The sequence below is a fragment of the Piliocolobus tephrosceles genome, chromosome 3 (genome assembly GCF_002776525.5).
Source record: "Piliocolobus tephrosceles isolate RC106 chromosome 3, ASM277652v3, whole genome shotgun sequence".
Classification (NCBI taxonomy): domain Eukaryota; kingdom Metazoa; phylum Chordata; class Mammalia; order Primates; family Cercopithecidae; genus Piliocolobus; species Piliocolobus tephrosceles.
The window spans coordinates 176,196,859-176,440,779 of NC_045436.1; the positions used below are offsets into that span (position 1 = coordinate 176,196,859).

The window sequence follows — 243,921 nt, forward strand, 5'->3', positions numbered from 1 at the left end:
TTTATTTATTTATTTATTTATTTATTTATTTATTTATTTATTTATTTATTTTGAGATGGAATTTTGCTCTTTTTGCCCAGGCTTTTGAGTGCAATGGCACGATCTCGGCTAACCACAACCTCCGCCTCAAGAGTTCAAGCGATTCTCCTACCTCAGCCTCCTGACTAGCTGGGATTACTGGTGCCTGTCACCACACCCAGCTAATTTTTGTATTTTTAGTGGAGACAGGGTCTTGCCATATTGGCCAGGCTGATTTTTAACTCCTGACCTCGGGTGATCCACCTGCCTTGACCTCCCAAATATTTATTTGTTTATTTATTTATTTATTTATTTATTTATTTATTATTTTTTTACTTTTAAATGTTATTTGTTTATTTATTTTTAATTTGAAATAGGGTCTTGTTCTGTCACCCAGTCTGGAGTGCAGTGGTATAATCATGGCTTTGATTCAGAATCTGCAGCCTCGGCCTCCCAAAGTGCTGGGATTCCAGGCATGGGCCACCACACCTGGCCTAGGAAATGACAATTTTTAAAGGACTCTCTCCAGCCAAGGTGGAAGGGATTTTATCACGTGCTCCTAACCAGACTTTGTGCCACTAAGCTAAAAGGAATCCATTTATGGACATGTTGCCCATTAAAAGAAAGCTGCTTCACCAAATTGAACTTCATCTCAAACTGGTGATCTCAGATCGCAATTCTCCAGAACCAATAAGAATGAGAAGATGACATCTGCAGCAGTCAACTTTCCCAAGACACCACATCAGGCCTGCAACTAAAGGAATGCGTAAGATTTATACTCATATTAGGCCGTTCTTCCATGGCTATAGAGGAATACCTGAGACTGGGTAATTTATAAAGAAGGAAGGTTTAATTTGCCTATGGTTCTGCAGGCTGTACAAGCATGGTGCCAGCAACTGCTTGGCTTCTGGAGAGGCCTCAGGGAGCTGTCAGTCATGGCGGAAGGTGAAAGGCACGTCACATAGTGAAAGCAGGACTGAGAGACAGTGAGGGAGGTGCCACACCCTTTAAACAACCAGAACTCGTGTGAATTCAGAGTGACAGCTCACTTGTCACCAAGGGGTGGACCGAACCATGAGGAATCTGCCCCCATGAGATCCAAACACCTCCTACCTGGTCCTACCTCCAATATTGGGGATTACATTTCAACATGAGATTTGGGTGGGGACAAATATCCAAACTATGTCACTCACTAATAGATGGGAATGGTCTTCCTTTGCAAGTTGTCGATAAAGTTCTTACGTGTTGTCACTACTTTCACCAGCTGTTGCCTGTGAAGCAAATCCCTTTTTGCAATGTGCTTAGGAGTATGCTGATAGATTCAAGAGAACACTTGTTGGGTATGCTGCCTCACGCCTCTTTCTGGTGGTTCTGACCTACCATGGTGGGCATCTCCTCTCCAAGGATAAGATTGGATACAATATCTGAAATATATCTTTTTTTTTTGAGATGGAGTCTCACTCTGTCAGCCAGGCTGGAGTGCAGTGGCATGATCTCAACTCACTGCAACCTCTGTTTCCTGGGTTCTCAGCCTCCCGGGTAGCTGGGATTGCAGGCATGCACCACCACGCCTGGCTAATTTTTGTATTTTAGTAGAGTCAGGGTTTCACTATGTTGGCCAGGCTGGTCTTGAACTCCTGACCTCAGGTGATCCACTCGGCCTCCCAAAGTGCTGGCATTATAGGTGTGAGCCACCACGCCCGGCCAATATCCATGTTTTTCAAAAACAGTCATTGGTGCTGAACACTAAGTTAACTAAGGATGAGGTTCATACTAATACTCTACAAAGCAAAGGGCATAGGAAGAGCTTTTTGGTAAAAGAAACTGATTTGTGAGTTTTTTGTTTGTTTGTTTGTTTTGAGATGGAATCTAACTTTGTCGCCCAGGCTGGAGTGCAGTGGTGCGATCTCGGCTCACTGCAGCCTCCGCCTCCCGGGTTCAAGTGATTCTCCTGCCAAGTAGCTGGGATTACAGGGGCCTGCCACCGCACCCGGCTAATTTTTGTATTTTTAGTAGAGATGGAGTTTCATCGTGTTGGCCAGGCTGGTTTGGAACTTCTGACCTCATGATCTGCCCACCTCGGCCTCCCAAAGTCCTGGGATTACAAGTGTGAGCCAACGCGCCCGGCCCATTTGTCAGTTTCAACACTGGTGCTGCCTCAACTGAGAAATGAGACAACTCAATTTTGTGATCGTATAACACAAATTTGGGTTGGTTTTATCTGGTGTACCCCCTATTTTGGTCAGCTTAGCTTGCCCATTTATGCTGGGAACAAAATAATCACACCAAAGATTCCTGCTCCAGTAGCACTAGAGATATGGGGTGGATATCCAGATAAGACTGTATCCACACCATTGTATTACAAGGCACTGATTGGCATCCCACTGAAAGGGCACAGTGACCAGCTATTTATTGGTTATCTCCAAATGGAACATCTTTGCTGTGCAGCACCAACTATGGCCATGGTTGCCCACAAGATGGTTAAGACAGTATTTTTGGGGTTATGCCTGGGCACAAGGTTGAATAGTTTATACTCTTTCAAAGCCCACAAATCCTCCTCACTTATAATCATTGAGTTCATTGGGTTCATTCTGTATTCCATTGGTGTGATCATTTAGCTTCCATCTTTCTGCCACAACTGGGTATTAAGGATGTCATTTGGCATGCAGAGGCCCTAACCATTTATACACAAAATGCCCTAGAGTATAGCCACATGGGCATCTCGTTATTAAACAACAAAGTTACTCTTATGAGAAAGGCTGTATCACGGAACTGTGTGTTGTGCCGAACCCCTATTAACCTCAATAGGGAAGGCACAAGATTCAAGAGGCTAAGAGACCCAAAGCCAGCAAACAAGACACAGGGTTTTATCGGGGGCTTACACACAGGGGAGAGAATCTCTCTAGACAAGAGAACCCTCTTATGTATAGAAACTATCTAGGCTGGGCATGGCGGCTCATGCCTATAATCCCAGCACTTTGGGAGGCCAAGGTGGGTGTATCACCTGAGGTCGAGAGTTCGAGACCAGCCTGACCAATATGGAGAAACCCTGTTTCTACTAAAAATACAAAAATAGCCAGGTGTGGTGGTGGGCACCTATAATCCCAGCTACTCAGGAGGCTGAGGCAGGAGAAGAATCGCTTGAACCCAGGAGGCAGAGGTTGCAGTGAGCTGAGATTACGCCATTGCACGCTAGCCTGGGCAACAAGAGCAAAACTGTCGGAAAAAAAAAAGAAATAAGAAACGGTCTAGTGGTGGCAGGCTGAGCAGGGAAACCACAAATGCTTGCAAACAGCATGCAGTTCATATAGCATTTTCACTTAACACTGTCTCCCCTTAACAACCTACACCTGGCAGCCTCCATTTAACCCAAAACTTAGAACCTCAGTGCCCTGTATGGCCCATGTTCAATGGGATGGGATGAGGACTCAGATGTTTACCATAGATAAGGAACAAATCTCCAGGTTGTCCACTCCCAGGTTCTCCACTTGATCTTAGCCAAAAGGCCAAGAAGCCATACACTCCCAGATTCTCTAGCTGGGAATACACATTTAGGTGCATCTTCCACACAGGGTCAGTCTCAGGATATGCTTAAATGTTTGCTGTCAGGTGCATTTACCTGACACCATATGGCTTTAGACATACTCACAGCAGCCCAAGGGGGAACCTATGCTATCATAAAAACTGGTTACTGTATCTATATCCCAGATAAATTAGATAACATCACTAAATTAATGGCTGATATGAAAACCCAAATAATTATCCTTTCAGATCCAATGCCCTCCCTAAACGATTGGCTAAGCAGCTGGTTGGGATCTTGGGAAACTTGGTGGCAAAAGCTATTACTTGTTCTAGAAATTATCATCATTGTTGGGTTTTGTCTTCTTCTTTTTTTTTTTTTTTTTTTTTGAGATGGAGTCTCACTCTGTCACCCAGGCTGGAGTGTAATGGCACGATCTTGGTTCACTGCAACCTCCGCCTCCCAGGTTCAAGCAATTCTCCTGCCTCAGCCTCCCAAGTAGCTGGGATTACAGGTGCCCACCACCAAGCCCAGCTAATTTTTGTATTTTTAGTAGAGACGGGATTTCAGTATGTTGGTCAGGCTGGTCTTGAACTCCTGACCTCAAGTGATCCACCCGTCTCGGCCTCCCAAAGTGTTGGGATTACAGGCGTGAGCCACCGTGCCTGGCAGGTTTTGTCTTCTTTTTGTCTTCACTGCTGCTGCAGAATGTATTTGCAATGGAGTCAACTCATAACTGAAGAAACAAAATTAATGGTCACTTGAAGGACTGTATTAACTGAAGATGCAGCTGTGTAGCCTGACTCAGGTCACAAAGTCACTTCCGCTATATTGCTTTAAATTAGGCTCCTACTCTAGGAAGGAGCCTTCTAGCAATAAGGAACTAAGGTCCTGAACATAAAAGGAGCCAAAACCATTTGAGTTCATCTATGAAGCTTTCTTGAAAAGATCTTGATGAAAAGGGGGAAATGTGAAGTTAAATAATTCAAGGTTAAAACTGTTGAAACCTCCAATTAACCTGAGCCTTGAGAGCAATGTGGCTATGCAATCTCGGTCACATGGGTTACAGCTGCAACTTCTGCCTTTATTTCTTCGTGTTAATAATTAAGAAGACCCAAGCTGCACCAGAGATAAGATCCCTTCAGATCATTGCCCCTCCTCATGGAGTAATACAGTAATCTTCCTTGGTATGAAGCAATCTGTAACCAATCTGTAACCAGGCGCTGTGATGTATGCACCTGGCCTTGTAGAGTAACTGATGTAATCTTGCTGGAACTTCTCTACGGATATCATTGAAACCTTAACTCCTCCATGTTGGAAACTCTGAGCCCAATCATTTGGAGTTGGTGCTTTCCCTGATAGCCATCCTTAAGCTTTGCCCTTGAATAAACTCTATACTCAATCACGCTCTCTGAATCTCATTCTTCAAGGTTAACACTTCCTTCCAAAGGCTCTAGGTGACGACTCTTTGCCTCTTTTCAACCTCTGTTGGCTCTGGGTGTTTCTTGACTTGTAGCTGCCTCACTCCAATGTCTGCCTCCACTTCATGTGGGCTCCTCCTCTGTCTTTCTTCTATGTGTCTCTTACAAGGTCACTGTCATTAGATTTGGGGTTCAGGATCATCTGGGATGGTCTCATCTCGAGATCCTCAATTTGGTTATATCTGCAAAGATCTTTATTCCAAATAAGGCGATATTCACAGGTTCCAAGTTAGGACATGGCCATCTCTTTCTGGAGGTCACCTTTCAACGCATTCCATATACTTGTAGTCAGTGTATTTATAATTCATTTCAATTCATTTCATTTCTATTCAGTGTTTCATTTTAATCCAATTCACTTCAATCAATATTGATTTTACACCAGCCGTGTAACAGGCCTGACAAGTTCCAGAGATAACTGACCTGGGTCCTCCCTTGGAAATGGTTCCCCCTGTAATGAGGCGATAGGAGAGACAGAGACAGAGACAGACAGAGAAGAGGGGCAGCTAACTCTCCCTGTAGGCCTGGGGTGGAATTTCTAGAAAAGGTGACACAGGAGCACAGTGGTTGGATGAGGAGGAAGCTGTTCTTTAGGAAGCCAAGGGACTAGCCTGCTAACAGCACAGCACTGTGGACGGCTAGTCCTGTGGGGGCCAGTGAGCCTGTGGTGGAGGATGCTGGGAGAGAAGGGGAGACATGGCCCAGGTCACAGCTCAGGGGGAGCAGGACCCCCAGGCCTGCTGGTGGACCAAGTATTCCCAGGGTCTCAGAACATCCCTGGCCAAGCCCTCTCCACCCACAGCACCCCTTGCCCGCACAGGTCCATGGCTGTTAGATGCGGGGTCTGGGGCCTCCTTGGGACTATGAGGCTGGACTCTGTCTTTGCGGTCGAGAAAAATGGCCACCTCGCCTGTAGCATCATATTCACCAGATTAAGGAGGGGCATTAAATGCCTGCTCGCCAATGACCTCCTTTATCCCGAGAGCTATTTCCCACTCCTGCCTCCTCCCTGAGCCTTTGTGATTCAAGAAAAGTCAATCTAAGGAGATAGGGCCAAACACATAAATCTCTCTCTCTGCCGTTGTGGCAAGATCTTCTTCTGCTTAGAACACATTTCCTGAGTATAAATTGGGTCCTTCTCTGGAGAGTTCAGCCCCTTGGCCCCACCCTCACCCCCACACAGAGCTCTTGCGGTTCCAATGCACAGGGCCACCCCTGTGAGCTGCTGGAAGGCGGGAGCATAACTCCCACACTCCCTATGCCTTTTTGCTCTACCTGCTGTCCCCTGCACAACCTCAGCCCTGGCTGCTCAGGGCTCGCCCCAGGCAGAGGCCTCTTTGTCCAGTTGGAGCTGCAGAGACATTTTATAATGGAGACGAATGTGCTCTGCAGGGCGCTATTTGGCCTTGGGCGTGTTACCCCTTCCTGCCTCCCCGTGTGCACATCTGTAAAATGGAGACAATAACTCCTTTCACTTCACTGCGTTTTTAAAATTGAGGTAAAATACATATATAACATAAAATTCATCATTTTATGTTACCATTTTTAAATTTTATTTTATTTCGAGACAGAGTTTTGTTCTTGTTGCCCAGGCTGGAGTGCAGTGGCACAATCTTGGCTCACTGCAGCCTCCGCCTCCCAGGTTCAACCGATTCTCCTGCCTCAGCCTCCCCAGTAGCTGAGATTATAGGCATGTGCCAACACACCCGGCTAATTTTGTATTTTTGTAGAGACGGGGGTTTCTTCATGTTGGTCAGGCTGGTCTCGAACTTCCGACCTAAGGTAATTCACCCACCTCAGCCTCCAAAAGTGCTGGGATTACAGGCATGAGCCACCGCACCCGGCCTGTGTTACCATTTTATGATACCATTTATTGGTATTAACTTCATTCCCAGTGTCATATAACCATCATCACAATCTATTTCCAAAACTTTTGCATCACCCCAAACAGACACTCTGTACCGATGAGGCAATAACTCCCTATGGTCTCCCCCAGCCCCTGTAGCCTCTAATCTACTTTTTGCCTCTTTGAATTTGACTGCCAGGTACCTCACATGAGTGAAATCACACACTGCTTGTCCTTTTGCGACTGCTGTTTTCATTTAGCCTAAAGGCTTCCAAATTCATACCTGTTGGCGCATGTGTCAGAATGTCCTTCCTTTTTAAGGCTGGACAGTACTTTACTGCATGGCTAGATCACCACATTTTATTTATCTATTCGTCCATGGATGAACACCTGGATTGCTTCCACCTCGTGGGTGCCGTGAATAATGCTGCTATGCATGTGAGTGTACTAATGTCTGTTTGAGTCTCTGTTTTAGCTCTTTCGGGTACATACCTAGGAGTAGAGTGGCCGGATCATAGGGTAACTCTAAGCTTAATTTTTGTGCAGAACTGCCAGATTGCTGCCTACAATGGCTCCACCATTTCGCATTCAGTCATTTTAGCATCTAGAGGCTCTCGTCACCCAGGGCGAAGTCAAGCTTCTAACACAGGGTTCAAGGCTCCCACATGAATTCAACCTTCTTTAGAGACTGTCACAAAATGAAGAGGCCATTTAGCAATGGGGAAGAAGAGCAAGGATTCCGGAGCCAGGCCACCTGGGTCACCCTGCTGCCACACGCTGGCTACACGATCTTGGGCAAATGACTTCTATGTACCTGAGTTTCTTCTTAGTACAATGGAGATGATAACGGTTCCTTCTCCCAGGGTGTCAGAGGATTAAATGAACTAATCTTTGTAAAGCACAGAAGTGCCTGGCTTGAAGGTAGTCCTACCTAAGTGTTGTTAAATAAATAAACTCTCAGGTCGCTGCCTCCTGAAATAACCCCACACCCCATGCTCTTTCTTCCCTGCTTTGGAATCATGCACCATCTCCCCAGCTGCCTGTCCCCCCTGCAAGGGGGAAGGACCTAATTTATTCATAACCAAGGACGCTTTGTTTCACAGCTCACAGAAGCGGGCTGAGTCCTTCGCACATGACTAGAGTCCAAATGCCAATTTTATGGTTTAAAGACCCTAATTTATTGTCTGTGAGGCAACAACGCTGCAGGCTACTGCAGGGCACCTGCTTGTGAAACACAGGACTGGCAGCAGGGAAAATCCCCCAGCCTCAACCCAGCTGACCCATGGTGCAGCATCCACAACATCATCCTCCTGGAGTGTGGCTGCTCTGCAGCTTCAACCTTTAACCTCTCAAGTGGGCTGCACCCCAGCCCACAACCCCCCAGCAGCCTGAGCCTTTGAGCTCTGTACAATTGTCACTTTCACGACAGTCTTTCCAGATCTCAGTCCCCTCCCCTCTCAATCCCCTACCCAGTGTAGAGTTAAAGGGACAGGGGTTCAAAACCCACTTTCGCTGCTTGTGGCTGTATGACCTTGACCAACTCACTTAGCCTTGAAGCTGTCCTCACAGGGTTAATAAGAATTCTGCACAGAAATCTAGTTATAATTAAGCTTTCATCAGGCTACACTCCTGCTCACTTCCCTGTTGTTAGAAGTCCCGTAGCATTAGACACTGACCATGTGCATGTAGTACTAGACACTACCCATCGTTCCTAGAGGTAGGATTTCTGACATTAGGGTCATAAGACTGTTTAAGAACCCATCTGCATCCCCACTGTTCCTACAGAGATTCCATAGGATACAGTTTAGCTGTGTCGCCACCCAAATCTCATCTTGAATTGTAGCTCCCATAATTCCCGCACGTTGTGGGAGGGACCCTGTGGGAGATAATTGAATAATGGGAGCGGTTCCCCCATCCTGTTCTTGTGGCGGTGAATAAGTCTTATGAGAGCTGATGATTTTAATAAGGAGAAACCCCTTTCACTTGACTCTTATTCTCTCTTGCCTGCTGCCATGTAAGACATGCCTTTCACCTTTTGCCATGATTGTGAGGCCTCCCCAGCCGTGTGAAACTGTGAATTCATTAAACCTCTTTTTTATTTTTTATTTTTATTTTTTGAGACAGAGTTTCACTCTCATTGCCAGGCTGGAGTGCAATGGCACAATCTCAGCTCACTGCAACCTTCGCCTCCCGCGTTCAAGTGATTCTCCTGCTTCAGCCTCCCGAGTAGCTGGGATTACAGGTGCGCTCCACCACACACAGCTAATTTTTTGTATCTTTAGTAGACATGGGGTTTCACTATGTTGGCCAGGCTGGTCTCAAACTCCTGACCTCAGGGATCCACCCGCCTTGGCCTCCCAAAGTATTGGGATTACAGGCTCCAGCCACTGTGCCCAGCCCTATTTTTATTTTTATTTTGAGATGGAGTTTTGCTCTTGTTGCCTAGGCTGGAGTGCAATGGTGCAATCTCTGCTCACTGCAATCTCTGCCTCCCAGGTTCAATCTTATCCTGCCTCAGCCTCCTGAGTAGCTGGGATTACAGGTGCCAGCCACCACGCCCTGCTAATTTTTTGTATTTTTAGTAGAGAAGGGGTTTCACCCTGTTGGCCAGGCTGGTCTCGAACTCCTGACCTCAGTGATCCACCTGCCTCAGCCTCCCAAAGTATTGGGATTACAGGCTCCAGCCACTGCACCCAGCCCTATTTTTATTTTTTATTTTATTTTATTTATTTTTTGAGACGGAATCTCACTCTGTCGCCCGGGCTGGAGTGCAGTGGCCGGATCTCAGCTCACTGCAAGCTCTGCCTCCCGGGTTTATGCCATTCTCCTGCCTCAGCCTCCGGAGTAGCTGGGACTACAGGCGCCCGCCACCTCGCCCGGCTAGTTTTTTGTATTTTTTAGTAGAGACGGGGTTTCACCCTGTTGGCCAGGATGGTCTCGATCTCCTAACCTCAGGTGATCCACCTGCCTCAGCCTCCCAAAGTGCTGGGATTATGGGCAGGAGCCACTGTGCCTGGCCTAAACTTCTTTTTCTTTATAAATTACCCAGTCTTGGGTATGTCTTCATTAGCAGCATGAGAATAGACTAATACACTACACTATCTCGGCTTTCTGATCGTGAGGCTTTTGTTTAAGGATCACTTAAGATGGTTTTCACACCTTGAATTCCAGCAAACACTTTGAAGCCCCCTCCAGAGGAACAGGGAGGAATTGTGGGCGGCGGGACTGGGGGACGGGCAGGAGAATGCAGCCGGTTCCTCTCCCTAGTCCAGGTTCCACGGCTTTATCCTGCACTCTTCCAGCAATCAACCACCTCCACCCATCAGTGCACTCCAAAACCCTGAAAAACTTCAGCCCCAAACTCCCTGGGGAGATGAATTTGAGGTTTCTTTCCATCTCCTCATTTGGTGGTCCTACGATGGAACCTCTTCCCCTGCTGCAACCATGTCCTGGCATGCTGGCTTGCCACACGCACCGGGCAAAGAGCCTATTACAGTTCCAGCCTCTCTGAACCACTGCCTTCATCCTTAAAGGGGGAATAATAATACTTTTTGCGAAAGAGCACTGAGGGGGATTCAGTGAAGTCAGGAGGAAACAACTTCTTGGTTCCTGTCCTTGAAATGGTTTCCCCATTCAGCTGTCTCACTCTAGACAGTGGCTATGTGAAAGGAAAAGAAATCTTGGGGCCCCCAGATCACTAAGCTAAAGGGAAAAGTCAAGCTGGGAACTGCTTAGGGCAAACCCGCCTCCCATCCTATTCCAAGTCACCCCTCTGCTCACTGAGATAAATGCATATCTGACTGCCTCCTTTGGAGGGGCTAATCAGACACTCAAAACAATGCAACCAGGCCAGGTGTGGTGGCTCACGCTTGTAATCCCAGCACTTTAGGAGCCCGAGGTGGGTGGATAACCTGAGGCTGGGAGTTTGAGACCAGCCTGGCCAATATGGAGAAACCCCGTCTCTACCAGAAATACAAAATTAACCTGGCATGGTGGCGCATGCCTGTAATCCTAGCTACTCGGTAGGCTGAAGCAGGAGAATCGCTTGAACCTGGGAGGCGGTGGTTGTGGTGAGCTGAGATCATGCCATTGCACTCCAGCCTGGCTAATAAGAGCAAAACTCCATCTCAAAGAAAAAATAAAAAGAATGCAACAATTTGTCTCTTATCTACCTAGGACCTGGAAGACCCCTCCACGCTTCGAGTTGTCCTGTTTTTGCTTCGAGTTGTCCCACCTTTCCGGACCAAGTCAATATTCATCTTACATGTGTTGATTGATGGCCCGTGTCTCCCTAAAATGTATAAAACCAAACTGTGCGCTGACCACCTTGGGTACATGTCGTCAGGACCTCCAGAAGCTGTCATGGGCGTGTGTTCTCAACCTTGGCAAAAAAAACTTTTTTTTTTTTTTTTTTTTTGAGGCGGAGTCTCACTCTGTCACCCAGGTTGGAGCACAGTGGCACGATCTCTGCTCACTGCAAGCTCCACCGCCTTCCAGGTTCGCACCATTCACCTGCCTCAGCCTCCCAAGTAGCTGGGATTACCAGCGCCCGCTACCATGCCTGACTAATTTTTCTTTTTTTTTTTTTTTTTTTTTGTATTTTTAGTAGAGACGGGGTTTCACTGTGTTAGCTAGGATGTTCTCGATCTCCTGACCTTGTGATCCGCCCGCCTCGGCCTCCCAAAGTGCTGGGATTACAAGCATGAGACACCATGCCCGGCCAGCAAAATAAACTTTCTAAATTAACTGAGACCTGTCTCAGATTTTCAGGGTTCACAGCTAATTCTGTGTGGGCTGTGCACAGCTGCTCACAGGTAAGCTGCCCATGGCAGGATTTGGCCAGTGTCAGCTTTGTGTCCTGCACAGAACCCAGCACATGGAACTGCCCCATTTGACATCAGCCACCAGGATATTCATACCCTAGTCAACACAAGCCCTTCCTACACATGGTTTTCAGAATTTTTTGACAAGAAGCAGTGAATGCTTATTTTTAGACTTGTTTTGTGCCGAGAAATTAAAGACATAAGAAAATCACCCTGAATGTGTGTTGAACATGTGGGGAAACACTCGGGAGGGTAAGAAAGAGGCTTCCAGATGATTTGGGATCTGGAGCTTGGACATGACCAAAGCCAAGTCCACATGTGGGGGCTGGGCAGGTGTTACACAGACACAATGCGTGTCAGGTGGGGAAGTGGTACAAAAGCAAGCCCTAACCACAACCAGCGTTGTGACTGGAGACACCCTGGGCTCAGCTGATGATGCCACTTATGAGCTGTAGTGGGTTGAATGGTGGCCCCTAAAGAGATGTGTCTGTGCTCAAATCCCCAGAACCTGTGAGTGCCACTGTGCTAGTCTGTTCTCATGCTGCTGTGAAGGACTGCCTGAGACCAGGTAATTTATAAAGGAAAGAGGTTTCATGGACTCACAGTTCCGCATGATGGGGGAGGCCTCAGGAAACTTATAATCATGGCAGAAGGGGAAACAAACACATCCTTCTTCACATGGTGGCAGGAAGAAGAGTAAGAGCCTAGCAAAGGGGGAAGCCCTTTAAAAAACCATTAGATCTTAGGCCAGGTGCTGTGGCTCGTACCTGTAATCCCAGCACTTTGGGAGTCCGAGGTGAGCAAATCACCTGAGATCAAGAGTTTGAGACCAGCCTGGTCAATATGGCGAAACCCCGTCTCTACTGAAAACATAAAAATTAGCCAGGTGTGTTGGCACATACCTGTAATCCCAGCTACTTGGGAGGCTGAGGCAGTAGAATTGCTTGAACCTGGGAGGCTGAGGCAGTAGAATTGCTTGAACCTGGGAGGCGGAGGTTGCAGTAAGCTGAGATTGCGCTACTGCACTCCAGCCTGGGCAGCAGAGTGAGACTCTGTCTATCGTGAGAACAGCATGGGGGAAACTGCCCCCATGATTCAATTATCCCCACCCGGTCCCACCCTTGATACATGGGGATCACTACACTTCAAGATGAGATTTGGGTGGGGACACAGAGCTTAACCATGTCAACTACCTTATTTGGCAATAGGGTTTTGCAGATACAATTCAGTGAAGGATCTCCAGAGGAGATCAACTTGGATCATCCAGGTGGATCCCAAATACAGTGACAGGGTCCCTGCAAGAGAAAGGCGGAGGGAGATTTTAGACCAAAGAGAAGGCCTGGAACAGGCAAGGAGGAATTCTCTCCTAGAGCCATTGGGGGCAGCGGCCCTGCTGCCACCCTGATTTCAGACTTCTGGCCTTCAGAACTGTGGGAGAATAAATCTGTGTTGTTTTAACCCACCCAAGCCGTGGTATGTATCATGGCAGCCACAGAAAATGAATGTGAGCTTTGTGACTGAATTCCCAAATCATCTTGGTCTCAGTTTCATCACTGGCAAACAGCCCTTAACTTACACAATTATTTTGAGGATTAACTGAAGGATTTAGGTTGAACTGTATTAAATTGCCACTTTTTGTAGGTCAAAAATGACTGGATGTTGGCAGTTGCATCAGAGCCAACCCAGTGATCTGTGAGAAGTGCCCAGCATGGCAGGGAGCTCGTGGTGAATACACAGGGAGCACCGTGTATGCACAGTGGGTGCTGTCGCGGCTGATTTCTCCAGGGGAGAGAGAGTAGCATCTGCACTGGCCCGGTGGGATGGGGAGGAGCTCATGTGGAAGGAAAGGGCTGCTGGGCGCTGGGGGGCACCCATGAGACTGCAGTGTGGTCAGAGCACAGACTGGGGCAGGGAGGGGAAAGGCAGCTCCGGGAGGGGCCAGGAGGGGACAGAGGGTGCAGGAGGGTTGATATATGCACCTACTGAATACACAGCCCTCTGTGCCCGCTCAGCCGCCAGAGGGGGTCTCTCCACCCTGCTACCATGGTGATTTTGCTGAGACATGCCTGAATGCATTACACCTGGTGTCACCTGTGTTTCTAGCCTCTGTGAACTTGACACTGTTGACATCCATCCTCCATGCATGGGCCAGAAAGGCCTTGTTCTGAACAACCTGATAATGGCTTAAGTCACCCTGTCTGACCTCCTGCCTGCTTCATCACCTCCCCCACTCCTCAGAGGAGTCCTCTTCTGGGTAGAGGCACTTTTCAAATATAAATCAACCAACCCATAGTCCATGCTGCAGCCACCTGCTTTTTTAGGCTCTACTGCTCCAGCCACATCTACCTGTCCTCGTCAGCCCAGGACAGGTGCCAGACTGGTAGGGACAGCCTTGTGCCCTGGAGCAGCTTCAGTTATTCAAACTGGCCAATCCTGAGCCTGCCTACCTTTCTTGCTGGTTCTGTCCCACAGCAACACAGTCAAAGTCCCCACTCACAGCTCTCCCCTCTGTCTCCTCCTCCTGACTGCGCCCATCTTCCTGTATGGCCCTGGGCGTGGCCTGCTGCCTCTTCTTGGAAACTGTGAGTGACAAACTATCTTTTTAATGGAGGCATCTTCTGATCTGTGGGCCTTCGGGGACTTCAGATGTCCTATGAATACATTGTATTTTTAAACATCCCTGCTCAAAACTCTTCACTGGGTTATGTATGCTTGAGAGGAAGTTAAAAATTCCCTAGGTTTATTTGTCCATTTTCATGCTGCTGATAAAGACATACCTGGGGCTGGGCAATTTACAGAAGGAAGAGGTTTATTGAACTTGCAGATCCACATGGCTGTGGAGGCCTCACAATCATGGCAGAAGGTAAGGAGGAGCAAGTCACATCTTACGTGGATGGCAGCAGGCAAAGAGAGAGAGAGTTTGTGCAGGGGAATGTCTCTTTATAGAACTGTGAGATCTCGTGAGACTCACCATCATGAGAAAAGCACAGGAGAATCCTGCCCCCACGATTCAATTACCTCTCCCCAGGTCCCTCCCGGAACACATGGGAATTCAAGACGAGATTTGGGTGGGGACACAGCCAAAACATATCCCTTAGCCTTGTGTATCAGTGTCCCGTGGCTGCTGTAACAAATTCATTAGCATGTATTCAGTGGCTTAAAATAAGAGCAATGTATTCTTTTGCAGTTCTGGAGGGCAGCGACCTGAAATGAGTTTCATGGGGCTTAAGGCAAGGTGTTGGCAGGGCTGCACTCCTTCTGAGACCCTGGGAGAATCCATTTTCAGCTCGGGAGCTGCTTTCTTCATCAAACCTCCCTCTTATAGGGACACCTGTGATTACATTCACGGGTCAGGTCATCAATAACCTAGAATAAGCTTTACACCCAAAAACATTTAACTTGGTCTCAGCTGCAAAGTCCCTTTTGGCCTATAAAGTAACAACCATAGGTTCTGCAGATTTGGACGGGGGTATCCTTGGGGGCCATGGTGCAGCCAAACACAGCCGCCATCGAAGGCTTCTGCTTCCTTTGGCAACATCAGCTCCTCACATTTCCACATGCCCCCTCTAGCCCTGCTTAGATGTGCCAAGGGGCTGCTCCTTCTAGAATGTTCTCCCTGCCCTTCCTCAGGGCCCTTCTGTCTGGAGACCTCATGAATAACCTCCCTGTGGAGATTCTCAGGAACCCCCAGAGCATCGTGTCTACACATCTCACCTCTGATGCAGAATCTGAATTCTGGGCCAGTTCAGGACCCACCCTGGAAGGGGCACATTGATGAACAAGCACATGTCTTGCCTGGGGTGACCCTGAAGGTAAAAGGTTAGACACGAAGGTGCAGCTAGGTAAAAACAGTTGGAGGTGCTAAGAATGCCTGGAGAAAAGAAATGCCAGGGGTGCACTCTCTGATGGGTTAGCACGAGATTAAAACTCACAGCTGACACTGGGCTCTTACTATGTCCCAGCCATATGGATGATTCTAACTTCATCTTCCCAACATCTCTAAGTGAAACTAGCATTAGGTACATTTTATAGGTGAGGAAACTGAGGCACAGAGTTTCAGTAACTTCCACAAGGTCACACAGCCGGTGACCTAGGACAGAGCTGGGCTCTGATCAGGCAGCCTGGTTCCAGGGCTGGCACCATCCAGCCTGATGTGACAGAGAAGAAGGCATGGAGGTAAGCCTGGAGCCCAAGGGGCCAGAACTTGATAGAGGGGAGTGCCCAGGGAGTGGCTACCAGAGTCACACATGAGACTGTCATCCAAATAGCCATGTTGCCACTCTTGGTAAGTGGTAGCAGTTATTGCCCTTGATGGGAAAGTTGCCAAAAGTAGAAACAAATGACATGATACAATAACTCAGCTTCCAATGAGAGGCGCATAGAGGCAGCCTAACCACCAGCCAGTCTTCCTAGAAGCACCCAGGAAGAAGCCTCTACCAGGGATCACTGAAGGGCCCTCCCAACTTAAGGATCTCCAATTCTGTAGGACAGGAGTGAAACCATCAAGTGCTGAGGCTCAGAGGAAAGTCACTGCCGGAGGAGGAGAAAGGAGGCTGGGAGCTGAAGCATCATTGCTAAGTGGGAGAGACAGAAGCTTCTAGCAAGACTGGCCAAGGAAAAGGAGAGAAGATATGTTACCAAGACCCAGAATGAAAGATGGGTAAACGCTACAGGTCATACAGACATTAGTAGGATAAAATGAATATGTCTCATATGATATGGTTTGGCTGTGTCCCCACCCAAATCCCAAATTGTATTTCCCATAATCCTCACATGTTCTGGGAGGGACAAGGTGGAGATAATTGGATCATGGGAGCGGTTCCCCCATCCTGTTCTGATGATGGTGAGTTAGTTCTTATGAGATCTGATGGTTTTATGAGGGGCTTACCCCTTCACTGGGCACTCATTCTTCTCCTTCCTGCCACCATATGAAGAAGGATGTGTTTGCTTCCTCTTCCATGATGATTGTAAGTTTCCTGAGGCCTCCTCAGCCCTGAGGAACTGTGAGTCAATTAAACCTCTTTCCTTTATAAATTACCCAGTCTTGGGTATGTCCTTTTAGCAGCAGGAGAAGGAACTAATACACCAAACATTTTACATGAACCAATTCCTTGAAATCTACAGACTACCAAAACTCATGCATGAAGAACTAGACCATCTGAATAGTCTTATATTTATTCAATACATTAAGTTCAAAATTAAAGATATCTAACAATGACATTTCCAAGCCCAGATGGTTTTGTTGGCTAACTTTACCAAATATTTGAGGATAACTACTCTGCAGAATCTCTTTGAGAAAATAGAAGAACATTTCTCAGCTAATCTCATGAGGTTAGCATGACTCTACTGCCAAAACTAGACAAAGACATAACAAGGAAACAAACCCCTACAAACCAAAATTCTTCATGAACATAGGTGTGAAAATCAACAAAATATAGCCAACCAATTCCAGTGTGATCTGTGCAAGGCACCTAATCTCCCTGAAACAAAATTTTATTTGGCTCAGATGAGGACTGAAGCCAGATGTGGTGGCACAAGCTCATAGTCCCAGCTACTTGAGAGACTGAGGCAAAAGGATTGCTTGAGCCCAGGAATTTGAGACTAGCCTGAGCAACATAGTGAGACTGTCTCAAAAAGGAAAAAAAAAAAAAAAAAAAAGGATGATGACATCAACATGAGGTAATAATGCACCTTAGAATACTTAACATAGAACTGGCATAAGTGCCCAGGGAATTTTGTGTTGCCTTTAGTCTGGCCCAGTCATCTTCCTCACACCACTCTGCCACTTGTCACATGTTGTGCTTGTGAACTTATTGGAAGACAGAAGCTACTGCTACTGAAGTGGCTTTTGCTGTTGACGCAGGAGCCCTGCGGAGCCTCGGAGAATCCCTCCAGGTCACCTGGGGAGACCTGGGCCAGAGCCAGGTTCAGCAACACTTCAGGGGTGGCACGGTTGTCAGTTGTGTCATTGATCAGTGCTGTTTTATTAGCAAATACTGAATTCCACTCCAAAAGGTATGGCCTGTGCTCAGAATTTGTTATGGGTGAAATTATTCTTCATGAGCAGTAAATATCTATCTCTGGGAGTGTTCAGCATCTTGAAGGGGCTGGCATATGTCTCCCTGTGAATCGATTTGGGTCAGCCCTACTTCCTACCCCTCATTTCCCTGAGCCTACTACATACTTAGTTCCCAAAGTCCCCTGATAAATGATTGCACCTGCCTCTCTTGATGGTTTGGGAATCAGTAGATTTGCTTTCCTTTCTTCCGCACTGGCTGATATGGTTTGGCTGTGCCTCCATTCAAATCTCACCTTGAATTGTATCTCCCAGAATTCCCATGTGCTGTGGGAGAGACCCAGGGGAAGGTAAGTGAATCATGGGGGCCGGTCTTTCCCGTGCTATTCTCATGATAGTGAATTACTCTTACGAGATCTGACGGGTTTATCAGGGGTTTCCACTTTTGCTTCTTCCTCATTTTTCTCTTGCTGCTGCCATGTAAGAAGTGCCTTTCACCTCCTGCCATGATTCTGAGGCCTCCCAGTCACGTGGAACCGTAAGTCCAATTAAACCTCTTTTTCTTCCCAGTCTCGGGTATGCCTTTATCAGCAGCTTGAAAATGAGCTAATACACTGGCTCAGAGTGCAACTGGGTGATGCCTCTTTTTAAAAATCCCATAGCCTGAAATACACCTCCTTAATGTAGGATCCAAACCTGCCTCCCCACCCCCAAAACCCACTTCCCCACCCCCAAGGCCATGGCTTTGGTTCACACGTCCTGCTGCCCGCCTTTTCCCTTCAGCCTCTCTGACACAGAGTCAAGACATTTTCCACTACTGACCCCTTGGTTTGAAAAGCTCCATCTACCCTTACAGTCACTGAGGGCTGGCATGGAGCTGCAGGGGCCTCTCTGGACATGAGTGTTCTCACCTGTAAATTGGAGACACTGACACTCCTCACCTCCTAGAAGGAGCTGAGAGTCATGAGAGATCATTCGGACAAACACCGAGGACAGGACCTGACCCATGGTGGGTGCTTAACGAAGGCTAAGACTTATGATTATTATTGTTTGGGGAAAAAATAATTCCTCTTGTGTCCATAGTGCTTGTGAGTTTGCAAAGTGTTGATTTGTTTTCATTCCATTCCAGCTGGGAGGCAAGCCTGCAAGGGCGGGTCAAGGAGCAGGAAGGCCTCTGATCACAAATGAGGAAGCAGCGCTCCAGCCTCATGGTGGAGTGGGATGCAGCTTGAATGCCTGACAGCTTCCCACATTTCTCTAGGGGAAGGGACTGGTCAGCCCTTTGAAGAGGGAAACTGGGACTTCCATGATGGAGCTTGGAGAACAGAGACTCATCTATTCAGTGAGTTCCTGATGCCCCATGCTGTTCCTGGTTCGTAAGGATAGAGCCTCAGTAAAATATGTTGGATGAATGAATGAGTGAGTGAATAAGGGCAAGGCAGGGTGGCTGAGTCAGGAGTCGGAGATAGTGGCAATGGAGGGCATGTGCTTAGCAATACCCTAAGCTCACTGAGTGCTGGGCATTAAGCCACACTGAGCCAGCTTGCATGACATCATCACTGGGATCATCAGTCCCATTTTACAGATGAGGAAACTGAGACTTGCTTGCCAGCAGGGAGTCAGTAAGTCCTACATCTGAGATTGAGTTCAGGCCTGTCTGATTCCCATCACACTTCTCAAATATCCCAGAGGTGTATGTAATGGCAGTTTATCAACGTTCAAATCAGGGCCCTGTTTTCTATATAACTGCAATGATACAGCTCATGGGAGCATAAGCCTGAAGCCCCAGACCAAGGCCCGGCAGGATCCATTTCTGGTGAGGGCTCCTTTCTTGGCTTGCAGACAGCCACCTTCTCACTTTGTCCTCCTGTGGCAGAGAGAGAGGGTGCGCTCTGCTGTCTCTTCCTCTCCTTACAAGGGCAGAGCCTTATTGGATTAGGGCCCAACCCTGATGACCTCATTTCACCTTTATCACTTCCTCACCGGCTCTATCTCACAATATGTCACATTGGGGATTAGGGTTTCATCACAGGAATTTAGGGGAGACACAAATATGTAGTCCAGATTGTGAGGTAGGCTGAACAATATCCCCCAAAATCTGTCCATGTCTTAATCCCCAGATCCTACAAAAGGCTCCTTAAATGGGAAGAGGAGCTTTGCAGACATGCTTATGTGGAGGATCTTGGAACAGAGAGATGATCCTGGGCTATTCAGGGCGGTCTGATGTCATCCCAAGAGTCCTTATAAGAGGGAGTCAGGAGGAACCAGGCTGAGGGAAGGGCAATGTGAAAAGGGAAACAGAAATTAGAGTGATGTTGGCCAGGCATGGTGGTTCATGCCTATGATCCCTGCAATTTGGGAGGCTGAGGTGGGCAAATTAATTGAGATCAGGAGTTCGAGACCAGCCTGGTTAACATGGCGAAACCGCTTGTCTACTAAAAATACAAAAATTGGCTGGGTATGGTGGTGTGTGCCTATAATCCCAGCTACTTGGGAGGCTGAAGCAGGAGAATCGCTTGAACTCAGGAGGCAGAGATTGTAGTGAGCCGAGATCGCGCCATTGCACTCCGGCCTGGGCAACAGAGTGAGACTCCATCAAAAAAAGAAAGAAGGAAGGAAGGAAGGAAGGAAAGAAGGAAGGAAGGAAGGAAGGAAGGAAGGAAGGAAGGAAGGAAGGAAGGAAAGAAGGAAGGAAAGAGAGAGAACAAAGAAATTGGGGTGATGCATTTCGAAGATAGGGGAAGAGCCACCAACTAAGGAATATCAGTGCACCCAGGAGACAGTGAGAAAGGCCGGGAAGCGACTCCATCGCAGCATCTCCAGAAGGAACCGACACCTTGTCTTCAGCCCAGTGAAGCTGAGTTTAGGCTTTGAGCTCTAAACGGTAAGAGCATTCATCTGTACTGGGTTCAGCCTGTTTGTGGAAGGTTGTTACAGCGGCAACAGGGAATGAGTACAGCAGGGATTAGGTTTGACAGAGAGAGACAGGAAATCCCAAGTATCAGTGGCTTCAAGGAGAGAATTGGTTACAAAGTCTGTAGGTGGTCCGGGGTCATAGAGGGAGGGGCGCTGCCCCCTGGGGTCCTCAGGCCCACCTCCTCCCAGGACCCTGCTTCACCATCCTGGGTGGGAACCTCAGCCTCATGGTCCAAGATGGCATCCACACAACGGGTGGCAGGAGGGAGAAGGGGACAGCAAGACAAGGAGAGGGCTGTGCACCAGTGTCCCTTCCGGAAGGTCACTAGAGCTGCTGCACACTTCTCTCATCCCTCTTGCCAGAATGTCGCTACAGGGCCACACCTTGCCAAAAGGGAGACACAACAAGGGAGTTCTTATTTCCTGCAGACTCATGCCTAGAGGGAATTTTTATTGCAATGGAAGAAGGGGAGAATAGATGTTGAGGATAACCCACATCTCTGCTATATTTCACCTGCCTGAGCCGATGTCATTTAGGAGTGTGCTCAGTGTCAAGGAGCAGAAATCCTGCCCCAAAAGGGCCTAAGTAAGTAAGACTTCGTTTTTCTCACAGAGCAAGAAGTGTCTGGTGGATGGTACTGTGCGGTCGGCCCAAAGATGACCACACTTTGAGGGTTGGTTTCCACCCTCAGATCTGTAGTCTCATGAACGGAAGATGGCTGCTGTAGCGCCAGGTGTCGATTCGGTTCTTTTCTGTCTTTCTCTTTTTTTGGGACAGAGTCTTGATCTGTCACCCAGACTGGAGTGCAGTGACGCCATCTTGGCTCACTGTAATGTCCGCCTCCCAGGTTCAAGCGATTCTCATGCCCCAGCCTCCCGAGTAGCTAGGATTACAGGTGTGCACCACGACCAGATAATTTTTCGTATTTAGTAGAGATGGGGTTTCACCATGTTGGCAAGGATGGTCTCCAACTCTGGACTTCAACTGATCCACCTGCCTTGGCCTCCCAAAATGCTGGGATTACAGGTGTGAGCCACCATGCCCAGCCCAGGTGTCATTTTTACATGGAAGGCAGGAGGAAGGATGAAGAATAATGCCAGACTTGTATGTCCCTCTTCCACAGGAGAACAAAAGGTTCACACCCCCAAAGACGGCATAGAGTCCCATTGGCCAGGAGGGGATCTACTGGAACCCCTCTCTGCAAGGGAGTCTGGAAAGCCAAGGATTTAGCTGTCTAGCCTCTCTATTAGATAATAGATGAAAATCCTTGTACCCTTTGAACACTAATTCCATTTCTAGGAATTCCTATACCAACAGTTTCTATCAAACTGGGCACAGAGAATATGCCCAAAGCTGTTCACCACAGCTTTACTTACTATGAAGAATCCTAAACATCCCAAATGCTCCACATGCGCTGTTGGGTTGGGTCCCACATTGGGTCCCAGTCATTCAGTGTCTGGCCCCAGCACCTTGGTTACTTAATATGAAAAATAGAAGAAAATGTGTTTTACCTGTTAGGATGATGGTGAGGACCAGAGATAAGAAATAGAGCTTGTGTGTAGCCGGGAGCGGTGGCTCATGCCTGTAATCCCAGCACTTCAGGAGGCCAAGGCAGGCAGATCATAAGGTCAGGAGTTTGAGACCAGCCTGGTCAACATGATGAAACCCTGTCTCTACTAAAGATACAAAAAATTAGCTGGGCATGGTGGCACGCACCTGTAATCCCAGCTAATCAGGAGGCTGAGGCAGGAGAGTCGCTTGAACCTGGGAGGCGGAGGTTGCGGTGAGTTGAGATCGCACCATTGCACTCCAGCCTGGGTGACAGAGCAAGACTCCGTCTCAAAAAAAAGAAAAAAGAAAGAAAGAAATAGAGCTTGCATGGTGCACGGTTGCTGCTCAGTCAACAGTCTCCAACCCTTCCAGCTCCTGCGTGTCTTCACCAGCCAAAAATATGGGGCAGATGTCAACATGTCTGATGCACCTTATTCTCCAAGATCTCGGGAGAGTGGAACTCCGCCCTCTGACTCTCTAGACTCTGGAGTGAGAGCTATCTGTGTGACAACGTGGGCACAACACTGGCTTTGGGGCAAGCCACCTAGGCTCAAATTGGTGGTTAGGTGACTTCATGTTCTCTAATCCTGCAGAGGGGCCGCTCAGTCGTCTCATCTGTATAATGGGGCAACAGTCCTGACCTCACAGGCAATTGTGAGGTTTCACAAAAAAAAAAAAAAAAAAAGTGCCCCCAGACAGGGTCTGGAACCTAGTAAGCCCAAAGAACCACTGGCCTTTTCACTCCTGACAGCGGATATTGGAGGAAGCACCCATCTCCTCTGACACAGAGGCACCCACAGTAGCAGGGGGAATGCTGTAACACAAAGGGTTTCCGTTCCAGCTGGAAGTTTCCTTGGCCTGAGATATCCAGGGCTCCTGGCTAAAAGGTGACCTAATTATTAATGAAAACTCCAGAGATGAAAGCTAAGACATAATCCACCCCTGAATGGACTCGGAAGGAGCAGATAATGGGACAATAAAATTAATCTTGTAGAAAAACACAATTAGCTGTATCATTTATAAATCTCATCTCCGTCCACACGGGGCGACGCAGGAGCAACACGGGCAGAGTGTTCTCGGCACAGCCTCCCATTTTGCATGCACAGACACCCCTTTTCCTGGGACAACATTTTCCTTTCACATTCAGGGGTCATTGTTGGAGGTTTAAAAACAATCTTCAGAAACCAAGATGACCCAGAGAACAAAGTGAATGGCACTGTCCTGTATCCCCCCATTTCTTGCCCATTTCCAGTCTCTTCAATGCAATTAAAGAACCATTTAATGAGAACATGGTGGGGAACAGGCCCCACACTAGGCCAAGGCCTGGGGGGATGAACGAACTCCCTCTCTACCCTCCAAGGGCTCACAGACCAGAAGCGGGAAAGGAGAGGGCACAGAAAGCTGGAGACACACAGACCCAAACCCAGCTCCTCCCTCCCAGCTGTGTGATCTTGAGCAAGTGCTTCACCTCCCTGGGCCTCAGTTTACTCACAGGTAACATGCAGTGAATGAGGGTGCGTCCCTCACTCCCACAGCTGGGAGGGGATTAAAGGAGAGAAAATCTGCAGATCGGCCACTGGCACAGGACAGGCCCACAGCAGGCTCAGTCGCTGCAAGTCCGGAGTCATCCTCTTCCCTGCCATCCCTTGTCTTCCTCCTCATTTTACTCTGACCATCTCTTTTTAAAAATTGAGATACATCTGAGTTCAGGAGTTTGAGACCACCCTGGCCAATGTGGTGAAATCCCGTCTCTACTAAAAATACAGAAATTAGCTGGGCGTGGTGGCGTGTGCTTGCAGTCTCAGCTACTTGGGAGGCTGAGGCAGGAGAATGGCTTGAACTCGGGAAGTGGAGGTAGCAGTGAGTTGAGATCATGCCACTGCACTGCAACTTGGCCACAGAGGGAGACTCTGTTTAAAAAAAAAACCAAAAAACAAAAACAAAACCACAGAGTCCTTTAAGGACTTATTTAAAAATTTCAAAAAAGAAAAAAATTGAGATATAACAATTCACATACCATAAAACCCCACCATTTCAAGGCATGAAATTTGCTGGGGCTTTTAAAAGGTATATTTTAGGGTTATGCACCTATCACCACTGTTTAACTGCAGGATAGTTTCATCATCCCCCCAAAACATCCCATACCCAACAGCAGTCACTTCCCACTCCCTCCACTCATCTGTTTTTTGTCTCTATGGATTTGCCTCTTCTGCATGCTTCGCATAAACAGAATCACACAGCATGAGGTCTTTTTTGTCTGGCTTCTTTCACTTAGTTGAATGGTTTCAAGGTTTAATCATGTTGTAGCGTGTGTCAGTGCTCCATTCCTTTTTTATGGCTGAGTAATATTCCACTGTACAGCTAGACCACATTTTGTTTATCCCTTAATCAGTGGATGGACATTTGGGTTCTTTCCACTTGTTGGCTATTATGATTAATGCTGTCATAAACATTCATGTGCACATTTTTGTGTGAACTTGTGTTTCAGTCTTCTTGAGTGTATACCTAGGAGTGGTGTTGTTGGGTCATAGGGTGACTCTATGTCTAACTTTTCGAAGAACTTTGATACTGTTTTCCATAGTGGTTGCACCATTTTACATTCCCATCAACAACGTATGAGAGTTCCAATTTCCTTGCATCCTTGTCAACATTTATTATTGACTGGTGTTTTTGTGGCCATCCTCTGACCATCTCTTGTGTCTCTCCCTCCTGTCCATCTCCATGGCCTTACCCTCATTCCACCCTCACCTTCTCCAGCTTGGACTGTGGGTGCCACCAAGATTTTCTCATTCCAGAACTGAGCTCCTGAGGATCTCAGGGTTCCCAGGTCCTCCCATGGACTTCTCGTGCTTGCCTCAAGTAACTGCAAAGGCTTCTGAGCTGCCCAGTCACTCAGCAATCGGTAGCATTGCATGGTTCCTGGAACATGCTCATTCCCTTTTGTGTGCCTCAGTTTCTCTACCTGTAAACTGAGGTACTGAACTGGATGAGGGGCTCACACTCAAGCACCCACAGGGCCAGGCAGGCTGAGCAGCCAAGGTGAGTGAGGCACAAGCCTCACATCTAAGGCAGGAGAGGGAATGGTGGGTGCAGGAGGTGGGCAGCCATTCTCCCAATGGAGCTGATTTTTGCCACATGGGAATGTCTTTGTTGTGAGGTCTCTTAATTTTTCAGAAGAAGGTAGTAAAGTTGCATGTTTTGTGAAATCTGGTTTTTAAGTATTTCCAATAAAGGCAATTTCCTTCCCTCCCTCCCTCTCTTTCTCTCTTTCTTTCTTTTTTTAATTAATTAATTAATTTATTTTTATTATACTTTAAGTTCTAGGGTACATGTGCATAGTGTGCAGGTTTGTTACATATGTATACTTGTGCCATGTTGGTGTGCTGCACCCATCAACTCGTCCGCACCCATCAATTCATCATTTATATCAGGTATAACTCCCATTGCAATCCCTCCCCCCTCCCCCCTCCCCATGATAGGCCCCAGTGTGTGATGTTCCCCTTCCCGAGTCCAAGTGATGTCATCGTTTAGTTCCCACCTATGAGTGAGAACATGCGGTGTTTGGTTTTCTATTCTTGTGATAGTTTGCTAAGAATGATGGTTTCTAGCTGCATCCATGTCCCTACAAAGGATGCAAACTCATCCAGCCATCCCACTACTGGGTATATACCCAAAGGATTATAAATCATGCTGCTATAAAGACACATGCACACGTATGTTTATTGCGGCACTATTCACTATAGCAAAGACTTGGAATCAACCCAAATGTCCATCTGTGACAGACTGGATTAAGAAAATGTGGCACATATACACCATGGAATACTCTCTTTCTTTCTTTCTTCCCTTCCTCTCTCCCTTCCTCCCTTTCCTCCCTTCCTTTTTTTTTTTTGAGGCAAGGTCTCACTTTGTTGCCCAGGCTGGAGTACAGTGGTATGATCAAAGCTCACTGTCACCTCAACCTCCTGGGCTCAAGTGGTACTCCCACCTCAGCCTCCCAAATAGCTAGGACTACAAATGTGTTCCACCACTAAATTCACCAGATTGGTTGTTGTTATTATTATTATTTATAGACACGGGGTCTCATTATGTTGCCCAGGCTGGTCTTAAATTCCTGGGCTCAAGCAATCCTCCCACCTCGACCTCTCAAAATGTTGAGATTATAGGCGTGAGTCATCGCACCCAGCTGGCAATTTTCAAAGTATACAAATGAGTATAGCTCACCCTGCAGAATTCCAGTTTACAAACTCAGAACCGATGATTCTGAAACTTAAGTGTGCAACAGAATCTCCCTAGAGGGCTCGTTAAAAAGCAGTGTTCCTGATTCAGCAAGTCTGGGGTAGGGCCTGAGCATCTGCATCTCTAACACGCTCCTAGGAAAAGCTCATCTGCTGGTCCAGCCACTGCACTTTGAGAACCAGAGCCCTGGACTAACGCTTTCTGGCTCCACCCCAGCCCTCCAGTGCATGTTTATGATTCCAAAACCCAACATAGAGGCACTCTGCTCAGGGAGAAGAAGCACCACGTGCTGGCTAGGCTCCAGACAAGTGCAACAAGCCAACCCTGCCCTGTCCTGCAAAGGCCACCAGGGAGGGACAGCAGCATTGAGCGGGGACCATGCACCTTCCCTCTACTGAGCTCTAATCAATCCGGGGAATCCACACTCATGAAATGCTTTGAAAACTCTAAACAATGCATATGATGTCCAAATATGTAACATATTCAAACATAAAGGGAAAACACATTAAAAAGTAGAAAAACTATCTGGGCTCGAGAACCTCCATATTCACTTCCTGAGGCTGTCTTAACAAATTACCATAAACTGGGCAGCTTAAAACAGCAGAAATCTTTTGTCTCAGAGTTCTGGAGGCTGGAAGTTCAAACTCAAGGTGTCAGCAGGGCTCTGTGCCCTCTGAAGTCTCCATGGGAGGCTCCATTCCTTGCCTCTTTCCTAGTTTCTGGAGGCTCCTGGGGATCCTCAGCATCCCTTAGATGTGGTCGCATCCCTCCAGTCTCTGCCTCTGTTGTCCCACAGCCTTTTCCTGTGTGTCCCCCTGTGTCCTTTCATTTTTTCTTTTTTTCTTTTTTGAGAAAGAGTCTTGTTCTGTCATCCAGGCTGGAGTACAGTGGTGCTTTCTTGGCTCACTGCAACCTCTGCCTCCCGGGTTCAAGCGATTCTCCTACCTCAGTCTCCCCAGTGGCTAAGACTACAGGCATGCACCACCAGGCCTGGCTAATTTTTGTATTTTTAGTAGAGATGGGGTTTTGCCATGTTGGCCAGGCTGGTCTCGAACCCTTAGTCTCAAGTGATCTGCCCGCCTTGGCCTCCCAAAGTGTTGGGATTACAGGCGTGAGCCAGCACGCCCAGCCATGCCCCTTCTTCTTATAGGGATACCAGTTATTGGATTGCAGTCCACCCTACGTCCAGGATGCTCTCAAGATCTTTACCTTTTCTATCTGATTGGACCTATTTCCATCAGGTCACATTCTGTGGTCCCAGATGGACATGAATTTTGGGGGCATACCTTTCAACCCAATACAGCCTTTTTGGGATATCATTCTGATAAGTTCGGCGATTTGGACTCTCTGCTCATAGCAGATTAGAAATAGTGCACTGGAAAGAGTGAGGGGTGCATAGTGAGGATCGCCTCTGCAACCCCTGTGTGAACCGTGGCCACAGAGGCAACGACAAGGGCAGGGGCAAGTCTAGCCAAGCCCACAGCCTGTGGACAGCCAGTGTCGGGCGCGGGTCCCAGCCCATAGCACCCGACCCCGTTTGGTCTATGATGTTCATGAAACTGACCTGATTCTTCAACAAGAGGTTAAATTCTTTCCAACATCCTCTGTTCTGGAAGGCAGGACAACATGCCCTGCATTTTAGAATGACTCTGGTCCAAAATGAGGAAAATTAGACCTAGAGGGATAAAAATTCAATCTCTGGAAAATCTGCTCATGAGGATTCCAACCTTATTCCTGAGCTGGGCCTGAGAAACAAGGGGAGAAAAGGTGACACATTATGAACATTAAAAAAAAAATTTTAAAAATCATGTCATGGCCAGAAGTTGCAGGACAGCTCAGGGCCTGGGGATCAGGGCTGACTTAGGGGTTACTTGCTAATTTCACTGTGCTGTGGCCACCAAACCCCAGCCCCAGCTGCACGGATGGAGGCATTCCAGACGGAAAAGCCCCATTAGGTCATCGCTGCGCCGCCTGCAATGCAGTTCAGCCTTTCGCTGTGTAATCTCCAGCTCACTCCGGGGAACCTGTGAATTTGAGACACTCTCCCAGGGACCCTGGCTCCACAAAGCATGAAATGAATTGCATTCATCCATCTATGGGCTTTTAAAAAATTCAATAATTAATTCAAGCATATGGTGGTATTACTGTTATTAGAATTTGGCTTTTCTGTGGTTCTTTACCTTGGCAAAGTGCTTTTATAATCATTTACTGGCTAAATAATTTAATACGAGTTATTGCTACAAGCTAGAAATCTGGTACTTAGCTGGTGCTGAGGGACACCGGACTGCTTATGAAAAAAGCGGGGGAAGGGCAGAATGGAATTGTGTGGCCTTCGTTATTTATCCCCCCGGTCTCGTGCCATCACTTGGTTGACCTCAGTGTGTCCTCGATAATTTTCTGATTTATCAGGTTCTGATTCATCCTGGGCCATTCTTGCCATCGTGTCAGTGAACACAGTGCGTAGGGGGGAGACTTTTCAGGGGGAGGAGAATTAAATTATTCTAGTCCAAACCCCTCATTTCATGGGAAGGGGAAACGGAGGTGGAGGCACGCTTTGCCCAAGGCCACATGACTAGTATGAGGACCAGCATCACCTCAGGACTGGAGGAGAGGATTCGGCTTTAGGGGATCCTCCCTCCCTGCTTTATTAGAGTCAAGAAGGGAAAGAGAGGCATAGCTAGGTCTCCTGTCAACCAGCATGGGCCAAGAGAAGGGCTGGGCCTGGGGACAGTAGGGGACTGCATCGCTGCTCCAGAGTCCACTCCTCTGACCGAGTTCTTTTTTTTTTTCTTTCCTTGAGATGGAGTCTTGCTCTGTCGCCCAGAGTGGAGTACAGTGGTGTGATCTTGGCTCACTGCAACCTCCACCTCCTGGTTTCCAGTGATTCTCCTGCCTCAGCCTCCCGACTAGCTGGGATTACAGGGGCACACCGCCACGCCTGGTTAATTTTTGTATTTTTAGGAGAGACGGGTTTTTGCCATGTTGGCCAGGCTGGTATCGAACTCCTGACCTCAGGTGATCCTCCCATCTTGGCCTCCCAAAGTGCCAGAATTATAGGCATAAGCCACTACAACTACACCTGGACTCTGACTGAGTTCTTGAAGTGTCTGATTTTCTCCCTCCTGCCAACATACCTTCTCAGCATCTTCTTTTTTTCTTAATGTTTTCATCTGTATTATTATTTTTAATTTAATTTTAAGTTCTGGGATACATGTGCAGGATGTGCAGGTTTGTTACATAGGTAAACGTGTGCCATGGCGGTGTGCTGCACCTATCAACCTAGGTATTAAGCCCCGCATGCATTAGCTGTTTATCTTGATGCTCTCCCTTCCCTCGCCCCCACAACAGGCTCCACTGTCTGTTGTTTCCCTCCCTGTGTCCATGTGTTCCCCTTATTTAGCTCCCACTTATAAGTGAGAACACCCAGCGTCTTCTTAATAATCATCTGTCACCCAAGCCTCTGTGGCCTCATCTGAGAGATGGACTGTGAATAGAAACAGCCCTAGAATGTGGGTTGAGGGCATTGGAAGAAATACCTAGAAAGCAGTTTGGTGCTCCCTCCGTATTCACTGACGACAGATACTATTATTAGTATGGTCATTTACACCAATGATCATTGTTACTTTACCTGAAAAACGGGTGTAACAGTACCTGTCCTTTCTACTTCAGAATTTTTGTGAAGCTGAAAAAAACTAAGATAATGAAAGGGAAAGTATTTCATGGTCATCTTCATCATCTAATTCTTTGCCTGGAGGATGGTTAAAGAGGGGTTTCCTCCTTGAGGCTCTGGGGGGCTTCAGGGAGCATTTGTATCGGTCAAGATGCCAAGAGGTTGCAGGGGCCACACCAGATGGGGTCATTTGAGTAGATGTATTTCAAAGAATTGTCTGCAAAGGTGGCCAGGGTGTAGGGCTCAGAAGAAGTGTTCAGTAGCCTGGGCTTGCAGAAAGAGCTGTTGCCATACCTGGGCCAGCAGGAGGAGGGGAGGGAGTATGACAGGTTCTGGAAGGGTTGAGGCTGCCTTGGAGGAGGGGTGGCTGTTTTTGCAGAACAGGGCCAGCCTGAGGGAGCCGGGGGGCAAATGCCTGTTGGCCAGAGGGCAAGGGAGTCCACTGCAGCGGCCACAGTCCATACAGCCCAGCTCCTTTCCTAGAGACAGGATCTGATGGGCCGAGGACAGAGGCCTGTACAGCACCATTGGTGGATCAGAACCGCGAGGGTGCCTGGGGGTCGGGGGCTTTGCTGTGGCAGCAGGAGTCTGGCCTGGTCTGTGAGCTCCCCTGCCATGGCTCACTGCGGGTAACTGAACATGCAGAAGCCCAGGGACAGGCTCCACCTCTCCTCTGAGTGGCCGGCAACAACGCACCCTACTCCCTGCTGGCCCAGGTATAAAATGAAGGTGTGAACTAGAAGATTATTGAACCTCGGAAAAACCCTTGACCCTAACATAATTGTTCACTCAGTCCACATTTCATCCCCTCCCCTCTGCAAGACTTTGTAGAGCTCTATCTTCTGAATTTGACCCTCTCCCAAAAATAGGCGTATTGGATGCACTCTTTAGAAGTTCACATGTGCGGCTGGGCGTGGTGGCTCATGCCTGTAATCCCAGAACTTTGGGAGGCTGAGGCGGGCGGATAACTTGAGGTCAGGAGTTCGAGACCAGCCTGGCCAACATGGCAAAATCCTGTTTCTAGTGAAAATACAAAAAAAATTAGTTGGGCACGGTGGCAGGCACCTGTAATCCCAACTACTCAGGAGGCTGAGGCAGGAGAATCATTTGAACTTCGGAGGTGGAGGTTGCAGTGAGCCGAGATTGTGCCACTGCACTCCAGCCTGGGTGACAGAGCAAGACTCTGTTTCAAAAAAAAAAAGAATGAAAGAAAGAAAGAAGAGAGGGAGGGAGGGAGGAAGGGAGGAAGGAAGGAGGAAGGAAGGAAGGAAGGAAGGAAAGAAAAGAAAGAAAAAAAGAAAAAAAGTCCTCACATGCCTCCCTCCCCTGACTCTGCTGAGTTTGGGGGCTGGGCTGCTTCTCCTCCCTCCCCTCCTTCCTCTCCATGACGAAAATCCTAGACAGGGAGAACATTTCTTGACCTACATATTTTTCTACTCTAAGGTCCTTAATTTTGGAGTTGGACAGGTTGGGTTATTTGAAAATAGCCTGAGTTGTGAGAGGAAAACGAGCAGTCCAGAGAAATTTGGAGCTGCCAGCATCTTGGAGGTGAATATTCAACAGAAGAACACTCGGCTCCTGCTGCCTTTATACCCATCGATCAGCCCGCATTGCAAGGCCCTCTTCTCAGATCCAAAAATAGGACTCCAATGGGGAGCATTTGTAAATCATCTTTTCTTAGATACCAAATCCTGGAACTGAAAGAAGAAAACATGTGTGACCATTCCTGTCAATTTACAGATGAGGAAACGCAGGCCACAGAGGGCTTTGCACCAAAGCCTTTGGCTGTCTTTTTCTTGCTCACACTCCCCCAATGTCAAGTGCCTCACAGCCAAAGCAAAATGGATCTTAGAAATAATTTGGGAAAATCAGGAATTGCTGAGTGGTTCATTAAGACTATAAGACAAAACAGCAACAACAAGCAAACAAAATCCCCAAACCCCCAAAGTAAACACGCAGACACAATTCTGTTTAAATACATCATCAGTCATCAAATGTTTCTGAGCCCCATAATCGTATTTACCCAGTAAAAGCAAAGAAGTAAAGTGAGTCCATTCATTCCTTAGCAATTTATTGAGTGTCTCATGTGGCCAAGCGCTGGGAAACACAAAGGTAAATAAAACTCTGGAGAGCACTAGAAACCGCATTTATGATTTCATTTATATATTATGTATTTTAAATAATAGCATTTGGGGTTTTCCAGAAATGAGCATTTTGCAGTAAGGTCAATTCTAAGAAGAGAGTATCATCGTGATGTCATGGGCAAACCTACTTTCAGTTTTAATTAGACCATGAATTTTCTTTCTTTCTTTTTTTTTTTGTACTTGAGACAGTCTTGCTCTGTTGCTGAGGCTGGAGAGCAGGGTGTGATCACAGCTCACTGCAGCCTCAAACTCTTAGGCTCAAGGGATCCTCCCACCTCAGCCTCCTGAGTAGCTGGGATCACAGGTGTGTGCTACCACACCTGGCTAATTTTCTCTTTCCCTCCCTCCCTCCCTTCCTCCTTCCCTTCCTTCCTTCTTTTCTTTCTATCTTTTTCTTTTTCTTTCTTTCTTTCTTTTTTGTTGGCAAGGTCCACTTTGCTGTCCAGGTGGTTCTCAAACTCCTGGGCTCAAGTGATCTTTCCACTTCAGCCTCCCAAAGTGATGCGATTAAAAGGATGAGCCACCGGGCCTGGACTGAGTTTCTTACTATGCACTTGAACTCGACTTTACATCCATGATGTTCACATGTCTTACTTTACTGTGAATGTAAAAGAAGTGGATGCCTATTCAATTAAGCAAGCCTTTCCTGATTACCAGGCCATGCTCTAGACAGGGGGGTATAGAAATGAAAGATTAAGTGATTCTGCCTGATTTGCTCATGATCTATCTAGAAATGTGAATGCCCAGACTCCGGGATAGAGAAGCATAAAGAAAGGCCAGGCTTCAAAGTGGAGACAACATTGGATCTGAGTTCTGGAGGATGAGGAGCAGTTTGCAAAATGGATGAGGAGTGGGGAAGGCAATCTAGGCAAGAGAAATAGCATTTGCAAAAGCCTGGAGGCAGGCGCCTGGGGGAGTGGAGAATTTGCCTAGAGGACAGTATTTAAGGAGAAACAGGGATGGCTTCACCTAGGTGGGCTGAGTCTTCACACTGCAAATGGATTGTCCCATTTGCAGAAAGATGCAGAGCCTAATGTCTCTCCCGCGTCTGTGTCAGTGTGTCGACTGATCCCAGTGTGCCGACTGATCCCAGTGTGCTGGCTGATCCCGTGGATTGAGAAGTGGACCTGAGAAACTTAAAACCATCAGAAATGAGGGTGTGTGGGGGGAGTTACTATTGTAGGACTCAGGTTTCTTTACGGGGTGATGAAAATATTCTGAAATTAGCGGTGATGATTGTACAACCTCGTGAATACACTGAAACCAGTTACGCATATACTTTAAACTGGTGATATCTGTGGCATGTGAATTACATCTCAATCTAAAAACAAGACATTTGGATGAAGCATCTCTGGATCGACATGGCCAGGCTGCAGAAAAACAGAGTAGAACTTCCGCTGATCACCTGCCACTGAACTTCCATAGGCTGATGGCACTGGGTGGCCACCCCTGCAGCAGGACCTCATCCATTCTGGCCATCTGGCTGGTTGTGAGAGGCCTGACTAGAGCCTGCTACCCATCCCAGCTCTGCAGGGAAGCCTGTGGCTCGGGGCTCATCATCTGACTTCTCTGAGCTGCAAAGAGGCTCACCAGGTCTCTAGGGGAAGAGTCACCTTAGTCACTCTGAATACTTGTCACATAACCAGGAAAAGTGTCTATCACCTCACCCTGGCTCCAGCAGTGGCTGCTAAGAATAGAGACCACAGGAGTGTAGAATTAGAGGTCAAAGCAATAGTAATACCTAAAGCAGGCACTTAAAAAAATAAGAATAGCTCATTCGATTGTCACAACACTGCTATGATGGAGGTATCATTATCTCCATTTTATCGATGGGGAAACTGAAGCATAGAAAGCTTAAGTAGCTTGCCTGAAGTCACTGTTAGGAAGAGAGAGACAGGATTCAAAATTGGGCCACGGCTTAGCCACTGTGTCACATTGCCTCTTGCTGTGACAGTCTGGATTTCAACCAGTGGGACGAGGGAAGTTGCTAAAAGGCTTGGACCTGGAAGTACCAGGGTCATCAGAGAGCAGCGCCTGGCTGCCCTGAGGAGAGGGAGTGGGGTAGGAGTTACAATCGTACAGGCAGTGATGGTCTGTGCCTGAGATCAGTAACTCTGGAAGTATTCCTAAAAGAGTCATTTAGGGCTGGGCGCGGTGGCTCATGCCTGTAATCCCAGCACTATGGGAGGCTGAGGTGGGTGGATCACGAGGTCAGAAGATCGGGACCATCCTGGCCAATATGGTGAAACCCTGTCTCTACTAAAAATACAAAAATTAACTGGGTGTGGTGGCACGTGCCTGTAATCCCAGCTACTCAGGAAGCTGAGGTAGAAGAATCGCTTGAACCAGGGAGTCAGGGGTTGCAGTGAGCTGAGATCGCACCACCATAACTCCAGCCTGGCTACAGAGCAAAATTCCATCTCAAAAAAAAAAAAAAGAAGAATCCTTTAGAAAAACTTAGTCTGTGTCAACAATCTTCTGTGGCACTTGGATTTTAAATTGTTGGTGCTGGGATAAAACCGGTTGCGGGGGAGATCACATCGCATTGATTTTCCTTTTTGTATGTTGTGAAAATATCTGACATTTGTTTGACCTGCAACCACCATCGCAGCCTCAGTCATCCCCCTTTTGGTGGCTGTGGCTTCTTCAACCTAATTTCTGCCATCCTTTGTGAATGACTTAGGTTCTCCAAATCACCACACCCTTGCAAGCCTAATGCCTGTAGTGACCTGAATGAGGACCCTTAAAATATATGTCCACACGCTAATCCCCGGAACCTATGATTTACCTTACGTAGTAAAAGAGTGAACATTGTCTTATACGGCAAAGACAGGATTAAGTTAAGGATTTTAGGAGGTAGACCTTATCCTGGATTATCCAAGCAGGCCCTAAATCCTATGATGAGCATCCTTATAAGAGACACAGAGAAGAGGAGGAGGCAACGTGACCGAAGTGACACGAAGGCAGAGTTTGGAGTGACGCAGCCACAAGTCATGGAATGCCTGGAGCCACTGGAAGCTGGAAGGGGAAAGAACAGGTTCTCCTCTGTGGCTTGTAGAGGGAGTGAGGCCCTGCTGGGACCTAGACTTTAGACGGCTGGCCTCCAGGACCAGGAGAGAACACGTTTCTGTTGTTTTAAGCCAAATTTGTTCCAACAGTATGTGGCAGGAAGCTCATATACTGTCTTAACACATTCTGTTCCCCTACCTGGAATGCCTTCCCCTCTGCAGACACCTCTCTCAGGCCCACCTGTAGGATGCTTTACCCACAGTCTCTGGATGTCCTCCCTCCTGGCAAGAGGCAGAGGCCACTCCCTCCTACAGGGCCACTGCTCCCAGCAAACACTTGCCCTTGTCCATAGCTCCCTGCGGGTGGCTGTGTGTCTCATGCATTTTGCATTGTCCATGCCCTTCACAGGGCCCAGACATAATCAGCAGAGGAAGAAAACCACAGGATGAAACAGTCCCAACAACCAGCACCAGTCAAGATCCAAGACAGCACGAAAAGCCAGCTAGCAGAAACATGATTGTCCACTGTCCACCTCTGGGACAACCTAGCTCCTTCTTGCCTCTTTGTCCTCCTCAGTTGACAGAGTCGTTGAGGAAGGGGGAGGGCCTCCACTTTGTTCCTCCCGGTGTGGAATTCTGACCGTGTGTGTGTGTGTGTGTGTGTGTGTGTGTGTGTGTGTTGGGTTCTGTTAAATGCTTGAGCCTGAGACGGGGAAAAAGCCATTCCCTTGCTTAAGCCCAAAGGGTTTCTCCTGACCAGTGAGTCATCCTCATGGCAGATGCCTGGGCAGATTTCTAAAGCGAAGCGAGAGAAATCTCTTCTTCACCTGCTGCAGGGAGGCATCAAAGTGCCAGAAAGGTGGCTTCCGTGGATCCCCGAGGCCCACGGCAGGGGCCAGAGTCTGACACCTGCTTTCCCTGGGTTGGCGTCGGGGTGCCTCTGTCAAGAGCCCGGGTTCAGACCAGGCTGGCCTGTGGTCAAAGGCACACTTAGACCCTGACTGGAGAGTTGGGGCGAGGACACCTGTCAAAGTCGGCTAGCCCTCCTGGGGATTTGGAAATCAGGGCACCCGCGGCAAGTTCCCAGGCTGTGCCTGGGGCTCAAGGCGGTGACTGTTCCTGTGCTCTGGGCTTAATCCCGGGATTCTCAGACGGCTGATGGAAAACGCCCCGGACCCTCCGTAGTGCCACGGGGAAGTCCCCGGAAACGGTGTGAAAAAGTATCAACTTTGGGGGATGCCTCCTCCGCGTCCAGCCCCTGACAGCGCCCAGCTGCTGGCCCAGTTGCCCAGGAGGCACCGATCCCCGCAGCCAGCCTCCTCCCCTGCGGGTTCCACTCCCATTTCGGCCTCGCCCCCACACCCCATAGTCTTTCATCCGTGAGTCCTGCAGGCAGGTCGGGTTGGAGGTCTGCAAACAAGACCCTCTCTGGGAAGCTGCGACAGCGGCTGCGCTCGGGGTTTGGGGGCGCAGGTCAGGCTAGAACCACCCCCCTTCTCTCTGAGTCCCGGAATCGTCCCAGCGGCCCCTCCTCTGTGCCCAGGATGCTCGGGCGGCGGCTGCGGGGGGACCTCCGCTTTCTCTTCCTACCAGACCGGAGGAACCTTTCCGCCTCCCTCCGCGCGAAGCATTGAGCGCTCTTTGCCCAGAAAGACTTGCCTCCTGCTGCCTGGGGCAGCCTCGCCCTGGGCGCCCGCACCCCAGCCCTGGGAGAGCGCTACTCCCGCCTCCCGCACCACCGAAAACCTCCTCCTCCTCCTTTTGGGTCCGCGCCCCCTTTATACGCGGACGCGCCCTCTTTTGGTCGCCCCCTCCCCAACCCAGCGCTCAGGAGCGCCCTGCTCTGGTCTCTGCCACCACCCAGCGCCTCCTGGACTCACCCCCCAAACCCTTGAACCTCCTCAGGACCTCCAGGTGAGCGCGGCGCGCTGCGGGCGGGAACCCTCTCTGCACCTCCCCTCACCCCTGGGGGTCGCTGTGTCCCTAGGGTCCCCGCCTCCCCTTTCTCCTTTCTGAGCGCCTCGCGCCCAGGCCGCCGCCCGGGGTGGCGCAGCCCGCAGCCCTCCCGCTCCGGACGCCCTCCGCCGCTCCGAGGCCCCCTCGGGGCGCGTCCTCTCCCCGTCCCCTGTTCCTTCCCCCGGCTCAGGGCGGGCGCGAGGTCCCAAGGGAGGCTCCCGCCCAGCCCCGCACTCCTTTGTGCGGCCGGGCGGGCGCTGCGTCAAGGCGGAGGCGCGGCCACACGCGCGCACCCACCCGCGCGCACCCAGTCCCCGGGAGCGGCAGGAAGGGAGGCGGCGGCGCGAGGAGGAGGGAGCGGCCGCGGAGCCCAATCGCTCGCTCCCCTTCCCGGGTCCGCGCGCGGCGCCGCCTCCGCCATTGCTGCGAGCAGGAGCAGGCGACGCGGAGCTCGGTGCGCGGAGCTCGGAGCGCTGAGCTGACCTGCCGGAGCCGGGCGTGGGTGAGTGCGGCCGGCCGCGCCTGGGCTCGCCGAGGCCGAACCTTGCCCGCCCGGGAGAGGGGCCCGGGGGATGCCCATCTCCCCGAGTGCGCGGGACGGGGCTGTGGACGGCGGGTCGCCCGGGTGCGGCTGCCCCAGGACCCAGGACCGGGTCTGGAGGGGCTGGGCAGGGGCGGCGCCCCCTCCTCTGGCCTCTGTGCGCCCTTGCGCCTGGCGCTTGGGTCCTGCGAGATGAAGGTCTAGAAATACACAGCACCCTCCGATCCCCGCATCGGGCCGTGACCACCACGTCCCCACGACCCCTCCCCGAGACCAAGCGGGACGGCGGTGGGTGTGGGTGCCCGCTTCCCCCCGCCCCGCCCTGGGTCTTGCTTGCGGTGACTACCCCCGGCCCTCCCTCCGCAGGCTGCAGCCTCGGAGCTCCCGGAACGATGGTGAAGTTGGGGAACAATTTCGCGGAGAAGGGCACCAAGCAGCCACTGCTGGAGGATGGCTTCGACACCATTCCCCTGATGACACCCCTCGATGTCAATCAGCTGCAGTTCCCGCCCCCGGATAAGGTAAGCCCCCCCGCCCCTCCACGTTGCCGGGTGCGCACCCCCAAATCTCGCACGGCGGCCGCAACAAAAGAAACGCGCCGCGTGCGCTGGGTACGCGAAGTGGGGGCGGGCTCGGGAGGCTGAAGGGAGCGCGGCGAGGACAGTGTACCCGCGCGGGATTCTGGATCGGGGGATGCTTGACGGGGGGGCCCTGCCTTAGATGAGATCCTAGTCCTGACAGTGGAACGCGGTGGGGCAAGATTCCTTCGCGTTTTTCCTGGGAGCCCCGCAGCTGCCCTGCTCCTCCCTTGCCCCGTGGCCCCAGGGCTCTGGATCGGGGGTGAGCCTTGGGTCGGACAAGACTGCCCCTGTACCTTCCCGGGTGTGGCAGTTTTAGCCCGACTTGCCCCATCGAGGCGGGGGAGCGTTCTCCTTGGTCAGATGGCCCCTCCCCAGGGCTGAATTGTTCTCGCCCTTTCTGCCTGCCCCTGCCAGGCTGGCACTAGGTGCAGGAGGGTGTGCGCGCCCACACAGGGTCTCCTTCCTCTTTGTTCCTTTTGTGAAATCTGCAAATAAGTGCCTGGCTCGCTGAGTATTGGTATCACCGGGAGCAACCATTCATCAACCTTTCCCCAAAGTGTTTTCTGCTGAATTTAAAGAATCTCCTCTTTTTGAATATAGCATCCAATTAAGTAGTTTCTATTTGCTAAGAATAATATTTCCAGGAGTTAACACTTGAAAATGTAAATAGATCTTTGCACGTTTAGGCAATTGTACTGTAAAACTCGTACCTAAGACCAGAGACACAGCATCTGTTCTCAGCATCTTGCTGCCGCTTACAAACCACCGCAGCCACAGATAATTCCCGGAAGTGCTTTTCTGTTTTTTTTTCTCATTTAGTCCCCGGTAAAGGGGCTCTGAGTCAGGGCTCTGCCTTCGTTGCAGCAAGTTGGTGATTGCTGACGGAGCGGGTGTTGTGGGGTGGGGTGTCCCGGTGGGGGCCCTAACCCCTGTAAAGGTGTCCTCCCAGCTTTATTGTGTGTGTTATCGGGGGAGCGAGGCAGGAGCCCGGAAGAGGCTGGCAGCAGGGGTTTCAGTTCAAGCAAGGGGGATCAACTGGCCACACCTGTGCCCCCCAGGCCCCGGTGGTGCCACTGATGGCCCAGGCTAGGCTTTGCAGGAGGGGCAGGGTTGCCTGAGGCCTCAGCTTTCGCTCCACCCCTCCTTGTCTAGGCATCAGACTTGTCCAGTTAGCAGGGCCTGGCCCCGAGGCCCCCACCCCCGTCCTGCCTCGGCCCTCAGCTGCTCAGCTGAGGAGCAGTGGCGCCTGTGCCAGGAACTGCGTGTCCTGAGGCGGCACCTCTATCAGGTGATTCCCCTCACTTGGCCTGAGCCTCCTCTCTCATCCTCAGTCTGTTCCATTCCAGAACCATTTGGCACGGTTGGTTTATACAGGGAGGAGGGTTTCAGGCAGGTATGAAATCCTCACCAACTAATCAGGTCGACCAGGCGTAGCCTAGGCAGCTCGGAAAAGTGGTGAGTCTCCTCTCTCTGCAAGTGTCCAAAGAGGGGCAACCAGTCTCAGGTCCAGCCAGGACTTCAGCCAGGACTGAGTGTGGGTGCAGAGTTATGGCTTTGGGATCATTTTCCAAATGGCTTCTAAGGTCACAATGAGGAAACTGAGCCTCAGAGCATTTATGGGACATGCCCAAGGTCACTGGGCTGAAGGTTACAGTCCTGCAGGATGCAAAAGTTTCTGGCAGTGCCTCTTACTCCACCCTGCTTGGAGCCAGATGTCTCTCACGTATGACCTCTCTTAACCTGAACAACAGCAACATGTTGCTAACAGTCAGAGTTCAGGGAGGCGATGTCACCTGTTCCAGGTGACATGGCTTCTGAGGGGTGGTGACACAGTTGGACTGTAAACAAGAATCTGTTCTGAGAACGTGTATGGAGTGCTGAGGTGTTGGAGGTGCAGCGGTGACAGCAGTCACAGTGCTGGCAGCAGAGTGGTCTCCCCTGACATTTCCTGGACACTTATTCTGCACCGGGAACTATTCTGCCAGTTTTACAGGTTTAAATTCTTTTGATGCGTTGACATGTCATGAGGTCATTACCAATGTGACCCCCATTTTGCGGGTGTGGAAATGCAGGCACGGAGAGTTTGAGAATTGCCCGAGGTAACCTAGCCTGTTAGTGGCAGGTGCAGATAGAACCCAGGTCGACAGAATATTAATGGGGCCCCCACATAGGGTGGAGGTTTCTGTGGGTTTCCTCGTCCTCAGCAGTAGCCTTGTTCCCATACATTGGCCAGTCTAGGCCTGCGTGCTCAAGGTCACATGGCTAGTTGGGTCCAGTTGGGGTTTGAGAATGGCAGGGTGGCACCCAACCACTGCCTCAAGAAATGGGTGCCTCACAGGGGTGGGTGCCCAGGCCAGCCCACGCCAGGCACCCCCTCCCTCTCCATCACAGGAGCACTGGGTGGAAAAGGAGTTGGGGTCGGGGGGCCAAGAGTGTCGTTACAAGGTTTATGGCTCTTGGGATCATTTTTCAGTGACATGGGAATGGGCTCTGCTGTTCTTTCTCCCCAAGGCTGGCTTTGGGGGTCACAGCGCAGGCTGAGAGGCCCTCTGGCTGCCCGCCGGGGGCTGACCATCCCCAGTTGCTGGGGTCTCTTTGTTCTGCCCTGGGCCCCACCATCGTGGAGAGCAGGTGACGGACCGCCCGATGAAGGGAGCCTTGTCCCTCGAGGGAGAAGAGCTTGGAGGTGGCTGTCTCTAGTGCAACAGCCTCTCCTGGAACCTGGCTTGGGGAGTGAAGTTTGGAGATTAGAGACCTATAACGCCTTGACACTGCTCTTGAACACCTCCCAGTCCAGTGGGACAGAGGAGTCAACGGTCCCTGGCAACGGGTGTGGGGAGTGATGAAGGCAGCGCCGCTGAGGCCAGGGTTGTGAGCGTCCCGGGTGGGGAGGCTTCCCGGGTCCATCTGAAGCTGCTCCGGTGTAGGGAGATGCAAGGGCTGGTTTCCAGGTTGGACAAACATCCTTCTGCCTCACAGTAGGGGGTGGAGGGGAATGAGAGCAGGGACACCCTTTGGGGGCTGTGGCAGGGGCAGAGGGAGAGGAGGTTGTAGGGGTGGAGACAAACAGGTTGATCCTGGATCTGTTTCCTGACAGGCTGGCGACCAGCTTCTCCAGCCAGTCCTGGAGGGCTGTGGACAGTGACCTCAGATCTCCTCTTCTTGTGCCCATGGTGGCACAGCAAGGCCAGTGAAAAAGCAGGTGCAATCTCCCAGCTTCCTGGGCCAAGCCAGGCTTCGGCTCTGGTGGGTGAAAGGAGCACTGGGTTAGGAGTCAGGTGCCAGGCTGCATCCCCGCCCTGCCGCCTATGAGCTGCGTGACCTTGGCCAATACTCTTACCTTCTGTGGCCCTCAGTTATAATGTTTCCCTCCTGGGACTGCTCTCAGGATTATTAATGGGACGTTTCTCTGAAAGTCCTGGCGCAGAGGAGATTTCCAAACAGTAGTGGCTGTTCCCGTTCTTCTTGTGAATGTCTTCCTGGCCAATGGTGACTTTGAATGTGGGAGCTCCCAGACCCACCCTCCTTGGGCAGATAGTCTGAATGCATCTGACTTTTGTTTCTCTGTTTCCTGGATAAGGTGGTCGTGAAAACTAAGACTGAGTATGAACCTGACCGCAAGAAAGGGAAAGCACGTCCTCCCCAAATTGCTGAGTTCACCGTCAGCATCACGGAGGGTGTCACCGAGAGGTTTAAGGTGAGTGGTCCTGTGGTGGGGGAGATGCTGCTTTTGCCCCCAGAAGGGGTCCGCTGAGCTGCAGAGATGCCCTGCAGAGAGGGCCAGGGTATGACGCCGTTTGTCTGGGCTGATCCCAGCTGTGCACACCCAGTAGCTTCTGGCTACCTGCCAAGATGTTGTCCTTGTGCTTTTTGAACATTTCTTTCTTCTTTTCCTCTTCCAAAATGATCACAGGGAAAACCCACCCACGAACTGTCTTTTAGACAAAGGTTATAAACATATGAAAAATCACTTACCAAACATTAAAATATTTACTTAACAGTTCCAGGAAGGAAGCAGACAATAACAAAAAGATAACGCACAGCACTGATCACACGCCAGACGGGGGTCCCAGCCCTTTACCTAGTGAGCTCATCTGAGCAACCCTCCTGGCACACCAGTACTATCTGTATAACCCATTTTACTGATGGAGAGGTTGAGGCACAGCGTGGTCACAGCTCTGCACAGCAGAGCCAGGATCCGATCTGCAGGGGATCTGGCTTTGGGCCTGTGTGTATCCTCCATCCTTCCCCCTATCCCGATGGGATGAAGGGGTGTTGCTCAGAGCGGGAGGGTTCCAGCCTGTCTGGGTGGGAGGAGCGTTCTTGCCAGCCTGGCTGCCTTCAGAGGCCGCGTTGGTTGAAGAACAAGCTGGGATGTTTATCAGGAAACTCATTCTTTGGGAAACATGAGACAGAGGGTAAAGCAGTAGCCTCATCCAGATTCAAGGCGGTGAATTGAGAGACATCGGTGGGCCCCAGGCCTTGCAGAGCGGCCCTGTCTGGCTCTCTGGTCACCCTCCATTTGGCAGCGTGAGCAGTTTGCTTGTGCTGGGGGCACAGGAACTCCCACCCCCAACCCCTGCAGTTTCCAGAGCACCTGTGGGTATGGCATCATATTTGATCTCTGTGACAACCTCGTGGATCACAGAAGGCGGGACTGGGGGCCATCCCTGGTTAACAGATGAAGCTGGAGCCACAGAGTGACTGGGGAAGCCAGGGTGTAATCTGACTTTCAGTCCCTCCTTCTTCCTGTTGCCACACACTGCCTGTCAGGGCCTGCCTGGTCCAGCGGGTCCGTGAGTGTTGCTGTGGGGTGATTACTTGTGTCAGCTCAGTGAATCCTCCCAGCAGCCCTCTGCCTGCTACCTACTAATAGTAGGTACTCTTTGTATTACTGGTGTTACAGATGGGGAAGTCGAGGCACAGAGCAGTCTGTGTCTGTCTCTGCTGGTATGTAAGGATGTCGTGTGTGCTGAGAGGCTCTTTTGGTGGCTCCTGGCTCAGCCGTTCATATGTGTTTGAGGTTCATGGCCAGGGCCAAGACATATTGACCCGAGGTCAAACCTGTCTTCTGTGCTGGCCAGTGGGATTCGCGTGTGCCTTATCCGCTGCCACTCACCTGTCCTGCCCCATCTGCACCCTGTGTTTGGCAGCTACCCCTGGTTGAGGCAGGAGTGGCCTTGATTTCAAGGTCACGGTGCCCTCTGTCCTGATGGCTAAATGCTGTCTGATGTCTGAGTGTGTCTGGGTTTCTCAAGCCCGCCTTGCCCTTTGCTGTCCCAGCCCCGGCATTTTAGATGCCCACAGAGCAGGGCGCAGTGCGACACTTGAACAGCTATTGCTTCATCTGTTGAGTGTCTATGGTGTGCCAGGCTCTGTCCCCGACCTCTGGTGTTCTTCATTTGTACTTTTCCCACATGACCACCTGAAACAGGTCCCCAGGTCTCTTGCCTAAGGAATGGGTGACGCAAATTTGCCACCAGGGCCCTTGGCAGCCTTGGCTGGGACTCTGTGGTTACCTGGCCCCTGTTGCCCAGAACCTGAAGGCTCAGAAGACCATGGGCGATTGTGCTTGTCCCAGTAGACTGGCTGCTGGCCGCAGAGGCCCTGCCTCGTCTCCCTGCCTCCACCTCCTGTGGCTGTCTGAGAAGGCAATGTATGCAGTAGGTGCTCAGTACATGACTGTACTGGACTAAGTCCGCTGGGTGTGTTCCTCTGCTTAGTTTTCCTGGCCTCCTTTATGATTCACAACCGCCCTGAAGGGGGTGGCACTGGCCCCTTCACACATAAGGCTGTTGAGCCCCAGGTGGCCCCAGGGCGGCCCCACTCCGTGGCTTCAAAGCCAAGCCTTCCCACCATCCCTCCCCACTCCCATGGGATGCCTGCTGCTTCCCAGACCCCATCCTTTCCATCTCCTCCCAGGACAGGTGCAGATCACACCTCTGCCAGGAAGCCTCCTGGGTCCCTCTCAGTTGCAACAAACCTCAGCATCCTGTTTCCAGTGCCCTTTGTAGCCAGGCTGCGACAGCATGTAACAGTGACGGAGTGCTGCATGAGCTGGACTCTGCTTCACACTCCTATGCTCATATTACCTCATTTAATCTTCATAAACACCTCAGGAGGTAGGCACCCTCATAGCTCCATTTTACATAGGGGGGAAACTGAGGCAGACAGCCTTGGCCACCTGCTCTCGGCTGTGGCACCAGAGCTCCTTGGTTTCTTGGAGAAGTGGGTTTGCGTGGGAGCCCCCACCCCAGGCGCCATCGCTGTTGAGCCATTCCGCTTCTACAAATCCTTTTCCTTTGTTGATTCCAAACCCTTGCTCTGCTGCCTAGAGCCACACAGAATGTGCGGCGCCCTCCTTCCCCAGCCCCAAGGCCTTCAGAGACCTGGCAGGCTCAGGTATCCCGGAAGCCTCCCCAGTGTACAGCTTCTTTTTCTCATGCTTCTTCCTGAGTCCTGGTTTCCAGGCTCCCTTCCCCTAGGTGTCCTCTTTTGAGGGTCTGGGTTGGGCTGTCTTCTCTTTGGGTGCGAAACCTGTGACCAGATGTCCTGGCAGGGTCCGTTGGTGTGGCCCTTCCAAGCACAGGCCCCTCAGCCTGAACTGGTGACCTGAGGTGGGGAACAAGGCCATAGAGACCCCCGAGCCAAGAATGTCAGCCAAAAATGAAGGCTTTGGGACTCTTTGTGCAGACAGAACTTACTCATCAGCTGCTCCGTGCCAGCCACGGTAAGAGCTCCTTGATATCATCTCCCTGGCGCTTCTTGCACGCACAGTAACAGCTTGATAAGTAAATGGATGACTAATCGTGCTGCTGGCCTCCCATGAATGGGGTACTTGGCAGGATTTCCTGGGTCTGCCTGTGGGTCCTTGCTTGTTGAGTAAGTTCAGTGGCAGCTCGTCGGATTGAGCCCTCTCTCGGGGCCATGCTTGCATGTAAGCCTCTAACAGGTGATGCCTGCCACTTATCACCAAGTCAGACAGGTGACCTGCTCAAGGCCACACAGTCAGTCAGTGGCAGAGGCACAGCAGGAGCTGGGCAGGTGGCTCTAGAAGCCTGTTGCTGTGGCATACTTCAGCCCTCTACCTTGTCCACTAGGAAGCCTGCAGGCTGGACTTTTGCAGCTGAACAACTTGCATTCTAAGGGCGTCTCTGCTCTGTGCCTGCTCTGAGCCCCTTCTCAACTGGGAAGGAGATTTACCTAACTCCCTGCCCACTTGCTGTGGGGTGGATGTGAGAGGCAACCTCCAAAGTGCTGTTTCCCCAGGTGTATCTGGAGCTACCTGTCAGCATCAGCTGAAGTTTGATTTTAACACAGGGACCCTGAAGCCCAGGGTGATGCGTTTTAACAAATGCTTTCCAGGTGATCCTAATGTATCCCAAGTTTTTGAACCTTCTCGGTGGTGGTGCCTTCTGGCACAGAAGCCAGGAAGGGTGAGGAGGGCTGGTGCCTTTTGCGAATGCTAAGGGTGCCTACCTTTCTGGAATGTTCCCCCAGCTTTTTATTGTCCAGGTAGATTTCTGGCATCCCTGAACGTGTGCACACGACGAGTCGTGCTGCTGTTGTGTGAAGCTGCAGCTGGTTGAGGGCTGGGGGGGGTCTCTCTTTCTGAAACGGGAGCACATGGGGAGCAGGCTATGCTGGAGACACGGACATGGTGGAGGGTCCAGAATGGAGATCCGCCTTCCCTGGCTTGTGTGCCCCCCTGCCAGGGCCCAGTCGAAGCTGTGGTTGGGACAGAGCATCTTCCTCGTCCCCCTAGTGACTGGACAGCTTCTGTGCAGCTCCCTGGCCCAGCCATCATCTTAGCTCTTTCATCTCTGTGCGTGAATCGCAGGAATGGAATCTCACCTTTCTGACGTTGAAGCGATAGGTAAATCGTTCATTCCCTCCTGTCTCTAATTTGTGTAGCTCAGGAGACCTCATCTTTATAGGCCTTTGGATGGCATCCTTGAAACGGAGTGTCTTTTTGGATGTAGCTTTCTGATTGTCACTTGGGGATTAATCTCTTGGCTGTGAGGTTGCTAGGCTGGTTGCTAAGTAACTGCTGACTGGGAGAAGGTTCTGAGAGACTCTGCCACACAGGATGGCAGGAGGACTCCCCCAGCGGCGGCCAGCAGCTTGGGCTTCCAAAGAGGTTCTTGTCAACAAGGAAAGCAGTCGCTTAATTAATTGGAGGCATATTTACGCTGAGAATAAACACTGGCTGAGATGTTTCTCAAATTAACCAAACCTAAACATTTTTGAAATCGTGCTTCCCCACTGATGCCTGCAGAACAGCGGGTCGGGGCTGCTGGAGCCGCTGCTTGCAGTTCTCCTGCCGATCTGGAGACAGTCATTAGGGACCGTCATTAGGCAGGTGACAGGAAGGCTCCCTCAGGGCCCACGCCAGCCCTTTGTGCTTCTTGGTTCCGGTGATGACTGGCTGCTGACACTGGAGAGGTCTCCACACCCTGTTTGCCTGTGACGTGAGTTCAGGGTTGGGTGGTCCAGCCTTGCCCCTCACCGGCTACCATGTCACCCTGGGGCTGTGAGAGATTCCAAGGTTGCCTTTGCACAGGAACACCTTTCACCGCCAGGGCAGAGCTGGGGAGCGTCTTGGCAGGAGAGACCTCGTTCGTCTGCGCGGTCCTCGTGGTTGGCAGTCCAGACTCTGGCGGGGGTGTCCCTCTGCGTCCTGTCGCAGAGGACTCGGGGGTGGTTTGTGTCTTTTCTTTACATCCCTAATGACCTTGAGCTTCCTGCGTGCCCATCTGTTTCCACATTCTCCAGTAAGCCCCTGGTGTGTTTCAAGATGCATTTCTTAAATATTTAGGAACACAGTGATGCCGTTTCCTTGGCATTCAGCAGTGGGAGTCGGGTTTCTTCCCGTGGGAGTGGTATTGGAGACCCTGAAAGTGTGTGTGGATGTCCCCTCACCTTTAGCTATGCGAGTATCTTGTGGGGTCCTGGGGCTGTGGTTGCGGAGCCCACCTTCCCCGGGCCAGCTGTAGTGTGGGGGCTTTGGCTGGATCGGATACCACGTGGGTTGAGTCATCTGTGTGTGTGTGTGTGTGTTCATTTTTGTGTGGGTTACCTAAAATATTTAGTGCTGTAAACGCTTGAAGATGTCGGGATTCATCTTCTTTTTCCAAGTTTTTTCCTTTTTTTTTTTTTTAACTGCATTACTCAGCAGAAATGCTCATTTCCTTCTCCCTCCCCGTGAGGGTAGGAGGATGGGGAGAGTGACAGCAGCCTCCCAGCGCCATCGACCTGGCGCCATCGACCCAGTGCATGCCTGGGCTTGGGGCGCCATGAGCACTGTCTCGTTCACTGTTAGTAACAGTCTCTGATGGTTGACCGTGCGGTCCTGATTTTGTAGGTGACGAATTAAGGCCAGAAATGTTAAGGAACAGGCCCAGGGTCACCCAGCTAATGAGGGTGACACACCAAAGCCCACTGTGTGTCGTCTTCCACGCCACTGGGGCCTGTAGGGCGACTCCCCTGCAGACCCTGAGCTGGGCAGTGGCCCCAGACCTGAGAGGGCGGACAGGAGCACAGCCAGTGCTGATGCCGCTCACGCTTCACGGTCCAGACGGTGAGCGTTCCGAGAACGAGGCCACGGGCCACTGCCTTTCACTTCTGTGACCATGTAACGCCAGCCCAGGTGGGGCCCTTCTGTGAGTGACAGCACACACAGTGAGTGGTCAGGATGCTGGGTGACGGCCATCCCTCAGGATCCCTGAGCCTCGAGGACATATGTTCCCTCCTTATCAACTTGTTATAAACGCACCCTAAGGCCCAGATCCTGTTTGTATTTCTCTGTGACCAGCTGTTCTTTCCAGAAAACACGCCTCAGGTCTCCCTTGCCTTCCGCTAGGGCTCATGGTCTCTTGTCAGCACCCCCACAATAGTTTGCGACACCTTCAGCCTCCTCCCTCTCTCCTCTGGCCCGTTCTTTATTTTTTTATTTTTATTTATTTTTTATGTTTTGAGACGGAGTCCTGCTCTGTCACCCAGACTGGAGTGCAGTGGCACGATCTCGGCCCTGCCTGGCCCATTATTTAAGGAATGATCTTTAAATAATTGTGGTAAAATATACAAAATATAAAACTTCACTTTAAGGTAAGTGTCATATTAAATTCAGTGCCATTTAACATATTCACCGTGTTGTCCAACTATCATCACTAGCTAGTTCCAGCACATTTTTATCACCCCAAAAGGAGACCTGATTCCCACTCCCATGCCCCTTCCCCCAGCCCCTGGTAGCCACAAATCTGTTTTGTGTCCCTGTGATTTACCTATTCTAGACATGTCATAGAAATAGAATCTTGTAAGCTGTGATGTGAATATCTATCTGGCCTCTTTCACTTAGCTTGCTATTTCAAAGCTCAGCTACATTGTAGCATTTGCAAGTGCTTCATTCCTTTTCACGCCTGAGTAATATTCCATTGTACCAATAGACCATATTTTGTTTATCCATTCATGGTTGATAGACATTTGGGTTGTTGCCATATTTGGGCTGTTGTGAGTAATGCTGCTATGAACATTCATTTACAAGTTTTTGTTTGAATACCTGTTGAATTTTTGGGGATATATGCCCAGGAGTGGAATTGTGGGGCCATGTGGTAATTTGATATTTAACATATTGTGGAGTTACCAAACTTCTCCACAGAGCTGTACCATTTTACATTCCCATTAGCAATGCACAGTGGTTTCAGTTTCTCCACATCCTCACCAGCACTTGTTTTATTTTATTTTATTATAACCATCCTAGTGGATATGAAGTAGTATCTCATTGTGGTTTTGATTTGTATTTCCCTAGTGGCTAATGATGTTCTGCATCTTTTCATGTACTTGTTGGCCATTTGTATCTCTTCTTCGGAGAGATGTGTACTCAAATCCTTTTCCATTTTTTAATCAGGTTGTTTGTGTTTTTATTGTTGTTGTTGTTGTTGTTGAGACAGGGTCTCACTCTGTCACCCAGGCTGGAGTGTAGTGGTGGGATCTCAGCTCACTGCATCCTCGACCTCCTGGGCTCAAGTAATTCTCCCACCTCAGCCCCTGGAGTAGCTGGAACTATAGGCATTCACCACCACACCTGGCCAATTTTTGTATTTTTTGTACAGATGGGGTTTTAACCATGTTGCCCAGGCTGCTGTCAAACTCCTGGACTCAAGGAATCCTCTCGCCTTGGCCTCCCAAAGTGCTAAGATTACAGATTGTGAGCCACCACACCCAGCCATGTTTTTGTTGTTGAGTTGTAAGAGTTCCTTATATATTTTGGATACTAAGCCCTTATAAGATATGTGATTTGTTAATATTTTCTACCATTCTGCAGGTTCTTTTTTCACTTTCTTGCTCATTTCTCTGATGCACAAAATTTTAAATTTTTGGTGAAGTATCATTTATTTTTTCTTCTATTGCTTGTATTTTTGGTGTCATGTCTATCTAAGATAGCGGTCCTGAACTTTTTTGCACCAGGGACTGGTTTTGTGGAAGACAATTTTTCTACTGACCAGGGAGCAGGGGATGGTTTGGGGGTGAAGTGAGATCATCAGGCTTTAGATTCTAATAAGGATCATTAGGCATCAGATTCTCATAAGGAGAACACAACCTAGGTCCCTTGCATGCACAGTTCACAGTAGGGTTCATGCTCCTATGAGAATCTAATGCTGCCACTGATCTGATAGGAGGCAGAGCTCAGGCAATAATGCTTGCTCACCTGCCACTCACCTCCTGCTATGCAGCCCAGTTCCTAACAGACCATGGACTGGTACTGGTCTGCAGCCCGGGGGTTCGGGACCCCTGATCTAAGACACCATTGCCAAATCACATGAAGATTTTTACCCTTGTGTTTTCTTCTAAGAGTTTTATGGCTTAGCTTTTATATTTAGATATTTGACCCATTTGAGTTAATTTTTGTATATGGTGTGAGGTAAGGGTCAATACCATTCTTTTGCATGTGGTCCTAACACCGTTGTTGAACAGACTGTTCTTTCCTTATTGAATGAATAGTCTTGGCCCCCTTATTGACAATCAGTTGACCATGATAGTTTTGTTTCTGGACTCTCCATTGTATTACATGGATTTTTGTATCTCGTCTTATGCCAATACCACTCTGTTTTGATTACTGTAGCTTTGTAGTAAGTTTTCAAATTGAGAACTACTCCAGTTTGTTCTTTGTTTTCAAGACTGGTTTTGAAAACAGTTTTGACTCTTTAGGGTCCCTTGTAATTTCCATTTTCTACAAACAAACAAACAAAAAAGCCTCTGGATTGTTGACAGATGGTTTTGAATCTGTAGATTAGTTTTGAAAGTGTTCCCATCCTAACAATATTAAGTTTTCCAATCTATGAACACAGGGTGTCTTTCCCGTTAATTTCTTTCAAAAATTTCTTACAGTTTTCAGTGTACAAATTCCTTCACTTTTTAATGTAGGCGGTAAACTACAGAGGTGTTAGTAGTACTTTTGAATTTGTCACCAATGCAATCACAGGTGTTTTTATATCACAATGCAGTTGTGGGACAATGTGATCTTGGGACAGTGTTTATTGCTCATAGTTCCTTTGAGGCCATAGTATCAGATCTTGTTCAGTGTGTTGATAAATGCGTATATATTATATGAAAAATGTATACTTTTGTAATATTTCTATACCAGTATTTCAGTATAATCAGTTTTCTTTTCAAGTGTATGTATTGCGTTTTTTGCATTTAAAACATCATTCTAAGGATTTGTGGTTTCACACAGCTGCCAAAGAGGTCAACAACACAAACCTGGTGGAGCCCTGTACCCACTGCTCCAGTGCACTGTCCCTTAATGCCCACAGCAGTGGGGGCTGGGCCACCTCAGGGCAACTGTGGGACGCACAGCAATGAGTACAAATCCCTGCCCAGCAGCTATAATCCCATTGCTCCTGCTTTAGAGCTTTTACTGCCAGCTGCACAGAAGTGATGTAAATTTCGGGATAATGTAGACACTGCTGTAATACACACATGCGTGCACGTCAGTGATAGGCATCTGTCCTTCAGATGACTGCTTGTGCTGTGAGGAATGCTGGTTTGTCACAAAGTAGCAGTTGCTTCCTGGGGTCCTGAAATACCCGGGACCTGTCTGCTTCCAGTGTCTTGATGTGGCAGACAGGCACCTTTGTTGCTGGGCTCGTGTTCCCTCTCCTGCAGGATGTGTGATGCTGCAGCCACACTGGTCATAGACACTGGGTTTTTTGATGCTTCAGGCCTGTGGCACAAACCCTTTCTCCCTGCTGGACTCTGATTTCCCTCCTCCCTGGTAAGCTCCTCCTCCTTTGGGACATGGACCCCTCCTCCCAGAAGCCTTCCCTAGCAAAGTTAGCCGGGCTGGCTCTTTAGCAGTTCTCAGCCTGTATTGGGAAGAGTTAACACCGGGGTGATGCTGTGGGACCCTACAGCCCTGCAGGGCTGCTCAGCCACATCAAAGCACCTGAGAATGTGCCCTGGCTGCCGGGGGATTCTGTAAGAAGGAAGAAGGCGGGGCCTTTTGGGACTGAGGTGCTTTGGCCATCATGGGCCCCTTCCTTCATTAAAAAAAGAGAAAATTTTGACTGCTTTGGTCTAAAGATCAATACAGTCCAGGCAGAGTTCCTCGGTATAGATTCACCAGCGTCAGTATGATGATGATGATTTTTTGAGACAGGGCCTCGCTTTGTCACCCAGGCTGGTGTGTAGTGGCACCATCTCGGCTCACTTCAGCCTCAAGCTCCCAGGCTGAAGTGATCCTCCCAAATCAGCCTCCTGAGCAGCTGGGACCACGGTGCATACCCCCATGCCCGGTTAATTTTTTGTTTTTTTTGTGTGTGTTTTTTTGTAGAGATGAGTTGTCCCTATGTTGCCCAGGCTGGTCTCGAACTCCTGGGCTCAAGTGATCCTCTCGCTTCGGCCTCCCAAAGTGCTGGGATTATACCATGAGCCACCGCACCCAGCCTGCTATTCTTATTGTTTTCCTTTGATTTTTTTTTTTTTTCTTCGAGATGGGGTTTTGCTCTGTGGCTCAGGCTGGAGTGCAGTCCACGATCTCAGCTCACTGTATCCTCTGACTCCCAGGTTCCAATGATTCTCCTGCCTCAGCCCCCTGAGTAGCTGGGATTACAGGCACCCATGACCATGCCTGATTAATTTTTTTATTTTTAGTAGAGTTGGGGTTTCACCATGTTGGCCAGGCTGGTCTCGAACTCCTGACCTCAGGTGATCTGCCCACTTCAGCCTCCCAAAGGGCTGGAATTACAGGCGTGAGCCATGGCACCCGGCCTTTCTCCTTTGATTTTGAAACAAAATTAAACTTGAACATGTTCGTGGGTTCCTGCAGGCACTGTGGACCCAGGTCCGGGCCCCGTGCTTCCTGTGCCTGACAGAGACATGCGCCCTGGAAGAAAGTCCCGGCTTCTAAGGAAATGCGCTTCTCCCAACCTAGAGACTGCCTGGCCCACCTGGAGAAGCCAGGCATGGGAGTCAGACACTGTGTATCAACCCACAGGGCGTGGACAGAAGAGCTGCCCTGGATGTGCTTCCTTCCCAGGCGAGATCACTTGCTTAATAAAAGCAAGACAGCCAGCACCTCCTGCAAACTAAATCCATGTTCTGTTCGATGTGTAGACGTTATTCTGGGTCGGCTCCAGGTGACCAAGAGTTGCTCAGTATGTGCTCATTAGGAGATGGAGTATCTGCCGGTTGTATTCATTCATTCATTCATTCACTCATTCACTCACTCACTCATGCACTGAACGTGCAGGAGGCATCTTCTCTGTGCCAGATGTGTGAATCATAGCCCTGCCCTCAGGGGTTCCATCTATGGGGAGATGAACTTGAAAGGAGAAGTGAGTGTAACAAATTACCACTCATGCCATGGCTGGAGACGATGCAGGGGCATTCTCCCCAGGCCTGAAAGTCGGAAGTCCTAAGTCAGTTTCATTGGGCTAAAATCAAGGGGTGTGCAGGGCCCTGCTCTGTCCGGAGGCTCTCAGGGAGGCACTGTTTCCCTGCCTCTTCTGTCTTCTGGAACTGCGTGGGGCTCATGGTCCTATCCTCTGCCTTCATATCCTGTAGCACAATGTCTTCAAGCTTCTCTCTGCTCTTTTCTCTGTCTTCAAGTCGCTGCCTCCTCGGCAGGGGCACCTCCCTCTGCTCCCCTGCTAGGAGGACACCTGTGATTACCTTTAGAACTCACCTAATCATCTGGGGTAATCTCCTCTTCTCAAGGTCCTTGACTTGATTGGATCAGCAAAGTCCTTACCATGTACGGTTTCGGGAGTAGGACCTGGGTGTCTTTAGGGCCATTATTCAGCCAACAACAGCCAGTTTGCCTGGGTCCAGTCATGTACATCTGAACCTCAGTTTCCGCATTTATAAAACATGGTCAGTAATACTGCCTTGCAGGTGTCGTATAAGGAGTACGCAGACTTTAAACCATGACCAGACTACAGAAGGCGGCGGACGTCTCCAGAGCTCCTCCCAATGGCAGTGTTTTGTTGTGAGAGTATAAAGTCTGGTGGGGGTGTGTAGCTAGAGAGCCCCCAGGAATTCTGCCCAGATGTGGAATCCTTTGTTTATCCCCTTGCTTCCCGCTTAGGCTGCATGCGGGAGGCATCTGGAGTTTTATTTTTTTTTTTTTATTTTTATTTTTTTTTGAGACGGAGTCTCGCTCTGTCGCCCAGGCTGGAGTGCAGTGGCCAGATCTCAGCTCACTGCAAGCTCCGCCTCCCGGGTTTACGCCATTCTCCTGCCTCAGCCTCCCGAGCAGCTGGGACTACAGGCGCCCGCCACGTCACCCGGCTAGTTTTTTTGTATTTTTTAGTAGAGACGGGGTTTCACCGTGTTAGCCAGGATGGTCTCGATCTCCCGACCTCGTGATCCGCCCGTCTCGGCCTCCCAAAGTGCTGGGATTACAGGCTTGAGCCACCGCGCCCGGCCTGCATCTGGAGTTTTAAACTTGCTATGCCACTGTCACTACTTGGGGTGGAGTCCAGACGCTGGGGACATTAGAGCCTCCCATGATTCTCATCGGCAGCCACAGTTGAGTCCATTTGTACCCAGGCTGGAGCCACTGCGAATGGCCGCCACCTCTCTTTTTGCATAGCCAACACCGGCCTCTTAGGATCACCTGGGTCCTGTTGGCCGACTTGAAGGTGCTGCCTTTTCAGTGACAAGGCCTTTGTTATGTCTAAAGAAAGGCATTGAATTGGACAGTCTCCAGCTTCTGCCCAGCATGGAGATTGCAACATTGTGTGGGAGTGGGGCTCCCATTGGGTAACAATGGCTCACCCAGCTCACCACGCCCACTGTTTGCTAGCCATGGGGTCTCCTGCACACCCCACCATAGACTTAGGTGCTGGGCCGGCATCCCCCTTTCACGGGAAACCAGGCGTTGGGGTGGATGCCCTTTGCAGGGTCACTGTGTGCAGCCAAGCAGGCCAGGAACCCAGGGCTATCTCACTGTTAGTCCCTGGCAGTGAATGGCTAGTTTGTCCATTTTTAAGTATTTTCCAATTGGTTGAAAGATGGAGTTGCTGGTGGTCGTGGATGTCCAAGATGCTTACGATCATGGCATGTTGTTGTAGAGAAAGCTTAAAAGATACTGCACGGTCCTGGAGGAAATGCGATGTCTGGCTCAGTAATGTCATCCATTGTTCCAGAATCCTTCTAAGTATCTCATGGGGAGGGGGCAGGGACTTAGGAAAGTCTCCAAACTGTGACACACTTTTATTTCACTTTAATTAGGAAAAAATAGGTGCTGGGCTCCTTGGTGCCCGCATGCACGATTGGTGTCCCGATAGAGGCTGGGATGTTCCAGAGCCTTCCTGGGGCAGGGGGCCTGGCCAGGGCTTTGAAGGGCACGGAGGAGAGAGGGCAGGGCAGCCTGGCATGGCGCGGAAGGAACGGGGTAATGGCAGAGAGAACAAGTGCAGGGGAGGGGAGCCGGTCCTGAGCCCTCTGAAGTCAGTCTGCTATTAGGGGCCCCGTAACAAAGTACCACAAACTGGGGGGACTCAGAGCAACAGAAATTTACTCCCCACTACTGGAGGCCAGAAGTCTGAAATCGAGGCATCGGCAGGGCTGTGCTCCCTTGGAAACCTGCAGGGGAGACTCTGTCCTTGCCCCTCCTAGTTCCTGGAGGTTGCCACCATCCTTGGCTTTGCTATGTAGACACAGTGCTCTCTCATCTTCCGTCTTCAGGCGGCCCGCTCCCCGTGTGCGTGTCTGTCTGCATCCACATTTCCCCTCTTTAGAAGGACACACCAGTTTGGTTGGATTAGGGCCCACCCTGATGGCCTCATTCGCAAAGACCCTATTTTCAAATCAGGTCCCTTCACAGATCCTGGGGGCTGGACTTCAGCATCTCTTTTTGAGGGCCCAGCGTGCTGTCAACTCCTGGTCTCTTGTCCTTCTCCTGAGATGCACCAGGGTGTGAGGCGTGGTGCCCCCATTTGGACGATGAGAGGTGGGGCCCAGAGAGGCCAGAGGACCTGTTCAAGATCACACAGCCAGCAGCTTAAAGGATTCAACTCCGAGCCAGCTTCTGGCAAGGCCCGTGGCCCTCTCTCTCCTTAGGCCATGGACCCCACGCCGTGCCCTGCAGTGGCAGAGGAGAGCCCAGCCCCGGAGTCTGCACAGGGCAGGGGGAAGAGAGAGCTCAGCCTGTAGGGGCGCTTTGCCACACCCCGGGCCACCTGCTGACTCTCCTTGGATGTATTTCTTTGCCTTCTCCCCTCGACTGTTCCAGGGACTCTCATGTTCTCATTGCACGGTTCTGCTGGCCCCTCAGCCGTCAGGCCCGGGATCCTGTGGGAAAGGCTTGGCTAGGTTTTGGAGGACACGCCCGAGGAGGCTGTTCCCCCACAGCCCTGCAGTAGAGAATGGGGGTTCTTTCTAAACCTAGACAGATGGGGAGCCAAACTGATGTGGCTTCCTAACTGGAGAAACAGGTTTAATGATGCCTCATCTCTTCAACTTGAAACCCTCTGTTTTTTTTTTTTGAAACGGAGTCTCGTTCTGTCGCCCAGGCTGGAGTGCAGTGGCCAGATCTCAGCTCACTGCAAGCTCCGCCTCCCGGGTTTACACCATTCTCCTGCCTCAGCCTCTGAGTAGCTGGGACTACAGGTGCCCGCCACCTCGCCCGGGTAGTTTTTTGTATTTTTTAGTAGAGACGGGGTTTCACCGTGTTAGCCAGGATGATCTCGATCTCCTGACCTCGCGATCCGCCTGCCTCGGCCTCCCAAAGTGCTGGGATTACAGGCTTGAGCCACCGCGCCCGGCTGTTTTTTTTTGAGATGGAGTCTCAGTCTGTCACCCAGGCTGGAGTGCAATAGCACGATATTGGCTCACTGCACCCTCCGCCTCCCGGGTTCAAGTGATCAGCCTCCCAAGTAGCTGAGACTACAGGTGCCCACCACCATGCCCGGCTAATTTTTTATATTTTTAGTAGAGATGGGGTTTCACCATGTTGGCCAGGCTGGTCTCGAACTCCTGACCTCGTGATCTACCCGCCTCTGCCTCCCAAAGTGCTGGGATTACAGGTGTGAGCCACCGCGCCCGGGCCCTGAAACCCTCTTCTAACAGGACATCTTCACCTGTGGTAGCTTGGGTCTCTTCTCAGAATAGTGTTTTCAGATGCACAGAATAAAATATAAAGGGTTATGAAGGAGGCCAGTTAGATGGAACCAAGTCCTCTGGACTACCCTGAGTGAGGCAGCCCTGCATTGTAGACTTGGAGAAAGGCAGGGTGGCCCCGGGTGAGCATGCGACAGGGCAGCTGGTTAGAGGGTTGAGAGCCCGCTCTGCTGCCTGCCAGGCGCCACCCCGGGGCCAGCGAGGAAATGAGAGTGAGGATAACAGCAGTGACAGCAGACGGCTTTGCTGTGCTCCCGCCGCCCAGGCGCTGTCCTCAGCATCCCGGGACCGTCCCTGGAAGGCGCTCCTTTCACTGCCATTCACAGGCTGGAGCCAGGTGCTGGACTCTGGGCCAGTGAGCTAGAGCCGCAGGGTCTGTGCTCCGGCCCCTGTCCAGAGCCTGTCCCGACCCCAGGCATCATCAGGGCTTGCGGCTGTCATCCCCAGGCGGCCCTCCCCGGCTGGGCTCCTGCCACTGCCTCTGGCTGCCAAATGCGTCGGATGGCTGCGCCTTCTTTCTCTGGCCAGCATTGCCTGCTTCACCACAGCTCCGCGCTCTGCTGCCCTGGCCTTGCGCGGCGGCCTGTGCACGGCAGCTGTGATCCGGACTAAACGGCGCCTTTCCCTGTGGGCGCTGCGGCCCTGGGGGCAGCCTGGCTCCATCCTGTCTGCGTCCTTTGTCAGGCATAGGCTCCGTATGCGCTGTAGGCTGTCCCAGTGGACTGAAGTTTCTCTGGCCCTTAGAGAGGGTGATGGCCCTGAGAAGGCAACCCACGGTCGGTCGGGGTTGGGGGAGTGGAGGCGGGAGTCGTGACGGAGGAACTGGTAGGACTTGGGGACCAGGAGGATGGGCCTCCCCAGAGGGGATGTGAATCTCCCTGCCAGGGGCCTGAGGGGTCCCTCCCTGGGTGAAGGGACACAGAGGGGACAGGTCTCATTGGAGCTGTAGTGGGTGTGAGCCGGGGAGATGGGAGGGCGGGCGATGGGGTGTAGCAGGTAGCCAGGTGGAGCTCGAGAGCAGCCTGGGCTGGGGTCTCAGGGTCTTGGTGCAGCCCTTGTCCTGCTTCGGGCACTGTGCTGAGAGCGCCTGGGACCGATGAATCTGGCAGCACAATGGACAGGAATCTGACAGCAGAGAGGCCACGTCCCTCGGCTCTGAGCCACCCCATTCAGCTGGTCCTGCGGCCAGGGCTCCCTGCAGTCAAGATGCAGGCTCGGGGACAATTATGAGGCCTGGAGGTGAAGACCCCTGGGAAGTAGAGGCAGGGGGTGAGCTGCAGTGACTAGTGTGGCTCTCCAGGCATCTGCAGCCTCGCAGAGACGGAGAGGTGGTGGAGGTGTCGTCCCATGTCATAGACAAGGAGTCTGTGGCTCAGAGAGGTTCAGGGGCTTCCAAGGTGGTGGGCTGGTAAGCTGCGAGGGCGCAGCTGCAGGCGGAATCTGCACCGTGGGCCCTGGTGCTGGGGCCTGGGCTGCTTGCAGGGGGTGCATAGGGGCTCCCAAAGAGAAGGAGGGTTGCCCAGAGTGACCGCAGCATTCACGGCAGGGCTGGCCACCCGTCTTCTAGGTGACCATGCTGCACGGCTGATAGGGCACTTTCTCACGCACATCTCCTGCTTCCCCAGGACCAGTGCCTGGGATGCCCTTGGTCTCCTTTCACAGACGGGAACCGGGGGCCCCATGGTGTCAGGAGACTCCAAGCCTAGAGTTCCTGAGGCGGGCAGGGCTCAGGAGGGCATTCTGCTGGAGGGTCTACCCAGTGGAGCTTTGGGACTGCAGCCTTAGGAAGCAGCAGAGCTCCCCGTTCTTCAACCTTGTTGGCTGTAGGGTCTCTATGTGGCCAGGGGAGAGTCGCAGCCCCTTGTAGCTCCCAGGCTGCTGGGAGGGGCGGTGGGGAGCAAGCAGCTCTGTGCATGTTCAGACTAAGATTACGGAGGCCCTGCCATGTGCTGGTGCCCGGCATCCTCCCACCTGGCCAGGGAGCCTCATTGCTTTCTCTGCCTCTCTGGGCAGGAGGAGGGGCCATCTGCACACTGTTTTAGCTTTTTATTGATTTATTTTGAGGTGGCGTCTCGCTCTGTCACCTAGGCTAGAGTCCAGTGGTGCGATCTCAGCTCACTGCAGCCTCTGCCTCCCGGGTTCAAGCGATTCTCCTGCCTCAGCTTCCAGAGTAGCTGGAATTACAGGTGGCCACCAACATGCCCGGCTAACTTTTGTTTTTAGTAGAGATGGGGTTTCACCATGTTGGCCAGGCTGGTGTCAAGTTCCTGACCTCAGGTGATCCACCCACCTCGCCATCCCAAAGTGCTGGGATTACAGGCGTGAGTCACCACACCCGGCCCGTTTTGGCTTTAAGACATACTCTCATCTCTGCCAGGCTCCCTGGCAGCCGGGTGAGTGCCTTCAAGGTCCAAGTCCAGTGTCATCTAGTGACACATGCCCCATGCCCTCCAGCTGGGGCAGGCTGTCCCCCTCCACGCCAGCTGCCATGAGTTCATCTGTAAACACCAGGTGAACACCTACTGTGTGCTGGGGCTGTCTAGTGCTCAGCACACCATGGTGAAGAAAACCGAATCCCTGTCCTTGAGGACACTAACTAACCACACGGGAAACCGCCAAGGGCAAAGGCTGATGGGGCTGCAGAGGTTCTGTCTTTCCTGGCCCCACGCAAAAGCAGGCTGGTGTCCGTGTGAAACTCCGTCCCAGCACTGAGCCCGGGGCTCAGGACACGTTTGCTGAGTGGATGCTTGGCTGGTAGCTGATGCACCACGGCCGTGACGGGGCAGTGGGCAGCTAACCCCCCTTCTCAGACATGTGTGTTAGTGGCCCGAGAGCTGCCTGGGCAACAGTGGGGCTTCGTCATATCTGTACCCTGAGCTCTCTGCAGGACCTTGGGTACTAAAAATAACTAATTTAAAATGAAGGTCACTTATTAATATGGTGAAAAATTAAAATGTTACAAAAAATTGCCCAGTGAAAAGTGATGCTCCTAACCTCATGTCCTCAGCTGCCCTCCCCAGGTTCTTCCAGAGGCAGTCTCTGCACATGCTGTGTATTGGGGGGCCCGCGTGTGCGGGGGTGTGTGTGTCTGTCCTGCTGCCTTCCGACCACCCCTGACGGTCCCGCCTCTGCCCACAGGTCTCTGTGCTGGTCCTCTTCGCCCTGGCCTTCCTCACCTGCGTCGTCTTCCTGGTCGTCTACAAGGTGTACAAGTATGATCGCGCCTGCCCCGATGGGTTCGTCCTCAAGGTAAAGCTCCGTTTTCCCCCAGAGGCCTTGGGATGCCTTTGCACCTCCTTGTTCTCTCCCTTGAACTCAAGACTGCTCCTGCCATCTCCCTCAGCTGGCCCAGGGACAGGCCTCAGAGCAGCCGAGGGCCAGCGTCAGGAGTGTCCCTGCGGAAGGCTTAGCTAGAGAGCGGGGCAGGGAGGCAGGGGACACATGAGACCCACAGGAAGGAAACTCCTGGACTCGGCCCCTGGGAGCTGACCTCAGCAGTCCAGGGAAGGGCCCTCCTCAAAAGCGGGCCCAGCCAGGGGCTGCCATGGGAAGTGCCCAGGGTGATACCTACCGGGTCCCAGCGGATTGCTCTGGGGGAGGGAGGGAGAGGGGCCATGTCCGCCACATGAAAGAGAGAGGACGTACTGGGGGAAGCCAAGTCCCAGAGAGAGGAAGGCCTCACCCAAGGCCACGCAGGGACTGGGGAGCAGGGCTGGGGGGCACACCTACCCTCTTGACCCGTGTCCCTCTTCTGTCTGTCCCACTGCGGGAGCCACACTGGTGCTGGGCTCTCTACAGGCATGGAAATGCTCGCTTTGCATGTATAATGGTCATTCCAAAAAGCCCACAAGTGGCATGCAAGGCAACAGGGTTAAAGAAAAGAAAGGGAGAGGAGATAAGGGTGGAAAGAGAAGACGGAGCCAGGAGGAGGCCTGGCCATGCATCACTTAGTGACAGGAATACGTCCTGAGAAACGCATTGTGAGGCGATTCCATCATTGTGCCAACCTCACAGAGTGTACTGTACACACCCACACAGCCCAGCCTGCTACATACCTGGGCTGTAGGGTATGGCCGACTTCTCCTAGACTACAAACCTGGACAGCATGTTGCTGAACTGAACAATGGAGGCAGCTGTCACACGATGGTATTTGTGTATCTAAACATAGAAGAGATCCAGTAAAAACATGGTATAAAAGATAATGCATGGTCCACCTGAATAGGGCAGTTCCGTCATGAATGCAGCGTGCAGGACTGGAAGCTGGTCTGGGTGGGTGAGTGAGGGAGTGGGTGGTGAGCGAATGTAAGGCCCAGGGGTGACTGTGCACTCCTGTAGACGGAGTGAGCGCTGGACACTTGAGCTACACTCGATTCATAACATATTCTTTCTTCAGTAATAAATTAACCTGAGCTCACTGTAACCTTTTTACTTCATAAACCTTTTTTTTTTATGTGATGGAGTCTCACTCTGTCGCCCAGGCTGGAGTGCAATGGCGCAGTCTTGGCTCACTGCAACATCTGCCTCCTGGGTTCAAGTGATTCTCCTGCCTCAGTCTCCTGAGTAGCTGGGATTACAGGCGCCCGCCACCACCCGGCTAATTTTTGTATTTTTAGTAGAGACGGGGTTTCACCATGTTGGCCAGGCTGGTCTCGAACTCTTGACCTGAGGTGATCCGCCCACCTCAGCCTCCCAAAGTGCTGGGATTATAGGCATGAGCCACGATGCCCGGCCTGTAAACTTTTAAGTTTTTGACTCTTTTGTAATGACACTTAGCTTAAAGCTCAAACACATTGCACAACTGTATATTATTTTTCTTCATGTGCTTTTTCTATTAAAAATTTTTCACTTTTTTTTTTTATTTTCAACACATTTTTGTTAAAAACTAAGGACACAGACACACACATTAGGTAGGCCTGCACAAGGTCAGGATCAACAGTATCACCGCCTTCCGCCTCCACACCTTGTCCCACTGGAAGGTCTTCAGGAGCAGTGACAGGCACAGGGCTGTCATCTCCTAGGATAACAATGCCAGGCCAGGTGTGGTGGCTCACGCCTGTAATCCCAGCACTTTGGGAGGCCGAGGTGGGAGCATCACCTGAGGTCAGGAGTTCAAGACCAGCCTGGCCAACATGGTGAAACCCCCTCTACTAAAAATACAAAAATTAGCCAAGTGTGGTGGCAGGTGCCTGTAGTCCCAGCTACTCGGGAGGCTGAGGCAGGAGAATTGCTTGAACCTGGGAGGCTGAGGTTGCAGTGAGCTGAGATTGCGCCACTGCACTCCAGCCTGGGCAGCAGAGGGAGACTCCATCTAAAAACAAAACAAAACAAAACATAACATTGCCTTCTTCCAGAATCCCTCTTGGAGGAGCTCCCTGAGGCTCTTTTAGAGTTAACTTTTTTTTTTTTTAATAACTAGGCATACACTCTAAAATACTGATTAAAAAGTATAGTATGGTAACATAAACGAGTAACATAGGCATTTATTATCACTGTCAAGTATTATGTTCTGTATGTAATTGTATGTGCAAGACGTTTATACAGCTGACAGTGCAGGGGGTGTGTTTACACCAGCACCTCCGCGAACGTGAGGCATGTGTTGTGTTCTGTCCAGACAGTGGCTGTGAGGTCACCAGACGACAGGAGTTTTCAGCTCCGCAGTTGTCTTATGGGGCCACCATGGCACGTGGTCCATCGTCGACCCAAATGCTGTTAGGCCGCACGTGGCTGTAAAACGCGCTTGCTGTGGGCTCCCGTTATTCATACACTCCGTAGCTGGCTCTGAACTTCCCAGAGTCAGTGTGAGATGCTCATTTCCCGGGCTTGGCACTGCTGAGATTAAAATAAAGCAGGAGAAGCCAACTGTTTCTGGCACTGAGCACGTGCACAGGGAAGCCTGGCTTGTCAGCTGTCACTGGGTAACTTAGGTTTGGGTTTCGTTTAGGTTTTGTTTTTTGCCGATATGAGGACGCAGAGTCCTTACGCAATTAGCAGGAAAGGCTGGATTTCACATTGTCCAGCCTAAGTCCCTTTTTCTTCTTCCACGTCATGCTGTCCTTCAGGCTCCCGACATTCAGCTCTTCCTTCCTTGGACAGGCATGTACGTGGCACCCACCCCGTGCCAGCAGCTCTTGCTATTGTTCTAGGCGCTGGAACACAGGCGAGAGCCAGTCAGGTGCAGCTGCCTGCCTTTGTGAGGCTCTTACATTCTCAAAAGAATGGTGAAGAAGTCAATCATACACTGAGTGCAAAGGCTATAGACAGACAGGAAAGAGGGCCCTGGGGTTGGGCATGGGCATGTGGGTGGTAGTTTCTAGAAGGACGGTCCACATTGGAGGAGCGGGTCTCCAGGAGGTAAGCCAGGGAGCATGCGGGTCTTGGGGGAGTGTGCCCAACCGAGGAAAGCCCTCACCCTTTCACTCATGTTTTATTCAGCAAACCCCTGTCCATGCCCTAGGCTGGGGCTGGAAGAGTTTGAGTCTGTTTTGGAGGCTAAGAGGACACCAGGGCTTTACCACAAACAGAAGCAGAGGGTGTGGGCTTCAGGGAAGGAGGGCAGTGCTGGCCCTGACCCAGCGGGAAGGGGTGTGTGATGTTAGAGGAGCACAGAGGGAACAGTGGGCGGTGGGGGCGTGCTGGTGGGGGTGTGCTGGTGAGGGGCCAGCTGCAGGCACAGGGAGGCAGTGGAGGGCGAACCAGCTTACGGCCAGACCGGGTGCACCCTGAGTGCCAGACACAGGCCCCTGGAGGAGGGGAAGTGATAGGGTGATCTCTCGGGTAATCTGGGGAGGCTGGAGGTTGGAAGGGAGAGACGGGGCAGTGAGATGACAAAGGAGGCTGCTGCAGTGGCTGAGGGAAGAGAAGACTGGGGCACTGGGGATGGAGGGGAGACTACAGACTGGAGGACTGATTTAATCTGGGAGGCAGAGGGGGTAAAAGGAGAGGGCCTTGTGCAGAGCTAGTTACTCAGGGAGGCCGATGTCATGGAGAGGGAGCATGGGCTGGCCCAGGAGCTGGCCCTGAGCAGGAGAGAGGACAGCAGAGGACAGCTTCCTGGGGCCCAGAAGTCCCCACCAAAACCGGCTACTTACAAATAACTGAGGCCAGCGGCTCACCGGCTGCCCCGGACTTCCTTCCTGGCTTATCCTCTCTGGGCCTGGAGCAGGTTCCCCACGGGAAGGAGGGGGCGGCTAAAACTGTCTTTCCCATCCTGCAAGCCCAAGTCCCGCTGGCTACCTGGCCTGGGTGGGAGAGGACCCAGGAGATGAAGCCCCGGTCCTGTGCCCGGCTGCAGATGAGACTGGCGGCCACACTGGCAGGGGCCCCGCACCTGTTGCTTAAAAGGCCCTCCAGGTGATTCCCATTCACGGACAGCCTTGGGAATGGAGGGTCCCCTGAGAAGTTGTTCTGGAGTGATGTCCTGTGGGACTCTGGCATTTTCCACTAGCATCGAAGGAGGGGGTGTCCTTTCTGGAGAAGGCACCTGGGAGGGCCAGGGAGCTGCTGGTCTGTATCCAGCTGCCCTTGGCCGAAGCTGGAGAAAGGAGACGTGTGAGCTGATGAAGTCCCCCCGCTCTCTTTCTTCCATATTTGTGCGTGTGCTTGTCAACGCTGGGCAGCTTGTGTGGGGCTTGTATACCAGTTGCTCATGGATGCACCCAGAAGCCCTGTGAGGTGGATGGTTATATCCCCATTTTACCAGTGGCCGAGGGTGTATACACAGGCTCTTCGTGGAGCCCGGGGTCACGCCCTTCAGTTCACTCGGTACAGTCAGCACGTGCGGTATTTACTAAGTGCCTCCTACTGTGTGCACGCTGGACTCAACACTGTGAGGGCAGGGACCTCAGAGCCCCAGACAGTGGGGAGGGGACAGGCTGTTTCTGGGCAGCCACCCCCAGTGGCCCCAAGCTGAGGCATATCATGAGGAGGGTCAAAAAGGCAGATGTGGCCTGAGAGGACACTAGGTTTCTACCTCTGCCTTTTTTTTTTTTTTTAAACCGTGAAATTACTACACGAGTATTATAAAAAAGTTTTAAACATTATGGGGGAATTGCCTCAAATCCCACATTTTTATACTGACTCTTCCCTTTATATTGGCCATTTCTTTTCTTTCTTTTTTTTTTCATGTAGAGACAGGTTACACGTTCTTGCTCTGTTGCCCATGCTGGTCTCGAACGCTTGGGTTCGCTCAAGTGATCCAGCCTCAGCCTCCCAAGGTGCTGGGATTGTAGGCATGAGTCATCGCACCCGGCCCTTAGTGGCTGTTCGTTTCCAGTGCTGAGCGAGTGCCGGGTGCTGGTAAGAGCACACTTACTTAGCTACCTCAGTCCTCCCATGCCTCACAGGACAGGTCTGTCATCAGCTTCGCTTCACAGGTGAGGGAATGAGGCCCAGAGAAGGTGGGGAGCCCCCCCAACTCCTCCACATGCAGGCCCAGCTGGGCCACGCGCCCCTCGATGCACGCCCCACAGGTGAGGGCAGCTCTGTATGAGATGGGAAGGTGGGTGGCGGGAGTGTCGCAGGGAGCCTTCCCGGGCCCATCTGTGCTCACAAGGCCCCTGTGTTCTGCTTCCACTGGGAAGGCCTTCACCCCCTGGGGTGCTTGCCACCCCGGGCACCGAGGTGTCTCCCCAGCCTTGCCTTCAGGTAGCCACGTTGTGTGGGAGGCATGTGGGGACTCCATCTGTCCTTCTCCCTGGGCGGGGCACCTGGAGGGCAGGGCCGTTTCTGAGCCATCTCGTATGCCAGCCCTGAGTGGGGCCGCCACTCCACAGGTGTTGGCCACATCAGGTCTTGCAGTGCTCTGCTGGGCGCCAAGGTGGGAGGGAAGAGGGGAACCCGTGGTCCGTTTCCCTGAGGGATGATGAGCGGCAGATGGAGAGGACGGCGTGAAGGGGCGTCGCGGTGGGCTGGAGGGGAGTTTGGCCGGTCCGATGGGCTGTTTGTTCTGTAGCGTGTCAGATGCTTCCCAACATCCTGGTGGGGGCTGAGATCAAGACGCTGGTGGTAAAAAGGCTGTACTTAGGTGGTGTCTTTGGGCTTTATCTTTTCTGTCCACTCTGTGACCTGAGGCACATCCCGGCTTCTTAACATGAACCACCGTGCATTGACTTGCGTCCTCAGCAACACGGTGGTGTGACTCATTAGCCCCATTTTATAGGTGAGGGACCTGAGATTCTCAGAGAAAGCACTTCCGCGTGAACTCAGCTGGTGCGGTGGGCCTGGCCCCAAAGCTTCCCTTCTCCTACAGTGCTGCCCTCCTGCCAGTGGCAGCCCCTGAACGCTGGACGAGGGGCAGTGTTGGTGAGAAGCACATTCCATTTGTCATTTCTCTTCTGAAAATAGCTCTTTGCTCACAAGGGCCTTACAGGTATAAAGTATTCTCATCTTTAGACTTCAGGGTTCAACGAGCTGGTAACAAAGAGAATGGATTCCCCACGGGGCGGGGTGGCATCAGGAGCTGATCCCTGTACACCTGCCCTAAGCCAGTGGAGGTGAGTCGCTTACCTCCGAGGACAGGCAGCAGCCACAGCTGCCAAAACAGGGAAAACCCCCGGCGCCGCCTGAACCACAGGGCCTGGCCTGCAGGGAATGGGGGTGTGGATTTGCTGCCAGAATCCACTTCCTGATAAACCTCTGTAAGACCCAAGTGCTGTCTAGTGCACCCCCAACCCACGGCCCCTCCCCACCCCCTCACCATCTTCCCAGCCCCTAGTCATGACCACGTAGTGGCTCTGTGTGCCAGCGCTGGGGCACAGAACATCACATCTGATCTGTCAGCCACGACCTGAGGTAGGTACCACCCTCCCTCTGCAGAGGACAACACAGGCCTGCCACTTCCTGATGCTACAGCAGCATGAGCTCGGGTTTTCTGAGTGAAGACCACAGGCAGGGCAAGGGGACCAGCAGGGCCGATTTCAGCAGTGCTGGGGCCTGGGCTGTATCGCGCTCCTTTTGGTGGTCCTGGTGCCTAGCACAGAACCGCCATGAGATAAACCTGATGGGCGGCCCACCTGCTAACCTCACCCTGACATTCCTTTTCCTAAACACAGCAGGCATCCAGCATAAGAATTTCCAGATGGAGACAGGAGCTCACTCCCTTAGAGAAAGAACAAGACACGCCAGGTCACACTCAGGCCTCCAAATCTGCTCGTGTGAGAACATCTGAGATCCCCTTTTCCTCTCTCAGCGAAACGTGTTTCGCCCCGTGTCTGCTCCTGACACTACATAGCAGCCAGGCAGTGTCACATGAGCCCGCACGTCAGAGGGGCCTTCGCCACGTACCAGCAAAGTGGCCTTGACCACTTTGGACGCTGGACTCAGTAGGGCTGAACCTTAGGCTTATTGGGGAGATGTTTAAAAATACCGATTACTACAGCACAAGTTTGCCAAGTCACACTTTTGTGGGGAGGGCCTGATAATCTGGAGTTTTTAAACTCTTCCCAGGTGACGGTGATGGTGGCTAAGGCTGGAGACCCCTGACTCAACTGCAGTCTCACTTTTCCTATTTCATAAAGTGACTCTTCTTGGCTATTAGCGTAATGCTTTGGTTGCTTAGACGCACAAAAAGTCGCAGCTTTGCCAAGGTGGAAGGTTTATTACGCTCTCACACTAAACTCCAAGCTTGAAGGCAGTGTGGGACCCACGAAGTCATCCCGGAGCTCCGATTCCTTGTCTCTTGCTGCCCTGCCAGCCCCCAGGGCTTTGTCCTCTGCATGGTCAGAGCTGGCCCAGAAGGGGGCAGAATGGCGGAGGGCAGGTAGCTTCCCTTTGAGGGCCCAGTGCAGAACCGGGTTGGTTACATCCACTTAAATCCCATTGGTCAGAAATCAGTCAATGGCTTCATCTGGCTACAAGGCAGGTTGGGAAATGTAGTCTTTTGGTGGGTGCCACATGCCCTGCTCAACTCCCTGGGGAAAATGGGTAGACAATTAGCAAACTCTGTAAGCCTTCCTTAGGGGGATGGTGTGGGATCCCCAAGCTGTATGAGCACACTGACTGCCATGCCCACTTAGTGCCCCACCAACACCACCTCTAGCTGTGGGGCAGTAGGTTAGGTCCGCTCCTGTACTGCCAGGCCACCAGCCTTGGCTGCAGGACCTTAACATTTTTTTTTTTTGTTTGTTTGTTTGAGACGGAGTCTCACTCTGTCGCCCGGGCTGGAGTGCAGTGGCCGGATCTCAGCTCACTGCAAGCTCCGCCTCCCGGGTTCACGCCATTCTCCTGCCTCAGCCTCCCGAGTAGCTGGGACTACAGGCGCCCGCCACCTCGCCCGGCTAGTTTTTTGTATTTTTTAGTAGAGACAGGGTTTCACCGTGTTAGCCAGGATGGTCTCGATCTGCTGATCTAGTGATCCGCCCGTCTCGGCCTCCCAAAGTGCTGGGATTACAGGCTTGAGCCACTGCGCCCGGCCGGACCTTAACGTTTTTTGGCCCTAGACTCCCAACAAGCTGATGACAGTGATGAACGGTCTCCCCCCAGAATGCCCACACAACAGAATTCCACATACAACCCTAGGAGGCCTTGGCCTCTGCAGGGTTTGTAGCCTGTAGGGGATAGTTTCTGGCACCCCCGCCCCTCCTGAGCTCCTCAGCAGCCTCCAGCTGCTCCTTGGGTCACCAGGACCCCCTCCCAGCTCCTTCCAGTACTGCTCTTCTGACTCCTGCCCCAAGGCCTCTCTCCGCTCTGGTTTCCTTTGCCTTGAGTGCTGCCCCGGCCTCGTCTCACCTAGCTACGTTCTGCTGAGAACCTAGCTCGAGGGAAGCCCTTCTCACTTCCCTTCCGTCCTCATTTGAATTGGTTGTTTCTGGACATTTCGGAAGTGTCATTGTTTTCCAATTGATTAAAAATGACAACTAGTGCAAGATCTTCAGTGAAGTAAGGCCTGTTGTCCCATTACACTGGCGCCCTTGGAGCCCAAGTGTCCATCTGCCATGACACTCACCAGCCAGTCTATGAAGAATAATCAAGGCCAGGCTTCCCCTGTGCTGTGCACTCCGAGGGCGAGATCTATGCCCGTTTTTGCTCATCACCGTATCTTTTCCTCCAAGCTCAGGGAAGGTGCTCAGTAACTGCTGGCCGCCAACTGGAGACACACTGGCAGCCCCTCTTGCACCGATGCGTGCTCTCAGTGGCCTCTTGTCTTTCAGAACACCCAGTGCATCCCGGAAGGCTTGGAGAGCTACTACGCGGAGCAAGACTCCAGTGCCCGGGAGAAATTTTACACAGTCATAAACCACTACAACCTGGCCAAGCAGAGCATCACACGCTCTGTATCGCCCTGGATGTCAGTTCTGTCCGAGGAGAAGCTGTCTGAGCAGGAGACTGAAGCGGCTGAGAAGTCAGCTTAGCGGGATGGGCAAGTTCCTTACAATGTGTCACTTGCAAGTAACAAAGGGACTTTGAGGGACATTTCATTAAATATAATTACTGATACTTTAGAGGTTACTCATTTATGGTGCAGTTGCTTCTGTTTGCTAATGCTGCTTTGCAAATAAAACTTGCTGCCGACCACCCACGGGCATAAAATCAAGTGCATTTCAGCATTGCCTAAAGAGCTCTGACACCCCTTTTCATGTTAAGATCTTCATTTAGCTCCTTTACTGGGATTTATCGGATGCTGTCAAAAAATAAATTTACACTGGATATGCCAAGGGTTTGGACCTCAGATAAATGCATTTTGTGGAATTGATTTCTTGAAACCACCCTACTGTCTGCAAACCTTCCTCCATAGCCATATCTAGAGTGATCTCTCGCTGTGCTAAGAGCAAGCCTACTTCGCATTTCTTCCACTGCCATCAGCAGGTAACTGTGCTGACTGCTGCCAAGATGCACTGTAGCGAGTGGCATAGAGAATGAGGCAAGAGACCCACCTGCCCCTCCCTGTGCTGATTCCTGAGTCGGGGTGGGACGGCCCTGCAATGTGGCAGGCTCGGTGTGGATTTACTACTCTCTCCCCTCTGACTCTGGCATCTTGATAGGGAGGGAGGGGCACCACCCACCTGGGTGGCGACAGCTGGGGTTCGCTCCAGTGTGTGTAGACTGGCAGAGCATGTGAGGGAGCGGGCTGGGAAGAGATGGCCCTGGGCCCGGGAGGTGCAGAACTCTCTCCCTGCAGGTGGTCTGTCTGCTCTGTGATGAGCTGATAGGAAAGAACCCGCACCGGCCCTCCGTTCACTTCTATTATGAATAAATTGGCACCAATAGCCCCGTTAGTTTTTAAAGAAATGAGCTGAGTGGGAAAAGTGGAAATGTAATTTCTATTAAACTAAGGCTACTTTAATTTTTATTCTATGAAACTGATACCCCTTGATGTGGGAAACAGGCAGGAAAGGCTGTGGGGTGGGGGGCCGGTGTGGCACTGTGCAAACAAAATGACAAATTTCAACTCACGATCTTTGTAAGAAAATTGTTCCAGTTTGAATCTTGATATTAAAGTTTATGTTTACAAAATTGCCAGTTAGATGAACTAAGTGTGTAAAACAATTAAATAGAAAAAAGACATTCACAGACGTTTCTTCTATGTTTTTGAATGTGTTGTTTCTGGTGTACATGTCAAAAGTTTCAGTTTTTTAGTAGATCAGAAATAAATGACAAATAGTGTGAGATGTGTTGTGAACAGGCATGGTGACTGTGGTCAGCTCCACTATTATTTCCTGAAATAGCTTCTAAGACAGAAAATATATTTTATCATCAAGGGTGTCTGGAGACACAGACTGTGACCTTGGCACAGCGGTGTGCATCACAGAGGCATGTGTTGAGGAGGGCGTTGTTAAGCTGTGGAAAATGACTCAAGAGCAATAAATCAGTGCCAAAGCTTCCCTGCACATCTGACTAGAGACAAGTGAAGCCCATGTGCGCACAGTGCAGAGGCCGAGCCTGTATTTCCCAGTAGACGTGGACTTTATTGACTGTGAACTCATTTACATGTAACTTCTGACATTTCACTCTGTGCAAATAAAGAACACGAGGATAGCGGTGCTGCCCAGTGGACTGTCTGTACACACACGCATTTCACCAGGCGCGGTACCGACTGTCTCATGCCATGTGGGCGCTGGGATGCTTTCTGTACAGATGCGGTCCAGATGTCTCACGCCTTCAGTCGCCAATAGGTGTTCCTGTTTACACCTCCCGGAAGGTCAGATGCACAGGCACGAAAGCAGCAGGCCCGTTCTTCCTGGGGCCCACTTCCTCCTTTGAACAAAGGCTCCTTGGACCCAGTGGCAGGAAACTGGCCCTCCCACACCCCCTGCCTGCTCTGGGGGCAGCAGCACGCCAGGCAGCCCCCTCACGGAGGGCCCCAGTCTCCCCTGCATTTCTTCCCTGATAGGACATGGCTGGGCTGCCACTGAATTTCTCAACTTAGACTCACTGACGACACATGAAGGGGCTGTAATTGTATTTATTAGATTAACAAGGCAGATGTTAATTTTCTTTTCTATAATCCAGTAAGTCTGTGTATTGGTTGACTCAGACAGACAAGAAGCCACAAGGAAACAAAGAAGTAATCATTTGTTGAGAGACGTTATTAACTATGTTCTTCCCTGAAGCTCCCGGATGGGAAAGGTCAGTGACTTCCTTTGAACCCTGAGACAATTAGGGGCTCTCGAGGCTTGCTGTGCCCCTGCTACTGGAGCAGCCCCGCTGCCAAGGCAGCCTCAAGTTCAGGAGCAGCTAATCACCAGCTCCCGCATTCAGTCTGTCTTGCCTGATGATAGCTACACAGGCTGCTTCCCATTGGTGTGCACTGTTTTCTTTTTCAGCTGCTAAATGGGCTGAACACCATCGGCCCAGGGTATCCCTCTTTGGGGAATATGTCTGTCTGTCCGAACCCCTTTCCCTTCCAATGGCACTGTGATAAAATCCGGTCTTACCATGCTCCAGCACCGGAGGTACGTGGAGCACGCAGTCTGTGAGCGCCCATGCGGACTCTCGTGCTGGGCCCCCGCGGCCCAGGCTAGCTGTCGTACCAGTCGAGGAAGAGCAAGGAGAAGGAGCACATCACCAGGAAGAAGAGGATCCACACACGGAAGCCAGCGTTGTTTTTAATGGCCTGGGCAGGGACGGGAGCACAGGGGTTTTTATCACACAGGAATGTGGTTTGAGCAGCTCTGAAATGCCCCCCTCTTCCCACGTGCTCTCCTGATCCTGGCTGTAACTATGGGTGTTGCTCCATCTGTGCTTACCTTGAATAGATGGCTTAATTACTAAGCAAAACCAAAAAGTGGGTTTGAGATCCACCAGAAGACAAATGGGTTCTAGTTCCCTCTGTGTGGCCATCATTTGTGTCCTGCACAGTTCTCCCTCAGCATACTCTCGGAATCACTCCCTTCTGTCCCAGGGTTAAAGGCCCCGAGCACAGTGTGACCGCAAGTTTTATATTTCCCAGTAACACGATGTCCGTGGTGACCCAACCCTGAGGACTGAGCTCGAGAAACAGCCCCTCAACAGGATGGCTGTAGTGTCCTCCATAAGGGCCAGGCTCTGACCCCTCAGTGGGGGCCAACAAGCTCATCCACCTGTGTGCATCTCTGTACATGGGGAGCTGGCCTGACCCTGCCAGGAGTACCCCCACCCACCCTGGATTGTTCCTTTGGAGGCTGGGGAGCCACTGCCTCTCAGCAGCCAAGGTGGGCGACAGGTGGTGGGTCTCATGAACACACGCAGCTCTGTTGGAATGGACCATCGCCTCACGGTCACACAAGTTTGTGATCTGCCCTGTGAGCTCTGCCCAGCAAGGCTCCTGGGCAGCTATGCCTGTAAGACTGACACCCACTGCTTGGACTCAGCGCTGCACCACGTCGGACCTGGGGAACCCAAACAGTGCCTACCTCTCTGATGTCTTCGTTGCCTTCCTTGATATTTTCAGTTGCCCCCACAACTAACTGGTGAATGCTATCAATCTCAGCTTCCTGTGGAAGAAAAGATAAATACAAGTTGAGTATCCTTTAGCCAAAAACCTGAAATCCAAAATGCTCCCCTGAGCATTTCCCTTGAGCGTCATGTTGGCACTCAGAGAGTTTCCAACTCAGAGAGTTTCCAACTCAGAGAATTTCCAACAAGCGTTTCCTTTGAGTGTCGTGTCAGCACTCAGAAAGTTTCAGGTTTTGGAGCACTTATGATTTCACGTTTTGGATTTTAAGTTTAGGGATGCTTGACCTATACAGCAACTTCCTCCTCCCCGAAGCATATATCATGACAAGAACAGCAGCCGTCACCAAGGGCAAACGGCTTTACTTGCACAGCCACAAATCCTCACAGCACCCCAAGAAGTAGGTATTACCCCTATTTTCTGAAAGGGAAACTCACGGCTCAGAGAAGTTTACTAACTTGACCAAAGTCATGTCACATAGCAACCAAGTGGCAGGACTGAGATGAGACTTTTTTTTTTTGAGACAGGGCTTAAACAATCCTCCCACTTCAGCCTCCCAAGTAGCTGGGCGTATAGGCATGCACCACCACACCTAGCTAAATTTTAAAACTTTCTTGTAGAGATGGGGGTCTCCCTATGTTGCCCAGGCTGGTCTTGAACTCTTGAGCTCATGCCATGCTCCCGCCTTGGTCTCCCAAAGTGCTGGGATTACAGGCGTGAGCCACTGCGCAGCGCTGAGACCCCATCTTGGTGCAGTGCTCCTTTCACTGCACCTACCATCCCTCCTGCGCCACTTGCTGACGACAGGGACAAAAACCTGAGAGCCACTGTTTGTGGAGCAGCCACCATATGCCAGAGGCTTCCCTTCTAGTCTCTCATTTCTTTCTGAAGTCCACAGAAGTAAGCTTTAACATGTATGTGTTTCAAAATACATATGCTAGCTTCAAAAACAGTGCTTTGTGTTTTACTATTGTATCTTTAAAAAAAACAGGCTAAATTTTAAAATCAAAATAGGATGCAGGATGCTTACAGAAAACGTTTACTCCAAACAAAGCCTTGGAAAGCTTGAGGAGCGTGGGATCCTGGTCTAACACAGGGGGCGTCTGGCCCCGCAGGAGCAACAACAGTGCTAGACGTCCTTATGAGCAGGAGTGCCTGCTTCTCTCCTCCTTTTGGTGGTGGTGAAGCTGCATCCTAACACGGTCGGGGCAGAATGAATGCTAGTGTGGGTTTTTAGAGAAACCGGACACATTTTAGGGAGGAAGGCAGCCTGTGGCCTCTGATTCCCAGCAATGAATATTACCGAGATGGCTTTGCCCTGTCATCACCCCTTTTTAGAGAATCTCGAAGTGTGAGCTAAGTGACCACTGCCAAGGTTCCAATGAGAGAATCAATATGAACTACAATGCAACACTGATGAAAAAAACAAGAAACACACATTGTTCCTCAGGCCTTAGAAACTCCCGGTGGGCCGGGCCTGGTGGCTCACGCCTGTAATCCCAGCGCTTTGGGAGGCCGAGGCGGGTGGAGCACCTGAAGTCAGGAGTTTGGGATCAGCCTGGCCAAGATGGTGAAACCCCGTCTCTACTAAAAATACCAAAATGAGCCAGGCATGGTGGCGTGCCTGTAATCCCAGTTACTCGGGAGGCTGACTAAGGCAGGAGAATCGCTTGAACCGGGAGGAGGTTGCAGTGAGCCAAGATCACAACACTGCACTCCAGCCTGGGTGACACAGCGAGACTCCGTCTCCAAAAAAAATAAATAAATAAAAAAAGAAAGAAACTCCTGGCGAGCCAAGGCAAGGCTCTGCCTGTGCTCTGCACACCCCTTCCAGGCCCCCTGCAGCCGCTGGGAGGTTTGAAGCAGGGTAGTGTCATTAAAAAGAGCAACTCCTACGAACCGGAACCTCCAAACTGCTGTCAGACGCCATGTACCTCATTCACAGTGATTTCACTCGGGCTGTGTGGTTTATGGAAAGTCATTTTGAAAGAAGTATTTTAAGTCAAGTAGTTTAGTTTAACATACTGGAGAAAAATTTGTCTTTCAAACGTTCCCATAGTCTTTGGGTGCTAAAAAGAAAAGGGCAAATTTATTAGGTCCCTAAAAGTTTTGCCAGTTATTGGCTGGAAGAATTTCAGAAAATGTACTTGGAAAAGAACAATCCTATTTCCCACGCAGACACCATCCCTGAGGTGGCATGGACTTCGCGGTGTGAGGCCTGGGTCTGAGCTCTTGTAACTCTACTGACGGAAAAGCAACTGCCCATCAGCATCGTGCTGTAGTTCTCTCTCAAATGGAGAACAACCCTGCAGGGGTCACTCCAATCTATAGATGGGAAACTGTAGCCTGGCCGGGCTACCTAGCTCACCCAGCACATCCAGAACCCTGACTGCCAGGCCTGGACTCTCCCCCCACGTGCCACTGCATGCGCCACCACATGGCGCGGTCAGTGGGGCCAGTGGATCCCCTGTGGGGAGCTCCTCCTCCATCACACGTGTGCAGAGGCAGCTCTGGGTAGTGAGAGCTTTTTCCTGAGGAGCTCTGCGCACGCACACCTGCTAGCAACACATGGCTCTGCTCCTGGCTGCACAGAGTAGCAGCCCTCGGGAAAAATGTCTTGCGCTCTCAAGTACATTCCCCTTTAAGTTAAAACATACAGCTACTTTGTTTCTGTTTTTGTTTTTACCTGTTGCAAAACCTTTTCCGTGAATATCTCTTGGAGTCTGGAAATCTCAACCACTCTCCCTTCGATTTGCCTTCATAAAAAGAAGAATAGATTACATATTAACTATTAGTACTTGGTAATCTAACAGGACTGTTACACATTTCTAAAGAAATCCTGTCTTCTACATGAAGGTGGGAGAGACGGGGGCATACCATGTCGGCTGGGGGAAGAGATTGGAGAGGAAGGCAAACTCTCCTTACTGGGTCACCTTCCCTGTCTCCCGGTGTAGCCTAGCACGCTGGGCTTTTTGGAAGTCCACTCTACCATGCCAACTGAGCCTCAGTCCCAAGAGGTGGGTGTGGGCAGTGCCCTTTGCATTCTGTGTCACTGGTCAAGGACCAGGGAGGGTCTGGTTATGCCCCAGTTACAGAAAGCAGTCTCCAGTAAGTTCTCTGCCTAGCCTTGTCACCATGGTAACACATGGTGGGGATTCAGAAGGTCAGTATGCTGATGATCCTGCTTTGTTACTGCTCAGCGGGTTAAAGAAAAAAGTGTATTTACCCTCAAACCAACTCCCTGTTAAAAGAAAAAAGCTCCTCTGATTCATTTAGAAAATGCCGTATCTTGGTTTGGCAACGCAGTGTTCTGTCGGATCTGAAACACTCGGGCTAGCCACCTTCCTGTGTCAGGGGCGGCCTGGGCTACCCTGGGGGACAGGTGGGGGCCCATCTATTTACAAACGGAAGCTGGCCCAGGCTGAAGTTAACTGCTGTTCCAGCACAAAGCAGCGACAGGAAGTGGCAGGAGGCGAAAAGTGGTGGGAGCTGAGCTCCTGGCCAGGTGGAAGCAGAGACGAATCCCAACAGTGTCACAGTGGCAGGAGGGCAGGGGAGGAGATGTGGGAAGAAAAGCCAGTGAGTATCTGGGCATGGGGGAGTAGCAGGGGCGGACAGGGAAAGCTAGGCTGTTGGAGGAGGACTAGGAGGTCCATCTGAGGGCAGAAGGCGAAGAGCCCCTTGGAGGCTGACACCTACGCTGAGAAAATCCTCAGGCTGTGTGAGTGCAGCATCAGGATTGATTTGATTTGGGGGACATGTCCACAATACAACAGGCTCTGCAAAGTCCTGGGCCTTACTTTCAACATGCTGCAGGCCTTCCCACAGAAACTAGAGTTCAATGGGTGCACGTGTGGGTGACCAAGGCCTTGCCTTCTGCATTCCTGACCCCCTGGTGGGTACGGGAGCAGGCAGACCCCAGTGGAGCCATTTGCAAAAGAGGGCTTCCCTTGGTCAGCTGTCCTTCACGAGGGCCCCATTTCATTTCAGAGTCACTGCATGGAAATAGCCCAAATGGTGGTGGAAATTACACGCAGGTAATCTGCAGTCACTCCTGCATCTCTTGGGGTAGAAAGCACCTGGGTCCCCGCAGCAGTGGCAGCAGGCGGGAGGTAACCCACAGGCCCACAGGCTGAGGAAGTTGTGGATTCAGGCCACATGCCCACCCCAGCCCTGTCAAAATGGCTGAGGGGGGCTGCACCAGCCCAGGGGCCCCATGTGGATGCCTGGGCACCAAGGTAAATAACGCTCCTAGTTCCTGGAAAGCAGGCTATCAGCTCACAGAGGAGCAGCTGTAAAGCAGGCTATCAGCTCACAGAGGAGCTACAAACATACCTCACTTCATCAAACAAGCTGTTCATTTCACCAATGAGTCGCTGATTTTCCTGTTCAAACTGCGAGGAAACAAACACACTCAGGATGACATCATACTGAACTTAAGCAAGAGTCTAACAAGAAAGCGGACCTGTGCTCCAGGAACCACTGCCGAAGCCCCCATTTCCAGCTGCAGCAACATGGCAGCCGGTGCTGGATGACCGAGAGCATTAGTATGAACAACGTCCCTGCTTTCAGGAGAAAATTTTGAAAAAACAGCTGTGCTGCCTGGTAATCGACTTTTCCGTCTCAACCACTGCACTCCAGGGGTGCAAGCTGACTGCTATGGCTGTAGCTGTATCTACTTACGCGCTCTCCCCTGGGCTCCCACAGTCGGCTTCCTGCCTCTGGTACCATTATTAAAAAAATTCTTTTGTTGTTGTTTTCTCTCATGAAGTATACTGAAGGACTATACATATTTTTTAATATGGAGAAGGATCTGGTGTGGGGAGGGTCTCGAGAGGAAGGGGGGGGTCGGCAGCTTGGCTGAGCTGCCCCTGGGCCCCTCTGACCTCAGAGCCATGCCCCGGCCACTCCACTGCTCAACAGGGACAGAGGCCCAGAGCCAGACCAGCATGTTTCCCAGTGCTCAGGTTGGGTGAGGCCAGGTGCCCTGACACCAGGGATACATGGGAGCTTCTTGGAACTGAGCTTGGCACAGATAGTTGCGCTCTCAGCCATTCTTGCCAGCTTGATATGGGCCAAAGAAAAGGATGGAAGCTCCTGAAACTCAGCACAGAGAATGGACAGGAACAAGGAATAGCTCCTTGCCCTCACCGCAGGCCCCCACAGCCCTGTCCTTGTGGGTCCATTCAACTCACGGAATGTGCAGGGAGTCAGGGGCATCCTGCATTTCTCCGTAATGCGTCCTGCAGGCCCCACTTCTCCAGGAGACCTACCCAGGCCCCTAAGCTCAAACTTATTTCTCATATTCCTATCCCTGGCCTACCATTTTCTGAAAATATCTTCGGATAGGAGTCCCTTTCTGCCTTGTAATAAACTGTGTACATCCCAAACTTCCTGTGTCACTCTGAGCTTCCTGAGGGTGGGAACTGTGTGGAATGTAACTTTGCAAAGGCATTCCAGTTATTCTTTCTTTCATATCAATTAAAGCCACCATCAAATCCACAAATGTTTTCCGAGGCATTCTGTAACGGGTGGGAGGAATAAATACAAGCAAGCCTCCAGAGGCTCTGAATCGACTGAAGATCTGGCTTATCACTTGCTTAGTAAACCAAAAATACAAGGGAAACAATGGTTATGGGAGGCAGCTGACCACCATGGGCTATGTTGGCACTTCCTGCGCTGGGATGCACAGACTCATACAACAGCCCGACCTTGTTCCCGTTGTCCTAGGGCGGAAATGAGTTGCAGGGCCTCCCCAGCAGTCTCCTTCCCACCCAGAACCCCTCCCCTCCAAGTACCCCAGCTGTGCTCTATGCAGGTGCTCTTCACACATGCGCCCCTTCCTAAGTCCACCAGTTTTGCCCCCACACATACACTTGCTGTATTCAGCCCTTCCCCTACTGTCCACATTCTACCCTCATCATTTCTCACTTGCCTCCAGCCTGTTATCCAATCCTTGGTCAAAGTGATCTCAAGTGCTGGTCATGCCAGAATGCCTCATGCTGGCCTTGCCCGTTGCCCCTACAGATCAGGTCTAAGGCACACTGTTATCCATGACCTGGCCACGTGACATCTCCCACCTCAGCTCTGCTCTGCACAGGCTAGCTTCCTGCCTGGCTGCAGAACTCCACGAGGTCCCTCAAAACCCCAGGCACCTTCCTAGCGATCTGATACCTCAGGGCAGACTGAATCACCTTCTTTTACTTCCTCACTCTTGTTACCAAGTTCCCCTGTACTTGGCTCTTCAAGGACATTTCTCACACTTGTTCAGGGACCTGTCTTCTCTCTGTGGAGGGCAGCTGTCCTCCTTTAGACCCTGAGCCCAGCCCAGGGCCTCACACATGACAGGACACCAGTTCTCAGCCCCGGCTACTCATCAAAACACAAGGAGGCATCTGCTGCACTCCAGACCTGCCAGGCCAGAAAACAGGGGGAGTGGGGCAAAGCTCTGGGAAGGGCGGAAAGCTCCCTGCAGGACCACCTCATCCACAGCAGGCTGCCTTGCTGGCTGCTGACACAGAATTGCTTATGGCCCCTTTAATTAGGCAAGACAACAACTATTTAAGAGAATAAAACTTTCACTTTTGAGTTTGAAAGTATCAGCTCTGTTAACTTCAACAGTTACTTAAAAGGACAGTATTTAAGGAAAACATGTAATTACTAAAACATGTAGGCACCAGTTCACTTTGGCTAATTCAGGTACTACTCATTTTTTCTTGGGCGGGGGGGGCATTTTCTTGAATTTTTCTAAGGACAAAATACAGTCCTGCCCTTTTAAATCCACAGTCCCCTTTATGCTTTGCAACTGTTCCTAAACAAAATTAGTGGTTCGAGGTGATTTATTCCTGGCCTGTTCCTTGGGAACAAAGCTCTTCTTATTTCCTCCCCAACATGAGGGCGTGTGGCATAAGGCACTTATGTGCGGCACCTCCTCTTAGGCCTCTTCGTAATTGTTACTTCTGATAGCTCCATGTCCGCCCTCCACTGCAGTCAGGAGTGGGATCAGATGCTGGTCCTAATTTCCTTCCACCCCACCTGAAAAATACCTAGTCCCTAGAGGAAGAGAACCAGGTGCCTCAAGGATCAAAGGTGCTAAGGGCTGAGGAGAGAGGTTTGCCAATGACCAGTTTTAATGGAGAGCTGCCTCTGTGTTTAAAACACAAAAGGCCTATTTCCCAGACAACTACAAGGTCACTATTACTTAAGGAGGCTGGCAGGGCCCAGGACAATTAGGTCATAGCAAGGCTGCTGACAACACTGACTTGTACCAGGTTTTAGGATGGCTTCCAACACTGTCTAAATGGCAAACCTGTGTGCCTCCCTTCATCTGTTGCCGGGTGGCAGGCGTAGTGGTGCATGTACCAGGTGGATATGGCAGCCAGTTCTGGGGGCCTTGTAGGAACCCTGGGGCAATGCTGGGCCAGTCACTGGCTTCTGGTGGGCCTGTCAGTTTCTTTGGGGACAGATGTGGTGATTCTTATCCTTTTCTGCCTGACCCTGAGGCTGCAAAGCCACAGCTGGACTTCTAGCCTCTCACCTTCTAAGCAGTAAGCTGTTTTGGAGGTAATAATCCCTGGGTGTCTCTGTCTTTGTCACTAAAATGGGGATAGTAACAGTACTTTAGTGGGGTTGTCAGAAGGAATACATGAGTGAATACATGTGAGTTGTCTACCAAAGTGCATGGCACATAGTAAGTTCTCGGTGAATGCTGTCTATCATGATTTCATCTCTTGGGTGTCAGTTTCTGGATATGCAAAGTGAGTGGTCAGCTGCTGTGGGGACCACTTCTACCCTCTATTCACAAACCCTAGAGGCCCGCTGTGGCTTTCAGCCATCTCACTCTCCCAGGCACTGGGAAATGCACCCATAGCATCTTCTTCCAGAGCTCGCTGAGCCTCAGCAGCTAGTATCTCTCTCTTTGTGGTCACACTTTGCAAGGTGCGGTGCTGAATGAAAGACCTGGTCTCCAAGGTCAGCACGAGGGGTATCTAGATGCTTTGTGAAGACAAACCTGAACACAATCAAGGAAATTCTCATTTCCTACGGAATTGCAAAGGAAGGTGAGAGGCCGAGATGGTGGGTGCGGTGGGCAGGTTGGGCCCTCCATGCATGGTGGTTGCCAGCTGCTGCTCTGGGCTCCCTACATTGGTCCATCTGCTCTACGCTGTTAAGGTCTCTTACCAAGACACGATGCTTTCCCTCAGCTAGGCGGGCACCCTCCCCCACCCTCCAACCATGGCAGCACAGCATCATGTTGAACAGCTTAGGACTTGGGAGCTATGTGACCTAGGGCTGGTGACTAAAGCTCTCTGTAAAATGGGGCCAGCAGTACTCTCTTCCATATGGGTTGCATAAATGAACATATGCTGAAGGGCTCAAAGCAGTACTTGGCACATGGTATATATGTCACATGCGTGTGAGGCAATATCATTTATTCGACTGTTTTATCCCATTTAGAAGTCAGTCAGACTTTTCAATCAAGCCCTGCTAAAAGGTTTCTAATCTGGTTTAATGGATACAAATGCACATTGTGAATATATTGTTACAGAAATCCTTTTCTAAGCTAATCCTCTTTAATTTTCAAAAGAAAATCACTCCTACAAAGGCCTTTGAGTATAAAATGAGGCCAAGAGAAGTATTTGTATCACAAAGAGCCAAGAAAAGCTAACTGAGGAGCACAGGGGGACCATCCCAGAAAGCCCTCTGGCCCTCATAACTCAGGAGTCCCCTGCCCAGGCCCTTTCTGGACTCTTCCAGACGTGCTTTCTCTGTACCAAACCTCTTCACATGCCTGGCTGTGTGACCCTCACCTCGATCCCCTAGGATCCCCATAATGCGACAGTAGATGGACCCTGCCACATCCTTCTGGTGGAAGCCAGCATTTGCTGTGCCCTGTAAACCTGGAGCCTCTCCAGGGTCTGTCCAGCTCTCACTATGTGGCATTCAGATTCCACTACTCCTTGTTCTAGATCCATGAGCTGAAACGGGCAAGCCCTGCCAGCCAGCCACTGGGGGTTTCTACGGGCCTACCTCAGGGGACAGGGCCTTGGAAGATGCCTTTCATGTGGATTTAAGAAACAGAAGCCACATTCATGTTTTAAAAAATTATCCCAAGGAGTACATCAATAAATGCAGGTAGTTTTACCTGAGGCAAGTAAAGTGAATGTGTTTTTAGAAAGGGAGGCATTTTCTTGATGTAACTTTGGAAAACAATTTGGTTCCACTCAGCCTGACCAACTGCGAACTCAAAGGCATTAATATATCTGTATCATGAGTCATACAGGGAGATTTATCATGCAAATCATATAATACCCTGCAACCATTTTGGAATATGTAATAACTGTTCCTTTGGGTGAAATAATGAATTATATTGCTATATTGGGCTTAATTTATGATTTTACCCTGAGGAAAAATTCCGAAACAGTGATTATGAATTATGACCACGATTTGCTACAACATTTTCCAATTTAAAGCCAACAGTGTTATATTTCTTTCTCTTTATTTTCAGAGTTAGGCCTTTTAAACAAGATTGGAGTGAGTCAGACTATAAGATATGGTACTTACCTATTATTCCCAATTAAGAAAGAAGTTAACTGGACATGAATTAGCCTGTCACAAAAGTACTGAACATTACAGCCTTCTGCCCGATCCTCTTGCAGTAACACAATAAAAATTAAGAAGTCTGCTGATTCTGATTGCTTTAGTCATTGATACTACCATGCTGGAATCACCAGCGTTACTGGGAGTGTCTTTAGACAATGACTCAGGACAGTGGAATGAAACAGAAGCATGCTGCATCAACCTCATTGTGGGAAGAGGAGCCGTACTCTGATACATCAGTTGCTAAATCACGTGCTGCACACGTGCAGGGCATGCCACCATGCACAGACATGGCAGTATCTCTCTGGTGGGAGGGAGCCACCATTTGGTCTGCCCTGCCCTCTGCTGGGTGCTCTTACAGGCACTACTGCATCCAGCGCTTGAGACAATTCTGTGGGGTATTGATTCTGAAGAGATCACTGATGGCAGTGATTTCTAGCCTCAGCTTACAAAGATAGTAAGTGGTATAAATTCATGGTCAACTCTGTCTAGTCCCAAAGCCCACGTTCTTTCATCATCCCTCCGCGGGATGGGAGCGTCAGGTGATTATGGATCTCCTCGCTGCCAGCCTTCCTCTTGTCCACCTTGCACACCTACGGGCTGCTAAGCCACGCAACTGCAAAGGTTAACGTACTTAGCTCACCGCTGCCTCCCAGAGAAAGGCAAAATCCCTGGACGGACAACCCACACCACTGTTCTTCTAGCGGTTTCCTTTATGAAGAGTGGTGGAGTGCATAAAAAAAAATAAAAAAGAGAAAGAAAAAGAAAAACAAAAGCCCAACACAGAAGGTAAACTCTTCTTAAACACAAATGTGTTCTTTCTTAATGAAGAGACAGAGCTGTACACATTTTTTCTCTAGCAAAGAAATGGGGCAATGGTATAATATTTGGGGAAATGACTCATTTCCACTAATAAAAGGATTTCATATAAACTGATGAAAACCTAAGAGATTTTTAAGAAACTTCTGCCATTACTTGGCTGTAAGATGGGAATATGATCCAATCCCTCTTTATGTTCCTTTGTGGGCTTCTCCGCCCCAGCCTCCCTCCAGTGGAGTGTACCCCAGGGTGGTGTCCACAACCCCTTCTCCTTTCTCACTGTTCATCTTGTTTCTAGAGAGCCTCGCCCAAGCCCATGCTTCAGACATCAGCTGTAAGATGTCTCCCACGTGCGTTTCTCTAGCCCGAGCCCTGGAGCCCATAGACACCTCTCATGAATGTCCCACAGGTGCCTCAAACTCACACCTGTCTACATGAAATTCATCATCTCCTGCTCAGCCCCAGCATGCCCACCTTCTGTGCACCCTCCCACGGCAGCAAGTTCAAGGTTCCTTCCTCATCTCACACTTCAGTGCAGGCCATTTCCCACGCCACAGCTCTCAACACTACTTTCACTGCCGCTCCTGGCTCAAGGCCCTCGTCATCTCTCAACCTGACTGACTGCAATGACTGCTTGGAATTCCTGCGGCTGTCTTCCTCTAACCACCCTCTATACAATGTGCACCTCGAGGGCCTAGCTCCCCCATTTGCTGGATTTGGTGAGCACTTAATTCAAGTCATAAGGTGAATTCTGGAACAGGAAAGAAGCTGGAGAGGAAGGCAAGAAACTTGCAGGGCAATTTAAGGTGTTTGAGTGATTTCCTTAGTTCAGAATTATTTTTGTCTATAAAGGATAAAGACAGCTCTGCTTAGTATTCCAAAGAAAATATCACAGGCTCTGAAGGAGAACCCCCAAAGCAAGTCTCAGGGAAGTCAGGACTAACAGTACCATCACTGGAATCAGTTTCAAGCTTCCAAGGCCATGATTTTAAAGGGGAAACCACTCATCTGGGTGGATAAATCTGTGTGAAACTGAACTGTACATGAAAGGCATATGAAAATGGTCTGAGCTCCAGCTGCCATCCTGCATGCCCTGACCCTGCCATGACAGCATACATGCCACAGTCCTTCCCTGCTGATGGCACACGGGCAGCTGTGCCCAATCTCTTCCACCCTGTGCAGGGAGAGGCTGTTCTGCCTCTTTGTATAACCTGCCACTCTGAAGGGTAAAGGAAGGGGAAACAGAATTTTTCAAGCACTGTGTTGCACGCACCTCATGGGCCAGCTCACTCAGACTTTAGCCCCACCTGTGAGGTGGCCATTATTTGCCCATTTCACAGATGAGGGAACAGAGGTCCCGAGCAGTGAGAGGGCCCTGGGCTGCAATGATGAGAGGCCAGGTGTGGACTCCAGTCAGACGATGCACTGTTAGCACTAGACTGTGCTGCCTTTTGGATTTTAGCTTTTTTTTTTTGTCTTCACTTGTTCATGTCATTTTTAGGAAAGAGATTTGGTTTCAGTCTTTTATTTCAGGCATGGAGAAGAAACAGGGGGTCCAGAGAGCAAGAGGATGCTAAGCCAGTCCTCTGCCCTTGGCAGCCAATGCTCATGAGAGCAGACATGTGGACCTGGACATCCCTGGAGGTCCCCAGCCTGCACAACTATGCTTACGATGACACTTCGGTGGGCCGGCATGGCTGTTCTGACTCCTGCCTGGCTGGCCTATGTCAGTGTGCCATGCTGTTCCAATGCAGCAACACTCACCTAGACCACCAGAACCAACTGGAGAAAGAGTACAGGGTTGGAGCCAGAGCTTGGTTCTGCTGTTTTACTGGTTCTGTGACATTGGGTAGGGCTTTAGTTTTTGTGCATCATTTTCTTCAACTGCGTAATAGTGATAATTCCTACTTGAGTGGATTGTCGTGAAGATTCAACAGGACAACATATGCAAAAGGCTTGGGATAGAGAAGCCATTCATAAGTATCCATAATACTAGTAATAACTGAACACCAGAACATTCTAATAGTTATTACTGATGATTCTGTCTTACTGTTGAAAACAACCTATAGCTTTTATGTTATACTCATCAAAGTCACTCATGTATTCAACAAAGAATTCCCAAACACTGTTCTGGGCTCTAGGAATATGGTGAGGAAAACAAGACAAGATTCTGCTCTCACAGAGCTTGTGCTCTAGTGGGGATATGGGGGGAAATCAAGTAGGGTCATGGGACACAGTATCTGGGAGCTGCTGCAGGTGGGATCACCGGGCCTCTCTGAGGGAAAAAAACACCTGAGACCTGTAAGACACGTCAGGAGTAGACAGAGAGAACTTGAAATTTCAGGTGGCATAAGTAGCAACACAAATGCCTCAGTCTGAGAGGCTCAAGGCTGGGGAAAAGACTGGATCCCATGATTCCTCAACAGAGCTGTTTTCACGCTCCACTTCTTACCTTCTTGAGGGCTGGAAATCCAGCTCTTCCCTGATTAACTAGGGGATTCTGGGCAAGACCCTTTGCTGCCTTTTGCCAATGTTAAAATGAGATGCTAATGTTCCACCACCTCTTGGTGCAATTATTAAGAGTATCATGTATAAAATGAGAATCAAAAAGTTCTGTCCACTGCAAACTGCTGCACACTTAAAATGCTGTCACTTGCCAGGCAGAGTCACTGGAGGCATGCTGTGTGGCAGCCACATTCCCCACGTCTTAGGCATAGGACAGTGTCACATCCTAGCAGCTCTAGATGACATCTGTTCCCACACACAGGTAGCATATTCCATTTGGCTTCTGTCACACCAGTGTCCAGATGAGCTGCACACAGACACTGCTGGACATGAGCTGGCAGGGGCTTGGCAGACCTATCAGTTTCCTTTTGAAACCCACCTAGAGATGATAAGCTAAGCAGCTGGAAACTCTAGGGCAGGTAACTAAAAGGAGGTGCTATCAGTAGTTAAGGTGTTACTCTTTTCACTTTTCAGTCATTATCTTACTTTTTTTCACATTACCAGAGCACTAGCAATTCAAACAATTAAAAAACATCATAGTGGCATTTATAAAAGACCTATTTAGTCTAGACGACTATTTTACTGTTGTTGAAAAGATATCTATTATTAGTAAAATTCTTCCAAGGCAAAATTTATTCTCTAATTATGCTACTGCAAATTTAAAGCATATGAAAGGCACAGTAAGAATTAGGAACTCAAATGGGAAAGTGTATATAAGATACACATTTATAATTTTTAAAACTCAGTAAAAAAAATCAGGGCAAGGGCATTGAGGATGAGTTTCTCAATGAAACAGTCTTATGAAAACCAGTTAAAAATAAATGATTAGGCAGAGAATAGCATTACCATTTGTATTTCTTCTGGGGATAACTCATCTTCACCTTTGCCATCTCCCCAGGTTCCCAATTCAGGTTGTGTTTCAGCCAAAATCTTTTCTGTTAAAAAAAAATTGAAAATAGAAGACCAAATATTCATTTTAGAATAGGCTGGCTTAGGATGTAATCATAACACAAACATGAGATGGAACAGAATCTTACAGTTTTGTCCTTATATTTCATGATCTCTGGGCTAATATTCAGGAACTGCAGACATGATTCTTTCACAACATTTAGGCTGTAAATTGTCTTTGTGCAGGCACATGCATGTGTGTGTGTGGTGGGGAGGGGACCTACGCACGGTTTCAATATTGCACCAATGTCAGCAATGGCTGCAAACTAAATGGACATTCTTCAGAATGAGTCTTAAAGTATGTTTTACTTCAAGACACATAATACATGCCTCTCTACTTGTAAAGACTGCAAGACATATTTTTAATGTAAAAAATACATATGCATATACATGTATACACACACACACATATATATATATATATGTATACAGGAAGTGATATACCGTTCCCCAATCCTATTCCTCTCCCAGAAGTTACTGCTTTGATGTAGCATCATAGATTTTATCTAAACATATTCACATACAAAGATAGGAGTCCCTGCCTACCTATGAAATTCAAGTAATACACAGTTTTGTGTGTATGGTTGCTTGCTTTTCACACAGATATCAATGGTAACATACTGTTCTAAAACTTGCTTTGTATGCTTTATTGATACATCTTGGAGATCGTCCAAGTAGATCTACCTTGTTCTTTTAAGTTGCTGCATGATATTCCATCGTGAGGATACACTAGTCTTTAGCCATAACTACACTGACAGACCTCAGTGGTTTCAGACTGTTCACTGGTGTAATGGTACTATGTCCCAGTCTGTGCTTTGTGCACATGCTGGAGTGACTCTCTAGGACAGACACCTGGGCATGGAACTGCTGAATGGGAGCATAGGGACATTTTAATCTGGAGAACTTTTTCATTATGATCAACAAAACATGATGCATCCTCCATGAAGCATGTCAATACCACAGGCCCCTAGAAAGGACTGCTGCTGCCCAGGATGACAGTAAGAGGCCTGTGCAGTTCATCAATGGGGTGGGGTTGGGAGCAGAGGGGAGAGGGATGGCAGGGATGGATCCTCGGGGGAGACCTTAATGAAATCACTTTGTGTCTGTGTGTCTCAGTGGTGTCTCTGGGCTTATCAGTGAGCTTCCAAGTACTCAAAGGCAAATACTGCTTCTTTTTCCTTTTTTCCTCAATCTCAGTAAATTTCCTGTAGTTGACCTTAGCCCCATGAGATGGCGACAAGTCTAGATCTTTGAACAGGGGAAGAGAACTTAATGATAGCAACAGTGTAGAGAAAGCTGACTAGGCAGGCCATGCCTGAAAGTTACGGTTATTTATTAGAAATATATCTTTACAAAAAAAGTCTCCATGTCATCCACAACCTAGTGCACGCAGGCTTTTAGAAAAATGGCTGTTTTTACCAGAAGTGTCATTATAGAAAAACATGTTTGTAAAAGGTTGGCTAAAAGTATCTTTAGAAATGATCCGGTATTTTCCTGAGATGACATTCTTTGGGTAGGAACATTTGTACTTTCATCTACCCCCCACCCCCACCTTACGAGCTGTCTCCTACTTGTCCTCATTATGGTATCCATTTCAAGCTTTTACTGTTGTTGATTTCTTTTTTAAGGATAAAAACACCAAAATTAGAAACAGAAACCCTGTTCATATCTGAACCAAGCACAAATTAACTCTGAGCTAGAATGGGAAAGTTCTCTTAGCAGAACTCACATTCTACAGCATGCTCATTTGTGGTCATCAGAAGCCTTCTTGACAGGCTGCCCTAAGGATCAGCTTGAAGCCCAGCACCCACCAAGCCAGTCCTCTGCGCAGGCCACCCGTGCACCCTGGTGCCACAGAGGCAAGTCCAGACTCCCTAGTCTGGCACTGAAGGCCCCACCCACCCTTCCAAGCTTACTCCCGCCTCTCCTCCCACTGACGGGCTTCACTGATCCCCAGGGGTCTTCTTTACTGACTACATTCCACCCAAGCCCCAGGCTTTCTGGCCTCTGAGCATTTGCTCATGCTGCTGCCTCTGTCTAGAACTTTCTAAGCTTTCATTTTTTTTTTTTTCAGGTCCAGACTCACTTCTTTTTTTTTTTTTGAGATGGAATTCCGCTCTTGTTGCCCAGGCTGGAGTGCAACAGCACGATCTTGGCTCACTGCAACTTCCGCCTCTTGGGTTCAAGTGATTCTCCTGCCTCAGCCTCCCGAGTAGCTGGGATTACAGGCATGTGCCACCACACCCAGCTAATTTTGTATTTTTAGTAGAGATGGGGTTTCTCCATGTTGGTCAGGCTGGTCTTGAATTCCGACCTCAGGTAATCCACCCACCTTGGCCTCCCAAAGTGCTGGGATTACACGCGTGAACCACCACGCCTGGCCCAGACTCACTTCTTAGGGCCACCTCCTCTTGAAGTCTCCCTGGCCCTCTGCCCTCTCTTGAGGTACTACTTACTTTCTCTCAGGAGCTAGAGTATTATCTTTCCCATCAACTGTGAGCTCCTTGAGGGCAGGAATCACATCCCTGAAACTTTCTGAGCTCCACTGTGACACCCAAAGGAAATACTCATTGGAGCTTTCCAGATTTTAGTTTTCAGATTAGAGATGCTCAACTGGTAAGTATAATGCAAATATGCAAAAATTTGAAAAAACTCCAAATCCGAAACACTTCTGGTCCCAAGCATCTCAGGTAAGAGATACTCAACCTGTAATTTTTGTGACATGTCCAGGACTGTGCCTAGCATCTGGAAGACAAGAGTTAATAAGAACTGCCATGAGACTATGGAGAAGGATGCCACAGGGGACTCCCAGGTCTCTCCTGGCTCCAGCACGCCATCACCCTGTGATTCACGCAAAGAACCCTGTTCCACTCTGTCTCTCGGATATAGCAAACTATGCAGGCATCCGTATGTGGGGGTGCCAGCCAGACACACAGATCGCAGACATCCATGACCACATTGTATATGTGCCCCCACATTTTCGGACTTCATGGAGACCCCGTATTTCTTCTGCATCTCCTGTGCATCAGGAACTGTTCTAAGCCATGGGCTGTCTAGTATCTGTGGTGACAGGCAGCACATCAATACAGATTTGCATTTTGTCCTGTTGGTTTGACTGGCTGTGAAAGGCCACTGAGGTTGCACACTCTACCCGGGCACAGGCCTGTAAGCTCAGAGCTGACATGCAGGGCACGGCTGCCAGGGAGGCAATGCTGCCTCTCCTGAGGCTGGCACACAGGGCTCCTGAGGCAGACAGATCCCGGCCTCACCCCTCTATAGCAGGCCCTTTCTCCTGCACCCCGCCAGCTCCCAGGTGACTGGGTAAAAGCACCTCCTACCTCCGTGGCAGTCACGAAGATCAACTGTGACAGACACAAAGGCTGCCACCTCCTGCTTCCTTTGCTTTATGCAAATACAAACACCAAAACATGTCTGAGACTGTGCTACTTCGTTCCTGTGGTATACTCTTGCCAACACATCACAAGGAAGAAATGCAAGGCAAGATATTCATCTCAATTCGTACCTGGATGTTCTTCAGTGGCAGGGTTTTCTTCAGAGTCTTTTGAAGGGCTCTGTGAAACTTTCTCAGAAGATGTGGATTCTCTTGTCTTTGTATTTGGTTCCGGTTCCAGCTTAGATCTAAAAATACATAATTAGCAGTCAGGTATTTTATTTCCATAACAGGATTCCTTTTTGACAACAGAAGGAGTCACATGTGACCCTGCAATTTTGTCCTGTGTCCCTGTACTGGGGAGCAGTCACTGCCTCTGGGCCCAGTGGCTATCTGGATACACCTCCACTGGGCACTTAACACTGCCATTGTTGCCTGCAGGGTAGAGATTGTGCACGCCCTCTGCATTTGCAGCCATGGCACAGTGAACAGCATGCGGGGGCAGGTTACAGTCGGTATGTGCTGAATATGCTCCATAGACTGACACCGCACTCAACAAACCCAGAAAGCTGGATTGATGCTCACCCAGTAGTAGACACTAATGCAAAAAGATTGCTGAATATGTTATTAATTATAATATATAATACATATTATACATATATTCATATGTATATATACCCCCACACATATATACCCCAACATATGTATACCCACATATATACACACACCACACACACATATATATATACCACATATATACCCACACACATATATATACCCTCCCACATATATACCCACACACATATATACCACCACACACATACCCACACATGTATACACACAATATATATACCACATATATATACCCCCACACACATATATACCCCCTACATACACACATATCCTCTATATACTTACATGCATGTATATCCCCCCACATATACACACATACCACATACACATATTCATATATAATCACCCACATACACACACATATATACATACACCATGTATACACACCCACATACATATACTATATATACCCCCACTCACATACATACCCCCTACACACACACACACACCATATATGTACACATATGCATATATACCCCCACATACACCCTTCCACACATACACCTACACACACATATGCATATGCACACATACACACTGATATATACTCCCACATGTACACACACATACACCCCCACATACACATACACAAACACATGCATATATACCCCTACCCATATATATATATACACACACACATACCCCCCCAACATATATACTTATACACACACATATATACCTATACCCACACGTGTACATGTTCTAAGTCACATCTTAATATAAGTGAACTCTGAAAGCACAAGTCCTTAAATACCCACTCGAAGGCACAGACTTGCTTCAGGACTGAATCCTCTGCACGTGGCATTCCCCTGCTTCTTCCCCACAGGCTCTTCCCAGGGCATCATCTTCCTTCCCACCTACAGGGCTTGGCTCAGTTTCACCTACTCAGAGAGGCCACCTCTGACTCTTCTATCAAGGAAAGGCCGCCTCCCACTCCTCTGCATCTGTTTTCTCCATAGCAGTTATCACAGTCTATAATCCCCCTGTTTATCTATCTGTTGGTTGTCAGCCTTGCTCCTAGATCCCAGATTCTGGATTAGTGCCTGGTATTCAGTTTCATAAATATATGTTGAATGAATGAATGCATTATAAATACAAGTAAATGATTAATAAGAGAAAAAATTCTGGTTATGAAACAACGGGCTTTGTAATAGCTTTGCTAGAATCTACATAAACACTATAAAATTATAGTCAGTGCTAAAAAGATCTAGGATAAATTCCATATTGTTAGGCAGAGAGACTATAATTAAAGGAACAATGTAAATGCATATTAGGGTGATATTACTAATGCCAACTAACATTTGTTAATGGCTTATATAGTGGACATTTTTTCTAAGCAATATATATGGATAAATTTATTTAATTTTGAATATCCCCATTAGGTAGGTACTAGTATTAACAACCTTTTAACAAAGGAGGAAACTGAGGCGTACAGAAGTTAGGAAACTTGCCCAGGTTACAGTAAGCAAATGGCTGGGCTGGGACATGACCTCAGGGAACCTAGCTCTGAAGCCCATGCTTACAACAACTGCTCCATGTGGGGTATATTCTACCCATCCTGGGCTGTGGGAAAGGACTTCTGTGGTCAAATCAGTCTGAGAAAGCTGAGTCAAAGCTAGACAGGTGTTTCACTATGTAAGTTTTCAGAGCCTTTAATATGTTCAAATACATTCTGAATTTCCAAAAAGGACGGTTTTTGCAAATAACCTGATTGCAGAGACTCTCTTCATAGAGTTTTTTGAGAGTAGTTTTCAAAAAAGATGATTTAGGAAATGCTCCTCTACAAAATTTAACAGAAAAATTTTTCAAAAGTAACTGTGTTATCAATCTTTTCAATTGTTCAGGTTACTACAACTGAGTCATAAAACTTAGTGCCTTGAAACAGTGAGATTTATTACTGATCAGTGTTTCTGGGGTCAGGAATTTGGGAACACCTTGGCTGGGTGGTTCTGGCTCTGCATGTCTCAGGAGGATGCAGTTAGAAGGCAACTAGGGCTGCAGTCATCTGAAGGGTTGACCAGGGCTGGAGGGTTCACTTCCAAGGAGGTCACACACATGGCTAGCAAGTTGGTGCTTGCTGGGAGCCTCATTTCTTCTTCATGGAGCTGCATGAGTGTGTTACTGGTGCATGGCAGCTGGCTGCCTGCAGGGCTGGCAGTCTCAAAGACTTTGGTGGAAGCTTCAATGCCTTTCATGACCTTGCCTTAGAAGTCAGAAATCATGATCCTAGCCATATTCTATTGCCCAACGCATTTGCAATGGTCCACTAGGGTTCAAGGGGAAGAAACTCAGACCCCAATTTGCTTTCTCAATGGAGCAGTAATCACTTTTTAAGAAGAGCATGTGGTATGGGATATATTTGGGGGCAGTTTTCTTTGGAAAATACAATCTGCTATTCTAAGTATCAAAATATGCACAAAGATAAAGTTATAAGGATATTCACCACAGCACTGCTTATAACAACAATAACAAAATGACTTAAATGTTCATCATAATGTACCTCATTTACAGTTGGAAGATACAATGAAAGAGGAGATTCTACTTGCAATAGCCAAAACAAAACAAAAGATAGAAAACTAACAATATCAACAAAAACTTTAGAATAAACTTAAGCCCAAAGCCCATATGTAAAAAACCAAAAAAGATTTCTGAAAGACACAAAGGAAAGAAAGGACACATCATTCTTGATAGAAAAAGAAATATAAAGATGTTAGTTCTCCCTAAGTTAATTTATAAGTGTAATGTGATCTCAATTAAAAAAAAAAATCACCAGGTCCCACCCTAAAGCTGGACAAATCAACTATGAAATTCATCTGGAAATAAGCAAGAATGGTCAGAAAAAGTGTAAACAAATATTGAACTCTAGTTAACGATATGCATACGGAAGTATTTAAGGGGGAGGGCACTGTTAGAAGTTTACTCTGAAATCTATTTTAAAAAGAGGCTAAGTGAATATAGAATGATAGGCAGGTAAAAGAAGCATGTATAGTAAAACGCAAATGCTCAAATCTAGGGTACAGGTATAGGGGTGTTCACTGCAAAATTCAATTCTGCCGTATGTTTGAAAAGATTTATAATGAAAACATCATGGAGATTAGGAAGGGGAGGGAATAATAGCCAAGAAAACCCTAAAAACCCAAGTGTGGTATTAGGGCATGAAAAGATTGACAGACCAATGAATAGATATAAAATTCAAAACCGGACTCAATTGCATATGTGTATTTAATATATGATATGGTTTGATAAGTTGCACTGGGATAACTGGTAGTTATATGAAAGAAAAAATGTTTTCCCTTTCCCTACACTGTACACCAAGGTAAATTCCAAATGCATCAGAGATATACACATAAAAAAATGAACCACACATAAAAAATTGAACCACACATGTGAAAAAAAAATGGGTGAACCAGGTGTGGTGGCTCACCCCTGTAATGTCAGCACTTTGGGAGGCCGAGGAGGGCGGATCACTTGAGGTCTGAGGCCAGCCTGGCCAATATGGTGAAAGCTTGTCTCTACTAAAAATACAAAAATTAGCTGGGCGTGGTGGCACACACCTGTAGTCCCAGCTACTCAGCAGGCTGAGGTGGGAGAATTGCTTATACCTGGGAGGTGGAGGTTTGCAATGAGCCGAGATCACCCACTGCACTCCAGCCTGGGCGACAGAGGGAGAGTCCATCTCAAAACAAAACAAAACAAAACAAAGCACCATGAGTGGTGGGGGATGTTGATGGTGGTGAAGGCTATTGGTGGCGAAGGCTATTAGTGTACTGGCGGGTGGGGGGACATTGAAGGGGGTATATGGGAACTCTTGGTACTTTTTGCTCAATTTTGCTATGAACCTAAAAACTGCTCTTAAAATAACAAGTTTATTAAAACAAACAAACAAACAAACCCACCATAGGTAAAGTAAAAAGAGAAAAAGACCAACAGCTCTATAGTAAACTAGGCAAGAAAGTACACACAAATGTAAATGGCTTTTAAACACATGAAAAATGCTCAGTCTTCCTCATAAGATGATGCATATCAACAACTACACTGTGTCATTTTTTCTTGCCTACTGGGACTGGTGAAAACACCCAAATGTGAAGACATACTGGGTGGGTCAGGCTGTGAAGTAGGGCACTTCTGTATATTGATGGTGAGCGTGCCAAACAGTATGACTCCTATGGAGGGGACCTTGGTAATATCCTGCAAATTAACATGTATTTAATTTCTAATCCAGCAATCCCACTTACAGGACTCTATCCCAAAGATATAATGATAATATGAAAAGGTTATTGATTATAGCAACTTTGTAATTCAATTTTAATATGGCGAAGGCCTAGGAAAAATCCACATGTCCATCAACATGGAACTGGTGGAAGACACTCTGCAGTACTATGGAGCTGTAAAACAGAATGTATACCTTTATATAGTGCTCTAGAGCAATCAAACAAGATGGGAAAAAGCATGTACAGAAGGGATCTTCCTTAATCTGACAAACATACAAAATCTACAGTGAGCATCATACTTTATGATAAAAGCCTAAGTGTTTTCCCTAGGATGAGGAACAAGGTAAGGACCTGGTAGATGTGAACAACAGAGGAAGAGAAAACAATTACAAAATCATTTTATGAGGCCAGTATTACCCAGATTCAGAGACCTATGAAGATATTACAAGAAAATTAGATACATATCTTCATGAACATAAAAGCACCCTTAATACAAGCAAACTGATTTTAGCAATATATAAAGACAATAATGTATCATGACCAAATGGGGTTTAACCCAGGAATACAAAGTTGGCTTAACATTTGAAAATCGATCAATGTAATACATCCCCTTAACAAAAAAAGAAAAAAGCCTACATGATCATTGCATTAGATGTAGAAAAAGCATTTGAAAAAGTCAAGATACCCTGATGATAAAAACTTTCAGCAAACTAGGAAAATAAGGTATGCAATAAAGGGATGACTCAGCAGGTATGTGGTGTTCAAATTCTGCACATTCCAAGGAAAAAACTGGCCCTTGCTTGGCTCCTGGGAGATAACCTCTAAGCTCCTAGAATATCTTGTCTGATGACAGTATCCTTGTATAGCTGGGGACATTCCAGATAGTTTATGCTAACAGTGTGATTTATGACTGGGGGCCTGGGCCACTGTATCAGTGCACAGCAGACACACTTGATGGCAATTGAAGAAATGAGGGCTGCCATGTGGAGGTTGCTTGGTGGGAGGATGGCTAAGTGAAGGTGCCATATAAACTACATTCTTTTTACAAGCAGTAGTGGTTCTCCTGTGCAGCCCACTGCCACTGGACTGCTCTATAAATAAGTTCCCCCAAACAAACTCTGTTCTGTTTGTTGGCTTGGGGTCTCTTCTTCAGCCTCTCTGAACCAAGTGCCATCCCCGCTGAAGTTAACAGGGGTCTGACATGACAATCAGTTTGACCTCTGGAGGGGCTGGCGACTGAGTTAACTATGGACTGCTATGCTAGCACTTCACATCTACATCACTGACCCCCAGTGAAAACCCTGAACACCAGGGCTCAGGTGAGCTTCCCTGATTGACAATACATGGTGACACAGGTATTGGGAGTCACATATTGGGAGAATTAAGTGCATCCACACTATTCCACTGGGAGACGACAGCTAGAAGCTTGTACCTGGTCTCTCCTAACTTTGTCCCATGCTCCCTTTAGCTTTGGTGATTTTAATCTGTATTCTTTCACTATAATATACTGTAACTGTGAGTATAATAGCGTTTCTGAGTTCTGTGAATTCTTTTAGGAAATCCCTCAATAAGAAAGGAAATTTCCTTAACCTGATAAAGAACAGCTACATAATACCTACTTCTGTGATATACACATAAAAAAATGAACCACAAATGTGAAAAACAAACAAACAAACAAACAAACATGGGTGCACTGGGTGCAGTGGCTCATGCCTGTAATCCCAACACTTCATACTTAATGATGAAGTATTAAGTCCTTGTCCCTTAATCAAGAGCAAGGAAAAGATGTCCATCCTGAACACTTCTATTCAATATGGTACCAGAGGTCCAGGCCCTAGCCAGTGCAATAAAACAAGAAAGGAACAAGAAATAAAAGGCATAAAGATTAAAAGGCAAAACTACTGTTATTCACATACGGTATGATTATGTATGTAGAAAATTGATACAATTTACAAAAAAAGGCCAAGTGCGGTGGCTCATGCCTGTAATCCCAGCACTTTAGGAGGCTGAGGCAGGTGGATCACCTGAGGTGAGGTCAGGAGATCAAGAACAACCTGGCCAACGAGGTAAAATCTTGTCTCTACTAAAATACAAAAATTATCTGGGCATGGTGGCAGGTGCCTGTAATCCCAGCTACTCAGGAGGCTGAGGCAGGAGAATTGCTTGAACCCAGGAGGCAGAGGTTGCAGTGAGCCAAGATGGAGCCACTGCACTCCAGCCTGGGCAACAAGAATGAAACTCTGTCTCAACAACAACAACAACAACAACAACAACAACAAGAATTTACAAAAAAAGCTACTAGAACTACATGTGAATTACTCACAGTTGTAGACAGATCAATATACAAAAATTAATTGTATTTCTATATACTAGCAATGAGAAACTGGAAAATAACATTAACAAAATGGTATCATTTACAATAGAATAAAAAAATCCAGGAATAAATCTAACAAAAGATGAGCAAGACATCTACATTGAAAATAACAAAATATTGCTGAGAAAAAGAAATTTAAAAATAAAGTCAAAGACAGAAATAAATGCAAAGATATACTATGTTTGTGGATAGATGTTAAGATGCCCATTCTTCCCAGACTGATCTATAGTTTCAACATAATCCCTATAAACATCCTGGCAGATTTTCTGAAGAAATTGAAAAGGTGATTCTAAAGTTGATATGAAAATACACAAAAATCTAAAATAGCAAAAAAAGTACTGAAAAATTAGAAATCTGAAGGATTTACAACTAGCTGATTCCAAGACTTATGATAAAACCACAGTAATCAAGACAGTGTGGCAGTAGAATAAGGACAATCAGACCAATGATACTGAACAGAGTCCAGAAGCAGACATATACATGTTTTGGTCAACTGACTTTTGATGATAATGCCAGGTCAATTCAGTGAGAAAAAGAAAGTGTTTTAAACAAACATTGATAAAATAGATAGATATTTATATACAATAAAATAAACCTCAACCCCAGACATTTATATGTAGAATAAAATAAACCTCAACCCCATCTCATTCTATCAAAAAGTTGGTCTGAGACAGATGATAGACGTAAATAAACATACCACCCAGAATCATAAAGCTTCTAGAAGAAAACATAAAAGAATATCTTTGTGACCTTGGGGTAGACAAACTAAAAATTAATAAAAATCAACTTCCTCAAATTTAAACATTTCTGCTCACCAAAAGACATCATTAAGAAAATAAATAAACCATAGAATAGGAACAAATATTTGCAGCATATATCTCAGGACGTGTATGCAGAATATACAAAGAACTCCTATACAAATCAACAGCCAAACAATCCTCCAATACAGAAATGAGTAAAAAACTTCAACAGATACTTCACAGGAAGAAAATGAATGGTCAATCAACACATGAAAATGTGATTAACAATATTAGTCAGTGAGGAAATGCAAAGTAAACCCACAATGAAATACCACTCCACATCCAGTAGAATGGCTAGAAAAAATGGCCAACGCCAATCCTGCCACGTGGAGGAAATGTAACTTTCACACACTGCTGGACAGTGTGTCAAATGGTGCTATCACTTTGGAAAACTTAAGACAGTTTCTTACTAAGTCTCTACTATGACAACCCACTTTTAGGTTGTTTACCCAAAAGAAATGAAAAGATAGGTCCACACAAAGGCCTATAAAAGAATGTTTACAGCAGCCTTATCCATTACAGCCAAAAAAATGGGAACACTTAAATGTCCACCAACAGGATGGATAAGCCAGTGGAGGTACTTTGATGCAATGCAACACCGTTCAGCAATGAAGAAGAACACAGCAAGGGTAAGTCTCAAACAAATGTGGTAAGCAAAGGAAACAAAGCCAGTTAAAAACATAACTTAAAAGAGAAACTTATTTAAAGATAAACTGAGGATTTGCTCCATGTTTGACACTAGGTATATACATACGCTTATTAAATTTAGCATCTGTGACTTAATATTTTACCTCAAATATTAGTTTGTGGGATGCAGGAATTGAGCAACCTGACACATGAGCAAATTTTTAAACTAGCTTGACAAGATACTCATCTGCCAGAATGTTCAGATTTTTTTCCAGTTACTAAACGACAAATAACAATTTTTCTTAGCCTGTTTTCCCACCTATAAAATGGGGCTCTGACTATCTTTCTTGTTAGAGTTACTGGTTTATACGTAAGTGCTTACTCAGCACAGTCTACATCACATAATAAGAGCTCAAAAATTAGCTATTACTACAACGATTACACTACTGCTGCTGCTGCTATTATTACTGTGAAATAACAAAAGGCAGAATGGTTTAATATGACAATTTTTTTGTGAAATCTTAAAGCAATATACATTTTTTTCCTCTGACAAGATGCAGACCAATGGAGGAACAGAAAGAAAATTGCTGAAACAACCCACAAATAATGCAAATAATTCAGAGAAAAGAGTACACTGGTACAATCTGTACAAGGGACTTGGCAGGGTCTTCAGTGCTGGCCCAACTAGCTACTGATCTTCTGGCTGTCACTATGGAGGGGGAAGGAGCCTTGACAGAGCAGCAGGGGAGTGGTCTGGGGTGGTGACCAAAGGCTACTTGAGTGGTGGGGGGCTTTCTCCTTGGTCACATTGCACAGTAGACTGACCTGATGCCCTCCAAGGCTGTTCTGGCTGTCAGATTACTCCAGCAATTCCACAAATCCCATGACAGTCTAGAGGTGAGAGTCCTTAAACCACTGGTTGACTGGCTGCCTTGAAAAAGACACATTTACAATGGGACTTGGAGAAAACAAAGGGCTTAAATTCTAGAATGACACTATTTTTAATGTGGTCTTGGATGGGTTTTATTTTATCCTTTTTTTTTTTTTTTTTTGACAGAGTCTCACTCCATCACCCAGGCTGGAGTGCAGTGGCACGTTCTCAACTCACCACAACCTCTACCTTCGAGGCTCAAACGATTCTTGTGCCTCAGCCTCCCAAGTAGCTGGAATTACAGGTGTGCACCACTATACCAAGCTAATTTTTGTATTTTTAGTGGAGACGGTGTTTCACCATGTTGACCAGGCTGGTCTCAAACTCCTGATCTTAAGTGATCCACCTGCCTCGGCCTCCCAAAGTACTGGGATTATAGGCATGAGCCACCACACCCAGCCAATTTTATTCTCTTTGTCTAAGTTTTCTTCATCTGCAAAATGGAGAAAATACCACCTTTCTCAAAGAGTTATTTCGAAGATTAAATGAGATCACTCATGAGAAAGTGCCTGGCATGAAGCCTGGCACACAGTAGGTGCTCCTCTGGTTTACCACCTAACCTCTAGGCCTTGGTTTTCTTAACTGTAAAATGGCTTTCAGTATCTTTCATTCCAACCCAACACCCCAGGGTTCATTCTGGCTTTATCCCTTTCATTCTTCTGAGTGAGAAACCTGGCTTCCAATATCCTTCCAACAATATCTACTACTAAAGTTGTTGCAAATGCTAAAAAAGTAGTAAACCACACTAAAAAAGTAGTAGACCAAAAAAAAGTACCTTATGAAAAATATTATTACATTACTTCCATTTCTCCCTTGGACCCCATTTTTTTTTTTTTTTAAGATAAGATCGCACTCTGTTGCCCAGGCTAGAGTGTAGTGTTGTGATCATAGTTCACTGCAGCCTTGAACTCTTGGGCTTAGGTGATCCTCCCACCTCTGCCTCCTGAGAAGCTGGGACTATAGGTGCATGTCACCACACCCAGCTAATTTTTAAATTTTTTGTAGAGACGGGGTCTCACTATGTTGCCCAGGTTGATCTTAAACTCCTGGCCTCAAGCAATCCTCCCACCTTGGCCTCCCAAAATGCTGGGATTATAGGTGTGAGCCACTGTGTGCAGCCCCCCACTCTATTTTGACCGGTTATCTCAATAATATCCTTTATAACAAGAGCATCACACATTGCTCCTAACTAGTACTTCTCTTCAGTCTCCTTTGTTTGGAACAGCTCTTCGGTCTCCTTGAGTTTCACGACCTCAACACACAACCATGTGTCACTTCTGTAAGGATCTCTGAATTTGAGTTTGATGTTTCCTCGCAGTTGGATTCAAGTCTTGCTTCTTTGGCAGAAATCACAAAAGTGATGCTTTCTTCTCGCTGCATCCTACTAGGTTGTGTGTTTTACTTTGCCCACTTGATGAAGGTGGTGACTGCCAGGTTTCCCCGCTGTCAAAAGCTGTCAAGTTATTCTCTAGCTGTCAAGTTATTCTCTTCCGCTTTGTAGTAAGTACTAGGGGGAGGAGTGCTTTGACACTATGTATCAATTTCAATCTTTCAATTTATTCATTTACTTACTCCTATTTAGATGGATTCATAATGTCCTATCTCATTGAACGGGTTATAAGGTGCTACTGTCATTTATTTTTATGCTTAAGTTATCTCTAATTTGGCCAGTAGATGCCGCTTCAAATTGATGGCTGTGTCCTTTAGACATGTCCTAACATTCTGAGCCCTTCCTTGTTCCAGGTTTATTTTATATGTTCCCTGCTCCAGTTTAAGAGTCAGTCATTTCTCTAAGAGGCCTAGCTCCCAGAAGGTGAAATTGGTATTTAGAAGACAAGATCTGAGTGCTAACTATGCTTATTGCTATTACAGTGTCACTGTTTCCAGGCCTTCTCAGTGGCCAGAGCAAGAAAATACATGCATGCATTTTCATACACGTGTATAAATGTGTATATATACACACATTTACAACCACAGGTACTTCTGTATTGATCTTTGGAAATTGAAAACTGTGAATTCATGCCAGTATCTTTCATTTCCACCCAAGACCACAGACAGGGCTTTTCCCCTTTCACTTCTCCTACAGTGAGAAACCTAGCTTTCAATATCCTCCTTTATTTATTTAGAGACAGTGTCTCACTCTGTTGCTCAGGTTGGAGTGCAGTGGCTCAATATCAGCTCATTGCCACTTGCGCCTCCTGAGTCAAGCGATTCTGGTGCCTCAGTCTCCCAAGTGGCTGGGACTACAGGTCATGCTAATTTTTCTTTTAGTAGAGACAGGGTTTTACCATATTGCCCAGTCTGGTCCCAAACCCTGGCCTCAAGCAATTCAACTGCCTCGGCCTCCCAAAATGCTGGGATTACAGGCGTGAGCCACCACACCCAGCCGCCTCCTTTATTTATTATTTTGTCTGTTCTCCTAAATGTAACCACCCACCTCTAATACCCCACTCCATTCCTCTCCAGCACGGATCAGTCCCTCTCCTGACTTAGGCTATAACTGCCCATGCTAAGCCACCTTCTCCTCCCTGCTTGGGTCAGGCACCCTGCCCTGGAAAACTGCTACTCCCCACCACTGCAGACGCCCACCTTACCCTTGCCTCACTGCATGGCTTCAGGACTGACTTCTTCAAGAAGTCAAAGGGCTTCACTGACTTTTAAATAAAGGACTCCTTTAATGTCTGTCATCCTTTGTGTCCAGAGGATGCTAATGTATGAGTTTCCAATTTAAAATGAATCAAAAAAAAAAAAAAAAAAAAAAAAGAATCAAAGACTTCAGTGCAGCAGACTCAAAGTTGAGTGCCTTTCTTTTTTTAAGTGATGAAAACATATTCTAATTATATACAGAATGTCTACTAAAGTCCTCAGGGAAATTACACATTAACTAGTTGAAGCCAATTTGGGGGAAAGAAAGGAATTTTTAAAAAGCCATCAGAAAGATCAGTTTATGCCCATGATTTATTTAAACTGATTTCTCTAACTGAAGGCTGAACATTTCAGAACTGCAATCAAACAATTTCTACCTGGCCAGCATCTGTTTCCAGGTCCCTTATTTGGAAACCCTCAGGTTTCTATTTAAAATTTAAAAAGAACACAAAGAGATAGAAGAAAGGAAGAGAGACAGGTTTTTCAGTTTTGAGACAAGAAAATATGTGGGAGGTTTTTGCAAACCTTAAATACAGCCTGCTACAGTCATTAGACAAAAGTAATTGTTTCAGATTTCAGTGTGGCTCTTATACAGCCGTACCTTGTTTCAGTATGCCTTGCTTTACTGCACTCTGCAGATACTGCATTTTTCATTTGTTTTTACAAATGGAGGGTTTGTGGCAACACTGCATGGAGCAAATCTACTGACGCCATGTTTCCAACAACATGTACTCACTTTGTGTCTCTGTGTCACATTTTGGTAATTCTCAAAATACTTCAAACTTTTTCATTATTATTATATTTCTATGATCTGTGATCAGTAATCTCTGATGTGACTTTTGGAACTGTTTTTGGAGTGCCCAAAGCCCGTTCACATAAGATGGCATACTTTTTAAGCGTTGTGTGTGCTCTGAGTGCTTCCTGGCCCAGTTGTTCCCAACTCTCTCCCTCTCCTCGGGCCTCCCTATTCCAGGAGACATAATCCAGGCCAATGAATAAGCCAGCAACGGCCTCTAAGTGTTCAAGTGAAAGAAGAGTTGCATGTCACTCACTTGAAGTCAGAAGCTAGAAATTATGAATCTTAGGAAGAAGACAGGTCAAAAGCCGAGATAGGCTAAAAGTTAGACCTCTTGTGCCAGTCCGTCAGTCAAGCTGTGAATGCAAAGGAAAAGTTACTAAAGGAAATTAAAGCGCTACTCCAGTGAATATCCAAATGATAAGAAAGCAAAACAGCCTTATTGCTGATGGGAGAAAGTGTGAGTGGTCTGGAGAGATGAAATCAGTCACAACATTCCCTTAAGCCAAAGTCTAATTCAGCGCAAGGCCCTAACTAACTCTCTTTGATTCTGTGAAGGCTAAGAAAGGTGAGGAAGCTGCATAAGAAAAGTTGGAAGCTAGCAGAGGTTGGTTCGTGACATTTAAAAAAAGTCAATTCCATAATGTAAAAGTGCAAGGTAAAATAGCAAGTGCTGACACAGAAGCCGCAATAAGTTATCCAGAAGATCTAACTAAGATAATTGATCAAAGTGGCTATACTAAACAACAGATTTTCAATTTACATAAAACAGCCTTCTATTGGAGGTAGATCCCATTTAGGACTTCCATAGCTACAGAGGAGAAGTCAATGGCTGGCTTCAATGCTTCAAAGAATAGGCTGACTTGCTTGTTAAGGGCTAATGCAGCAGATGATTTTAAGCTGAAGCCAATGCTCATTTACCATTCCAAAAATCTTGGGCATGGTGGCACATGCCTGTAGTTCTAGCTACTCAAGAGGCTAAGGTGGGAGGACTGCTTGAGCCCAGGAGTTCAAGGCTGCAGTAAGCCATGACTGCCACTGCACTCCAGCCTGGGTGGCAGAGTGAGACCCCAACTCAAAATAAACAAAAAAACCTCACATTTCACAAGGCTACAGCTGCTACAGATAGTGATTCCTCTGGCAGATCTGGGTAAAGTAAATTGAAAACCTTCTGAAAAGGATTCACCATCTTACATGCCATCAAGAACATTAGTGATTCATGGGGGGAGGTCAAAATACCAACTTTAACAGGAGTTTGGAAGAAGTGGGTTCCAACACTCATGAATACTTTTGAGGGGTTCAGGACTTCAACAGAGGAAGTCACTGCAGATGTGGTGGAAATAGCCAGAGAACTAAGATTGCAAGCAGAGCCTGAAGATGGGGCTGAACTGCTACAATCTCACGATCACACTTGAATGGATGAGGAGCTGCTTATTATGGATGAACCAAGAAAGTGGTTTCTTGAGATGGAATCTGCTCTTGGTGAAGAGACTGTGAACATTGTTGAAATAACAAGGAAGGGCTTAGAATATTGCATAAACTTGGTTGACAAAGCGGCAACAGGGTTTGAGAGGACTGACCCCAATGTTGAAAGAAGTTCTGCTATGGGTAAACAGCACTGCACACAACAGAGAAATCTTTCGTGAAAGGAAGAATCAGTTGATGCAGCAAACTTCATTGTTGTCTTATTTTAAAAACTGCTACAACCACCCCAACCTTCAGCAATCCCCACCCTAAATCAGTCAGTAGACATCAACACTGAGGCAAGGCCTTCTACCAGCAAAAAGATTACAACTCACCTAAGGCTCAGACAAACATTAGCATTTTCAGCAATAAAGTGTGTTCTGATTAAGGTATGCACATGACTTTTTTAGACATAATGCTATTGCACACTTTATAGTATAAACAAAGCTTTTATATGCACTGGGAAACCAAAATGTTTTTGTGACTTGTTTTATTGTGATATTCACTTTGTTGCTGTCTGGAACCACACCTGTGACATCTCCAAGGTATGCCTGTACTTCTTTTATGCCTCCAACAAAGGCTCTGGGTAGAAAGAAGATCCTTTGATACATAATACCATGGTACTATAATTTTAAAACTAGCTTTCAGACAAACGTATCCACTCAGGCACAGGTACCGTGAACCCCAAAAGCAGGAGATGTTTCACACTACCTCAGTGAAGCCACCTTCACCACTACTTAGTCACTCAGTCAATTTACTGGGCACATACTACATACTAGGTGACTTTCTAACCCAGTGCTACTCCAAGTGTAGTCCATGGAACAGAACCAGACCATGGACTGTCTGTTACTGGTCTGCTACAAGGTAAGTACAAAAGTGAAGAGTAAGCATCTAGAAACATTTATAGCAATCTGACATTGCCATTTCATCAGTGGTCTCATTTCGCTGGACGGAGCACAGACAAGCTCAGGAGTTGTAAGACTACTGTGGTGAGTTACTGTGGCTGTGGTCCAGGCATCCCGGACCTTGAATGCCATGCTGTTTAGCCTTTGTAAGACGTGGAAGCAAGGGAGTGATAAAATCACATGTACATTTTAGTCAGACGCCTTGTGCCTAAAGGCGAGGAAAGGACAAGACGGAGGGCGTTGAATGAACTACACTGTGAAGGGTCACATCATTATTTCCCTCAAGGTCTTTCGCGCAAAGTAATTGGCACAGGTCAGCTAATGATGTGGCAGGAGACAAGGCTATACTTTGCTGTCTAAATGAGAACAATTCCCATCTGACTGATTTTAATGTGTATTTTAGTCAAGGCCTCTGCTGAGAAATAGGAACTAAGGTAGCAGCAAAAATCTCTTCTTTTTTTACTTGGGTACCTGTTAAGTCCACTTGGGATAGTGAAGGAGAAATCTGCAATCCTCTCCCAGGTGAGTGTGAGACCCAGTGACCACCACAGCATCTTGATGACAAATCACACATCATCAGAGGCCTACCTCCTCCTCCATAATATCTTGGAGCTAACTGGTTTCGCTGTGCCCCAGACCTTCAGCTCAAACTCTTCCCCAGGTCTGGACTGCTTTCTATCTAATTCACACCCAGATATTTTTCTTTTGACAGCCAACACAAATCCCATTGCTTGAGAAATCTGCTCTAATTACCCTGAGATTCAAATCTTGATTCAGCTGTGATGCTGGACAGCTAACCCAAACTTGCTGAGCCCCAATATCCTAATTCAGAAAATGAAATACTAATATTTATTGATATGGTGGCTTTTTGAGGATTAATGAAATAAAATAATATACTGCCTGGCACATGGTAAATGCTTAATGGTAGATAATATTAATAGTACAAATTAACATTTATTAACTCACTGTAAGTGTTTTATCTGTATCTTCATTTTGTTCTCACAACAACACTACAAGTTAGGTACTATTAGTTTTCCCATTTTATAGGTAAGGAAACAAAAGCACAGAAAAGTTAAGCAATCTGCTCAAAGGCACATAGTTTGAAAGTGGCAGAGTCAGGATTCAAACACAGGCTGTCTGGCTGCAGAGTCTGGCTCCTAGGCACCATACTATGCCACCTGATCATACCATTTCCCCCTCTGAGCTTACTACCGACTTTGCTAATTACGACATATCCTGATTAAGCTAATTTTTCATGTTTAATAGCAACCCAGTCTGCCTTTAAGCTCCCTAAGTGCAAAGACTTAATCTATGGCTTCGCTCAATCTACTCTCTCAGTGCATTATATAATAGTAGCTATTGCTGACAGATAACTTGACTGATCTGCTTACTATCTTCCATAAATGCTTCTATTTGTTGGCATTAACAATTTCATATCTGTTTCACAAATGTGCAGAAAAGGGTTCACATAGTAGGCCTGAGACTGCTATCCTTAGAAAGGCCTGCTTGCAAGGTTAACCCTTGCCTGGTGTCTGAGAAGTTGGACTTTGGCAGAATTCATGCCATCCTAATTGATAAAAACAGGTCACCGTGCCTGAACTGTTTTGCAAAAAAAATGCAGTTTTAATGCAGTTCAGTGCTGTACATCTGCTTTCCTCCTGGGAGTCTAGAGTTTTGGTACATGCCAGGCGTGAGGTGTCTATGTGACCAACCCCTAGCAGAATTCTTGGGCAGTGAGTCACTAATGAGCTTCCCTGGTAGACAACAGTTCACATGCTGTCATAGGTCACACGCTGTGCGACTCCACTGGCAGAGGACTCTTAGAAGCTCATGACTGGTTTCCCCTGGACTTTTGTCTCACGTGCCTTTTCCTTTGCTGTTTTGCTTCGTATCCTTTCAGTGTGACAAATCATAGACAGGAGCAGGACTGTATGTTGAGTCCTGTGAGACCTCCAAGTGACTCCTAGAACCAGAGAGTAGTGCTAGGGACCCCTGACACAGTAAGAATTTAAAACATGTAGGCCGAGCATGGTGGCTCATGCCTGTAATCCAGCACTTTGGGAAGCCAAGGCAGGAGGATTGCTTGAGTCCCGGAGTTTGACACCAGCCTGGGCAACATAGTGACATCCCACCTCTATAAAATAAAATTTAAAAATAGGTAGACATGGTGGCACATGCCTGTAATCCCAGCTACTTGGATGGCTAAGGTGGGAGGATTGTTTGAGCCCAGGAGGTCATGCCACTGCACTCCAGCCTGGGAGATAGGGTGAGACCCTGACTCAAAAATAAATAAATAAATAAATATGTCTCCAAACATCATGTGATGCTATCTTCTGTAGGAACATCCTAAAACATTTCCAAAATTAGTCTAGAAATGGTCCAGGTTTGGACATTTGTTCACTGATATATTCAATCTCCAAAACTGGCCGAGCTGCAGTGGGAACAACCATGAGGACACAGCTCTTGCATTCCAGATGCTCACGTGAGCCCAGAGGGGAAGACAGGCAGGCACCACGGGAAATACAGTAGTCTGGCCCTGCTGCTTCCTGGCTGTGTGGCCTTGGATGGGTCGTTTACCCGCTGGAGAGTCACTGTCCTTACCTGCTGATGGGCCTCCTCATAGTGCCTGCACAGAACAGGTAGTGGGGCTGGAGGAAGGTGAGCACTCAGAGCACGTGGCATTGAGCAAGTCTGTCACAGGTGACCTGAGGACAGCCTCACAGTGGCCTGCCTGCTGTGCCCTAGCTCTTCTCTCAGGAATACACTTTCAGGGACAACAAGAAGGGGTATGGGGGTCAAAGAGATTGAGGTAAAATGGCTCAAAATGTGCCAGCCTCATCAGGTTATTAAGAGACAAAATGGGCAAGAGCACAGATTTTGGACCAACAGCCTGCCTGGGCTCAAACCCCAGCTATACAGCCTGTGGGATTGTGAGACCTTGGGTGAGTGGCCAAGCCTCCTGAGCCTCAATTTCCTCATTTGTAAAATGAGGGAGGAATCAGTACCTGCCTCATGAGGGTTTGTTGTGGGCTAATAAAGTGACTAGCATGGTGCCTGACACACAGTGAGTGCCCCATAGCGTTAGCTATGACATTTTGTGAAGAAGTTCAAACATTGTAAGTTGTATAGGGTAAGTGCTCTACAAACTTTAAGTGCTATTATTAGTAGTACTATTATTAAGAAACACCAATGAAAGCAATACTTACAATCTTTTCTTATCCACCACTCTTTTAACTCGGATGGCTCTCTGTTCTGAGTAAAGTTTACAGACTCCTGTTGCAGGGGAAAATACCAGAAGAAAGACTGCTTAAAACAGCTTCTCAGGCAAAGGCATCATTAAATATAATGAGACACTATAGTCTTCAGCTAGCAAAGCTAAATTCTGCATCCCATCTATTGTGAAATGCCACATTTGACCTTTAAAAGAAAATGAAATACTTTTTAAGTAATCTTCAATGAAATCCAAAACAGCAGTCCTGTGTTCCTTCACTTGCTGGGAATGTATCTCCTTGTGAGCTGTAACAGAAAAGGACAATGTTCAGGTCTTTGCATTCAGTTATCCTAAAGAGCAATTCATCAGCTTCCTCACAACACTTTCTTTATTGAGAGTATTTTTTAAAACGCAGCTATAAAACAAGTCTTGTGTCAAGACACTACATTTTTAAAAGAGTAAGATTTATTAGGCTTCACAAGACTGAAAGATTAAACCTACAGAAAAACTATAGTCAAATAATTTATGGTTTATCAGAACACTTAAGGGTAGTATTTGATGCAGCCACTTCTTGAATGTTGACCCTATCTGTGTTAATAGCATCCAATGCTCAAGCTGACCTTCAGGCAACATGTTTAAATAATTAAAATCACACACTCCTCCCTGCCTGAACCTGTGCTGCTTTTCAGCCTGTAATGCCCCATCCTCTCCCCCAGGCCACTCACATTCTGAGGGTCCCTTAGACAATGAGTCAAACTTTCCGTCTCCAGGAAACCTTCTATGACTCCTAGCCACACAGATGCCTTTCTCCTGGGATCCACCACACAGAAATGTGCTAAAAGGCCTTACCAGACCTAAAGTCTGTGCCACTGGTTTTGGTAAGACAGTGACCACTGACTGAGAGATTGAATGCCTACTGTGTGCAGGTGCTCTGCTAGCACTTTACATATGTACTGCTAGTAACTAAAATAGCAATTCCGAGTTTTCTCATTTTACACATGAAGAAATTAAGATTCAGAGGCAATAAATAGCCTGAGGTTAGATGGTTTCATATGTAAATGTAGGTTTTGTTAATATTCCTGTGTATTTTTTAGGTCTCTCAATGCATATGTATGCCCTTAAGGGTAGAGGGCATGACTAACCCAAGATTCATGTGGGGGACTCAGGAGCTCTGTGAAATTGCATATAGAATTTTGTGTATGTACATTTTTCTGGCAAGAATGCCTATTGCTTCCATCAGAGTCTCCAAGTGGTCCATCAGCATTCTAACAAAAACCTCCCAAACAGAAGTCTGTGTTGTGAGCACAACAGCATCTGGCAGCTTTGAATTCTACTTACTATTTAACGTACTCTGTATCTGCCTAAGCAAATTGAAAAAGAATCAAGAAAGAGGCGTGACTTGGGAAGCCATCTCATTGTCTCAGTGAGAATTAAACATCAATGAAAGTGAGATAATAAGCACCCTAGTGCCAGACGTGGTTCTAAGCAGGCTGTAGGAATTTAACTTAATTCTCATAACAACCCTAGGGATACATCCCCTAATTGTCTGCATTTCATTGACAAAAAAAACAAGGCCCAGGGAGATTAAGTGACTTGCAGAGGGCTATATGGCTCGGACGGGTGGAGTTGGGGTGCAACCTAGGCAGTCCTGGATCCAGAGCTCCAGAGCCTTCCTCCTAACCTTGAAGGTTTGATAGGAAAGTTTACTTGAATATTACGAGTAGAGAGCTTAAGTACCCCGGGCTGCTGTCAACCCCCATCCCACTAAATACCACACAGAACAGAGGCACGCATATGGACGTGCGCGCGCGCGCGCACGCACACACACACACACACACACACACACAATTTGTCTTCACTGTCCCTGGCCCCTAGGTAAAGTTTTGGTTCTGTTTGGAGAGGTCCTTTCCATCTCCCTGCTCCCATTAGTTTAACTTGAAAGATGCAGCCTTTTCAGTACTTTTAACAGCTTTGGTTAAAACACTGATAAGAAACAAAAGACATTTATGTTTTAAAACCTCAATCGAAATAAGAAGAGAGAATTTTAACTGGCCACACCATCTGAATCTTGTTTAACTATCTGCTATATTCATGGTTGCTCGTTTGCATCTTTCAGAGCACTTTACCTTCTGTTCGTAGTTGTTGAATTGCTTCTGAACAGGTCCTCATGAATATCTGGGCATCCTGGTCTATCTGGTCTCGTTCTGTGTCTGTCATCCTCCCATATTCAGACATGGTATGGCTAAAAAAACACAGCAAAGGAAAGGGTAGCAGCAAATGATAACATAATATAGTCTGAGTGGGATGGGAAGAGAAGAAAAGGCCTCCCTCATCAAGTGACATTTAAGCTAAGACTTGAAGGGTGAGGAGGAACAGGCCAGGTGAAAAGGTGAGAGAACCATCTAGATAGATAGATAGATAGTAGAACTAACACCTATGAAAGGTGTGTGGTAGAAAACCCTCTGGAATAGACCCAACTGACGTAAGCCAGATGGGGAGAGGGAGAGGGAGAGGGAGCGTGGAGTGAGGGCTGGAGCATAAGCTGGGCTATGAAGAATGTAGGCTCTGCTTTGAGAGCAACAGGGCAGCTACTGAGGGGTCTCACACCACACAATGACCGAATCAGAGGGTGGAGGGTGTTCCCGAAACATTTCAGGCACACTCCCACCTCAGGACCTTTACATGTGTTGGTTGTAGCCTCCTCTGGAATGTTCTTTCCCCAGATAGCTGCATCAATGGATCCCTTACTTCTTTTAGGTGTTTACTCCATGTTGCCCTCTGAATGAGACCTTCCCTAATCCTTCTTTATAAACTGTCCCTCCCTGACATTTTCTATCCCACTTCCCTTCCTCCTTCCCCACAAAGATACTTATCCCACTCTAACATTCCATATATTTTGCGTAATTATTTCTTTTCTTGCCTGTCTCTCCCCCCTAAAAATGTAAGTTCCACAAAGGCAAGGACTTCTGTTTGTTCACTGCTGTATCCCCATCATCAAGAGCAATGCCTAGCATTTTTAGTAGGCTGATCAATTAATAAATCAGTAATCAAATACTTTTGAATGAACTGAACAAATGAATGAGTTGGAGAATGTGCCTGATACACAGCTACGATTCTGCTGTCTAGTAAGTTCCTCCTGAACCAATTTTTTCCCCCACCTCAAGACAGGTAGGCATCCCTGTCCCAAAGCCTTCTCTAGGAAACTTAAGGCACAAACAAACAGGGAATACATCCATCCTGAGGACAGGCCCTTCTAAAAAAGAGAGGGGTGAGATGAGCACACAGTCCTCACTCCCAATCACCTGATAAGCATCCCCTCCTCCCTTGGAGTCACCCCTACCCCATGACCCCCACCCCACTTCCACATTTTCTGAGGGAGAGTCAAAAAGGAAACACCACAGCCTCCAGCCTCCTAGGGAATAGATGATCCTCTCTCAAGGGAACTTGAAGAGTGACATGGAATTAGTTCCTTAGGATCTTGTTCTATTAGTTACTTAGGCTTGGGATGGTAACCATGAGAGAATGGACTCCGTCCAAGGGAAGACCCAACCGTGAGACAAAAGCACCAAGCCAGCAAGCTCAATCCCCTCTCCCCAACCCCAGCCCACCCCCAATCCCAGATGAATGGCTTCCCTCTGGGGAGGAGCCAGACTAACAAGCAGAGGGGCCAAAGCCTCAGGTTCATCCCGACTAGGAACCTTCTCATTGGAAATATAGGCTAACGGGGTCAGGGACAAATGAATCAGAAAGGTACCAACTTAGTGAATAGGTACCCTGCGGACAGAAGAGACCTAGAAATGACTAGTTCCAAGAACATTAGATTAACATCCTCCTACTCTATATTTTGATTTAATAGAAACTCAGTGAAATTGAAAAGGTCTAAAGGTTAATTTGATAAAACTGATTATTCAATTAAAAGGTAATGTTCCTTTAGGAAACATTATATATATACATTAACCTTCTAAATTGAAAATTGACAGTATGGTTATTCTATTAGTAAGAACAACAGAAACCAAGAAAGTTTTTTCTCCCAGATTGTTTTGTTGCCAGGATATTGTGGAAAAGGTCCATCTACCAGAAGTGGAGACATTATTTTTAATTAATATCACTCAGAGATCTAGCCAGAGGCTATCTAGGTTACATGCTGTTCTGCTCTAGTAAAATGTCATTATTAAAAAAATTAAATGGGTCAATAAAGTCTGAGTTCTACCTTCTGGAAAAAATTACAGCTTCCTAATTGTGTCAAACTAACAAAGCCTCATAAGTCTGAAGGCAATATTTCTACACATACTCTTTCAATTCCATGATCATACTCCACATAAAATGTTCCTAGGAGCAGGTCAAGGCCTGCACATTGCATTGGGAGGGCAGAAGAGTAAAAAAGAAAGGCTTTAAACTGTCTACCTTTGGGAGGGAGAACTTGATGAGAGATAATAAGGGTGGCCTTTCTCCATCTGGACAGAACCTGGGCTACCGGGGGGATTGCTTATTCCCTAATCCTCATGTTTCTGTGGGAACCAACTTCCCCGAATGACACCTTGCCTCCTCCCAGAGCCTCCTCCCTCTGGCCCCCCTGGCAGAAAGCACGGGGTGTGCATTGCTCACCACAGCCTTCGCTCCTCTCTTTTGCCTACTTAGAGACAGCAGAGGTTCTGCTCTGTTCCTCTCTCTCCTATGTTGCAAAGGGGCCTGTCCCTGCTGTCTGTGCTCCAGGGGCTGCGACTGCTCAGTGGCACTAATGGCTGAGTGAGTATCTAATTCAGGAGCAGAGTATCAGCAAGGCCACCCGCCTGCAAACCTAAGCTTTGTCTGCCGACTTAGATTTTACCAATGATAAAGGGTCTCCACTGTGTTGATCTGACTCCTGCCTCCGTTTCTTTCTTTCTTTTTACCTCCTCCCAACTCTCTGGCAGAAAACAGAGGTGGGTTTTGTCTTGTTCAATAACCAATACCCTCCAACCCCCAGCAACTGCGTCATAGGTCAAATGGGGTTCCAATTCAATTATCATTCACCAAGAGACTTCTATGTGTCAGGAACTTGCACACCCATCTAATTTAATCCTCACAAGAACATTATCCACATTTTATAAAAAAGAAAACTAGCACAAAGGTGAATTATAGTCATTCACATGATAAATACATGACAGGATCGGGATTGGAACGTAGGTGTGACTGACCCCAAAGCCTATGCTCTTTCACAGGGACCAAAACAGGGGGTGGAGTAGAATTCAGTGTGCATGAGTTGGCAGTGAACAACTGGCTTCGGGAAAATGAGTAAAAGACTGAGTTTCTAGCTGAGCACCATGTCATATGCCTACAGTCCCAACTACTCAGGAGGCTGAGGATCACTTGAGCTCAGGATTTTGAAGCTAACCTGGGCAACGTTGCAAAACCACCTTTAAAAAAAAAGACTGAGTTTCTAGAATGAGGTGATGGACCTAACAAGACGAAGAATGCCTTGGGGACAATAGTTCAATCTCCTGAAGTTATCTGCCTGTAAGTGGCAGAGCTGGCACTGGCCCCCAGGGAACCTGATCCTCAGTCCCAGCATTTGCTGCCCTTGTAGCTGGGAAATGGGAAGGCTTAGGCCCTCTTTACTGTACTGAGACAAGAGTCCATGCTTTAGTAGTCTGGGAACACTGAAAAACAGTGTGCAGGAGCCTCCTTTTGCTCTTTGAGTATAATAACTGCCTTAACATCATTATTACATTGAAAGCTTAAAAACAACTGCAAAGTTCCAGAAGAACACCTGGATGCCACTGTGTTGTTCTTTTCACATTGCATTTCAATCATACTGTCTGCTTTGAACCCCTCCACTGCTTCCTGAGTGATTATCCCTCCCACTATTGGCTTTGCAAACTTTTTCTGAAACGGGCCAGAGAGTAAACATGTTAGACTTTGTGGGCCTTGTAGCCCATCACAGCTACTCAACTCTGCTGTTGTAGCATAAAAGCAGCCCTAGACAATATGTAAACAAATGAACGTGGCTGTGTGCCAATAAAACTTTATTATGGACACTGAAATTTGAATTTCATATAATGTTCACATGTCATAAAATATCGTTATTATTTTTCCCAACATTAAAATATGTAACTACATTTAAATGTACATTTAAAATGTAGATTTGGCCTGTGGCTGTATTTGCTGACCTCTGGTACTGGAGGAAGACACTGAGTTTCACAGATTCATATGGTTCATAAGGAGTGGTGTGAATCAAACCAGCACTCAAAGCATTTACTTTGCTGGATGTCTTTTCAAGGAAAAGGGAAGTTAAAAAGGGATTTCTATAAAAGATATTTACAACTACCTCATCAACCTAAGTTGTCAGATACTAAAGAAGGAAGCTACAAATTGAGAGCTTTATACAAGTTTTGTAGTTTTACAAAATCCCTGCAGCTTCCATTTTCACAGGCTATCAAATTAGTATTTGATACACATACACACCTTTAGAAATAAAAATGACACTGCGATCTAGTGTTAACCAACTATTTTAACTGAGAACTTCAAAATAAGGTTTTCTTGGTACTATGCGTCAGAATAATTATATAATTTAGTATATTCCAAAATAATGCAAATGAAATGCATTTAAAAGCATAAAATTGCCTATGTATGTTAAGTGTAAGCAGACAAAGCATCAAGGATTATTTAAAATTCAACTGGGGTATAATTATTTTTCTCTGTTGGAGAATTTATAGGACGTATTTCCATTTTTGCGTATATTGACAAAGTTAAAAAAAAGCAGGATTTATTTTATATTCTCTATGTTTGTGACAGGAAGGCTTCTGAAATACAACCACTCCTTGTTTCATAAAGTTGAAATCCTAAAAAGATGCTCCTAATGATGTTATCTTATCTGTCAAATCCAACTTTTTCATTAATTTACATAATACATTTGAAGATGAGTCCTACGGTAAAATGCCATCCTAAAGCCAGTGCAAATGGAGCTGGGGAAGAGACACAGACAAGACACCTGTACTGCCACTGCCTGTGGAGAGCTGGAGTCTATTCCAGAAACTGTTTTAGAAGTGTTGGTTAGAAGATTTTTTTTCTCTTTTTCTTTCCAAATGGCATTTTTGATGACTCGCATCATTCCTTCATCTGCTCGATACATATTTAGTGCGTGAGAAACTATCTTTTTCATCTCTGCATGTTTCACAATAGGGCAGACGCTGTCCACAGGGTGTACGCATGTGCCAACCCCTTTGCATTTGAATTCCCTTCCTTCCTTCTTGCTTTACCTAGGTAACTCTACTCCTTCAGAGCTCTTCTCAAATGTCACTTCTTCAAGGACACTTTCTCTGACAAGGCTAAATTCCTCAAAAGCTACTTGTTCACATTAGTTTCAAAGAACTTCTTGATTTCTGCCTTAATTTCATTATTTACCCAAGAGTCATTCAGGAACAGGTTGTTCGACTTCCATGTAGTTGTATTCCTGTGGGGTCAGTGGTGACACCCCTCTTAACATTTCTGACTGTGTTTATTTGAATCTTCTCTGTTTTCTTCTTTATCAGTCTAGATAACAGTCTATCTCATTAATTTTTTCCAAAAACTTGGATTTTTCCAAAAAAGTGGCTCCTGGATTAATTGATTTTGAAGGTTTTTTTTTTTTTTTTTTTTTTTTTTTGCGTCTCTATCTCCTTCAGTTCAGCTCTGATCTTGGTTATTTCTTGTCTTCTGCTAGCTTTGGGCTTTGTTTGCTCTTGGCTCTCTAGTTCTTTTAGTTTTGATGTTAGGTTGTTAACTTGAGATCTTTTTAGCTTTTGATGTGGGCATTTAGTGCTATAAATTTCCCTTTTAACACTGCGTTAGCTGCATTCCGGAGATTCTGGTATGTTGTATCTTTGTTCTGTTGGTGGGAGCATAAATTAGCTCAACCACTGTGGAAGACAGTGGGGCAATTCCTCAAAGACCTAGAGGCAGAAATACCATTTGACCCAGCAATCCCATTACTGGGTATCTACCCAAAGGAATATGAATCATTGTATTATAAAGATACACGGACAAGTACTTATACGTTCATCACTGCATTATTCACAATAGCAAAGACATGTAATCACCTAAATGCCCATCAGTGAATGACAGGCTGGTTAAGAAAGTGTGGAACATATACACCATAGAATACTATGCAGCCATAAAAAGGAATGAGATCATGTCCTTTGCAGGGACATGGATGGAGCTGGAATCCATTATCCTCAGCAAACTAACCTAAGAACAGAAAACCAAATACCACATGTTCCCACTTATAAATGGGAGCTGAATTATGAGAATGCATGGACACGAGGCGGTGGGGAACAATACAAACTGGGGCCTCTTGGAGGGTGGGGGGTGGGAGAAGGGAGAGCATCAGGAAGAACAGCTAATGGATGCTGGCTTTAATACCTAGGTGATGGGATGATCTGTGCAGCAAACCACCATGGCACACATTTACCTATGTAACAAATGTGTACATCCTACACATGTACCCCAGAACTTAAAAGCTGGAAAAATAAAAAGCTACCTGTACTCTGTTTTTGCAGTACCTGTCATATCTGCAATGTTACCTGTTGGCATGAATACTTTAGCAGCTCCATGAAGGTAGGGACAAACATGTTTGTGTTTGTTCACTATTTTATACTCCATGCCTGGCATAGTCTGTGGCACGTGGTAGGCACTCAATAAATAACTGCAGAATGAATAAACTGATGAATTAATCAAATTGATCAAATCATGGCACTATAAACATGCAGAGATGGGTAGGACAGTTTTTCACCTCAAGAAATGCGGTAGAGGTGATTATGAACAAATAACTCTTCTACCAGGCACACGTGAGAAGTACCATAAGAAAAGCACAGAAAAAGAGCTGTCAGTATTCAGAGGCGGGAGAGATGGCTTTAAGAAGTATGGATGGGCCACATCCTGCAGGCAGAAAAGGGATTTGAAGAGGGCAGCATGTGATTCCATCTACGATGATAAGGACTACACCTGTGCCTTCCAGACAGACCAGGAGAGGAAGGGCCAAAGAGCAGGGAGTTGAGAACAAAGATCAGGCAAGTGACAGAGGCTGTACTGAAGCACTCTAGAGCGGATGGGAGGAGTGGGCAGCATGCATGGGAACGGTGCTGCTCACAGGTGCTGGGCGAGCAGGACAGTGGCAATGGGGACTGGGAGAAGCCTGTGCTAATGACATGCATTTTGGAACAACTGTAATCGCCTGACAGGTTCATTTTGCCCACTGCCCAGGTAGAACCGATTTATCAAGACAGGGGAACTACAATAGAGAAAGAGTTAAATATACATAGGGCTGTCTAAAAGGGAGACTGGGGTTTTATGATTACTCAAATCAGCCTCCCTGAAGATTCGGAGGCTGGGTTTTTAACGATAGTTTGGTGGGCGGGGGCTAGGGAATGGGGAATGCTGATTGGTTGGATTAAGGATGAAATCCTAGGGAGTTGAAGCTGTCCTCTTGCACAGAGTCAGTTTCTGGGTGGGGGCCATAAGACCAGATGAGTCAGTGTCCTGGTCTGCATGGAGCCAGCTGATCCATCAAAATGTGGGGTCTGAAAATATCTCAAACATCAATCTTAGGTTTCATAGCAGTAATGCTATCTATAGGAGCAACTGGGGAGGTTCGTGGTCTTCCGGCCTCTGGCTACATGACTCCTGAGCCATAATTTCTAATCTCGTGGGTAATTTGTTGGTTTTACAAAGGTGGCCTTGTCCCCAAGCAAGAAGGGGGTTTGTTTCCAGGAGGGGCTATTATCGTGTTTGTTTCACAGTTGAAACTATAAATTAACTTCCTCCCAAAGTCAGTTTGGCCTACGACTGGTAATGATCAAGGGCATCTGGGAGGTTACAGGCAAGACAGAGTTGATTAGGTTAGATCTCGTTTGCTGTCATAATTTTCTCACTGTTACAACCTTTGTAAAGGTGGTTTCATTACTGGCATACTGGTGAGAGAGGAAGCCACAGTAGGTAGTAAGAATTTGTGGTGGGGAAGGGCAAGGATTCCATGGCCTGCCCTGGCTCAGAGGCTCACCGGCTGTGATCTTCAGGTTATGTCATCACTACGCTTTCATTGCCTGCCTGCCACACAGGCTTAACAGCAGTACCTCCCTCATAGGGTTGATGTGAGGACCAAATGAGATAAAATATGACTAACTGGTGCTTATCAGAGTACCTAATACAGAATAAACATTCAGGATGGAAACATAAGGTGGGCATGGGTGGGGCATGGGTGGGAGGGCAGCTAGGTAGGTAGAACTTTTTTTCCTAAGCAAAGTAGAGACAAATAAAAGAAAACGGCCTAAAATAGAGCCGTGGAGTTCTTATGGGATAGATGAAGGACAAAGAAGCAAACATGAGTGGTGAGAGAAGCCAAAAAATACTGCAGTGGAAGTCAAGGAAATAGGAAATTTCAAGAAACTGATGATGGTCAACAGGATCAAAGACTGTGGCAAAGTAGAAGAGCTGAGAAAAAACCATCAAGGCACTTAACACCATTCTCATTAGAGAAGGACATGCTTCAAGTACAGTGACTTGCCATTTCACATTTATCACCAGAATTGGACAGGATAGCCTGAAAGCACACTTTAAAACTTTTTATTCCTTTTTCTCTTTTCTCCCTAGTCTCAAGATGTAATCCTAAGGCTTACTGCAGAAACCCTTTTTTTCCTCCTTAGTCTTAGAATACAGCCTTGAAACATACTTTCTCTGAAACACCACACATGCATATTTACCAAACTGTATGTATCTAATTATATGCTTACCTGGAAGTTCCAGGGGCTAAATTGGGAAAGACTGAGCATGGAGATCTAACTGCAAAATTCCAGAGATTACCTCAAGGCGGGTAGTCTACAACCTGGCCATTGCTGACATGTCGCCAGCCTGAGATGACAGGTACCAGAAAGACACACACAGACCTAGTACTCAGCACCGCTCCTGCCTTCCCACTGCTTGCTCTGGAAATAAAGTCACCTTCCTTTTGTCCTTGTTATTGGCTCTGCAAGCAGTGAGTAGCCGAGCCTTGCGTTCGGTTACATTATCACGGTTAAAATCGAAAAGCCTATTTACACCAAATGCTGGCAAGGATAGGCAGCAATTATAACTCTCATGCATTGCTACAAGGAATGAAAAACCACTTTGGGAGATTGCTTGGTAGTTTATTTTAATGCTAAGCATGCACCTACAATTTGTATGACCCACTAATTTCACCCTTAGGTATTTATTCAAAGGAAATAAATCAGTATGTCCACAAAGAGACTTGTGGAAGATGCTACTCACAAAGGCTTTATTCCTAATAGTCTCAAAGGGGAAACAGTCCAGTATTCTCTATTAGATAAATGGATAAGCAAACTGTGGTAACTTCACACAATGGAATATTACAAATAATAAAGCGACAAAAAAGGAACAAACTACTGGTATACACAACATGCAAGAACCTCAAAAACAAGTGGAGTAAAAGAAGGTAGACACACCAGAGTGTGTACCATACAAGTCTATTTATATTCCCCTGGAGGAAAAGCCACTGGATTTGGTGATTAGGAAGTCACAGATGAGCATTAGGAGAAAAATTTCAGAAAAATGATGGTAATCAAGCCATATGGTTGGTGCGGAGTAAAAGGTGAGGAAGCAGAGGTCATGTCAACTGCAGTCTCTAGCCCAAGTCTACCCTGCAGGCATGGCTCCCTGTGGTCTGAGAACTAAGAATGGTTAAAGGTTTTTAAAGGTTGCAAAAAAACAAAACAAAAAAATATGCGACAGAAACCATACGTGGCCCACAGAGCCTAAACTATACTATCTGGCTCTTACAGAAAGTTGGCTGATCCCTGGTTAGACTTTCTCCCTGTGTTTGGCACTGACGTGAAATGAAGTGACAGTGCCTGTGGCTTAAGGAGCAAGCAAGGTCAAACATATAAGCTAAAAGGAAGAACCAGACGACCAAAAATAGCTGGGAATCATGAATACAGCAGTACCTGAGAAGCGGTGTGAGTGATGAGACAAAGGATGCACTCGCACTGCTTCATATATAAACTGAAGGGAAGAAAAGAGCCAGATGATGAAAACTGGCCAGGAATCATGAATACAGCAGTACCTGAGAGGCGGTGTGAGTGATGAGATAAAGGATGTGCTCGCACTGCTTCTCAGGCACCGCTGCACTCATGATTCCCAGCTATTTTTGGTCATCTGGCTCTTTTCTTCCCCTTAGTTTATACACATGTAGGACAGTATCCTTAAAAACAAAGAGAGGGGTTTCTCTATGACAGGTGGAAAGAAGGCGATGAGATGAGGTGAGGAGGGAACTGAGAGATTCTATCAGAGGTTCCAAACTTCACAGAGGAGTAGGCTTTGATGCCACCTCAATGGGGCCTGTCCTGACTACTCTGTGTAAGAATCACGAGCTTTCCCAGCACTCCCGATCCCTGTTACCTTGGTTCCACTTTTCCTTTTCTTTCTGTAGGACCTATGACCTAATGTACTATATACGTAGTGCTTGTCTTTGCCAGCCCATGAGAATGCAAGTGCCATGAGGGCAGGAACACTTGTATTTTATTCCCCGATGTGCCCCAAGCATCTAGAATTCAATAAACCTGTGACGAACGAGGAAGTTTAATCTGGAGTAAGGGGTCAAGCTGGAGCAGGGGATCTCAATGCCAGCACCTCCTCAGTTTGGGGCTGGGTAAGTCCCTGTTGTGGAGAGTTGTCCAGAGTTTTGCACATTCCTGGTCTCTACCCACTAAATGCTTGCAGCACTCCTCTTAGGACAAACAAAAATGTCTTCAGACATTGCAAATGTCCCCTGGGGTGCAAAATCACCACACTTGAGAACTGCTGTGCTAGTCATGGACTTTAGGACTAGGAGGAAATCATTCATTCAGCAAGTTTTTACTGAGTGCCAAATATGGGTGAGGAACTACGGAAACATGATGGAAACCTGACAAGGTCCTTGACCTCATGACATGTACAGCCTGGTGACAAAAACAGATAATAAACTATAATTATTGAATAATTACAAATTGTGTTTAGTTACTGAAGAAAATATACAGGGTGGAGAAACTAACATAAGAGACCTATTTTATAAAGGGTAGTGAGAGAAGGCCTCTCGGAAGAGGGAGTATTAAGTTGAGCCTTTAAGTTTGAAAAGGAACCACCATGGGAAGAGAAGTAACAGCACACGCCTGGGCCCTGCACCAGGAAAGGGCATGGCACCTTCAAGGAAGGCTGGCACGGCTGGAGCACCATGGTGGGAAGGCGGTGTTTGAAATGAGGCCAGGGGCTAGGTCAGGAGCAGGGAGACCGCAGTGTAGAGGCTGGTATTAATCCTAATTGCAACGTGGTATTCATGGTGGGTTTACTCAGGTGGTGACATAATCCAATTAAAGTTTAAAAAAGACTCTGGCTACTGAGTAGAAACTGGACCTAGCCACCAGAAGGAATGTCACCATGAGTAACATTAGGGGATGAACAGAAGGATTCATCAAAAGTGCCCTAAGAAATGAAGGTTATGCCAAAGTGAGTGTGTAGCTGCCTCTAGCAGGTGTCAAAAGCCCGGGAGAAGGACAAAAGAAGAAAATGGCCATCAGGACTGAGGACTGGGAATCGGTGAGGGAGTCATGACCCAGCGACATGAGGGTAAGGGCTGAAATGTGCTCATGAGAACGTCACCAAAACAGCAAAACTGGTGTCACAGACTGGGACAGCAAGAGATGGGCAAAAATGGCTTAGCAGAGGCTTGAAAACTTTGTTCTTCCACAGGTTCAGGGCATACAAATATATGTGTCCCCAACTTCAAATACAGCTCTATAAGTATTCATGGAGTGAGTTTCATTTGACAGGAGATAATGGTATATATAGAGATACAAATAGACTGGAAGATATTACTATTGTGATTTCATGACTTTGAGGACACGCAGTACAGCAGAGCCTTTTGCTTTGAGGAGATTTTTCCACTGCCAAACTGGTCTTCTTCATTACAGCTCTGAGTTATTAACAAAAAGGTGAGGGCAAAAAGCACAACAGAAATATAGGCATAGAAAAGAACACAGTCACCAAAGTCCTAGTAAAAAAATGTGTACTTACCTATAAGCATTAATATAATCTTTCCTGTGTTCCAGAAGAAAATCTCTCAGTTTGCCAATGTGAGAAATCTAAAATTAAAAAAGAAAGCCAACAGTTTATATAGATATGTTACACTCATGTAATGAATTTTATATCAATAGAGAATAAAATGCAAATTGCAGAAAGATTCTGAAGCTACAAACTGAGCACCGTCGGTTTTAGACTCTCCTATAGTCACAAATTAGTTACCATTCCTGGGCCTCAGTCTCTCATTGATGGTTCCTTCTACCTCTAATTGTTAGGACCTATGACACTACAAGTAGGTGATTTCTAAGTAACTTAAAGATGAAATGAGATAATGTATGTCCAGTAATTACATAGCATGCATTCAATAAAGGTTAATTCCTTTTCTTTTCTTATAGCTAAAATTGTACAGCAAGTATTCCTTCTTCCAAGTGTTCTAAGGGACAGTTCTAAAGCTGAAGCTGTTGGGTTTGTAAATAGGGTTCATGCAGAGCAGCAGAGTTAAAGCAAAGATTCAGGGGTAACAATTTATCCCCACATAGCAAATATCTGTCTTTCCTCTGGGCTATTTCCATGGATGAAGAAAAAGAACTCAAAGGTACAGGAACAAAGCATTGTGTTTGTGATGGCTGTTTCTAGTATAATAAAAAACCTATTCTAAAGCACCTGTCAGGTACTGTGCATGGAACTAGTAATTCACAAATAAATAAAAAGTGGTGGGAAGAAAGCTCAGACCACAGTCAATGGGGACAAACATGTTTCCAGAGGGAGAATGATTACTAGCCAGTGGCCTGCTGGTCCTCTGACAACATCTTACTTCAGCTTCCGACTCACACACTTTGCACTCGTTTTAAACACACATGGCCCCAGCCTTGCAAGGTCTGCTGAACGTTCGTCTCTTCCATGGAAATTTTTCTGTCAAGGCCAACCCAGGCTAATTTTCACTTTGCTCTGATCTTAAAAGGACTTCTGCACACCACCCTCTTGGCACTCAATTATTCATGACCATGTACTCTGACCTAACTTGTAAATACACACTTCTTTGTCAGTTGCAGAACTATGCAAGGAGGAGCTGCTCAGCTTCCCCTACAGTTGTAAGCACAAGAAGAAGCACAGAGGTGATCAATAAACACTGTGGAATGAATATATGCCTAAATACAAAATAGCATTGATCACAAAAGAAACATCCATGGTTTGTCTGGAGATATGTCAGTTTGGGTTCAGCTAAATTTCCCACATAGTCTAGACTCTTATTATAAATGTGATTCAGAAAAATACCCTAAGGCATTGTAAGCAAACAAATCAAAGAAAAATAATTAAGTATGGTCACAATATTCATTTATTTCACAGACAGCAAATCAGGACTAAGAGACTGTCCACCATCCCTGACACTGCTCAACACTTTCATGTACATGGGCGATTTCTCTTCCCAATAACCCTGCTGCATTATGATACCTACTGTTCTCATTAACCAGTTTGGGAAAAGCTAAGTGACTAGTCCAAGGTTACACGTTTAGTATGTGAGCTTGGTTTCAAAAGCTCAGGACTAAGTCCAAATTCAGCGTTTCCCAGTGCACCACCGCTGCCTGCCTTACAATCCCTGTTCCTGCTTTCCACTCAGGCTGCATCAGGAAATCTTTTTTTTTTTTTTCCTTTTTTCGAGACAGAGTCTTACTCTGTCACCCAGGGCTAGAGTGCAGTGGTGCGATCTCGGCTCACTGCAAGCTCTATCTCCTGGGTTCACGCCATTCTCCTGCCTCAGCCTCCGGAGTAGCTGGGACTACAGGCACCCGCCACCACGCCCGGCTAATTTTTTTGTATTTTTAATAGAGACGGGGTTTCACCATGTTAGCCAGGACGGTCCCGATCTCCTGACCTCGCGATCCGCCTGCCTCGGCCTCCCAAAGTGCTGGGATTACAGGCGTGAGCCACCGCGCCCGGTCAGAAATCTGACTTTTAAGTCTGTTGGGAAAAAAAATTAAGAGATATGCAAGCAAGGGGTTAATTGCATCACATACAAGATTTTACCAAGCTACTCTTCTGTTTTAAAACCTTCAATGGTTTCCATCTCATTACCTCCTCCCCTGCCTACCAGGGGTCAAAAACTCAACTGCTTCTAGGGGCCAGGTGAACAGTATAAATGAGCAAAGCAAGGGAAATGGGTGGGTAGAATATATTCGACAGTGGTGAATTCTGGTTTCAAAATACACTGCAGTTAAAGGAAGCAGCTCTGCAGACTGATTTGCCAAAGGGCAGCCAATGAGTCATCTCAGTGTCTAAACAATGGGAAAAAGTCCAAACTCCCAAATGCAGCACTCAAGGCCCTTCACAACTCAGCCCTGAAAGTCCCTGCCGCACACCCTGCACCACTCCAGCCTCCATTCCGCACTACTTCGGCCTCCAAGTCCCAGGCCTTCCCCTCACTTGCATATTCATACGGTTCTCCCTTTCCCTGGAATGCCCAACCCATCATTCTCTCCCAGGCAAATTCTTCCTCCTCGTTCAAGATTCTCTTTTCCTCCTCATACTCACCCTACACTCCCAGCTGCAGTCAGATCTCATGCCCGCATAAAATGCTACAGGTGCATCTATTTCAGCACCTGCTCCTTCATGATAACAATGACTAGTTCACAGACGGATTTCCCTTCACCAGACTGCAAGCTCGGAAACGGCACAGAGTCCTCTCTCTTTCCCCAGAGCTTGTCAGGCACAGTTCCTGGCACAAAGCAGACCCTCAAAAACTTTTTTTTTTTTTTTTTGAGACGGAGTGTTGCTCTGTCGCCCGGGCTGGAGTGCGGTGGCCGGATCTCAGCTCACTGCAAGCTCCGCCTCCCGGGTTTATGCCATTCTCCTGCCTCAGCCTCCCGAGTAGCTGGGACTACAGGCACCCGGCCACCTTGCCCGGCTAGTTTTTTGTATTTTTAGTAGAGACGGGGTTTCACCATGTTAGCCAGGATGGTCTCGATCTCCTGACCTCGTGATCCGCCCGTCTCGGCCTCCCAAAGTTCTGGGATTACAGGCTTGAGCCACCGCGCCCGGCCCTCAAAAACTTTTACTAAATATTGAATAAATAGTCGGTACTGAATAATCCCAGAAGGATTATACCTCCTACGGTAGGCAGAATAATGGTTTTCCAGCTTCCCCAGTCCCATCCCCCTGTAAGATGTCCAACTCCTAATCGCTGGAATCTGTGACTACATGGTGTTACATGACAACAGGGAATTAATGCAGCAGATGAGTTAAGGCTGCTGATCAGCTGACCTTAAAGTAGAGAGATTATCCTGGATTATCTGGGTAGGCCCAATGCAATCACAAGGCTCGGTAGATGTGGAAGTGGGAGGCAGAGGGAGAATGAGAGTAAGGCCGTGTGAGAAAGACTCATTCCAATGTTGCTGGTTTTGCAGATAGGGAAAGGAAGCCAAGGAATGTGGGCAGCCTCTAGAAGCTGGAAAGGGCCGGGCAATGGGCCTTCCTTAGAGCCTCCAGAAAAGAACACAGTCCCGCCAACACCTTGATTTTAGCTCAGGGAGTCCCATTTTGGACACCTGACTTATAGAACTATAAGACAATAAATCTACGTTGTTGTAAGCCACAAGTTTGAGGTAATTTGTTACAGCAGCAATGAGAAACTAATACACCAGCAGCAATGAGAAACTAAGAGCCTTACTATCCACAACAGATTTTCTTTTCTTTTTTTTTTAGAAGTCATAAAGTTTTCCATACAAAGTTTTGAAAAGTCCAGAGGAATCTACTATACAGGTTAGATCCAGCTGCCACCCCTACTTTTAGTTAGTTCTATTCTACAAGGGAGGGATGGTGCCTGGGGATGAGTGCCAGGAGCAAGCAAGTCCCACAGGAGCCCACAAGCACACACTTATTATACAAGAGGTTGCAGTTAGTCTAACAAATGTGATCCCAACTTCATATGCTCTGTAATGGGAAACTTCTACGAAATGAGGTTATTAAAACAGAGTGCAGCTGGTTCAGGATTAAACGGAGTTCTTGATAAGAGGTGCGTTAAGTAATTACTGACTAAATAACATCAGCATAATAACTCAATACTTAACAGGAACACAATGTATGATATTTTAAATGCTAAGAATGAAACAATAAAGGAACATTAAGATTTCTTTAGAAATTCGAGAGCTCTGAATTTTCAATTAATTTCTTTAAAAAAAAACATGACAAATCAACAACAAAGAAAAAAGTTCAACAGATGTTTGATTTATTTACATAGGCATACCTAAGTCCCCAAATAGCATAACACAATTACCTCTGTAGAGAATGATTTGACTGTTTAATCACATGACTACCATTAACTTTATAACGACTCTTGGCCAAGCTTAATCTATTTACTGTTAGGCTTAGTCCTATTTTTCAGAATAAACTGGCAAAGAGAGCATATTTTAGCGCATACAATTCTGATGTGCTCGTTACATTTTCACATTTTTAGAGAGGTTAAGTAGTTGTGCGCTTTGGATTTTTCTTTTTTCTTTTTTGCAGGTATGGGGTCTTGCTATGTTGCCTAGGCTGGTCTCAAATTCCTGGGCTCAAGTGATTCTCCCCCCTTGGCCTTCCAAAGCGCTGGGATTACAGGCATGAGCCACCATATCCGGCCTATGTTTTGGACTTTAAATGTTTCCATATGTAGTGCTAATTTTGGAAGAGTCACTTAATATGATAAAGCAGGAATAAGTATATACATAAAGAGAATACCTCTTCTAAAAAGAGAAAGGCCATTCTGGTGTAAAGTTTGATACGGAAATCAGAGTAAAATAAAAGTGTATTTTAAGGATCTAAAACTACTGTCAATTTCTAACAGTTTTGATCTCACTGAATGATGTGGGGAAAGGGCACAGGGAAAAAAGGGATCATTGGTGAAGTCTCTGTGGGACCAAGTAGGTAACAAGATGCAAGGGCTAAAAACTGGGAGTGCTTTGGATGCTGAACCCATGTTTTGAGGCACCTCACAGGCCTGGACGGCAGGAGGAACACACCATTTTCACTGCTCTGTGTCTTTGTAACTGCTCTTCCTCTGCCTGGAAAGCCTTCCTTTATCCCAACCGCATTCCATCTTCCAGGCTCTGCTTAAATGACACCTCCTCTACGCAGCCTTCGCTAATATCTCCCTCTATATTTTGTAGATAACTGTTTGCACTTTCCACATTACATTAGAAGTATTTATCTGTGATACCCACTAGACTTCAAGTAAGTTCCTTGAGGTTGGCATCTCTGTCTTGTTCATTTTTGTATACCCACTAGTGCCTAAATGTTGGAAAGGGGTAAAGGTGGGGGGAAAGGGAAGAGGAGAAAAAAAAGGCGATCCAACAGAAAGGGCTTCAAGATCTGATACATCCTGATGTACTAGGTGTATCAAAAAGGTATCAAATGTATCACATAGACTGCACCTAGATAACTGAGTGAATTTTAAAAATGAAGAGAGACAAGCTAGAGGTCTGTGCAAATAAACAGTTCTCCTAGAAAAGTCAGTGAGGTGTATTCAGAAGGTGCAGCATCACCATGTGAAATCTACTAAGACTGGGCAACCTAACAGCTTCACAAGATCATGTGTCCTCACAAGTGAACAGTCTTCCATTAGACTGATGGTCTACCATGGAAAAGAGTTTTCATCAGTGAGCTATGGTTTGATTACACCACCATATTAAATATGTCTCTACCAGAGAGGAAGGGTATGGACAAAGAATAGAGAATTCTGTATTTCTAACATAAAGTGTAGTTTAAAACAAGAATTGAACTGTAGGTAAAAGAAAAAGGAAAGGAATGTAATATTTATTTAATGTCTCCTCTATACTAATGTAAATGAGCTATTTCACTTAACTCTGATTACCTGTGGAAACAGATATTCTTAGTGGAAAGAAACCAAAGCTCAAGACTGACCGAGCTGGAACCAGAACCCTACTTAATCTCCTACTTAATATTAAGAAATAATAAATTTCATTTAGGTGTAATAATGTATTAGGATTATGTTTTCATTTATCTTTCTGTTTTTAGAATCCTTATCTTTTAGAGATATACACTGAACAACTTACAAGTAAAATTATACAATGCCCAGGATTTGCTTCACAATAAGACAGGGGGAGGTAACAGATGCAACAGGATGAGTCCTCAGTTGCTCATGGCTGAAGGTGAGTACATGCTTACATGGGGGGTTCCTTGTGCTATTCTACTTTAGTATATATTTGAAATCTTCCATAATAACATGTTACTTTAAAAAATCTCGGGGCTTGGGCAGTGGCTCAAGCCTGTAATCCCAGCACTTTGGGAGGCTGAGGTGGGCGGGTCACTTGAGGTCAGGAGTTCAAGACCAGACTGGCCAACATGGTGAAACCTTGTCTCTATTAAAAATACAAAACAAAACAAAACAAAACAAAAAAACTAGCCAGGCATGGTGACGCACATGCCTGTAATCCCAGTTACTTGGGAGGCTGAGGCAGGAGAATCGCTTGAACCCTGGAGGTAGAGGTTGTAGTGAGCCGAGATCACGCCACTACACTCCAGCCTGGTGACAGAGCAAGACTCGGTCTCAAAACAAAACAAAACAAAAAAAAAACAAACTCTTGTAGTACTTTCTTCTTTTTAACATTTTTAGTCATTTTGAGGTAGAGATTTTCTGCTACTAAACTAGGAACAACTCTTACTTAACAACTAAATCCCAATAATCTCTGGCTACTTTATTTCTAAGTACTTGCAATCTTTGCTTAAATTCCATTTAACAGGATCAATGCCACCCAAAACCAACAACAACAACAACACTTTCACTGAGAACTCACGCCCAGGCACGCGGATCCAAAAGAGCTCTGCGTGTGCTACTCACCCACTTCTCCCAGCAATGCCCAGGGGGCAGTGACAGCATCATGGCTGCCCTATGGACGAGAAAACCGAGTCAGAGGGAAGATAAGGAATTTCCTCAGCGACATGTGGGTTGAAGCCTGGATCCAATCCAGCCAGTCTAAGTACCAGTCTTGAGTTATTAACTGCCAAATTCACACAGAATCCTGGCAAGTCACAACTATAGTTTTCCAGTACTATATTCGCAAGGAAGCACCTGGGAACTGAGAAAAAGCCTCCATGTGGGCAATATCAACATCAACCTGTTCTTTTCTTTTTGTACTGCGTCTCTATTCAACATGCAGTACACGCTTGACTTTACCCAATCGTGATCACTACTTACAGAGCACCCTCCACGTGTGTGCCAGGTAGTGCATAAACTGCTTGATGTGTGCTCTGTGGTTTCCACCCCTCTATAATGATCGTATGAATTAGATTACCTCCTCCTGCCCCAGCTAGTAAACATGGAAACAAACCTATGCAAGGTCACGAGGCTAATAAATGGAAGAATTGGCATTGATCACAGATCTGTATGACTCACAGTGTTCATGTTCTGTTTAGCTTAGTTAGGTCTGAATTTTTCTTCATAGAAATAAACTGAGCTGGCTGGGCGCGGTGGCTCAAGCCTGTAATCCCAGCACTTTGGGAGGCCGAGACGGGCGGATCACAAGGTCAGGAGATCGAGACCATCCTGGCTAACACGGTGAAACCCCGTCTCTACTAAAAAATACAAAAAACTAGTCGGGCGAGGTGGCGGGGGCCTGTAGTCCCAGCTACTCGGGAGGCTGAGGCAGGAGAATGGCATAAACCCGGGAGGCGGAGCTTGCAGTGAGCTGAGATGCGGCCACTGCACTCCAGCCCGGGCGACAGAACGAGACTCTGTCTCAAAGAAAAAATAAAAAATAAATAAATAAATAAATAAAAAAAGAAATAAACTGAGCTTCATGAAAGTATTTGTGAGAGTATTTGTATATGCTGACTTTTTAAAAAATTAACTACACTTGGATACAGAAATATCGGCAAAAAAAAAAAAATGTTTTCACTGATGGACATCTGTCTCCTCTGAAGTTGGCTACTACTGTTCCTTGTGTTTTACGACATGCAGGGCTTTGGATTGGCAAGCCCATAGGGATATTGAGAAGAAGGTCCACAAATACAAGCAAGGAAAAAGAATGGTCAGAAAGACCAGTGCGTTCTGAGTATCAATCATCAAGCCACCTGAAAACATGGTTTAAACAAGTCATGAAAGCAACGCCCAGGATTGTTCATTCTCCCATTTGAATTAATCTATACCCAGTTTTTAGCTTAGAATAGGGTAGAGGGCAGACGAGAAATTCTGGGCGAAAGACTCTGTGGGGGGCTTGGATGAATCAGGGTGGACAAAAGAAAGATGGGCATGAAATCCAGGGAGTTGGCCAAGGTGCCTGGGTTCTACTCCCTGCTTGCCACTTACTGTGAAGGGATTCCGTATTCCCCACTGCTATGCATCATGTGGAGGGACTTCAGCTGGACCAATCTTCCTGGCCTATCTCCCAACCTTTACTCAGTCTTCTTAGAGAGAAGAGGAGAGACCTGTGTTAAGATTTAGAGAAGGGAGAACATGCTGCCCTGTCGTCTCCTCTTTTCAGATCGGCCAGCCAGCATAGAGGGTATATTCTGGTCCATGCTCCACTCGTATTGGGCCATAACTCTAAAGCCAGGTTCTCCACTTGGCTTTTTCTTGCTGACTCCTGTATTTTTCTTTCAGGTAGTTCCGCTGAACTGGGAAGAAAGGCATATATTTTACAAGCTCCACTAAAGTTTTAACCTTTGCCAGCTGAAATTTTGAGCAAATTGCTTAATCTCCCTGGGCTTCACTACAAAAGGGAAGTGGGTAAAAACTATTTTTTAAAAATAGTAGTGGCACAAGTTAATAGTCAATTTTTATTGAGTGCTACATACTATACGGCAGGCACCAATCTAAATCCTTGCATCCCATTTGTTTCTCCTAACAATCCTTTAGGGTAGATATCACTATTACCCCATTTTGCAGATGAGAAGATAGTAAACTAACACATTCTGTATAAATGGCTTGAAATAAATTCAAAAATAAATTTTTGTTTGGTGTGTCTCAAACCGAGTGCCTGTGTGCCTTCAGCTTCTGCAAGTCTGCCTACAAAGATGACCCTGCTGTCCTATCTGAGTACAATTAAGTCACTGAAGGTCGCATTTACCGGACCTGTAGAAGGGACATAGTGAGATCTAACTTGTTCAGGTGAAAGGCACTGTCTATAGCTATGGGCCAGCACAGAACTAACAGCCACAATCCAGGATCAGCTCCTTCATTAGGCTAATACTTAACAAAACAAGTTATTTAAACTCCATTCTAAAACTACAGGCATTCATTTGACTCATCCCATTCTTTCTCCAAAGATAAATCAAGTTTACTTTTTAACTAGCTATATTTTAATGAGGCGAATTCCCTAGATCATCAAGACACTGAAATTCTCCATAGAACCCATCTACCATAAAAGCAAATTCATTATAAAACAGCAGTAGTATGGTCCCTACATGAGATGCATTTGACAGGGGGAAAAAAAAGAGTCTCTTACATTACCTGTTCTTATACACATAAAGGTTTTACTAGGAAAGACCAAACAAAACAACATAGCATCCCAATAGGCAAACAGTTCTCCTGTGAGAGCTGGTCCTACAAGTGGATCTACACAGTTGACATGGACTCAATACCAGGAACTACTAACATGGATGAAAGTCCCATAAACATATTACCTAGAGGGGAAAAACTGGGACAAAACAGAGGTTGCCCAAAGCATGTATGGTGTGATCCATTTGCGTAAAACATAGGAGATGCATACTAGAGCTGTATACACATGTAGAGGGGACTCTAAAAGACTGCTCATCAAGGTATCAATGATTGTAGGTAGTAAGATTTGGAGACTGCTTTCTTCTTAATACTTCTTGCACTTGAAAATTTTTCTACAATTACTATGTATAATTTTTATAACCAGATAAAACATGTTATTAAACAATCAAAAAGGGTGAATCTTCCCACATACTTCCTTGACTAAAACTGTACATACCTTCCCCTTTAACCCAGGATAAGTCCACGTCCTCATGCCCAAGGCCCACCAGTGCCCTACGCTCTGCTGCCATCTCCAGATGCAAAGTCCTCCCCGCTTCCCAATCCTGTCTTCTGACTCAGTCCTACGCGTGAGGCTCTGCTCAGGTGTTACACCTCCTAAAGGCTTCCCTGCTATCTCCAGGCCAGGTTAAGGATCCATCTTGTAAATATATCCCTTGCAGAGATGTCACCATCTTGTGAGTTTCTGAATTGTTTTCATGTCTGTCTGACATAAGCTGCTGAAGCATCTGCCTAGCCCAAAGTGGCTCCTCAATAATTATTTAATGCTCTACGTGGGATTTTCTTTGTTTAAAAAACTTTTTGAATTGATTTTCTATCCCCTTCAAGAATCAGTAATAGGATCCAATAAACTCCAAACATACTAAGGCAGCCACATACTTCCCATTATCCACTAGATGGCAACACAAGCATTAGAGCAGCAGTAATAACAGGACCTCTCTCAAAAACAGCACAATTTTTTCCCAAAGACTTTAAAAATTTCTCTGATTCTTTATTTTGATCTGGAATCAAACGATTAATAAAGGTTCACCATTCTGTGCAGGATGAAGCTGAAATGAGATTGATTTTAAACATACATGTGCACCGCGGATAAGCTGAGTCCAGGAATATTCTGAAACACTGCACTCTAGGCAGATTCCACACAAAGGGAGCTCTGGGAGCATGGCTGCCAGTTGCCATTACAGGCAGCAGGCCCAGCTTTGTTTTTATGTGTCACCCACAGAACAGCCTTGCTAGCTATTCCTTCGTGGGTGTTTTGTGAATTACCCAAAGCACGATATACTGTAAAACAAAAACCCTGGTACAAAATGATGGGATTCTTCTCAAAGAACGACTGCACTCTGACTGTAGGGAGAGTTCAAAGCAGTCGGCAAGTGTCCTTTGCTAATCACAGCAGTGGCTTGACTTGCAACCCCCCTCACCCTTCCCAGGACGATAGAAATTCTGTTCTGCTGGCACTCACAACACTTTCAACAAAGGCCTGATTGATTATGGAACACTAAGTACTGATTTGCATAATTTGCCTCTGCAAGAAACAAGCATTGTTCAAGATTAAAGAGACTCCAGTGGGTCCCTCTGGCATATTGTAAAAAGTTCCCTGTAACACAAAATCATTATTTTTTTTTCATTCAATCAGTGGACACAGCTTGCTGTTCAGTTAGTATGCAGCCAAAGGCACAGCCAGAAAACCCACTGCTGTATAACATTTGCCAACTACTGATAAGTTACAGTGATTTTCACAAGGATCAAGTTTAACCTGGAGCCCACTGACTAAATTCTGAGTCTAACTCCTTTCAGTCTTAATTGAAAAATGCATCAATAGCAATTACTAAGTCAGAGCTAAACGTTTAGAAATCACACACCTCTGGAGCACGTTGACCTGCTGAGGTCACAGTGGGGACTGCCTGAGGCCTATCCCTGTGCAAGAGAAGCTCCCAGTGACCAATCGCCCACAAAAGAGGCTAGCACAGCCACAGACACTCCACTGTGCTCGGGACCACAGCAGCGAGTTTGTTGCGGGAATACATAAAGGAACTGTTCCTTTCTCGCTTTCTTCTTTTCTTTCAGCAGTTGTTGAGTAAGCAACTCCTGTGGCTTGGCCTATCTCCTATCACTTTCCCCCTAATTCCTATTGAGGGGGACACTCTTCACCAGGCCTCGCCAAACTCAGATGGCTCTCCTCCCTGCTCCTGCCCCCTCCTTCCCTGTCCCCTCCTGAAGCTCTAGCCTCCCTCACGTTCCAGAACACCACTGTCTAGGTTTTTTCTAAAACCTATGACTCCTTTTCTTCATCTTCATTCATTCCCCCTCTGCCTTTGTTAATCTCTGAAACTTCTTATAAGCTCAGCCCTTGGCTCTTTCTTTACATGTTCTTGCTGAGCTCACTCATTCCAATCCATAGCTTTATTTACTGTCTACATGAATTGCCCACCTGGCTGCTGCCTCCCTCCTGTGTTCAAGCTGAGTGTATCCAACTGTTTTTTAGACACTGCCACTGTGTGTCCCACTGATGCCTCAAAAGCAGTATGTCCCAACGGTATCCTCATGCAGCCACTCACACCCTCTGGCTTACTCCTAGTCCCTCCTGTTCCGATGGCCCCGAAGAGAAAGCCTTCATCCTCTCTAGATTCCAAGTTAGAATATCTTGGCCATTTTGGACTCTTCTCTCTTTTTCACTCCACAAATGAAATTGGTCAGTCAGTCCCATCCACTCACCTTGTTAAACATTGGCTAAAGGAGCTGGCCCCACCCACCAGCTTCTGTTCCTGCACTTCCTGCAACCACCTGCGTGCCAGACCACAGAGCCTTTCCTTAAGCAAGCCTCCTCTTTCCTGCCCTGCACCCTGGCACCTGCTTCTCTCTGCCCAGAATGTCTTCATTCCCATCAGTCAACTTCTACTCAAAACTGCATGCCCAAGTAGGCTTTAAAATATGGTATTCTGGGTTCACTTTCCACCTTCCTTGAGGCAAGCTATAAGTGATAAATGTTAGCTGAATATATCAAGTTCTTTATTCCATCAGTCTGGAAATCTTATCAGAAAAAATAAATAAGGCCATCTTAACTTAGGAAAAGTATAATTAGTCGCTAAATAACCTAGTCTGGATTTTTGCTGAGAACCAATACAAATCTTATGGGACTGTGGCTTCCAGAATTCAGCATATGTTTTTTAAGAGACAGAGGAGAGAAAACACATGCACAAAAGAGGAGACTGACTTTTCCAGTTCCAACCTTCTTATTTCAGGGAGTCTCAAGTAACTGACAATGGGGCTGGTTAACAGGGGCACACGGGTGGTTAACACTAGGTAGGTGGATTTAGCAGTCTAATTTCTCATATTAGCAACTAACTTTCTACCTGGAATGTATTGCTTCTTTTCTAATATTAAGCCCCTATCATCTTTAAAGAAATCCAGAAATTAAAAAAACAAAAACCTAGAATCTTAGTGTTGATGACACAAAGAACTCATGATTTAATTTCAAAAGTTGAGTGGCACTATATAGTGCTTAAGTTTCCCATTAAACTCAATGCAACTTCCATTTTAAAGGAGTTCTAGGACTCTTATACCCAAAGAAAAAAACAAATGTACTCAACTCTTCCTCCTCACTCCTTCCAGCACCAACTTACTAATTTCATTCTAATTAAACATCCTCATTCCCATTCTTCTAGCTCCCCAAACTACAATTATTTGGCATTACTGAACACATTCCCACTATTTCTGAAGCTCCGTCCACTCCCAGTTTATCTGACCTTACTATTCGCCTAGAACAGGCTAGATGACACACAGAGCAGTGACTACCTCCCTGCTTGGATTCTCAAGACTAGCAAGGGTCTATAAGACACCTGCTACGCCAAACGAGCAGCATGATAGGGCACCCACTGCCTCTCCCTGGCCATCCATTTCACCTCAGATAGTACAAAGCTCTTTCTTACTCTGAATCGAGGTCAGCTACTATGATCCACCCCACCTGAGTCTTCTCTCTTCTCCAAGCTAATCATTTCCAATCCTCTCAAGAATTTTTTTTTGTTTGTTTTTTTGAGACAGAGTCTTGCTCCTGTTGCCCAGACTGGAGTGCAGTGGCATGATCTCGGCTCACTGCAACCTCTGCCTCCCAGGTTCAAGTGATTCTCCTGCCTCAGCCTCCCGAGTAGCTGGGACTACAGGCGCACACCATGCCCAGCTAATTTTTTTGTAATTTTAGTAGAGATGGGGTTTCACCATGTTAGCTAGGATGGTCTTGATCTCCTGACCTCGTGATCCGCCCACCTTGGCCTCCCAAAGGGCTGGGATTACAGGTGTGAGTCACCGTGCCCGGCCCTTGCTCTCAGGAATTTTTTATGTGAAATACATCTGTGGCTTCTGGCCATACTTACTACCTCTGAATACAGTTCATGGGCCTCCCAAATAAAATGCATTTTCCAGAATAGAATCAGTACTCTCTGTGTCAGCAGGAAGTGCCGAGGAAAACAGAACCATTGCTTCCCTTGTTCCAGACTCTGGGCTTCCAGTAATGTGACCCATTGCCTCCCTTGTTCCAGACTCTGGGCTTCCAGTAATGTGACGCATTGCCTCCCTTGTTCCAGACTCTGGGCTTCCAGTAATGTGACCCATTGCCTCCCTTGTTCTAGGCTCTGGGCTTCCAGTAATGTGACCCATTGCCTCCCTTGTTCTAGACTCTGGGCTTCCAGTAATGTGACCCATTGCCTCCCTTGTTCCAGGGAGCTCTGGGCTTCTAGTAATGCCACCTAAGGGCATGCTCACTTCCACGTCACTGAGTCGAGCTGACTTTACATCGACTAAAATGACTTTTTCCATGAGTGATGCTGATAAACTAGGTCTTCATTATATGCACATTTTTCCTGGCTTCCTGTCATTTGCAATTCTGTTCATTATGCCATTAAAGAGATCTATAAATAAAAATCATCATTCAAAAAATTAGATGAAAATGGGATAAAAAAGGTAGCACAGAACCATAGAACCCTCCCTTAGACAGCCAGCTCAACTAGTCACAAACGCCCTAAGGGTCTATTTTAAAAACATTTCCTCCACAAAAACATCATGGAGAGGCTTTGCTAACTACTGCCCTCTAGAAACAAATATTCTCCTCCCCTACCTGCCTAACAACCCAATCCAAAACTACACAATAGGCTGGGAGGACATGGCTCAGGCTTCTGAATCTTTGCTGGTTAATAATCACTACTTTCTTTTCTGTGTGCTTGGAAAACTTTCTTTCATTTGTTCACTTGACAAATATGTAAGACCCAGCATGGGCCAGGCACATTAAGGAAGGAGGTAATAAAGAAGAGAGGAAGAAGGGAGGGAGAACAGAACAAGAAGTTCCAACCCAAGGATCCAACCCAACTTTGCACTGCTTTGTGTTTCAATCCAAACCCCATCTGGTCTGGAGGCTGTATGTGGAGGGTGTGCATGCATGCTGCATTCTTCTGAGTCTCCACACTGCATAGGATGAAACCAGGTCAAACAGATCTGGTTTAGATCCTAGATCTGCCACTTACTAGTGACATGGCCTTGTGTCGCTTAACCTCTTCCAGTCTTCATCTCTGAGGTATAAACTTGAGACAATAATAACTCTGAAGACTACAAGTCCCTGATGAAAATAACACCTGTGAAGAGTCTGACACTATGTCTGACACACAGTAGGTGCTCAACTACTCTAAGTTTTCTTCTTCATTTCATCATTATTTCAGTCTCACACCTAGGGCAAGATGAACCTTAGTGCATAAGGTGAAAAGCACACACAATTCAAGTGACAATTTTGAAAGGCCACAAGGCCACTCTGGACTTCAACACACTCTTGCAATAGGTTCAAAGCAGCCAGTGCCCCCAGCCCAGTGTCGGAAAAGACTGCCATTTCTTCAGCTGTGCATCAGAGGAAGCGGCTGGTTTGAGTTTAGGAGACAAGATGGCAGTGAAAATGCTAGACTCGCAGGCAGTAAGCAAGATACTCTTACTAGAAGAGGCCTTAGGGAACAAAACCAATGATGGGAATGGCAGATTCGCAAGCCCCATCTCACCCTCACCCTCGCCCCAGAGCTCACACATGCTGGGTGGACGGCAGGCACGTTGAAACAGGCATTTCTTTTCTGCCAAGCACACACAGTTAATCTCCTACCACTAGATTTCTGTGGGATGCACCTACAGCATGCAGCCTGTCCCTGCCCTGCCCCCTCCGCGCTCTCCTCCATATCTTTTCTCCTGCTCCCAAAGTTTTCCTTTTTCTCGACGCTGCTGGTACTTTCCTGCACGGAAGAGTCTTTGACTCACCACACACTTTTTCTGGGATCACTGCTTATACTAGAATTCCATGAGCAGCCTATATCCCCTTTGCTCTCTTAGAAGCATGAGTGGTGGATGGTCAGCATGCAGGCGGAGGGTGGGGAAGGCAACTCCAGGCACATGGTAACCCCCAGCTAGTTCTATGACCTTGGAGTCACCGGGTGATGCACAGTTCTCACCTGTGTGCTTCAAAGGTTGGATGAAAAGATCCCCCAAATGCTTTCCAGCTCAGAAATTCTAGATAATTTTTGGGTGTTCAATCAATTTGAAAGCTCCTACCACCAACCCCGTCAGTTTCTTTCTACTTTTATGCTTTCCAAAGCTTCCAAAATCATTCTAAGGCTCCAGGTACATTTGGGATTCTCAGTTACTGAGGCTATCTGACTTAGGGCAATTCAGCTGCAGAGCTTTGGAAAGTCTGCTCATAAGAAATTAAAAATATCATTCACATGCCAATAAGATAGAGGTAAAACAGACAAGAAAAGAATTACCTTGACAATTCATAACAGGCAACTAATGTGGATACATTAGAAATGTTTTTGAGTGAATATGCAACAAAAATGATCACAGCAAGCACTATTATAGTACTTACTATATGCCAAGAAGAATTTTAAGGGCTTTTTACAGATTATTGCATTTAATCCTCATTATAAACTTAGGAGGCAGGTACCCCCAGCATTCCTCTTTTACAGAGGAGAGAGGCCAAGTTAACTGGCTTGAGGACTCATTAGGAAGTATCGGAGCTGTATTTGAAATTAGGTCCACTCCATAGCCTGTATTCTTAACTTTTTCTTGCTCTTAAAATTCTTTAGAACCTTGACGAGAGGGGTGAGAGGAAAAAACATTTTACTCACATTTGAGTTCCTCAAAATATCAACTCTATCTTTAAAATTATTTACATATCTTCAAAAACAAATAGTGCAAAATTCATATTTGAGTTTCACTTTCTAAGAGGGGACTGTATTTCAAATTTCTCCAGTGGCCTTACACAGAGTCACGGACATCTAAAGTATAGTTCTTGACCTTTTTAGAGGCACAAATGCCTTTGAGATCCTGACAAAAGCTATGAATCTGATCTCTTCTATAAAAGAAATAAACATATACACAGAAACAAAAAACCTTCTGCCTGTCATCTTGAGCTTCAGAGGCTTTTGGTTCATGCAGATCAGGTTAAGTACCTCTGATTGTAAACAGTGTTCCCCTCCCCGCCCCCCCCACACACACACGAGACACACGAGGGTACACTCTTTCTGTAAACATCAACTGCATAAGGAAGAACTTTCCAGCTCAGCACTCGCAGACATCTGCTGGCCATCAGTGGGGGTTTGACTGCATGGTCGCACTAACCAGTCACACTAAGTAGGGATCTGGGGCCTGCAGGTGGTGGGGAAAGACTGAGGTGCACCATGAGAACCACCTACACTGAATCATCCAAATCATCATCATCATAAACTTCCAAATCATCATCATCATAAATCATATTGAACATTTAGTGTTTCCTATGTGTCGGATACTGCGTTAAACCCATTGTATAGACTATCTCATTGAATCCTCACAACAAATGAGAAAACAGATGAGTACACTAGCCCAAAGACATACACCTGGCAAGTAGAAAAGTCAGGGTCCATACTCTGGAATAGACTCCAAGCCTGTGCTCTTAATTCTTCACTCCATGCCTCCAAACTTGGGCTCTCCGAGGATAAAACTCAGTGAAGAACGAAACCAAAGAGGTGTTATCTGCAGCCTTCTGTCGCCTCCTACCTGCCAAACCCATGAAAACAAATCCATCAATTTTATTTAGCAGTTTCTTCAAAAGCATTTGCCAGATGTCGGAAAATATTAAGCAAACAAATGCATTTATACCCCATCATAGTACATTCCACATCTCAGGAATATGTTCACTCCTTTTTGTGTTGAAGAATTTTAAAACTTTAAAAAAATTCTAAGTCCAAAAAGAACTATGTCTTGTTCACTTTGGATTCCCAAAGCCTGGCATAGTTCCTAGCTCAACAAATGTCTAGGAACATTCAACAAACGAAGGGGTGATACATTTTATCAAGAATTTGACATTCTAAAATAAATATCAAGGAATGGCTGTACCTAAAATTTGTGGTCATTATGTGTTAAAAGTTGTTTTTTTTTTTTTTTTAAATGTGGAATTGTTTCATCTAATTTTTGCAAATATTTTAGTACACTCAAAAGGCACATAGTCTCTGTAATAAGCAGGCAATAATTTATGACCTACAGTTTATAATCAGCAGCAATTCCTCCTTTCGTGAGGTGAACAGATTATCAGCATAGCATAAAGTTTGTGGCAACAAACAGGTTCTATCCAAAGCCGTCTCTTACTACTGAGGTTGAACATGAGCACTCAAAAACACAAAATCCCCAAAGACTAAATACTACCCTACTGACATTAAAAAAAAAAAAAAAAAAAAAAAAGCTTTGTTTGAATTATAATATCAGCTTATAAGGAGAAAACATGGAGATGTCAATCACCAGTACATACACCTATAGAAGTGTGAAAACCACAAAGAAAACCGACATATCACAACTGCTCCCAATCTCATTCTCCTGGGGTCCTAGCGCTAGTTAAAAACATGTGCTAGGAAGATTAAAAATCACTTATTTGCAAGACAAGGGCAAGAGTTACATCAATGTAGATGAAATCTCCTACCCAGCCCAGCAAGTATGAGTCCCATCCACCAGGTGGTGCTCTCCACCACACTGTTCCTCAGTGAGCAGTACCGTACATTAAAATGACAACAGCCTAGTTTTAAGATGATTTGTCTCTTGAGGATATACATTTGGTTTAAGTTTCCACTGCAAAGTTAAAGTTCTTAAGATAGGTCATGCAGATCAATTGCTTCTGTAATCTGAAACTCAAAAGAGCAAGTAATATCTAAACAAGGGGAGGGGGTGGCCCTGAGCTTATAAGGGTCTCTAAGAGCCAGGAGACAGTCAGCCTGGCTACCTCTAATCTCACCATCAAAACCGTTACCTTGTTCAGTTTCTGCTTCACATCAGCGAAGAGAATAGCAAAAGCAACTTCGAGCGGCGCATAGCAAGAACATACGTTCAACAACCATTCTGCTTGATAGATGTCAATAATTTACTCTCAACTGCTTTGTTAACATTTAAACCTCAAAAGTAGAAATGTTTTTGCTTTATTCAAACTGATTTTTTTCTCTTTTAGCAAAAACAAAAGCAAAGGAATGAATGTTCATTTTATCTTGAAGTTCTGAGAAAGAGGGTTTGGTAACAAGATATATGGCCTTGCCTCCAAAGTCATCTTTCAACTAAGTGAATGGGAATAAAATGCAGAGTATGTTGGCCTTGACCAATAATACAAATGTCCAAATTCCAAGCAAAAGCCAGGGTCTTGCTTCATCATTCCCTGTCCTCAAAAATATATAGATTCCTTTTTTCCTTTTTCCCATAATAAGGAAAGTCATTATGATCGTCTTTGGAGTAAACAAGGCAAGAAAACTCAAAGCACTTCAATACACATGCAAAACAATCTTTTTTTTTTTTTTTTTTTTTTTTTTGGTAGAGACGAGGTCTTGCCATGTTGCCCAGGCTGGTCTCGGACTCCTGGGCTCAAGCAATTTGTGGGCCTCAGCCTCCCAAAGTGCTGGGATTATAGGCATGTGCCACCACACCGGCCAGAAAATATTATTTCAAGAAATAAGTTATAGAATGGTCTAACAACATCTTCTTTGCCTGGAAAAAAATGAAAAGGTAAAACTTAGTGGTTTCTAGAATTTAGAGAAACTAGCAAATTGCCAACAGCTTAGTTTTACAAAATGAGGGCTCATCTGTTAAAAATGGATTGCTACTTAAGTATTCAAACTAACATAAAATAATCACTCCATAACATTTGCTAGAAAAAAAATGTGTGAAAACTACTAGAAAAATAATAGGTCCTGAGCAGTATATTAAAGCTTTTGATTTTGAGACTCAAATTATATCTTTTCATTCTACATGAGTTCGTACTTTCTTTTTTTTTTTTTTTTTTTTTGAGACGGAGTCTTGCTCTGCCGCCCAGGCTGGAGTGCAGTGGCCGGATCTCAGCTCACTGCAAGCTCCACCTCCCGGGTTCACGCCATTCTCTTGTCTCAGCCTCCCGAGTAGCTGGGACTACAGGCGCCCGCCTCGTCGCCCGGCTAGTTTTTTGTATTTTCTATTAGAGACGGGGTTTCACCATATTAGCCAGGATGGTCTCGATCTCCTGACCTCGTGATCCGCCCGTCTCGGCCTCCCAAAGTGCTGGGATTACAGGCTTGAGCCACCGCGCCCGGCCTCGTACTTTCTTTGAACAAAAAAAAATAAGGTCCTGTATCTGAATTCAGCTCACTGTGAAAGCTTTAAATGTAAAACTAGTACATGCAATGTAATCCCCTTTAACAGTTTTTCAGACAATTAATTAGGTAAAGCATTTGAAACACCATCATACAAAAAATTTTCATTCTTATTGCAATGAATTTCACTCAAAATCACACATTAATTTGTAAGTAATAAATTTATAATAAAAATGTAACACTATCTGCTCCCCACAAATACATATACACTTTTAAGAGATACACATAGTCATGTACCTAGGAAAGGAAAGCAAAACTTCACAATGTTCAAGAAATCTTTCGAAAGCTCTACAGCATTAGTTAGCATTATCTGATCAAATATTAGCATGACCACTATTTTCAAAACGGCCCATATGTAACAACAGCCAAAGGGGGCATCTTCCTACACTTACACTATTACTCTAGTAGAACAGACAAATTTCCTTAAGAATTGGAGTTGTACTGAACACAAAATGCCGATTTGCAATTGTGGGGTCAATCTTATAACAATGAGATTTAAAACAAATTTCAGATTAAGGTTTTAAATTTTTATTCATTCTCTATACTGTGGTATATTTCAATAATTACACAAACTAAAACATTTTCCCTCTTGTTTTTCCTCCAAAAGATTCTTTACAGATGCTTATTTTGTAAAATGCAGCTTAAAACTTATTGGACACTAAGGATTTTGTTTTTCACGTGGAATCTATAAATACATGCAAAATGTCTGTGCCCATAATTGGAAAAGGGCACAGAGACTCCTATAACAATCACTAAGGACGCTCTTAAAAACAAAAAACTTCATCCATGTTCATGTGAATAAATTAACCTTTATTTTAAATTACAGCCAAAGTCTTTGTTTCAAATCCACATAAATCACTGTTCTTTTCTCTGCAAATACATTTTTAGAGAAAATATTATTAAAAGTTACATCTGACTTTAATAGAGTTTCCCATTTGCTTTTGCATGTTTATTATCAAACTCTAATCATTACATTTCCAAACTTATTTATACTTTCACACAAACTTCCAAAGTTTTCCCAACTTAAATAAAAACCCACAAAAACTGTGGGAAATGTTTTGCTTGAAAGATAAAAGCAAAGTGGTCCAAATGTACATTTGTAATAATCAGTGTTTACTTTTGTTGTCCAAACATTCAGCTTATAGCACTTTCAATATATGCATTCAACTTAATTTTCTTGTCTCTTAAAAAAAAAAAAGCGGGAAAGTGTTTTCTTTCCCCATTTTGCTCTCAAAATATAAACTCATTTAATGCAAAGCATTCCCAGATCAGGCATGTTTTAAACTACAAGCATGTCTAGCCTCAACAGCATTCATCCATATTATATACAAAATGCCATTTCTTTCAAAACTTCACTCTGGACATTTTATAAATCTAATTTCACTTTTCCTAAAAACATGAGGATGTTTTACTACATCAGGCTCAATTAAAGTTTTAGTAAATAAAAATAACAAAAGAAATTATACCATAATACTAACGTAGGAAAAAGGATATATATTAATTTCATTTACTGAAAATGTTGAGGGTTTTTTCCTTGAAGTGTCTCTACTATAGATTTTACACTACATTTATTAAAATACGACAAACCTTTAACCTGGGAACAATTTACCAGTTAACATTATCTAAAGAAAGAGGAAGCATACTTTGGGTAAGTAAAACACTGGAAACGATTTATGCTGCCTTTTTCGAAGCTGCTTAGAAAATGGCTATGTACTTTTAAAAAATAATCATTAAAAACAGTCTAACGGTCGTCTTGTGATATAGTTGATCACAAGCCTAGTGATGCCATCAAATTCTAAAGACTGAAATGTGCCTCTCGAAGGGATCTATCTAGTGCATCCACAGTGTAATATAAGTTAAAGGTAATGAAACTAAAAAGTAAGATTTCCTAATAGAATGAACATATTTTAAAGTTTTTATGATTGACAAAAGACTTCTTTTTTTTAGCCATTAGAAAACTAAAAGTATCCTGACAAGAGATTCTGGTTTTGAAGTATGTCACACCCCGGTTACCCAGCCATGAATCTCAGTTCATTTTTTAAAATGAGGTCTATTTCCTGTAATTTTAGATATTTTAGAGTATAATTATTTTACATTTTTATGATGCCTTTGGGGTATCATTACAAATATTTTTATGTGTTTAAACTTAGGAAAGAAAAATTAAGTAATAGCTTCTCTTATAGGGAGCTGTCAACTCTCTCCCAAACAAAAATCTTTGTTTTAAAGCAATCTAGAGATTTATATCCCTAGTAACCATAGAAATTAATCTTAAGCTTTAGAGAAAAATTGCATAAAATGCTCTTTATGTAATTAGAATCAGAGCTCGTTCTTAGAAATAGAACCTTCTTTTGAACAGAAAGAATTTTACACTAACTCAAGGTGGTACTCTTTGTGATCAATGAATCACACACATTTAATTGACTTTTGAATTGTGCGCATAGAAAGTTAAGTCCTTTGTGGGAACGGATTCGCTCAGGGACTATACTCACTGAAAACCTTTCGTAAGAAAAGAAAGTGAAACACAGCATTCAAACAATGTTGTAGATTATCTGAGTGTGAGCAAGAAAAAAAGCATAAAGAAAAGCATTTAACAATAACAATTAGGAGAATCACTCATAGGGGAACTCACTTTGTTTTTATTAGGAAACTGAAAATAATTTTCAGCGTGCCTTAGTATGACGATCCATCAACACATCATAAATCAAATTTCATTTTGTGATGACTATCACTTTCTATTTCACATGCTTTAAAAAAGAGACATGTTCTGAATTCTGCTTATCACCATATGACTAAGAAGTTTATTTCAGATTTAGAAACCAGTCGAGGATGTCTGGGGCACTCTACAATGCTCTGCTTAGCCACTCTCTTCCCGAGTAGTCTGAAAAAAATGTGTGCATTTAAGAGATGGTAATGACAAACTCCTCAAAAATTTTGAAAATGTCAAAGTTTTCAACGCTTATGAAATTCAGATTCTGGGCAAATCTGCATACTTCCAAATTTAACTTACATGAGATTTAAAATTCATGGCTTCAGATTTTTCTCTGCATAACAAATAATTTTAAAATTTAGCCACATTCTGATTCCCATTATTATATTTTTAAAAACCCACTTATTTGGAAAAAAAGATATTGCTGATCATGTCATAAAATATTAAATATCCATAAAGTGCTCAGAAAGTGTACTGTAAACACCAAGTAAAGTCAAACTGCAAATATTTCTGCTTTCAGACAATCAAAGTCTTTGGAGAGGCCTGAAGTAGGTGTTTCTCCACACACGTTTAGGCACCACTAAAAATGCTACACATTATCGTTTTCTCTACACAACCCCAATTTTTGGAAAAGGCAAAGGCATTTTCCTCCCACACTGCCCATGGCTAATTCCACAGTCCTACAAAGAGAAAATTTACTAGGCACTTAAGGGAATCAAGGCATCGTGGTACATGTAATGAGTTGCAGAAAGAGACAGAAAGTGATTAGGAATTGTAAATTGTAGGTAGTTTCCACTGTATTTAATAGACACTACAGCATATTCACCTTGGTAGTTCTAAAAACTATTCCTCTATGATAGAAAAAAATTGTTTTTGTTTAGGTGGGAGAAATATTGTTAGGTGGGAGAAATACTGATTCAAATGATGCATCTTATTATCTTCATTGTAGGCTGCACACTTCCACAGCAACTGGTCCTCCAAGTACATATCATGAATTTTCACTTTTAATTCAAATTATAATAATCAACAATACTAGAAATCTAAAAATCTATACTAAAGCATCAATAGAAAATATTAATAATGGCTTAAAAATAACTGCAGAGCATAATGCTGTTTTGAAGTTTTTACAACATGGTTACAAAAACAAAATGTTGGTGTTCTACTAGAAATGTAGTTGGAATATCTTCATTCCCCTCTGTTTTTAACTTTATACATGCAAGAAATTATGAAGATACAACAGGCTCATTTTCTTGGGAAAACAGAAGAACTGGAAAGAGGTTCGTGGGCTTTCAAGCACACATGGTTTGAGTGTCTTTAACTCTTTTCCCTCTCATGCAAGAAAAGTCAACAAGGTAAATATATGTTATTTTTCAGTACCTCCATAGGCCCATATCCCATGGTAGTATCCTTAAGAACTTTATCTCAAAGTCTTACACTGGGGTCAGGTAAGCTAGGCCTACAAAATTGTTTTGAGGGTTACATAACATATACATGAGCACAGTGAGGTGACAGAGAAGACAAATGCTACGAAGTAAAAACTAATAATGATCACAGCACCAAGAAAGTATGTATTCACTATTTGTACACTACATATTGCACAGTATATATACTGGGTATACTCACAGTGTACCCTTGGTCAAGTTCCTTCTCCAGGCTTCAATCCTTGCTGATAAAATGAAGAGGCTGCATTCCCTGATCCCTAGGTCTATTCCAGCTCTCCAAAGTCCCTGGCTTCTTGCATGTGACTGAAGACTGAACAGTATAGTTTCAAGTGATTTTTCATATCCAAGTCTTCTCGATGTGCTTCACTTACAAGGGAATGTATTTAGCACTCGTTTCTGATGACTACATTACAGACCATATTCCATATTTCATTGAATCTTCACAAGAGTCCTCTAATATTCTCACTTCTCCCATTTTATAGGTAAGAAGAGTGTGGCTCAGATATGTTAGACTTGCTATTTAATCCTAGATCTATCTTATTAACTATCCATGTTCTTCCCCTGATGCAAAAATAACAATATATTGAATCACATGCTGAGGAATTAACAATCAAGCACCAGGTTATGTGTAAAATGCTGTGCACAGGTTACATAGAAGTGGGAAGCATCTCCCTATCTCCATGGTGCCTGTCTTACAGCGCTAAACCAAAAAGCTGTGTGTCCTTAATTGCAAAAGGTCATTAGGTGCCCCACATGTGCCAAGAAATTAAGGCAAGAAGAGATTACAAAGGTCTAGAAAACAGAGACAGAGTAACTTTTAACCTGAAAGCAGAGGAGAGAAGATCTGAGTGGTCTCATGCAGGGCCCTGTAGAAGTTATTTATCCCTTCCCCATCCTGCTCCATAAGGCCCCCGGATGATTCCAATGTGCAATCAGGGTTGACAGCCACTGATGTAGGAGCCACAGAAAAGTGGCTAAGCATGCACTTTGGAATCAGACTGCCTGGACCTAATACAGGCCGACATTCATGAACTATACAGCATTCCAAACTTACTTAACCTGCCGTTGCCTCAGTTTCCTCACTTGTAAAATGGGAAAGATAATAATACATGCCTCAGAGTGTGTGTGAGGATGAAATGCAAAGGGCCTAGAAAAGTGCCTGGCATATGTAAGTACTAGGCTAATACTGGAAGACCTCAAATGTCTAGTGAAGGAATTCTGTAAGCCAACAATGCTAAAATGTTCTCTTACAAATGATGGAGACACAAGATAGCAGCTTTCTTCTTTCTTTTCTCTTCTCTCTCTCTCTTTCTGAGACAAGGTCTTGCTCCATCACACATGCTGCCGTGCTGTGACATGATCATACCTCAACGCAGCCTCAAACTTCTAGGCTCAAACAACCCATCTGCCTCTGCCTCCCAAGTAGCTGGGACTACGGGCACACGTGTCTGGCTAATTTTTTTTTTGGAGAGACAAGGTCTTGCTATGTTGCCCATGCTGGTTTCAAACTCCTGGCCTCTGGAGATCCTCCTGCCTTGGCTTGCTTTCTTTTATATTTAAATTGTATACTTAAATGCAAAAAAAAAAAAAAAAAAAAAAAAAAGATAATCTTATATTAGTCCATCTCCAGCACCTCCCCCAGACCAAATTTTTAAACAGGAAAATGACCTAATAAAATTCATTTTTAGGCAAATGAATTTTGTTGAGTAAACTCAAGTTTTTAATCCTAGTGCAAAGAAGTCGAACAAGTTAAAATGCAAAATAGAATAGCAGAGCAGTGGTACTATCTGTCCATATTCCCATTACAGGCTCTAAAAATTATTCATGTTTGAAATACTGGGAAGGTGAATAAGAACATCTATGATTATCAGATAATGCAATTTTTTAATCCTATAGTTGAACTATATTTCCTCAAATAATGTACCTTCATTAAGGCACATTTACAGTTTCCATATACACTTTCAAAAACGAGATTTCTTTCTATAAATTCTTTACATTTCCAAGAGAAAGGTAAAGCAAATAATATAAGATCCTCCATTTAAAAATGAAGAAACTGAGTGTCCGAGGGACTTGCCAAGGTTGCCAATAAGCGAGATGAACACTGATTTCTTAAACAGCAATGCCAGTGGTGAGGTAAGGGAGAGGCCTAGGCAGCAGGATGAACTGGCACCCAAAAATCGCTGAGGCTCTCACAACCTGATAATCCCCCATCTCCAAACACAGTCCAGTGAGATCCTGTGTCCTGGTTATGAGAACAGCCTCACAGCTGATCACTGTCTCCTGCTGAACCACTGCAGCCAACCTGCCATCAAGTCCTCCAGCTTCTACATCTTTAAGGGCTCCTAAATTCACTCCCTTTCACTCACCCCATCAGCATTATTCTTGGATTCCTCACTTGTGGCCCTGTCTTTGCAGTCTCTATCCTTTCTAATGCAACATCCACTCTCCCACACCACCTACTGAGCTTACCCAAGCCTTTCTGCTAAGGAGGAAAAGTTTAGGCCTAACATATTTGTGCTATTTTATAATCAGGAGCTTCTGCATGTCATTCTTAAGCCTTGGATGGTGCTGCCCAATCCAACCGTGGGTAGAAAGGCTGACATCTTCTCTCTAATCCTTTCTATGCTAAACAGCTGTCTCACCATGAGTCTGGGGAAAAAACTACCACCAGTCATGTTACACTATGGTGTCATGCAGGAGACTAAAATTCTGTAAGCCTTAAGCACTTAGGATGCGAAAAAGAACAGATGCCTGAAATAACTAGATGATATGCATGGGAAGCAGCGACTTACATACCCGTCGAAGGAGGTAGGGAGAACTCCTTCATAAGGCCAGGACAAACTAGCCTGCATCTAAAGAAGACTTAAGTAGAGTGCCTAGACAATGTCAGGGTGGGCGTCTTCACGTTTTACATGAAACAAACCCCACAAAGCCGGCGTTTCAACCAGAGCAGTTTGTGAGGATGATGGCTCCAAATCTAGGCCCTGGATTGGCTATACTGGCCCACGGTGGACACTGCCCAGGATCCCCCTCCGGCTCCAGGGCCAGGGGCGAGGGGAAGACAAGATGACTCCCACACTCCCCGGTACAAGAAGGTCTCCTTCGTATGGGGTCAGGATAGCTCGACCTCCAATTTACTCTCAGAAGTACAGGCTGAATTCCCAGGATTACTGGACAATATGCCAAGGAGGAGCACAGACTTCTGTTTTCTAAAATGCTTATAATGCACCATGATGGCAGAAAAACCAGGGGGAGAAATGTTGTACTTAATCATCACTGACTGATCAGGCCCTGGAACTAGAACATGTTGCTTTATTACAACATGTGATTCACACCGAAAACAGCAATGAATAACTAAATGTCTATTCACTCACTCAAAATCACTTATGTAACACTATGCACCAGAGCTTTATACTGTCCTACAAACATTAACTCATTTAATCCTCATTAATGACTTAATAAGGTTGTCATTATTTTATACATGAGAAAACTGATTATCCCGATTTTACACAGGAGAAAACTGAGGCCCATAAAGGCTAAGTACTGTGCTCAATGTCCCTCAGCTAGTACACGGTAGAACTGGATTAAAACCCAGTTAATCTGTCTCTAGAATCTTCGCACCTAACTCCTGTCCATACTGCCTACCATGTTATCACTGCCCTAAACACAAATAAGATCTGCTGATAAAAAAATTGTTCGCCGATCCTCAGAATCACCTTGTCCTATTTTCCTGAGATGTATCAACTGTATTTAGAATAAAATTTATCTTGTTCCTGCAGAGGTAAACTAACATCAACTTTACCTTCCAAGACACAAGAATGTAAGGAGATAATATGCCTCTGTCCAGAGAGAATGTATTCACAGGTATTTCCATCTAAAGTCTATGGTCTGTCAAAGAAAGGGATGATTACCAATTCATGTAAATGGGCGATGTTGTGTTTTCCTACGTACTAAAATTAGTCACATAAGACTTTAATAACTATATTAATCAGGAAATTCAAACTTAGTCATCCTTCTCTAGATAAGGGGAACTCTTGTTCCACAGAAACTCGGTGCATGCTGTTTTTCATAAAGAAAAACTTACAACTCATGTATGTATGTCTTCCCTAAAGTTGAAAGCTTTTTTTCTTTTTAGATTTTTTTTTTTTTTTTCTGAAGGGAGGCACTCCCAGCAAAAAGAAGCAAGTAGATTTGCAGTGACTTTTCTTCGCAAAACAGTACTGGATAATAAGATCAATGATGATAATAAACTGCCCAAAAATAATATCACTGCCAAGATATCAGAAAGGTGTCCCTATTAGACTTGCTACATCTTAAAACACTAAATTAGAACACAGTAGCACTGGTGGTTTTTGTTTGTTTTATATCTTCAATCCTCAGCCCAAAGACTGGCACATAATAGGTACTCCATTAATATTTACTGAATAAGTAAACAAAAATAAGTACCTGTGTTTGGACTATCATTGGTCCAATCCAAAATCAAAGACTTCATAATCTCTCCAAGGAGAACAGTTTTGTGATACTAATTCACTGGTGTACAAACACTATTGTCAGAGCAAAACCATCAGCTAACACAAAATAGGCAATCAGGACATTTAAGGAGCATAATAAAAATAGATTATATTAATGTAAGCATAAATCAAATAGCAAAGCAGTTTAAGTTTTAAGAAAAAGATCTAGGTTTTTTTATTCAATAAAAAGAGAGAGAAAGATGTAGGCAATGAAAGAAACTAAACACTAGAAAGAATATAGAATTTCTATCTCTGAAGGTCTTTAAGAATAAGTAAGACATCACCTATTTCATAGAACTTAGGGTTATTTTTGCAACAAGACAAAGTTCACCTACATAGCATATACTAGCTCTACAATTCCTTGTTTATGGCATATGAAACAAAATATACAACTAAGCCAAATCGGCAAATGAAGAAGCTGTTAGAAGAGGAATAACAATTTGAGGCTATCATGAATTTACGTAAGACAAACATTTCAAAAATTTATCCTAGTGCCTAACAAACTTTCCTTAAAAGATCTTTTCTTTCAAATTAAAAACAGTAGCTTTATTAATGCACAACCCATTTCAAATTTGAAACACAACTCTAAACCATACCTTGTGGAATGGAAAGCCATAATTGTAATGTGGAATGAGACTAACTGAAATCAATATCAGAAATGTGAAGTAAGTAAATACTTTTTTTCCTGGGGGTAGTATAAAACGTATGAAATTACAGTAGTAAGAAGTTATTAATTTGAAATTATAAAGTGGAATGGAGGACTTCAAAATATTCAAAGAGTTTTCAAAGAATTCTGAAAGCAAAGAAAACCATACTGTGCTCTGGAAAAACTTACCTTTTAGAAAAACAGCATTTCATTTGCACAGCTGCTTGCCCATGTTGTACTGCAAAGAAACAGCAATATGGATCCTACCAAGCCTAGCACTGATTAAAGCTGCATTTTTGGATTCACAGGTATTCACTGATTGGCTTCTACACAAACATTCATTATTCAATAGCTAATCCAACTTAATCATTAAACCCGAACCAGGTGAGAACAGGAACTGTCAAGTTACTTATACAATAGAATATTCTGTCAAGGAGATTTATGAAAATTTCAACAATCACTGGGCAAAAAATCACTAGTAGCAGAATGTTATCGTCAAGTCAGAGGAATTAACTAGTAGGCACTCCAAACTGCTTGCTAAATGAAATAAAGGAATGTTCGTTCAGTGGGGGGAAATGGCTTTTCAAATTGACTTTTTTTTTTCCAAATAAAATGACTGCTGTTTAAAACACTTGTTTGTGGATTTGACCCAACTGCTCATGTTCCAAATGGGTCACTGTCCCTAACCACTGGGATCCTCACCATGGGGGCAGAGGTGAGGCAGCTGTGTGTGACTATCCCAGCACAGGCATCAGGGACTATGTGTCTATGATCCTATCTCCAATGGGATTTTCAGAGTTTTCTATCACTTGGTGTCACAAAAAAATTTAGCTCTTCAATTATGTTTAAAATTTCTTTTCTCCAACCTTATTTTCTGCTTACAGTGGAGAGTTGATGAGATACACAAAATACAAGGAGGAAAATAAAATCAGTCCATAATAACATCACCTAGAAAGAAACTCTTTCATCACTGTAATATATTCTTTTCCATTTTATGCATATAACTTGACCCTGTGTGGCCATGGGTTCCACACCCACATCCGTGGATTCAACCAACCACGGATGGAAAATATTTTTTAAAAAGGATGGCTGCACCTGTACTGAACACGTGTAGATTTTTTTCTTGTTACTATTCTCTAACCAAAACAGCATAACAACTATTCACAAAGTACATACATTGTATTGGGTTTTATAAGTAATCCAGAGAAATAAACAGGAGGATGTCTGTAGGTTATATACAAATACTACACCTTTTCATCAGCGACCTGAGCATCCACAGAGTTTGGTATCCGCAGGCAGTCCTGACACCAATCCCCTGAGGATGCCAAGGGATGACCGTATGGCCCTCACATAAGCAAACCATATGACATGTAATTTCTATATTTTACTTACTATACTCAACAATGTAATGAGTACATCCCCTTGAAGTTACAAATTCTTCTAAAAAATTACCTTTAATGGCTACATAACATTTCATTGTTTAAATTTACCATAATTTGGCCAGGCACGGTGGCTCACGCCTGTAATCCCAGCACTTTGGGAGGCCAAGGCGGGTGGATCACCTGAGGCCAGGAGTTCAAGACCAGGCTGACCAACATGGTGAAACCCTGTCTCTACTAAAAAACACAAAAATTAGCCGGGCATGGTGGTGGGCGCCTGTACCCTCAGCTACTTGGGAGGCTGAAGCAGGACAACTGCTGGAACCCAGGAGATGGAGGTAGCAGTGAGCCGAGATGGCGCCATTACACTCCAGCCCAGGCCAACAACAGCAAGACTCTGTCTCAAAAAAAATAAAATACAATAAAAATTTTACCATAATTTAACAGTTTCCCTGTTGTTGGACACCTAGTTTGTTTCCTCTAATTTTTTATAAGGCCAAATTATGCTGTAATGAACATCCTTTTGCCAAACTATACCAGAGTATTTTTGTACACTAAACCTTTGTCTGATTTTGTCATTCCTTAACATAACAGCTTTAAAAAGGAGTTACAAAGTTAAAAGTTAGGAGCATCTCTGAAAACATAGCCACATTTTTGCTACATGGTTTCTCATTCTGTTTGCCTCACAGCACCACTCCCAGCCTCCTAGGTAGGCAGGCCACACTCTGGGACCATTGCTGCCAACTCCCTCTCACTGTCTGTCAGAATGACTGCATTTTAAAACAGTGAACAGCATGATTATTCCAATGCAATTAAACCCAATTATTTCACTCGTTAGTAATTATTAATATCTTCTCTACACGAGAGAAAATAAGACCTCAGTTTCCTCATCTGGAAAATGAGGGGAGTCACACTACATGACCTCTCAGGCTGTTTTGAGTTCTAACATTCTATGATTCTTATCTTTTGCCGTGGAGACACCGAGTTTAGGTTCACAAGACACTAACAGAAGAATATAATGTAACGTATTCACTTAAAGCTGTTCAGCTGTTACTTAATCTTGCTTCTCTGGAAGCAGTTCATGAACAATAATTCTGCAAATTGGAAATACTTAAATACAATTGCCACGCTGTTTTATAAAAAGAAAGATAACATTTACTTCTGGTATTTAAATACACAACCCAGTTTTTGATTCTCAATTCAGGCTCCATAAAACTAGATTCCACAGCTGGAAATTCTGATTCAAACTTGTAACTTCACAGAAAACCAGATGCTACATTAAAGATAAGGTTTCCTAGAGAAGTATAGCATTTTAAAAGACAACTGAAAATCTGTATTAGATTTTCTCAGAAAAACAGAAACCTCCAGGATACTCCTAAGCATTAAGAACCTGCACATTATCAGAAAGATGAAGCTGTCAATCTGCAGTTAGTATGTCTAAACAGCATAGAACATACTCATTCGATGTACACACAACGACTTCTATTAGGTGTAATATACCTAAAAGTATCTGCCAGATACCTCGAAAGCACTATAGGCCAAAGGGAAACAAACGACAGCACTATTTTTTTAATCTTGTGAAAATTACATTAGTATAAAATGTACCAAAAACACCCTAACATTGTTTTAGTAAAGAATTTGAGTGGAACCTTACTACTTGAAAAACAGTAAAAACTACCTAAAACAATGTAATTGGGAAAACAGAGAAAAAGAATTTAGGGAAATTGGCAGTGTTACTAAGTTAGCAAGAAGCTAGGAGTCAATAAAAACTTTACTTGTAAAAGAATATTTCTGTTCTTGAAAATTAACTTCATGGCATAAAAGACTACTCAAGGATAAAACTTTCCCTTTTATATCTTTTCAAATAAAACTGAAAAGGTTCACAGGTTTGGAGTCAAATTTTACATAAAAAGTTTTTCCCAGTATTCAATATCAGTGAAAAAAAAATTTATTGAGTTATTACTAGATGCCTTGAGTTGAGGAAATTGTGTTGAAGAAAAAAAAAACACACACACACACAGCTCTTTGCCGTTGTAGCTTTCAGCAGCAGTCCACACAGTGGAGGGATGGGCATCCCTGGAAGTGGAGGCTGAATTGCTAAGGTGCATAGGGCACACGTAATTTTAAGGGAACTGATGTCTAGATCCCCAACCTTCATCTGTCTTCTTCCTACGCAGCTCTGCATGAGAACCTGCCATAACCCACATTTCATCGGCTCTACTTTCCCACATGCCCGATGCAATCTCCTTCTCCTACTTCAGAACACAGAGTTCTCACCAAACCCGCCCCCACTATGCTGCATCGTCCCAGATATAAAAACCTTAAACATAACGACGCTCAGAAATCTTGGGGAAGCTGAGAACGTGAATGACTCTAATGACTGGACAACAGAGCCTCTCACAAGTCAAAGGCTCCCAATTTTTTTCCATCCAACAAAATTAATAGAGAATCTAACTGAGTTGTCGTCTGACAGGTCACTAAAAAAAGTTAATGCAGTTTTGGCATGTAATTCAGAGGAAGTTCCAAGAAGTGACTGTAGTGGCAGTGCCCTAACAAAAGCTCCCTTCTTATCTCCTTGTTTATGTAAACGAGGGTTCTCAGCTCTTACGTCTCTAAGAAATGAAAGCTAAGAATGAAATTGATATTAAACCTTGTCATATTCTTTAAAAAAGTGACATTCGTCTACTTGCACACAACCTAGGTAGCAAAAACTAAACCCATGCATCACCTTGAGAGGCTCTACTGGTAAAATAGTGTATTTTTACTGTTGTCGTTTAATCCACATACACTAGTAATAATTACAAAGGTAACTCAACACGGAACAACGCAACATACAACACTTAGAGACTTTCGGTCATCATTGGAAATTTTTTTAAAAATTAAATTTCAATTTGCATATTTATTTCTGTGGCACAAAAATATGGTAAAATGATCAATAAAAGATTTCTGGGTGATGGGAGCACCAAAATCTCAGAAATCATCACTAAAGAACTTATCCATGTAACCAAAAACAATCTGTTCCCCAAAAATTACTTTAATAAAAATTAAGAAAACATTTCCAAGCATAAACTGGGATAGGACATTATGTGGGGAAAATGAAATGGAAATGTGAGTTCAAGGAGAAAAAGGTTGTAAAACTGATGACTGTAAAGTTTTTTTAAGAATTTTTTTTCAACAAATGATGGTGGATATCAAATATGGTATTCAGATTCCATGAGATATATTTAAAAGAGTGGAACTTTTTAGTTCCGCTTAAAATGTCAAGTTTTATAGCGCACTGAAAATTATATCTTTTGCAATTATTTAAACTTACAATGAAGAATTATAGGTGTTAGATTGATAGATACATATGAGAGGTTACTCAGGTTTTTTTCAAAATTTTAAGGGATACATGAATAAAAATGTGTAAAGGTCACTGACTTACACCATCTGGTAGGGAGAAAAACACTAAACAAATATTTACAAATAAAATTCTATGAAGCAAAAACATAAGCATACCATGAGAGCTCTCTGAAACAGAGGAACAGCATATGTAAAGGCTGTGAGGTGGAGGAGAACATGAAATGTTCAACAAATCAAGCTGGATCATGCCATGCTTTCTAATCTATAGTAGATATTACTTATTTTTTTCTTTCTAAAGAGATGCCTGGAAGGAAATGTTTTAATCTGGAAAATGATCTACTCAGATTTACTTTTTATATATTTATTATTTCTCAGGAAAAAAAAATCTGTTGCTTATCAGTGAAAACAGCACATTCATTCATTCATTCATTCATCCATCAAATATTAACTGAATATCTGTTCTGTGCCAGACTCTATGAGGCACTCAGGATACAGGAGTACACAGACAATAAAGCTCTGATACCACTCGAAACTCAGCAAGAAGTATTTACTTTCAGAGAAGGAAAAGTGAAGTTAAATGGGAGACTAAGAGAAAATATTTGTAAATTATACACATGACAAAGGACTTGTTGTTCAGAACGTACAAAGTACTCTCAAACTCAAAACTAAGAAAACAAAAAACTAAATTAAAAATGAGTTTTAAAATACTAACAATACCAAGTGCTGGTGAGAATGTGGAATAACTAGAATTCTCATACATTGTTGGTGGGAGCATAAAATTGTACAGCCACGATAGAAAATAAACAGCAGTTTTAAAAAAAATAGTAGCCTTATTGAGCTCTAACTCACATAGCAAACAATTCATCCATGTAAATTGTGCAATTCCATGGTTTTTAGTATATTCAAAAGTTGTGCAATCATATCTCCCCAATCCGTTTAAGAACATTTTCATCACCCCCAAAATCCCATACCCATTAGTGGTCACTCCCCATTTCCCCCAACATCCGCAATTCTGGGCAACCGATTTACTTTCTGACTCTATGGATTTGCCTGTTCTGGACATTTCATATACAGTGATTCCTTCACTTATGGTGGGGTTATGTCCCAATAAATCCATCATAAATTGAAAATATGGGAAGTCAAAAATGCATTTAATACATCTAAACTACCAAACATCACAGTTTAGCCTCGCCTACCTTAAGTGTGCTCAGTACACTTATTGAAGTATTTACCTACAGTTGGACAAAATCATATTCAAAGAATGCTGGCAACACAGTACACTGTAAAGTATGGGTTGTTTACCCTCATAATTGCATGGTTGACTGAGAGCTGCTGCCGAGCATCAAAAGGGAGTGACATGCTGCACATCGCTAGCCTGGGATAAAATCAAAATCCAAAACTCGAAGTATGGGCTGGGTGAGGTGGCTCATGCCTATAATTCCAACACTCTGGCAGGCGAATCACTTGATTCGTGCGGTGGCTCATGCCTATAATTCCAGCACTCTGGCAGGCGAATCACTTGAGGCCAGGTGTTCGATACCAGCCTGGCCAACATGGCGAAACCCCATCTCTGCTTAAAAAAAAAAAAAAAAAAAAAAAAATCAGCCAGGCATGGTGGTGCACATCTGTAATCCCAGCTACTCAGGAGGCTAAGGCATGACAATCGCTTGAAGCTGGGAGGTGGAGGTTGCAGTGAGCTGACATCAAGCACTGCACTCCAGCCTGGGTGACAGAGACTCTGTCTCAAAAAACAAAAACAAAAAATCAAGTATGGTTTCTACTGAATGCTTATCACTTTTACAGCACTGTGAAAGTTGAAAAATCATGTCCTGAACCTTAGTAAGTTGGAGACTACGTGTAAATGGAATTATGCAATAGGTGGCCCTTTGTTCCTGTTTTTTTTTTTATTTAACTTAGCATATTTTCAAGGTTTATCCATATTGTAGCAGGTATCAGTACTTCATTTTTTATTGCCGAATAATATTCCATTGTATGGATATATATTTTATTTATCCATTCATTAGTTGATGAACACTCAGATTGTTTTCACTATTTGATTATCATGAATGATGCTGCTATGAACATTTGTGTAAGGCAGTTTCTTATACCATTAAACATACACTCACCTAGGAATCTTACCCCTAGGTATTTGCCCTAGAGAAATGAAAATGTATGCTCATGCAAAAATCTGCACACAAACATTTGTAGCAGTTCTATTCATAATTGCCAAAAACTAGACACAACACAAATGTCCTTCAACAGGTGATAGATGATTGTAGTACCTCCATATAACGGATAGTACTTAGTAATAAAGAAGGAACTATTGATACACACACATCTAGAATCAACCTTAAAGGCATTATGCTGACTAAAAGAAGTCAGTTTCAAAGGGTATATACGATTCCATTTATACGATGTTACTGAAAAGACAAAATTATAGCAATGGAGAACAGTTTGTGGGTTCAGGGGAGTGGCAGTGACTACAAAAGGACAGCATGGGAGTTTCTGAAGGCAGATGGACCTGTTCTGTATCCTAATTGTGAAATGGTTATACAAAACACACATACACACACAGGGAGAGAGTACAGGACCCCCAGTGGATGCCTGAAACCAAAGACAGCATTAAACTCTATAGATACTATGTTTTTTCTATACATACATACCTATGATAAAGTTTAATTTACAAATTAGGTACAGTTAGAGAATAAATGCAATAATAATAAAACAGAAGAATTCTCGCAAGTTATATGAATGTGGTCTCTGTCTCTCCAAGTATCTTATTGTACTGTACTCACCTTTCTTTCTGTGATGAAGTGAGAGGATAAAATTCAAACCACAGTTGACCACGAGTAACTGAAACTGTGGAAAATTAAACTATGGATAAGGTGGGGGATGGGGCTATTGTACATAAAATGCTAAAATTCATAGAACTGTATTAGCAAAAAGGTCAAGTTTACTGTATGTTAATCTACAAATAACACTTAAACTTTTAAAAAGCAGCTCTTCCTAAGCCTGTGCTCAGCAAGGAGAAGGCCATGTTCGGTTGGAGCGCCAAGATCGTGAAGCCCAGTGGCGAGAAGCCAGATGAGTTCCAAAGAATGCTGGCAACACAGTACACTGTGTTGCTTGTGATGTGCAGTATGACACTCCCTCTTGATGCTCGGCAGCAGCTCTCAGTCAGCCATGCAATTATGAGGGTAAACAACCCATACTTCACAGTGTACTGTTAAGAGTCCGGCATCTCCCAGGCTCTTCTGGAGCTGGAAATGAACTCGGACCTCAAGGCTCGGCTCACGGAGCTGAATATTATATAGGCAGCCAAGGAAATTGAAGTTGGTGGTGGTCAGAAAGCTATCATAATCTTTGTTCCCATTCCTCAACTGAAATCGTTTCAAAAAATCCAAGTCCGGCTAGTATGCGAGCTGGAGAAAAAGTTCAGTGGAAAGCATATCGTCTTTATCACTCAGAGGAGAATTCTGCCTAAGCCAATTCGAAAGAGCCACACAAAAAATAAGCAAAAGCATCCCAGGAGCGTTCTCTTGACAGCCGTGCACGACACAATCCTTGAGGACTTGATCTTCCCAAGTGAAATTGTGGGCAAGAGAATCCATGTGAAACTGGATGGCAGCCAGCTCAAAAAGATTCGTTTGGACAAAGCCCAGCAGAACAACGTGGAACACAGGTTGAAACTTTTTCTGGTGTCTCTAAGAAGCTCACGGGCAAGGATGTTAATTTTGAATTCCCAGAGTTTCAATTGTAAACAAAAATGACTAAATAAAATATATTCACAGTATTCACAGTAAAAAAAAAAAAAAGTTACAAAGCGGCAACTAGCTAGAAAAATATACAAGTCTCCTAGTCCCTTATGTTCTAGCCTGGAAAGGAAGCATTCCATATTTACTGCATGCTTACCACTGATCGGTCACCATGCCACAGAGGCAACCTCAGAACAAATGACCTTGGCTATCCTAACACAAAAGTAAAAGGCATTCTGAGTCCAAATATAGATGTTTTTAACTTCAATACTAGCTAGCTTTCTATCAGTGCTCAGGAGAATTATTAATCACCACTAAATAAAATGCATCGTGGCTGACACTCCCCCTAGTGCACAGGACACTGAAGTGCCCATGTGAAAAGCACCTGCTTTTAGGACTTCAACTTAGGGCTCATATCTGAAACCACCGTTATTTCGTTTTTGCTTTTTGCCTGTTCGTGGTGTCTTAAGTATGTCATATGTGGACCTCACCATATCCCCCAGTTTTGCTTCTCTAGAATACAACAACCTATCTCTGAACTGTCACTTCTTGCCTCCCATTTATGCCACATATCCTGTATTTCACTTGACAGCATCCCAAAACTTCGGTGAAAATCTTGTTTTTTGTGTGTGTTGCACAAAGATTATATAAAAATATACATATATGAAGTTTGTTACTTGGAGACCAGGAGTGCCAGATTCTAAAATGTCAGGATTGTTTTGAAGTTAACAAGAAGGAACTGCTGTGTATCAACAAAAAAAATTTTTTTTTTCAAGTTTTATTTTAAGTTCTGGGGTACATGTGCAGGATGTGCAGGTCTGTTACATAGGTAAACGTGTGCCATGGTGGTTTGCTGCACAGATCATCCCATCACCTAGGAGTTAAGCCCAGTATCCATTAGCTATTCTTCCTGATGCTCTCCCTCCCACCAGTCCCTAGTGAGTGTTGCTCCCCAACCATGTGTCCATGTGTTCTCATCATTCAGCTCCCACTTACAAATGAGAACAGGCAATGCTTGGTTTTCTGTTCTTGTGTCAGTTTGCTGAGAATAATGGCTTCCAACTCCATCCATGTCCCTGCAAAGGACATGATCATGTTCCTTTTTATGGTTGCATAGTATTCCATGGTGTATATGTACCACATTTTCCTTATCTAGTCTATCATTGATGGGCATTTAGGTTGATTCCATGTCTTTGCTATTGTGAATAGTGCTGCAATGAATGTATGCACACATGTATCTTTATAACAGAATGATTTATATTTCTTTGGGTAGATACCCACTAATGGGATCGCTGCATCAAATGGTATTTCTGCCTCTAGTTCTTTGTGGATTGCCACACCATCTTCCACAATGGTTGAACTAATTTACACTCCCACCAACAGTGTAAAAGCATTCATTTTTCTCCACAACCTCGCCAACATCTGTTGTTTTTTGGCTTTTTAGTAATCGCCATTCTAACTGGCATGAGATGGTATCTCACTGTGATTTTGATTTGCATTTCTCTAATGATCAGTGATGTTGAGCTTTTTTACATATGTTTGTTGGCTGCATGTATATCTTCTTTTGAGAAGTGTCTGTTCATTCCTTTGCCCACTTTTTAAAGAGTTTTTTTTTCTTATAAATTTGTTTAAGTTCCTTGTGGACTCTGGATATAAGACCCTTGTCGAATGGATACATTACGAAAATTTTCACCCATTCTGTAGGTTGTCTCGTAAGAAAAATTTAACTTGGAATCAAAAGACCCTTATTTAAATGATCATGGGTTTTGGTTACAATCCAGCCATATTTTAGACAAATAATAAACAATAAGTACAATCAATATGTTAGAATCAATAGTAAGTGTGTTAACAAAGTATGGTAAGTGGTGATAAGTGTTACGGGACAAAAAGCAAAAGTAAAGCAAGGTAAGGGAAATCTAGGAAGCATGTAGGGAAAAAGTGAATTCTAATTTTCAACAGGGTGGTCAGGATGAACTTATTGAAAAGATGACATACAAGAAAATGTTTGGAGGAGAAGTAAAAGTTATGCAGACAGATATCTCCAGGCAAATACTTGGGGAAAAACATTCCAAGTAGAGGAAACAATAAGTACAAAGGCCCTAAGACAGGTGTGTATCAAGCATGTGTGATGAACAGCAAGGAAATTGTCTATTAGATCCTCAGGTAACAGAAATAATGTCAGGTAGGAAGACATCTATAGATGTTTCTAAGTGTAGGGTTTCAAAGAGGTCTGACCTGGAAATATAAATCTGGGAGTTACTGGACTACAGAGAATAGTTAGAGCTAGGGGACTATAGGAAATCACCACACATCATTTTATGAGCATTTTATAATGGGTGCCTCCTATGTGTCAACTGTGTGCCAAAGAGAGAGACAGAAAGAGAAACTCAGCTTCACAAAATACTCTGCTAGTTTAACTTTAGTTTAACCAATGCAATGGAGCAAGGCAGGAAGAGAAACACAGATCATCCCCAGTCATAGTTTTTTTTTTTTTTTTAAAAATTAAAGAAAGTTAAGAAAAACAGATTGTGTGTAAAATATAAGTAATCTTAAATCTGGGTCTTAATCTAGATAATTAACTTGCAGGCACCTGATAAATGTCTCAGATCCTCCTTGTCAAGTCATTCACTAACATTATTTTCATCAATCTGTCCATCAAGAAATCCATGACATGCAATTATTAAAAAGTCAGAAAATAACAGATGCTGGAGAGGCTGTGGAGAAACAGGAACATTTTTTACACTGCTGGTGGGAGTGTAAATTAGTTCAACCACTGTGGGATACAGTGTGGAGATTCCTCAAGGATCTAGAACCAGAAATAGCATTTGACCCAGCAATCCCATTACTGGGTGTATACCCAAAGGGTTATAAATTATTCTACAATAAAGACACATGCACATGTATGTTTATTGCAGCACTATTTACAATAGCAAAGACATGGAACCAACCCAAATGCCCAGGATAGACTGGATAAAGCAAATGTGGCATATATACACCATGGAATACTACGCAGACATAAAAAAGAATGAGATCATGTTCTTTGCAGGGACATGGAAGAAACTGTAAGCCATTATCTTCAGCAAACTAACATAGAAACAGAAAACCAAACACCACAGGTTCTCACTCATAAGTGGGAGTTGAACAAGGAGAACACATGGACACAGGGAGGGGAACAACACACACTGGAGCCTGTTGTGGGGTGGGGGACAAGCGGGAGGGAGAGTATTAGGACAAATACCTAATGCATGCAGGGCTTAAAACCTGCATGACGGGTTGACAGGTGCAGCAAACCACCGTGGCACATGTATACCTACAAAACAAACCTGCACATTCTGCACATGTATCCCAGAACTTAAAGTAAAATTTAAAAAATTTAAAACAAGAAATCCATGCCATGGCTTGTATGTGGGTTGGAAGATGAATCAAAGGTACAATGCATTCTGACAGTTTCAAAGAGGAATGTAGCTTGTCCAGACTATGCTAATGTGGACCCTCACAGTTGCTTGTGCCAGCAATACTTTATCAAGGACTTCATACGACAGCTATGTTTTGTTCTATGAAACTGAATTGATTTTTATCATAATCATTCCTAAAAATAGTGACTTCATCTCTAATATATGAGTTGAATATTAATTGTAAAAGAAATCTTAGGGAGGACAGCATAATTTTGATGCAATTCTAGTAGCAATTCCTGAATAGCCTTTGCTTCAATAGTTTGGAATATGTATTGTTTAGGTACCCAAGGCAGCCTAGAAATATCTATTTGAATCTATATGGTAGGGAGATCAATAGTCCTTCTAAACCCGGGTGATGGGATATTTGTATACTAGGGCAGCTATAAACTGAAAAATCTTAAATATGGGACCGAAAATATGTATAATCACCAAACAACACTCAGGATTTGTGTGTGTGTGTGTGTGTGTGTGTGTGCACGCGTGCACCCCTAGGTTAAGGTCCTCTTAAACATAAACTAATTCTAGTTAGCTTTCCAAAGCAGAAGGAGAGAAGATTTGAAAAATACTAAGGTAATACATGAAGGATGGGTTAAAGTTCAGGTTTTATCAACCTAAGCCCTATTGACATTTTGGGCTGGATAATTCCTTGTTTGGGGGTGGAGGCGAGGGTGTTTGTGGGAGAACTGTACATTGCAGAATATTTAGTAGCATCCCTGGCCTCTTTCTGCTAGATGCCAGTAGCAGCCCCCTAGGTGTAATAACCAAAAATGTCTCCAGATATTGGCAAATATCCCCTAGAAGCAAAATTGCAAGAGCCACTAGTTTAAATGATCAAAAGATGGGAAGGGCAAGGATATTGCTAGCCTCTGAAACAGCTAAACCAGATATTTAAAACTCCTCTAGAACTCTCTTAACTCCTACTTGTTTTGTCTGCATTTTAGCCTTAATTTTCTCATTGCAGCTCAGCAATGAAAACTGGCCACCAACAGCTCCTGAGCTTTGTTTGCTGAAATCCAGGCCTCTGGACTAAGAATAATTCTTTTTCCTAATTCAACTTTAAAAAACCTTAGGAAAGGGTTCTGATTGGCCTGATTTGAGTCTGGTTGCTACCTCTGGTCTGTGACCTCGAGGGTAGAAGATACTATGGAAACACAGCAGCTTGTACTGAAACCACTTGATTGAAGCCAGAGGGGGGGATCAGTTCCCGAGAAGAAGGAAGGTACTATTGTTGACAGAAGGGTGGTTTCGGGACCAGGGATAGGTATCTGCCACAATCATCTACTGCTGATTAACCAGCACACCATAGAGCAAACAGCCAGGACATTAACAGTCCTTTATAATACTGAACTAGATTAGCTTTTCTGCATTTGAGGCACGTTTGTGAGTCAGTCAGTACTCTGGCAAGCATGAGTTGGTAAGTAGCTAAGCAGATTACACAATATCTAAGCTTGAAGGTTTTTTCACCAACGTATCTTAAAGTGACTTTCTGGATGACACATTTAAGTAATCTACAAATGAAAACTGGGAATATTGTTACTAAATATTGCTCAAAGTTAGACATGGCAAAAAGCTGGCAGTTGGTATGCTTTGTGGGCTATTAATAAAATATACTTTTAACATGTGACTCTGCCTCAATCAACAGAAGACCATAATTGACCAACCATTGCTCAATTTGTGGGCTGACAGAAAACCAACTGTTTGTCCTGAAACTCCAACTGGTTTTGAGAATAAGATCCAGGAATATAATAATAATAGACATATCAAACGGACATAAGGACAATCAATTTAGAATTTAAAGAAGGAAGCAGTCTAAGTTGAAAAATTTTAAGACTTCCCAAAGAATGAGAGGAGAAAGACACAGGAAATCCTTCCCTGATTGTCTCTTTAGGAAATCTCAGAAATTTGGTTCTATGTTAAGTAAAGAAGTACCTGTATTTTGAGTGGAGATTCGGATAGAGGATGGGCTCCTGTCTGGTCTGGATCTCAAATCTCAGCTTTGCCTAGGCAAGCCAGAGCTCATAGGGTTTCCCATTCATCTGGGATCTTCCAGTAGAAGTAGACTCAAGTGCCTGATTACAGTTTTATCCCAGAAGCAGCACCACTTCATCCAGCCAGGAGCCAATCATAATCAAACTACAGAGAAAAAGGTTTGAAGAAGGAAAGGAAAGTGTGGGGGATTTCAACCAACAGAGTTAGACTGCTTCGTGGAAGTCATCTTATGGTCATGGCTCTCACTGCTCTGTTCTTGGATCTTATGGTTGCTTTTAAGGGCCACATTCCCTGGTGAGCAACATAAAGGTATAGTGATATTTTCAAAGGTCATAAGTAGATTATTTAAATGTGACACATTGAAAACCTCTAAAATCAAGTTAGTAAAAATCACACTGCTCCATCTTAAACAGATACCTGACAAAACAGCATGGCTGATGAAATTTTTAATGCTGAGTCAAAACCACCCCAGCACTCAATATTGACAGCAAAGCCAGAGGTCTGGGATATCTCCTTGCTATGGCGGTAATGAATTGCCAGTTGACTGTGATCAGGCAATCACAAACTTCTGTTTTTTTCTTATAAAGACCGATGTTCCATCACTGCTTTTATAAATGATGTGATTTCTTCCCCTTTTAACCTGAGGGCAGGGGTGTGATAAAGACACTGAAGACCTCAGTGGGGGTAAGGACATGCAATTATGTTAAGAGTCAGTACTGGAGAAAGAACTATTGAGAGGGCACCTTCCATTGCAGGTGAAAATCCAGCCTAAAGGAGACGTGATCATCAACCACACACTTCAAAATCCACATGGCCAGGACTTGTATATTACGGCTTCACTGTATCAACTGGCACCTTGAAAGTAGTAAGTATTCAATACTGTTTACTGACTCTTTCTGAAGGCTTCTTTATGAATCACGAAGAAAAAGATATAGTAGATATATGAATCAGAAAAATGTTTCTCAGTCTTCTCACAGCAGATGGAGAAAGCAGTTGTATAAAAATTGCCGTAAGTAAAGCTATCAACTTCTTAAGCACAGCAACAGATAGTGCGGCTTCCATGGAAAATGGATAAAATTTAATGAATAAAATTCATTCTATCATTGGTCTCATTAAAAAAATTTAAAGTGAGAAATTTTAAAAAGTTCTATTGTTCAGTTATTTGGTTATGGCAAAAAAGAGAGTTATATGTTACTTAGATGTGATTTCTACTAACTTTTAAAAATCCTTCACTCCTACCTTTCAATACTAAGATCCCAAATGGATGATCCACTCTGTCCTCATTTGGTCAACAAGGAGCAAGTGCCTGTCACAAGTCAGGCACTGTATTTTAAGCAGTAACACAATGGGATAGGATAACAGCCATCTAGTCTTTGATCTGAAGGAGCTTACAATCCAGTGGAAGTGGCATAAGCAGGTTAATCAACGAATCAACGAATATAAAATCCAAACCACCAAAGGAAGTACCCATACATTAGATAATGAAAGCAGGAACTAGGAGGGGGCTCTGGTCTGTGGGGAAAAAAAAAGAGAAAGACTAGAGAATACTTTCTTTGGATCAGATAAGGGGGTATATGAAAGAGGATTCAAAGGGTCTCTCAAGTTCCCAGATAGGAAGACTAATCTTTTGCCTTCTCTATGAAGATCCTAAGAAGCACACAATGGAGGCTAATTATAACAATAGTTCCATAAACTATTGTTTGGAATATAGTTTGGAAGGAGGGAAGGAAATCATATTATCCAAGTGTTTGCAAGTAAACGTCTCATGAAAACATTCAACATAAGGTACTTGTAATCCTCTTTAAGTTTCACTTTCTCCATATAATTCTCAGAAAGTACATTCATGCAACCAAATAAAACTGCTTCTCTCCCCAATGACAAAGTCCTTAAAAGTTCCAAAGGATAGTGAGACCTAAAAGAATAAAACGTATTAATATAATATACTAGGAATGGTTGTAAAATTTCTAGAAAAATTCGTGGCCTAATATGCTATGATTACTTCTAATAATACCTCAAAACATTTATTTCCAGTGCTAATTGTAATGTGAATAACTGCGAATACTAAATAATGGAAAAAAAGGCTTTGACTACCACATAAGCAGTTCTAAAAATTGTGGTCATCTTTTGTTTGCCTTGTGTTTTAAGAAAAACTTGAACAGCCAAGGTTCCCAGATAAAATTTAAATACTTTGAACTGGCTGTGGTGGTTCATGGTAATTAATTCTTACTCAAAGATTCATCAGATCATAAATTGACTTTATTAAGAGAAATGATTTGAAATGGACTTTGAATACTATACATTGTCTCTTATATTGGATACCAGTCTGATTAGTAAATGAAATAAAAATGTGTACCCAGAAAAAACTATAAGACATTTGATAAAAGAGAGACAGACGTGCTTTAGCAGTCTACACATATTTTTGGAGACATTAAGTGTACAAAGCAACTGGAAATTACCTATAGTTTTCTAAATTTAAGAAGAAAATAAATTATTTTTTCCTAGCACATAAAAAAGAGTTATAGTCAGCAGCAACATTTTAAAGGCTACTTAAAAAAATACTACTCACTGGTAAAATCCCTTCCCCCACCCCATGCAGTCTTTTCTCCAGTGCAAATTATTGATTTGCAGACAAGAATAAGTATTTCGAAAACAGCATCTGATTACAGCATAAGCTATAGCTGATACAAAACCTTTTGTGATGAGAAAAGGCAGTTTCTCAAATCTAAGAAGGCAAAACACCAAGTAGCAAAAATGAATCCTTTAAGAACTATCAAACCAAACAAAAAATAAAATTAGATATAAATTCAAGTTTTAGACTGTGGTCAATTGAGGTCTAGACAAAACCCTATGTTTGTTCACTGCTTAGTCTCCAGTCTGCTCCAAGTTTGAAAAGGTAATTGAACACAGTCTATAATTACTGGATTAGACACAGATGGGCTCTGTACATTTCAGGGGGAAAAAAGCACTGTTTTGATTCATTTTATGATTGCCTGTAAGGTCAGACTTTTCAAAATGTACTTTCATCTGTTAAATGGTTTCTCAAATTCCCTAGGGTATATCTTCAATAACTGTGATGTTTTAAGCAATTTGGGCCTATCAGATCCTGTCTTTGAATATAACTAGCTGCCCATTTTCTAGTATTATAAATGTGCATGTAGGTTAATTGCTACATCTCTTACATATTTTCTGAAGTTGCAGTTTTGGAGGAAAAAATTGAAAAATTATGCCTCTTTTCCAACAGGAATTGGCCATATTGATGATTTTCACATAAGAAAAAAATCTTTAGCTATATACAAAGTCCATGAAAAATATTTTCTAGCTGATTCAAGTAAAAACAGAAACAAGGAAACATCAACATTCTGCATTTAAGTTGTAAGCAAAGTAATCTTAGATAGATACTTGCAACTGAATAATTTATAAAACAATGCATTCTTGACTAAAGTGCTACGTATTTTTATTTAATAACTATAAATAAATAGGAAATATTTTGTCTGTGCTAACATTAAAACTATTTTCCAATTTAAAAAAAAAGAAAAACTCTAAACATAACATTCTGTATCACTTGCAGTAATAATGATGCTATTATATAGCAATATATTATAAATTCATAGTGAAAAATAGTATCTAACTTGGAGAATTCAGTATTTGGTCCCTTCGGTGTAGTGCCTATCTTATTTCCAAACATCCCATATTAAAACGATTTATGCAATAGCACTGACAATACACAAAATTTGTATGAACATTTGTGGCATACTCAGTAACATCGATTACAATGCCACAGTCTTCTTTGCTTAGTATACTTTATCACAGAAAGTTGGTTCTCAGGCTGAGATTTGGTCACAGGAAGTCCCGACTGTATCAATCAAATAATCCTTTGGAAAATAGCTATAGAATTCCCAGGGCTGTTCCGAACCAGCGGTACTGGGGCTCATCAGTATATTCTTCCCCTTATTCCCACCGACATCATGACATCAGGTGCTTCTGTTTTTTCAAAATCTCCTTTCCAATTATAGCTTCATTTTCTATTCCCCAAATTCACTTCAGTTAGCTACTGTGATACTAAATAGAAACACCCCAACGTCAGAAAAATAATACAAAGACAGTGTAGAAAAAAGAATAATCCCCAAAAGTTTGTATATTTTAGGAAGTTGGTTTTTTGTTGGTGGTGTGTTTTCACACATAAGGAAAAGGGGAATTTATAGTCACATAATTAAAACCTAAGTTGACATTCTTCATAAAGTCACACATGTATGCAGAAAGCTTTATAATTAAAACAAAAAAATTCATAACCATGTTCAAGAAAATCTAGCAATTTTACTAACACTCTTTACAAAATGCATAAACGTGATTTACTTATAACCTCTTCTTGTTATAAAACCAAGAGTTTCTAAACCACACAGATAATCCTGTGTTTTTAAAAACCACTAATTTCAAAAGAAGATAATATTTTACAGAGACAAATGTTCATTTCACTGCCTACATGAATATAGCAATCACCATTCCCTTTATAAGTGTCTTTTAGTTTTTATTTTTTTTTTTGAGACAGTCTCGCTCTGTTGCCCAGGCTGGAGTGTAGGCGCAGTCTCGGCTCACTGCAACCTCCGCCTCCTGGGTTCAAGCAATTTTCCTGCCTCAGCTTCCCGAGTAGCTGGGATTACAGGCGCCTGCCACCATGCCTGGTTAATTTTTGTATTTTTAGTAGAGACGAGGTTTCACCGTGTTTGCCAGGCTGGTCTCAAACTCCTGACCTTGTGATCTGCCTGCCTTGGCCTCCCAAAGTACTGGGATTACAGGCATGAGCCACCACACCTGGCCTATAAGTGGTCTTATAAAATGTTGCAAATATAATGATCTCGCATGTGCTAAGGAAGTGGCTTTAAAACTTAAATATATTATAAATGTGTTACATCTTTATGCAAAATGAACAACTGCCCCAATTTATATTTCAGGTATATACGGATTTTCTTATAACGGTTTGTTAAACGTAAGACATACCTGTATTAAGTGACTAAAAGCACAGAGAACCATGTAAATGCTGTAGAAAATTATTAACAATTTCCATCCTTACTCTCCTTAGAGCTCATGTACAAAGCCAAGATAATATCAGAATAAGGCATTTGTATAGAAAACTATGACAGAACTTTGGCCTTGTTTTTGTGCTGTTTAATTCTTTCTTCCAAAGGGTGTAAATAAACTGAGTGCAACAAGCCAATCTAAATGGTAAAACTCCCAAGGAAGAAAATTTCTCTAAGTAAATCTATTTGTGAATTTAAATGTGAGTTTCACAGGACTAGTTACCAAAAATTGTGCCTTAATGTAGATTATAAACACATCACTAGTTAAGAAAACATAAGGGTTTAAAAAAAAAAAAAAGATATACAAGCTATAAATTAACTCCTTCCTTCCTCTCTCCTTTCCTTTCTTCCTTAATTTCTTTAATTTCATTTCCAAAGTCACAGAAAACATATCTTACAAGATTATAAAATAATGAATTTGATATTAACTGCATCAACAACACCCAGTTCTAGCCCAGCTCTAGCTCACAACAGTTTACTTATACACACGTGTACTTTATTTTATGACATTAGCGCTCTAAATAAATTGGGAGCTTAAAATAATAAAACTGACTATAAGAAACAAAAGAAAGCCTGGAAAGATTTCTTCTTAGCCTGTCTCAAAAAAGGTCTTTCCCTTTTTAAACAATTTACATGATGTTTTATGGTCCTTTTAGAAGAGAATTATAGTAAATGGCACTCCAAGTGGGTTGTGTGAACCCACAAACCACTCTTCATAAAAACTGCTATAATTTTCTAGGACAGAGACAATAAAATATCATACATAAGCCAATGCAAAATCACGGTGTGACCACAGTAACAAACACATTATTTTCTTGAAAATTAAGCATGATAAAGCTGACAAAAAGATGACAAAGAGAAAAATCCTGACAGTTTACTCAATATACTTAACACACAAGCATTTACAGAATTTTCCTCCATTCCCTAAGTGACTTGAAATACAGGTGCTAATCTAGGACTCAAGTTTTTATACGTAGTTCATCTATTTTTAATAAGAGATTAAGAAAATTATTAACTTCATCTGTAGCTCAAGGAACACTTTAAATAACCTAATCAATCTATCTAAAGCTGCTAACATTTTTGTTTCTAGTCAAATGTTAAGCTTTACGGAAAGTCCTAACGAAATTTTCAGGAGATGCATTTCCCATTTCAGACCACTAGGGACCAATAGGTGCCATCCACTCCTGAGTCAGTTACTGAATAGTTAATAGAATTAACATGCTGCAAAAATAAGCATGTATTACCTTCTCCCTAACAGAACCAAATCATTAGCTGTAAAATAGCTGAGAAGAACCAAATGCTATATAGGCAAAAAAGGGAATGCTCAAATGAGATTTTAAAAGGACGAGTAGTTCAAATGGTGTAATTGTTGAATCATCATCTACTCTGGAAAACTTTCTACTTTCCCTTTCCCCATGGTAGAATTATTGAACAAGAAAACTGAAATACTAAAACCATGCTTTTCTAACTTAAAGGTGGACGAAACTGCAATACCACACTGACACAGAAAAATAAAGCCTGCCTAATACAATTCCCTGTAGCTGATCACAGCAGCTTATTGCTAAGTCAGGCATGATACTGAAATTAGGATTGGTGAGCCAAGCCAAAATATCTATAAAAGAATATCATTTATCTTATGATGCAGTAATAATAGTAAAACAAAACAGCATTTTCTACTTAAACCTGTTCATAATTACAAATTCCAGTTACAATGAACGATTTAAAATACTTGCAACATTCCTTCACAGTAAAACATTGGAAGAGAATTGAAGTGAAATAAACATGAATCCTGGAAACAAGCTAACTGGTACAAACCTTAACAGATACATTTTATTGCTTTTCAGATTCTTACAGTAAAATGGTTGCTCGTAACAAATTATGCTGAAATTAAACAGTATTTTTGCATACAGCTCAAATAACCAACTCTTTCCCAATAGGGTGCTGTTAAGGAGCATCTCAAATTCCAGGAGAATATGGCAGTGATTTGATTAAATCTGTTAAGATGTCGTACACAGATATTTGGTCTCCTTCCTTCCACACACAAAAAATATAGGAAGTGCAATTCTAAAACAGTGAGATAGTGAACAAAAGTTGAAGACATGACATGTGTACTCATCAAATCCTTTCACATAAAAATGCACTTTAAATATTTTTGCTTCTATACAGACTTTAAGAAATAAGATACCTAAAAAGCTATACTATTAGATGTAAAGAACAAATAGCTAGTTTTAAGTAATGTGCTATTAAAAATGAATTCATTATTCTTGAAGTTAAAGTTTTGTATTATAAAATACGTCGTTGCATTTGTTCAGACAGTCTAGCTGGCCTTTGTTTGTGTTTACTGAAAACGCCTTCCATATACTTAAGGCCCCAAACCAAAGCTTCCCAAATGGAATCTGCAGAGAAAAAAAAAAAACACTGATTCCAAAAAGAAGACTGTGCAAACAATACATAGTTCCAAGATAAATAAATCTACTCAAAGCAACAAAACTTCCTCCAGGTTAATCAAAGACTCCTGCCTAGTGAAATATATCTTTCAGAAAACATAAGATGTCCACATGTTGAGGACTTACAATCAAAATGATCTTTAGTATCTAAAAAAAATTCATCATTCCAAAAACAACATTGTAGAATTTATCTAGTCTTCCAAAAAGACTTGAACAATCTTTGAAGATGCAAAACATTTTCACCACATCCTATAAAATCCCACCTGACTTCGTTTACCAAAGACTACTCGCCCACCTAATCCACACCTCCACCCCACTCTACAACTCTCACTAGACTCTTTGTCCAGTAAAACGCAAAAGTCTGGCAAAATCCTCATAGCAAAAAGAAAAAGTTACTGAATCTCTTTTGACTCCAAGGCCTGGTTTCCTTTAGGTCCCCTCACTGACATTTCTTTGGCCCCACAGCATGGGGTACAGGCCGATCTGCATGGCTGGCTATACAGACGTATTATGAAGCCTTTACAATTGACCACACAAACACAATACCACAATGTAGGTCAACTTGTGCACTCAAATGCCAAAGTGAAGCTTATATGGAAGTAAACTACAGACATAAATCTGCGAGGGTAGAATTCCACCCAATGATCCTAAAATTATTTCAAGGAATCAATCTCCAAGTATGTATCATGAAATCAGAAGAGCCCATTTAAGCTTTTGAGGGGTCAGGATAAAGAAGAAAGAAAGAAAATGAAAGACTTAAGAAGGAGCAAAGCTTTCACCAATCATTATATCATTGAGAGGGCTCAAACTACAGATGAAGTTAGAATACAGAAGATTGTAGAAAGGGTATTTAAAATTATTAACTGATCAAAAATTTGTAGTTGTCATTAAAAAAAAATACAACTTAGCAATTCAGTTCAGAAAGAAGAATATCCCCAGGAACATACACATCTGTTTAATATTACAAGCCAACTGTCAACATCCTAAGTGAAGTTTTAATTTAATATTTTTTCTTTCTTGATGTTTTACCTTTAATCAATGCCTCATGAGAGTATCAACTTTCTATAAGAAACTGTTAAATATAAAGAAATGTTATTGTAGCATGTTTATAAAATCATAGTTCGAGAACTTTTTATTTTTCCAAAGCCTGACCACAACTTAATTATCTGCAGGACATTCCAGGCTCACAATTGCAAGCTCCAGTTCCCAAGCAATTTTAAACAATATCTACTGTACAGGACAGAGGGTACACAAAAGACCGCAACATGGTTATATTTCCAAAAGTCAGCATTAGGCCCTTTAGACATGGTTTTTATTTTCATTAAACAATATTTGTTTCCTCACTAATCATTAAATGGTTTTCATCACTATTGCCTGCTTTCCTTTCACATGTCAGTTGTTAGCATCAGTGTTTGTGTTCATAATAAATATAAAAGTGACCCACCCCATCATTTAAAAATGAACACACATGATGTCTGGTTCAATAAGTGTTAGAGACTCAGCAACACACTCACAACCTGAATACCGTTCTATTTTAATCTAGACACTTAAAAAAGCATAATGGAGTAATAGACTATAGAGCCCTCTCCTTTATATCAGATTTAAGCTTCGTGCCTGCTTATGTTATTGTGGGCACACAGATCTAATCAGTGGTTCAAGACATTTACTTGGGAAAATGAAAGAAGAAGACAGTAAGTTCGTATCCCTGACCATAATAGGAAGGAGTTGAGAATACTGCCAATTCCTATAGATGCATGAGAAAAGTCGCCTGATAAAAGTAACACATTAGAAACTGACTGAAATGCAGAGGAGCAACTCACAGAGCACTGCAGAACTTTAGGAATAATTCTGAGAAAGTAAATTCTAAAAATAAATGAAAGTTGTATGCTATAAAGTATTAGGAACAATAAAAAATATGTGAAGGGTGGAGAGGAAAAATTAATCGTCAGTAAAAAAAAAAAAATCCAGTAAATAATCTGGAAAACCTTCAAGAAGTTCAGATACTTGCATTGTTGCATTGGAACTAGTAGAATTTCCAGAAAATCTAATTATTTAAGTCCAAATAAACTAATTTTGGATTTCGGATTAACTGGCCAGTAGCTATGGTGAGTGCAGAGAGACAGAAATGTACAAACATGTGTTCACTGGCACATGTGTTTATCAAACACTCTATAGCACTTCTTATGTGCTAAGCACTTTCAAGGTGCTTTACTCACATTAATCCTCCAAAATTAGGTACTACTTTATTCCCATTACATAGATGAGGAAATGAGTTTAAATATTTTACCCACAGATCAGCCACAGGTGATAGAGCCCAGAGTCCATGCTTTTAACCATCAGGGCACAAATCTTTCTGGGTGACATTACTTCTAATCCAAGTAAAAGCAAGCCTATTACTTGGAGGGATCCACAGGCCTAAGGTCTCCATAGCTGCCTCCTCGGACTTCTTATCTTCTGCTGGCTTCTCAAATGTAGTCTTTTCCCAGGGACTACTCTGAGGCCCTTTTCTTCTCACTTGAAATTTCCCTTGGGCGATTCCACTCTTTCCTTAAAGCTTCAATCTCCATTTACATTCTGATGTCTTCTCCATTCTAAATTTCTGGCTTAGAAATCTTTCCTCCAGTACATTTTTATATTTACAACTGCCTGGGAAACGTGTCCCTTGGGTGTTCAGCAGGCACGTCAAAAACTACAAAACGGAATTCATCTTAACTACCTACCTAGTTATCCACAATGAAAACCTCAAAGTCATCTATAACCATTGATTTTCATCTCCTACGTTGAACAAGTCTCAGCTCTTGTCAAATATATCTTGAGTCTACTCCCTGGCTCTAGAGTAGCGAGCTGAGTTCAGGTCCCTGCTGTGTCCTGACTAGACTTGATTACTGCAACAGCTCAACTGGCCCTCCTCCTTGCTGCCAGCCCTTCTCACCTCTGCCGAATCCACCAGCTGCCAGGAGAACGATCTTTCTCAAATACATACCTAATCACGTTAGTCTCCTACTGAAAACTTTTGATAGTTCACCATGGCCTTCAAGATAATGCCATTCCTTTCCCATTCTAGGGGAATCCCTTTTTACCCTTCAAGGCTTAACTCAAAACTCACCTCTCCTGTGATGCCCTCTCCCTTTAACCCCTCCCACTGAGTTCTTCACTTCCACCTGTGTCCAAATACACTTTGATAGCAGCACTTAATAGAACATGCTTTAGTTATGTGCCTCTAAGTCTATTTTTTCCCTAGATTATGCGTTTCTCAAAATCAGACATTGTCTCACTCATGTTTGTACACCCAATACCTAACCTAGGTGTATACCTGGCATATAGTTGGTGCTTAACAGTAAGTGACCGTAAGTGAATGAATAATTCATTCTCAGAGATACCCTCAGTTCAAAGTGATATTTATAATGTCTAAAGCAGAGTGAATGGGCACAATTTTTAATGCAATGTACATCTTTTGTTGGCCACCCACATGCATTGCTACCCTCCTTCTGGGAACAGTTCCCCAAATTTCCTTTGGAAACAATTCTTCCCTGATTCTCAGCTAAAAATGTATTGAGTGGAAGTAATATACTGTGTCAGATGCAGAGCTGGGTCCTAAGTGGACCAAGCTAAGCAGTATATCCTTTCCCTGGCAACAGGAGAGGATTGAGGATAAGAACATCACTCAATTTGAGCCCGTAAGAGAAAGTGAATCCCAGTCAAGTTAAGAGCCTCTCTCTTCCTCCAGAAGGGGCATTATGAGAAAGTGAGGCCTGCCAAGTGCTGCAGCTCAGTGGCTGCCACAACGCAAGGGCGTTAGAGGTGCCTTAAAGGAGAGGCCAACACTGTGCGTGCAAGAAAGAACACAGGGAGTAAGAAAAACCAGACCTGTGGTGACACTGTTTGGCTCACCGAATCCAGCCATGCCAGAGGTTAAGTCATACCACCAGACTTTTCAGTGATATAAATCAATAAATTCCTTTGATCACTTAAGCTAATTTGCATTGGGTTCTCTGTAACTTATAACCATAAGACTTCTGATAAAGCAAGTTAGTGTTTATGGGAAGAAAATCAAGCTACACATTTGAAGAAATGTACAGAAAAAGGAGACAAACAGGGAGAGGATGAGAGTGGACTGCAAATTGCATTTGATAGGCTATGAAGGAAGGAAGGAAGGAAGGAGAAAGAAGAGAAGAGAAAAGAAAAGAAAAGAAAAAGAAAAAGAAAAAGAAAAGAAAAGCTAACAAGGTACTCTACAACACAAATAGGAGAATGAGATTCCAGATGTGGAAAGAAAGCTTTCCATTCCAGACAGCATCAGTCAGGCCCATAGGGGTATCCTGTGGTACATTTATGAAAAGAATAAGGTTTTATAAAGAGCTAGAAAAAGAAATTTAAAAAAAAAACCCAATGTTTCTTTTTGAAAAGGCCTTTATGAGAAAAAAGAAAAGACTTTGGGATAATTTAATCTGGAGAAAGCAAATCCTAGAGGCAATTTAACTTATTGAAGGGTTATTTATAAGGAGGTGACTAAACAGCTGTTCTCCAATTTCACAGGGAAAAGAATGACAGGAAATTGATTTAAATTTCAGTATGAAGCTCAAGGCAGGCAAAGGAGAAGTGCTTGAGGGAGAACTGTTAATGATGAAAAAAACTAAATGGAAAACTGGATTTTTATGGCTTTTAAAAGATGGAAAATTACCTATGTTGATTCTTTTAGTTTGGGGGTAAAACTACTAAACAAATATTTGAGATGTGCCTTCTGTTCACTTATTCAAATGCCATGTATGAATCCTTACTACGGGCCAGATGCTCTGCAAGGCACTGGGAATACAAAGACCAAGAAAATATGGTGTCTGTTCCGTCTACAGGCTATGTTACTGGGTACAAGAGTCACTGTGCTAAATACAAAGAAGCAGGAAAATAGAGTCCTGCTCTCTCCTTTTCCATCCCCCATGCCGAAAATAAGCCCCAAAATCAACAATATCATTTGAGAGATAACACAATAGCAGCTAAAAGGTTAAGTGACAATGTTATTATTAAATAAAAACACAAAATAATAAGGCAAGGGATGTCACAGGCCATACATATTTCCATAGTAAGGAATACAGGCAGTGAATGCTTTCAATTCAGGAGGAGACTAGTATAGGCTAGAATGTACCTTTCAAGACCAATGGAATTTGAGAAAGTGAAGGACAGCAAGCAGTCCAGGCAAGAGAAACAGCAGCAACCAAAGAAGGAGGCAAGAAGCTGAGGGAACTGCTAACAGAGCAGTGTGGTGAAAACTGGTGGGATGATGGAGGAAGTGTGGGGTTTAACACTGGAAAGGTGGCTAGGCTAGCTTTATATAAAGACCAAATATCTTAGAATCTTTGCATGGAGAATGAGTGGCACTACGAGTGCTTCTGAGTCAAAGTAACGATGAAAGCAACATTTTCTGCACAGTGGCTTAGCTTGGAGAGGGACTGAGGGCTCACCATTACTGTGTCAGCTCAGGCACAAGATAGTAGGAGTCTGAACTCCTATGGTAGCAGCAGAATGCGTGAGATGGAGAGAAAGTGCAAGTGCTTATTCACTTAATTCATTTCCAAATACTATGTACTGAACTGCGCTCTGTGCTGTGAGGGGAATGGAACACAGTGTCTATCTTTTTGGGCTTGGTAATTAACTGGAGAGAGGAGGACAGGAAAAGGGAGAATGATAGATGTAACTGCAAAAATGGCAGTCAGGGTAGAGGAGCTCTCTGGTGAGTTCAAATTCCTAAATTTTTATTCACACAAGCTGGAACAACAACAAAATGTCAAAATGTAAACAGGAAAACCAACCATCCCAATATACCACTTCATGTGTACCATGGAAGATGCCGATTTTATTGCAGTTGAGTCAATGGAAAAGTATAGAAGCAAATATGCTTGCACTGGTTGAACTGTGCCAAGTAATGAATATTTTTAAAGACTTCTGAAGCCAGGCATGGTGGTGTATATGCATAATCCCAGCTACTCAGGAGGCTGAGGCAGGAGGATGCTTGAGCCCAAGAGTTTGAGGTCAGCCTGGGCAACACAGTGAGACTCTATCTCCAAAAAAAAAAAAATTGAAAAAATAAAAAAAGACTTCAAAGATAGTAAGTAAGGCATTTTTTTAGGACTGAAATGTTTCCAGATTTCATCTTTTGACATAACTGAGATATATTCACAGATTTTCCATCGTTTACCCACAGATAGGTATTTAGAAGCTTTTAGGAAATTCATCACCTCTCCCTGATAGCTCTTCTTTTTTCTTCCTTCTCTTAATTTAATTTTGATTTAACTTCCTCTTGTCATTGCTTGCTTACAAATCACTGCCTCTGTGTCTGGAGCCAATTAGGGCTGTAAAGTACCCCACAATGCCTTCATCTGAGGACCAATTTATATATATTTTCTTATTTCAAGAGGTAGAGTTAGCCTGTAACTCCAAAAAGTTTCCAATCAACCATCACATTCTATTCTTTGGAAAAATATGCTTCTCTCCACAGTTAAGAAGAAGACATCAAACTACATATATTTTGCAAGAATATTTCCTTTCTACTTGTATAAAGATGAATTGTGCTTTGGGAATTCACTTGCAAAAAAAGGGTTGAGTGTGGGTAATAAATGCTTAATAGCAATAACATTTTAAAAATCTTCCTACCAGTTAAAATTAAATGTAATTTCCTTATTACTTTAATGGAAACCTTTGGAGTTGAAGTATTTAACTAGTCTCTTTTACATCAAGGGTTCATTATATAATTCTCTTTTAATATTAGGTATGCAAACTGTCCATTGACAGAATAAAAACACACATTTCCACTGAAACAAAAACTGGAGAAGGGACAAGGCAGCTTGATTCAGAATCTGATAATGGGTTACAGATTCCATTTCAGTTCAGATTTACAGTCAACATGCCACACAGTCATTTACCAGGTCATATTTGGAGGGAAAGTATGAACTGCCACATCACTGAGAGAAAAATCTGTGTAAGCCTAAAATACCTGACTTTTCTCACTATAATGCTGAGCCTAAGGAAGAGAGGTAGAGAAAAAAAACTATATACATATATAATTATATACATATACATACACACACACACACACATATATATATTAAAAACTACCTTAAATTAAAAGGCAGTGATGATTTGGCCCAAGTTCTGGGCATGTGGAAGACTTCTCTTTGCCACTGTCTTTCAGGGTCACCCTGAGTGAGGCTGCAATGCTGCCTTGTCCATTGCTGGCTGGTTCTAGCCTACTAGCTAAATCATCCTAACCCCCAGGATGCTAGACTTACACAGGGGAAAAATTCTAGAGCTGGTGGACAGACACCTAACCTGAGTCATAGGCTGTGGATACAAAGCCTCTACCCAGTTCCCAAGCCAACTCCTGTTTTCCAGCCTTCCCATCTCCTGCTGGAGCCTCCCATTAGTTGACCCCTATCAGAAGCCAGGGGGCAAGGAAACACCACTATGCAGCCCATAAACATCAGCCCCTTGATGTGATCCCCAATACTGGAGGTGGGGCCTGCTGGGAGGTGTTGGATCATGGGGGTTGATGCCTCATGAATGGCTTAGCACTGTCCCCTTGGTGATAAGTGAATTCTTGCTCAGTTCATACAAGATCTGGTTGTTTAAAAAGAGTCTGGGACCTCCCCCTTCTCTCTTCTTGTTCTCTCTCACCATGTGACACTCCTGCTCCCCCCACCTCCTGCCATGATTATGAGCTTCCTGAGGTTTCACAGAAGCAGATGCCGATGCCATGCTTCTCGTACACTCTGCAGCATCATGAGCCAAAATTAACCTCTTTTCATTATAAATTACCCAGCTCCAGGTATTCCTTTATGGCAATGCAAAAAATGAACGAATGCAGGTTGTGTGGCTAAACCACACCTTTTGGAGTGAGGCCCCCAGGTACTAGGAGAACTGCCTGCTGCTGGCTCACAGCCAAGTGAGTCTCAAGCGGTAGGAAGGTGCCTCACCCAATGCTAGCGCCCTTCCCTGGGAGAAGCCCACAGACAATGGCTGGCCAATGCAGTGGTTAAAAAGCCCTGGCCCTTTGCCTCAACTGGGCAATTCTAAAAAGCCATTTCAGCTCCAGAGATCTCCATGGAACTGACTGTTTAATGAACAAATAAACTTTAAAACTGGTATCCCAACAACAGAAAAGGGAATTACAATTTTTCAAATGTCTATAATCCATAAATTGGGTCTCCTTCCCTCTCAATGATTTTACTAACTAAAACCACAAATCCTTTTCCCTTTTCCCCAAAAGTAAACCTCAACACTTATCTTTAAGAAATGCATGGTCGGCCGGGCATGGTGGCTCACGCCTGTAATCCCAGCACTTTGGGAGGCCGAGGTGGGAGGATCAAGAGGTCAGAAGATCGAGACCATCCTGGCTAACATGGTGAAACTTCATCTCTACTAAAAATACACAAATTAGCCGGGCGTGGTGGTGGGTACCTGTTGTCCCAGCTGCTCGGGAGGCTGAGGCAGGAGAATGGCGTGAACCCGGGAGGCGGAGCTTGCAGTGAGCCGAGATCTGGCCACTGCACTCCAGCCTGGGCGAGACTCCGTGTCAAAAAAAAAAAAAAAATTCATGGTCACATGGTAATTGTTGATTAAAAGAAAAAGTTTGGTTTGGAAGCAGCCGTATTTCCCCAAAAGCTAGTCAAGCACTTTCAAATATATAATATATGCACCAAAATATGCTCCTAAAGACAGCAGATGATGTGATAACACACTAAGGAGCAAGTCCCCAGAGGCTTGGTCTGTGGAACGCCAAGTGGAGCACAGTTCCCAGCCTGGGACACACTTGCCACAGGACACCTGTGCATGCCCAAGAGCTGGGAGGCAGCAGGCAACCCGAGAAGCACAGCACACACGTGCCATGACTACTCATCTCACAGCACCAGGGACGTCATCCTGGGAGATAGCTTAACCTTCTGAACCTCAGTTTCTTCTGAATAAAGGAGCCTAACTTGAAAGGATAGTCAAATAAATTATAAAGCTTTTAACAAAGGGCCAGGTAGAGTAGGTGCTCAACAAGTAGTAGCCATTATTATCATTTATTATGCTTTAGAATAACAACCAGAAAGTTAAGACATCAATGCAACATTTGTGGATCATTTTCTCATACAGGTTAAGAAAGTCTAGACTGGAAATTCAGCCGAGATACAGGAAAATTATTCCCTTTACAAAAAATTTTACCACAGACTTCCTTAAAATAGCCCCCATCCCTTCACTGCACATTTAATATAGAATTAGATATTGCTTACTCATAATATTTTTCTTTTTTTTTTTTTTTTTTTTGAGATGGAGTCTTGCTCATCACCCAGGCTGGAGTGCAGTGGCGCCATCTCGGCTCACTGCAAGCTCCGCCTCCCGGGTTCACGCCATTCTCCTGTCTCAGCCTCCCAAGTAGCGGGGACTACAGGCACCTGCCAATGCGCCCGGCTAATTTTTTGTATTTTTAGCAGAGACGGTGTTTCACCGTCTTAGCCAGGATGGTCTCGATCTCCTGACCTTGTGATCCGCCCGCCTCGGCCTCCCAAAGTGCTGGGATTACAGGCGTGAGCCACCACGCCCGGCCTCATAATATTTTCCTAATCAAAAGCTATTAATTCTCCATTTCCTACCACAGCAAATAAAAACTCGTCTGCCAGGAGTTTCACTTGTTCTGTTTTGCTTTTCATTTCAAAAGTATCTGTGCTCATTAAAGAAATTCTGGATGATAGAAGCAGAAAAATAAATCACCCAAGTCCCATCACTCAGAAAAAGCCATGGTTAACATTTTGGTGTATTCCCTTCCAGTCATTTCCATGCCTAGAGTTTTTTGGGTTTGCATACATAGTTTTAATTGTAACTGGTTTGGGTAGTTATTTTTTTAAGCTAACATAATAATATAAGCATATATTAATGACATATAATAATATATAATTCTCATGTCATGACATACTCTTCAGTATATCACATTTACCTAACAATTTCTCCATACTTGGGAATAATGCTAGTGTCTCTCCATAAGGCACTTGTGACAGCTGCCATCACTATCATCATAAAAATCATTATTATTGTATTATTAAGGCCACTGCTGTTCTGTGAACATTTCTAAGGCTTCATGAAAAAAAGAAAAGAAAAGAAAAGAAAACAACCCCTGCTGCTGCAGACTTCGTTATTTTTTTTTTTTTTCCCTAGCTGGAGTGCAATAGCACAATCTTGGATCACTGCAACCTCTGCTTCCCGGGTTCAAGCAATCCTCCCACCTCGGCCTCCCAGGTAGCTGAGATTACAGGTGTGTGCCACTATGGCAGGCTAATATTTGTATTTTTTTTACAGTGATGAGATTTTGCCATGTTGCCCAGGCTGGTCTCGAATTCCTAAGCTCAAGCGATCCACCTACCTCAGCCTCCCAAAGTACTGGGATTACAGGCATGAGCCACCATACCCAGCCAAACTTTTAAACTCAGAAAGACCTCCCACTTCTACAAAGTATGTCAACATTTATCTTCATTTTCTTCAGTTTTGTTGTTACAGTTAAATCTTTAGTCCATCTAGAAATTTACTTTAATGTATGTATGAAACAAGGAACTAAAAATTTATTTTTTTTCCCAAAGTGCTAACCAATTATGCGCAATCACTGAATAAATCTTCCTTTTCTTACTGATTTACAACACATCCTTTAGCATGGATAAAATTTACACACACACACACACACCCTGGACTAATGGGTTTCACTAAAAAATTCACATATGCATATATTATTTTTTGGTGCTAAAATGTCTTAGTATATGTGCTGCCAAAGCGAGCACTAAAGTAATAATTGATGTATTGACAACACTTTTCTTCACTTCCAGGTATACAATACGTGTTTCTATTTGCCCAAATCTTCTGTAACTGTCTATAAAATTTTGCAGTTTGTTTCAACTAGGTCATTTACATTTCTTTTTAAGGTTATTACTAGAAACTCTTTTTGTTGCTACTGTAAATGTTTCATTATATTCTAAATGGTCATTAATTAGATATAGGATCACCACTGACGTTTGCTCACTAATGTTATACAATGGCTCTCAAAGCCTCTGTAATCAGGCCATAGCACCTCCCTGTTTTCACACTGCTGCGTAAGAAGCCCCCACTGGCCTTGTTACACTGGTTTCCTTACTGTCACTGAGCACACCAGGCTCATGTTCACCATCCATCCACTTGACTTGCTCTTCAAAGATCTGCTCCCAGGTCAGTCAAAGCTTTCCTAAGTAGTCTGCCTCTAATTACATGCCTTTTTCTATACTCAACCAGAACTGAAAATAAGTTCTAAAACATTTAATACTTTCAAATAATGTAGCAATAATTTTCCTTTTATCAATATTAGGACATTCAAATTTTTACATTTGAGAAAAGATTAAACAAAAAACAAACTATATTTTTTGTCTTTTTTAAGAGGCTATGATCAATTTCAAACAAATTTAGTAAAAAATATAGTTTGCTTAAAATACTAATAAACTAGAAGCAGTCTAAATAGCTTTCAACAGGGGTTCAGATAAATCAATTCTTTGTTACTATTTTTAATAGCTACGCAGCCAAATAAACTGGTGGTAAGAGCAATATATACTGATATTTAAAAATTTCCAAAATATATTGTTTTCTACAATACTGTTATGTAACCCCTCTCTACTCCCCCAAGGAAGGGGGGAGGGCATGTGGAGAGGGATTACATAACAGTATTGTAGAAAAATCCTGATTTTATTTAATAGAAAAAATGTCTGGAAAGTTAAACACCAGAATTTTAACTATGGTTATTTCCTGACAGTAGTACTAAATGTGAACTATTTTCTTCCTTATTCTATTTAATGAGCACCTACTAATTTTATAATCAGATTTTAAAATAGTCAACTTCAAAAATGTGCTCTGCTGATAAAAGTCCATTATAAAATTATATAACCAATTTTGAATCAAATACATTTGTGAAAACACACCAAATGCTAACTTCGAAAAAAAAAACAAACCAAAAAAAAAAAAAAAAAAAACTCACTCTTTCAGAGAATCAGGGAAAATATCACAAGGTAATGAGCAGTTATCACTGCAAAAAGTATTTAAAAATATATCCTGGGACTTTCAGAAAGAGTTCTGAGTCATGCAGCCATCTCATTGAAAAGGTCCTTACGGATTATCTAGTCAAAACCTCTCATTTAAAAAACCAGAAGAGTGACACCCAGAGAGGTTAGGTGAGTTCTCCAAGATCACACAGTAAGTTACTGGCAAAGGCCAAAAGTATTTATAATTCAGAACATACACTTTTTAATTCCTGTCTCAATTCCTCTGATTAAGACATGCTGTAGCCTGTTACTTCTGCTAAGACTACAGAATTCACTGCTGGAGAAAATGTCCAAGAAAAGGCAAGTGTTCATTTCACCAGTTTTCTTATCATTTGACTATAAATTAGATAGAAATGTTACAATATTGTGAAATGGAAAGTGTCTCTCTCTTGCTTAAATACAGCTTACAAATTCCATGATAAGAACATTTTGACAAACAGACATATGTTAGATGGTGATAAGTGGAAGCTGGCAAACTTTAGTATTCATAGACTTTGAGGATCTGAAAGTCTATAAGAAAGAAAAAAGTATTACCGAGTTTAAAATTTCAACTGTGCTGCGCTTTCCATATCTGAGTTATTGGGTTCGTTCAATATACCATACTTTCATTCCTCTGGTTTATTCACTTTCTTTTAGAGGAGTTTTGAAGGTGCCTCTTTATAAGTCAATATTAAATGTAATACGTTTTAAACATAAAATGGTTTTCATACCATAAGCTGTAATTAATATTTGTAGACTTCACTGACACTTTACCCACCAGAGGGAGCCCATATGGATTTCCATGTAGTAAGAGACCTCAAACATCAAGTTTACGTGAATTCAACAATCACATTATTCATAATACAATCAGTATTATAAAATCACTCAATAATATATTTCTCTCCCCTGAAAAAGAGAAAAATCAAATGAAATCGGGCACATAAAGTCCTTAACTGAGTTCCTGACCTATAGCAGAAGCTCAAAAATGACTGAGTTTCCAAAATTTGTATCCTTCTGCACATTACTTCTAGTGCTTACAACAAATTAACTGGTATTCTGACTTACACACAGGTTGATATGAGCTTGGCTGATATCTGCCCTGACAGATGGTTCTAGACCCAATATATAAATAAATCTGGTTCTTGGGCCTCCAAAATGAAGCCAGCCCCTGACGGGAAGAATTCACTAAAAATGTCACACTGAGAACACAAGTTTCCGAAGCCCTACCCTAGTAGGTGATACACATAATAATTGGTCAACTGCCAACTCAAAAGTGAGGAAAGAGGGAACTCTTTGACACACTCCAGATTCTTCATGGAATGCAGGAGAAAATGAATCAACTATCCCTGAGAATCATGCTTCTACAACATGTGATATAATCACTACCCCCAAGATGAGTTTCATTCAAGAATAAAGAAAGCAGAACTGAGAATAACAGGAGAGAACCTGGCATCCACACGGGCCCTCCTGAGTCTCTACCCCCTTGTACTTCTCGCCACCATAAGGCCCAGCCTAGTGATGGCCGTATTGCTGAGACAGGTCTCAATCTCCATGCAACTGGCTGGGCATAGGTACGTACGCACTGGATATCTATTTTGTACTCAGCTGTCTCCAAGGTCTAAATATGGCAAAGCTGAAGGACCCCACTGAGTTCCAGCTATGTTCTCCAATCCAGATTTATCAGTAAGCACTGCTGCTGGGGAGTTATCCACCACGTGCTGTCTTAATAAAACTTCAGTGTCCACTGGGCTCCTTGGATCTATTCTCTACTATTTAGAATTAAGAAGAAGGCATGAATAACTGGCACCCAACTCTAACCCTGAAAACACTGTTATTGTAATCTTCTACCATTTAACTTTTCCAACGAGAAAACTGGGAATTACTCTACCTCCTCCTCTTTCTATTTCCACTAATTAGTTACTAAGTTTTACTAAGTTTGCTGAGTCTACCTACTAAATACTAAATACCTACTTCATCTATTTTCTCCCACCCAACCCTGTCACCGGCCCCTCAGTTTCACCTGAATTACTGCAACAGCATCCTACTTAGCTCTCCATGTCAGTCTTGTTACATTTCAAATCCATCATCAACACTGTGGATAGTTTAAGATACAAACATGGTCCATTCATGCCTCTGCTGCATAGCCCAGAGCATAAAGTACAAACTCCTCAGCACTGCTAACAATGCTCTCATTTAAGAGTTGGCAAATTTTTCTCTAAAGGGTCAGACAGGAAATATTTTAAGTTTCGCAGGCCCTTGCAGGCTATCGCTCTGCTGCTATAGCACGAAAGCATCCTTGGCCTATATTTAAACAAATTAAAATGACATATTCCAATAAAACTTTATTTACAAAAATAGGCAGTGGGCCAGATTTGACCTGTGGGCCAGTTTATGGACCCCTGCTCTAAGCCACTTCAGCACAACCTCATCCCCTGATACTCTGGCCCTCACCCGGATCTCCTCTAGTAAAGGGCTCTAGTCACACCAGTCTTGCCGCTGGCCCCCAAACTGCCCTGCTGTTGTGCGCCACTGCCTTTGCTCACATCCATCCTTTCTACCTATGTCTGGTGGAATGGTTTTTCTCCTTAAAGGCCAAGTTTGATGATCACTTTGAGATTTCCACTGATTCTCCCCCAAAGAGATTTAGGTATCCTTTATCTATATTTTCAAAGAACAGGGACATATGCCTCATACTTTTCTTTTATGGGGCATATGTCCCTGTTCTTTGAAAATATAGATAAAGGATACCTAATCTATATGTAATGCCTAACACACCAGATGTTCAGTGTTTATTAGATGATGGTATAAATTAATTATCGAATAAATACATTTCAAAACTTACAGTCCTCCTAAGTTTTGGGCAAAATTCAGAAGTGTCATCCACACAAAGGACTCACAATCTCATGAAAACTCTGCAGTGCCGAGCTCTCCTTACAGTACACTTAGTTATTGCAATCCATAAAAACATAGCATCATGAAGCTAAAAGACGCCCTGGAGAGCATTAAAGCAGTGGTTTTAAAACTGTGTGTCTCTGAGCCCTCTGGTTGGTTCCTTGGGGTTCCTCAAGGAGAGGGGGAAGGTAACAGAAGGGTAGGCTGGCGAATGAACCTTTCTCTCCAAACCTCTCACTCCAGCTTTTACCAAAGTTGCTCCTTATTTCATTAGCTAAAAGGTTCCTGCCATATTTAAAAAGAAATCTGTATTATTCAGCACACTCATGCTGTGTTCACAGCCTGCATTCTAAATCTCCATTGTTTCCTGATCCTACTTCTGTATGGTTTGGCCCTATCTCCTGTACTTTCTGCCTCTCATGGAATCATTGTACCTGTTGCATGATACTGCTTCTTTGAATCATGCTCCCTCAACTGAAATCCCCTAACTATGATTATACTCAACCCTTGGGTAAAATTTATAACCCAGGTGGTCCCAGCTCAACCTTTGGGTTCCAACACTGGCACACAAACTCAACACTGCCTCAGAAAAGAAAATCAAGGAGGTTCTGGGGAATCAATGCTAAAAAAGTTACAGTTGTTACTCATACCTCAGTTGTTGTGTACCTGTGCCTGCCTTTTCACTAGAGTGTACACGTGCTGGGGGGGAACTGAATCTTAGTAATAAAATAAAAGCTACTATATACTGAATGTTTACTCCTAATACTGGACTAAGTATAAATGTGCATCATGTAATATTCAAGAATCATGTGAGGATTACACAGCTTTAGAACTACAATGAGCCTTAGACAGAGATCACCTAGCCCAAAAACTGAGAGAGACACAGTAGATTAACAGTTATTCATTAATTTAAGAAGTATGTACTAAGCACCTGCATCCCTACACTGTTCTAGAAGCTACAGATTCAGTGCTAGCAACACAAAGTTCTTCATTTTCAGAAAACATATATTCTAGTAGACAAACAACAAATAAATAGATATACGATATGCTAGGGGAAGGGACAGAAAAAGGATGCCTCTTTAAGCAGGACATTCAAGGAAGCCCTCATGGAGGCAACATTTAACCAGAGACCTGAGGAACTGAGAAACCAAGCCATATGGAATCTGGGAGAAAAGTGTTCCAGGTAGAGGGATGCAAAGGTTCTAAGGGGGGAATGTGCGTGATGCATGTGAGAAAATGAGAGGCCAGAGTAGCTGGAGTAGAGTGAGCAAAAGGAGTGGGAGAAGAGGTAAGGCCAAAGAGGTAGCAGAACCAGATCATCTGGCTTTGGGCCACTCCAAGAACTCTGGATTTCAGCCAAAGATTCAAGATAATCAATTCCTAAAAATAAGTAAATAAAAAATGAAGTTTAGCTTCCACGAAAGAACGTATTATCAAGAACAAAATCTCATCTGCATGCCTAATCTGAAAATAGAGTTCCTAGCAATTCAGGATCACTATTACCTTATTTAGAATCAAAGTGTCCTTATTCTACAAGAAATCTCTGCAGTTATCTAGTTTAAGCTCTCAATTTTACTAATGCGGAAACTGAGGCCCAGAGAAATCACATGAGCAGCCCACTTACTGGCAGACCTGCGGCTAGAACATGGGTTCCTGCTATCCTGTCCAGTGCTCTCCAGTAGCCCCTGCTGCCTCTGCACAGCAGTTCGGTGCTGACAGGTTTCTTGTTACCACCCCTGGCTCCTGTAACCTTTATAAGTCAGTAAGAGAATAGAAGAGCTGCCACTGTGAGGCATCTCCAGGCCTATCCTCACCCCAGAACCTGTCATTGTAAACTCCTGCATTTTCTAGTTTCTCATTCCCCACAGAGTTAAATACAGCCAGGCAGACAAGGTGAAGGCACATCAGGCACTGTCCCAGGCACTGTGAGGGATGTTTTTGTTGCTTTTGCTTGCCCAACATTCCTTACTCCCTATTCCCAGACAGGGCACTGCCTTTTCCTTGGTTCTGGTGAGGGCTATACAGTATCCAAGCCACCTATTAACCACAGATTGAGGTGGACATAGACCTGACCAATTAAAGAAACATCCCTCTGGCCATAATTACTACTATAAGAAAGAGCTGAGAATCAAGCAGAAACTAGATTTCCTTCCTGGGCTTTACAGGTAAGAGTTAGAGAAAGAAGCTCTATCCCTGGATTTTCCAGTTACATGAGCTAAGGCATTTCCACTTTGTTCAGGTTAGTTTACATTAGGTTACTGTTAATTGCAATCAAAAGAACTCAGACTCATGTAGGCATCTGCATACCTTTTCTTAGTTCATCTAACAACTTTATAAGGTTGCCATTACTCACTCTATTTTAGACATAAGGTAACTGAATTAAGTGGCTTCCCCAAGTTCATATAGCAGATAAGACACATTCAGATCCAAGTCTTTCTGCCCCAAGTTCCATTCAGTATTCAGAATTAACTCAAAAAGAAATTCTGGTTTAAAAATTATAGGAAGATGTAGGGGACACGGGGACAGCAGCATTAAACCAGGTCAAAGGACCTGGCTTCTAGTTCTGGCTCTGTCCTATGATCTCAACTGCTATGACTTAAGGCAAGTAATTTCATTTATTTAGATGTTAGTTTTCTTATCTATTAACAAAATGAACTCAAGGCCCTTTTGAGTGAAAAAACACACACACAAACAAACCAATATGGGTCTGCTTTAAGCATACAGATTCTACTGTTACCATATGCCAAGTAGATTTCAACTTGAATGGCAAGCCTAATAACAGGTAATGGCTCCTGGGGGACAATGTTGCAAAGGATTCTGAGCTTTAGGGATCCATGAAGAAATGAGCATTGGCTTCCATGATCACAAGGAAGAAAAGAAAGTAACAGCTGCATACCCGCCACACATCTGCCATCACTGAAAGAGTTTCACCTTGGCAAAGAAATGCTACGGTCTTTTACAAATGCAGACAGTATTTTACACCATCACTGCCTGCTCAGGATTTTCACTCATTCCTCACGCACTTAACTTGGCTCCCCTTTACAAGCAAGGAATGAAAGTGCAAGAAAACTAAGTGGTTTGGAAAGTATAGCTTGGTGCCACTAAAGAAAATATGTCTAAATGGCCTACATGAGGAGGGGGGAGGTAGTTGAGGGGAATAATAATAATTAGTCTGGTTTCTTAAAATATATACATATAGACTACGTGAGTAGGGTAACTCAGAAGCTACCCTACTTGGCTTGTGAGTTAGGTAGGGTATTATCATGTCCATTTTATAGAAATGGAAAATGAGAGTCAGACTCGCCCAAGTTCACCCATTTCTAAGTAGCAGAAGCCAGATTTGAACCCAAGGCCCAGGTCTCTTTCCAATCCCACCGTCCTCATTAGTCCCACACTTCAAATGAGTTAACTAATCAAATTCCCATTGCAGAGTGACATATTCATTATTATTTGGAGTTGCTCGAATAATATAAGTTCCTCCCCCAAATAATCTGAAAAGTCGTTACTCTCCATTTGTAATTTAATGGGTAGACATGCATTTGAGTATATATAAATTTAGCAAAATTGAACATAAATGTTTAAAAGAATGATGCAGAAGAAATCAGTCTATTGGTGGGAGGTAGGGAAGGAAGATTTAGTTTCAATGCAATTTTATGAAACTTAATATAACCTTTACAACAATTCAGTGGGATGGAAACCTGGCATCAGGCATATATTAGAGAAATGGAATGGAAGAACAGAAATTGAACCAAATAAAACGCATCCTAGAAATAACAGCAAATGCTTCAAGGAAGGCACTTACCAAAAGACATACTATAACTTATTACATTTCATTAAGTCTGACAACCAGGGCTAAACCTGAATTAGAATATGTGCTTCTGGTATTGACCAGACTTTTCTGTATAAGGAATCCAGGCCAAACAAAGTAACAGGCAAACTTTTGACACATCTAATCGTAGTGAAAGCACAGGACATCCATCACTAGCTCTTCTAGTTAAACTTCCCACAAGAGAAGATGAGGAGTGGGGAACGGTTGGAAGAACAGGAGACCATACGCAAAGCAATGACAACATAAAATCAAAATTGCTTAAAAGAATGTATGTTTCCTCTACGTCAGGGGAACAGTGTCCCTGAACACAGCCCATGTACTCACTTAAGGTAATGTGACACCTACTCACATCAATACATAGCAGAATTGGAAGTTTCACTGTCACGCGGTCCAAACCTGTGACATATACACAAAGTTCTTCTCAAACATCTCTGAAAAGCAGTCATCACTCTGTTTAATTACTTCCAGTGACAGGGAACTCAGCACCCTACGGGACTGTTACTGTCCCCGAGGCCCATTAACTCAAAAGTCTAAAACACATTTTCACCACTCAGGGAGAGGCAGAAGTGATCACAGGGCTAGCCAAAGCGCTTGCCAACTCAACTGTGCCTCTTGTCTCGACCATTCCCATATCCCCCCTTTCCCTGAGCAGGACTCAAAATTAGCACAGTGTTCATAAATCAGTGGTTTCAGAGTTAGAAGGTACCCTCACAACGCCAAAACTGTGATATTCATACCACAGTTCTACAAAAGGAACCGCAGGAAGTGCTTGGGCCAAACTGGGAAGGGAAAGTGTCCTGTTTCTCTTCCTCTCATTTCAACCTAGGAGGCTTCCACTTTAATTTGTTATATATAGAGGACTAAGGTAGTTTTTTAAAAGGAGGAGGAGAAAAAAAAGGACCATTTACAGGTAAATAAACTGAGGTCTTAAAACCTGCTTAATGAAATCATATAGCTAACAGTTGCAGGGTTCAGACAACAACCTGGTCTCCTGGCTCCTTCTCTGGTACTTTCTCTACCATATAACATCTGACGGCCTAAAGGGCAAAATTCAAACTCTGCAGTGATATACAAAGCCCTTTAAGATCTCTCCCGGTCCAATTTTTATGAGAGTCCCACATACCAGTCTCACTCAAATGTTTATTGAACCAACTTATGTCAGACTCTTACACACCTCCACATCTTAGCGCATACTATTCTCTCAGCCTGAGATGCCCTTCTGCACTGCAGCCAACTAATCCTCTTTCAAGATTTGTTTTGGGCATCATCACCTCTATAAAGCCTTTTCTGATCCTCAGGTAGAACTGACCACATTCTTCTTTGTGCCCTGCACAACACTTGCAAGGCTTTATGGCACTTGTTTTATGTCTATGTCCGTCTACTCCACTATTCCTTTTACATCATATTACTCTAACATGAGGCTGGTCAGAAAGTAGGTGCTTCATAGATGTTCATCAATAGGGAGAGTGTATTCATCTGGTCAACCCCTTTCTGATGTTTAAGTATCCTCTGCTAACTGTCATTAATGCATGCATGCATACATTCATTCAAAAATATCTGAGTGTCTATGCAGTGCCAAGTGTATGCCAAGCAGAGTAGGATTTACTGTGAAATTAATGAGGCTTTAGCTTCGGGGTCCCTCGCTTCCATCTTCCAAAGCTCTTAATCTTTCTTGGTGATTTTTATTTCTTAAAGACGGCAGACATAACTATATAAACTTTCGGCCCCACAAAACCTAGATCCCTCCTTGGTGTCACGGACACAAAAGGGAACAAGACAAACATCTCTCCCCTCATGGAGTTTTCTGTTTAATGGGAAAGACAGCCATTTTGTTCATTCATTCATTCAACAAACATTTACTAAGCAATGCTATGAGTCATGCATTGTGAGATGAAAACAACACTGTCCCTGCCTTTAAGGAAAAGGTTCCTGTTCCCAGAGAGATGAAGGGACACCTGCTCTGATCAGGGAACAGAAAGTAGTTGAGATGACTGTAACCCTGTGTTTCCGAAAGATGACCCTAAACCCGTCTCAAGAGGAACTGAGTCCTACTTATTGCGGAGACAAAGGGAAGAAAGAGTTCGGTTGAATAGGGTTTTTAATCTCAACTGGGGATGGGAGGCAGACAAGTAAAGAGAACAGGCAAATACGGTGTGCTCAGTTCTGCAACAGGAAGCGAAGGACGGTGAGGTTTCCCCTGAGTGCAAGTCTGTAGTGACGGCGAACTCATGACCTCACAAAGCCGCCCGTGCACTTTCCAGATAGAGATTTCTGAGGGTCTCCTTCCTCGTCCATCAACCCCCACCACCGCAGGAGAAATCTGTTCCCCAATATGCATCCCCCTTCCTCAAGATAAGGCTGTTCCTTCCCCAAAAAGCTGTCGGGTCTCTGAGGCCAACTCTCCTGTCCCCCTTGGGGCCACCCCCTTCACACAATGCTTACGGGACGGGCTCTGGTTTGGGGCTCGGGGTCCCTGTCGCAGGACTGCCCCCTCCTCAACCCGCTGTTTCCATAGCAACCAGCTCACCACTTCGCGGGCCCGGCTGGAGAAGTCGCCCTTGGGCCGGGGGCTCCGGCGGAACAGGTCATCCCGGCTGCCATCGACCCCGCCGCCCACCGCCACTCCCAGCGCTTTGTTCCGCGTCTTCACGGTCTTGACGCTGGCCCGGAATAGCAGCGTGATGTCCACGGCCATAGCGACCCGTACCCGCAGCCCCACACTGGGCCCGCCCACGTAAGCAGCCGGCGACCGCGGCGAAAAGCCGGCCGCTGGAGGACTGGTCCTGCTCCGCACGCCTCCCCACCGGCAACTGCTACGCGAGAAGAAAGGTTCCGGCCTGAGCCGCGGAAAAAGGTTCCGGCCTCAGCTGGCGCACCTGGCGGAGGAGGAACCCCGCGACGAGCTCACAGGTACCTCTGTCTCCCAGCAAAGCTTGGAGGGTTTAGCAGCGTGGAGAGCTCAGCGAGCTCTCCTGTGCCTGTTTGGGGCGTGTGGGCTCCAGGAGCGTGAGGACCGGGAAGCTGGGAGGCTCCTTCCTTTCTGGTGGCTACCTCACTGAGAGCGGGCGGTTTGGTTGCGGGGGACGTGGAGGCGAGCCACCCTTGACCTTTGACTGCAAGGACTCACCTTGAGCAGGACAGAGGCACTTGGACGGTGACCCTCGGTGCGCAATAAGTGCTGAGACAGAGCAGGTGTGCAAGGCATAGAGCTAGAGGCCAGAGGCTTTTCTTCTCCAACCTTCAGTCACCTCTTTGTAAAGTGAAGCCAGCATCCTCCTCGGAGTTTACTGTGAAAATTAAGTGAGCTGACGCCGGCTGTGTTTTGATGTCGCTTGGCTCCTAGTAAGTGGCCAATAAATGGTAGTAATCGTTAATAATGTTATTATTATGATCACTCATATTTGTGGTGGTGGAAGAGACTGTAGAGAAAAGGCGTCACCTGTGCAGAGATTTGAAGGATGAATAGGAACTTTAGATGGAGACAAAGGTGAAAGAGTGGCCCTAATGCCGCTGGATTCTGTTCTTCCTTCATGCATAGTTTTTAATTGTACCGTCTTGAGCCATAGCTATTAAAATTGGCAAGACAGTCAATGAGTTTCTTCTGCATTTTTGGTTCATGGTTCTGTTTTGTGTTGTTTTTTGAGATGGGCGTCTGCTATGTTGTCCAGGCTGGATTGCAGTGGCTACTCAGAGGCGCCATCCTAGCTCATTACAGACTGGAACGCCAGGGCACAAACGATCCTCCCGGGCTCCGCCTCCTGAGTAGCTGGGACTGTAGGCACGTGCCACCATGCCTGGCCTAAGGATATTCAAAATCTCATTGATTTCTTCAAGATTTTTTTTTTCATAAAGAGGATGCACAAGTAGAATGTGTATTAAAACAGTGGTTTTAATGGTCAAGATAAAAAATATTTTCATAATACTAAGATGTTATTTGCCTTTTCACTCTCACTTTCTCATGAGTTGCATACAGTTGAGTTTGCTAGACTGTGATATTGCAACGGAATAAATGCAGAACAGCTGTTTTCTATTAAGCCAGACTTCAAAAAAAGATTTTAAAAAACATCAAAACTTTTTGTTTTAATTTCTCATATAGTGAATGTCGATAATGTCAATATGAACAAAAATTGTTTAGAGCCCTTAATAATTTTTAAGTGTGCAAAAGTTTGAGAACCACTGTGTTAAAGAAATAAAGTGTATCAGAAATACATGTCAAGAAAGTATATATTTACCAGAAAGGAGGAAGGAAAAGTTTTGTTTGTTTGTTTGTTTGTTTTTAGACGGAGTCCGGCTCTGTCGCCCAGGCTGGAGTGCAGTGGCGCGATCTCGGCTCACGGCAAGCTCCGCCACCCGGGTTCACCATTCTTCTGCCTCAGCCTTCCCAGTAGCTGGGACTACAGGTGCCCGCCACCATGCCCGGCTATTTTTTTGTAATTTTAGTAGAGACGGGGTTTCACCGTGTTAGCCAGGATGGTTTCCATCTGCTGACCTTGTGATCCTCCCGCCTCTGCCTCCCAAAGTGCTGGGATTACAGGCGTGAGCCACCGCACCCAGCCAGGAAAAGATTATTTAAACCCAAACTGTAGCCACTTCTTGCAGTTTAAGGAAAATGAATTTCCATACAGCTTTCTTCCACCTACTGTGGAAAAGAGAAAGAAATTACAAAACCTCTGCCAATGATTCTATCTTGCATAAATGGCCCTTTGTTTAATCCAGACGTTAATCAGTTTTTGGCTATGCAAAGTTAAGCTTGGGGCAGAGTAGAAGGAAAGGGAGATTGCCTGCATACTAAAGTGAGGGGGATTGAATTCGGGGGAGAAAAAGAGAAGCCAGAACCCAGGGAGGGGGCCAGGAAAGTACAAAGTAGGTAACTGGGAGGGATCTTTGAGTGGGAGGGAGGCTGAACTACATCAAACCTTCAGTGAGTGGTGCCTTGTGTGAACAGCATGTTTCTTGCAGTTGGATATTTTGGGTAGAAGGGTAAGGACAAAGATCTAAGTTTTCTGTCTGGATTTGCAAGAGCAGAGAAGATTGTGGTGGATATAAGACCCAAGTTGAGCTCAAAACATCAGGTTGTAAATCCACAAGTGACCACAGTGCATAAAATTCCTAGATAAGTCACAAAGATCTTGAGGAGGCTGCTGAACTTTCCACAGACGGTGGGATATGGGGTTGTGCTTTCTAAATTTTATGTTTATTCTTTAATTTCAAAGAGCAAAGTGACTTCAGTTGACAGTTGACTGATAACTATATTAAGCCCCATAAAGCTGAGAGGGGATGTGAATTAAAAGGATGAGCAGAAATATAAGAGTATACTACGCAGCACCAGGGTTCAAACGATCCTCCCGGCTCAGCCTCCTGAGTGACTGGGACTATAGGTGCGTGCCACCATGCCTGGCCTGTTGGATGTAGTACCCAACTGCCCAGTTGGATGTAGTACACAAATTATGTTTTCTTTATGCATTCAGCAAGCGTTCATTGGGACACCGTTCTGAAAAATACACAGTCGACTCTTGAACAACACAGGCTTGAACTGCATGCGACCACTAATACTCAGACTTTCTTCTGCCTTTGCAACCCCTAAGACAGCAAGACCAACCCCTCCTGCTCCTCAGCCTACTCGATGTGATGATGGGAGGATGAAGACCTTTACTTTATGATGATTCACTTCTATTTAATGGATAGTAAATTAATTTTCCCTTCTGATTATTTTCTCAATACCATTTTCTCTAGCTTACTTTATTGATAGGATACAATATCTAATACATATGACATAAAATATGTGTTAAGCGACTGTTGATGTTATTGATAAGGATTCTGGTCAACAGTAGGCTATTGTTAGTTAAGACATTAGGGAGTCAGAAGTTATACACGAATTTCCAACTGTGAAGAGTGGAGGAGTCATCAAGGATCAACTGTATTGGCATCCCTAAATATTGCTCCCTACAGCAGAAACTCCTATACAAGGAGACTAGATGTAGGCTGCCAGTGAAAACCAGCGTATCATTTCTGGGCAGCAAATTTAGGAGCTAATGTATGATTCACCATGCTCTCTTTTACCTCTGCTGTGACAACCCCTAATGTTCCAGTGTTCCATCAGCCTGAGTCCTTAAGTAAATATGACATGGAGCATAGCCAACCAAGGACATTGTATTAGTCAGAGTTCTTTAGAGGGACAGAACTAATAGGATAGATGTATATATGAAGGGGAGCTTATTAAGGAGTATTGACTCTCATGGTCACAAGGTGAGGTCCCACAATAGCCCCTCTGCAAGCTGAGGAACAAGGAGAGCCAGTCCAAGTCCCAAAGCTGAAGAACTTGGAGTCTGATATTCCAGGACAAGAAGCATCCAGCACGGGAGAAAGATGTAGGCCAGAAGACTAAACCAGTCTAGTCTTTCCATGTTCTTCTGCCTGCTTTTCGTCTGGCCATGCTGGCAGCTGATTAGATTGTACCCACCCAGATTGAGAGTAGGTCTGCCTTTCCCAGTTCACTGACTCAAATGTTAATCTCCTTTGGCAACACCCTCACAGACACACCCAGGAACAATACTTTGCATCCTTCAATTGAGATGACACTTAGTTTTTTTTTAATTTTATTATTATGTTTTAAATTCTAGGGTACATGTACACAACGTGCAGGATTGTTACATATGTATACATGTGCCATGTTGGTGTGCTGCACCCATTAACTCGTCATTTACATTAGGTGTATCTCCTAATGCTATCCCTCTCCCCTCACCACATCCCACGACAGGCCCTGGTGTGTGATGTTCCCCTTCCTGTGTCCAAGTGTTCTCATTGTTCAGTTCCCACCTATAAGTGAGAACATGTGGTGTTTGGTTTTCTGTACTTGCGACAGTTTGCTGAGAATGATGCTTTCCAGCTTCATCCACGTCCCTACAAAGGACATGAACTCATCCTTTTTTATGGCTGCATAGTATTCCGTGGTGTGTATGTGCCACATTTTCTTAATCCAGTCTATCATTGATGGGCATTTGGGTTGGTTCCAAGTCTTTGCTATTGTGAATAGTGCCACAATAAACATACGTGTGCATGTGTCTTTATAGCAGCATGATTTACAATCCTTTGGTTATATATACCCAGTAATGGGATGGCTGGATCAAATGTTATTTCTAGTTCTAGATCCTTGAGGAATCGCCACACTGTCTTCCGCAATGGTTGAACTAGTTTACACTCCCAAAAACAGTGTAAAGGTGTTCTTATTTCTCCACCTCCTCTCCAGCACCTGTTGTTTCCTGACTATTTCATGATCGCCATTTTAACTGGTGTGAGATGGTATCTCATTGTGGTTTTGATTTGTATTTCCCTGATGGCCAGTAATGATGAGCATTTTTTCGTGTGTCTGTTGGCTGCATAAATGTCTTCTTTTGAGAAGTGTCTGTTCATATCCTTCGCCCACTTTTTGATGGGGTTGTTTGATTTTTTTCTTGTAAATTTGTTTAAGTTATCTGTAGATTCTGGATATTATCCTTTTGTCAGATGGGTAGATTGCAAAAATTTTCTCCCATTCTGTAGGTTGCCTGTTTGCTCTGATGGTAGTTTCTTTTGCTGTGTAGCTCTTTAGTTTAATTAGATCCCATTTGTCAATTTTGGCTTTTGTTGCCATTGCTTTTAGTGTTTTAGACATGAAGTCCTTGCCTATGCCTATGTCCTGAATGATATTGCCTAGATTTTCTTCTAGGGTTTTTATGGTTTTAGGTCTAAAATTTAAGTCTTTAATCCACCTTGAATTAATTTTTGTAAAAGGTGTAAGGAAGGGATCCAGTGTCAGCTTTCTACATATGGCTAGCCAATTTTCCCAGCACCATTTATTACATAGGGAATCCTTTCCACATTTCTTGTTTTTGTCAGGTTTGTCAAAAATCAGATGGTTGTAAATGTGTGGTATTATTTCTGAGGGCTCTGTTCTGTTCCATTGGTCAATATCTCTGTTTTGGTACCAGTACCATGCTGTTTTGGTTACTATAGCCTTGTAGTATAGTTTGAAGTCAGGTAGCGTGATGCCTCCAACTTTGTTCTTTTGGCTTAGGACTGTCTTGGCAATGCAGGCTCTTTTTTGGTTCCACATGAACTTTAAAGTAGTTTTTTCCAATTCTGTGAAGAAAGTCATTGGTAAGTTGATGGGGATGGCATTGAATCTATAAATTACTTTGGGGAGTATGGCCATTTTCACAATATTGATTATTCCTATCCATGAGCATGGAATGTTCTTCCATTTGTTTGGCATTGACACTCAATATTAACCATCACAGACATGTACTAAGATTGAGAATTGTCCACAGATTTGTGGGTGTTTGTTAACTGCAGCATCATTAGCCTATCCTGACTGATGACAACCAATATCTACGTATCTACCAAAACAAGAATATTAGATGTATTCTACACTCATCATCTTAATAGTATTATTCCTCAGTGAATGAAGCATGGAGAGGAAAGAACAGTTGTGCCTAAACCTAACCAGTGGAAAAGACCAGGCTGGCAGGGTCAGACTGGCAGAAACTTTGGAATACTGTAACCATGGCACGGTAGAATTTATAACGCAAGAGGAAAGGCCTTCAAAAACATATGCCTTCACATTAGGAAGTAAACTTAATGAAATTCATTGAAAACCATTTTTTCCCCCTCAGGGACTCTGGAAAGGACCCTGACTCTCTAGGGTTGAGAAGCTCAAAGAAGAAACTTTTGTTCCCAATAGGGAACCTAGATAAAGAATTCAGGGTGGATTTCTTTTGGGCCTTCCTTCCTTCCCTCCTTCCCTCCTTCCCTCCTTCCCTCCTTCCCTCCTTCCCTCCTTCCTTCCTTCCCTCTTTCCTTCCTTCCTTCCTTCCTTTTCTTGACGGAGTTTTGCTCTTGTTGCCCAGGCTGGAGTGCAATGGCGTGATCTCGGATCATTGCAACCTCTACCTCCTGGGTTCAAGCAATTCTCCTGCCTCAGCCTCCCAAGTAGCTGGGATTACAGATGTCCTCCACCATGCCCAGCTAATTTTTGGGGGGATGTGTATTTTTAGTAGAGATAGGGTTTCACCATGTTGGCCAGACTGGCCTCAAACTCATGACCTCAGGTGATCCACCCACCTTGGCCTCCCAAAGTGCTGGAATTACAGGCATGAGCCATTGAGCTCAGCCCAAGGTGGGTTTCTTCCGGCAGCACCCCCAGGAGTTTAGCTTTGAAACAGATGTACACAAAAAGGGAGGGAAAGGCAAGAAGCAAACAGGAGGTTGTCATGGTCCAGCCCTTTGAGGTGTGGCCTTTGTCCCCCAACCACCTGTTGAAGTAATATGGTTTGGCTATAACTCCACCCAAATTTCATCTCGAATTGTGATCAGAGTTATATCCCCATGTGTCAGGAGAGGGACCTGGTGGGAGGTGATTGGATCACGGGGGCAGTTTCCCCCATGCTGTTCTCATGATAGTGAGTGAGTTTTCATGAAATCTGATGGTTTTATAAGGGGCTCTTGCCCCTTCACTCTCTCTCTCCTGCTGCCGTGTGAAGAAGGTACCTGCTTCTCCTTCACCTTCCACCATGATTTTAAGTTTCCTGAGGCCTCCCTAGCCATGCAGAACTGTGAGTCAATTAAGCCTCTTTCCTTTATAAATTACCCAGTCTCAGGTAGTATTTTTACAGCAATGTGAAAAGGGACTAATACACAGAGGGTACCTAAAGGAGAGGCTGCCACTACCTCATTCCTACCTGATTCTTATTCTGGATCCTGAGCCCCTTGCCCTAGCCTACTGGTTTGTTTTATCCTACTTTCTGTCTCCTCCCACCCTGTAATGAGCTAAATGTTGGCCCCCCAAAAGATATGTCCACATCCTGATCCCTAGAACCCGTGAACCTGACCTTACTAGGAAAAGAAGTCTTTCCAGATATAGTTAAATTAAGGACCTTGAAATGAAGAAATGATTTTGGATTATCCTGGTGAGCCCCAAATCCAATAGCAAATATCTTTAAAACAGACACACAGAATAGAAGACCATGTGAAGACAGAGGCAGATGCTGGAGAGATACAGCCACAGGCCTGTGAATGCTGATGACCACCAGAAACCGGAGGAAGCAAGGAAGAATTCTCCCCAAGAGTCTCTGAAGGAAGAGTGGCCCTGCCAATACCTTGATTTTGGACTTCTGTCCTTCAGGACTGTAAAAAACAAATTTCTGTTAAATCATGAAGCTTGCAGTCATTTGTTACTGCAACCATAGGAAATTAATGTGCACCCTAACTCTTTTCCCTGCCCATCCTTCCTCCATTACCTATTCTCTACTTCCTGGGTGTGGCCCTCAGCCCCTGTTTGTGTTCTCAGCTCTGCAGATAAGCCACCTTCAGCTTCACTGGGTCTGTACCTTTCTTGTGGTTGATAAGTCCTGCAGCTGCCTAGCCTGGTGCTCTTCTTTGATCTCCCCTTGGAGAATCACAACTGACCAGGCCCCCTGTCCCACAAGGAAAACTGGAGGCCAGAATGAACTGAATCTAACTAAAAAGCACACCAAAATGGGCTCTTTTCATCAAATATGCAGCAGAAAGGGTGTCCATGCAACAAATATTTCACTCTCCATGTGTGACTCAGAGAAGGTAGACATACTCAACTCTTGTTTCCAACTTCTCTATTTAGGAGCTATTTGAATGCAGAAGATAGGAGAGAGCTTGTATGGCAGTTCTGGCAGTGGCTGTGGCATCTGGAGTGTCTGCACCCAAGGAGTTGCCCTTCTCAGTCTAGAAAGACCATTCAGCTGGGCACGGAGGCTCACGCCTGTAATCCCAGCACTTTGGGAGACCAGGGTGGGTGGATCACCTGAGGTCAGGTATTCAAGACCAGTCTGACCAACATCGTGAGACCCTGTCTCTACGAAAAATACAAAAATTAGCAGGCATGGTGGCGCACGCCTGTAGTCCCAGCTACTCGGGAGGCTGAGGCTTGTCACTTGAACCTGGGAAACAGAGGTTGCAGTTGAGCCGAGATCATGCTACTGCACTCCAGCCTGGGTGACAGAGCAAGACTCTGTCTCAAAAATGAATAAAAGAAAGCCCATTCTATTATAAGCAGTTCAAGTAAGTGCAGAGAGAGGAAGGGGACAGTTGCCCACACAGCCAAATCAGTCCCAGGGATAGTGAACAACAAGTTGCTTCCAAAACTTCAACATTAGGAGCCACTGGATAACAAGAGCCAGCACAGGGACAAAACAGGTGCCAAGATGTCAAGGATTCTTCTTTTGTCATTCTGAGTCCATCCAACTAAATTTCAAGAGGTCAGGTTAGAAAGAGCAAAGTTGATTGGGCATTTACCTGTGGTTTGAACTCTTACTTGTCATATTTCAGGCAATCACCATGAGAAGCTTGACTTAGGAAGTTAAGGAAGACATGTCTTTTTGTTGATTTTCACATGGGAAGACGTGTGTGTGTGGTTGTGGTGAGATACAAGGGTTAAAAACTAACTGCTTCTCAGTTTGTGGTGTTTCCTGCCATCAGCAATGGCCTTGGGGATGACCCCCACTCCTCCCTTCTAGCCCTCAAGAAGACTCAGTTGTCTCTTGCTCCAAATTAGTATTCAGGAATACAAAGCCCAGCAAGTGCAGGGGGGCTCAGCATGACGTGCACACGGTGTGGCACAGCCCAAGAGTCTGGCTTTGGAGGCAGCTATCTATCAGAACTAAGACCTCCCTGAATTAAGACCATCCTGTCAGCATCCCTTTACTCTGACCATGCAGGATAGTCTTAGAGCTCCACAAATATCCTTGAAGCCAAGAGTCACAATTCAGTTGGGAATTGCACAAGCCCAGCCAGCAGGCAAAGATGGAGGCCAAAGGGCAGCTGAGCATCCATTGTCACTGCTGTGTACTCCCAGAGCTACTCGGAGGTGGGCACTAGCGAACAGAAGCCCTCAGAAGAGAGAAAGGGACATCACTGCCCAATTAACCCCCGTCCTGCCTTTGGCCTGTAGGCCTCTGCACACTGTAGGCCTAGACCAGCCTCAGCTATATCACACATTGACTTTTTTCCTCTCAGGACAGTGGTAGCCTGGAGTATTGTAATACCCATGGAATTTTTATAGGGTACCTAAGGGATTTTTATCAGATCTCTGAGTTCTTTCCAGGTAAAACAGAAGTCCTGGAAACAGTTAACAGAGGATGACTAATAGGAAAAAAAACACAACACCACTACAACCTGAGATTCAGAAATGGACAGACTTGGGTTTGAATTCAGCCGCCCAACCCACCAACTGTGTGACTCTGGGCAAGTTACTTCACCTCTCTGAGCCTCTGTCTAAAAAAATGCAGACAAACCCTTTTAACCACTCCTGATTTCTGTGAGTAGGGATTTCCTTTTTATACCTCTCCATGGAAGCAGCCTTAGTCATGTGGTTTTGAGGCAACATCGGCCAGTCTGCATTTTTCAGTTGGCTGAAGCAATCTACCAACTGAGGACATTTGCTCTTTTGCCTTCACCCTTTAACCAGAGCCAGTGGGAGGCAGTGACCTGGCTGAGGACAGTGTTCTGCAGACTCATACGTTACCTCAGAGGGAAGCTAAAAACCAGAACGCTGCCAGAACTCTCTCTCTCTCTGCCTCTCTCTTCCTCATCGTCATTATCATCTCCTCAAGTCAGTTTTCTCTGCTTCTCTGTTCCTACAGCTGAACATGAGCCCCACTCAATGCCTACATTTATTAATATATGAGATACCCCTTAATACGGTTTGGCTGTGTCCTCATTCAGATCTCAACTTGAATTGTATCTCCCAGAATTAGCACATGTTGTGGGAGGGACCTAGGAGGAGGTAATTGAATCATGGGGCTGGTCTTTCCCATGCTATTCTCATGATAGTGAATAAGTCTCATGAGATCTGATGGGTTTATAAGGGGTTTCCACTTTTGCTTCTTCCTTGTTTTCTCTTGCTGCTGCCATGTCCTTTTCGCCTCCCACCATGATTCTGAGGCCTCCCCAGCCATGTGGAACTGTAAGTCCAATTAAACCTCTTTTTCTTCCCAGTCTTGGGTATATCTTTATCAGCAGCATGAAAACAGACTAATACGGTAAATTGGGATCAGTAGAGTGAGGCATTGCTGAAAAGATACCCGAAAATTTGAACGTGAATTTGGAATTGGGTAACAGGCAGAGATTGAAATTGTTTGAAGGGCTCAGAAGAAGACAGGAAAATGTGGGAAAGTTTGGAACTCCCTAGAGATTTGTTGAATGGCTTTGCCCAAAATGCTGATAGTGATATGGACAATAAAATCCAGGCTGAGGTGGTCTCAGATAGAGATGAGAAACTCATTGAGAATGTAAGCAAATTTGATTCTCGCTATGTTTTAGCAAAGAGACTGGTGGCATTTTGCCACTGCCCTGGAGATTTGTGGAACTTTGGACTTGAGAGAGATGATTTAGGGTATCTAGTGGAAGAAATTTCTAAGCAGCGAAGCATTCAAGACGTGACTTGGGTGCTGTTAAAGGCATTCAGTTTTATAAGGGAAGCAGAGCGTAAAGCTTTAGAAAATTTGCAGCCTGACAAGCTGGCTGCAGAAATTTGCATAAGTAGCAAGGAGCCCAATGTTAATCCCCAAGACCGTGTCAGAGACCTTCATGTCAGCCCCTCCTATCACAGGCCTGGAGGCCCTAGAAGAAAAAGTTTTGTGATCTGGGCCCAGGATCCCCATGCTTTATGCAGCTTAAGGGCTTGGTGGCCTGCACCCCAGCCTCTCCAGCCATGGCTAAAAGGGGCCAACATAGCTGAGGCTGTGGCTTCAGAGGGTCAAAGCTCCAAGCCTTGGCAGCTTCCACTTGGTGTTGAGCCTGCAGGTGCTCAGAAGTGAAGAAGTGAGGTTTGGGAATCTCCACCTACATTTCAGAAGATGTATGGAAATGCCTGGATGTCCAGGCATAAGTTTTCTGCAGGATGGCAACCCTCATGGAGAGCCTCTGCTAGGGCAGTGTGGAAGGGAAATGTGGGGTTGGAGTCCCCACACAGAGTCCCAGTGGGGCACTGCCTAGTGGAGCTGTGAGAATAGGGCCACTCTTCTCCAGCCCCCAGAATGGTTGATCCACCAACAGCTTGCACCAGGCACCTGGAAAAGCCACAGACACTCAATGCCAGCCCATGAAAGCAGCTGGGAAGGAGGCTGTACCCTGCAAAGCCACAGGAGCAGAGATGCCTAAGACCGTGGGAACTTACCTCTTGCATGAGTGTGACCTGGATATGAGACCTGGAGTCAAAGGACATCATTTTAGAGCTTTAAAATTTAACTGTCCGCTGGATTTTGGACTTGCATGGGCCCTGTAACCCCTTTGTTTTGTTCAATTTCTCCCATTTGGAATGACTGTATTTATCCAATACTTGTATCCCCATTGTGTTTAGAAATTAACTAGCTTGTTTTTGATTTTACAGGCTCATGGGTGGAAGGGACTTGCCTTGTCTCAGATAAGACTTTGGACTGTGGACTTTTGGGTTAATGGTGAAATGAGTTAAGACTTTGAGGAACTGTTGGGAAGGCGTGATTGGTTTTGAAATGTGAGAACATGAGATTGGAAGGACCAGGGGCGGAATGATATGGTTTGGCTATGTCCCCATTCAAATCTCAACTTGCATTGTATCTCCCAGAATTCCCATGTTGTGTGAGGGATCTAAGAGGAGGTAATTGAATCATGAGGGCCAGTCTTTCCCATGCTATTCTCATGATAGTGAATAAGTCTCATGAGATCTGATGGGTTTATCAGGGATTTCCACTTTTGCTTCTTCCTCATTTTCTCTTGCTGCCACCATGTAAGAAGTGCTTTTCACCACCCGCCATAATTCTGAGGCTTCCCCAGCCATGTGGAACTGTAAGTCCAATTAAACCTCTTTTTCTTCCTAGTCTCAGGTATGTCTTTATCAGTAGTGTGAAAATGCACTAATATACCCCTAGTCACAGAAAGGGTCTAACTTGTTGTCTCAATCCCAAGTCCCAAACTGGCCCAGCTTGAGACAGACCTTCCCCTGGTCCAGTCAGCTAGGCTTTAGCATCTGAGTCATATGGGTCCAATGTGACTGTCAGGATACACTCTCTGGCTGGAGATTTGTGGGGAGGGGATATGTTAATATTCTATTGCTGCTGTAACAAATGATCACGTTGTGGCTTAACCAATGCGAATTTGTTATCCTACAGTTATAGAGGTCAAAAGTCTAATGTGGGTTTCACTGGGCTAAAATCAAGGAGCTGGAAGGGCTGTGTTCCATTCTGTTCCATTCTCTAAGGGAGAATCCACTTCTTTGCCTTCTCCAGCTCCTAGAGGCTGCCCACGTTCTTTGGTTCATGGCCCTACCCTCCTTCTCCGAAGCCAGGTATGATGGGTGGAGATCTTCTCACATTGCATCACTCTGACACTGACTGTCCTGCCTCTCTCTTCCACATTTAAGGATGCCTGTCATGACATTGGGCCCACCCAAATAGTCCAAGATAAGCTCCCTATCTGAAGGCTAGCTGATCAACATCACAGATTCCATCTGCAACCTCAGTGCCCCTTGCCAAGTGAAATACATATTCACACATTCAGAGATTAGGACTTGGACATTTTTGGGGGGCCATTATTCAGTCTACCACAAGGAGGTAGCTCCAATAAAAGGGTGATTGTGAGCTGGGTAGACACCCCTTTTATGTCTTCCTGGAAGACAGAGAGATCCACCTACTCTTTTCCATTTCTCAAACAATGTTTGTAGGCCTGCTGTGGTGATATTCCAAGGGTCTACAGAAATTAAGAAAACAGAACTTTTCCCTTTGAGGATTTAACCTAGTAGGAGACACATCAATATCCAAACACAAGGCAATGTTCTTCTGAAACCTTCTAGTCCTTTATGCCTCTTTTAAGGTACTTATCCCACCCTGTTCACCCCATTTTAGAGGCATCAACTCAAAACAATGTGATCAACAGTCACCAAAGTTCAAGGCCTCTCTCTCCCCTCCTTCTCCTGGCCCCCAGGTTGGGAAGTTTGGTGCAACTTCTTCCCAGGGCTGACTTCGTCCACCCCAGGAGTTTCATAAAGCACCTCATAAAACCCCATTTACTGGTTTCCCCAACATAATGGCAGAAATAAACTGCTTGATACACACTTGGAAATCCCCTCCAGAGAACGTGTGCATTGTTTTGTTGGCATGGCATCTTGGTTTCCAACTTGAATTTCCACCACCTTTTCTTTTTTGACAGTATCTTCCATGATTAAGATGGCTGAATCCTCCACTTTTTATTGAGTTGGACAGCAAATCACAGAATAAATGCTTTCCCTTGCACTTTAAAAGGATTTAATAGGAAAATATTTTTCCTACATCCTGTTTCAAGGGGAAAATGTGATTTTAAGGGGCATTTTATAGTTCACAACAGGATATTGAAGGGCATTTGGTTTTGCTTAGTTTATTATGACTGTGTTTCTCCAGCATGAAGTAGTGTTTTTTGTGATTATTTAGATAAGTGTTATTATGGTAGGTAGGCAGCCATAGAATTATGGAAATTTAGTATTGGAAAGAGCCTTAAATATCATCCAGGCCAAACTCCCTCATTTTTCAGATGAGAAAACAAATGACTTGTCCAAGATCACATGTTGAGTTGCAGGGGAAAATGAGATTAGAATCTTTATCTTCCAATTGTTTAATGTCCCCCAAATAGTTTTGTGGTGAGAGTAGGAGTAAGGAGAGTAGCATTTATTCAAAGAGATCCCTATGTATCTGTAAGCCCTTCTGAATATGAGAATTGGAGTAACTAGTATGTGTAGATTTGTGTGTATTTCATTCATTCATTCATCCATTAAGCTAGCCAGTCAGTGAGTCATATTCTAAACATATTTCCAGTGTCTACTCAGTAGGTGGCACGTGCTAGGTGCTGAAAATATAAAAGCCAAGCTGAAGTCCCCGCCTTGGAGCAAGTCAAGGAGTAATGGACAGACAAGTGTGTATAGAGATAATTAAACATAAATGTGATAATGGAGTTTGTTGTTTTTTCATAGCAGCTTCAAAGCATGAAATTAAAAAGCTACAGGACATGATCAGCACTCCAGAAATAGAGTTGGAGAGATGTTTTCCTTGTGATCTATTTCTGGCCCTTTCATTATCTCTGTCTTGATGGAACTCTATGGAGCAGGAACCACCTGTTAGCCTGGCATTGTGGCAAGAGCCTCAGTTCTGTGTCAGACAAGCTTGGGTTCAAATCCCAGTTACTTATTAGTAATGAGTTCTTGCAAGGTTATTTCCTCATCTATGAAAAACGATAAAGACACATCCATCATAGTTGTTGTACATGTGTATTAGTCTGTTCTCACGCTGCTGATAAAGATATACCCAAGACTGTGTAATTTATAAAGGGAAAAAAAGAGCTTTAATGGACTCATAGTTACACGTGGCTGGGAAGGCCTCACAATCATGGCAGAAGGTGAAAGGCACAGCTAAGCGAAAGGGGTTTCCACCTATAAAACCATCAGATCTCATGAGACTAATTCACTACCATGAGAATAGTATGGGGGAAACCACCCCCATGATTCAATTATCTCCCACTGGGTCCCTCCCACAACTCGTGGGAATTATGGGAGCTGCAACTCAAGATGAGATTTGGGTGGGGACACAGCCAAACCATATCAACATGTTAAATGAGATGATCCATATAAAGTGTGTAGCACAGCATCTGGTGTAGTTAGTCATGAAAAGTCCAGCTATTGTGGCAATGGGGATGTTGAGGGTAAAACTAGACAGAAGAAACTTCAGACTGGCAATGCCAAGGCATCTGGAGGTGGTGAGAAGTCTTCTTTAGATTTTGGAAGGAAGCTTGGTTACTTTCAGTCTTCTGTATCACCCAACGAATGTGTGTTGTTCAAGAGAGAAGGCTGAGATGGTACCTTGGACAAGTGTTTGGAATTAAAGGAAGCACTTAGAAAGTAATCGGGCACATGGTTTAGGTAAATCTCAGAGAATGTTTCTGGGATTTGGAATATTTATTCTGGAGAAGAGAAGATTTGGGGGTTGGATGAAATGAAAGTCCTCAAGCACATGAACCAGTGGTGGAGAGCAGCTGTTCCCTATTTCTGTTTTGGACTGAAGGAGAGGAAATGAGCTTACATTGAAGCATGAGGGATTTAGGCTAAACATGAAGTAGAATTTCCTGGATGTGGGTGTTGTTGGACTTTGGAATGAGTTACCAAGGTGTCTAAAATAAGGACAGCGTCTCTCTGGCTGCAGATCTTGAAGTTTGGAAGCCTTGGCTCCATGCAGGAGTGTCTACACTCACACACTCTTTCCAAGTGGGAGAGTCTGTGACATTAACGGGATCTTCTAACATGAGGATATGAGTCTCAGTCAACCCCGAGTCACTGTCCAAAACCTTGTTCTAGCATAAGAAATGGTTGGGGTAGGAGCTGGATGATTATCTCTGGCATTCTGCAGTTTGACATTCCGCAAATACCACGATTGCTTATGTAGGCTACTCCAGTGACCAAACACCTCCCCTCCTTGAAGTTTATTAAGAAATTCTCTGCAGGGCTTCTTTCACCAAAAGTGCATTTAATAGAACTTGGAATTTCTTCACAATGCATTTATTTTTGTTGATATATTTTTAAGTCTCCATTATTACTTGTCTTCACCTTCCTTTGCTTTGTAGGCATAAGTTATTAATAACCGGGCATTGACCCCACTGCAGGGGTTCTCCCCTACCCTCCGAGGGAAGCTAAGTCTTTAGCTGTTAATTTCAGAAGGTTTTAAGCCAAGCACTAGTTTTCATAATTGTACATCAAAAAGGCAGGCAAATTGCAGCAGCTCTAAGTTCAAAGTCAAGACGCAAAGGTCTCACTGTGAGCATCACAGCGAATAGTTTTGGGTTACCCTCACCCCAAAAGTAGCCCATGATGGGTTAGATTTTTATTTTTAAATAAACTTAGAGTTGAATAACTAGCCCTTGTAAGGGACTTCAACAAAGAGGCTGTATGTTGGCAGATATTAAATATGCCCCTATACACCCCAAATTGTTTTGTCCAGAATGTCTCATTTACTATAATTTCATTGATAAAGCCCCTGATTGTAGCCCAGGGACTTTCATATATTGGCTGCCTCCTGTTGGACCCACGGGCCTCTGTTTGTGGCTCGGAATCAGCCCTGCAAGGCCCTCGATCCCCTGCTGTATCTATAAACCAACAGACTTGTTCTTTTCCAGTAAATCCCCCCACAGAGTCCAGAAAAATATGCAAGCAGTCCTTTTACTTCAAGATGCTACTCACACAGGGTCAACGGAGGGAGGAGAGGCAGAGGCAGCTGCCCTAGAAGCAGCCATCATCCCAGCCCCATAGCCAGCATGAAATCTTAGCCCTCTTTTCCTTGCACACGGCCATGGCCACTCTTGTAGTCAGCACCGAAATCTCCTCCCTGAAGACCTTCTATCTCTTCCTCCCTTCTTCCTTCCTCTGCTTCTTGGTCCACTGAAGTCCCTGGAGACCCCCTGGGTCCTGTCCTCTTTGGGTTGTCATTTGTCTTTGCTTCTGTTGCTCAAGCCAGGGCTGAAGGAAATTTGCTGTGCCCCCCTTGGTACTGTTGTCAGAGTGGACTCTGGGTCAACGAGTCAGACCTTTCATTTATGTGCTTCAAGTCTAAGCTTTCCAAGCACCTTCTCTATGTTACATCTGCCTCCTTCCTCTTTAGTTTGTCTTTTATTTGTCTTAGTCTTGAGGAGGGAAAGTTTCAGGAAATTGAGGATGGGAATATAGTGGAAAATTCATTCCCCACTGGAAAATATTCTGAAATTTCTGGCTTGGGTGACAGGCTGTCATTGATAAAGATAGATAATGATGAAGATGATGATAATGATAGCCAATCCTATGTAGCACTCATTAAGTACCAAGTACTATTAAGTGCTTGAGGAAGAATAAATCATACAATCCTATGTGGCTCGTATTCTTGTCATATGCATTTCATTGATATAAAAAAAATCAAGGCACAGAATGGTTAAGACACATACCTGAGGTCATACAGCTAGTAAGTTGCAGAGCAAGAATGGAACCCAAGGCTGGGAGCAGTGGCTCAAACCTATAATCCCAGCATTTTGGGAGGCTGAGGCAGGCAGATCACAAGGTCAGGAGTTCGAGACCAGCCTGGCCAATATAGTGAAACCCTGTCTCTACTAAAGACACAAAAATTAAAATTAGCCAGTCATGGTGGCACATGTCTGTAGTCCTAGCTACTCAGGAGGCTGAGGCAGGAGAATCACTTGAACCTGGGAGGCGGAGGTTGCAGCGAGCCGAGATCGCGCCACTGCACTCCAGCTTAGGCATCAGAGCGAGACTTCGTCTCAAAAAAGAAAAAGGAAAAAATGGAACCCAAAAGGCTGGGCGTGATGGCTCACACCTGTAATCCCACCGCTTTGGGAGGCTGAGGTGGGCAGATCACTTGAGGCCAGGAGTTAGAAACCAGCCTGGCCAACATGGTGATACCCCATCTCTACTAAAAACACAAAAATTAGGCCAGATGTGGTGGCTCACACCTGTAATCCCAGCACTTTGGGAGGCCGAGGCAGGTGGTTTGCTTTAGGTCAGGAGTTCAAGACCAGCCTGACCAACATGGTAAAACCCTGTCTCTACTAATAATACAAAAATTAGCTGGGCATGGTGGTGGGCACCTGTAATCTCAGCTACTTGGGAGGCTGAGGCAGGAGAATTGCTTGAACCCAGGAGGCGGAGGTTGCAGAGAGCCAAGATCACGCCATTGCACTCCAGCCTAGGTGACAGAGCAAGACTGTCTCAAAACAAAACAACAACAACAAAAACAAAAAAGAATGGAACCCAGGCAACTCAGCCCCAAAGTCTCAGGAAGAGTCATCAGGCCATAAATGTGTGTGGACCAGCCAGGTGGAAAAGTAGAGTGGCAGGGGCAGGGACTCTGGCTTTGAGGCCAAGTGTGACCTGGAGAAGGAGCTTAGGGAGCCGTCTCACCCTTTGCGCTCCTGGCCCCACTGGGCTGCTGCTCCAGCTCTGCCTTGCTGGCTGAATCAACATCTCCTTTTCTCCATTTCAGTTTCGTTCCCTCTTGCCCACACATCTTCCTTATTAAAGCCACCCAATCCCACCCCAGGCATCTCCAGGCTTAGTTTATACTTCCTGCCCTCAGAGTTACTCCTGGTGCCAAGATCTCCGCCTCACCATTTTTCTCCTGCCTGCCCATCCTCAAGGCTCACACTGACACGCAGCATCCTTAGGAGGAATTTGGCCAAGACTAGAAAAGCAGGAGCAATGCTGCCTCCTAGGGAAGGAGCATTTTCATGAGGCGGTTTTTTTCCTCCATCCTGCTCTGCCCCATCTCTGCTCCAGCTCCTAGAGCAGGAAAATGCAACAGCCTCATTTAGAGAATATAATTGACATAAAATAGTTTCCAAATTTATTAAGGAAGCAGACAGCGAAAGGAAACCCACAATTAAAGAGGCTTTGCACGCATTCGATATCTTTCCACTGGCTGAAGTATATCATCTTCCTGAATTAATGAGGTCTGGGCAAAAACTGTAGCACAAAAGTATGCTTCGCTTTCAAGACTTCAGGGCCTTTATCATCCTGGTGGGGCGGGCAGCAGGGGTGGAATTGGCAAGGAAGAGTTAGAGGCCAATCTGTTTTTTTAAGGATGCGTTGCCAGACTGAAATGGACAGGCTGATACTGTAGGTACAGCCTTTTCTCTGTAAAGAGGGGAAGCACTTTATATTTGGAGATACTCCAGTTTGTTCATTCAGCAAATCTTTTTAAAGAGAGTTTTTTAGAGACAGGGCCTCACTCTGTCACCCAGGCTGGAGTGCAGTGGTATGATTGTAGCTCACTGTAACCTTGAACTCCTGGGCTCAAGTGATCCCCTTACCTCTGCCTCCCAACACCAGGATTACAGGCAGGGGAAGGAGTGTGTGTTTGTATGTAACTAAGTATCCATCCATTGATTTTACTGTCATGTCTTTATCATTTACCTAACCCTTTATCCAGCCATCCACCGAACACATACTTTTTTGTTCTCAAATTCATTCGAAGCAGGCTGCCAGAGATCTGGCCCCAAGAGCAGCTGGGAAGGGAAGGGGTTGGGCAGGTTACTAGAGATGCCCAGGATGAGCTTCACTGAAGCCACATGCCACTGTCCCCTTAGTAGCTTGTGATGCAGAGACAGCCTGGCTTGGGAGTCAGGCAGCACTGGGTTTGAATTCTGGCTCATTGAGTTACCACCATCGGCTAGTTCCTTTGTCTTATTTCTTGTTTATCTTAAGAACAGAATCACACTTAACCACAAGGGTGTTGGTAGATTAACTAGTAATGTTAGTAATGTGCTTATGATATAATATCTCTCATTGAGGTAGACAGCACATATTTTATTCATTCTCTAAGTATTTATTGAGCACCTACTATGTGTCAGGCATTGCCCTACCTGCAGGAACTGTAATAGAGACTAGGATAGCCCTGTCTTCATTGAAATTTTTTCAAATACTTACAGGCCTTTTGCTAATTAAAACCTTACACAAGGTACAAGATCAATGTACAATTTGTATAAACTTTGAAGAGCAACGCAAATAAAAGAGAGATTATCAAGAGCCAGAATTTCAGGGACAGATGCTCATAAGATTTCATTACAAAAAGAAAATAACATGGAAAGGAGGCATGCAGAAAGTAACAAGAGGTTTTGTTGTCTGTTTTTTGTTTTTCAGAAAACCTATAAGCTATTTGTAGAAAAGAAAAAGTAAATATGACCTGATGTTTCAGCTTCAGGCGTAATAGCCCAGACATTTTCGAAACCCACAAAGGTAGTTTTTACTTCTTCAGAATGTCTTTTTTTTTTCCTCCTGACTGTCTGGCTTCCTTTTCCCTTCAAAGGAATAACATATACAAACTCTATCTAAGAGTGCTGTGTGAAGTACATGCCAGCCTACAAGACATGTCTCTAACCAAGTCGAAAGAGTGCAGTATTCATTCATTCATTCATTCATTCATTCAACAAATGCTTATTAACACATATTGTTTAGCAAGCACTGTGTGTTAAGGACAAGATGGTATGAAACAAACAGACCCAGGCCTCAGGAAAGAGAGGCTGTTTCATTCACAGACAATTACCATACACTACAATGAATGCCGTGATGAAGGGATGCAAAAAAGGAAAAACAAAACAAACAAAAAAACAAAACAACAACAATAACAAAAACCCCATAACGGTGTGGATCCCTCCCTATGGGGGTGAGGAGAAAGGAAAACAGCTTCAGGGATCTCCAAGCCCTTGTGCCGGTCACTCTTCTTTCCCCTCTCCTCTCTTCCTTCCTTCTCTGTCTTTCCTTTCATCCTTCCTCCTCCCTTCTCTTTGGACATCACTAATAAAAGAGAAATAGATGTCAGAGACGTAGACATGGGGGGGGCTTTAATATCTAGCCTTATGGAACAAAATCCTTGGGACTCAATAGAACTTAGTGTTGCAGAGCTTTCTCCTGAATTCAGCTAAAACCAGGCTCTTGTCACACGACGAGGGAAGATTAGGCTCTTGGACACATAGAAGGGTGAGGAAAACAGAATTTATTGGGCAAAAAGGAAAAAGAAAGAAAAACTCTCAGCAAAGTGAGAGGGGGTCTTGCCAACAACCTCCCTCCTCACAAACTTGAATCCCAGGTTACCACATAAGCCAGGTTCCTCTCCCCTGCAAATGTCGTGAACTTCCCCTGGCTCTACCCATTTCCTCCAGTAAGCAGGTGGGCCGCATTTAGAGAAAATCATTTGGGAAAGGGCAGGCTTCATCCAGGACCAGCAGTCCAGTTTCTCAGACTTCAGGCTGTTTTAGTCTTGGAGGTGGGGTTTCACCCGGGACATTTGGCTGCCTCCTGTCTCTATCATTAGCATCTATTCCTATCCCTATCTTCATTGGACACTTGACTCTCTCCTAGAGCAACCCCAGCAAACATCTGTCTATTGTGTACTTAAGATTGGGAACTCTCTCCTTTATGGGAAAGCTCTTTATATCTGGGACACCCCAGTTTGTTCATTCAGCACATTTTCTTTTCAACTTTTTTAGAGACAGGGTCTCACTCTGTCATCCAGGCTGGAATGCAGTGGCGTGATCATAGCTCACTGTAACATCGAACTCCTGGGCTCAAGTGATCCTCCTGCCTCAGCCTCCCAGGAGCAAAGGGCTACAGGCATGTGCCACCACGCCCAGCTAGTTTTTTAATTTTTAAAAAAATGTTTTGTAGAGATGGTTTCTTGCTATGTTGACCAAGCTTGTCTCAAATTCCTGGCTTCAAACCATCCTCCCACCTCTGCCTCCCAAAACACTGGGATTTCAGCCATGAGCCACCAACACGCCTGGCCTCATTCTGCAAATCTTTACAAAGCTTCAAAGACATCCCAGAAGCTGGGAATACAGAGACGAATCAGACACAATTCCTGCCCTCCAGCTGTTCCCAGTATTCTCGCTCCTTTGCGGCCACCTCTTCTGCCCTGCCTTTCCACCTTGTCCCTTCTTCTGTCAAGTGGCTTTTGGTTTGGTCACCACTTTGCCCGTGTTTCTTTCCAGAAGTGAGTCCCAGACTTCAGGTGTGGTCTGACTCACGTCCTATCGGCTCTCTCCCTCTGAAAACCGTGCTTGTATTAAAGCAGCTTGGGAGTTCATTAATGTTCTTGGCAGCCAGGTCCTACCCCTGACGTGCAGGAGCTGGCTGGCCACTTAGGGGACCCCTGTCTTTTTCACACGTGAGTCTGTTAAGCCTCACCTCCCTCATCGCCTCCATGTGTGGGGCAGTTTTCAACAAATGTTCAGAGTCCAACACCTGCCCTTGTTAAAAGTAATCTTGTTACACTAGTCCCTTTGTTTTAACTTCTCAAACCTTTTGAGTCTTGCTTCTGTTACCCAAGAAGACCTAGAAAGCTCCACATCTCCTCTGAAAATGTGTGTGTATGTGTGTGCATGTGCGTGTATTTGCATGCACACCCCTGGGTACAACTCTGAGGAGCCCACCCATAGGTTTCTGAACAATCTTCCATGAATGCAGCTCATTCATACGCACATTTATTCATTCTGCAACATTTATTCAACATCCCCTAACAAAACTTTTGTTTTAGAGCATTTTTTGCCCAGGCATTACAAAGATTATAGAAGCAAACGAAATGCATACTAAGGAGTGAATTATTGATAGTGCTCACCTGCATTTTTTAAAGCAGAGAGTAGCATTTATTTTGGCCTAATTTCCACCAGTCAGAAAATTAAAACAGTGATGAATTACATATCACTATACTGCATTTTATTATCAGCATCAAAATTCAAGTGGGCTCTGCTTAAAATTCAGAAGACAAACTTTCTTATTTAGAAACATTCATTCTGTTAGTGCCTGATCAGAATGGAATAAAAATTTCATGATGCATACATATTGATTCAATTTTTTTCTTTTTTAAAAAAATGTATTTTATTCTGGATTCAAGGTGTTCATGTGCATGTATGCTACAGAGGTATAAATGTGTACTGGAGGGATTGGGCTTCTAGCATGTCCGTTACCCAAATAGTGAACATCGTACCCAATAGGTGTTCTTCAACTCTAGCCCCACCTCTAATGATCCCCACTTTGGGAGTCCCCATTGTCTATTGTTTCCATCTTTATGTCCACGTGTGCCCATTGTTTAGCTCCCATTTATATGTGAGAACATGTGGTATTTAGTTTTCTGTTTCTGTGTTAGTTTAGGATAATGACCTCCAGCTCCATCCATGTTGTTGCAAAGGACATGATTTTGTTCTTTTTTTTTTTTAATGACTGCTTCACCTTCTTCGTAACTGTTTCAAGGTGTTTGGTTCTTAAACTGATTGGTGAAATCAACCAGTAATAGCAGAAGCAAGTGGAGACAAGTCTTGTTTAAATAGTATCATTAAGCTGACTCTGACAGAGGCCTTTCCATACACACCCAACCTCTCCTCTGTCAGAGCTTCTAGAGAGAGGCTGGCTAACCCCAGGATCCAGAAATATTTGGAGAATCATCAACATTCTTTCTCCTCATCCCAGTGACCCACTTGACAGCAGGGAGCTCAGAAATGTGGGGACCCCAGAACCTCGAGATCTTCAGCCCCAACTCACAACTTTCTCCGTTGTCATTGGAAGGGATTGAGGACCTTGGGCCAAATCTGTGTTTCTCAGAGTGATTTCTGGCTCAGCCTATATCCAGGTAGAGTAAAGCTTTTACTTATTGTTTTGGAGTAGGTACAGCCGGACTAGGGTTTGCACCCCAGGAGTTAGGTAGATTTGGAGTAGCAGAGCCTTTAGCAGATCTGACCTCTGGGAAAAGTTCTAATGTGGCAATAATACAACTTTTCCATAGGATTATTCCTAAGGTTAAATGGCCTAATAGCTATGACATGCTTAACACAGTGCCAGGCTTGTGGTGTTTGTAAATGTTAGCTATTATATTAGTTAGGAAAGCGAGCTAATGCAGAACATGATACCTAACACAAAGTCCTCCTTATGCTTAAACAGAGAAGGAGTTATTTTTTGCATACAGTAAGATGTCTAGAAGTAGGTAGTTGCAGGTTTCAGTTCAGGAGCTCAAAATTGATGGGCTCAATGTCTCTGAAATTCTGGACGTTTCTTCATAGATGCAAGAGGGCTGTTAGAACGCAGGCAATTGCATCCTTGTTTAAGCCAGGAGAAAGGGGGAAGACTGCCTTAACCACATCTGACATCTCTCATCAGGAAAGAAAAGCCTTTCCCAGAAATCCATGAGAACATTTTTGTTTAGGTCTCAAGGGCCAGAACTGGGTCACTGGCTACTCCCTAGCTGCAAAGAGGCTGGGAAAGTTAGGAACAGCATAATCATGATTGGCACACCAGTAATGAGCCATTGCCCGGAAGGAGTAAGCAGTTTAGATACTAACAGTGATTACCATAGTGATTGTTACCAGCTCTAGTCTGCCTTCCATCCATCTACTTCTCATTTGTAGCAAATTATCGAGTGGCCTCATGCCAGTTTTAAATATTATTCATTGTACTCACAGCTCCCTGCACTAAACCAGCTTTTCTCTTAACCTTTGCCTGTCCATCTGGATAACATTTCTTATTGTTCCTCCTTCCCCAGGAGGATTTCTGTACTAGTCACTATTGCTGATTATGCTGTGTAACAAATAACTCCCAAACATTAATATTTTTTCCCACTCGCAGGTCTGCAGGTCACCTGAGAGGGCTCTGGCCTAGGGTGTGGGTTCAGGTCTGCTTTTGTGTCTCTCCTTCCAGAACCCTAACCTAGGGAGCACCAAGCACCTAGGAGATGCTTTCCTCATGGTGGAGTAGGAGAGCAAAAAAGGGCAAAACCACATGAGCACATTAAAAGCCTCTGCTTGCATCATGACCACTCATGTTCCATTGGCCGTAGCAAGTCCCATGGCTGGGTCTGACAAGGAAGATTATTCTTCTCAGGAGAGGGAAGGAGAAAGCAAGTATTTGCTGAACAGGAATCTAATCCACTGCACCTTCTCAAGCCCAAACTGGGTTAGGAGTCTTCCTTGGGCACCCATGGTCCTTAATGTATCCTTCTGTTACAGCTTTGGATTCTCCATTGCCCTTACCTATTCCGTTGTCTGTCTTCCCTAGTGGATTGCCAAAAGATTGCTATGGCTGAGATGTGTGAGTCTTTTGTGGGATCTAGGTGACAGCCAATAAGTGTAGTTATCATGGTCACGATGGCCAATTCTTTAACAGTTTATTAACAAAATAATAAAAGTTACAAAATGAAAATATAAAGGATAAGTTATTCGAAGACTGTGATTGGACTCTAGTTCTGAACATTATTTAAACTTGATGTTAACATGCTGTAGATAATAACATATCCACAGAACAAAAGCTAGGTCTTCCATTGGCTGTAACATATGCCTCTAAATCCCCTCCCCACTACCAAAGTAGCATCCAGAGGTATGTGCTATTACTTGAGAGATCATTCTGCAATTTAAAATTTAAGCTCGACAAATAATTAATACCATAAACATTTCATTGCCAAACACTGAAGATGCAATGATAACACCTGGCCATTGTGCTTAGGTAGCTCGCAATCTGAAGGGTAGATGGTGGTGGGAGCAGAGCAGTTAACAGATAAAATAAAGAGTAGTAAGTGGAGTTCTTATTTGTTGCCAATGGGAATGCAAAATGGTACAGCAACTTCAGAAGACAGTTTGGAAGTTTTCTGGCAAAACTAAGTATACTCTTACCATAAGATCCAGCAGGCATGCTCCTTGGTATTTATCCAAAGAAGCTGAAAACTTACATCCACACAAAAACCTCCACTCAGACTTTTACAGTAGCTTTGTTCATAACTGCCAAAACATGAAAGCAACCAGGATGTCTTTCAATAGGTGAATGGATAAACAAACTGTGGTACATACATACAATGGAATATTATTCAGCACTAAAAGCAAATGAGCTATAGAGCCATGAAAAGATGTGGGGGAACCTTAAATACATATTGCTAGTAAAAGAAGCCAATCTGAAAGGCTACATACTGCAAAATTTCAACTATAGGACATTCTGGAAAAAGCACAGCTATGGAGACAGTAAAAAGATCAGTGATTGCCAGGGGCTCAGGGGAGGGACAGAGGGATAAATAGGTCGAACACAGAGTATATTTAGGGCAATGAAACTATTCTGTATGATACTGTAATTATGGATACATGTCATTATACCTTCGTCAAACCCATGGAATGTACAATAGAAACAATGAATCCTAATGTAATCTGTAGATTTTGGTTGATAATAATGTATCTATATTTAGTCATCAATTGTAACAAATGTACCACACTAATGCAAGATGTTAATATAGGGGAAAGTCTGAGAGAGGAGGTGTTGAGGACAGTATGTGGTCATTCTATGCTTTCTGCTCAATTTTTCTGTAAAACTACAACTGCCCCCCAGAATAGTCTATTAATGTAGAGAACAAGGTAATGAAGTGCAATAAAAGGGATATGTACAAAGTGTTACAACACCACAGAGAAAGCACACAGGGAAACCCTTCCAGAGGAGATGAGTTTGAACTGAGTCTTGAAGGATAATAGAAATTCACCAGGTAGAGCAGAGGAGAAAGGTGAACCTGGAGGAAAGTACCACCTGTGCCAAGCTGTCACTGACAGGATCATCACCTCTTATGTCCACTGACCAAGTATCTAGAGTGCTGCCTGCCCTAGAAAGGGCGCTCAATAAATATTTGTTGAGTGATTGGATGGTAACTTGACAGGACATAATACGGTGGAGCTTTATTTCCCAGCTAGATGCAAAGACTATCAAAAAGTGCAATAGGTACATTTTTTTTTTTTTGAGACGGAGTTTTGCTCTTGTTGCCCAGGCTGGAGTGCAATGGTATGATCTTGGCTCACCGCAACCTCTGCCTCCCGGGTTCAAGTGATTCTCCTTCCTCAGCCTCCTGAGTAGCTGGGATGACAGGCATGTGCCACCATGCCCATATAATTTTTTGTATTTTTAGTAGAGACAGGGTCTCTCTGTGTTGGTCAGGCTGGTCTCAAACTCCCGACCTCAGGTGATCCACCCCGCTCAGCCTCCCAAAATGCTGGGATTACAGGCGTGAGCCACCGCTCCGAGCCAATAAGTACATATTTTATAACCTCCCCTTCCTATCCATCCTTAATGGTGAAAAGGGTATCAAATGTTTCCAATTGCTCTTTGGCTGGGGAAAAAACATCTTCTTGATGTTGATATTCATGCTCTAAAGGTAATTAGATGCCAGAGAAGAGACCAGATTGTAGGCGATGGCAGCCCACTTACAGTATACATTTATAAACAAGCAAAATCAAAACTGTAAAGTCGCATTTCAAGATGGTTTTGTGTTTCTCCACATTGAGCCAACAGCCTGTGGACGATATCATATACTCCACTGGAATTGGCCGCCTTGGCCAAATGAGAAAGCCTATCTCCATGGAGGCTTTGAAGCAGAAGCGTTGGGCACTGAGCAGGGAGGGAGGAGCACCACCCCTGTGGGGCTTGGCTTAGTCCACAGGGTCTGGGGGCAAATCTCATGCAAAACATGAATGGGACTGGTACCGACGTCAAAGAAGAGACACTTTGGAATCCGGCCTCTGTCATCACCAGGATCTTCCCCTCCAGGCCTCCAGCAGAGATGGTGTGGTCCTTCCTCCCTGATCTTTCATCTCTTGGAATCTCTAGTTGCTAAGCACGGGTGAACAGTGTCAAAACCCAGCCCATGATGGATTTATCATCCCACTTGCTGAGTACTGCCTATGGCCACATACTGTGCTTAGCACGTACACGTTTTGGTTTATGTAAACCTTCCAACAAGGTGCCAGGTGGGTAACGTGGTTGATATTAGGAAACTCAGGCTCAGGAAAGTTAAGTCACTTACTCAGTGTCACCTGGTATTAAGTGGCAGGGCTGGGGTTGGAACTCCCTTCTGCCTGCCTTCAAGCATATGTGCTTTCCAGTATGCGCGGCCACCCTACCAACTACTCAGCACGGGTCTGGGCACGGCCTTCTGATGGGCACTGTGAGAGGACAAGATACAAAAGAAATAGACAATGGGCTTCTCCTTTGCCCCTGAGATTTCCTTTGAAAAATAATTTGCAAAATCCCCCTCCCTGTGCCTTGCTCTGGAGTTTGAAGGCTTGGGTTCTGTGAACAGTGAACTCTCAGGAGGCACAAATCGCTCCCTCGGACACCATGCTTGAGACTTGACCACACTTCAGGCTGGCTCCACCTGCTCTACACTGTGTCTCTAAAGGTGACCCCACCCCTACCTTGTACTAAGTCTTTACTCAAGAAAATGCAATGCTACAAAACCACAAAATGTGCATTGTCCCAACCCAGCTTGCACCAAACTGTTTTCAGGAATTCTCTAGTGACCCCTTCTGTAATTTCCATTTCCACATAGACCCCAGGCCCTTTTTGTTCCCCCTTCTTCACTTCCCCAGCATCCCTTTTGGTTCTTTCTTTGTTCTCCCTTCAGAAGCCTCAGTCCTCTTTAATTGCGGCTGAGTTCTGTCTGACCTGGAATCTCCCCCAAAGCAGGAGTCTGAGTAAAGCCTGTCTTGCCACCTTTCACAAATGTACTGTTTTTTATTTTAATTTTTTCACTGATAGTTCAAATCCTACTTCCTCTGGGTATTGTCTGTGTGTCCTTGGGTGAATCACTTCACTTCTCTGAGTCTCAACTTCCTCATCTTCAAAATGAGAACGTAGGTAGGCCCACCTTGCTGCAAGGTGATGAGGGAAGGCCCTCGCCAGGGGCCTGGCACTCCTCACTCAAGAGTAATCAGTGACCCGTCCCCAGAGTGCTGGAACTCTTCTAGGCATTGGGAGTAGAGAGAAGCAACACAGAGTTCCTGCCCACAGAGAGTTGACTTTCTAGTGAAGAAACAAACACACAGGGAAACCCATCTGTATTAGTCTGTTTTCATGCTGCTGATAAAGACGTATCTGAGACTGGGCAATTTACAAAAGGAAGAGAGGTTTAATGGACGTATAGGTTCACAGAGCTGGAGAGGCCTCACAATCATGGTGGAAGGCAAGGAGGAGCAAGTCACATCTTACATGGATGGCAGCAGGCAAAAAGAGAGCTTGTGCAGGGAAACTCCCATTTTTAAAACCATCAGATCTCAGGAGACTTATTCACTATCACGAGACCAGCACAGGAAAGACCTGCCCCCGTGATTCAATTACCTCCCACTGGGTGCCTCCCACAACACGTGGGAATTCAAGATGAGATCTGGATGGGGACACAGCCAAGACATATTACCATCTTAAAATATCAAGTAGTGAAAGCATGATGAAAAAAGTTAATGCAGGTGGAGGGATGCAGGTGACGGACCAGGAGGAGGAGCTATTTGCAAAGACCTCTCTGATGGGGGACATTTGCACAGGGAACACCAGGTGGAAATCTGGGGGGTCCACACTCCAAGCAAAGAAAAGAGCAAGTGCAAAGGCCCAGAGGCAGGAGAGCACTGGACGTGTTCCAGAAACCTCCAGCAGGCCAATGTAGCTGAAACACAGCCAGGCACAGGGGCTGGGACAGGAGGTGGGCCAGGCCATGTAGAACTCAGGGACCATGATCAGGACTCTATATTCATATCAAAGGTGATAGGGAAGCACTAAGGTTACAGTGTAACCATAACCATGTCTCAATCACCTGCCTAACTCTACTAGAAGGAGGGAATGTGTCAGTGCTGGTTGAATTGTGACTTTCTCATGGGGGAGGGGGTGGGTTATAGGAACATGAGATATAAAGCATACCAGAAAAGGTATCCAATCTCTAGGTGTCCCCCTCCTTGGACACCTTCAGGTCCCATGGTGATGTGATTTGGCTCTGTGTCCCCACCCAAATCTCATTTCAAATTGTAATCTGAACAGTGGAGTAATATGATCTAAGTTTTATACATTATATATATTTAACATGATCTCTAATTTACAAAAAAGTTACAAGAATGGTACAAATAGTTTTTTTCCCTGAATCATCTGAAAGTAAGTTGCCAGCATGATGCCTGTCACCCCTGGACACTTTTCTGAGTATTTCCAACTAACAGAGAGAATGACCATCAAAATCGTGATGTTTACAGCATGCATTTTTACCATTTGGTCCTCAGACCACATTCAGGTTTCATCCTTTGTCCCAATAACGTTCTTTATAACAAAAGAAGCCAGGGTGGAATCACACATTGCCTTTAGATACCAAGCTCCTTTAGTCTCCTTCAGTCTGAAATGTTTCCTCAGGGTTTCTGTGATTTTTGTGACCTTGACTCTTTTGAAGATGACTGGACAATGATTTGATAGAATGTCCTTCAATCTGCATTTGTCTGACATTTCACCCTGATTAGAATTAGGATATGCATCTTTGGCAGAAATATCACACAAATGGCACTGTGTTGTCTAGGTTGCATCCTATCAGATGCACAAGAACTCAATTTGTCCCATGACTGATGATGTTCACCTGCATCACCTGGTTAAAGTGGCGTCGGCCCACCTTCTCCATTGTGAAGTTACTATTTTTACTGTTTTTCCCTCTGCAGTTGATACTTCTTTTTATATAAATATCCTGTTCCTCATGAAACCTTCAATGTATTCAGTTATTAATAACACCATGGACTCCTGTTTTCCTGTTTTATTCTGTGGGCCATAATTCTTAACCTTCATTACTTACTTGTATTTAGATTACTCCAGAAATGTCCAGCAATGGCTTCTGGGTTCTTCTGGCATGGTTCCGTCATTGTTTGGGTGCTTACTTCCCGGGTAACAAGATGTTCCAGGCTCCTTTCTGTCTCAGTCCCAGAATCACCCATTTCTCCTAGGGTGCATCTTCCTTTTAGTTGAGATGGCATTTATAATCCAAAACCTGGGTACAATGTAGGCTCACCGCTTTTGGAGTGTCAGTGCCCTCAGGTTCTCTCAATAGACAAAACTGAGGAATATATGTGTGTATATACACATCCAGTTGCAAGTATACATAATGCACATATATTTTTCATCTATATTTCTATGTCTATTTAGACATTGAATGCCATGAGTTCCTATCAATACCTCCAATCACAATCCTCTCCATAAGGGTCTTTCCAGATTCTCTCTCCGTACTTGTAACTTGATTCTCCAACAGCAAGAAATCTTTCTCCTTTGCTTTTAATATATTTGCCTACCTGATAAATCCCCATGGATATAAATAATCATCCATCTCCATTGCCATTCTCTCCCTTAGAAGGATGTTATTCTTGGTCCACTGAGGTCCTGACAGGTGGTGCTAGGCCTTCTCCATGCATGGATGCCTGCTCATCCTGCCTGGCCTCTGACATCTCTATGGGGTCACCTTCCTCACCTTGGATCTAACACCCTATACTGACCTACCCCTTTTGGTGCTTTCTTCATTTAGCCAGAGCTCCAACACTCATGCCTGGCAGCCCTCCTCCTTGGACGTGTTCTTCAGGTTCCATGGTGATGTAGTCATCACCCAAATCTCATATCAAATTGTAATCCCCATGTGTCAGAGGAGGGACCCGGTGGGAGATGATTGGATCATGGGGATGGATTTCTCCCTTGTTGTTCTCATGATAGTGAGTGAGTTCTCACGAGATCTGATGGTTTTAAAGTGTGACACTCCCCTCTTTCCACCCCTCCTGCCATCATGTCTTCCACCATGATTGTAAGTTTCCTGAGGCCTCCCCAGTCATGGGAACTGTGAGTTAATTAAACCTCTTTTCTTTATAAATTACCCAGTCTCAGATAGTTCTTCATAGCAGTGTGAAAACGAACTAATACACATAGCCTGATATTCTGCTCCAGGCCACCCTTTGATAGAGGCTCTCCTTACTCCACCTGTCCCACCTGACCAGCTGAAAGGAGGCATATGTATCACACCTGTTCAGTGGCAGCTTAGGCCCTCTCCCCTTGGAAGGGTATATCAATTTTCACAGTTTGTGGCTCTGGCGTTTTCAAAGGCTACAGTGAAAACTGAGCAGAAAATGAAAATCACCCATTTCTGCAGTACTCCCTGAAATCGTTACATCATCACTAATTTTCCCTGAGTTCCCATGTGATGTTGGAGCTGGAAGGCCCCCGTTTCCCAGAACCAGATAGCTTCTTTCATGCCTCTTTGCTTTTGCACAGGCTGTCTCTCTGCTTGGAATGCTTTTCCCAGGCGCGATAAACCCTCCATTTCAAATAGTTTAACTCTGTGAAACTTTCTTTGACCCCTAAATTTGACCCCAAGTTAATCATTTTTCTCCCTCTGCTACTATTTTCACATGTAGCTTTTAAAAAATATTTAATATATTGTGCCACCTTGTACTAGGCTGTGAACTCCCTGAGACAAGTTGTTCATTCATTCGTCAAATATTTATTGAGCTCCTACCATTGTAAAAGGCTCTGTGCTAAGTACTAAGGATGAAAATGGAGAACAAAATACAGCACTTTCCCTCAAAGAGCTTGCAGTCTAGTGGGGGGTTTCACTAGGTAACCAAGCCATCCTAATCCGTATCGCTGACATAGAGTCTGACACATGGAAGATGGTGAATTGGAATTTCTAAGACTGGTATCAAGAGCATGGAACACAGTACTCATTCCCTGCTAAAGACTTTTCTCACTGTCTCTGTCCTCAAGGAGCTGGTTGTTTACTGGGAGAGACAGACACCAACTGTATATAAAAAGAGCACTAGAGTGTTTTCCAGGCCATGGTGTGGCATACTCGCTGTGAGCTGCTGCATGCAGCAGACACCGTTGGGTCTGCCCAGGGCCCTCAGATACCCTGCATGCCCTTTCCTGGCTCTGCATGCCCATCCTCCATGCTTCTGTGAGCTCCACTCTTAAGACTCACCCTGCAGCCTTCTTGGAGGGACTTCCTTGGGCTACTGGAGCCACTTCTGCAATGGCAGTGAGCGTCACCAGTTCAAAAACAGACAGGCAGGAGGGTAAGACAGCCCATGTTTCTTGCCTCCAAGCAGATGTAATCTACTCTGGAGAGCTTGGGATCAGGCTGGGACTGGGACTTCTGATGTGATGTCCTTGTGTGGCCTCTTCTCCTTTCCTGTCCTGCTTCCTCCACTGCCCTCTTGCTTTCTTCTGAGAGCACCTTCCTTCATAAATACTTTGCCCACTCATTCTCCAAGGGTCAGCATGTGGGAAACCTGGTCCAGACACTGCATTTGCAATACCTGGCCCTGCTAATGAGTAGCTCACAGGCCAAGTGTGTGCTCTAGCCGGGAATCCAACCAGCTAAGTATCTGATGTAGTTTGGCTGTGTTACCAACCAAATCTCATCCTGAATTGTCATTCCCATAATCCCCAGTGTCATGGGAGGGAGCCAGTGAGAGGTAATTTAGTCATGGGAGCTGTTACCCTCATGCTGTTCTTGTGATAGTGAATGAGTTCTCATAAGATCTGATAGTTTTATAAGGTACTTTTCCCCTCTCTGCTCAGCACTCCTCCTTCCTGCTGCCAGGTGAAGAAAAACGTGTTTGCTTCCCCTTCTGCCATGATTGTAAGTTTCCTGAGGCCTCCCCAGCCATGCTAAACTGTGAGTCAATTAAACCTCTTTCCTTTATAAATTACCCAGTCTCAGGTATGTTCTTATTAGCAGCATGGGAATGGACTAATACAGTATCCAACCAGTCAAGTGAGCTTCAGAGACCTTGGGGTTTAAGGAAGGGGCTGAAGGCCAGAGAAGACTTCTCAGTGAAGGTGAGTTGAGCAGGGCCTTAGAGGAGGGTAAGTCATTAGGTAGAAAGGGGGGCATTGCAAGGCAAGAAAACAGTGTATGAGCTGCTGTGAAAGACATGGGAAGGGGAGAAGCTCAGGCTCTTCCTCCTCCACTGGAGAATGTCCTCCTCCTTCCTCCCCCTCCCTCCCAACACAAACACACGCACACACACACACACACCAGTTTTCTCTCTGAAACTGAGCTAATCCAGCCACGTCTCGACAAATATTTGCGGTGATTTTACACATACACGCATACACACACACACACACACACACACACACACACACACACACCAGTTTTCTCCCTGAAATTGAACTAATTCAGCCAGGCCCTGAAAAACATTTGCAGTGATTTTACTCCCAGCGTGGACTCTCCTGCCCGGTCAGCTTCAAGGATTCTTTTGGTCCCAGAAATAGCCAAGGTGGCGGTGAAGGGAGGAGCTGTTTCATTTCCGAAATGAAAAACTTTAAGATAATTGCACAGACGGCTTGAGCCTGCAATGGACAAAAAGAGTTTCATTATTGGACCCCTTTAGTGTAGGCGCCTCCCATCCCCAAAGGAGCGGGTTAACCGCTTAACCGCTCGGCTGGCTCGGTCCCACCCGGGTCGCCGTCTGAGACGGACGGTCGCTCCCCCTTTGAAGTGCGGCCGCGCCTAATGAGGGACTCGCTGGGCCTCGGGATCAAGTGTCAGCGCCGCCCCAGATGCTGCAGGGCAGACAAAGGGCGCAGGCCGCCTGGCGACGCTGGGAGGAGCACACGGGCCCCCGGCGCTGAGCTGGACAAAGGCGGAGACTGGCGCGCGGCGGGGTCCCGCGGGCAGAAGAGCCTGGCCCCCAGCGCCCGGCGCCCGGTTCGCTGCCCCTGCAGCCCCAAAGAGCCTCTCTGAGGGCGGGAGCGGCCGCGCAGCCACTCCGACGGCGACCAGAACGTGCCTGTGCCAAGCCCCAGCCCCAGCGTAACCTCGTGGGTGACAGTGTGACCTGGGTTTTCTCCGATTCTCGGGATGTGCCCATTGTGCGCAATATAGCACCCTCCTCGCACCTCACACTCTTCTAAATCCGACCTTCTATTAACCAATTTCCTGTCCTGGATCACTTTGTGAGGTGTGTGGGGTGAGTAGCCCCATTGTCCAGCTCCCCCCATTCTGCAGATCACCCCGTTGTCCAGTTTACCCCATTGTATAGCTCACCCCACTGTCCAGCTCACCCCATTGTACACATCACCTCATTGTACACATCAGTCATTGTACAGACCACCCCACTGTACAGATCACCTCGTTGTACAGATCACCTCGTTGTACAGATCACCCCAATGTACACATCGCCCCATTGCACAGATCACCCCATTGAGTACATCACCTCATTGTACAGATCACCCCATTGCAGATCACCTCATTGTACAGCTTATCCCATTGCACAGATCGCCCCACTGTACACATCACCCCATTGTACAAATCACCCCATTGTATAGACCACCTGATTGTGCAGATCCCACTGTACAGATCACCCCATTGTACAGATCTGTGAAGCCAGGCTTGGAAGGAGCCCCAGATCACAGAGGCCCCAGATCAGAGAGCTAGAAGGGATGCTGCTGGGCAGAGTGGCCTCAGAGTCCCAGGCAGATGACGTATTTGGCATTTTTGTCATCTTGTCTGTGTGTGTTTTTAAAAACCCTTGATTTATTTATTTAATTTAAAAAATATATTTACTTCGATTAAAAATATATTGCATTAAAGTATTCTTTATCTTGGATATTGAGATTTTGGGTGCCCTCTTACATTTTGGGTCCCGGGCGAGTGAGGCCCTGTGTGACTTTTACGCCTCTTTACCTCCTGGCTCGAGGCTTTGGATCCTCACAACAAGCTCTCGCAGCCAGGGTTACTGACCCCTTGGATATTTCAGAAGGGGAAAAACTGAAGGTCAAAGATGTGACGTGACCTACCCAGGGATGCCCAACAAGGAATGTGACACCAGCTAGTTAAGGTACCAAGTCAGCACCTTGCAGGCCCTTAGCTACCTTTGTTTTTTGGAGACTGGCCATCATCATAGCAAACTTAAAAACACATTACATAGGGCCTTTTTATTCCATAATTTCTGAAACTATTTTTTAAAAATAACTTCGATTTTGCTTTTAGCTGGCTACAAGGCACTAATTTACAGTGGCTGTGATTTCACAGAAATGATTGGGTATACTGGGAAATTCTTGCAAAGTGAGAAAATTAAATCCTTTTCACATGTAATGAAATTTTTAGGAATAATTAATTTAGCATTTTAATGATGTTGACACGGTGTTACCTTCTGTAGACATTTAATTAAACATTTATTAGTTTTGACTTTGTAGTTTGCTTTCCTCCTGGTGGAGCCAAAAATTGTTTTTCCAGATCTCCAGCATTTTTGTTGGAAAGCCGTTCCAGCAGCATGGGGGTCCCGGGCACCTTTCTTACGGTACCCAACCCCTATGGTTGGATGGTCCTGCCCACTTCAGTCCCCCACCTCCTCCCCATGCTAGGGGTGGGGTGCCTCCCATCTCTCTAGTTGTCCTGGTTTTTATGTGAGCAGGACCTTCTCAGGTCAGGCCCTGCTAAGCTGTAGCTTCCCTGGAGTCCAGTGTGATTGTAACCATGTCTCAATCACCAGCCTAATTCTAACAGAAGGAGGGTACTTGTCAGTGCTGGTTGAATTGTTTCTCATGAGGAGTTGGGTTAGAAGGACATGAGATATAAAGTGTACCAGAAAAAGAATGGGTAGTTCTGGTGTGTCTCAGTCAGCTCTGGCTGCTATAACAAAACACCATAGCCATAGGATGACTCAGACAACATTGACTTCTCATAGTTCTGGAGGCTGAAAGTCCAGGATGGAGGGGCCAGCCGATTCTTGTCTGGGTAAGGGCTCCTGTCCTGGCTTGCAGACGGCTGCCTTCTTGCTGTGTTCTCACATAGGAGAGAGAGAGAAGGAACAAGCTCTCTGGTCTCTTCCTATAAAGGCCCTAATCCCATCATGAAGATCCCACCCTCATGACCTCATCTCAACCAACCTATCTCCAAAGGCTCCACCTCCAAATACCAACCTTGGGAGTTAAGGCCTCAACATATGAATCTGGAGGGAACACAAACATTCTGTCCATAACATGGTGCTACTACTCATGCTGTGTGTCCCCAGGGAAGTTTCTGCACCTCTCTGTTCCTCAGTTTCCCCTTCTGGAAAAGGAAGGTGGATCAGAAAATTTCCTATCTGAAGCTCTTTTCAGTGCCATCATTCTCTCATATGGGTTCATGGAAGAAGTTTGGTTTCATGCAACAGAGCATTAGGGAAAGGTAAAGTTCTAACGACCTGCTTTCACAAATGGGGTCAAACAGATATTTTCTACAGTGGTAGCCTGTGATTATCTGTGATTTTTTTTCTGGGTGCAGTCTCCTCACTTTTCCTTGAATCCTTAGCAGACACTGCCATGATCTTTCTGTGTGTCTCATGCCATTGTGACTTATGTGACCACCAGGCATTGGGTTTGGCATGTGGCAGGTGCTCAATGCATAGGTGTCAGGAGGGAACATCTTTTCCAGATGAGGAAACTGAGGCACAGAGAGGTCTGAGTCAATGCAAAAGCAATTTAACTACTATGATGTTTCTGTACAGCCTTCGCTGGAAAAGGAGAGATTTTATATATTTGCAAATTGCATGGACTTTCTTCTTGCCTGTACCCAAACCACAGCTGAATGAGGTCAGTGAGGGACACTGTGTTCCCACTAGAACAGCTTTCAGAGCAGAAGACAGCTTTCCTTCTTACATAGGAATCTCACATCCACTCCTCCACAACCTATTTTACCCAAAGGCTTCTGACTAAAGACATCTGTCTGGGGCCCAGGAGCCAGGGTGCCAGTTCCAGCCCTGGCGCAAACATTCTTTGTGACTTGGAGCAGGTCCCCTATCCTCTTGGAGCCTTTGTTTCCTCTGCAGGGAACCAGAAGTCTGGACTAGAGCAGAGCTTCTCAAATCATCCGAGGGTCGTGTTAAAATGCAGAGCCTGATTCAGGAGGCCTGCTGGGGGCAGACATCCCGCACTTCTAACAAGCTCCCGGAGGATGCAGTTACTTTTGCCCGTCTGTGGATTGACTGAGGAGCAAGGACTGAGAGGACTTCTAAGGTCACCTCTTGCTCTGAAGGGACAGACCTTGAGCCCTGGCAGTGGGCACAAAGAGAGTGACAAAAACAAAAAACAAACAAACAAACCAACAACAACAACAACAACAAAAACCCAGTTGCCCAGATTTGGGTCAGCCAGGAGAGCACAGAATATGAAATGATTCCAGAGGGGTCCTTCGGACCACAGATACAAAAATCAGCATCATCATCGTCACCTTCAACAAACATTTGTGCAGTGCTTTCCCCTGTCCTGAGCAGCTGTCACATCCTTGAACCCAGTTGACCCCTACAGGCACCCTGGTGGGAGAGGAGGACGTGGCTGAGGAATCCATTCAGTCCTGGAGGAGGAGCTGGGCAAGAGCACAATAGCCCCTGAAAGGATTGTTTCCATGCAGCCCTTTGATTTTCTTTTTGGTGCCTGCTCTCTGACCCCTTCTTCCTTTGTCTCCTAATGCACCCCCGCCCCGCTCCTAATTCTCCCCTCCCCCAACACACACACACATACACACACACACACACACACACACACACACGAATGTCAGGAGAAGAAAATCAGTGTATCCACCCACAGATTTCTCACTTTGATCCTTTCCTCTCTCACGGCCTGGAACCCAGTTTCAGGGACCAGGATTCTGGCTCGTTTTAGGGTGACCCAGTCTCTTCCGCTCTTCTCACTTGTAACCTTGCAATTTTCCTTAAGGTGACATTTGTGAAGGGTTTTTGTTGTCTGGGCGCTATGCTCCGTGACTTCCTTCTCACCTTCACCCTAGGGGGTGGGAACTCTAACTATCTCCATTTCCTTGGTGAGAAAACTGAGCCTTTAGGATGTTTACCTGCCCAAGGTCACCTGGTTGGTAAATGGTGGAGTCAGGACATTACCTGACCTTGGCTGACTGACATCAGCGATCATTGTAGATAAATGCACAGTTGTAAGAAATAATACAGAGAGATTTTGTGTAACTCTTATCCAGTTTTCTCCAAAGGGAGCATCTTGCAAAACTGTACTACAGTATCGTAGCAAAGATATTGACACTGATAAAATCCACCAGCCTTATTCAGATTTCCTCAGTTTTACTTGTCTTCATGTGAGCATGTTTAGTTCTTTGCAATTTTAACAGGTAGGTAGGTCCATGTATGCAGCGCTGCAGTCAAGACACACAACAGCTCTGTCAGCACAGGCTTGTGCAGCCTTTTATAATCACATCTACTTCTCCATGTCACCCTGCATCCCTCATTACTGTAACACTAAACCTATTCTCTATCTCTGTAATTTCATTATTTCGAGAATGTTCTATAAGTGGAAGTATATGCTTCCAGGATTGGCTTTTTGACTCAGCATAATTCTCTTGAGAGTCACTGAGTTATGGCATGCATTGGTAGTGTTTTGTTTGTTTGTTTGTTTTTATTTTAACTGAGTGGTGTTCCATGACATGGAAGTACCACAATTTCTTTAACCATTCACCCACTGAAGAATATCTGTGTCCGGTTTCTGGCCATTATGAAAAATGCTGCTGTGAACATTCACGTACAGGTGTTTGTGTGAACATGTTTTCACGTTTTTGGGAAAAATGTCCAAGGGTATAAAGTCCTTGCTTTTAATCCCAATGTTGTGTGGCCCTCTAGGTTGGTTGCAAATATCATTTTTTAAAAAGAGCAACGTAAGTTGAGATCTTACTATATATTTGATACTATGGTAAATACTTTGCATAGATCAAATCACAAGTCTGCAAAACAACCTTAGGCTTAGGTACTAGTGTTATCCCCATTTTGCAGATGAGGAAACTGAGGTGTAGAGAGGCTACATAGCCTAAGGACACACAGGCTGTGAACAGATGAGCCAGGATTTGAGCTCAGGCTGTCTGACTCCAGATCTGGCTCTTTAACCAGCCTATGAATGAAGTTTCTTTTTTTGGAGAGGGGCAAACTTTTTCGGAAAGTAAAACTTGTATCCAGCAATTTGTGTAACTCAAGTGCCCGGCACTAAGAACTTTTACAAAATGATGAATATCCCCTTGGAACTACCACTCAGATCAAGATATGAAGCCTGACAGATGCCCTGAAGTCCCCCTCTTATGTGCCTCCTGTCATTATCCCCTAAGAAAGGGAACCGCTATTTGTACTGCAGTTGCTGTAAATTAGTTTAGCTCTTTTTTGGATTTTATATAAATGAAACCATAGAGTATGCTGTCTTTGATATCTGGCTTCCTTCATTCAACAATGTGCGTGTCAGACTCCTCCCTGTAGCCGTGTCTAGCAGTCATGTGCTCGTTCTTCTTGCTGCCCTTTATTCCATCGTATGGATATATCACAGCTTCTTTATTTCTTCTCTAGTTGAAAGGCATGTGATTTGCTTCCGGTTTTGGCTATCGTGATTTATGCTGCCATACATACATAAATATAAATATTTAGAGTTTTCCTAGTTATGTTATTATTGATTTCTAGTTTAATTTCTCTGTGATCAGAGAGTATAACCGTATGGTGATAATCCTTTCAAATTCATTGAGATTGTCTGGGAATGGTGCCTCACGCCTGTAATCCCAGCACTTTGAGAGGCCCAGGCAGGAGGATCACTTGAGCCCAGGAGTTTGAGACCAGTTTGAGCATCGTAGTGAGACTCTATTTCTACAAAAAATTTTTAAAAAATAGCTGGGCATGGTGATGCACGTCTATGGTCCTGAGGTAGGGACGATTGCTTAAGCCTCAGAGATTGAGGTTGCTGTGAGCCATGGTTGTGCCACTGCACTCTAGCCTGGGCAACAGAGTGAGACCCTGTGTCAAAAAAAAAAAAAAAGAAAATAAAAGAAAGAAAAAGAATATGTACACTGCAGCTATTGGTTGCATTGCTCTATTTTTTTTTTTTTTTTTGAGACAGAATTTTGCTCTTGTTATCCAGGCTGGAGTGCAACGGCGCGATGTTGGCTCACTGCAACGTCTGTCTCCTGGGTTCAAGTGATTCTTCTGCCTCAGCTTCCCCAGTCACTGGGATTACAAGCATGTGCCACTATGTCTGGCTAATTTTTGTATTATTAATAGAGACAGGATTTTCCCATGTTGGCCAGGCTGGTCTCAAACTCCTGACCTCAGATGATCCACCCACCTCAGCCGAAGAGCTGGGATTATAGGCGTGAGCCACCATGCTCCGCCAGCTCTATTTATTTGTATTGGCTCCAGTTCATTAATCATGTTGTTAAAATCTTTCCTATTTTTACTGAATTTCTGCCTGCTTTTTCTTTCAGTAACTGAGAGATGTATTTTAAAATCTCTAGTAGGATAATGAATTTGACTATTTCTCCTTTTGTTCCACTTTTTTTGAGGCTATGTTTTTTGCTGCATGCAAATTTTAAATTCTTATCTTGTTAAATGACTTTTTGATATTATAAAATATCTCTAGTAACATTTCTTGCCTTAAAGAATGTATTGTCTTTATATGTTATTATAACTACATAGGTATGTGTTATAATTATGTTGTGTTGTTATTAAGAATATGTTAATATAGTTATGTATCAGCTTTTCCTGTGCTTTTAATTTCAGTTTTTCAAACTCCTATCTCTAAGGTAAATGTTTCTTATAATCACAGTGTAATCGGGTTTTGCTATTTTAGATATCTGATAATTTTTGGATTGCTAAAAAAATTTTGAAAATTGTTCAGTTTTCCCCACCCTGCTAACCTATTCGTTATGCATTCTGTATTATTCCTGTACCTGTTCCCGTAGATCAGGGGTCCCCTGTCTTTTCCACACCGGGGACCAGTTTAATGGAAGACAATTTTTTTCACAGACGGGGGGCAGGGGAATGGTTTCGGGATGAAACTGTTCCAGCTCAGGTCATCAGGCATTGTTAGATTCTCATAAGGAGCATGCAACCTAGATCTCTGGAATGTGCAGCTCACAATAGGGTTCGCACTCCTATGAGAATCTAATGTCCTGCTGATCTGACAGGAGGCAGAGCTCAGGCGGCAATGCTTGCTCACCCCTTACTCACCTCCTGCTGTGCAGCCTGGTTCCTAACAGGCCACAGACTGGTACCTGTCCACGGCCCGGGAGTTGGGGACCCCTGCCCTAGAGAGTAGAATACTCATCATTGGCTTGTTACATTCTGTCTAGTTTTGGATGTTACTATGGCAAGTGTCGTTAGTACAACACCATCAGTCCATTTCTCTCCTTCTGCCTTTTGTGCTATGCTATCGTGTGTTTAATTCTACATATATTTTAATTTCCTGAGGACATTATTATTCTTGGTTTAAGTGGTCAGAATTTAATTATATTTACCCATATACCAATATATTTACCATTCCCAGCACTCCTCATTTATTTCTACCTTTTTGTGTTTCTATCTTGGATCATTTCCTTTAATTCTTTTAGTGTTGATCCACTTGCAATGCATTTTCAAAGTTTTTTCTTGCCTAAAGTATCTTCATTTTACCTTTATTTTAGTTTTAATTGGTGTGATGGTTAATATTAGGTGTCAACTTGATTGGAATGAGAGATGCCTAGATGGCTGGTAAAGTATTGTTTCTGGGTGCGTCTGTGAGGGCGTTGCCAGAGATTGACATTGGAGTCAGTGGGCTGGGAGAGGCAGACCCACCCTCAATCAGGGTGGGCACCATCCCATCAGCTACCCAGGTGGGGTTTCAGTATGTTGGCCAGGCTGGTCTCGAACTCCTGACCTCAGGTGATCAGCTCACCTACGCCTCCCAAAGTGCTGGGATTATAGGCATGAGCCACCATGCCCAGCCCAGACTTTGTATTTTTATGTTTCATTCTAACAGTTTTCAGTTCCTACCCACCTTTCTTCCACTTTTGCCCCACATCTGGGCTTTATCTTTGTGATCTAATCACCTCCCTAAGGCTTCATTTCCTAATACTATCACCTTGGGGCTTAGGTTTCAACACATGAATTTTGTGGGAGGACACAGACATTCAGAACCCAGCACCAAACAATGAATCACCATAATCTAGTCAAGTTGACCTGTGCAATTCACCACCAACTGCTCACTTCTTTCTCTCCTCTATTATTGAGTCTCCAATTACATGTTGTTAAATATTCTCCACTTGGTCCCATATATGTCTAATTTTTTGTATTTTTATACTTTTTCTCTCTGCTTTAGTTTGAATATTTTTATATCCCTATTTTCTGGTTCACTAGTACTCTCTTCTGATAGGTATACTGAGCTAACAATTAAAATTTTACTTTCTATTGTATATTTTTCAGTTTTAGGATTTCCAATTGGCTATTTTTAAATAGATGCCAGTTTCTCATGATTTTCTCTATCATTCTCCCTGTCTTTTGGCATTGTAATCATGGTTATTTTAAAGTTTATGTCTGGAAAGTTCAACACCTGGTTCTTCAGCAGTCTGTTTTTAACTCTCCATTTTTCTGTTGATTTTCAGCATTTAATCACGTTGCCTGTCCTGCCTGGTAATTTTTTACTGCATGGTGAAAATTGCATATGAAAAGTTATAGAGCGCATGGTTGGTGTTATATTCTTTCATAAAAGGTTTAATTTTCTTCTTATTGGCACATAGAGTATGGCCAAATCATCTTTATCTAGTCACAGCTGGCCTGTTTCACACTTCCTCTTATTCTTACCCTTTTTAGGGTTTCAGTGGAAAGCTTGAGGTATTTGTTGGGAACCCTAATCCTTAACTTGCTCTGAACTCCAGTTTTTATTTCCCCAACCCCATGATACTGCCATGTTCTCTGCTCATCTTTTAGCTTCAGAAGTTGCTTTATAGTGGGGTTCTCTGGGCCTCTTCCTATGATTACACAGTTTAGGATTTAGTGCATTTCTTGGGGAGAAATCATATACAGACTGTAGGACTCACTTCTCGATGGTTCCCCACCATCTGGTATCTAGTCCCTTATGTCATGGCCACTTTTTACCCCAAACTCTAATTTTTCCAGTCTGCAGCACAAAAGAGAGTCCTCATCAGAACCAGATCATGTTGGCATCCTGATCTCAGCTTTCCACCTTCCAGGATTGTGAGAAATGAATTTCTGTTGTCTATAAGCCAGCCAGTCTGTGATATTTTGTTATAGCAGCCTAAACTGATGAAGACCAAAATTGGTACCAAAAAGTGGGGGTACTCCTATAACAAATACCTAAAAATGTGGAAGCAGCTTTGGGTAATGGGTAAAGGCTAGAAGAGTTTTGAAGTGCATGCTAGGAGAGGTCAACATTGTCACTAAAAATTAAAAAAACAAACAAACAAACACAAAAACAGGATCTCGCTTTATTACTCAGGCTGGAGAGCAGTGGTGCAATCACGGCTCACTGCAGCCTTGACTTCTGGGCTCAAGTGATCCTACTGCCTCAGCCTCCCCAGTGGCTAGGGCTATTGATGTGCACCATCGTACCTGATTAATTTTTTTGATTTTTAGTAGATAGATGGTCTTGCTATGTTGCCCAGGCTGGTCTTCAACTCCTGAGCTGAACTATTCTCCTACCTTGGCCTCTCAAAGTGCTGGAATTACAGCACTTTCGGCCACTGTGCCTGGCCAAAAGTACTTTTAAAGGTGATTCAGAAAGGAAAGACGAGAGGTATTGAGAAAGCTTCTGTCTTCTTAGAGAATACATAAACAATCATGTGCAGAATATTGGTGGAAATATGGCTAATAAAGGGCATTCTGATGAGGTGTCTGACAGGAATGAGGAACAAATTGTTAGACAATGGAAAAAAGGCAATCCTTGTTATAAAGTGGCAAAAAAACCCTGGCTGAATTGTCTTTGCATTCTAGTATTTTTGTGGAAGGTAAAACTTATGAGCAGTGAAAGTGGATATTTAGCAGAGGAGATTTCTAAGCCAAGTGTTGAAGAAGTCACTTGCTTCCTCCTGACCACTTAAGGCAAAACATAAGAAGATGGAAATGGCTTGAAGATGGAATTATTCACAAAAGGAACTAGAACTTAAAGATTTGGAAAATTCTCAGCCTACTCATTGCAAAAATGGAGAAAGTGTGTTTGGAAAATAACATTAAGGGTGTGGCTAGGTGACCATTTGATATGGAGGTCAGTATGGGTGTGAACCATGGACTTAATCAACCGGCAGTTTCCCAGCAGGAAAACTGTCAGTTTGAACTAAATAGGAAGGGGATGGTAAAGAATGGAAGAAAGTTGTTGAACTTTTTGAATTTTACAGGACAGGACTATAGAGCTATTCAGTTGTGAATGTGTGCTCTTCTTAAAGACAAGGGGAAGAATGAACCCAAAGGCAATGCAGAGGTCAGTAGGGTTGCCTTCTTAGTTTCAAAAGGAGGGACCATTGCCTTTCTTTCAACAGAAATGAGCTCCACCCAAAGCTGTTGGGGATACCAGCTCCTGGCAGAGCCCTGGAGCTGCGACTCCTGTCCAGCAGAGCTGTGTGGAGAAGACTACCTCCTGAGTGGGTCTGCAAGACTGTACTTCTGCCCCAGTGTGTTCAGTGGCCCTAGCGGGAGAGCATCAAGCCAAAGAGGATTATCTTCAGCTGGAAGACCTGGTGAAAGTCGTCTTGTGAGGTTTTGGACTTGCTTGGGATCTGTTAACCCTTCTTTCTTTTCTGTTTCTCCATATTGGAATGGGAATGTCTATCTATGTCTGTCTCACCACTGTATTTTGAAAACATGTTTGATTTCACATGTTTGCAGCTGTGAATTTTGCCTCAGAATGAATTGTACTCTGAGTCTCACCTTATGTGATTTAGATGATACTTAGATTAAGAGTTTGGAGTTGATGATGCTAGAATGAGTTAAAACTTTGAGGGCTTTGGGGATGGAATGAATGTAGTTTACATGTGAGAATGACATGAACTTTAGGGAGTTTGGAGCAGAATGCAATGGACTAATGTTTGTGTTCCCTCCAAAATTTCTATATTGAAATCTTAATCCCCATATGATATCTTTGGGAGGTGATTAGTTCATGAGGGTAGGGCCCTGATAAATGAGATTGGTGCTTTTATAAGAAGAGGCCATTTCATATGGAACCAAAATAGACCCTGTATAGCCAAGACAATCCTAAGCAAAAAGCTGGAGGCATCATGCTATCTGACTTCAAACTATACTACAAAGCTACAATATCCAAAGCAGCATGGTATTGGTACCAAAACAGACACATAGGCCAATGGAACAGAACAGAGACCTCAGAAGAATACCACACATCTACAACTATCTGCTCTTTGACAAACCTGATAAATCCAATCAATGGAGAAAGGGTCTCCTATTTAATACATGGTATTGGGAAAACTGGCTAGCCATATGCAGAAAATTGAAATTGGACCCCTTCCTTAAAACTTATACAAAAATGAACTCAAGATGGATTAAAGGGCCGGGTGCGGTGGCTGACACCTGCAATCCCAGCACTTTGGGAGGCTGAGGTGGGCGGATCACGAGGTCGGGAGACTGAGACTATCCTGGCTAACACGATGAAACCCCGTCTCTACTAAAAATACAAAAAAATTAGCCAGGCATGGTGACAAGCACCTGTAGTCCCAACTGCTCAGGAGGCTGAGGTAGGAGAATGGCGTGAACCCAGGAGGTGGAGCTTGCAGTGAGCCAGGATCGCGCCACTGCACTCCAGCCTGGGCGACAGAGCCAGATTCCGTCTAAAAAAACAAAAACAAAAACAAAAGATGGATTAATGATTTAAATGTAAAACCCCAAACCATAAAAACCCTAGAAAACCTAGGCAATCATAGGGATGGGCAAAGACTTTGTGATGAAAATGCCAAAAGCAATTGCAACAAAAGCCAAAATTGACAAATGGGATCTAATTAAAGAGCTTCTGCACAACAAAAGAAACTAGCATCAGAGTGAACAGGCAACCTACAGAATGGGAGAAAATGTTTGCAATCTACCCATCTGACAAAGGTCTAATATCCAGAATTTACAAGAAACTTAAAACAAATTTACAAGAAGAAAAACAAACAACCCCATCAAAAAGTGGGCAAAGGATATGAACGGACACTTCTCAAAAGAAGACATTTATGCACCAGCAAACATATGAAAAAGAGCTCAATATCACTGATCATTAGATAACTGCAAATCAAAACCACAGTGAGATACCATCTCACGTCAGTCAGATTGGCAATTATTAAAAAGTCAAGAAACAATAGATGCTGGCAAGGCTGTGGAGAAATAGGAACACTTTTACACTGTTGGTGGGAATGTAAATTAGTTCAACCACTGTGGAAGACAGTGTGGCAATTCCTCAAGGATATAGAACCAGAAATACCATTTGACCCAGCAATCTCATTACTGGGTATATATGCCCAAAGGAATATAAATCATTCTACTATAAAGACACGTGCACATGTATGTTTATTGCAGCACTGTTTACAATAGCAAACATAGAACCAACCCAAATCCCCATCAATGATAGACTGGATAAAGAAAATATGGTACATATATACCATGGAATACTATGCAGCCATAAAAAGGAATGAGATCATGTCCTTTGCAGGGACATGGATGGAGCTGGAAGCCATCATCCTCAGCAGACTAACACAGGAACAGAAAACCAAACACTGCATGTTCTCACTTATAAGTAGGAGTTGAACAATAAGAAAACATGAGCACAGGGAGAGGAACAGCATACACCGGGGCCAATTGGGGGGTGAGGGGCATTAGGACAAATAGCTAATGTAAGAGGGGCTTACAACCTAGATGATGAGTTACAACCTAGATACAACCTAGGAGATGCAGCAAACCATCATGGCACACATATACCTATGTAACAAACCTACACGTTCTGCACTTGTATCCTGGAACTTAAAGTAAAATTTAAAAAAATAAGTCAAAAAGAAGAGGACAGTGATCCAGCTAGCTTTCTTTCCACTATGTGAAGCTACTAGTAGAAATTAGTATGCAACTCAGAAGAGGGCCCTTACCAAAACCTGACCATGCTGGCACCCTGATCTCAGACTTTTAGCCTTCAGAACTATAAAAAAGAAATGTCTGTTGTTTATAAGTCAGCTTTTGTTGTAACAGCCAGAATGGACTAAGATGATTCTTCTTATCCCAGTAAGATGCTGCCTCATGCTCTAGTTCACTGCTTTCAATTAGGTCTCTGTGACCCCACATTGTGAAATACACTGCAAGGGATGAAACCCGCAGGGGATGCAGCACTCACTTTAATGTGTTTCTCTGGGGTCTTGATCCCTCAAGTCTGGCCTGCCTGGGATATTTTGTGATGCCTTCAAACAGACCTTTTAAAAAATTTTCAGCTTTTACAGTTGTTCTTGGTGACAAGTTAGGACTGATAACAGCAACCTATCTTCAGGCAGATGCAAAAGTTTGAATTAAGTTTTGCATAGTACATGACCTGTAAGAAGTGTTTTATTCAGTGTGGGTTCTCTTCCCTGATGAAAAAAGGTTAATGGTTTGTCTGGACATGAGAGGAAGAATACCCTAGCATTCTTTGATATTTCAGGATATGTAGTTGCTCTCATTATCCTGAAAGGAAGCTCACATTTGACAATAATTGGTATTGTCTTCTGTTGCATGCATCATGTGTAAGGCTAGGGTGGGGAAACATTAAGACTAGTAGGCACTACAGAGACCAGCAGGGGTTCAAGGACCCTCTCATTATGTTCTTTAGTGTGTGCCTCTGAAATTTCAAGCAAAGATTGGGTCTACCTGCACATGTGTTTTTATCAGATTCTCAAAGGATCCTTGAGACAATGCTAAGATCCAGTGATCTAATCTGAGGAACTGAGGCAGCATGAGGAAAGGTATATTCACCTGCCTTGCTATGACAACACACGGCCTTTCCCATGTGCACGTGGAGAGAGGGAGCTCTTTGGCTCTTTGGTGTCTCTTCCTCCTCTTCTTCTTTTTTTTTTTTTTTCCCCCTTGGCAACAGAGTTTTGCTCTTGTCACCCACGCTGGAGTGCAATGGCGTGATTTCAGCTCACTGCAACCTCTGCCTCCTGGGTTCAAGCGATTCTCCTGCCTCAGCCTCCCGAGTAGGTGGGATTACAGGTGCCCACCACTATGCCTGGCTAGTTTTGCGTTATTAGTAGAGACGGAGTTTCACCATGTTGGCTGGGCTGGTTTTGAACTCCTGATCTCAGGTGATCCACCCACCCCGGCCTCCCAAAGTGAAGGGATTACAGGCATGAGCCCCTGTGCCTGGCTGCTGCTGCTGCTGCTGCTGCTGCTTCTGCTTCTGCTTCTGCTTCTGCTTCTTCTTCTTCTTCTTCTTCTTCTTCTTCTTCTTCTTCTTCTTCTTCTTCTTCTT

At 44.6% G+C, this 243,921-nt stretch overlaps 2 protein-coding genes and 1 pseudogene across 3 annotated transcripts; 2 read left to right on the top strand and 1 right to left on the bottom strand.

Moving 5' to 3' along the window:
• Nucleotides 1–36,774: 36,774 nt before the first annotated feature.
• NSG1 (neuronal vesicle trafficking associated 1) lies at nucleotides 36,775–70,900 on the top strand. The gene is made up of 5 exons (XM_023206894.2): nucleotides 36,775–37,685; nucleotides 38,091–38,245; nucleotides 41,886–42,002; nucleotides 60,068–60,178; nucleotides 69,076–70,900. The coding sequence occupies exons 2-5, from the start codon at nucleotides 38,117–38,119 to the stop codon at nucleotides 69,274–69,276; spliced, it is 558 nt and encodes a 185-aa protein (XP_023062662.1). The 5' UTR covers nucleotides 36,775–37,685; nucleotides 38,091–38,116; the 3' UTR covers nucleotides 69,277–70,900.
• Nucleotides 70,901–71,309: 409 nt separating this feature from the next.
• Nucleotides 71,310–195,177, bottom strand: STX18 (syntaxin 18). Of its 2 annotated transcripts, none has more exons than XM_023206893.2 (11): nucleotides 194,914–195,177; nucleotides 122,714–122,781; nucleotides 110,785–110,900; nucleotides 108,886–108,963; nucleotides 108,654–108,720; nucleotides 90,193–90,308; nucleotides 86,568–86,656; nucleotides 77,133–77,191; nucleotides 75,484–75,553; nucleotides 72,757–72,837; nucleotides 71,310–71,978 (listed from the first exon to the last, which is right to left on the bottom strand). In XM_023206893.2, exons 1-11 carry the CDS (start codon nucleotides 195,079–195,081, stop codon nucleotides 71,883–71,885), a joined length of 1,008 nt encoding a protein of 335 aa, XP_023062661.2. In that variant the 5' UTR covers nucleotides 195,082–195,177; the 3' UTR covers nucleotides 71,310–71,882. The 2 variants fall into 2 exon arrangements, with proteins under 2 accessions (XP_023062661.2, XP_026311428.1); XM_026455643.1 differs by lacking the exon at nucleotides 77,133–77,191 and adding an exon at nucleotides 105,072–105,124.
• LOC111539137 lies at nucleotides 159,924–160,648 on the top strand (annotated as a pseudogene).
• Nucleotides 195,178–243,921: the final 48,744 nt, after the last annotated feature.

Bases quoted from the DNA above. Each gene is read 5' to 3' on its own strand.
- NSG1 (XM_023206894.2), top strand. From the start codon at position 38,117: ATGGTGAAGTTGGGGAACAATTTCGCGGAGAAGGGCACCAAGCAGCCA. The intron at 38,246-41,885 runs GTAAGCCCCCCC...TTCCTGGATAAG, and splicing joins AGTTCCCGCCCCCGGATAAG to GTGGTCGTGAAAACTAAGAC. The intron at 60,179-69,075 runs GTAAAGCTCCGT...CTTGTCTTTCAG, and splicing joins CCGATGGGTTCGTCCTCAAG to AACACCCAGTGCATCCCGGA.
- STX18 (XM_023206893.2), bottom strand. From the start codon at position 195,081: ATGGCCGTGGACATCACGCTGCTATTCCGGGCCAGCGTCAAGACCGTG. The intron at 122,782-194,913 runs GTGAGCTGGTTG...TTTTAATTTTAG, and splicing joins CCAGCCGGGCCCGCGAAGTG to ATTTCTCACATTGGCAAACT. The intron at 72,838-75,483 runs GTAAAAACAAAA...TTTCTTCCACAG, and splicing joins CGGAAAAGGTTTTGCAACAG to GAAGCTGAGATTGATAGCAT.